This window comes from Phalacrocorax aristotelis, chromosome 2 (genome assembly GCF_949628215.1).
Source record: "Phalacrocorax aristotelis chromosome 2, bGulAri2.1, whole genome shotgun sequence".
NCBI classification, from domain to species: Eukaryota; Metazoa; Chordata; class Aves; order Suliformes; family Phalacrocoracidae; genus Phalacrocorax; species Phalacrocorax aristotelis.
This window is the reverse complement of record NC_134277.1, coordinates 34597365-34885722: the sequence shown is the minus strand read 5'-3', so window position 1 is coordinate 34885722 and position 288358 is coordinate 34597365. Positions and strand designations below refer to the sequence as shown.

The 288358-nt window shown below is 40.7% G+C and overlaps 4 protein-coding genes and 1 long non-coding RNA gene across 26 annotated transcripts; 3 read left to right on the top strand and 2 right to left on the bottom strand.

Moving 5' to 3' along the window:
• Nucleotides 1-10479: 10479 nt before the first annotated feature.
• SP8 (Sp8 transcription factor) lies at nt 10480-13117 on the top strand. Of its 2 annotated transcripts, none has more exons than XM_075086118.1 (2): nt 10480-10578; nt 11633-13117. In XM_075086118.1, exons 1-2 carry the CDS (start codon nt 10558-10560, stop codon nt 13115-13117), a joined length of 1506 nt encoding a protein of 501 aa, XP_074942219.1. In that variant the 5' UTR covers nt 10480-10557. The 2 variants fall into 2 exon arrangements, with proteins under 2 accessions (XP_074942219.1, XP_074942220.1); XM_075086119.1 differs by lacking the exon at nt 10480-10578 and adding an exon at nt 11245-11307.
• Nucleotides 13118-55918: 42801 nt separating this feature from the next.
• Nucleotides 55919-108137, bottom strand: ABCB5 (ATP binding cassette subfamily B member 5). Of its 14 annotated transcripts, none has more exons than XM_075082999.1 (29): nt 107975-108132; nt 107194-107291; nt 106113-106200; nt 105938-105986; nt 104705-104858; nt 104185-104251; nt 103759-103950; nt 102441-102612; nt 101307-101431; nt 98912-99086; nt 97814-97927; nt 96811-96921; nt 94338-94463; nt 92797-93000; nt 91381-91551; nt 88653-88814; nt 87924-88163; nt 85806-85952; nt 85289-85393; nt 84438-84515; nt 83233-83316; nt 81077-81280; nt 80177-80277; nt 78610-78750; nt 77978-78134; nt 76092-76295; nt 74977-75183; nt 73842-73988; nt 55919-55996 (listed from the first exon to the last, which is right to left on the bottom strand). In XM_075082999.1, the coding sequence occupies exons 2-29, from the start codon at nt 107240-107242 to the stop codon at nt 55934-55936; spliced, it is 3837 nt and encodes a 1278-aa protein (XP_074939100.1). In that variant the 5' UTR covers nt 107243-107291; nt 107975-108132; the 3' UTR covers nt 55919-55933. The 14 variants fall into 14 exon arrangements, with proteins under 14 accessions (XP_074939100.1, XP_074939098.1, XP_074939099.1 ...); XM_075082997.1 differs by lacking the exon at nt 55919-55996 and adding an exon at nt 64359-64463; XM_075082998.1 differs by lacking the exon at nt 55919-55996 and adding an exon at nt 65566-65843.
• A 22-nt stretch (nt 108138-108159) lies between these two features.
• On the top strand, nt 108160-178925 carry LOC142052632 (uncharacterized). Of its 6 annotated transcripts, none has more exons than XR_012658915.1 (9): nt 108160-108385; nt 109041-109154; nt 150689-150773; nt 153548-153589; nt 159481-159575; nt 160317-160378; nt 161689-163201; nt 171948-172165; nt 177697-178925. It is a non-coding gene; the product is annotated as an uncharacterized LOC142052632 (long non-coding RNA). The 6 variants fall into 6 exon arrangements; XR_012658914.1 differs by lacking the exon at nt 177697-178925 and having other exon boundaries at nt 161689-162340; nt 163141-163201; nt 171948-176290; XR_012658918.1 differs by lacking the exon at nt 177697-178925 and adding an exon at nt 129753-129825 and having other exon boundaries at nt 171948-176290.
• ITGB8 (integrin subunit beta 8) lies at nt 151650-201598 on the bottom strand. 2 transcript variants are annotated; one of them, XM_075083006.1, is made up of 15 exons: nt 201225-201598; nt 186909-186994; nt 184088-184262; nt 181162-181408; nt 179126-179291; nt 176285-176443; nt 171250-171345; nt 171066-171155; nt 168310-168444; nt 164928-165333; nt 162468-162693; nt 160766-160869; nt 159467-159630; nt 151958-152083; nt 151650-151703 (listed from the first exon to the last, which is right to left on the bottom strand). In XM_075083006.1, the coding sequence occupies exons 1-15, from the start codon at nt 201352-201354 to the stop codon at nt 151650-151652; spliced, it is 2364 nt and encodes a 787-aa protein (XP_074939107.1). In that variant the 5' UTR covers nt 201355-201598. The 2 variants fall into 2 exon arrangements, with proteins under 2 accessions (XP_074939107.1, XP_074939108.1); XM_075083007.1 differs by lacking the exons at nt 151650-151703; nt 151958-152083 and adding an exon at nt 153654-159373 and having other exon boundaries at nt 201225-201596.
• Nucleotides 201599-251161: 49563 nt separating this feature from the next.
• On the top strand, nt 251162-286202 carry MACC1 (MET transcriptional regulator MACC1). 2 transcript variants are annotated; one of them, XM_075082987.1, is made up of 5 exons: nt 251162-251320; nt 270581-270695; nt 272978-275016; nt 277408-277596; nt 283224-286202. In XM_075082987.1, exons 1-5 carry the CDS (start codon nt 251318-251320, stop codon nt 283437-283439), a joined length of 2562 nt encoding a protein of 853 aa, XP_074939088.1. In that variant the 5' UTR covers nt 251162-251317; the 3' UTR covers nt 283440-286202. The 2 variants fall into 2 exon arrangements, with proteins under 2 accessions (XP_074939088.1, XP_074939091.1); XM_075082990.1 differs by lacking the exon at nt 283224-286202 and adding an exon at nt 277946-278272.
• The last annotated feature ends 2156 nt before the right edge of the window (nt 286203-288358 follow it).

The window sequence follows — 288358 nt, the reverse complement described above, 5'->3', positions numbered from 1 at the left end:
TGGGGGCGCCGCTCCCGCCGAGGGGGCGGAGTGGGGCGGGAGCGGGCGGAGGGGTGGGGCGGGGGGCGGTGGGGGGCTGGGCAGGGTGGGCCGCGCCGCGCCCGCCCGCGCCTTTTGTGCTGCGCCCTCCCTGCCTGTCAGCGCGGGGGGCGAGGGCGATTGCGGGGGAGGGTCGCTGCTGGTGCGAGTGTGTGTGTGTCTGTGTGCACGGCGCGGTGTGCTGGGCTCTGGGTGCCAGGGTGCCCCCTGCCCCTCCCCGGGGAGCCAAGGCGTGAGGGGCTCCCGCAGCGGGTTGTTGTGGAGTGGCTGGCTGTCCGGGTGTGTTGGGTCAGCCTGTGCGGGTAGGTGTGTTAGAGCTTGATGTACAGGTGTATTTGGCCTGTGCATGGTCGGTGTGAGTTGGAAGAGGGGGGCAGAAGGTCACTGCTGCAGCCTGCCAGGGAAACCCAAGCTCTCCGCCTGGACGCGTGAGTCCGTCAGGCAGGTGTAAGGGTGTTCCTTCTTGATGTCCAGCCATCTTGAGCTTGGCCCAAGCATTTATCTCAGTGTTGTTTCCAGCCCTGGGACAACCCTCTCTCCCACTGTGGCAAAAGTCTGTACTTAATTCATTATTTTTTTTTCCCCCCACTGTGAAACAGCCAACTACAGTAAACTTAGTCTTTGCTCTGTATTTGAAGAACAGTTTTCCATCAGCACAACAGCGAGCAGCCTTCCAGAGGAGTGATGAGTTTTGCTACCAGACGCGTCTGCCTTGCCAAGGGCCACTCTGGCCTTTTATCTTGTAGGTCTTGTTCAGAACAGTTGTTAGACAATTAGCTAAACATACCAGGAGCAATGGCATTGGCCTCTCCTTGTGCCGGCCTAAGTGCTCTGCGTCTGCCAGATCTAACATGTCAGCCTGTGTATTTGCTTTGGAGCTGGGCTCCTGGACTCTGCACTGCTGTCACCCGTCCTGCCATTTCCAGAGGCCACGCTGCACCCCTTGTCTAGCAGAGCTCTTCCCCTTCACTTCCAGACCGATGTTAGTCTCTGGTTAGTGATGGCAGAAATGCTGGATCCAAAGGCCAGCTGAAGTTATTCAGAGCTTCCTGCTGGTTTAAACCAAACCTGCCTGTCCACAGTTGCCAGGTGTATAGGGCACCTTCTTGACGATGCTGGAAGAAATAGGGCAGTGATCCCTACCCAAAGAGAAATGCCCCATGTTTTGGGTTCTGGTAGAGACTGACCCTTCTGAGAAATATTCTGGGCACCTCAGCCCAAGGTGATTTAAAAAGAAATGTTAAAATGGACCCAGTCACCCAGAGAGGCGCAACATGTTAGACTGCTTCAACACAAAACCCCCAGATCTCCTGCTCATTGCATGGCTCCTGAAAGTCCTTTCTAGGTCCCAGTAGGGTTATTCTCTGCCATGAGTTCATGCGTGTTGGGGGTGAAGAGATGCCTGTGTTCAGCAAGGGTAAAATCAGTGAAAAATATATCCACTGTGAGTGTGGGCAGACTGAGGTTAAGGAGAACATCATACAGGGCAAATGTCCTGGAGAGTTGCGTGCAGGGTAACATACCAGCTGGGAGAAAATCACTTTGCCAACACTAGCTACGTTCCCCCAAGCACAATCCCAGTGGTCACTTACCTGTTCCTCAAGTAACAGGAAAGAAGTGAACCTGTTGATGAAAATATTCAATGTCGTACTTCTATTCCACGGGTACTAGGTGTGGTCCTAATGAACCCACACCACATCAAGCTGGTGTGAAAAATTGGAGACCCTTGGTTTTCTAGGAATTGGCAGGCACATGGTTTATTCTTGAAGATGTGAGCAGATGTCTCCTACGATGGGAAGAAAAACGTGGCACGGATGAGGAGGTGTTGCCAGCCTCTTTCTTCAGGAGTAACTGGATTTAGGATGTGGAGGTGTGGAGGCAAGTGGGGAGGGTTAGCCAAGGTGGTCCGGACCCCCGGGGGAGGGGGACAAGATCCCTCCCGCCCTGTACAAAAGTAACACAGACCACAGGGACAAAGAAACGCCGCTCGGCAGGATCGGCCCCACCGTGGGCTCTGCCAGCCCTGGCCGGCGGCACCCGAGGAGCATTCCAGGGAAAAAGTACCTTTCCCTCGCCGGTCTGCGGGTACGGGGAGGCTGGGGGAGCCCTCGCTTCTCGCACCTCACATCTGTGTCCGCCTCGGCCATTGCCTCCTTTTAAAATACATATATTTACCTCTCGGCTCCGCTGAATCGCCTTTGAAGATGTTTACCCAGAGAGACGGCGCTGCGGCAGCACTTTATTGCAATATAATGCACTGGGGGAAAAAATAGAAGGGGCTCATTATTGTGGTTGATAAACATAGGAAAAGCACATGCCTGACCTTTCATTTGTACAATTAATTGTTCCAGCAGAAAGAAAATGAGTCTTAATTGTGCACAGCTTCCTAGAGGATCAGCTGTGTGTGCCCCTCCGCGCTCAGGGAAAATCGCTGCGAAGTTTTCCTGAAGGATTTTACTTTCCACTCGGGCAGGAAAAAGAAGAAAGGAAGATGGCTCTATGCCCGCCCCCCCCCGCCCCAGGTCTCCCCCAGAGAGAAAGTACATTGAAGTATAGCCCTATTTAAGCAACCTGCAGCATTTCCTTCGGTTCCCTAAAACGCACTTTTCCTCCTGCTTTTTCAGGGCTATTTCGCGCCTATAATAAGGAAATATTTTATAAAAAGCGATCAACCGCCGTTTCAGAGTTCAAGAGTTAGCCCCGACAAGCACCTTAAACCCGCGCTCTGAATTTGGCTGTCGAATCACGTTGATGGCGGTGGGTGGTCACGGTTCGGAACGGGACCCCCCAAGCCCTGCGCCGTTACCCGAACGCCGCGCTGCCCGTGGGCTCCCAAGGGGCTTAGTCACTGTGTCCTCACGCAGGAGTCTGGGCACCCAAAGCTCCGAAACGAGCCTCTTTGGCCAGTGGCGGGGAACACGACCCGCGGGGAGCGGAGGGACGGGGCGCTGGGAGGTTTGGGGCGGGTTCGGGGGAGGGAGCGACGGGACGGACCGAATTCCTCTCACAGCACCGACGGACCCGCCGGCCCCTGGGTGGGGGGAGCTGAAGCCCGCGGGAGACTGAAGTTTTGCTTCTTTCAAAACCGCCGGAAAAAGTCCTTTTGTGCGGCCTCAGTTGATGATTAATAACCCCCCGGCACCCATCCTGCCCTCGGCATCGCCCCCGCGCAGCCGCGGGGCTCAGCCCGCGCAGTGGGAGCGGGATCGGGCCCTTCCCGTGTCGCGGATGAGATGCCGCCCGGAGAGTGTGACCGTCTTAAACGCACGTTTTACCGATACCGATTGTTAATCTCTAAATCACAAAGGGACACATTCTGTGCTCCTTAATAGAGCACAACGCCCGTTGACTTCTATCCCATTGACTTCAGTGGGAGTTTCGCTCCATTAAGGACCGCAGAATTTGGCCTAAACTGACCGCAATAATTTTGCTGCCGGTAATGGAGCTTCAAAGCCGTCTCTAATTAGCCGACGAGCAAGAATCGTTAAACACGCCGTACGATTCGGGGGCTGCGGAACAGCCGAGCAGTCCCGCTCGGACCCGGGGAAGCCTAGGAACAGCGCTCGGGTATCATTGCAACTTCTGCGGGGACAGCTTGGGGACAAGGGTGCCTGACGAGCCACTTCGTTAGCGTGGGAGCAGGAGAAAAGAAAGCACTGAAAAGTTGTGGAAGATTTGATCAGACGCTCAGCTTTTCAAAGCTGCGTTTAAAAGAATCACAGTATACGCCGCTGCTTCTATTTATCAAAGCTAAACCTAATTAGTTGTGTTTATCCATAACCCGCAGCACTCCTAACGAGTTACGCTAAATCCCAGGGTGCCTCCGAGCAGCGAGGAGCTGCGCTTGGGGCTGGGATGAGTTTCACTACGATCTGGCACCTTCACGTCTAGCTTTCTGACTAGCAGTTTTCCCAGTACGGGGGGGAGGAAGGGGGGCGGAGGGGGAAACACGACGGAAACAAACTCAATCCGCTTCGGCTGAATTCAGCTGTAAGGGCGCTTTCACCACACGACGCTCCTGCCGTTTGTGGGCACAATCTCCTTCCTCAATTCCGCGGCTGTAAATCCAGCAGCGTGAAGAAATATCTCGCAAAGATTGTTATTTCATAGCCTGATTCCTAGGGGCTTATACACCTACATTTAAATCCCTGCAGACGGTCTATTACCTGTAAATTTTAATTTGGAAAACACCATTTTCCTCTTGGGATAAAATATTCAACCGGCAAAGGCTTTCGACCCTTCAAGGTGGGATGCGGCAAGAAAAAAATAAATACAGTTGTTAAATAGCATAAACTTCTACTGGGATTCCGTAAAATCTTCTCGAAGAACTAACCCATATGAGAAGAAAAAGCGCCCGAAGTCTCTAGGCATGCCCAGTGCATTTAGTCACCTCCTTTTTAAAAAATGAGCTCGGAAGTTTTGGTCAGTATTCTAGGCAAAATATGCTCAACAGATGATAGCGGAGATGCAGCCAGAAAACAACTCCAGCTATTTAAACTGCCAAATGAGACATAAAGCCGCATTGTAAAAATCATCTGGAAAACAGGTTTTCCTATTGAAGTCGCTATGTGTTAATTACTGTGATCTGGAAGAGCTCTGTATCTAAACGCCTGGAAGCCGACTTTCACCCCGCATATGTAAATGAAGAAAGTGCTGAATCTAAGCCAGAGGGTTCATGTTCGGATTCATTTCTGTGCATGCCTAGACATTAATATGTGTTCATGTAGGGTTCGTACAGTACGAGGTGTTATTTCCTTATAAAGAAACACCAGGTCTCGCTTTCCATTCTCCTTACAAAATTATTCGCATTATTTATGCTACATTGAGCGATCTAATTTCTTCGTGATAGTCAGCTAATTGCTCTGGCAGGTAATTAGAAGCGGTTTACAACGCAAAGGGCTTTTGCGGTGCCCCTCGGATTATTAAGTTGCTCTGTAAATTATACCATATTTGCCGAAGAGAGGGAGGGGGAAGGGGCTGACGGTCTTTTGAGAAGTTCTTCTCCCGCGATCAGAGCTTAAACACGTCCCCGTCCCCCCGTCGTCCCCCCCCCAACATTTAAAAAAATGGGGGGAGGGGGCTCTTCCAGGGCTCGGAGTCGAATTATTCTCAAGCACGCGATCTGAAGCCCATTTTGTTCGTGCTCACTGGTCCAGAATAACTTGGCCATAATGGCCGGGAATGGGCCAGGTCTGCAGCAAGCTTCCTGCGCCCTGGCAGTATCCAGCAGGCATGTGGGAAAAGAATGGCTTAAATGGGGACATCTGTTCAGTGTTGCTCATCTCGCTCCTGCGGCCAGGTCGGGTTAAGAGAATAACCTGTTCGCCACCTTGCCTCCTTCCCGCTGCTCGCCTGCCTCCCCTCCCTCTCCCGTCAAGTTAATAAGGCTGCTGGGGGGGGGGAGGCGGGGGGGGCGGGAGGGGGGTGACCTAATTGCTCTGCCATATAGGCAAATAACGACAGGGAAAGGTGGCAGCTACATTGTAAGAGGAACAGTAAATACATCAATATTAGGGTCTCTCAAGTCAGATCGCAGGAGTTCTGCATTCAAGAGAAGGCTGCGGTGCGCACTGAGTGCGCGAACCAACGTGGGCAAAACCTTCCTGGCTTAGTGCTCCGAAGGTACGTCTTTCCCGGAGGACCAGGGGTCCTTCCGCTTCGCAGACGGCAGCAAGCAAAGATATTTTTTTAAATTATTATTTTTTTTTCCCTCCCAGATCGACACTTCCGTGCAGTTGGCAGCACATATAAATAAATAAATACATACATAGATGCGTGGAAAGCTTTTCCTTTTCCTCTATGTTCTCTGCAAGCTATGAATTTGGGTGCTGTAGAATTCGTATATGCAAGTGCCTATCACACCCACACATGTTATGTACGCGCGCATGCATATGTACACATTTCTATGTTTATATATAAATAGCATGTACTTCGGGGCATGACCCAGCTTCAGGCAGTCTGTCTGATGGGAACGTCCTGTCTTGCACACCGATTTTTCAACCGTTTACTGTATCTTGTCACCCGTTTGTAAAGCTTGTACAATGACTTGAACACATGTGTGGTTAAACCATCGGACCCAGAGCAGCTCCTAGATTATTTGTAATTAAACACAATTCCCAAAGTAACATTTATCTTCCCGGAACTGCGATTGCAATTGTCAGCCGTCTGGAGGAGACGCGGGGTAATCTGGAAGCATTACCTCCTCTCCTAACGGAGCAGAATGAAAAGAAATCAATACCGCCGAGAAGAAGAATTTAGTAGCTTTTAACTGTAAGTGGTGCCTGGGAGAAACCGATATATAATAGGAAAAACAGAAAGCAGCTTAAACAAATCTATTCTAGGAAGGACCGAAGCGACCGGCTCTGCCCCGCCCGGGTGCTCGCTCTCCCCTCCGGCGCCTCCCGGTACTTACATGACCGCCCAGGAACCGCCGATGCGTGCACAGCGATAACGTACCGGGGGGGCTGGGGGGGGCGGCGGGCAGGGGCAGGGAATAAAGGGGAGAAGAAGGAGGAGATGCGGATCGGACCTGGGCGCACACCGGCAATGTAAACAGGGCGGGTGTGAAGGTGCCTCTTCCTCTCCCTCCCCAGGCACGCACACACCAGCATGTGCACGGCGTCTTCCCGGGCTAATCTAATTACAGGGACCTTGCAGAAGCGCAGCCAGCTTGCTGCTGCTTGTTTTTTTTTCTTTTTTTTTCTTTTCCTTTTTTTTTTTTTTTTGACACAGGCCCAGGCAAATAAATAAAAGAATAAATGCCGAAAGACATCGATGCGAACCCCACCCCCCCGCCTCCGCCGGCTGCCAGCGGGCAGGTCGGCGTGTGCCCTCGCCAAAGAGGAGCCCGGGCTGCGCAGGGCATCTTCCCGCTGCCTGCGCGGGGTGGGGTTTGGGGGGGCAGCCAGGCCGCGCATCCCTGCGCCGCAGCCCGGCTGCGAAAGGCAGGGCGGGCAGCGGGAAGGGGAGCACGGCAGGGTTAGCAGGTACCTGGAACAGACATCTTTGCGCTGCTGGAAGGAATAACGCCGGTAACCTACATAGCAATAGATGTGGGCACCCGCGCACAGGCACAGCCTGCTGTCGCTGGGTTGCACCGGGTGCCCGACTGCGAGCCCCGGTCGACGAAAGTACCCAGTAAGGCAGTGACAGAAACGTCCCAGGTAAACCACAGCAATGCAGAGGTGCGAATGGATGTTAAATAACGACATTAATCACCCTCGCTTTGCTCAGTGACCGCCAGGCATCGCACGGTCCTTTCTGGCCGGTGGCTGTTTTGTTTCGTTTACGTGCTGTTCCCCTTTTCCTCTCCCCGTCCAAGTCGAGCCCTCCTGCGCCTGGAGAGCTGGTTGTCACCCCTCGGTAAAATCTTCCAGGTGACAGCTTCCAGGTGAAGGTGGCGGGTGGTGGGGACGCCTCCTGCCCCCCCACCTCCCCGGGGGCGGCGGGCGCGGCAAACCCGGGGGGGAACAGCGCGGTTCCCAGCACACGGAGCCCGGGGAGGGCGAGGGCAGGCCCCCCGCCCAGCGGCTTTTCCCCGTGGAGATGAGGGGAGCGGAGCTGGGAGGCACTGGGCGTCAAGGAGCCAAGGTTTCCCCCTCGCTGGACTCTTGCAGCGGAGCGGAGCCGTGCAGCCGGGGAGGCGTGAGGTGGGTCAGGCTCTAACGTGGGCGCCCGTGAATTGGCGCAAGGGTGGCCTGAAAGGCGCTCCCTCGCTAATACTGACGTTCAACGTACGCCGTGGTCAGCAGTCAGGTTAATCTTTCCAGCTATGCCTTTTCAAATAGCATAGACCTCTCTTTCCCCAAAGGACCCCCCCCGCCCCTCCTCCCCGACACCCCGGCAGGGCTGTCTGCAGACAGACAAGGACCCCTGGAAAGGCGGGCTGTCCATCCCTCTGTCTGCTCGCCGTCCGCAGCGCGGAGGGTCGGGGCTTTCTCCGAGGAAAATCCCCCCTACACCCCCACACCCACCCCGGAAAGGTTAACGACAGCTATCCTTGAGGCTAAAGTTCCGAGATTGCTAATGTATATTGTAGACACAAGATGTTAGGTAGACTTGAGCAAGTTGTTCCCAGGATGTAAATTAGGTCCCAAAAGCTGTTGTCCAAATCGAAGAAACAGAGAAATTAATCTGGGAGACTATCCATCATAGCCTGTAATAAAGGGAGCGACATGGATGAGACAGATGATATGATTAAGGAGCTGTGGTCGTTTTAATTAACTTTTTGCTGTCCTGTAATGATCAAACTGGTCAACAGACCCGGTCAATAAGCATGTTAATATCAAACAAATAAAACCAGGGATGATTAAAAACCTCCTGGTTTATTAAATTTGAAATTCAAATGAAATTTATGCTGCAGATGCATACAGAATGCTAATAGATTTTAGCTTTATTGAGAGTGGATCCCACAGGTTTTCAAGAAACAGCACGAACATTTATCTATTCCCGTACATTAAACTTCAAATGGGGGGAAAAAAAAAAGTTTTAATTAATTTCGGGAAAACCTCTCCTTGCTGGCTCCCCCCCCCCCCCAGTATTATGTTGATGTACTGCACCCTTAAGTGCAGTGGTCAATAACGCAAATGCAAACAAAATTGTAAGCTTCCTTAAATCCTTTGCCCAGCAGGCAATGTATACAAAGGGGGAAGGTTACAGATGTTTCCGTGGCGAATTCAGGAAAGATCAGCTCACCGCTCTCAAAGTTCAGAAGCTGCTGCTTTTCCAGTTTCAGGGAAATTATCAGAGTAGCAGGAGGATGCCACTGGCAGGAGTTTTGTGATTTCTATTCAGTTCTGAGGTATCTGCCTTTTTCCTCCCTCTTTGTTGAGTTCCCTTTTAAAGACTCCCACGACTATTTTTACAACGACTTTTTCGTAATTTCCACCACGGTGCTTCTAAAGGAAAAAGTGCACTGAAAATTAAGGACTTTCGGCCCCAAATCAAAAGAGCCGGGGCAAGCATCGGAACAAGCGACCACGAAAAAAGATGAAGAAAGAACACGTTTCCTCTGGGCAGACAAGTGCAGACAAAATACGGATGCGAATGGGAGAGCCAGCCGGCGAGACTCTCCTAAAAAGAGATATATCACTAACGCCTTCTCCTTCCCCGGTGGATGGCAAAGTCTCTCAGACTTCCCGGGGCTGAAAGGAATGCGTGTCGATCTCTTTACCTAACCTGGCACACCACAAAATGCGATTTTCTGTTCCTCTAAAATATAATGCTCACGGTGCTTGTTTTGCTCTTACGCCTTTCTGATCTATGTCTTAATAGTTCCTCTCCACCTCCAGCAGATAAAGGAAGTAGAGATAAAAAAGTTAATAAGCATTCATACAAGGGAGTATCTCCGGGAAATGTTCTTCCCCTCTTCGCGGGTGATAGTATTGATTAAATTAAACCCGAAATTTAAACAAGTGTGCATTAGGTCTGTAAAATGAATATCATTATAGAAGGAGACCAAAGCAATGAAGTTAATTCTTTTTTATTTGTTAAACGGAGTTCCCTCCTTCCCCCACCCCTTCCTCCTTCTGGGCTGGCCTGTCACGCCTTCTCAACAGGCTAAAATCATTCAGAGCAGCTCGCGGAGAGAAACGCGACATTTATGGTAACCGTCAGCCTTCAGAGAAAGAAAGCAGTTCATTAATTTACTTCACTCTTACTTCAAAGTATGATAATGTACGTTACCCCCTTGATCAATAGATATGATGGACAGTCAATATCCCCACGACACGGAAACGGGTCAAAACCGAGGCCGAGAGAAGGAGAAAAACAGTTTTTGCTTCCCCACGGAGCAAAGGGCCGTGAGGCTGTTGCTGGGGAAAACCCGCGGGGGTGAGAGCACCTGGCTCCGCCAGGGTCTGGGGGCGGAGGGAGGGGGACAGCAGCCAGAAGTCGCCTGAAGTGGGGGTGCCCCCCCCCCCCCCCCCAGCCGCCGCTGCGACAAGGACCGAAAGAAACGGGAGAGAGAGGACTGAGCAGAGGGGAGCGGGGTGGGGGGACCCCGCGGAGGACTGGGGTGCTCCCGCAGTCTCCTCATCGTTGCGGTAATAATAGTAACGCTGAGCGGATGAGGACGATGATATAAAAATCCAACCAAATGTAAAACGCTCAAAAAATAACCTGTGTCAGATTACGCGCACAGGGTGGGGGACGGTGGGTGGTGGAAAGGGGCGGCCGGGACGAAGCCGCCGGACCCGGGGCGAGGGGCTTCTGCGGACCGGGACAGGGACCGTGGCCCGCGCCTCTCGACGACGTGACTGCGTGAGGTCATCAGCGCCGTCGAGCCCCCCGCGGGGGGCTCGACGGCGCTGATGACCTCACGCAGTCACGTCGTCGAGCGAGGCGGCGGGGCCGGGGATTGGCTGGCGGCGGCTCAGCGGCACTTCAAAGCCGGCGAGGGAGCTACAATTGTGGTGGAATGGGCGGAACTGATCATTGTATTGCACACCTCTAAAAAAAACACTGCCTCTGATTTATCAATATAAAAAAGATCCTCTGAGAGGAGGGCACTTTTGTGTGATGGCAACTTCACTTCTAGGGGTGAGTCTAAGGATTTTTTCTCTTGCTGGTTTAATTAGTTTCTTTTTATTGTCGATTGGAGGGGGTTAAAATAACCCCTGTCTTGACCGGGGCTATCAGTCTCCTCTATTCAGCCTTTTTTTTTTTTTTTTTTTTTTTACCTTAAGTACAAGTGAGTTTAGGAGAAAAGAAAGAGCGAGAGGGGGAAAAGGGGGCAGAGTCACTTTTCAGCGAGCAGGAAAAGGTTTTAAGGGCATTTGTAGAAACAACCTACAGCGCCTGGGCTGTGCTGTTCCTGTGCCCCCGGAGAAGTGGCCTTTCTTCTTTACATGTGACTGCTGGAAGGAAAAAAAAAGACACCCCCCCCCCCAAAAAAGCGCCCCAAAACCAAACCCCAGCACTATCGTTTTTCGTGCGCAATTTCTAATTTGCAAGAGATTGTGGCTTTTTATTTCCCTTTAAAATAACACAGCCCGCCGTGTCCAGCAGGTACGTTGAACTTGTGTATACATACATATGTACATATGTTAAATTTTATATATATATATTTAATTATCGGTGGTACGTAAATAAGGCTTTTTTTTTTAAGGAAGCATTTTTTTAAAAAAAGAGTAATTCGATAGTCCTGCTATTCTATATTTAAGAAAACTGTTTTACTGGCCTTGAGGGAAGGGGACCGGCCAGATCCCGGGGAAAGAGAACAGGCTGAACCGTAGCTGCCGCCGTGCCGGGGGCATCTTCAAAGCTACCGTAACAGGGGCAACTTTTTCCCCCTCTCTTTTTTTCCCCCCTTTTTTAACCCTTCCTGAGCTCCTCCGTGGGATGAGGGTTGGATGGTGGAAAAACAAAAAGCCCGGGAAGGCGCTTGGAGGCAGAGCCGCCGTGCCGGCTGCGGCGAAGGGACCCTCCTCCCGCGGGAGTCGCGGAACTTCGCGCCCGGGGCCGGGCGGCGGAGCGGAGCCAGGAGCGGGGCCGGGAGCGGGGCCGGGAGCGGGCGGCGGCGGCGGCGGGCGGCGGCGGGGCCGCTCCGTCCCTGACGCCGGCGGGGCGGCCCCTCTCCCCTCTGTGCCCGCAGGAGGAACCGCGGGTAGGCTCCACGCCGCTGGCCATGCTCGCCGCGACCTGCAACAAGATCGGCAGCCCCAGCCCCTCGCCGTCCGCCCTCTCGGACAGCGCGTCCTCCTTCGGCAAAGGCTTCCACCCCTGGAAACGCTCCTCCTCCTCCTCCTCGTCCTCGGCGGGCAGCTGCGGCGCCGTGGGCTCCGGCCTCCCGGGCTTCGGCGTGGCGGGCGCGGCGCGCAACGGCTCCTCGGCGGCGGCGGCGGCGGCGGCGGCAGCGGCGGCGGCGGCCGCCCTCGTCTCGGACTCGTTCAGCTGCGGCGGCTCGCCGGGCTCCAGCGCCTTCTCCCTCACCTCCAGCAGCGCGGCGGCCGCCAGCTCGCCCTTCGCCAACGACTACTCCGTCTTCCAGGCGCCGGGCAGCGCCGGCGGCGGCGGCGGAGGCGGCGGCGGCGGGGCGGCGGGGCAGGAGGCGGCGACGCACCAGCCCGTCTTCATCTCCAAGGTGCACACGTCGGTGGAGGGGCTGCAGGGCATCTACCCGCGGGTGGGCATGGCGCACCCCTACGAGTCCTGGTTCAAGCCCTCGCACCCCGGGCTGGGCGCCGGCGAGGTGGGCTCGGCGGGCGCCTCCAGCTGGTGGGACGTGGGGGCCGGCTGGATCGACGTGCAGAGCCCCAACGGGGCCGCCGCGCTGCCCGGCTCGCTGCACCCGGCGGCCGGCGGGCTCCAGACCTCGCTCCACTCGCCGCTGGGCGGCTACAACTCGGATTACTCGGGCCTGGGCCACTCGGCCTTCAGCAGCGGCGCCTCCTCGCACCTCCTCAGCCCCGCCGGGCAGCACCTCATGGACGGATTTAAGCCGGTGCTGCCCGGCTCCTACCCGGACTCGGCCCCCTCGCCGCTGGCCGGCGCCGGGGGCTCCATGCTGGGGGGCGGCCCCGCCGCCCCGCTGGCCGCCTCGCCGCGCTCCTCTGCCCGCCGCTACTCGGGCCGCGCCACCTGCGACTGCCCCAACTGCCAGGAGGCCGAGCGGCTGGGGCCGGCGGGGGCCAGCCTGCGGCGCAAGGGGCTGCACAGCTGCCACATCCCCGGCTGCGGCAAGGTCTACGGCAAGACCTCGCACCTGAAGGCGCACCTGCGCTGGCACACGGGCGAGCGGCCCTTCGTCTGCAACTGGCTCTTCTGCGGCAAGCGCTTCACCCGCTCCGACGAGCTGCAGCGGCACCTGCGGACCCACACGGGCGAGAAGCGCTTCGCCTGCCCCGTCTGCAACAAGCGCTTCATGCGCAGCGACCACCTCAGCAAGCACGTCAAGACCCACAGCGGCCCCGGTGGCGCCGGCGGCCCCGGCGGCGGCGGCCCCGGCGGCGGCCCCGGCCCCGGCGGCAAGAAGGGCAGCGACACCGACAGCGAGCACAGCGCGGCCGGCAGCCCGCCCTGCCACTCCCCGGAGCTGCTGCCGCCCCCCGAGCCCGGCCACCGCAACGGCCTGGAGTGAGGGGCGGAGGAGGCGCGGGGCCGCCGCGCCCCCGCCGCCCCCGGCCACCGCCGCCCCCCCGGGCGCGCAGCCCCGCGGCGGGGGGACGCGGACACGTAAGTAGCCGGCGCGGTTCGGCAGGGACCGCGCTGAGCCCCCGCGGCCCGCCCGGAGCCCCCCACGGGGCGGGCGGTGCGGCCGGGCCGCGCAAGCCCCGCGACGGGGGCGGGGGAGCTGCTGGGTGAGGGGCGAGAGCTGCGGCCGCCCCCCCTCCCCTGCGCCTAGAGACCCCCCCCCCCCCCACCCTGTCGGGTTGCCTTTAGAGCGGAAAAGAAACCCCATTCCCTCTCGCTCTCCTGCTGGGAACCGGCCCGCGCCCCCTCCCGCCGCCGGCGCCGGTGCAGGAGCGGTGCCGCGGCCGGGGCTGCCCGCACGGGGGGCTCCGACGGCAGCGCCCGCCGGCCGCGCTCCTTGGCCCCGCACAGCGCCCGGCTGAGACTCGGAACTGCCCTCCTCTCGTTAACTGCTCAAAGCCCCTCCGCTCCCCGCGACCGGAGCGGCAGGGTGCTCCCCCGTCCCCCCACACCCGCTCCCCCTACCTTTTTTTTAATTTTAGCAAATCGTTTACCTCCCCGAGTCCAAATTTCCTTACGTTTGCCAGCGCATTTGTATAATTCCTACAATTTGAGTAGGAATCGCGAAATACGCTGAAAAGAATTAGGATGAAAGTCGTATATTTTTTAACTCCAAACAAATGAAGAAGCACCGTGGGTTTCAAGCGAAGCTGTAGTTCCAATGCCAAAAAGGGAGGCGGGGGGGGGATAGGAAAAGAAAATATTTGTAAAATACGTCTGAACCTATAGGTTTGTACAACTGGGGAATCGTTCTAGATTAGCTAACAATTAAATATAACTCCACCAATGTATCGGTGTGAGGTGCAGTTGTCCAGGAGACGATTTTGTATAGTATTTTTCTTGTAAATTACTTCCAGTAAATATTTGAAAATATATTGAAGTACACTTGAGCTTTTTTTTTTTTTTTAATTTTTATTTCTTTTCCTGTCACGAGAAAGCGTTACTGTTGCAGTCCTGGTTCACTGCATTCTTTTTCTGGACTCATTCCTTGAAGTGTGCGTCAAATCTCACTTCAGGATATAGGTTTTGCTTGAATATTAATTTAGGTAGGCATACAACTGTAATTAAGCAAACAATATTTGATAAATGTTGAATGACATTTAATTTAATGGAGCATGTACTTATTTGCATTTGCTGGCAGTTCAGGTATAGTTACAGTGAGAGTTCTCCTATATTTCATAAAGTGGGTTTGCCACGACCCATGTATTAAATAAACTGTCCAAGTGAAACTGAACTAACGTTGGCCTATGTGTATTTCCTGAAAATAATATTGATAAATGTTAATAAACACTCCTGACACTACGTTAGAGGTTTGCAAAGCTGCAAACTAATTGTCTCATTGTAATGTTGAAATAATTTGGATATTTCACATTGAAATGGAAAGCCCTTCGCTGGAACATTTTAGATTTGCATTTTAAATGCATGAAATGTAATTGATTTTTATCTGTAATATTTTAAATGGTATTAATAAAACTCCAGATAAAACATTCTACCTTAGGTCAGCCAATTGTTTTTCTTCTTTTCAATTCCGTCGTTACAGGCAATGATTGACTTTGAACCAATATGGCATGAGTCTGTTCTCTAGAGTTTCTGAGAGAAGTGAAAATACAACGAATTCAGTCCCGTTGTAAATTGCAGCCCCTAACGAGAGCAGCTTGGAGGCGTTAAAATGAATAAGTGGGCATCCTGCTTCGTGAAGGCACTAGGAGAGGAAACTAAAGGAAAGGCATTAGCAACTTTTTTTAAAAATTTTTTAAAATATTATTTCTATCAAACTGGCGATGCGGTGCCTCTTGCAAACGGCGTGGGTACGCGGGACGGCTTTGCGTACACCTCCCTCTCGGACTGTACGCTTCGCACCGCCCCGCATCCATTGCGAGGGCGATTTAATACTGAAATGCTGAGGGTCATTATTGCTTTAAAAGTCAAAATAAAAAGTACACCGCCGCTTTTATTTTCAGGCGAGGTGGTTGTGGCTGGGAGCGAGGCTAATTGCCCTAGAGAGCGCTGGCTGCTGCGGGACTCGGGGTGGGGGGTGGGGGGTGGGAAACTTCGCGGTTGTGCGTGAAAACTCCCCTCTTGCCCAGGGGCGTTTTCTTGCAGGACCCGGAACGGGGGCGATTTCAAGGGCTGCGGGGTGCTGCCAACCAGCCGCTCCCGTGCTGCCGCCCTTGCCGTGTCGTTTAAATCCTGTCCACAGAAAAGACCACACTGGTGTTTTCTTGAACAGGAAAACACTATTGCGAGAGTTTCCTAAAAACTAGTGTCTTTTGCCTGAGATGGAAAAGGAGTTACGGCATTTGCTTGGGGTTTTGGCAAAAAAACCCCAACCTGCTAACGCTTTCCCTTAACACTTTTTTTTGTCTGGGGGGGGACACACGTGGGGGAAGTGTTGTTCTTGTTTGGAAATCTGGCCTCTTGGATTACATCGGGAGGCGATGCTCACTCTCCGGGTGCTGAAAAATCAGGGCTAGAGCATGGAATCTGCATAGCAGAAAGATCTTTTGTGCGCGCTTGTAAAGCACATTATTAGCGATAACCTAAACAGCAGGTGTTACAATGTGGAGCAAAAGAGTGCAGAAGTGTCAACCCCAGATGCATGGAAGATTTTCGTTCTCTGCATGGTGTAGGGATTAGAAGGGGCTCTTAATGTCCACTGGAAACAGGAGTTGTTCTGGTTGAGTTTCTCTGAGCTGCTGCATTTGCTTCATTACAGATGCAACCATCAGAGGCCTGCAAAGTTTCCTACGAAACAAAGCAACAGTTTGCACTGCTTTTTTTTTCTTTCTTTTTTTTTTTCTTGATGCCCTGTCAATGGAGTGGTGCAGCAGCACCAGCTTTCCCCAGTGGGAGCGAGAGGCAGTGTTTATGTTACCTGGAGGTTTCCGTCCTGATGGAACAGGTTGAGCACCAAGTGAAAATGGAAGGGAAACAGAGCAGTGGGTAACTCCTAGTACTGCTTCTCTGATAACCCCCTGAAAAGAAAGCGCTACCAAAATGCCACTAGCCAGGAGCTTGCTGGCTTGTTTAGGGCACTGGTTGCTCCATCTCAGGGCAGCCTGGCAGTGGGATAGAGCTGGTGACGAAACTCATCCTTTCCCCGGGAAGGAGTACGTGTTTCTGCTGCTTGAGAGCTGTCGGTTTGGATCTGGGCTGTGTGAGAACACACGTATTTTTTTCTTTCTCTTTTTTTTTTTTTTCCCAGCAAAACCCTGCACTTGAAGGCTGAATAGCTCCTTTTTGTAGTTGATTTACTTTTACTAAACCCTTCCAGATAAGGGCATTGAGTTGTTTGATAGGAGCCGGGAACTTGTCCCTGCGTTGTGCAGATCAAGGTAGAGTTAAACTAGTTTGCTGACCCCCAGGTCAAACCGGTGTCCATCAACTTACCTTCCAACTGCCTTCAGATGATTGTGGCCATTCCCGTTTGCTCTCTGACCTTTTAAGTCTCTCCCCTTCAAGCTTATAGCAATGTCTATCGAATTTCGTGTCCTGCTTTTCCCATTATTCCAGCTTTTCATTGTCATTTTCCAGTTTAAATTTTCAACAGAGCAGTGGTGGGAGATGTGCACAGCTGAAGCGATTTAAAACACCGCTTCATTTTTCCCTGCCATGGTGCCTTTCCTGCTACCCTCGGCCTGTGCCTGCAGAGACTAAACAGCGATGAAAGGGTGTTGGCTTCTCCTTTGCTTCCAGTCTAGGAATGTGAAAGTAGAAAGCATGAAGTGAAATCTCAAATGCTTTAATTGTGGATGTGATGGCTAATCCAGCCATCAACACGTTCACAGCTGTAAAGGTGGTGGAGTAAGGATACATGATGCAGTCCAACAAATCTTTCAGTACGAATGGTTGTAAGTATGCACTTGCCAAAACCTGCCACACTTCGTTACATTCCGTGAAGCGACCTCTTGTTTAGCTTTGGGAGGAAAGAACTGGGAGAAGGTGTGAACAAATTAGCTGTACGGTTGCTCGCCGTTTCACCAGTTTTATGACAAAAGGACAAAATGCTTTTCCTGTATCAGAATAACTTTGTGTTTCTTAGTGTAAAACAGGGTCTGCTTTCTCAGCTCACTGCCTTACACTTTGCTTTATTACCCTGAAGATATTAAAAAAAAATCCTCAACGTTTCCATGGAGGAAAGCACATTCTGCAATATCTGCTTTAAAATGTAGAACACCAATTTTTTGACTACTCTGTGTGTGGCATCTTTTCAAGCTAGCTGGCCGTCTTGTGCTAAAGCATATGGGAAAATCTTTACACCTCAGGAGAGTGTGGATTGAGAAAAACTGCACCATTTAGGACAATTACTGCGTTTCTAGTTCTATGGTTTTCTAACTGCCGCTTGGAGTTACTCACTTTTTTAAAAAAGGGATTGGGGGAATAGGGGATAAAGGCAAGCGATATTGCACAGAAGCTTTAGTGGGACACTGTAAATATAGAGTAACTTCATTTTACACTTCTGGATTTTGAAACAAACCGGGACCCCACATTACAACTTGAGCGGTGAAGAATTTTGCAAGAAGGGTATTTATATTGCCCGTAAGGCTGGGTGAGAGGCTGGATGATGGACCCATCTCCTGGGGAGCAACTTCGGTCTTGGCAGTTGGAGATTTCTGTTTTCCAGGCTGAGTGATATTGTTCTGCAAAGTGCAAAAAGCAGTCACAGAGCACCACAACTTTTGTCGGTGGCCCCAGGGCTGCGGTGCTGCGGGGCAGCCCCTGGTCCCGGCCGGGGCCGCAGGGCTTCCCTTTGGGTCAGGGATGGAGAAGGGAGGTTTGTGTGCTTGTAAGACGGCAGCTCGTCAAATAGCGACACAGAAACTTTGTCTTTGGTTAGGGAAAGAGTGATGGATGGGCAGGAGGCTCCTTTTGAACAGCTTTTGCTCTAGGGGAGATGTAACGCCGTGCAAGTTTCCTTTGGGGGCAAGGGGGAAATAATTATAATCTTTTGCCGGCAACGCACTGTACTTCATGCCTGGCCATATCTCTTGGGACAGGAGTATGTGTGTGTGTGTGGTTATATACGCGGTGCAACCTCCAGCTGCCCCCCGCGTTACAAGCGCGCCTTCCACTGGCAATAAAGTCGGCCACTCGCCCATCCCGGTTGCTGCCGGGCGGCAGGCTTTGCACCTCGCCTGGAATTTCTCCCCATCGCTGCAGGGCTGCTTCTTTCGGGAGAGGGGAGCTGCCTCCCCATCCCTCCCCTTCCCTTCTTCTGTCTCGGCTCCTCACCTGGGATTTCTCCCCATCGCTGCAGGGCTGCTTCTTTCGGGAGGAGGGAGCTGCCTTACCATCCCCCCCCCCCTTCTTTTTTTTCCTGCCCCGGCACGGACACGGACACGGACACGGACACACAGACACAGACGCACTCAGGGGTGCGGGGGCGGCGTGGCCGGTCCTGCCGCGGACTCGCAGCGCCACCCGGCGTGAGCGCCCCGTCGGCGGCCGGTCCCATCTCCTGCCCAGGGGCTGCCCCGCGATTCGGGGTGGGGGGGGGTGGGGGGACACCGAGCTGCTCCCACCCAGGAGCAGAGGAGGGGAACCCTCGCTGGCTGCGCGCAGCTCCGCGGATGACCCGTGTGATGCCGGCGGGGACGGGCGGGAGGAATCCGCGCCTCCCACCCGTCCCCGCCGGCATCACACGGATCCTCGCACCGGCCGCCGATGCGCGGGTGTGTGGATTTTGCAGGAATATTTCCTGGGATGCTGGAGTGGGGACTACCGCTGAGCTGTCGACCCCATCCCCCAAAACCAGCACCCCGCCATCTGCGAGGCTAAGTGAGGCTTCGCAGACACCAGCGGCAAGTGTCCTTCAAACTCTTTTTTTTTTTAAACTCCAAATCGCAGCCAGTTCCCCCCCCCTCCCCCCCCCCCCCGGAAAAAGAGCTGTCCTCTCCTCCCCTCCTTGCCCTGCTCCCCCGCCCCTCAATACAACACTCCGCGATGCTTTTTGGGTAGGTGGGATTATTTATTTACGGAGCTAATAGTCTGCGGGCAGAGGCGCAGCTCCCCGCCTTTACGCGAGAGCAAATCTCCGTGGATTCGCCTGGAAATAAATGAGAGGGGGAAGGTACCTGCCGCCCCCCGCCCCGACTCTGCCGAGCACCCAGCAAAACGGGGCAGGACGGTGTCCTCGTCGCAGACGAAGAGACGCTGGAAAAGCAAAAACAGCCATTAGGGCAGGATTTGGGTTCTGGTTTAGGTGTGACATCCCCGAGTTCTTTGAAAGCTACGGGGGGAGAGGTGGCAGGGTGACGAGGGCTTTTGACTCTCTTGCTAAACTCATTCGTGTCATTTAATGCTAGGTCGGGGGCGGCTTTTGTGCGAGTTATGTTGGGGAGAACTCAGCCCAGGAGGGACGCTTCAAAGTACTTTCCTACATTTTGTAAACTTGGCTTCTTAGTGTAGTTCGGGTGTTCGCCACCCCGACCTGTGCGTGCGAAAGGCAGAAGTGTATTCCTGCCGATTAAAGTTGCTCCACACTTAATTAACGCTCCTCCCGAGCTAGCAGTCTTCTTAGAAAGTTTTTTTAAAAATTTTTTTTTTTTTTAATCAAAGACTACAGCAACCGGTTTGGCAGGGCTAAGCGGGGAGCCGGGCAGGGACGGGGAGCCGGTGGCGGCGGCTCCCGGGGCTCGGCGCTGTTGGCGGGGGCGGGGGGAGACTGCGGCGGGATGGGCACACCGAGCAAAGGTGTCCTCTCACAGGCAAAGTGGCCAGCAAAGGAAGTACCTTTAGCCTGCAAATGAGGTGTCGAAGTACTAACGCCGCCTGCTTTCCTGCCTCCGACTGCAAGGAACAGACGATCAGATTTGGAACTACTCGGAGGAAGAAGTTTTAATGCTCGGGACTGCAGGGGCTTTCCCCTCTTCACTGCTGCCCCTTCTTACACAGCCCTCTCATGTTTTTAACCCCTCTGTCGCCTCCTGTCCTCCACTCTTCAGAGATTTTTTTTTAAAATGTTCGTACCTGAAGATCAGACATGAATGCCTGGCAATAGGTATGAGGATTTTCTTCTCCATTAAAGTAATCGATCTGTTGTGAAGATGTTGCCTATCCCTGCAAACCTTGCCTATTGAAAAACAAACAAACAAAATCCCAAAAAAACCCTCCAACCCAAACACCAATCCCAAAAGCCCCCAAACCCCAAACCCTCCCCAAACCCCTCCAGCAAACAATTGCATTCTCAGTCGCCAGATGAGCCCTGTGCTCCTCGCCTCCAGCAGGGGAAAGCAGGCAAGCCACAACTATTTGCCTGTAGCCATTGCTGTTCTTTTCCAGATAAATATAAATTACTTATACGGTGAAGTTGCTGAACAGCAAAGGGTGCTAGGCTGAGTGAGAAATTTAGCTGGGCAATGGAAACAGGCTGTCTCAAGGACAAAATCCCTAACTGGTAAGAAATTGGTACCTGGAATGTCAGTAAGAGGCTGTATCGCTGTCTGCTGTGTGTGTTTGCTTTGCTTTGGATAGTCGAACCATTGCCACGCTAAGAATGGGGTTTAATTTGCTTATCCATATACATATGAAAGGACAAAGCCGAATAGGGAAAACACTTGCCAACTACAGTTTTCAATTGCTTACTGTGCTGAATGCAGCAGCACGCTGCTAACTCTGTACAGCCATCTTCTGTGTTAGGACAAACACATATCTCATCTTTTTGAGTGATTCAGAGAAGGACTTCTTCCCTCCAGAGCACTGGTATCACTCACACATACAGTAATGCATCCCTTGCTTAGCAGCCAGGGAGTTTACCGGTCTCATGCACCAAGCCTGAGATTTCCAGCAGCCTTCTGTTTTAATGCCCACTTTGACACGGGGTCACATCTACTTTCAGTTAAACTCAATAGGCTGTGGGAACAGCTGCAGACTAAATTTACCTCCCATTTTGCCAAGCACAGAATTTTTAGAAGAATGAATGATTGAAAACACATGCAAACAGCGTATCTTTATTAGAAAAAAGTTTTGAAAGCTCTGTGAATTCTGAAAGACTTGGATCCTGAAAAATTTACTCTTAACGAGGACATCCTTAAAAAAGTAGGTGCAATATATTTGCTTGTAGTTCTGCCTGATCCTTTGCCTCTTCTCCCTTCATGACACAGAAAATCAAAAATTCAGTCTGACCTGTTTTCATTCATAAATGAAAAAATGCACTTGGTGTCAAAACCATGATGCGGATCTTGCTTCTGTCCTGGATAGCTACTGTGTACCCAAACATGAATTCGGTTACGAAACATATGGTATGTAAGGGTTTATAATGTTTTATAGAAATTAAATCATACCCTGGCTAGCATTTATATTCATGTCAGGCCCTGCTAATTTTCACTTGCTGTGGCAGACATTAGTTTTTTTCTGTATTAGTCAGACAAGAAAGATGATGGACTTCTAATTGTTAGCCAAGGTGCTAAGTTTCTGCATTTCTTCCCTCTAGCCTCTTGGCAGGTAAATATTCCAAGGTACATTTTATTCAACATCATGGCATATCAGAGAGTGGGTGTAAAAAATATATTACATATGTGTCCAAACTGAAATATAGATTAGCAGAACAAAAGATCTTCCTCCTTTTGCTTCAGTGTTTTTTGTTCTTAAATTACAGTAGGCAGTGATATTCCCTGTTGCCAGTAATACTACATAACATTATTGCAGTCAATAGGAGAAACTGTGTTGCCTCCTAGAGATAATACATGTTACGCAGGATAGACTGCCTACTTTCAAATAAACTTTAATAAAAGATGAAAGCCAAGAAAAAAACATGGTTAGCAAGGCTTTTTTTTTTTTCTTATGGTCCTATTTTTCTCCTTTGTTGTGATTTTGCAGTTTGGTAGCAGAAAGACAAGTTTGTTTCATAATGTAATTGTCATTTTGCTACTAAATTGCTCATGAGAGAATTAACAGGAGTTTAAAAAAAGCCCCGAAACTCAAGAAAATATTCACGTTGGCACTTCTCTTCACGTAAATAGTGGGAAAGGAGTGAGAAAGAGACCCAAGAGCTAAATATGAAAGAAAATAATTTTCAGCCTTTTGTAAAATGCTTGGTGAATTACACTTACTGATTTGGGGCTAAACACACATTTTACCTGCTGCAATATGTTTAAAATGTGTGGATTTCACCATTTGGTAGCAGGGAAAAAGGCACTGGTGAAGTCAGACTTAATTCAAGAAAGTTATGTTAAAAATGGTTTCATATAATTTATTGTGTTTCTACAGGTACAGAAGGGATCAGAAGGAAATAGATGCATTTACTAGATACATTTTTGGCACATAATTTAGCCACACCTCCCCTATTAGTAGCAGTCATCATGATCTTGCTAAACCTGGTATCATTCCCTTACATTTTTGTCAGCTGCCAGCTGTAGCCCAACTATAGTAACTTCTCTGATAAAACCTGTGTTCAGCCTTTGTTGGACAAACTTTCATTCACATTGAAACACTGATTTTACTGGGACTTTGCCTGGGTGAAGACTGAGCTGAAAAATCAGTAAGACCTCAGGCTGTGTGTTCATGGTAAGGTGTTCATGGTAAGGAGGGCAGGTGGGAGAAGCAAGGATCTTGATTATGGGCAGATCTCAAGGCTGATTTTGCTATGGTGCTTCCCCTCCTCTCATGGGTTTCTCTAGTTTGACATTTCACTCTTCTGAGGCATAACCTGCAGTTTCCAGAGGGTATAATACCAGCAGAGAAAGTGGGCAAGGTTTTTCCCTTCCCACTACTGCCAAAAAAATGCAAGATAAGACCCATTAAAGAGAACAGGAATAGGAAATAGAACACAGGCACTTGCCTGCTGCCAAACTGGCAAGCACTTATATGTACCTTGCTTTACAGGTCCCTGCCTGCCTAGGTATGCATCGCCATACATGCCTCAGGCTCTGTATGGCTGACCACTTTTGTTTCTTATCCTGCCAGGTTCCTTAGGAGCTTGATCCTGTTGATGTGTTTTGAGGATCCCCACATACACCATCAGGGTTTAACTCCCTACATAATGTACAGGAAATTGCTTTTAATGAATTATGAGAGGAAGGACACAACAGTGTATCTCCATTTCCTGCGAGACTGCTGCTTGCCTGGGACCCTGTAGGGTCCTATTTCCAAATAGTCAGAGCAGAGGTGCTGAATCAGAGCAGAGAGCAGAATTTCAGTCACATTGCCCCCAGGTGCTATCTAACTGCTAAATGCACACAGGCAAAACTAAGCATTTGCTCCAGAGATCAAATGATCCTTGGTTTCTCCTGGATTCACACCAATCAACAAAGAGATCTGTATCTTTACAGAGATGTGAACTCTGATGAAAGCTCCTTCTGCAATGGGAACATTTACAAAACCTGCTGTGCTGTATAGGTACCCTAATGTGTAACATGATGTGAGTTTGGCCTTCTCTTTAATTAAGGTAAAGTAATAATCTCCACTACCTAGCTGCCTATCTCCTATAATTTTTGGAAAGTTAATTGCCCTTCATACCAGCCAACAGATACAAGAGTTCCTGTGAGGAGAGGTACAGAGGCAGACTGGTGGTTTGATCACATAAGTTTTGTTTCCATAAGAAATCACTTCAAAATAAAGACAAATTTAACTGCACATGTGCAACACTTGCAACCAGAATCTCATGAACTCAGAACAATCTTTACCTTTTTTGTTTAGTACAACCATGTGATCCTCGTATGACTACAGACTGCCTGGTTTCTTGGGGTTGCATTTACATTTGACCAAATATCATCGACCACAACTCACCTTCCTGTTACGTAAAGCTGTTCTGTGTAACTGAGGTAATAGGACGGATTATTCTAATAAGTGAAATTGTAGCATGCTTACCCCAGACCCATAAACTCCTTTGTTAACGAAAGATTGTTCAACACAGAGCCTAGTACAAAAATGCTTGCAAACTGAAGTGACTGAACTGCACATTACTTATTTTAAAAGGTATTGCTTTACACCTAGTTTCTACACGTGGAATCACTCTGGAATACTTTTTGTTTGATAAAGTTAAGGCAGAGATTTTCCTTGAGCAGACAGAACCTTAGATTTCGCTTTTAACTGATGGGAAGGCATCTCATGTACTGCAAATCCTGCCACCAGGACCAGCTGCATTCCTCCCTATGGGAAGCTGGGAGAGTAAGACCACTATAATGATGATATTCTGTATCACAGGACTATAGCAATGTGGAAAGCAGCATATTTAGGATGGATTTAGGGAAGATATTCCTTCCCACTGAGCAGTAGTTCCGATCCTCCTTTCAAGAGTTATGGAGCCAAAATGCATCAGCTGTAATGTCTAAGTACACATTTAAGTGACACACCACCCTTCACCCCCCGCCCCCCCCCCCCCCCCCATCTTTTTAGCAACAATATACACACTGATTAGGTCTATTACTAGCACAGGAAGAGTGTGTGAAGACTTCAGTCAACATTGAAGGTCTTGTGCTGAGTGCCCCGGTCAATACCTGTCCTGTCTACTGAAAGATAAAGAGTATATTTTTATAGGATGATAGGCTAGACTACCCCTCTCCGGCAAAGATCAGGTGGAAGTAACACAGCAAGTGTCTACCTGACAATTTGCAAAAAACCAAACACTTTTCATATAGGCATATTCACAGTTAGTTCCTTAAAGCATCTGAAACATGTCAAAACAAGTGATCAGAACAAGAAGGTGGGGAGCCTGGGCGAGCAGCAGTATCTACTTGCAGGGTAAGTGACTGTCCCAGCTGAAGGTTCCCAAATGTTACATGGTTTGGGCTCTTTTCCAGATTTCAAAATATAAATCAGACATCTCCGGCTAGACCACCAATTCACTAAACTGTCTTATACAAGAAAAAGTATTCAGCATTATGCAAACAGGGATCCATACACTTCTAACAGTCTCAGTTTGCACCCTGGAGAGAAAGAATGACTCCCCGAGCAACGTGACAGATGAACAGAAGACCTGACATGTAAGGCAATCAAGGTAACTGAAATTCAGAAAAAGATAAATCTTGTTGTTAAAGAAAATGCAGCAAGATTAAATATTATAAGTTGAGCTGTAAGAAATGCAAAGGTGAAACATTATAAGCTTATCTTTAAGAAATACGATCTTTCTATTCAGAGATGGCACTCTAGGCTGTCTCTCAATAGTCTTCCTTTTCCTCTCTTCATCCTCCCTCCATTTCCCTCTTAAAAGAACAGTCTTGTTTGCATTTGTGTGTAGTGTCACCTAAAGCTTTTATGGGACAGCCTCCTGCCCAGTGTTACTGCTGGGCTGCCCTACTCTCAGCAGTGACTGCCCTTTTGCTTATCCTTTGGCGTGAATGAGTTCACACAAAAAAGAAAGCAACTGGTCTTCGTTGTTAAACTCAGAGAGCAGCACACACATAAGGGGCACTGCAGAGAGTTAGGTGCAGAATTAGATTTTGGAATGCTGCAAGAAAGAAGAGGGGCAGCTGACTGGGAAGAATCTGTAAAGATGGTCCAAGCAGCAGAAAATAAATCATAATAAGAAATTCTGGTCATGGCTACCTCCAGTGTGTAAGGGCAGGGAACTTCTATTTGAATGTTGTGGACATCTAGTGGTATTGAAATGATCATATTTTAAAAAAACCCCGTCATGTCAAGATACACGGATTGTGTGTCTTAGCTTGCTATTTAGTGGTAGCATGTACTTACGCTAAAAGAGTACTCAAATTAGGTTGAAGAAAGATGCAGAGAAAGTAAGAAGAATTTAGTGAAGATCCACAGGAATGACTGAACAACTGATTGCTGGATAAAAAAGACTGTAAGAACACTTATTTCTAGCTTGTGTGGTTATACCTGAAGTGTTCGTATGGATAACAGAAATGTAAAAGGGAAAGGTTCTTGCAATCCTTGAGTTTCATTCTTTTGCAAGCTTGGCTGATATGAGCCAAGTTTAGACTCCAGGTTGCAAAATTTTAACGTTGATGACAACCAGTCATTGGAATTAAAATAACCAGTTACTGGAGTCATCACCAAAGGCTACAGTAAAACTCTTGCTAATGGTAATACTTTAACTGCTTTTATTTTCTAAAGGAAATAAAATGAAGTCTAGCCAGGAATTAGTTTAAGGAACTCCCTGATAAGCATTATGGAGGTAATCACAGCAGTCCTCTACAATGAGTTTGCTATCTCTGAATCTATGGAGATAAGCCATCAAGTGATTAGCTACAAAATTGCAAAATTATTTGACTGCTGGAGGCTGTAGGACACTCTAATCCGTATTTAGCATTTCAAACTCTGTGAGAGCTGGAATAGGCCAACCCTGAACTCACAGTTCTGTTCTGGCTAGGCCCACCATTAGCCCATGCTGAGATATTATTTGGGTAATTAGGTTTGAGTGGGTTATTCATTTACCCTCAGATGTTTGCATAATAAAATTGAAATTCGTTGATTTTATTCCTTGATCAAAATTCCTTGATGAAAATCCAGATTTAGGAAAAATCAATTTTTGGCCAGTTTTGCAGATTCATTAATTTAATTAATAAAAATATTTTAAAAAAATCAAATGCTGACTTCTGCAGAACTTTATTTTAGTGTTGGTGAAGGATCACGTTTAGCCTTCTTTTTGACCCTGATTCATGGCCCACTGAAATTTATAGGGGCTATTCATTAACTATAATGAGCTTTGAAATGGGTCCCTTGTGAAATGGACGGCTCAGATGAGAACAGATGCAATCATCTTTGGATTTTTAAACCGTACAGCTTGAACTTGAATTGTTTGCATTCACGTCAAAGTGTGCTGACTTAGAAGAGGTAATTGTAACAGTGAAATGCATCTGCCTACCAACTTTTACTGATTGCTTCTCTGTGAAACCCTTCTGCTGCCAGATGCATAAATGGAATTCTGCAAGAGTTTGCCTTGATTGTGTTATATTCAATATTTTCATTAATAACCTAGAGAGGAAAAAGGGTATGTTTATTACATTTCCAGAGAATGTCAAGTTGAGAAAGACTGGAAGCTGGAGGACAGGATTAGAATTCAAAATGATCTTGACTAACTGGATAAATTGTTTGAGAAAATAAGATGATATTCAACAGGGACATGCTCTAGGAACTAAACTCAGTAGGGAATGACCAGTTGCATAAGCACAGGCTGCAGGCTAACCATGATAACTGACGAGGTGGTATTTTTATGGAAAGACAGATAGGAGTTTATGGTTGAATGAAATCTTGACACAAGTCAACAATGTCATGCTGTTGCAAAACACCCTCCTGAGATACATTAGGCAGGAACAGAGATTACAAGACATGGCAAATAATCCTTCTGCTCTGCTCAGCACTGGGAATGCCTCAGCTAGAGTGTGTTACTTGGCTTTGGGCAAAAGACTTTATGAAGGATGTGCACCAGTTGGAAAATTCCCAGCAGAAAAAAATGATGATGATCAACAAAGGTGTTTCAGGCTAGATATCAGGGAAAAACAGTTATTTCAACTTTAAGGAGAGTGAAGCAGAGATGGCTGATGGTTAGGCATTGTCAGCATTGGAAGTCTTAAAGAATTATTTGAACATTCATCTTTTATGAATGACACTGGTGTAGCTGATCCTGCCTTGAGCATATACAGGGATACCTCCTTGGGTCTCTTTCAGCCCTCTGATTCAGGAAGGCTTATGCTGGGTGACTGGCTCTGGCAGAAATCAGAAGGGTCACCTTGCTCACACCTGTGAGTTAGTGAATGGTTTTAGATCTGTCCAAGCTCATGTAAAAAAGAGAGGATTTTAAAACTTGAGTTCATGGGCACGTTTTTATGCAGAAAGTCTGCCTGGTCTGTTCTTTCCTTGATGTAAAGTGTGACCTGTTCTGTCAGCCCTACTGTGACTATCAGCCTAGGAGGCCCGCTGTCGCCCAGCCATTGGGAGTTGCTTTTATTGCCACACTTTCCAGAAGGCTTCACACTTCTCAGTGACTGTTGCAGATTTTTTGCAAAGAGCACTGCAGCTCTACTGGACAAAGAGGACCAACCTTTTGGCTTATTTGCAGGTTTGACTCAGTCTTTGTCCTGAGCAGATGCCCTATTCTGAGCTTAAGAGTTGATTTCTTTTGATCTAGTTACAGCGTATGAGGGGGGAATGTAAGTTAAAATTGCATTGAGTATCCTTTTTTGCACAAATGGGCATTAGCTTATTTGCCCACATTCCTGTTACCTTGAGTAACAGTGTTTCATGACCATAATGGAAAAAACAAGCTCATTATATTCAGCAATTCTTTTTCAGCTTATTCTCAACGATTGAGCTGAATACTAGTCTTGAGGTACACTGTTAGAGACTGTCTTATATTCTTATGTATTTCAGGCTAAATGCAGGGAAATGTGATTCAGTAGCTTTTCTTTCTATCTGAGATAAAACATAGAAGATTCAGATTTAATGTGTTTGAATCAGGCTGCCTGAAAAACTGTTGGCTTATTGTTGTTAGGAAAATCATCTTGATAAAGTTTCTGTATTCTTTATTAATTTCAAATGCAAATATAACGTGAATATCTTCACTCTTCTATTTTAAAGCAACATGAATCAAGGGCACCTCATTCTATTTTATGCCTTATACTTTGATATACTGTATATCTACCCTTATCTGAAAAAAGTTGAAGGTCTGCTTTAGGCAGTCCACCTGCAAGTCTAAAAGATCCTTTCAGTGAGATTGGCCTGTGTTTATTCTAGGCTTTGCACACCATAGTGTGAATTAGTTATGGTTCAGTAAATGCTTTTAGATATATATCTGCCTTAAACTCAGAAGCAGGCCATATCTGGCATATGCTGTTTAGAAACACCTCAGGTATCATTACTTAGGTATTTCAGCCAAGCTTAATCTTCATTAGAAAAGATGCACAGATTATTTAGCAATGAAAGTTTTAAAGATCTTTAGTGCTTTGACATACTTGAAAAAGCGTTTCTAGTTTCCTAAACCCATGATTGAGTCATAGTTAGACTGAAGCCCTTACCCACCCCACCCTCTACTCTGTAACTTAATAATACCGTGGGTCAAAAAATAAATGAAAAACAAAAACCCTACCATTTTCCAAACCATTGGTAAAGTCATGATCTTTATTGTACTGGTGGTGAATCCCTTAATGCATTGAAGGATTCATCATCATAAGAGACTGAAACTTGAGCACTTATGCAGCCTGTTTTTCAGACAATTTATCCAGTTTTTCAAGAATACATGTTTTATTAACACTTCTTGAACTCTCAGTATATGCTTGGCAGCTATGGGATTATGTGCATCTCTGAGGGAATCAGTAGTCTTCTATTACGGATTAAGATTTCCTGATCTGGGCATCTAACTCTGCAGGATACTTCACCACAACCAGTGAACTGATATTTCTTCCAGAAAATAAGCAGAAAGAAACTCTTAAGAAAACCATGAAACATTTGTGGTGTTGTATGCTGAAAATTGACTGATAAAAACAGTAAAAAACCCCTTTTCCTTTCCAGCTGTCCTTTAAAGAAGCCCAGTTTAGCCTTGAGGTTGTGCATCTACACTTACTCCATGCAACCACAATGCATACCAACCACATTGCCAGTTAAATTATAATTTATGTACAAATATGAAAAAGAAATTACGGACATTTTATTAGTCACAAACTTCAAGCTCCTCTGCAAAATGTGACCCTCGTGACAAATATTTTCCATCATATTTGCTCCTTGTTAGCATTCTTCTATCAGTTGGTCTTAAGGTACTTTACAGGTAGAGGTAGGTAGCAGTGATACAGATTTAGACAAAGAGAAATTGAAGGAAATAGGAAGAAAACTTTTAGGGTATCCAAGGATAGACGATTCAGGAGCAGAACACAAATCTCTGAAAGGGATGTGTAGCAATTTAAGTTGGGCCTGGAAGTGGTTAAAGGACTAAATACTAACTTAACTTAAATTCGAGCTGAGCTGAGCTAAGAGGTCTGAAGCCAGAACAAACTATTTTACAAATCTTAATTTGTTTAATTTTAGCTTCCAGATCAGGTCCATCGCTATAGTCCATAGCATCGAGAGTTCAGTTTAATGATTTAAATTACCTCTTACAAAAATTAACATAAAAACTAGAACAACAAATTCAGATTATACAGCTAATTAATTATATCTGTCACTGTTAGCTCCAAGGGAGTTTGCTCAATTGCATATTTTATGGAGTGGGAAAAGAGGGGGTAAGCACTTGAGTGAAAAGCTGAAAAATTATCTGCAGCCCATATTAATATTCAGCTCAATATAAAAAATGTGTATTTATTCTCTGAAGGCAAGAATACTGATCAGGTTAAAAGACTCCTAGTCCTAAATAGGACTTCTGCAACAGGAAAAAAAAAAAGGCTGTAAAACCACCAGGTCAGGCAACACCCTTTAATACTGAATGCTCTTTTTTTTCTTCCTCCTGACAGCTCATTTCTAAAGAAGACCTCAAGCTACTGATGTTTTATGGCAGTGTTTGTGCATTTACTAAATTAAAATATGCTTCATGTCTTGCCATTGCTGCTGGTGAATTCTTATTATTTTTCCATTGGTAACAACAAAAAGAATAACTGTGCTCTGTGCTGGTGATTGTTGGTAAGTGATCGTAATGCAGATCCTTCCATTCTGGGCAGAGACCAGAGCTTGTCCCACCACCTGAAGAAAAAGAAGAAAAGTTATAATATGTCCACATGGTCAGGCAAGAAGTGAAATGGGTTTGGAAGCCTCTTAAAGGCAGCTCTGGATATGCAAATTTAGGCAAATTAAGACTGATAGGATCTATTTCTGCAAGTCTGCAAAGCACCTCTGGGTAACACCTCTGTGATTGACTAGATAAGCAAAATAATCTGGTTTTGTAGGCCTTCTTCCCTAGGATAGGTTGCATCCATTTGGGATTTAGTATAATGCCTCTCACAAGTGATAGCTCTTTGCTGACAAAATCTGGCACTTTGTTGACAATACCCTTCCACTAGGGGGATGGAGAGAGCACAGGTGCCTTCATGAAGTTGACTCTAAAGAGCTAAATCAGCTATGAGTTTAGTTCACATCATCAGTGTCTAAGTCAAATAAAATTGAGGTGTACAGAGCACTGAGCAGGCACAAAATGACACCAAACTAGGTGATTATAGTCCTTAATGTGTTAGCATATATTGTAAAGTAACAAACAGGTCCCCTTGCTCTTTTCTTTAAGGTTAAGCAGCTGTGTCATCTCTGTGGTGCAATTTCATCAATTGTGTCTTGTGAATATCAGGTCTGAATTTTCCTGTTGCAGGCAAAACCTGAAGGGTTTGTCTATCTGGAGAAATTTACTGCTAGAACTGTAACTGCCTTCATGGACACACTTATTCCTTCCATCCCCATGGGGAATTACAGCGGTATAGTTAAGCTGGTAAATTTTCTTATTGAGACAGGTTCAGACAACTCAAGAAACACTGCTAAATTAAATATTTCTCCTGCGGGAGTAGTATATATACATACTTTCATCAGCTTTTGGTCATACCTACACACACAACAAACAAGTTTAAGACAGAGCTACTAGCAGTTTTGTTACAAGGAGGGCTTTTTTTCTTTCCTGCCATATTCTGTCAGGACTCATTCATCCTGTAAACCACAGTGAAGCTTTCTGTAGTGCAGCTGTCTGTGACCCTGGGCCCAATTTTGTGAAGCAAATACCCCTTAGAGGAATACCTGCAAATCTTTTTGCTTCCAGAAACCCCAAGTCTATACTGGGAATAGTACAGTAAAGTTATTAGAAGCACAGCATAAAATATGGGTAGTTATCTACTGAGAGATATATTTACCTCTTCTGCAGGAGTAGGACTACAGTCTGGTGGTAATCCCATACCACTGTTTTTGTATCTTAGGTGGGCTTTGGAGAAATAGTTGTGTATTTTTTTACACCACAAAAGTACTGAGAGAGTAACACTACACCAGCAGCACGAGATGCATTAAGATTACTCTTTATACCCCACTTACTTCTAAATATATTCTCAGGGGTGACAACTGTTCTCACTGAAAGCCACGGGAGTTTTTTTGTTTAGACTCTCTTGTAAAATATAAGAAGGTATATGAAGTACACATAGACCCATGTGTCATCAGAAAGTATGAATAAAGTGCTTCTCAATGTCAATTTAGGGCATAAGTATCTTGACTAGAATGGGGCCGTCCACCCAGGAACAGTCTTTCAAATATTACGGTAATGCACAACTTGCTCTGAGTCACCTGCTCATATGAAGATCAGAAATCCTTGGGCCAGATACCTGCAGCTGGAAGATTCATCTGGCTCTCAAGGTGTTAACTATTGAAATCACCTGCTAGATCTTGTTGATACTGAGGAAACTCATGACTGCCTAACCCTCCTTGCTGTTTTTACTAGCTTTTGCTGGATTTTAAAGGCTTTTGGCGTGCACAAGTTTAACCATGTTTTTAAGATGTTAATACCTATCTTAGGGCAAACAAACCCCAAATACTCAGAACCCCCACCTCCAAATCCCAACAGTCTCCCCTCTATGTATTCTGAAAAAAATGAGTTTGTACAACATGATTTGTACCCAAGGCTTATTCAGACAACTGCAATGCCAGTGGATAGTGATATGTCCAGATAAATTCTAAAACATTAAAAAAATGTTTCTGTGAAAGAAGGCACTGAAATAGCTGCTTGTATTAAAATGGCAGTTAACAGGCTTCAACAAGGTCTATGGTGGTTTAAAAAAATTCCTGAGCACTTAGTTTCATCAGTTCATAGCAACATCTTGGGCTTCGGTTTGCTTTTATGAGGATGTCTGTAATTTCTCTCCATTCAAGGAAATTGGTAGAGGGGTGAAAATACAGTAAATAGTTACCAAATTGGGAAATATCTTCTGGTTGTATCAGACAAATTAGACATCTGGCAAAGTTAAACACACAAAATTATAATAAAGTAGAAATTAAGGATTAAAAGAAAGTTCAGAGTTTTGAAACCTAAACATTTAAAAGCCAAAAGGGAAGCACAAACAAACTCAAGAAACTATTTTCAAACTGAAGTAAGCATAAAACTTGCCCTAAGTCCCTGCATTTGCCCTGCAGATGATTAGCTGAACAAGTTTCTGAGCAAGCAGACAAGGTAATAACCCAGCCTAGCTGTGTACAGTGGAGTAACATAAGAAAATCGAGGACCAGGTGTTATCCATTCTGTACTTCCACTGTGGCAAGGGCACAAGTTTAGGTTTCCATCTGGAGTATCCACAATGGATCAAATAATACTATTTGGTCTTAACCTCTCACCTTTTCTTGTACGTTGCTGAGGATCTCTGTAGATTTTTGTATGTGACCACAAGATTTATATTTTCTGAGGGATTTGCAGCGAAAAATCACAGGTTTTTGCATTTCCTTGGAGAAGGCAGGGAAAGGTGGGTATTGACCAGCAGCTGTCTCCAGTGGCTGCCATAGAGGCTGTCTCTGTGGCTGCCAAGTGGACCTGGTGTGGCAACTGATTTTCCCTGTTGGGTAGCAGCACTAGGCAATGCCAGCACAGTCCTGCTACATCCCCCAGTGAAGTGGAACAGTGACAAGGACAGGAGGGTACACTGGCTGAGGGGATATGACCAATCCCAGCAGCTGAAGGAGGTTTCTAAAACCCAAAGCTCTGGCAGTTGCTGAAGTTGAACCACCTTCTCCCAAGTCTTCATTATCTTCCCTGATACAGAGGCTGAAAGTAGCATTCCATTTCCATGTATATCAACTGGAATTATTCCTCAATAAAATTAGACTGGCTGTGACGCAATGACAGTTTATCTATGTTATCTGATGCACACTGGTAGAGCTTAATTCGCCTCAATGGAGTCATGCTGAAGCAGAGCAAAATAGCAGCTTTCCTGCTCTTAGTCTGCAACTTGCTGATACTAATTTTTAAGCTGGATAAGGAAAACTACATCCTGTTTTCTTACAGATTAGCAATATCAAACTACACTAGGTTAGTAATCATCCTCCCTGTAAACCCCTCAAGACTGGACATTAGTTCTTTTTCTACAGCTGTGGTGCTAGTTAGGTAAATCATAATGAAATCATCAGTACAGCAAATTGTAATCTTAGCACTTGCTTTTCCATAAGGCAACAGAAGAGAAGTGCTTTTCTCTCATTCACAGGTGTCAACAAATTGCAGATGACACCAAACTGAGCGGGGAAGTAGACGCCCCAGAAGGGAGAGCTGCTCTGCAGAAAGATCTGGATAGGCTGGAAGAGTGGACTAACAAGAACCTTATGAAGTACAACAAGAACAAGTGTAAGGTCATGCACCTGGGAAAACATTATCCGGGAGTGCAGCACAGACTGGGATCTACCTGGCTGGAGAGCAGCTCTGTGGAAAGGGACCTGGGGGTCCTGGTGGACAGGAAGCTCAACATGAGCGAACAGTGTGCTGCTGCGGCCAAGAAGGCCAACAGGATGCTGGGTTGCATCAAAAAGGACATCACCAGCAGAAATAAAGAAGTCATTATCCCACTCTACTCAGCGCTTGTCAGGCCACACCTGGAGTACTGTGTACAGTTCTGGTCCCCGCTGTACAAAAAGGATGTGGACAGGCTGGAAGGGGTGCAGAGAAGGGCCACCAGGATGATCAAAGGAGGACTGGGAAGCCTGCCACATGAGGATAGGCTGGGAGAACTGGGTTTGTTCAGCCTTGAGAAAAGGAGGCTCAGAGGGGATCTCATCACCATGTGCCAGTACTTAAGGGGTAGCCACAAAGAAGATGGAGACTCCCTTTTTACATGGAGTCACATGGAGAGGACAAGGTGGGATGGACACAAGTTGCTTTTGGGGAGATTCCAATTGGACACGAAAGGGAAATTTTTCACATTGAGAACAGTCAACCACTGGAATAATCTCCCCAGGGAAGTGGTTGACTTGGCCACATTGGACACTTTTAAGATTCAGCTGGACGAGGAGCTGGGTCATCTTGTCTAGACTGTGCTCTTGCTAGAAAGGTTGGACTAGATGATCCCTGAGGTCTCTTCCAACCTGGGATTATGTGATTCTGTGAAATTTCAATTTTAAGGGACAAGCCTTCTAGGATGGGGACATCTGAGTGAGATGGATTCACAAAAGAAATGTCACAGATCTCTAAACTTCCATCAAATGTGTCCTTTGAGATGTGATTGACAATGCTTACATGCTACTTGTGTTCTGAGAACTAATATATCCGTTTAGACACTTGCCTTAAAATGCTCATGTCAGATTAAGAATCTCTTGCAGACATATGTTTTTAGATAGCTCCACCACACTCAGATGCCCTGAAGTATTACCAAAAGATTCTGCAATGTTCTTGAAATGCTGGTGTGGGTGTAATGGTGACTAACTCTTCTGAATAACCCTTATTAGCTGTTCTTCAGTTTTATTCTACTATAATCAGTCTTTAATTTTAGGTATGAAGCTGTATTCTTAATACTTCCAGGAAAAGAATTTCTTCAGTGTTTGCATGGAAAATAATGGCAACAGCTGACCATATATGTCTCCATGTAGGAGAATGTGTGATATCCTTCCAGAGCTGAACAATTTTAAAACACAGATACAACAAAATTATATAACTATGCCAGCCTCTGGGGTCTGAAACTCTTATGATTTAAATACCACACTACTCATTTGTGGTCTGAGTGCCCATCCTCTATGATCCCTTGAAAGTCATACCAAGACACAGTGATTCTGCTGTCATCTTATATAATGCAGTATTACCAGGTCTCCTAGGTGCCAATAAAACTGCAGTATGAGGGAGGGTGGTATACACTAAGTATAATTAAAACACCCACCTCAGTTAAATCATGTTTCTTCTGAACTTTATTTTTATAGGTTATGAACTTACTGTGAAAAAGATCACATTTTCTGGTTATCAAAGGCCGAAATGATATATGATTTTTTTTTTCTAGGTTGTTCTAGCTCTATGTTGCTGATTTCTTCAACTTAGAGAACTTTTTACATTACAAAAAAAAAAAGAATCATATTGGAAACCACCATTTTTCATCACCAGACTCTTAATAGGAAAGTTCATAGCATCTTTAACAAGCTGGATTTTTTGTCCTGCCTGACAGTAGGCCTTGGAATAGTCCTTATTTAATCTGATTTTCTATAGTTAAAGAATCAATGTGAAAACCACAAACTTTCAGCAATGGGAGGCAAACACAGTATTGCTTTAAAAGCATTATCAGGTGTAGTGCAGTTACTTTTGTGAATTAAATAAAAAGAGGAGATAGAGAAATAAGCAGGGCAACTCACAATAATGCAAGACAAATAAATACAAGGAGTTCTCCTGCATAGTTCCTGAGTGTGTATCAGGTATTTTTTTCTTTCAGACAAGTTGTCTGCAGATTCTGCCTCTTGTCAGTGACTGACACAACAGCGATGCCCTGTTCATGCACTAACCTGATACAAAGCAAGAAGGCATGAAGTCCGGTCTCTGAGACACAGTATTCAAGGCAGCCCTTTTGTTGAGCATGTTGATCCTTGTCATGGTTTTATGCCTTCTGTAAACTTGCTAACTTGTTATGAGGACGTTTTAAAGCTGGATATCTAAGTGAAAATATCATGCCAAAAGACATTGGCAAAACTCAGATTCAAGCGATATATGAAAAAACACTTTCCAGAATTTGGTTTACAGAGAACAGCCCAGACTAAAATATTTTTGTCACTGGAGAAAGGACAGCAGTTGCCAGTCTGATGTGCTGTAACAGCTATCCCTGGTATTTGATAGACTGCTGTTTCTTGGCACACTTGTATCTCTTCAAGAGGGAAAAAAAAGTGCAAATCTATCTTTACAGTTATCTGTCTTTTACAAGACAAACATGGAAAGGTACAGGGAGATGCAGCCAACTCCAGTTTGCACTCTGAACAGTAATTGCTTTTGGCAAAGAAGAGACTCTTTGGGTCTGCTGGGTTGAAGAGCTGGGAAGCTGGAGAGCGAGGCACCCGTGAGGCTGGCCAGGGATATTAGGGACAGTTATTGCCTCCCAGACTGGAGACTACATGGTGCTGCTCCCAGATGCTGCTCCAACCTGCAGCCACACCAGTCAGAGAGCTGCTGAAACTTCCCCTAAACTAGTTTACAGCATAGATTTTGCCTTGGTGATGCTCTGGTTGTCCCTGTACCAGGACTGCTGGGAGGCAGGCTGGCAGGGGAAGGGGTCAGGGTGGTGAGACCCGGAAAGCCAGGTGAATATGTGGGGACCGTGGGCAGGAAGCCATGGGGCTAATTTGGTCAGTGGTGGTGGTAAGTGTCCCATGGCAATGGACCAGTTTGGCAGGTGGCTGGGCTGCCCAAGGATCAGGGTTATGCTGGCGTCAGTATGGGTCTTGGCAAGGCTGCCTCATACTTTGATAGAAAAAAAAAGGAACAAAGTTATATCTTAATCTATTTTGAAACAGTATTGCCAATACCAGTGGACTGACTCCCTGTGCAAATGAGGACAAAAAGTGAATTTCATAAGCTTTCATTTTAATAGCCACTAAAAATGCAGCCCTGTTCACCAGTGGCCTTTTGCCTTGTGCCGATCTGCTGTGCTCTGTCCACTGATGTAATTATCTTCCCTTGCTCTGGGTGGTCATATTACTCCAATATATACCTCTGTTTGGAACAACTACATTTAGGACTTAAGCATTTTTAACATGGCAAACTTCTTTGCCAGACACTCCCCGCCTTGGGGAGCTATTTAAATCTTGGATCATCTGCCCTTCAGATCTGTCTCACCTACGTTGCCAATATCTTCCCAGATATTACTAGCATATATGATTATGCACAACAAGAGTAAACACAGTTTATCGCCAGCAGTATGACACCAGAATCAGCTAGGATCCAAAAATGTGTCGTCTACAGAAAAGCTTTGGATTAAAATGCAGACTGTGCCTACATGTTTCATTTTTCAGTATTAAAAAAAATCTTTCTACATATTTTGCTAATTACCACAAAATGCAAAGTGGCAAGGGGACAGAAGGGATACCTGAAGAGGGGATAAATAAACACTGACAAGCTGAGAAACTATTTTAAGGTGGCTTCAATTTAACTGTAAAATTCTTAACGAGACACATTTCATATTTGCATCCTTTCCTCCAGGCTCCAATGTACTCGTGCTCGACACACTATGTGCTCTCAGAGTGTTCCTGGGTGTATCTTGCATTTTGAGTGTGCAAATATACCAGGCATGGTTGCGGTGAGTGTAAGAGCTCCAGCCAGTCTCCACACCACGAAGATCAGTTAGGTCTTGATGCGCTACTTCTAGATCTGCCACGCAATTGGGAAGTGCATGCCCTTGGAGGCAGCAATCAGATACCAGTGACTTGGTCATTTTCCAGGCTGTCAGTCCTGTAATAAAATTCCTTGGTAGGTACTGGGCAAAGCCTCAAAGATCTGGCACAGGCAGGCCCCTGGGTCCAACTAAAAATGAGAAGAAACTTCCTATGAACAGCTCTCCATGTCACAAGTTCTCCATGGCAAGTCTCGGTATTTGTCACAAAAGGCTGTTGCTGAAATTGGGACTGAAATGTTTTGAGAGACTAACTGGTGCTTTAAAGAATACAGATATAAACCAGAATTTATTTCCTTCTACTCAAAAGGCATTGTGGCATTGAAATATTCTCCAGGATATGAAGGGAGGTGTAACTCTGCACACTCTTAATAAACACTTTTGTGTTTATTAATTTATGAGACTTGCATGAAAACACCCTTCGCAGGCAGTCTTACATGAACAATTAGATACACCCTCAACTGGAATCCCTCAGTACAGGGGTAATACAGAAAATCCAGACTGAATCCTTAACTGGACCCATCTGCCTCAGCTCTGTTCTAAGTATTTCTGCAATACCCACTATTCATAAACACAAATCAATTGCAAAAACTCAACATCATCTCCATTTGGAAAGGCAGGGAGTCTCTAAATGAGACAGCTTCACTTGTAGGTGTGGTCCATATATGCGGAAAGATCCTGGGCACAGTAAGGTGCACAATACACGGACTGCACGTGTAAGTGGAAATACATATAATATTGCCTAGTGTTACATCTTTCCCACTGCTGTCACCAGGGGACCTGTATACGAGGTGATGAATTATCATCCAGGAGTGGTTACAGGCAAATAAGTGGTTGGTGAAAACTTGTAAATATATTTTTTTAATACAGAGCATTCACCACTACAGATCCGCTCTGGTGAGGCCCCACCTGGAGTACTGCATCCAGCTCTAGAGTCCTCAGTTCAGGAAAACCATGGGCCTGCAAAAATAATGGCAATTTTTAGTCTGGCTGCTGAACAAAAAAATAAGCAAATTACATATAGCACAAAGTTTGTCCCAATCAGACATTATTGTATTTTATGAAATTTTATGAAATTTTATGAAATTACTGGTTTTTTTCAGTGATTAAAAAAATTAATGGTTATAAAAAATGTTTAATACTACTCAAAGTTCCTTTGTTTCCTTTTTTTGAGTTACTCAGCCTTTCTTGAGTGCTATTTGTAGAGTCAAAGTTAATATTGAACTGAAAATACCTGTGTTGATACTGAAAGTTTCAGCTTGAAAAAGTCAAAACAAAATGTTCTGGCCTTTCCAAATTCCTTTCTTCCCTTTTCTAACCCTTGCTATTTGTTGAATTTAAGAAGTTGTTTTTATTCTTGAGAAATGAGATTGTACGGGCAGATTCACTATTTGCAAATTTTTTGTTTAATCTCTGCTATCTGTCTAGGGTCTCTGTAACAGTTCGGTGGAAATACGTTCATTCATGCATTCTGTCTCCTTCCTTCTCACAGATTCCTCGCTCTTTTTGGAACTGGGCTAGTCTGAAATCTTATCCCCAAGTACACTTACATTTTGGGGAACCTTGAAGTTTGGCATCCCTCTCTGTAGTTGGCTGACCTCTTAATCCAAGATCTGAGAAGACTCAACCTTTTGGAAAGTTGCGGTGCAAACTTCAAACTTCACAGCTCAATGCCTATTGCCTCTTCATCCTTTGAGCTTAATTAGAACTTGTTTTGGATCAAATACATGCACTCTGCATTGGGTTCTTGCAAATATAGTTTGAGTTTACTTGATTGCTTTCCCTCCTGTCTAAAACCTGCCTTTTTTTCTCCCAAGTGTGACTCATTGCTTGCTTTGCAGTGCTTTGCTGTAGAAATATGCACTCCATAGTAAGTCTGATGTGATTAATATCCTTCAAGGCTGACCCATATTTAATGTCAACGTTAAACAGACACAGAAATGCCAGAAACAGACGCAGCATTAGATTTTTCTCTCTTTCTCTGGCTAACCTTGTCACCAAAGCTCCAGTATTATTTTTGATTTATCAAAGTGGGGGTTCTCCTATAAGAACAGACTGGGGCAGAGGGTGGGGGGAGGGGTAGAAGAAAAGGGGTTATTCAGTGTGTAAGAGGCCTCTTCTTCCCACATTATTATTAACAAAATCTTCAGTGTCTGCAAGTGCATCTGTTTGCACATGAAAAAACCACCACATGCATTAGTTCAATAGTGCTCTTGCTAATTAATGTGAACACTTACACATGCAAATCACATTAACTATCAGTTTGTGCATGCAATTACTTGATTTATGCATGCAAATGTCCATCTGAGGCCAGATCTTAACCTATTGTAAACTGGCATAGCTCCACTGACTTCAGTTAAACTATGCTGATTTATATTTGCTACAGAATTATTCCATGGTATTTTTGTAGCCAATTTTCATTCTTGGAGGTATTAGGTATGCAGTTACAGACTTGCTTTAAAAAGTTGACCTTTTGCATTCTTAGTAAAGGCAGTATCTGACCCTAAAGATGGCCTGGATTTTACATTTTCTTCAAGTTCTATACGCTGAACCTCCTCTTTCTCCCTATGATCTCTGCCCCCTCTATAAATCTTGTTATGCCCTACAACCTGCTGTCTGAAAGGAAAGGAGGTCAGCAATTAGCCTTTTCAAAATGATGGCGTGTTAGTGTAAGGGCTTTGGGTGGTCCTATATATCAGATTGACTTTTAGTTACTGATCAGCTGAGGATCAATTATGGGATACAATAAGAAACTAGAGAGTCTGCTGGTCCATTAGTATCTGATTCCGAGGCTGGAGTAGAGTGAAGGTAAATGCAAAATGAAGATCTGGGAAAGGCTTCATTATCCAAATATTTCTCCAACTTCACCTTCACTATAACAGTGAGCAGGCTGCTTTGATGCAGGTGTTGTTTCCAACTGATAGTACATTCATTGTGTCACTACAGTTCATACTATACTTGTTAAGGGAATGCTGTGGTCCAAATGACTTCAACATCATCTGAAAAAAAAAATATTTTAGATAAAACTAAAATGCCTTCTAGAGGTTTAAAGAAAGAATTTAAAAACCATTACTAAAACTTTTCAGTTGATGTATTTCAGAGCTCATGAACTACAAAATCTCTAGTTTATTAACATTAGAAAAGATTGGTCTGACCCTAAAGAACACAGAGATGCTCCATTGCCTCCACTGGGTGGAGGAACAGGCCTTTTAAACAGGAGCTGTTTGTAAAGTAACCAGAAGGTGATTAAAGCTCTACTTCCAGAACCAGCTGCAGCAGGTAATGTGGTTATGGTGAATACTGCTGGGCAGCAGATACATGGGAATACTTCTTCTTCAACTTCAATCATTTGTCATTCTGAGTCTGCAGCCTACATTGCTGTCCTGGCCACATTTGTAAGCACGGTCATTCCCACCCAGGGAAATGCATGACACTGGTGTACCATGAACACCTTGTAAATGGCTTTCAGTAAAGTGTCCCTGAAATAACTTGCTGAACCTGGCACTGAGAATGGCCAGAAATGAGCTCTCAGAATAATCATGAGGGCTGGGTTACAAGGTGAGGAGACAGATAGGTGATTCTGGAAAAAAATGATTGCTTTCAGCCAGACTTGTTTGATCAGTCTTAGCTGACAGACCTGGCAGCAGTAAGGACGCAAGGACCAGCATGAAAAGCAGGCAGTGACAGGAACCTCAGGAGATGTGGAGGACAAAGTCCAGGACACAGAGCCAGCAAGGTGTGGAAACACCTCCCATTTTCTCAGGCAACGTCCAGGTTCAAAGAGACTTGTGGCTGTGACACTTGGAATACTGAGATGCTTGGATACTGAGATGCTTGGATACTGAGATGCTTGGATACGGAGATACTGATACTTGGATACTGAGAATAAATGGGAATCTATGCATGTCGCAGAGAGATTTTTCAGGAGCAACATGCAGACAAGGCCTGTGGAATAATCATCTTGACCTTCTAAAAGATCTGATGGGGAGGCAATTTTAGCATCCACAGGTAACTAAATATATCTTTCTGCTCCCTGGCAAATGAAACAGCTATTTTGTCCATGAGCTCTGCTTCTTAAAATTACTGCTTGATTTACAGCTGTTAAGTCATTTTAAGGACCTGATTAATCATTTGCTCTTGGCAGGCAGAGTTATGACTGGTAAAAGTAAGAAACAATGTCTTGTGTCTTAATCAGTGAAATGGGAACTGTGGCCAAGCAGGGGAGATTCTTGCAAACTTTCTGTGCACGTATGTGTATGATATGAGTTGGAGATAAGCGTACAACCACCTACTGCAACATGCTTGCTTAGCTGAACCAATTATTAAAAGGAAACTGAGCTCCATTCCCACTGCCTTTTAGTGCCATTATTGGTCAGAGAAACTGGGTGAGAAGATAATATTTAGTTGTGGATGTACTTAGCAAAGCTTTCCTCTGGGACAGATACCTGCACCAAAAGATGGGTAAATAGCAAGTACTTCAAGTAGTAATTATTTTTTCTTTTTTTTTTTTCTGTAGAAATTGTTACAACAAAATTGAACTGGACAAGATTAAAATGTGAATCAAACTATTTCCTACTAATTTTTGTAATAAAATAAAACTTTGTGTTCATTAGTGTGCCTAGCAACAACCCATCTAAGTAAGGCTTTAAATTCTATATGACTGAACATTGTTCTTAGAATTTTCCCCGCTTTTCTATAATGAAATCCTTGCAAGAAAACAACTATGTACATAGTATATACTATATACTTTATATTATAATACAGTAAAATTTCACTGTTACACTTGTAGGCACTCTGCTATTTTTGCATGCTGTATTAGGTTATTGCAGTAACCTGTAAGAATAGAATATTACAGGTAAATACTAAAGTGACTGGATCAAGGCAGCTGCACAGCCAAACGTTTCCTTACCTCTCATGCCATGATCCCTTGGCTGTAAACACAAATCCATCACAATTTAAACAGGCAGAATAGAAACTCCCTCTTTAAATTATTCTATTAAACCTAAGAATTACCTGCAAGATTTAAGTGATTAGCAAAATATCATCGATGTAATGGAAAAGACGCTGGGTTCATTCTGAGTCCCCTAATTATTAATCTTTTTTTAAACAAAGAGTAAAAAGGCAAGAAAAAATAGTACTGATTTAGGAACTCATGAGGTAGTGCTGTAGTTGGTGAATTTTACACAGTTCTTAGTCACAGTCTTGACAGAGGAATAGAGAAGGGAGGCAAATACTACCTGAATAATTATTTCCAGACTGAGAAAGAAAACTCAGTATAAAATTTTCCAAAGCAGTTCTGTTGCAAACTCTGTAAAAGTCATTAAGATTTAACATGTATTTTGAAAGAACACCATCAGTGTGACAATATGGACTCTGTTAGCTCCAGCTGCAACTGTGGAAATAAACTTGTGTTGAAGACACAGTCTAACCTCACTATAACAAATCACCTCTGGGCTAGGATAAATATTTATGATATCAGACTATTTACTGTAATAGGTTTTGGCTGTTTGCTGCATTAGAAAAAATGGAGAAACTTGCAATTTGAATTAAACATTTATATATAGTACTTTTATTGATATTGTTTCTCACAGATCGATATTTAGGTGAAATCTTAAAAAGGAAGCGCAAGTTAGATTAGAGTGGAAATGAAAAGGATTTTTCCAGACCATGTACAACACGTATTGGGGAAATTTTTTTATAGGTTTATGTTAAGATTAACTTTAATTTTTTTCTAACAGACTGATCAATAAAACAAATTCACTCTTGCTCAAAGGAGTATTAAGATAGGATGTTCTTGTGAAGTTAGGATACTGATTTTGGAAACAGATTATGTTTACATAGAGTATTTCCATAGAAAAAAAAAAAGTAATAGAAACAATGAACGTATGTAACTTTGTTTGAAATACAGAGTCATTATAGTTTTGCTTAGATTCCATGGCAAGATTTCTACTGTTCATATCTGACAGTCTAACTTGTGCTTATCTAAACTGAATACATGTATTTAAAATACACCTAGATACAAACTTATAGGTCCATATTTCAACCACACACAGAAAAACTGTTTATATACCTATATTTTTAATGTACTTTTGTGGTTTCTTGACCACGGCTTTGACTGTCTATGTGAGACTACCTTATTGTCAGCGTTCAGCTTCTGGCTACTGACTCATCAGTCTTCCTTATTCTGTAAGTGCTATTCTGTAAGTACCTCAGAATCCTGGTGGACCACATGGTGGACATGATGAGCAGTGTGCCCTTGCAGCAAAGAAGGGTAGGAGCACAGGGGGCTGTTGGTGAAGGAGTACAGCCAGTGGATGGAGGGAAGAGGTTATCCTCCTCTATTCAGAGACTGAGAGCGTGTTAGAATCATTGTGTCAAATTCTGAGCTTCCTGCTACAAAAAACACATTGACATACCAAAGTGAGTCCAGCAGAAGGCTATGAAGATAAAGAGGACTGTGGAGCACACTGTGTACAAGAAACTACTGAGATACTGAGAGAAATGGGTTTGTTCAGTTTGGAGAAAAGTAGTGTAACAGTTGCTGTCTACAAGCAGGTAATGAGAAGATACAGAGAAGACAGAGCCCACAGAGAAAGGATTAGGGCTAAAAGACATTAGCTACAGAAAGAAAATTATGGCTTAGTATTAGGAGTATATTCTTCACAGTGGGGGGGCCAAACACTAGCACAGGCTGCCCAGACTGGCTGTGGGTTTGCCAGCCTTGAGGCTACTCAGAATTTATCTGGATAAGACCCTGAACAACCTGACCTAGCTTCACAGTTAGCTCTGCTTTGAGCAGGGGTTGGATCAGAGTCACACAACAGCTTAGGTTGGGGCTGTGGGTCTATTTCTGTTCAGAAATACTTCAATTTGCACTAGGAGATGCTAGAAAAAGACATAATTTAGCAATGAAAACACAACAACTGAGAGTCAGAGACTTCACAGATTCACCTGTAGGAGTAAATAAAATAAGCAAAAGCCTCATAGGTTCCTGAGACATAATGAAGTGTACTTCTGGGAAAATTTCTTCACAAATAAATGTGCTGTTGTCCTGGTTTCAGCTGGGATAGAGTTAATTTTCTTCACAGTAGCTAGTATGGGGCTGTGTTTTGGATTTGTGCTAAAACCAGTGTTAATAATGTGGAGATGTTTCAGTTGTTGCTAAGCAGTGCTTACACTAGTCAAGGATATTTTCAGCTTCCCATGCTCTGCCAGGTGCTCGAGGAGTTGGGAGGGGACACAGCCAGGACAGCTGACCCAAACTGACAAAGGGATATCCTACACCATATGACATCATGCTCAGCATATAAAGTTGGGGGAAGAAGAAGGGGGGGGACGGGACACATGTTTGGAGTGATAGTGTTTGTCTTCCACCATTACCCGTGATGGACCCCTGCTTTCCTGGAGATGGCTGCACACCTGCCTGCCCATGGGGAGGAGTGAATGAATTCCTTGTTTTGCTTTGCTTCTATGCACAGCTTTTGCTTTACCTATTAAACTGTCTTTATCTTAACCCATGAGTTTTCTCACTTTTCTGATTTTCTTCCCCATCCCATTGTTGGGGGATTGAGCAAGTGGCTGTGTGGGGCTTAGTTGCTGACTGGGCTAAACCACAACAGCTGTGAATGCTCTGTCATTAATTCTACATGCTTTGTAAATCCCTAGCTTTGCAAAGTGCTATGGATCACTATACCATGGAACAACTCTGTCAAGAACAACTATTTTGTACAGTAGGACTCAGTCATTCTTTTCCTGAACCAAGCATGACCACATTCAGGGCCATTTTAGAAACCAAAGTAATAATCTTTTTAAATTGGGGGATTAAAGATCAGAGAAGTGGTGGCAATAATGTTTAACAAAGGCTCAGTTTAAGAAACAGTTCTAGCTGATGTTTCCCCACGGTGTGAATAACCGAAGACTGGCAAAGGTACCAACTATGTTACTTCAATGAATTTATAAATGAATTTATAAATTATGGGGAGAAAAACCACTTTGCATGCCTTTCAGCAAACATGATGGAAAATAAGGGACCAAAACATGCTTCAAACTGTGGCCAGTGCTCACAGCCCAATAAACGACCATTCATACAAGTTTAATTTCAATATTGTCAGGCAATACATTTAGACAGGGATTCCTATCAAACAGTAATACGAAATTAAACCAAGTATTTTGAAATTACAATTGTTTCAATTTTTTTAAAGAAAACTGATTTGAATTTTGTCTTCAGGGCATACAGGAAGAATCAAACAGAAGAATCCTGAAGCAACAGAGAACAAGGTAGATGGCAAGAGTGAGGAAATGGGTATGAGCCATTCCATAGTGCTTCCCCAGGACCACAGGTAACAACAAAAGCCATGTTAATAACTGTGCTGAGTCAATGACATTCATTTTAGAAAAAAGAAAACAGCCCTCCTGACTGCTACAAAAATAGTCTTTGATGCATTTTTCTGAAGAATTGATGTCAGCGTGTGAAAGGGAAAGTGATGTGCAGGAGCTATCCTTAGCTTTCATAGATTCACAGAACGTCATCGGTTGAAGGGATCTCTGGAGGTCATCCAGTCCAACCTGTGCTCAGGGCTGGCTGCTCAGGGCCTCACTGCTTGAGTCTTCACTGGCTCCAAGGGTGGAGATTCCACAGCTCCACTGTTTGACAAGCATTTATCCTCTTCATGCTAGGTATTTTAGGGTTCAGTGAGACCCCTGGACCTATTTAGCTAGTCACTACTTTTTGAGGGGTTGATTCTTCCTCTTCAGCTTCTTATTATGGAGCATGATTTCCCATTTGCTCTATTGAGTTTCAAGATGTTGGTGCTGAATGCACCCTTAGGATATTCTGTGGTCATGATTTCCTCTAGTGTCACCCATTCAAACTAATTCAAAGAACACAAGACAAGAAAAAAATTCAATCACAAATATATTGTGTTGGTCACCATGGCTGTGAAAAGCAGAATAGTTTCTGTTTGTAGTTTCACATAAGTATTCTGGTATTCTGTTTTACATTTATTCATCTGACCAAATTAGCTGCATTTCTCAAAGCTATTGCTCTGTAAAGTTATAAACATTTCCCTTAGTCATTAGGAAATCTACATATAACTCTACAGTATTAAAAAAGGCAAATGTTGTTTTAAACCCTAGGGAAGCTACTTATTTTCCCTCAAAGAGGTTAATTCTGTGCAATTTTGAAAGGTTCCTGCAAGCATCCATTGACTGCAATGACAGATGTAATTACTTGGCATCTCTTCAAATGACAAAGTTTGCAAGCAAACAATAGATTGCTACATGCATTGACAACTTTCAATTCCATTTTTTTGAATGCTTTGGCAAACTCTTAAGGAAATGTGTTTGGTGGCTGCTGCAATTTGTAGGTGCATCTTTGTCAGTGTCTACAGTTTAACAAAGCTAATGTTAAGCTCAAGTAGAGCAAGATTTCACCCTTAAAATTTTACAGTAATTTCCTTTGTGAGTCCTTCCTGTTCCAGCCACCTCCTTCTCACACAAGTAGTGAAGTTAGCTAATTCTAGATAGTACGTCTGAAAGACTCCCTGGCCACAGCACACTTCCAGCCATTCCCGTACCACACCTACCAAATTGTTTACATGGCATTCCCAGGCAGGGCCAGATAAGTATATGTTTTAAAGACATTTTTCAGAGCATAGCTTTTAAACTGCTTTAGTAACCCTTGGAAATCCAGTCCCACTACTTTTATGGTCCACTTGAACTTGGTTGTGTTAAACAAGAGTGTCTCAAGTTATGCTACTACAACTGGCATGTGAACTAGCAGTACGCTAGGTCAAGACTTCGTCTCTTCTATCATGCTGCCAGCACTTTTCTGCCTGTCAGTGTTGACAATAGCTCAAAACTTGGTTAGGTAGCATGGTGGAGAACCTGCCCATACCTGGCCTCCCTTTGCCTTTCCTATGCTTTTATTTGCACGTTTCATTTTGCTGATGAAGGTAGACTAGCATGGGAAAAATGGTCAAAGCTGTTAATATGTCTGCACAAAAAAAGTGCTGTCTGGCATGTTGGGGGTTTTTTGTGCCCTCCTATCACTTTGGTTTTAGCTTGCCTCCAACAGCACAGTTAAGGCCCGGAGTTACAGCCTAAGTTACTGCTTTTGTCTTTATAGCCCACTCTGAACTGTGGAAACCTTCACCCACACTTCAATCTGAGATTACAGGCATAGTCGCTGCCAGGAGACTGCAGAAGAACAACATAGAAAGGTGTGGCCTTATTTGGAGATGAGTTGATTTTGGAGATATCTCAGTGCCTGGCAGCACTGACAGCACAGCACTGAAGGGTTTTCCCACTGGAGGCCATGGTCTGGCTTTCAGGTCACTCAGTGCTTCTGCATCTGTTCTTAAGTGTCACTTTAAAGCATGATTATTCATGAGTCCTCAGCTAAGCTGTCTTTTGAAGCTCATCAAAGACATTCACGAATAAACAAACTCACTATGGTGCATAAAAGAAACCAACATTTGTAAAATTGCTTAGTAACAAATGCATCTATGCATGGCCATATTTCCAGCTCTCACATCTAAAACCATGATCAGTAGGGATTTGATCTGTGATATATCATCCTGCATACTATAATTATACAAATAATAATAGTAATAATAATAACTGTACCTGTGAGGTTGGAAGTGAATAATATGGCTCCTTTTTCTCTATCAGCTCTGTGTGTGTTCCCATTTCAACCACTGCGCCATCCACAATGCCCACTATTACATCTGCAGTCTGAGCGGTGGAAAGCTGATGAGCAATAATAATAGTAGTTTGACCTCGCCTGGCCTGTAAACAAAATACCAAACTGTAATTCATGTCCCCTGTTGCTTGGTGGTTTAGAGTAATTCCTCTAATTTGTCATATTGATACTGTTGTTACATCCCATTGATCTCATTTGCTGAACATCCATATAAGCCATGATTCTCTCACAACTGTCTTAAACTACAACCTGTTCCTTTCCCTGGCAGTCTGGAATCTTACCCACTTTCTGATTTGGCTTATTTTGCTGCTTCTGCTTTTCTTGGAGCATATCTTGGGTTTTTTTGTTTGTGGTTTGGTTTTTTTTTTGGTGTGGTGTTTTTTTTTTTTTTATGCTATTGAAAAGCCCAGCCATGAAATACAATGTTGGGAGCATTTCCACAGAGTCTGGCTCACTGGCAGAGGACACAGGTCTCTGTTTTGCTCCCTGGGTCCCACCAATTCTAACAGCATGACACCAGTTATTTGCCATTGGTAAACATTGCTCAGCTTTATCCAGCTGAAGGCAAAATGCTTGCCTTAAATAGGTAACTTTGAGCTTCCATTGCTTCACAAAACACATAGGGTTTATAACTTGGTAATTTATGGAGGAAAGCTATGCATATCACCTAAGTGCAGATGCCAAATTTCTAGGAATGAACAAAAGTACAGGTTAGTAGCTGCAGCCTGCCTATATAACCAAAGAAGAGAGACAGCAACTTCTTCCAAAAAGCCTCTGACTCATCTTCCTTCTGCATTAACTGTTGTGAGTTAAACACTCAGAACAGTTAAGCTGTCTGTACAGTGATGGCTCATCCACTTGGATGGCTATTGCATGATGCCAGCCCCCAGCTAGATAAGCCAAGTGGAAATCATTGTTTCAGTGGTGATGAGGCAGAAGATACAAGAATATTGCCACAGAATGAGAAATAATCCTTGTTACAAATCTATCGTGGAAAATGATAACAGTCACTTGTGGCTTCTCCCCGAATTTAAATTAAATGCATGATTTGAGAAAAGAGAAAGGGTTATATCAATGACAAAACACTTTTCCAAGTCCAATGTGAACTAGCATCTTGCTTTCTGTGCCTAGAACACATGCAGTGTCATCTAATAACAGCGTTTTAGGACTGCACACTAAAGCTCAGTCAATAGCCATTCCTGGTTCCTGACCCCCTGATTTCTGCAGATTTCCTCTTTCAACCACAATGGAAGTTTGAAAAGGAAAGTATGAGGTATATAATTTTTTGCACTGTGAACAAATAATTTTTATTAAGACCTGACTGAAAGTAGAGGTAAATGGAAAAATCCCCTTTGATTTCTGTAGAGTTCAAGTTGCAAAGAAACGGGATCTAAAAGTAATGTTTTCTTGCTACATGACATTTCCTCCTAGAAACTGAGTATCAGTGCAAAAAAATCCACCTTAATTTACTGTTTGCCCACTGGCATAACTCGACACACGTGAGCAGGTCCTCTGACAACGGCAGCGACATTTATGAGCCTCAAGTTATACTTTTGTCAAGCATCTTGCTGAAGCAGAGGGCTGTGTGTATAAAACCACGTTTTGAAAGCGGCAATTTCCATTTTCGACGCAAGGTGGCTGCAGAATATCAGTGTTTGGTTTAAATTCACCCCCCCCCCCCCCCCCCCCCCCCCCCGCCCCGCATCCCGGTGTGTCTCTTGTGGCTGGGCAGATGTGACCCACTTGGGACTGGCATATAAAACCCCACCCCCGCCCCGAGATGTCAGTCTAGCTTTTCAACTGCATTTACGTTCACTCAGCTACACTGTAGCCTTGGAATTTTTCTTTGTACTTATTACCCTTTTGATCTCATTTTCTCTATTCTTGGTGTGCTTCTGCATCCCTTGGTTTTCATTTCAGTGAGTTTAGAAATAAGTTAGGTTTTAGAGATAAGATGTGCTTTATAGGCAAGCACACAGAACTCCACCACACAGATAGGAAAAGTAGCTTCTATTCAATAATGAACTTTCTGTCAATTTATTTCCAAGGAAGAAAGATATTTCAATACCATAACAGGAAAGTCCTGTAGTCTAACGTACGTATTTTATTCTTTTGTTGCTGTTACAGCTTCTTCATCAGTTACATTTTCTCTGCCACGTCTTACACCTGTTCTAACTCTCATCCTAGAAGGATGGCTGCCTGGATGACCATGTCCATGAATTCTCAGAAACCTCTTAAGTTAAATGATTTTTACATGATGTTTCTCCAGGGTGATCTAAAGAAAACATCATACCCTCTATCAGAGTGCAAGATTGCACTTTATGGCCTTTCATCTCTGAGTCAGACTGACGTAGAGGGCAGTCTGTTACCATATTAATGAGTCATCAGGTAACAGTTTGTCTGCTTTAGGTGGATGTGCAAACATGGTTGCAGGTTCTTTGGGATACAACTAGAAAGTGATCACATACATACACATAGATATATGTGTATATGTCAAGTGGTCACAGAGCTGAACAACTGCCTCATGCATTTTCATGGAAGAGTGCCGGGCACTGGAGTTCAGGCTTGAGTGTGTTTTGCCACGTTACAGATTGATCTGGAGAGAATATGCATGCCTTAATGGCTTCAATTCTGTTAACCTTTCTCATACTTAATCCCACCTACATAAGCATTACCCCAAATGACAGCATTCTTCCATTCTTTCATTTAGCCTTTCTGGAGGCATCTTTATCTTCCCTCCATTGATTACAAGGGGAACCTAGATGATTACCTTAAGCTAGACATCAAAATGGGTAAAATAATGCCCACATGAAATGTAAAGATGACTAGGTTTAAACTTAGAATGCTGTATAGGCTGAAAAATTAAAAACAGGTGAGTAGGCTGCTTTCGGTGTTACTTATCTCCTGTTGAGAAAAAGTGATTATCACAAAGAGCCAAGAAGGTAATTCTCAAATAGTCATTGGCTTAATATAAGTATTTGTTATTATTATAGCAAGTTTTACAGGAAACTTGCAGCCTCTCACAGTCTGCACGGGGAAAACGTTTGATCTGGCCAAATTGTAAATATGACTATTTCATCTATAACCTTGTGTAGAGTAACAAATCAAGCTTCAGTTACCTCTATGTATTCCAAATGCTTGGCTCTAACCAGCAGAATGCTGTTCAGAGGAAAGGCAGCCTGAGCTTTGGTTAAGCTTTAGTAACCATGTGGTGTTTAGATGAGACAGTATTTTGTGACGAATACTCCAATAATACTCTCCTCTTCTGCTATGGGGATGTCCGTTATGGGATATAGCATATAGTGTTCTCCATTTAGGTGTTTGAAACTAGAAATTAAGTTTTTCACTAAGTCACATAAAGTTGCCTATGTTCCCCAGTTAAATAAATGTCTAAATAAAAGTAAGTAATATTTTTTGCTTTAATGGGTCTAGAAAGTGAATTTTAGTGTCACCTTTCACACACATTTCAAGCCATTTCAGTTCTTCTAGTGCCATATTTACACCAGGCAGGAAAAAATATATTTTAATATGGCTAAGATTGCTTTTCTTTCCCATCATACCGGTTCTGTTCAGTAGCTGACTGAGGTAAGGACAATTAAAGGTGCAGTGCCAGCGGTGCTGGTGAGGCCTTTCCCTCACCTAATTTAAACTGGGGAGTGAGTAATTGCAGTAGAATAGATGTGGCTACAGTAGCAGTAAAGCTTTTGTGAGAATACTAATAATGTCAGCTGATCTCAGTACCAGCTCTGAAGATTTCCTCTGAAAATGTTAGGGAGTGCTTTTCAGACAGCTGAGCTACTGAAGAAAAAAAGTCCATCAGAACAAGATAATAATAAACCTACTTACCACAGCAACTGTATCATCCCTGAATACTTTTGTGTTAGTGTTTTTTTTCCCCTCATCATCATGTTTATAGACTATGTATTCTGCAAAAATATAGTAATGTTGAGATTATTATTTACTCCACAATCTTTTAGTTGGTAAAGAACATCATATCTGTTGGTGTGGTGGCTATAAGAAATCATTAAAAACTACAATTATACATGTACTATCCTATGACCTTTTGTATTATACCAGGTCTGGCATCTCCATTGCTTGTAGCGTCCCCACTCTCAGCTACACTTGGAGTGAAGGGAACAATTGTTGAAAACCAGGGGATGGGGAAATAAACAGATGAAAAAAAGGTTTGGGAATATTTCACCTGGGAGAGAAAGGAAAGGGTATTATTTGTACACAGGGTACACAGAAAAGAGGTTGGGAATGTCTTTGTATCTCCCTGTGCAAGAAGAATAACATAGTTTCAATATCCAGGAACAAAATAACTGTCCATCTGGAATGCAACCAGAACATTATTTCTAAAAATTGTTACAGGCCTTATGTTCAATACAGTAACCTAGACTGTACTGGGCTGTAGTGCCCTTTTGTGTCATTTTGCCTCTGTTCATCTATTTAAAACATCCAAGGCAGAAGAATTTACAAGCCTGGATGCAAGTTCCTTGTTTTGGGATGCACTTCCTTTATTCTATACTCAGAAAGGGGAAATACTATAAATGAGTCATCTGATACAACATGCGCTTTCTACAGCCCTCCTATAAAGACAAACATTTCTTCTGTACTAAAGAGCTACAAGCATGAGAAATCACACCGCCTCTCCTTATATAGGCAGCGCAGCTCGCAGCTTCAGAGGGTTCTCCAAAGGCGTCCGGAATTGCCCAGGGGTGTGCAGAAGCTGCGTAGCAAATAGCAGCTACGGATCACTTCAAGAGAAATATTAGTTCAACTGCAACCAATTTCCTGCCCTTTTCCATGGGAGATTATTTTGCATGAGCCCATTTTTAACTTGGGTTATTATTTCTTTACTATGCTGTGATAGCTACGGGAGTACTTTTTTTCAGTTTATCAAAGCAAATGTTAACTTGAAGAAATAGACTTATTCAGATAGTATGTAAAGGCAGAAATAATACTCCTGCCCTTTATTTTAGAAGCAAAAATCATAGCAACAGGTATATTGAAAGCACTGGTGCAAAACGTTATAAAATTAAGGTCTCAGGGACTGATAAGAAAAGCATAGAGAAAGATCATCTGCCTGCCAGCTCCTATGGAAGATGTAGCCTGCTGTGTTAACCACTCCAGGAACTCCCAGGTTTAATCAAAGTCCAGCTAAGCTGCTGAATTTGTATGTGGTGGACAAGGGGGCACTTGCACTGATTGTTCCTTTGGCCCTGAGCCTTTGCTGCTGACAGTTGTCAAGGGTCCCACAAGCACCGCTGAAGTTGTCCAGTGATATTGTATGTTTGGGAGTTGAAGGATCCTCTGAAATCAACCTCTTGAGGCCTCTCACACCTACAGATCTGAAGTTTCTTACCTCTATACTTTACCTCTAGACGCAAATCAAACCACAGCACAGCTGTACAGCATTGTTTTAAAGAGTACATCTATCCAAACCATGCTAGGAGGCCGGGTGATGCCCCAGCTGATACGCTTGTATGAATGCAAGTAGCAACCATAGCTTTCACAAAGAGCTTCCCAGATTGCTGACAAGATGAGTCAGATGTATGGGAGACGGAAGGGGTAGCAGTATTAAAAAAAAAAAGCAAACAACACAGAGTATGAAAAACTGGTATACCTATTTTCTTTCAATTATAATGCAGGGAAATGAGGATGGAGTGAAATCTCCAAGGCAGCATTTGAAAAGTGGTTGAGGATGCTTTTAAAAATGTATGAGTGTAACTAACCCATGGGTTTCACTGTCTAAATACTGCAGAACCATAACAACAGAACGAAGATTTTAGTCTTGAAAAACTCAATTAAACCAATTTTAAGATGATTGACAAGTCATAGTGATAGACGGGATGTTTTTAAAATTGAAAGACAAACAAAACCCTTTACCAGCCATCACAGTCCATTTTTCCACTGAGTTTACTACTCATCATGTTAACTGAAAAAGTTTACTATGAATTTTATTCAGCTGGACTGAATATCCAGTGAAGTCAAGGGGGCTGTAGAGCTCAGGGACTGAATATGGAGGATACCTGAAATGTTCTATTTAGGAGCAAAAGTTCCTAGGAATTGAACAGCTTTAGGGCGAATACTCATCTCAAAAAAGATACTATGAGTGAGCAAAGAACCTACAAGAAGGGAAAAACATATTTATTACCAAATAGATCTGTATTTTAGATGTCAGGAAGCATAAGGATGAAGGGAGAATAACCTCAAATCAAGCAGATTTAGATGCTGCAAAAAATTAAGACTAATATCTCGTAGTTCTCAAGACACATGGATAGAAAATGAAAGAAGCAGCAAGGCCATTGTGTATAATTGCCTCCACCATGACTGCATAATGTAGACATGACCTAAATTACTATGTCAATAGCATGTCTTAGCTTACCAGGAAGCTGATGATGTCACGTATGTGGGAAAGGCAGAATCACAAAAGGGGCAGACAGCATGGAAACAGAAACGACCATGGTCACAGAGGTCAGGGCCTCAGCTTGGATAATCTCTGTTCTGCAAAGGAAATGACACGTGAGGTTCTGCCCAGAGGCAGCCAGTCTGAGATGTTCTGAGTGCATCAGAGGTATGTTATATGCTTTAGTTGGCAGAAAATAGATATGAATTTTTTTGGATGTGAAGAAACTGATTAGAAATTACTCTATCATCTATACTTGTGTGAACAGTTTAGGCAATTTTCAATTTATTTTACTGAATTGATGGTATGTGTAAGAGGAATCAGGGAAAAGTGGAATTTGTATTCAGTAATTTAATTTAATGATCTCTTCCCAGATCAGCAAAAATTGAATTTTAAATCACCAGGTTAAATAAAGAGAACCTTTCAATACTTAACTGAGGAGTTTCTGGTGCAAATTTTTCCTTTTACCCCAGGGATTAATATGACCTGCAAATCCAGAAGAAAAACCCATTAACCTGTGTAATACAAAGCAACAGGGTCACCTCCACTAGAATATTCAATTTAAAAGATATTTCAGAATTAAATCTGCAAATCCTTTAAACTCAGATAGCATATTGCAGTGTATGGAGTTTGTGTTTAAGACTGGTGATTTATGCAACTACTGTTGCATATAAAGCAGAAGTTCAGACCAGAAATTATTTCATTGGTGCCTTTACGTGGTATTAGAGCACTTCTAGGACTGTTAATTTATAAATTGCACATATATAAATACATCATTGTAAGTGACACAACATACATGAGGTGTAGACCACACAACTGGACTTGCAAAGATTGAGCTACGGTTAGAAATATGCTCTTCTGAAAAATGATTCTCTTTGACAGATATCTCTCCCTTCACTTTTCTCTCTAGTTACACTCAGCAGACTTGGTATAACACATAGACTTTATAGATACTTCTTTATGGTTAATATCTTTTGTGTCACTTTCTTCAGGTTCTTCCATCTAAGACGGGTGCTGTCTCCTCTTTAACTAGCAATGATGCGAGCTGACTTTGTGCAAAATGCTGCTCTCCATATTCACGGAGGAAGAATATAGATGCCCCAGCAACAAATAAAAGCGGCGATGGCTTTGCAGCCTGCAACCTCCAATCCATTCAAAGCAGCAAAAACCAGCAGTCATCTGAAGCAAGAAAGTTTCTCATTAATTTCTTCTGCAACTGAGTCTTTACCCTCTGCTGAGGGAGAAGCTGACAGTTAAAAGGATAAATGAGAAACAAGAAAACCAAGAGAGAAAAAAACCAACCTCCTTTTTCCACAAAATATACTAAATGTATGCAACTCAAGACAGATGTCTGCCAATGTTATGGTGATTAATGATGCCTTACACAGAGCAAACTCTGCCATGTGGAGCAAAATTCTGTAAATTACATTAAAAAGGGTTTTTTTATTAAAGTGATGGACATACTTACACACTTTTACATATTTGTAATAAAATAAATAATACTACATATTTATATTATATTTATATATTATATACTTATATGACATGTAATATATTAAATGTGTTAAATGTGTCATTGCCTGTGATATATCCTTATACATTGTGTATGTGTTACAAAATTCATATTTTCTTCCAGCTGGATATCTATGTGTTTCTGCAGAACGAGTACAGAAATTTGGGTCAGTATATGGTATTTTCTTAATGAATTAGTTATATCCTTGCTTTTAGGGTATAAATTGTTTAAAATAAGGTCCGTGTTCAGTTTTTCCATGTTGTGTAATTGCATACTTACAGACTTGCTTTAGGCTATGGACATTATTGTGTTTTTGTGTTTTTCCTTTAAAATACCAAAAAATTATATTTCTTTTCTGAACAGGTTCCACCCAGACCTTTCCTTTTCCCAAGAGCAGCACTCTTGACTCACACAGTATTTGAAAATTCTGGCCACTCTCCAACTGGTATGTTGAAAGGATTTTCTTATTACCGTCTGATCTGTGTTTCTTGACAAGATGTTTGGCACTGAGCACATAGTCAATAGTTTTCCAACACATAAGCTCTGTGGGATAGCTTCTCAATTTTATACAGAAGCTTTTCTGGATTCACACTTTTTCTTTTTTTCTATGGCTTAATGAATTTACAAGAGAATTCTGATGGAAATAAACAGTCCCCTACTGCCAAAAGTGCATATAAAACTTATGGCCATGCACCATAAAAATCAGCTTCCTACTTTAACAAAAAGTTTTAGATGATGGGGAAAATGGGCCTGAAGACAGCATGGAGCTTGGAGCAGGAAGATATTTTTCTGAAACAATATAATAATTTATTTTTAAATGACAAGATTTTTCTCTCTAGAATTATGAAAGTTGTACTTGGAAAGACATGATGCATTTTGGAATAGGCTTTTTATTTAGGATGTTTCTTCTGTGATTTGCTTTGATCTCAGCAAAACATGTGTGTGAGCATTGCTAGAGGGGGACCTTGTGTTTCAGTCCTATCAAAGCACATTCTTTGCAGAACATATTGGAAAAATCTAAGGAAGTAAAAAAGAGCCCTGTGCATGTCTGTCTCTCCTTCCAATAATGTTGTCCATCTTCAAGCCATGGGTGTCCATGCCACCTCTCTGAATCCATCACAAGTGTCAGTATCTGTCAGGACTTTGCTTTAGGGACAAAACCACAGGTATGGACTGCTTCCCAAGTCTAAGCTCAGCCTAGTTTAGATACCCCAGGAAATGACACCAAGCTAAGTTTGGAGCAAAGTAGAAGAGTTGTTGGACTACCCTTCTGTCATGGTTTTCTTTATTTTTTTTTCCTCACACGTGTCTCCATGTTAATATTACTTTATCAGTTCTTTCACTCTCAGGTCCCCTGATCCTCATACGGGTGACTGGATGCGTTGGTTGATGGCTTTCCATGCAGTGCTGTGCTGGCCAGCTTTATCAAGAAAGGACACATAGATGAAAAAGGAGATAGGGAGGAGAAGTGGAGTGTTTTTCTGAACCCCAGCAAATTGTCTCTCCAGCCAGACAGTTGCAGAGACTTTAAAAAACCAAGTTTATCTACAGAATTGATAAAGTATTGCAATTAGACTGAAAATTTACAGAGAAATATAGGTAATTTGCAATGTACCTATCTGACTCTGGCTTCTTCCCTTTGCTTTATGATGACTGAGTATCTAACAATCAGTTAGACACATTAAATCAGTTAGATACATCAAATGATCTATGTATCATTTTAGCTCCTAAAACAGTGACTCAGTTTATAATCAGGATCAAGTGCCTTCGGTTTGGAGATATCTTTCAAACCCCCATGTTTGGATTTGCAAAGACAACCAATATATGAGAGCTGTAGCAAACACTCAGGTAAAATTGATATTTTAGTTTTAAAAATTAAAAAAAAAAAAAAAAAGAAAGCAATGAAGCTTTGTGAAAACATCTGTGAACTTGCTTTCCCTCGTCTTCAGCTCTGGCTCCAGGGACTCCTTAGTGAGAATGACACCTAGCAGGGTGATTACTCATAGAAAGAGGGGCAACCTTGTAACTCTAGGGACATTATCATGTACTGCATGCATAAAACTGTTCACCCAGGTTAGCTCTGATGCCACTGGTTTACTGACCTGACTGCTCCCTGGGGATTTTCTTGCACTGCTATGTAGGAAAGCTATTTTCTTCTTCTAGAGGGAGCATTTGTCTCTGCTTGCACTCTATTTTCTTTGTCATTGGCAGTGAATGCATCAGCTACCACTTCTCCCTGGGCAACAGCAATGACTGCGACAACAACGGAAATCCAGTCCCCTCACAGTCCCTTCCTTTGCATTTGTTACACAAGATTTCATAATTCTCATCATGTGTGATCTTACTCAGCTTAGGTTTCTTTACAGATAGATGATTTAGCAGCGAGAAAGTTCAGAAGTCATGTATAGAATAAAACTTGACTAGACACCACTTTATTACAAGAAACAGGCAAAATAGAAATTAAAATCCACTTTAAAATAAATTTTATAGGATCTCTTCTCTTTTTTCCTGGGATTCTCTGGTGGGACAAGGGAAGCAGAACAATGTCTCCTGGTTAAGATACCTCATCCTTCAAGGTTTTCCCTACATCTCTTCAGATCCACGTGGTGCTAGGTAAATTGCTTGCAACTGAAATAGCCAGAAATAGTTTCACTGAAAGAAAGCTTAAAAGAGCTAACAAACCTAACAAAATTGGAGATTTAACTTGACTTAAGAATGCCCCTGAAGCACTTGAGCACACCGTATTCCAGGACCTCAGTTTATCCTCTTGCATTAAACTACACAGTTTCAGGTATAATTATGGAAATGGGAAAAGATCCCCGGGAGTTAATAATAGTTACTGAACCAAAGGCTCAGCTAGATTTGTTATTTTGGCCATGAGGTAAGCAGGCAGCTTTATTTAGAAGCAAACCTCAAAACACTTAAACTGTGCCACCCTAAATCAGAAAAGATGAGAGCATAATGTAATGGTGAATAAAAAAGGGAGTAAAACCACCTGTTTATTGTTCACAGCCAGGCAAGGAGAAGGTGCTAAAGTCTCTAACGCCTCCATGTTAATTATTTTCTTGAAAGCATCTCACTTACCCTCCCAATGCACAAGCGTATTGAAAAATAGATGCAGCAGAGGAACTGACTGCAAAACTCTTTGGGTCTCTGAGAAGAATTAGCTATCTTCCTCAGGAGAGTTATTCCTGTGGTGTAAATTTTGTCTAATTGAAAGAGATGGGTCTGGCAATCAAGTGATCTAAAAAACACTAATCTAGGACTTCCAAAACTTGTAACTCTACAATTGCCTCATGGGCTGGGAAATCCGGAGCTTGAAGATCCCTATAGTTCCCTGGGGGTGGACTTAACACTCAGCCTTAAGGACTTTACAGTTAAAAAGAAGAAATAGTTTTACTAGCAGTCTTGCTTCTACCTGTTTTTGCCTTGGAGAAGCTCTGGGTTCCCAAGGGAGTAGAAATTCTTGCTGTGAAGCCTCTTTCCCTGCTCCCTCCAAGCTAACATGTCACAAGATGATGTTTTTACTACAAATGAAGGTTTGCATAAGTGAAAATGTCTTAAAAAAAAAAAAAAAGAGGGAGTCCACCGTCAGTGGGGATTGTAGAAGCATGGGCTGTGTGCAGTTTTTACTGTGCAAAGAGAAGACTGTTCACAGTTGAGACTAAATTTCTTTGCATCATAAAGGCAAGTTATCCAAGAAGCTCTTTACCCTGCCAGCTTGCAGGGCCTGTGCCTGAGAGTGGCAGTGTGATATTGTAACACCATGCGATGCACACTTTTGGCGTTGCTAATGCAGCTAAAAATATTGCAGGAGAATAAACAAGCAGGGATCTGTACAAAGTTTGTGTGCCAATAGATGTCACTGTTGCATATTTTACATAGTTTTATAATTCTGGCAAATGTTATCCGACCTAACTGTGCTGGGAAAGGACTGTATATGTGTTCTATTTTGCTTCATAGACCCTTGTCTATGGTTTTTATATATAAGCCTGTCCATATGACAAAGAGCAAGTAAACTGGAGCATCTGCTGTCTAGTGCTTCATCACCTAGATTGTTAAAAATAAGTTTTATCTGTCACATACTGATTAAAGCAGACCTTTACCATTGATCTGTTTGAATTTGTAGGCCTGGCATTTGGCAATACCATCTGCAACAGAACTGATAATCAGACTTCACAGAGATAACAAAGGTGAAACAGAGGAGCCGCAGAGCTGCACATAGCGGCCTACAACCAGTTCAATATCTCCTCTGGCACCGAGATAGTATCTGCTCACGTGCTGTGTTGTTGTGGGCACATGTAACCAAGAGCAGGACTTGGCATGGCTTTTTGGCAACCCCTGCATCTGACTCATGCTCAGAGAGAAATACCAGAACACTTCTCTGTTAAAGCACCGGGAAAAGGCTCCTCTTCTGTGCTGGGCGCATCAGCTGGAGTCTTTGCTCTGCAGGGATGAGAATTTTTCAGTGGGTTTTATTCCCTCACCAGGGATTTGCTTTCCATTACTTGCCAGATCGTTCATCCTGACTATCTCCCTTCACACTGCAGCTCCCCCTCATGCTCCTGCACCTCTGGTTACGTAGCAGGGGAGTCACAGAAAATGTTACTATAATTAATGTGCCACTGCAGGATCCTGTCCTGCCTGTGCTCTCATTCTTGGCTAATGACTCATCCTCTCTTTTATTCCCCCTTACGGCAATCAACATGAATCAGTGCCTTACCCAAAATGGCAATGTTTTTATTAAGGACATTGAGCATATCCCTTGCTTGGAGATGCCAGGTAGAACACAAATGGTTTTGATCCTACCAGTGTAACCAGAATATCCAAAGAGGTTTTTTGGCCTCCTGAATTTCCTGCATCTTATTAGACTGTCCGGCACACATCTGTAACAGCTCACAACCAGGCCCGTCAGCACATGGCTTATTAAAAAGCCATGGCTGCCAGCTTCTTTTGGCCTAAATCCTTCCCTTCATGGCATAACACAAATACCGGTCTGTGCACTGAGTACCTTCGTGGGAGCTTGAGGGAAACAAAAGCAGCCTCTTATCAGACAGTTCAGTTCTCTGTGGGTGTCAGCGTGTGCTGATGTGCAACAGCCTTTGCGTTCCTCAAGAGTGGGGAAGTGGAAAATCCCCACAGATGAGACTCTGACCTGAGTAATTTGCCTTGTAAATGACACAGAAGGGTCCGACCCGTAAGAAGGTTTTGTTTTGTCCTCCTGCATTCTTTTTTTTATTTTCTGTCCTCCCCCAGTCATATCAAATGCAACTTGCAAAGTATATACTTAAAAAAAGAAGGGGGTGGGGGGGATAGATGAGTATTCAAATCAGGGCTATTATTTCCAATCCCCTTTTACTCTGTCCTAATTAAAAACCATTTGTGGCAAATTATTAGATTTTAATTCTTGGAGCATGTGAGCGACCAAACTTACATCAACAGCCAGAATACTTCAAACTTAAGCTGCCTTGAAACGGTTGTCATCCCAGTAACAAAAGCTGGAGGTATTGACTGAGTATCATCACCTTGCCCTGCTAGTACCGCTCTTCCTTAGGAATCTCAGACATTTCCTGCATTGGGGATCCAGAGAATTTCTCATGAAAACATTGCTCAAGACCTATTTTGGCTAAAAACCTCTCGATTTATGGCAACTTAATAATATTTTTAACTGTTTGTTGATGCATTAAAAAGCACTGAGAGTTTTGTAGGCATGTATTAAGGAAGCAGGAAGAGTGGTTTCTTATTTAATGCTAGCAAGTTGGATGTTGTTTTTTTTTAATGGTAAAAATGTTAAAATCAGGTAATCAGACCAAATGGGGCAGTGCAGGAGATGGTCATGCTGGACAGGTGCAGAGCGGCATGGCCATCCTCGTCACGCTGAAATGAGTGTTTGTGGGGTGAGTGCTACAAGAGACATAGCGAGGATGGGCAGCGGCCGTCAGCTGCCGTAGCCAGAGGTCAGGGTAGCACTGGACAAAGCACAGGGGAGCAGAAGCTGTGGCTTCCTGTCATTGTCCTCCCTTTCCTCTTCCACACATCTGGCTTCATCCATTTTCCATAACTCTTTCTCTCTGGTTCTGCCTCAGCAACCCATTGAGTGCTGGTGGGGCAACTATCAGGGTGCCAGGCACTCTGCTGCTCAGCTCGACGAGAAAGGCCCTGCAAAGCGCACAAGCCCTTCCTGCTGACAACTTCGGATGCTGTGGCCCAGCCTGGTCTCCCCAGTGCAAGGGAAGCTTTTTCAACCACTTTCCGCCCGGAGTCAGGTTATTAAGCCAAACCTATTTCCCCAGATGAGGCAGGCACAGCTAGGGACAGAGCAGTCTCACTCAGGGTGTGAGACTGTGCTATGTGATGCACTACAGAACATAAACAGAACATAAATAACTTTTTTTTTTGTTTAATTACCTTGTTTTTCAGCTCCTCAACCTCCCTTCCCCAGCAGGATCTCCTTGTCACAGGAGTCACCTGCTGGAGATGTATCTCCAGCCTGTTAGAAACAGGACTGGCTAATTGGCTTTGAATGTACAGTTTATTCAATAAAAAGGCCAGCAGAGGTTAGCTAAAACTGTTCACAGCTAAATCTGGAAAATGGTTTTAGCCACGAAAAATTGCTGAGAAGGTTGAAGCTCTTCATCTCAACATTTCTAGAACAACAAAATAATATTTGTACCTGCAGAAATTGTTTCTAAATCACAAATATTAAAAACAGAAACAATACTTTCAGTTTCTCCTGAACAAAATGTTCAAAACATTTGGCTTAGCCAAAACAATTTTTTAGTGAATGCATTTTCATTCTGACTTCCTCCAGAACAGTTTTGGGGAGAACATCTTTGCAACAGCTTTACAATTGCAATTTGCTATGGACAAACTTGCCATGGCAGAATTAATGGTGTCAGGCAAGACCCTGAGCTGGTTTTGGAAACCTTCTGATACAGATCCCGGCACGGATCCTGGTGTATCTAACAAAGTAAACCATCCTGTAGATACGGCTCTCTTCCCTGCTGTCTCCTCAAGGCTCTCTTGATGCAGCCTCAGGAGGCTGTGACAGACCCCTCATGTTTCGAAACCTGGGACTGGGTGGACAGATTGCTTCTCCTGGCTGTCACTGGATGGAGAAAATCCCCTGTCTTGTGATTTGACCATAACAAGGCTTCTAAAAAAAGGCGACCTTTTGAAATCTCTACTACTAACCACTCGGAGAACAAACATACCCGACAAATCCTCTGTCTTTTGTTAGTTTCCTGTAGCATCATTAGTCACCACTTCTGGAGTTTGCTTACCCTTTTCATGTGTAGGATTTCTTTGTTTGAGACACATTATTACTGTGTTTCATGTGCTTGAAATTATTCAGGCAGGACCGAAGCTGAATGGTGCTAGACATTTAATAAACAGCTCGGGGAAATACCTCTCCCTCTCTTGACAGGTTTGCTGTTTAATCTGAAGCGAGATAGGACAAGTGAATATGATGAGCTGAAAGAAGGAAGGCCACATGAAAGATGTATGTCTAATGTCCTTGTAGGACATCATTTACCCCTCAAGCCTCATTAAATATTTCCAGAAAACACACACATTTGACTACCACTCAATTCAACCTTTAATGGTTGCCAGGTTTTTTTGAAGGTTAAAATAGTGCAGAGTCCTGAGGAAAGATTTGGAGATGTTTCTGCTTGTGTGTACTTCAGTGTTTTAAGGGTTCGGGTTTTTTTCCTGTTTTATATTTTCCTAGACCGATCTCATTTGGGGACAGGATTCTCCCTGCCTCATCAGAAAGAAGCTGGCAGATTTTAGAGGCAATTGTCTGAATTATAAATATGGTAACAATTATAGCAAAGCCCCTTCTGACTTTGAGTTATCATCAGACTGGGGTTACATGCAGTAACTGCATCTCTCTACTTGAAGTTCCCAGACATTTCCAGTTCTAACAGTCAGCATGGCCATCTTTATCTCCCCCCCAGTAAATGAAACACAGCAAGCCACTTTTTGTGTACTTCTGTTTCCAGGGAAACATTCTCTCAGGTAAAAGGGTCTCACCAAGTGGGGTCTTGCTAGTCTTAGGGAAGGATGGAGCTACCGGAGTAGCTTAGTTTTTCTCTCCCTGGCAGTGATCGCAGCTGAGACATTGACTAATACATGGGGCAATCTTAGAAGAAATGAGGGGGGTGAAGGAAATTCCATGAGATTTTGGGGAAAACAAATAGAACTACTGATGTAAAAAAGTATATGTATTATGCAGTAGGCAGTTTTTAACAATATTCTGTTATTCACAAATCACACATAATCAAATAACACAACCTGTTATATGCAACATTGAAAAACATTTATCAATGCCTGTTTTCTTTTGCTTATGCTTTTGGGTTTTTTATTAAAAAACCTGAGACTCAGCTTAAATATGGCTTGTGTTAGCACAAGTTTATTATAAACACATGTGAATGTTTATGTGAATGTGCCAGTTCTGGTGGCATTACGATTGAGGAAAGGGGATAAAATAAATTTTTAGATGCACTATACTCCACATAAAGATGAAAACAAGCTGAAGAAGTCATGGCAAAAGCTGAACTTTAATGAAATGCTTTTTAAATGTCACGCACATAATACAGTACTTTACTGATGCTTGGCAGCAACTATGTAACGATGACTAGGGTGGGATAAGCTGTGCTCCTGTTGGCTTGAGAGAGTTTTTAAGGACGCTCAATGTGGGGGTGTTGGCCTGTTGCGGGTGGCACTTTAGGCTCCTTCTGTGCTGGCTGGGGTTCAGAGCAGCAACGGAGCACTGCTGCCCCTGTGTTCTTCTGAGAACGATATGCAACTGTGGGATGGCTAGGGGGAGAATGGAAATAGGAAGCCTTCACAGGAAAGCTATACTTTCTGGAAGAAAGCAAGCCTCTGGCAAAGCAGTGAGATAAGGAGAGGTTTAATTTTGCTGTAAGAAATGTTTTCAGAGAAGCTGGTTTGGGCTGCGTAGCTTTTCGTAATACCATCTCTCATGGAAGCTGGGGAGCTGCTTCTGGGGTCTGGGCAGACCTGCTGCTGCTTTCATAGCGTGAGCTGTCTGGGCTTTTCAAGTGCAAGGAATTTAATTGCTTTCCCAGGAGGTATGGCTAAAAGGCCTAGACATAAAAGCTAACAAAGGTTTATCTACTGAAAAATTGAATAAATATGCATGAGTAACTAAAATCATGGGGGCAAGTGCAGCATGTGAGTCCAGAGTGATGGCTTAAGCGTCTGACTAAGCTGAAAAGAGAAATTGCATCATCAAAACTTGATGACTGTCCGGAAAAAAAGCTACTTTTGAATCCACAAGTTTGAACTAAAATGCTGAAAGCAAATGGAATTTTCCCATGATTCATTTGAATTTTAGCTTGGATTCTTTCCAAACTTCTAATCATGAAGCAATCTCTAATTAATTAAAATACATACAAGCATATCTTTTATAAATATAAAACTATCCATTTAAATATACTTATGTATATTGAAGAGTGTATGCTTTCCCTTCTTCCATGAATGGGGCACATTAGACATTTTCTCTCAGAAAAAGCATACCCCTAACTGTTTATATGTGAGAAACAATTAAGAAGTGATAGACGCAAAGATTATTTAATGGTGGTCAATGCAGACAAATTTATCAGAATCAATATACATTATCACACTGTGCAACTAAATGTATAAGTGTAAAATAATTATACCAAGGTACTAAAGTATATATTTAAAAAAAAGAGAGAGAGAGAAGGAAAACATTAAAACATAACACTGGAAGATTCCCAAAAGGATTGGCATAAATTCATGGAAAAAGTTGCTCCAGGTCTCAAAGTACATGTGAAATAAGAAATTGAAGAAAATAGTCATGTGAGCCTTTATTGGGAACCATATTTATTCCAACTAAAACTACATTACTGAATATTAAAAAGTAAATGACATTACAGATGTCTTTTCACATTGCTCTAGCCTCATAAAAGTAGCCCATTAAAATCTCATTTTCATATTCAGTGTTGCTGATATACACTTCATTTACTGTAAATAAAACACGTACTGGGTTTATAACTGAGACCATCAGTGCTGTGTAAAGTGACAGTTGTTTGGTTGAGTTTGCTCTGAAGCAACACACATGCTACATTGCCAGGTGTATGTTCATATGACTAGCAGATGTGAAAATGGGAACTCCACTTACCATTTTTAGTGTGGTTTCAGAAAAAAAAGAGATTGTCAGAAACACCGTTTATTTTGATCCATGAAAATGTTAACTCCTTGTTTAAAATTCCCCATGTGCCATCCAAGAGGGGAAAAAAAAATCCAGATTCTTCTAATTCACTCATAAGCCATTTTGGGTGCTTCCGTAATCTGTAATTTCTTTTCCATCTTACACATTCAGGAGAGATAATTCATGTTTCCTGAATGCTAGTCCTTCCCTCCAACCTTCTTGCACTACTAACACACAGATGAAGAAAATTCGCCCTCCTGCCTGCAGAGGCCCTTCCTCTTCCCTCAAGCACTCCTTGTCTGCAAGGGTGTGCTCTCCAGTGCCTTTCTGGTCAGGACCTCAAAAAATTATTTGCAGGACTAATAAGGTAACCAAGCGATGTCTTCAAGAAAGATCAAACATTCAGAGAACTCCACCTAATGTAAATGTATAATCTGAATGAAAACTGAGACTCTCCATTTATATTTATGGTAAGAAATAGGCAGGTCCCTGTTGTAGTTCATTGTACACTCAGACAGACATCTGGAAAGAGATGAGTCATATTCTAGAGTGCTTTAAAGGCAATCTGATCGATTGCTTTAGCCCTAAATGTCTGAAGCTGAGTGGTAAGTGTCCCACAGAAGTGCCTGTTTCCCCCTTATTTCCCTCTTTGTAGAATACTATGTGTGCTCTCTGGGAATGCTGTCATGGTGGGTCAAATACTGAGGACAGATTTTTGCAACCAGGGGTGAACTTGAACAATTATTTCCACAAAAATAGCCACATTCAGGTCATTCTTTCAAATCTCAAGGACCGTAATAAAAGGAACTATTCTAGTGGTGATTAACTGCAAGATGGTTTTGCTTTGGACTACATAGGAGAAGGCAGTAGTCACAGACTACATTCAGAATGATTAAAAAGAAACAAGCATGTTACACCTATGGCAAGAGCAGAGCAAGGAAATACATAATGGTCAATTCAAACAAGTCCACAAAATCTATTTGTTGAGCTAACACAACTTTAAAATATCTTTCTGTGAAAGCATTCAGTAAAATAAAGATTGGCATCTTCAGGAGAGTTACAGGAAGAGTTAGCAAGTTTGCTTTGGACCATGTGATACTGATGTCCTTGGACAGGCTGGGGATAACTCGAGTGGATGTGTGAGCTTCCCTAAGGGCACAGAAAATTGTTATTTCCAGAGGGAAAGCTTTGCTTCAGAAAATAGGTGCTGGACATAACTGCCGATGAGCCAGGTAGGCAACAAATGCTCAAAGGAGAAGATGACTGCTAGGGTCTCGGGTATGTAAGAGCTGCCTGCAGTCTAGATGACAAAGAAGAGTACAGAGGCAGATGGAAGCAATCCAAGGTAAATGATTCACTTACTGAAAGCAATGATCAGTCTTCTGCTGAGAAATTTTCGTTAATTTTAGAAAGCAATCCTTTTGCATCACTATTGCTTTTGGCACTTCCCCTATCATCTTTGATGTGCTGTGTGTCCTAGGGAAGGTGCTTGAAGAGGAAAAGCAGCCCAGGCAACTGGCAGAGAATAGTCAGGGAGACCTATAACCCTGTAAAATGTCAGGGTGATGAGCAATCTGTGGTAAGACGTATATAGGGCAGCTGGAGGCTGGTAAACAATCGCGAGGCAACTGGATTCTTCTCTCTTTGCATAGAAAACTACCAGCCCTTTACAAGTACCTAAGAGTTAGGACTTAACAAAACAAGCCCCTCAGGTATATTTTACAAGAAGAAAATATATATACGCTGTTTGTGGCCTCCCTGCCTAGCTATTTCTCTTCTTGTCTAACTATGCTGAAGATCTTAGAAACACCTTAACATCTCAGACATGGAGAAGATGTATTTTACAGAAATCAGGTTTGTCCTACATACAGCCATATGGATACATGGGAAGAGGTCAAGTAACGTGCTGACTTCCACTCACTGTCTTGACCAGGTCATGTACAGTTTGGCTACAGATGTAATGACGTTCAAGACACATTTCTTCAGTATAATCCAGGTCCATTTACAAAAAGAAGAGCTTGGGAAAACCTTGAAACAACTATCTCTTTTTTTCTTTCTTCAGCAAGACACAACCGTGGCTCCAGATAAACTGTATGAACTCTTCTGTTTTTGGTTGCTTCTCCTTAGAAAAAATCAGTTCGCTAGGCAGAGGACCTGCGGTCGCAGGCAGCACATGGGCCCTAAATGCAGGCAGGGCTGGAGCATTGCTGTGACAATACGCTGCTTCATGAAAGGGGAGAAACAAGTCTCATCCAGAGAAGAAAAGTAACCCTTAAAATCCAAACTCTATTGGCATTAGGTTATAAGCTGTCCTACTGATATGTATATGGTAGGATCTAGCAGGTCAAGATCTGACTTTATTTATTTATTTATTTTATTTTACTTTACCACTGTTACAAGGGTAGCTATTTTCCTAGAGCGGACACAGTCCAGCAAAAGAGTTTCACTTCAAACCCTACAGCAATGTCAGGCGAGCAGACCTTAACGATCCTGCATAGTTTCTTAACATTTGCCTTACTAATCAGGTGAAATCAGCGACCATTAACATTTAAATAGGCCCTCTCCCAAGTGTGACAGGAATTTCCTAATGCTATGACTACAGGCCTGCGAGCTCCCCCTCAGCCAGACACGTTCCCACTTGCAAACACAGAAGTGAAAAGTCAGGGGTACAACTTGAGTTGATTGTAGCCAAGAAAAGAGAGGTTAGGGATTGCCTGCCACAGATTGCTTAGCGGAATTTTGCAAACTCTCCGAATTTTAAACTCATAAATCTAATCCAGGCAAAAAGTAAATAAAAAGAGACACTGATGTAGTGTTTCAGCTGACCCCCTCAAAAATCCAATTGTTCTTTTCACTCCACTTTTCAAATGAAGATCGTTTCTAAAAGTACAAGGTTTGTGAATTACAGTTTTAATGAAAGCTTTCCGTCTTGCCATACAAACAGCATTGTTTAATAACTTCTACTTCACAGGTTTTAGATGAATATCAGTTGAAATTTTACAGGCTGCAGAGGAAAGTAGACATCTGGGAAAAAACACATGATGATAAAAAACAGCTATATATGATACTACAATGGAGTCAAGCAATTAAGAAACACTCAACTCTTTCTCCAGAATCCCTTATGAATGCCTTCTCTGAAGTCTTTGCTCTCTTTTTTGGGACATCATACCTTAGTAATTCCCTGGGAGGCTTAGATCAGCACTGGCATAAAGCAAGTGTATGGGCTGACTGGTTCTCGTCTAGTCACGAACAAGGCCTTTGGTGTTCCTTGAGAAGTATGAGCTGATGTGTTTCCTTCATCACTATCCTCATGGCAGTCATCTTAGGGGTGAGGTCCCAAGTGACACCAGCAGTGTCTCACCATATTATGGGCATGTTTGGAGAACACTAGCCCCTGCTTGGGCCAGGATAAGGGAAGTCTTTTTTTTAATGCTGGCACCTGGGGTAGATGGTAACAGAGGTGGGACGGAGAGCAATGGGCCAACTCTGCTTTTAAGTTGCGTCCTTAAGTTTCTGTCAGGGCTAATTCTTTTGACCTCTGTCTCAGTCTAGGGTTTGGTGCTAAAAAAGTGCTTTTGACGTACATTTGACTCTCAGTTTAGGTCTACTTTTAATTGGAGCACAGCCAATCTGCACGCTCGATGGGTGTATCCAGGTGGGAAGGTGACTTGGTCTGAAATAAACCGTCACAGCACAGAGTTTGTTATTAGTGTCTACAAGCTGAGCATATTAATCTATTTATATCTCATGGAGTCAGTAAAGTCATCCAGCTCAGTCTGTCTTTTAACAGGCATGCAGTTGTGTACTTTTTTGTCATTCTTATAGATGTTTGGGATTTTGCTCTGTTTCCTTTTGCTCACCCTCTCCTTTGTGTTGGGTAGGACTTTTGTCTGTTTTTTTTCTCAGGTCTGCAGCTAATCGTTTAAACAGAGCTGTGATATGAGTGGCTTTTAGTATGTTTATATTGAAATAAATCAGTGAAGTGTGTTCTTATGTTGCATAACATCTCACTTGTAAACTTAAGTAAATCAATGCTATTTACTTCAATTGTGTTTTCTATTTCCCCTTTTTAATCACATAAGAGCAGAGCATGTTCCTGAGGCATATTTGTCTGGCACTGCTCTTTCCCCACTTGGCTGCTACACACTCCCTCCATCACATCAGCACCTGCTCCGTCTGGCCCTGACCAAAACCCACGCCTACCTTTCTATAAGGAACAATGTGACACAGTGCTGCCAAGCATCTTACTTCAAGACCTTCATCTGTTTATTCTTAACATACATAACTGGTGCTGAGTCTGTCCATCTATTGCAGCATGAGAATGATCTGTGTAAACAAGGGTGAGGAACACGCCAAAAGGGATGCAAGTGTAGCCAGTTTTCTTTCCATAGTAGGCAATGTTGACCTCTGAAAGAGCAACTAAGGGGAAACACAAATCACAGCACTTATTTTTCCTAGATGACCATGCTGCAGCTCTTTCAGCACCTTCCAGGTTACATCATGCATATGTCCTCGCTCCTCTTGCTCCTGTGCTACTAAATAGTTCCAAGCTGGTAGGAAGGAAGCATGTTTGGGTTCTTCTCCATTATCTGCATGGATGTGAATGCAGTATTTTCCACAAAGATGCTGCATTAACTAACCCCAGATGTTAGACAATTCATTATGTTACAGAGCCTTAGCTTAATTGTTGTCTCCTCTATTTATCTATTTAAATTATTTTCCCATTTTTACTTCGTCTTACTCAATTGTTACTGCAATAGAGTGTAATGAATTGTAATAGTACAAAAATTTATTATTCATTACTGTTGTGATTAAAAACACATATACATCTAACCCAAAAGTACAAAAATTATTCTTTCCTTCCCCAAAAGATTTATGGATTAAGGAGGAAGTTATTTTATTTTCAAAACTGAGAATCAGTCTCTATTGCTTGCAATTTAACTACAGTGCAGAAACAAAACAGGGAAAGGGAATTAATCAGACCCCACACTAGATAATTGGGAATGTAACGAGACTAGCAGCTCCTGTAGTATCTGCCTGTCATGAGGAAGAGAAGAGGTCACACAAGAGGGGTGCCTGAATGAGTAATAACTCCTCTTGTAACAGTCCCTTAGAAAAACTGTGCGAAGGAGAGTGCCTGTATTTATTTTGGCAAAGCTGAGACCAGAATTTGTTTTATTTTGTGTGTTTTATTCCCCTCATGGATCTGATGCCAGAAAACAATCGAAATGAGCAAAGGGGATAGTCATTATTATAAGTTTTGTCTACTGCAGTGGAGCAGAGTCCTCTGGAAATTATAACATATTGCAGGTTGCTCCAGGCCATAAATCCTAACCCAAAGCCACCTGCAAAGCCTTGGAAAATTAAAATGCTGCAACTGGGTTTAACCAGCCAAAAAAAATGGCTGCTGAGTCACTCTGACTACACAGTACATATTCTTCAACTGTTGAAGGATGTATTGCAGCACCCTGATGAATATATAAGAGGCATAACCAATTATTAAAGCACATGTGTAAACGAGTTTTGCCAACACTTAAAACAATCTTTAAAATTATTCATAGATTCATTTGGGTTGGAAAAGACCCTTAGGATCAAGCCCAACTGTTAACCTAACATTCCCAAGTCCACCACTAAACCATGTCCCCAAGGATCACATCCATTAAAAATAAAGGATACCGATATACTGAAAACCGCTTTTTAATTTCTTTTCTTTAAAAAAAAAAAAAAAAGAAAAAAGAAAAAAAAAAGCCCTAAAAAAAAAAAAAGCAATGCTATTCACATGGCCGAGTCCACTCCCCTGGAAGACTTGAAATGACCCTGACAAATGCAAAGAGTGATTAAACTGTTAGGTCAACAATTGAAAAGTACTAAACAAAACAAAACAGTACTAATTAGAGACTTGTGCATTTACAAGGGCATAGTAGTGTCCTTCCTTTGCCAGTAACTGGCTGTGGGTGCCCTGCTCAACCACCCTCCCGTTCTGGATCACTGCAATGATGTCTGCAGTCTGTATGGTCGTCAAGCGGTGAGCAATGATGATGCAGGTTCGACCTTGCCGGGCGTTATCGAGAGCTTTCTGGACGATCTGCACACAGATGTCATGAAAATCCTGCTAGCACCTGGAAAGCCTTCACTTGTCATAGGAACCACATTTGATTTCTTACTCTTTGTAAGCACCTGAATATAGCTCCCATAGGTATACAAGTCAGTGCATACATGAGACACCCTTACTCAACATGATTTCTCACTGAGGTCAGTGAGACTGATCGAATGAGCATGAGACATTGAGAAGTGGGTTCTTGGGCATCCAGTTTGGGTCAGAACACAAATTCAGTATTTACCATCAAATACAGCAATAGGAAGACAGCTAAAGAGTATCAGCTCCCCATGGTGTTTTCTCCTTGACGTTTTGGGTTTTTTCTACTTGTTTACTTAGTAGATATGCACAGCTTCCTAGTGTCATTCAATTCACAGCTTGCAACTGGAAAAGCTACAGTGATACACCTGCCCTGCTGTTTCACAGCTGAGCATTTGCAGTATATTTGCATTGATTTTATTCTACAGAAAGCAACTAGCCATGTACATAGACATATGTATTTCACGTAATAACCCTTACTCACCTTTTCACTTTCTGTGTCAAGAGCAGAGGTAGCTTCATCCAGAAGCAGAATGGCAGGATTACGAACCAGAGCACGGGCAATTGCTATTCTTTGTTTTTGACCTCCAGAAAGTTGTGTTCCTTTCTCACCCACCCGGGTATTATATTTCTGGGTATCAAAAATTTAAAAATGAGACCTGAGAATACTTTTAGAGAGGGAAGATTAGAAAAGTAAAATTTTATGCATGATATAAAATGATTAGGTGTTTCTACCTTGAAAGAGAATAATAGTGCAAGTGTTTCTAAGAAAGCTAAGGTTTTATAAGCTCCTCTAGTATAAACAGTTATATATACAGCCGCACATATTTATATCTGGTCTGAAAATTTACTTCCCCAAAGGCTGGAACAGGCCTTGTATGGTACCACCAGTGATACAGTGGTAACGTGTCCACAGACATCTGGCCATGAGTGTATGAACGTAAGAGTAACTAGAGATTTAATGTTTACTGACATGTACATGAAGAACTTTATCCTGTGTTACCTGGGAATAAAGAATGTCAAATGTCATTAGCAGCAATGAAGATGAAATATTTTTTCAGCATCATTATATCATTTTCAAGTTACACAGAACTACAGTGAAAACAAACTATCAAAGCATTTTTTTTCTTGTTAGAACCAAATTTTTGGCAGGCACGAAGGTCAAATGCCATGTAATTCACTTCTGATTTTTTGCCTGTTTATTAAGAAACACTCCCTATGTATGGCTCATCCAATTAGAAATAAAACATTTAGTTTTACTGAACTATTTTAGGGAAAAAGTATAGTTTTTCTCAGAGTAACTTGAGAAGTTTCAGCTGTTGAAGGAGAAAATATATAAAAAAATAGGAGGACCTGTTTGTACATAGTGTCCTCTTATTTTGTTTCCTCATATTCTGCTTTGTCTACCACAATATTATTTGGAACACTAACTTTTTTGAACAAACTAACAGGATTTTAAGCTTGAAACACAGTGACATTTTAAAACATATTTTTATCATATTAAGCGAAACAAAAATATTTATTTTTAATTTGATCAACATAAGTGAGCATTGCCTAGATTTCTCCACGTCACTCCAAAAATCTAATCTCATTGTGAAGAGAAGATCACTATCTCTTACCTCTGGCAGCTTTTCAATGAAGGTATGAATATTTGCTGCTTTAGCTGCTTCTTCAATTTCCTCCTGACTGACCACCCTACTGTTGTCTCCATATTGAATATTTTCAGCAATGCTGCAGTCAAACAAAATGGGCTCCTGTGACACGAGGCCCAGTTTGGACCTCAGCCATTGTAAATGCAAAGATTTGGTATCCAATCCATCTGCTACCTAGAAAAAGTAATAGAAAAATATTGCCAAGTTGACTACAGAGCTCATCCACAGATATACACTGTAAACAGGAAACATGAACTGTAAGAGGAAGCCTGTTATGTGTTAGATTCCCAGCTGAAATCAAGTAAATTTTGTATGCAAAATGGAAAAGAACCAGCAGTGTAGCTGAAATATTTCCTTTCATTAGTTTTTAATTCTGTACATGTTTTTGCTTCCATTTCCCTGCAAACAGAAACACAGAGTGCATATCACAGGCTGTTCCTGCAATCCTTCCAGCCCTACCGGCCACAAGAAGCATGGGGAACCTCACAGTAAAGCCTATCCCTAAGAAGCTGAACACAACAAGAAATATTCTCAGCTGCAGCCCTTTAACTAAATCTTAAAACCTCCAAGGAATTTTCCATGTACTTTTTATACCCATTAATGGGGACCATGTCAAAAAGCCCGCTGCATCCGATGGTGATGCATCCCTATGAGATTATGTTTGTATTATCTGAAGCATGTATCTATGTCTCTGATGTGTGAATTCATATTAATGAGATGACTTATACACTGACAAGCAAGCGACATGAACATTATGCCCCTGTGTGACCAGCTGTGAGCAGCTTTGGGGAGGCAACGTGGTCTGACACCATCATTCTCTTCCCCAGTGAAATCAGTGCGCTGAGCTACCACACTGTGTCAACATGGGTGCCAGTGCTGGCATGTGCGTCTAATGCACGGGGCAGGCAATGACAGGGGTCTTGAGGTTGTCTACAGCTCCGCTGAAGCCACAGCCTCAGTAACCCACACCTCTTAAAAAGGCCGCTCTCCAGAGATACTGCTAGGATCATCGAAAACCTCTGAAACTTGGAAGATAGAGAGTTCTGTAGACTTAATTGTTAGTAATAGCCACACAACTCTACTTTTACCACTTGTCCTTCCACAGGGTCATAAAATCTCTCCAAGAGCTGAATAGATGTGCTTTTGCCACAGCCACTGCTTCCTACTAACGCCAGAGTTTGTCCTTTGTTGACCTTCACGTTGAGTCCTTGCAAAACTTGAAATCCTGGCCTTGTTGGATATACAAAATGGATGTTTCTGAATTCAATGTTGCCTTCAAAGTTGCTCTGAAAAAGTAATAGAAAGTTCACATGTTCATATTAGCATTTATTAGCTTTAATTAAAATAACAATTTTAAGACTTGGTTATTTAAGTGAGAGAACTGAAAAGGAAGTTTGGGAGGATATTTTCAAAACTGCTGCTGAAGTTCTTTTCATTTCCATATTGGATCAGTGTAGTGTCATTGTTTATGGGCTGATCTGTGGATATGTCACTAGATCCTTCTGGAGAGTTTTCTATACCTCTTTCTTCTATTTCTAACTTCAGCTTTGAAAATAATATCTTTAGACAAATAAACATTAATATATTTCTTTTCCAATACATGTAATTGAGGCACTTCTACTCTTGATATAATCTATAACATTTGCTTTCCTAATCAACACAAGGTCAAGATCAGCTATTAAGATAGCAGAACTAAATTCTTCACTAGGTAATTCACAGGCATGTAGGACAAGCTGTGTTTTAAAAAGCAATGGTAGCTGTTAATTGGCCATTCTAGCCAGGCCAATTTCTAAGCACAAGTAAAAGAAAGGGGGCACACATTAAGGCTAGTGCGTCTCCTATTTGAGGTAGGAGCCAGCCTTGTGTACATACTGGCAGCACCACTAGTACAATGCTCTCACAGCAGCTGATGATCTAATTTAATGGGCTTGAAGCTTTGCTTTGCTGAAGTCACAGGCATCACTGGCATACGAGTCCAGTCTATACCAGAAATATTTTCATTTAAGTTTTATTTTACCATGGACCTTCCACCAAATCTTTCAACATCTGCGCTGGAGGACCCTGGTTCAAGAAAATATGTAAAAGTGCTCAAACTTTAAAGGCTGTGTATAAGATTAAAGTTATAGAAACTGGATTATGGCTTCCTGAGTAGGGGCTACCACCTAAAACCTACACAGGAAGTTTATTTTAAACTTAGATGGATTACAAACATAATCCTTCCAGATCACATAAACTGAAAGCATCTCACGCAGAAGATTGACGAGTGCTGAGGTCAGTTTCCTTAATGACAATTTTGGTTTAGAGGTAAGTGTTTTGGATTTTTTTGAGTGTGTTTTGATTATTGTTTTTTTCTTTTTCTTGTTGTTCCCCCCCAAACTTAAGAGCAAAACAGGTTATTCATTAAGTTAGTTTGACTTCACAAGAGCACATTTTCACTTGTAAGAGCTTCCACAGTTGTAAGAGGATGGCTTTTGGCAAAACTGTTCTGTCTCTGAAGGAACTAGTCTCTCTTATCTACAAAAAGAGTAGAAAAATGTATTTGTATTTTACTTCTCTGGTAAACTGTTACGAAGACAATGCAACTGTTAGTGGAACTGACTTTGTCAGTATTTTCCTGAAACCATTTCAGATGTAGGTCAGTAGAATGAAAAATATTTTTAGCTCACTTTGAGCAAAACTACATTTAAGCCTATACAATTCTGACTGAAAACCAGAAATAATATGGTCCAGAAAAAAAAAAATTAATGAGTCAGTACTACTATTTTATGTAATGTCTGTCTTTTGTGACACCCTAAAAAATATGAAGCTATGAATATAGTTGCAGACAATAAAACATTACTTATTTAGTTTGTTTCAATTATTTTCTGAAAAAAAGAGAAAAAACCCAAACCAACACCCCCAACCAAAACAAACCCCAAACGAAAGACCCCAAATCTAAACCCCACCCAAACCAAAGAAGAAAACTTACCAATTTTTCACCTTCTTCACTGTAACTGTCAATTAGAGGTTTTCTGTCTAAAAGTTGAAAGATTCTTTGGGCTGACATTCTCGCTTTGCCATAATCTGGTGCCAGGGAAGCAGACTGAGCAACTTTCATAGCTGTGAATATGATGGAAGAGAAGACTCTAAAAACAAAAGACAAATCATCATTCATTTCAGGTAGAACAACGCATTGTTTTCCTCATGTGTAAAAATAAACCTTCAAAATAAACTTTAGATTGTGACATTTCTGGAGCTCCTCACCACCTCAAATTTCATCCAGTATTAGGAAGCCCTATTTGTTCCTAGAACTACTTTATAGGTGAGCAGTGGTGTCACACCATTCCCTGTCTAATACCCTCTGCCTGGAAGGAACGTCAAACAGCAAAGACTTCTCTAGAGCAGGTATGCTGAGCATGGCCACACGCTCACTGCTTCACTGCCCGCATACGCACCTTTCCCCAAAACAGCCCTCCTGCCCGAACCGCACTCCCAACCAGACTGAATTCCTGAATCTCTGTGCCCCATTACCTCTGTATTTTGATGAAACAATTTTCATGCATTGAAATCACTATCACGTGCGTTGATTTTTTTTTTTTTACATTTTAAAAATATACTCACATAAATACATTTTCGAAGTTGGTCAAATTATGGGCGATGAGCCATGCCCCAAATCTGAAGACTGCTGCATTAATAAAGTAGTTTGCACACTGAGCTACTCCATAGGTAAATCCATAGAAAGGGGCTTTTGTCAGAGAATCTCTGATAAAGGAAGAGACTTTCTGTAAATAACTTGTAAAACAGAAACAGCAGACACTGGCTGGGGGATGTTCACTGCAGGGGGGGTTGAACTAGACGACCTCTAAAGGTCCCTTCCAACCTAAACCATTCTATGATTCTATGATGGCCAGATTTCTCGGATAAAGGGTTCAAGCAATACAGCTCACCCCCTGAAAATACCACAAATCAGCCCAGACATATGCACACTCACAAACAAGCCCTGCCAGACCCTAAGAGCACCCCGCATCGTGGCATGAAACTGCCCTTAGGGCAGAAAACTAGAGCAATGAGATCCTTCCCCCTCACTTATGTTATCTTGAAACTCTTCCTTTGCTTTTCCATAGCAGGGTGGGTAACTAGAGCAGTTAAAAAAAAAAAAAATTAATAACTACCACATATGACCCATTTTATTAAGAAAACAAGCAGGCTCCAGCCCAGGCTACGAGCTGCCTGCGGGCTTCCGCCAGGTCTTTCCATCTGAGCAGAGACCTCTCATCCTGATTCAGAGCAGAGACAAATTGCTGGGTATCCCCGCAGGGATTCAGGCTAAGCCTCTATTTCTCAATCTGTCCTTCTGGAGAAGTTTCATTTTGTGTAGCTAATTGAATGCACACTGAACCAGAGTCTGGAGAACTCTCTGCCCTCATGGTTTAGGATGCTCTCTGAGGAAATGAAAATCTCCTTTCTAGTATGAGCTGTAAGTCAGAGACCTTTGACAGTCCAGGCAAGCATCCTGCCTGTATCTGTGGTATTACCAGTTCACGAGATCTTGAATTTAACACTATTTTGGCTGGAGACAGATTAAACAATGCATCATTTTCAATTCCTTCTTTCACATTATTTGCCTTGAAGGAGGAAAGAAACAAAGTAGATTTTGGGCTACTTTGTTTAAATAAAACAGAGCTAGAAAGATCTGGCATCCTTAATGATTTGAACGTGTTTCAGTTGTGACAAGGATGTAGCAGGTCAAACAAGGGAAACATATGAAGTTCATTTCAAGGTTTCAAAGTCACTTGAAGGGAATAAAACTGGTTTATGTTACAAAGGGTGTGGTATGGGGATTAACTGTCAGTTCCTGAGTTAACGAGTATCAATCCAATACACTGAAATGGAGTGAACATATACCTGATATTCTAGGCATACACAAGAAACCAAAATATTCTGTAACATGTAAGCAGAGAATGCAGTTTATAAAGTGTTTGCACAAATCCTGCAAATATTTTTTTCACTCTGCATTTAAGAATGTGTATTTAAATATACCAAGTGAACAAATTTCAAAACTATGTAAACTGCTATTGATATCCTTCCTGGTCTTTTCAATATTGGATAGTTTGCAAGAAATGTATTTACAATAAGTCTGAAGGACTAAAATGTACAAAAAAATAATTATTAAAGAAAAAAATCCCACCTATATGGACCATGCAAACTGGTAACGTATCTTTCGTAAAATGCTTCTTCCCTGGTCAGTGAAGCTACAGTTCTTATGTTTTCAACTGATTCTGTTGAAATCTAAATTGGGAGATAAAACAAATAAGAGGTAATCCCTTACAACAGCAGTCTGCGACGTATCTCCTAAACACTTGATCTCTTCTCTAGCATTTGTTATTTTAGATCAGAAAGTGTTTGCTTAAGAGAAGAGATCAACGTCTATTACCAGGTGAAGGAAAGCTCAGAGCAACAAGATTATTTACCCCATGGTCACAAGACAAGGTGGGGCTGAAGCCAACATGTGTTTGAATTCAGAACCTCAGGCCAGCCACTGCCCTAACCCATGGGTTGTGATCCCAGTGATTTAAACCCTGTTTCATAAAATAGGAACAAACCCCAGTCATGTTTGCGCTTTTACATGAACTACTGTCTTCTGGAAGAGCGTGATCGCGTGAACAAAGGCAGTACCCTGAAACCCTTGAGCACATTAATGGTTTGCATTTTATGGTGGAATAAAAAAGTAGCAATGTCAGGGCTCAGTGGCTCAGCCCTGCAACGCTTCTGGCCACAGCACTACACTGTTTGCCCCAGGCACAAGGCGGACCAGGGCCGGGGCTGCTGCCCTTACAGCTGTTCCTGCCCAGAAATCCACTATGGAGGCTTTCAAATGCATTCTTATAGCCTAATTTACAGATGTTTTGTGTTATCTATGTTTTGCTTTTCTTGGGGATATACAAACATTCCCTTCATACCCCACCCTGTCCTGTCCTCTCCCCCCTCCGTTTATCTTGGATAATTGACTCAGCTGTAACGTAGCTACAGTGTTGCCCTTGAAAGTGATCTCACAACATAACCCTGTACTTAAAACTGGGGAACTTACTCTTCCAGCCTCTTCCAAGGCTTTTTGATCTTTTGCAGCATGACCAGTCACAGAGCTAATTCTCGCAGCATTTGTAGCAATAACGAAAGGAATGCTGGCCAGGATAAGCAAAGTTAACTGCCAGCCGTATACAAAAGCAATAATGATGGCAGTTAGAAGGGTGAAGACAGTCATAGTCATCAGTCCAAGGCGGCTTCCAGTTGCCTAAGAAAACCCCAGAAACCCCCAAATATCCATCATTAGATTTTCTTTTTGTTACTTATATCACCACTTGAAATCGCTACGCAGTCAAGGCCGGCAGTTAAGCTAGAAAATGAAACCATGCATGGTCACATGCTTGGACATCATGCACCTACTTATGTAACTGTTCCTAGACATTCCTCTTACCTGCCAGCATTTGGGCCATCAAGCGAGGTTAAAGGAGTCTAAAGAGTTGGTCATGGCAGTTCTTTAATGAAATATATATCTGGGTGTTCTTGCACTTCCTGAGGCACAGAAGACTCTGGTCACTGTCACAGTAGGGCAGGTTGTCTGTTGAGTGCCCAGTGTTAGGCAAGAGGGGCTTCTTTCTAACACCAGTTATCCATTGATCCATTCCACTAATGGTGGTAGAAGCTACTCATCCTCAGGTTCTCACACTGCTGCACCTGGGGTTGGGTTCTCAGAAAAAAATCTGAATTTGGCCACCCTGCAGAAATGCTTTATCTCAGAAGGGATAATGGGTGGGAAAGATTAACTCATACTGAAGAACTCCTGTCTCCTCCCAGACTTTTCATATAACCTTTTCGTATATATATATAACCTTTCGTATAACCTTTTCATCAAGAACTTTTAAAATGAGATACGATTAACATCCAGCATCCGGGTGGGCTCTAATCTGCAGAAAAATGGTCTGAAAGCAGCCCTGTGGAAACAGTTCATCCTCGAAAATTTGGCTTGATGGAAAAAAGAAAAATCCTTGGGTGGGAAGCAAAATTCTTCTCTCTTTTGCCAAAGACTTTCCTGCCCTGAAAAGACTTTTCTTGTTCAATAAAATTTAAAATAGTAATAATTAAACCAATGCCGAGGTGAATTGTTGCCATATGTTCTAGGGGCTGCACATAAAGATGGATTTGGAAACTTCAGCCAGCGCAGCATGAGGCATGGTTCGTTCTTACTCTGTAGCACTCCAGAGAACACAATAGCTTTGGAGAGCAATTCATGCCCTTAGTTGGCTTTTGTATTTAGAGGACCCTATGCATGCCTCCTTTCTACTGCCCTGACAAGGTGATATAATTCAATGTCACTGAAACAAACTGGAACTTTAGAAAATAGAAGTGACTAAATTTTGTCAGACTATTTTCTCACTACTAGCCCATAAGGAAGGAGGACAGGAAAGAGAAAGAGAAGTCTACTGAGACTGAAAAATGTAGGGATTACATTTTCCCCTACAAGTCCTGCAATTGGGGCACATCACAAAAAAGTGTGATTTCCCGCCCAGGGAGAAGGGAGGAAATGGAGCAGCATTTGGCAGATCATCAGGGACTGCTGATGAAGTGAGTGGTAGGAGAAATTGTGTGGAACTTGCCATATTCTCCTGCCAGAGTCCAGTGTCCACCTCTCCCATACCAGCACCTTGAGTCATTCCCTCCCTTGGCTGTTGGCCTCCATGGTCTTCCTTACTAATGCCAGGCCATTTCTTACCATTTGGCCTGCTTGTGTGTGAAGCACATTTAGTAGGGATGGGCAGAAGAATTTTCTTTGCTAAGGTTATTAAAGGTTTGTATCATCTGCAGATGTAACTTCTTCATGGTACTCAGATGACACCCATCAAAGGGTGTAAAAACCTGAGGTCCACTGATTCTGGTCCCCAGCTCATACAGATTTCACTTTGGATGGTGAAATGGTCTACAGTTATTCTATGCTTTACTTAAAGTCTTGCAGGGAGGGAAATGAATGGTACATGAATGTCTGCTGGATATTTCAGTTCTCATAAATTATCAGCTAGGAAGCCATTTCCCAAGTGTCAAGAGTATGCTATGTAAATGCGTCTGCCAATCTGTGGGGTAGATTTGCTACCTTGTGTTCTGGAACAACCTCAGTGCCCCTTGCCAATTACAATTAATATTTGTAATGAAAAAAATATTTCAAAAACACATGAAAGAGAATCAGCCTACCCCTTTGACTCGGGAAGCATCTGTGGCAAGCCGAGTTAGCAGAACGCCAACAGCATTTTTCTGATCATCGTACCATCCAACCTCCTGCAAGAAAAGGCACCGTTTTTCTTTCAAAAAATTGCATGTTCTTTTCTTGTTTCAGATTTATCAGGATTACTAATAAAATGAAAAAACATTTCCAGCTCAGGCAGCATACGAGGAAATGGAAGTACAAGTCACGATGGCTAACTGCAATATTCTTCCTCAGTAGTTAGCATCTTCCAAATAAAGTAAAAGTTTAAAGAGTATTATTCTGTTGTGAACATCTAATTGTTCACAAAGCATTATGAACTGTAATGTTCTTCTGAATGTGCCTATTTAGAAATGTGTATTAAAAACCCTTTTCACTCAGCCCTTCCTGTGGCCTGAAGAGGTTAACTATTCTCTTCTTACAAGTTACCCACTCCCTTAATATAGAAAAGCAATTACTCATCTATATTTTTACATACAGAAAGGAAAAGAAGCCCTTTTATTTCCAAAGGCTATAGCAGGCTTTTTTTTAATCACTGATTTTCCCCCTCCTAGTCACTTTCAGATGTTTCTATGAACACACAGGTTCTTGCCCTAACGGGTGTGTCGGCTGCCAAGTTATGTGTTCTCAAAACTCCTATGCAAGTAACATGAAATTGCACAAATCAACAGGAAAGGTTTAACATAACATAAAGATAAGTAACATTATTCTTCTCATGGGTAATTCTTGATGAATAGGGCAATTTGAATCTTTTGGAGTAAAAAAGTATCAGATTGTCTACTTGTTATGGATTGCAGCATGTAGATTTAAATCTAAATAACTAAACAGATTAGATTTAAAACTATGTATTTCATACTTGCATCATGACCACACAAGCAAGGGGAGATGAAACTTTTTTGGTCATACTTGCACACACAGACAGCTGCAAACTGTGTGCATATTAGCATGTCAGAAACGTGCACATCTGCAATGATATTCCTTCAAAATTAGACTATTTGCAGTGGCAGCACTGAGCTAAACTGCACATGGGACAGGAGACTTTTTCTGAAAGTTGTACTTTTTCCTAAGCTAGTGGTAGAAGAGATATTTTTTTGTTTTCTTTCTCCAGAGCACACACCTGAAACCCAATGTGTACCTTACAACAGTCTGCAAAAGCCATCTGGCTCTCATGGTACTCTAGCTGCCTAATTCATACCTGCTGAAGTAATGCTCTGAAGGACAAAGAGCGCAGTCTCATTGTTAGTATCTCCCCGGACTTCCCAAACATGAATCCCTGGAGGAGGAAAGAGACACATTTTATCATCTGATGCGTTAACTCTGTTTATAAAGCCACGCAACAAAAGCAATGACACCAAAAAGCCTCCTACAACCCCCTGTGAGTGTATAAGTCTTGGGAAAAGTGCCATTCACATTCCTGGAACCTAAAATTCTTTTTTCCCCACAGAAAGGAAGCAACATGGCAAAGAAGGCGAGAGCTTTGTTGTAATGCCTTATTCGTATGCCTCAGCAGCATTAGAAGATAAATGAGCCTATCTAGTCATTGGCCTCCCTACTCTGACTGCTACCAGAGACATTCAGTCACAGCAGTCATACCAGTGGATTTTATGTTATGGACATCAATGTGCAGTAACTGTTTCCTGCAAGCTGTGAAGCAGACGTAAGAGGACAGCAAATGATGGAGTTTGCTTGATGGTATGAAAGAAACCATCTGCTATGGAAAGAGTATTTTATACTTACCTTGGCAAGTGCCTGTAGATTATCAATGAGAAATGTCAGTCTTAACTCTGACTTTTAAAGCCAGACCTTCAACTTCAATTTCAGTCATGTTGAATCCATATTGCCTTCAGTGACTGATTTAAAGCAACAGCAAATATGGACATGTCTTTAAGTAAACACACCAATAAACCCCACGTATCTCAGGAAGAACCCCAGCACTTCTATAATCTCTGATTGGTGTTTTACTTCTCACACTGCATTGATACGAGTTATACCTGCAGCCTGCCAGGGAGTTAAGGACTTCTAACATTTCAGTGTAGCGACACTTACTTGGATTATGTATGCTGCTAAGGTAATCACTCCAAGTAAAAGAAACATTAAAGAAAGCACCAATGTGTTTTTATTCCTCTTTTCTGGATCTGTTTCTTGAAAAGCCTGTGTAAGAACAAACACAAAAATGAATACATAGACAATGAGTGCCAGTTACATAAACCAGCCTTCATCTCAAGAGACTTGTTTACTTCAGTTTCTCTTAGCAAGTACGCTGGACCCTGACATCAGTCTGCAGTCAACTTTCTGTCGAGGGCCAGAAGACAGTCCAGCTTTCCACTTAACCTACATCTCGCTAATTTTTTTCCCCAGCTCCAACTATTGTTCCACCTTTCTTCTGCTGGTCAGATGCAGTTCCACCAGGCTCTGCCTCTAGAGGCTCACTTCACCAAAATTTATCCAGTTTTCATTGGATCCATTTATACAAATGAATGCCACTCAGAGTCTTACATAGGGAGAAGTGGCTGAGCATGAGGGAGGCCCAGGACTGCAATGTCCATTTGCAAAAAAAACTTACCCCAATGATTTTTCCAAATATAACAGAGAATGCAGGATGGACCCCACCTGAGACGGCAGCAGCAATCACTCCCAGCAGTACATACAGCCACTCAGGTTTGTTCAGAGCCAGGATTCTTGAGTAAGGCACAGCAGGGAGATTTTCTTCCTACAGGAAAGGGAAGGCTGCAAATTTTCCTTGGAAACATGAAATCCCCCAGACAGTGGGTGTTCATTAGGCTTTGACTAGTGAGCTGTCTTGGTAAACCACTGAAAGCCTTCTCTGTGCACTCGGAGTGAGCAAACATGCTGGAGCCGTGCAGCTTTGCTGTTTCATATCCTAGAACTTCAACTGCACTGTAAAAGTTTGGAGGCAAAAATTTAACAAAAGGCTAAGTCATGAGGGGAGAAGGGCCAGGACAGTTCATTGAAAGTCAGATGGGGACTGGTCACCATGAATGGCAACTTTAACACTTGAATCTTTATAAAGAACAGAAAGTCTCACTGTTCAGAGCACAGAAAAGATCCCTCTGGTTTGGCTAAATGCTAGTGGGCTGGCAGTGATACAATTGGGTAGAGAGATCATCTTTCTTTTGCAAACTATAGCCTATGCATCATTACCAAAAGCATGAGAGAGGCATATGTAACAGTCGGTTAGCCTGCATCTCCTTTGAAAGTATAAGAAATGCTCTGTTCTGCTTTCCTAATTTATTCAAGTGTCTATGCCTCCACAGCAGGAATTCTGGAAAAGCAAAAAATGAAAACATTGGAAATGAGACAAAATATTAGGCAGAATTATGACTAAGTTGCTCTTGCTTCCTGGTTATTTTATCCCATATTTCGGATGCTGAATGAGGGTGGCTAAGCCTCAACCATAAAAGTGGACTGAGCTTTCTGAAATAATTACAACTGCTGGATGCTTGATTTCTTAATTTTTTGTGAATGTGATGAACACCGAAGCCTTGAGCATGAACACCCACTACTTCCTCTGAGGTCTTCAGCAGTATTAATACACAGACAAAAAGTATCTTCTGAAGTTGTGAAATTTTTTGTGATTATAGGAATGGATCCAGATCTTTTCCACTGTTTTAAATGTGTATTAGCTGGAAACTATATTTTAGTGAGAAGGAATATCAATAGATACAAATTACAGTAAAGCTTCCAGAAGTATTTTAAATAGTCAGATGCTGTATAACAGATGAGATCCTAACTTCCATAGATTTAAAAGGATCCACGGTTTTACTTCAGAACTTACTTCAAGGGTCCTGAAGGCAAGTAAAAAAACCAACCAACCAAAAACCACCAAACAACTCTTCCAATATATTTCATGCAAAAAAAATGCTGCAGCTCAAGCAGTACAAAATAGGAAAAAACAAAATCAAGTTTTGTTTATTGTTGAGCTGCCTACCCAAGGTCTGATCCAAAGTCCACTAGAAATCTGCTCCTATTGATTGCCATGAGCAAGTTTTACTCAACTTTGACAAAAAAAGTTCTGTTCCTAAAACTTGAACTTACTATATGACTTTTATTTCTGTATCACATTTGTCAACTAAAGTGTTTTATCTTAATAAAAACCTCCAGAACCGGATGTTTTAAAGCGTATACTAAGACTGGGGGGGAAAGAGAATAATTGTTCTTTTATTTAGAATACACTTTAAAATGTTAGGGTTTTGATATTTTTTTTTCTGTTTGACATAAAGGTAAAATGATATTCCAAAGTGCCTTAAAACTTGGTGCACACACCCCAGAGATCACATTTTCCACCAGCATTTGTGACAGTGAGCACCAGGAAGTAAAGAATCCTGGAAATGAATTCTCACAACTCATTTTAAGTAGATAAATTAAAACATCAGTAACAATGAAATAATGCACTTAATTTTATGAAGGATAACAAATAAACAGCACAAGCTTTTTCCAGCTCCACACTAAGTCAACAGTGTTAAAACAAACTTTTTGGGAAGACCTACGCAGTTATCCCCATATTCCTAGGACAGATAGTCAGCCTGGTGAGTACTGACTGCAATAGCACTGGAGTAAATGTTGCATGACAGTCAGCTGTCTAAAAGTAATTAAAATTATGCACCATGTGTTTATGCTTACACGTTATCACTAAAATTCTAAACTAAAGTTTTATACCAACCTCCAGCTCTTTCTTTTTCTTTTTTCCAGAGGACCTTTCCTTAGAAGAGTACCTCTTGCTTTTATATCTGCTGGATCTTCTTCTAATGCTGCCTCTTCCAGAGACCACCGATTCTTCAAAATGATCTTGAAGAGTCAGCTCTTCCACAAGATCATTTCTATCATTTTCCTCATATTCCTCAGTGCCCATGTCTTCATTTTCTTCTGATGTCCCATCATCTTGAACATTATTGCTACAGCCCTAGTGAGAATTTGGGATATACAATCACAAGATATTTTGAGCTGGGACAAGAAAAAGTAAAACTCTTTTTCTCATGAGTACTGCTGTTTCAATCATGTGATCACTGTTGCCTATAGGCCACACATATTTCAGTCTGTAATGGCCGAGCAATAGACTATTTGGTCCTGATTTTTTTCCCTCTTTTCTGTTTTTCTTTAAGCAGTCTGTTGAATCCACCTAGAATCTAACAATTCTGAGGTTATGCCATTATTATGTAGTCTGTGCCTTCAACTCACTTATGTTTTTTGACATGTTGGACTGTGTAAATGTAAAACACTTTTATGGGTAAAACCCCCAAGAATTCCAAGCCTGTGTCCGTGCCCAGATTAGAGCGACTGAGCAGCTGCCAGCTGGACAACATGCAGGAACTACAGAGAGAAAATGGCTCCACATACCAGCATTTCACAACTTGGCAAAATGGAGAAAGAAAATAAATAAATTTGCCTTCACCTGCTGCATTACAAGAGAATAGTAGACTCCTTTCTGCAACATGAGTTCACTGTGTGTTCCTTGTTCAACCACAACACCTTTCTCAAATGCAGCAATAGTGTCAGCAGTCTTGATGGTAGACAGTCTGTGAGCAATCACAATGGTGGTACGTCCAGTCCGAGCCTTACAGAAAAACAACAAAAACTATTTACATTAAAATGTGCAAGAAAACACCACAGAAATAAAAGGTTATTTAGGCATTTATAATATAACATAAATCCAAAATTCAAAATTAGTTCTTTCTTCTAAAAGCAAAGAATTCTTTTTCCTAGTTTCATGTCTCTTGTTTAACAGTCTAAGGACATTTTCACTTGCCTAATTGAGGCAGAAAAAACCACATTAATCTTATTAGACAGGCAATGTAGGTATTAAAGGCTATAATTAAGGTTATTTGACTTTTTACCAAACTTAAACTGTTTGAGCTAAAGTTGCCCATAAAGTGTTTCCATGTGTATGTATGCATGGGAGGGAAATGCAGTGAGAATAGTTAGATCTTTCTTAAAATAAAGCTAGGATAGATAGTATATAAAGAAAAGACGTTTTCTTTATATACTGTCCATGCATATTTTTGGAAATATGACACTAGCATGACTTCTGACAAGACTTCGCAGGAAAGTGTAAAGGAGTGGAGCACATCTGGGGTCAGAAATGGCTTTTAGGCACTCCCTAAAGCTCTCTCCCAGTCTTTTGAAATAAGCTACATCTCAAATCAGGGGCCTGCTGGAATTTGGCATGGATACCTGCTGAAGACTCAGCCTGCAGGTTACATGCTCCATCCCTTGCCAGCTCCCACATGCAGACCAGTGCTGCGTACAGCCTTCACACAGCAAATAGGCACATGCCAGTCTGTGGCTGCTGGAGAAAGAGAGGCTTCCCTCCTTGCTGACGCCTGGAGCAGGTGGTGGCTTGGTGGCAGGAGGAGAAATCCAAGGGGACCTCACGCAACAAATATGTTCTGCCATCAAGGAGCCTGCTGGAAGTTACTTGCTACAGAAATTATACATCGTATGGGCACATTCATTCACACACATACGGGGCACATTCAGTAGGTGAATGTTTCCATGGAGATTTGGATTCTTCCCCTACACCTGCCACCAAGTTTTCATGGATCTGACACAAGTCACTCAAAGCCTGTCACAGGTCTGTCTTGGTGCAGTTTTCATGTCTGTGTCCTAATGTGCAGAGGTGCGGAGCCTTCACCACTGAAGCTAGGAGCTATGATCAGAACAAGCAAAATCCCCTAAAAGATGCAAAGTTATCTGAAAAACAGAAGACTACAAGCATCTGCATATGACTGCTTGGAAACAGTGTGCATTTGTGAGGTTAATATCTCTGGTCCTCAGCTGTAAAAATAAGGAATGATATTAGCACCACTTTTTCCACACAGGGATGTTGAAAAGAAATTTGCAAATCCCATTTGGGGAATACACTGATGGACATAAAAAACCTGTGAAAAGATGAATAAGTTATGATTCAGGGCTTATTTTGGTGTGTTCTGGGAAGATACTGAAGGATGAGGAAGAGTATATGTAACAGTCCCCTTAACTGAGTGATCTCCCTCTGTGTTATGCACTACATGAAGCAATAAGCTTCTGGAAGGGGTTAGTATTTGACTATGGAATTAAAGAATGTGCAGAAGAAAGCTAAATTATGGCTGAAGCAGCAACCTTTTTGTGCTTAACTCTGCAGCAATAATAGAATGTATATACAAATTAGATTAGATTAATATTATGTTTGCATCTACATGTTACCTCAATACTACTAATATCAGTAGAGTCATGTGAATATAACCAACAGCTACATCTTACTTCAGATTTAAACTGACTGGCAATGAAAGTGGCAAGTTCTGTATTTCCCTTCAGCCATACTTGTAACTCATATCTCTCTTCATAACTACTGAAATGAAAGGCAAGATACTTCACTTAGCTTTTAAAAATACATTAAAATAAATATTAGATAAATGAAACAACATTCCAGCCCAACCATTAATTTCTTTTCAATCAAAGCCCCATGCTTCACTACTTGTTGGTGGAAACCGCTGACGAAGGAGGACTGCCAGGAAGGGACTGTGAGCTGGTGGGACAGAGGCACAGGTATGAGCCCTGGGAGCTCTGCTCTGCAGTAGCACCCACCCTAACACAAGGGGCAGAGACTCAGTATTTGTAAGTGGCTCTGCTTTTTGTTCTGTGTAGGGTCTGATTTGCACTCAGTCTCCGTAAAGAAAGAAAATTACTAAATCCCAAGAGCTTTCTGAAAACCATGAAGTAACTGTTAAGTGAAGAATGAGTACTAGGAATATTATACTATACATTTCTATTAAATCTACCTGAAAAAGGCCATTCACTCCTCATGCCTTACCTTGGTAAGATGCCATCCATATTTCACCAGCAAATAAACAACTGTGATTTGTTGAAGGGAGTGCAAGAGACCTGTTACACATGACTGTAAGTGTCCTGGTAATTAGTAACAATATTAAAAAAAACCCCAACCAACCCTAAATAGACATGATTCCTAAGTGAAATTTTGATCATTTAAACTCTCTGTTAAAACCATGAAATTAAAACATCCATCCAAATTTTATTTTCCAGTGTTCTTTATTCCAATGGAAACCTGCAGTGAAAATTGTATGTTAGTTTTTCTTAAGTGCTGTTGCACCTTTTCACAGTAGCCTAAATAACATGACTCCTACCTTATCAAGAGCTGCTTGCACTATGGATTCACTCTGAGTATCTAGTGCAGATGTAGCTTCATCCAGAAGAAGAATCTTGGGATTTCTTGCCAGGGCACGGGCAATAGCTATTCGCTGCTTCTGTCCTCCACTCAGCTGAGCCCCTCTTTCCCCGACAATTGTGTTAAATTTCTGAGAAAGTAGAAGTCAAAACAGAAGTTGTGGAATGTCTCAAATGAGCTTCTTGCTTCTCTGTGCAATCAAAAGTACTCATCTTCTAGACAAGAGGTAGCTTTATCAGGCTGACTTGGGCATGGGCAGAGAAAACGTGCAATGACACTCATCCATCCAGCCCTTAGCCAAGGCCTTCTACCCCCATTACATACTTCACACCCCTAACTTTGAACTTATGGTCCTTTAAAGACTTGATCTTTACTACTTGCTCAGATAATGCTCCAAACCCTGGGCTTTCTCAAGGCAAGCCTGTAAAATACACCTCCACATTTGCTGAGGACTGCCTATCTTTCCAATAGGGCTGGGATCATAGGGGCTCACTAGGACCTCTAACATTGCCTCCTCTGAAACTGAGACACCTCCCCTGGAGCCATGGCTCTGTTCCTACTGACTGTGTCACTCACTCCAAAGTAGCAAGTCTCGAAGTCCACTGTAGCCTTTTATTATATAGCTGTTTAAGAGTAAATATGATCAAACAACTCTTCTTGAGAAGGAACCTTGGAACAGATGGACACGCTAGAAACGGCACATGTTTGAGAGATGGGGGTCGAGCTCTCTGAGGTAGTAGAAGAATTTGAAATAAAATCCCAGGTGGGCACTTTTTCCACATCTTTTTAACTGCAGGACCAAAAGGAAGGACACATCATCACCCATTCCTGAGGATGTGTTTTGAATGACTGCTCTCACTTCCCACTCCCACCCTGGAAAAAGTAAGGCACCTACTGCTAGGAGAGGGCTTAAACCTATGAATCGCAGGCAGAGGGAGAGCTCAAGCTCCCAGCTGCTAAAAATGGCCTTGGTTCAGGACATACTTATTTACTTCCACCCTCCATTTCCTACTGAACTTGCAGACAGCTCCTGACAAAGTATTTTGGATTTCTGTACCTCCTCTTTAAAAGCCCAACTCTTCCCATGCCTCATGAGATGAGTAGGGATGGTAACACATACAGCTGTGAAGCTTCCTTTCTCCTGAGTTAAGGCATTGACATTTTTTCAGACTTAGGCACAAATCCTTGGAGGGCAAACAAATAAAGGCACAATATCTAGTCCAGAAAATCACTGAACTGAAAACTGCTGGAGGCTATAAGAGTATTTTGGGAAGTTGTAGTATAACTTGAATTCCCATGCTCTCCCTCTCAGAAACAGGACGATGGCCTAAACGGACCTTTCATTCTTGCACTCAAAAGAAGTTCATGAACTCACGTCAGGCAATCTAGATATGAAGTCAAAAGCATTGGCTTGCTTGGCTGCTTGCTCAATTTCAGCATCAGAAATGTCTTCTCGACCGTAGCGAATGTTCTCTGCTATTGTTGTCGCAAACAAAACAGGCTCCTGGCTCACAATACCAATATTTTCTCTTAGCCACTTTACATTAAGCGTCCGAATATCCTGACCATCTAAGGTAATCTGAGAGGAAAAGTGTATGTCAAATGCATTCTGTTAATAATAAATTAATTAATTACTGTTACTTGACTTAAGTATCAGCTACAAGTACAAAAAAAAAAAAAAAAAGAAAAAGAATGTTGTCTTTAGTAGAAAACCATGTTGGGGGAGAAGTTAAAACTGTAGTTTTTCTGTCCACTGCACAAGCTAGAAAATGGTGAGGAGCAGCATATACAGAGAAGACACCAGGTACGTTTTTTTGTTCATAGGTTTTTGGGGTTGGGCTTTTTTGGTGGTTTTTTTTGGGGGGTGGAGTGGAAGGGGGTTGGTGTGTTTTTGTCTTTTTCTTCCCCCCCTCTCTTCAGTAACCATGCATACTTTTTACCCTGTTCTCATGCCTGTGTGCCAGTTTGCTGCCCTCACAGTTGTGGCTACACCATTGCCTCTGTGGCTGTGTTTTACACCAGATCAAAGCAATAGTCCAAATCGACTAAAAAGGAAGGGGAAGTTATTTTTAACCTAGATAATTTGCAATGTGGTCGTATGAACACTGATGTTAGCATGGGAGAGGAACAGCAAACTGAGGCATGGGGGCAGGGATGAACAACCAAAGAAACAATAACTTTAAGAAACAACTGTGTTGATAATGGATAGCCACCTTGATACATTATGTAGTGATAGTTCAGTGTTTAATATTTCAAATGCTTATCTAGTTCCAACCAGCAGTAACAAATACTGAGTAACATTCTTCAAATATTAAGCAAAAAAGGAATATTTTCCTTAAAAATATATTGTTTATTTTCCTCCTTTTTTCCTTTGGAAATTTCTTATGAGAAGTATTTACCACATACTGACTGGATCTAGTGTTCAGTAGTAGAGTAGATGTACAATGTGTAATGACGGAAACTCTTGCTGTGGGCTAGGAGATAGATAAAAATGAGCCAAAAAAATGACCATTTAAAATAAGAAAACTCTTCCCAGGTTTTAGTTTACATTCAATGAAAAGGAAGTAAAATACAGCAGAGCACTGTTTGGTTGAAAAAGTTTTAAAAAGCCCTTAAAAGTCAATTGTTGATGAAAATAATTTTAAATTCAGATCTTGCACCTATTTGTGCAAATACCTTCTATTTTTGGTGTTTACTACTTCTGGCATAGTACTGCAAGGAGGAGGAGAATAATGAAGTCCAGCCAACAGGAGAAGATAGTTCATTTGAAATTTAAAATGCAGAAATACTGAACTATGCAGAGACATGCTTAAATTCAATAAAAAATAAAAATAAAAACCCAGATTCAGTCAATATGGGAAACTCATGCTTATCCTAACAGCTCTCAGTTTTTACAGTTCATTTGCAGACACTCACTTCTCCCTGGACAGGATCATAGAATCTCTGCAGCAACTGAACCGTAGTGCTTTTTCCACAGCCACTAGCACCAACTAAAGCAATGGTCTTCCCAGTTTCAACTTTAAAGTTTAGACCTTTGAGGATCTGGGGGAAAAAAAGAAATATTTTAGTTTGACAGGTTTTATTAGAGGACAGTCTGTCAAGGTAACTGTAGCAATAATCAAGGCAGTAGTAAAGGGTGCAGTCTGAAGGTATGGCAATATTAGTAAGTTAATTATACCTGGGAATATTCTGGGGCACTGATATGAAAAGGCCTGCATCTGTGCTTGTGAAGTGTATTAGCCTTTGAACCAGGATGGCTACATGCAACCTGCCTTTTGGGAATGGTCCCTGAATCCTTCTGGCTACCGAACCAAGCCTGGGAATTATTTGAGAAGATTGATAACTGGAACAGGCCAAGTTCATGCCAAGAAACATTTTAAGAGTTCCCTTGCATAGACCATTGCATTCCTGTGCCTGGGAAAATTCCCCAGCACACTCAAATCAACTAATATAGACACAGCCACAGTATTCTCAATTTGATAGCTTATTTTCTCCAATTTGTGTGATCTGGTAGGAGGCTCGGGGTCTGTCCTCCATTTTCCAATGTTTAGACAATGGCATATCACTTAGTTATGAAATCTCACAGAAAAATACTTCTAAGGTGCTAAACTTTATTGCTGAGAAACAAGCCTGCTTTCTTCTACTTTTAGAATATAAATGCCTGTTTTGACAAGGCAACTGCTGGAAAGCCCTTAATAAATCCCAATCCTTATTGTTAACAGCCTCAGCAACCTGGGGAGTAGTTGTAGTTTAATATCTTTGTTGCCATTTTCACGTTTAGGAACATTTTACCTCAAGAGATGTCCATGTCATATATAAGTAATGCTTTGCAGTTGCCAAAATATTTGGCTGCTATGGGAACTCTTCTTGTTTATACCAGGCTGATTTATAATTTTGCCTACACATGTTTTTGCAATGAGAGATTAAAATAGTTGCAATATTCCTCTCCTCTCCCTGTGTTACATTCAGCAGGATTTCTATCTCCAAGAAGCTGATATCCTGGTGCATGCATTATCAAGAATATAGATTCTGGATACCATAATTTCTCCAGATGCAGATAGTCACAACTGCCTAACAGGTTATTTCTAATTGTCTTTTATTGAGCAAGGTGTTGTCAAGATTAAAAGTGACAATAACTAGACTCCTTAGATCTCTGATTTGGCTTAGCCTAGACAGGGGAGATTACAGTGTTGCATCAATTGCTTGAGAGATTGTGGATAACTTCTACACATCTTTGCTGATTCCTTTTGGCTCTATTAAATAACACTGATACTCTTAGTAGGGAGAGTTGCTGACTCAGTGGATTTGGAAAGGACAAAGTATTTCTTATTTCTCTCCCATTTGGCATGAAGACCCATAACATAGCTCATTGGCCTTAATAGGGTTTTTAGGAAGAAGGGTGAAGAGTCTGCTTTGTCACTTCTGATTTCTAAGACAAGAGTAAAAGAAGATGCATTGCACTGACATCAGCTAGGGAGAAAGACCAGCTCTGGGTCTGTCCTTCAGCAGCCCCAGTGTCCTGGGAACAGATTTGGTGCTCCATGAGACAGACCTCAGATGGCTGAGGTGGGAAGATCTATCTGAGGAAATAGCCACAGTGCTATGAACTTCCCCATTCTCACTCCTTAACTGGCATTTCCAGCTTTTAATTGTTGACATTTGAAATCTATATTTCTACATTTTTCTTTATCAAGTAACAACAGCAGCAAATCCCTTTTCCTTCACCTTTGTCAATGTCTTCAAAGAGTATAAACTACTGAATATGGTAGAGAAGTCAAACCAACTGTATCACCACAAAAGCAGAGCACCATGGCATGACATACATAGCACTGCACAATACAGTTACTAAGGAAAGTTCAACTGGCAAAGAATAGGGACATCTGTTTACTGAACAGCAGTTTTAACATCTGCCCAAAATAACATTTGACTTCCAAATGTATGTTTAGGGTGATATGTTTCAATCCACTTGGTGATATAATAGTTGTAAAGCGTTCACAGGTCACTTTTCACATGGGATACCACGGCAACTCAGAACAAGCTGAGGGACTGGAAAGAGCAACTTCCTGGTTAACTCTGTAAGGTCTGGAAGTTTTAATGACAGATCTTGAAAAAAAATCTTATTTGGTTTATCAGCGCTCTTGTTCACAGAAATTCAGAGTAGAAGCAACACATTCTTCTTAGATTTGTCCAGCACGTGAGAGTGGTAGGCAGGTAGCCAGTGGCAACAGATCTAGAACTTTGTGTTTCTACATTATTTTTTTCCCCAGTAATGCACAATCTCCCAAGGCAGGAATGAATTTTACATTCAACAATAACAAGATTAGAGAAATAATATGGTCACGGGCTGCAGAATTTCAGTACAGTAGATTAATCTAAAATGAACACTTACTTTAACATCAGGTCTGGATGGGTAATTGAAATGGATGTTTCTGAACTCAATTTCTCCTATGAGCTTGTCTGGTTTGTAGCCTTCCTTAGAACTGCTATCTATTAGCCGTTTCTAGAAAGATGTTTTTAAAATAAATTGCTGATTATTATACTTTCGGAACTGCTATTTCAGCTGGATACATTGTTCTCTCCTTTACTTTCTTAGCTGCTGGTTTACACTGCAGCACACCTTTGCAGAGCTGCTGCACTTTACTCGCAGGATGATAAATACAGGGGAACACCTAACTATGAATTCTGCTTTGACAGATAGAGCACATTTTCAAATGCAACAAAATCCACAGCAGAAAATCTGTAATTGTAGAACTTAACTATACTATCTTGCAGCCAAAACATGGCCCTCAGTTATCCATATGTGAGCGTTTTGTACTCACATCAGGAAGAACCATGTAGCCATTTCTGTATGAACTTTCTAGTCCTAGTTGTTTAAAATACTTTATACACACAGATATCCGATTATTGCATAACAGCAAGACCAAGATAATAACAATGTGGAAACTCTTTTTGATAGCAACATCAGCACTGTAGCTTTATATTATTATAGTTTTCAATAGCACTATTAACCCCCTCCCCACCAATTCCCCCTCAGAAAAAAAAAACAACAGCTCAGCTGAAAATGGGCATACATGCATTTTTAAAAAAATGGTATAATTAGTGCCTTACTACTTTCCCTCTGCAGCTGAAAGTCTAATATTAGAGAAAGACCTCATCCATAAATCTCAGATATGCATGCCAACATTCCCAAAATTCACCGTAACAAATAAAGGGGTAGTTTTCTTGATGTGAATGGAAATATTATGGGTTTCAGTGGTAGGCATCTATTGAGTTTATGGATTAGGGACTTCTGAGTGCTTTTGTTACGTCTCTCAAGAAAAAAAAACCACAAACAGAAACAAGGGAAAATGTTAAGCCTCGTTGAAAGGCTTCTTTTCTACTTAGATACTTACCTTATTGATAATCCGATATACTTCATAAGCAGCCCCACGTGCATTAGCCATACTCTCCAGGTTGGGAGCTGCCTGGCCCAGGGAGAAGGCTCCGACAAGCACAGAGAAGAAGACCTGCGGGAAACAGAAGGAAGCATCACAGTTAATAGTGATTACGGAGCCACAGTGCTCAGCTGTTAAATGCCCAGGTCTTTCTAGTGCACCCTTTCCAGGAAAATTAAATACAAAAGTGAAAGGTGCATTTCACAGTTACTCCTGTCCACTTCCCGTTTTCCTGGGATGAATAGTAACTACCGACACATCCTTTTGTGGCATAAATAGAAAATGCAAAAGCATCAAAAAGAAAAGCTATCATCTACAAATAGAACAAGTATCTTTCTCTGTTGCTTTCCAAATGTTCCCAAAGCTAAGAGGCTTGCAAAACTTAGTCCAGAATTTCTTAACTGAAATCCCACCAGCGGGACCAACACACAATCAACTTGCCATGCTGTGAGGAACCACACTGAGGAGTCAGGACATCAGAAGTGACTTGAGTGTGAAAGTTAAGCATGTAGCCAAACTTTTGATGGCAAGAAGGTAGTGAAATATCATCAAACTAATACTAACTTAGACATATTGGTAGTGTGTGGTAAATGTTTGCAAGTAAACAACAATGAAATGAAGACATTGTGGCTAAATGAGATCTTGAGGACTTCCCAGTACCTATTCAGCACGCCAGTGGGACTCAATAATCCTAGTGGCTAGCTAGAATTTTGCTGGCAGTACAGGTTACTTGTCTTTGCTCTCAAACCTCCAGCTCTAAATTGTTCATCCTGCCCTACAATAGGGTCCAAGACGAGTGAGGAAAGCAACCTTCTGTATGCAGATACTTTTGCCTCTGTGTTGATTAGAGTAGGAATTCAAGGTGCCCTGTTCAAACTTCTTATAGCAGAAGCTAGATAATACGTATGCCTTCATTTTAGTTCTTTTATACAAAGCAAGCCTCCAACAGCCCATTTAGCAAGCACAGGACAGAAAACAGAGATGGTATATACCACTTAAATAACCTTTTCCCTGGAATTACAGAGATTTTTTTCAAAGCTGCATTGATGTACTTACAATTAATACAATGCCAATATCATAATTTTGCTCCTCAGCAGTCAGCTTCGTTCCATACCAAAACGCAAGTGCATAGGATCCAAAGATAAGAAACTCTGAAACACCTAGAGATGTGTTGGTGGTAATGGATTTTTTCACTCCAACACTTCTAGCCATCTCTAAGTTAGCATCATATCTGAAAGTGGATAAGAAAACCATTTGACAAGTATCACATGCCATTCTGGTTGATATTTCCCAGTGCCCTTTTTTAATGAAAAAGCTTTTCGTCATAAACCAATTAAACAATTTTTTTTGCATTAGTCCTGAAAGGAAACCTTTAAAAAGTTTTATCAACATTACCTGTTAAAGGTAAGGTTTGTGACTTTCACATTTAAAAAAGGCAAACTAAAAAAAACGCCAAACCCCAGGCACTATGCATGAAGGCAGGTAGAAGAATAGAAGCCAGAGCTCCCTCTGATGCCAGAGTTGTTATCTTACTGGCCATTCTGGGAAGTCAGGAATCTTTCCCTTAGGTTAGTTTACTGATTAATACGGCAACGTAACAAACAAGTGGGCACGGGAGACCACTATAAAGACTGACATGTTCAATGAGAGAATTATTTCTTCTAAGGATAGTTCATATTCATTCATTTACAGTTTCCAGCTAATAGCTTTCACTTACTGTAGCTCATTATGAGAAGTATACACTAGGAATAGTGTACCTTTTTACTTGTCAATGACATGCTCATCAGCTTGCACTTCTTTCCTAATACATATTTTCTAAACAAAACCTCCCCATAGTAGGAAGAGATGAAATTCAGTTCGGCCAGGAAGGAATCTTAAAATAACATGCATTAATTTTGTTCATGTAACTTGCTCACATGCTACCAATGTTGTATTTGTTACTCAAATATATTTGAATGTTTTGGCTTGGCTGTGTTCTTAAAACCAATCCCTCCCTTCGAGTCAGCAGCACCATAGGTCCTCCAAGGAAACGAGAGCTGGATTTAAGCATTTTTACAAGTGCATGTGATCATTTAACTACAGAGGAAGAGCCAAGCCACTGCCAGAAGCAGATGATGACTGAAGGTCCCTTGCAAGTATGAACATTTGTGGTCAGTGGGGGCACCGTGCAGTGAAAGGTTGCTTCTCCTAACTCTGAAGCCATCGTTCAAGAGCTGTGTAGGAGTCACAATACACGGTTTGCAAAATGCCCTAGTCAGTCCCCCGTTGGAGTTTTCCTGTCCCTAGTAGACGTTCCTAGGAGAGCCACCAGTTCCATGGCTTTTTTACATTAAATGGAGGTGGAGCTGTGGAAGACGTTGACTGGCCAACCATGGAGGAAAGGAAAGGTTTTATTGCCACAGAGTTACCTGGGTATCAGTTGTTTTATCTCTAGACCTCAAAAACAAACAAACAAAAAAGAGGAGGGAAAAGAAAAGTAATTTGAAGCAGCTCCTCCCATTGGATTTTCAGACACTGGTATTTGCAGGGACCAAAAAGAAGAAGGGGAGGGGAGGGATAACTGATCTAGGTCATCTTAGGGCTTTTTCACCTTTACTGTGTACGCAGAAGGGGTCTTAATATTGTTGCAACTTAAGGACAAATCCCAGTAAGCAGAATACAGCACTGTAAGAGAGTCTGAGCGCAGCCCTTGGACGCAGACAAGTGCAGCAGCAGGCTGTAGGACCCTGAGCTAGGGCTAACATCAACTTAGAAATTTTGCACAAGACCAGGGCAAACATGAGAGTTAAAAAAGATAGAAAGATTCATGGATCATATGGATCAGGTCTTCTGGTTTACCTTTCCCAACTGCATGGTATTGGTAATGCCCTGTATCTGTATAGTGAATATTGTTTACAATATGTGAATAAATTTGTGGTCAGCCATATCTACACCTCATTTTTTACATGTGACCAGGGCCAAGACTGGATTAGGTCAACTACTAGTGTTATGTGCAAATCATTAAAGTAGCAAAAGCCAGTGATGTGATTTTACTTAAGGCTGTTATCCAGTGAAGCTTAAATATCAGCTCATTAATCAGAGAGCAGAACAGCAGTGCACATGTTCTAGAAGTTAAGTGATTAATCACATGCTTTGTTGCATTTGACTACTAGGTAAAGATAACCTTCTCACCACTTTCATTTCAAATTCAACTCCAGATCTCAATCAGAGGAGAAATTTGAGTCTATGCTGCAGTGATAACACAAAATACCCAGTATCACTGACCAGGTCTATTTACAAATATTTATTTTCAGGTGAGCTGTCCACTTAGAGAAGGATAAAACGACACTAAGGAGAATCCTGTTCCCCTTGCCCTCTGAAAAAAGAAAACAACCAAACCCAAACCCCACAAACCCAACCCACAGCCAAACTGCTTTTCCATATTTTAAATATAATTATTGTAAGTACTTACTTTGCTAATGCTTTCTGCTGTCCATTGAAAGCCACAACAGTCCTGATTGCTGTCAAAATTTCTTCTGCCACAGCTCCTGCTTTGGCATAAGCAGAGAGCTCTTTAGCAGTAAGAGATGCCAGGAGCTGGAAAGTTGAAAACCAGATGTTATTGCAGCCTACTGAGAGGGTATGCATGCTGTATTGGTGAATAAGAATGATCAATGTTCAAAGCACAAGATGAGGTTTAGGAAAGAAGGGGTCAGCTCCTCTCTGTGCCCTGAATTTCCCCCAAATCCAGCTCATTCTCTCATTACGTCCTTATTAAAGTGAAAGTCTACACGAGCATCAGATAAGCCTCATGACTGATCCATTTTCCTCACAAGCTGAGGACAGCCTATGAACCTCACCATGATGTGTGGGAGGTCAGGGACATGTGCTGTAGCTGCTCTGGGGAGTGTCTGAGGTGTTCAGAGACCAGAGCACCAGTAGACATTCAAGTAAGCAAGGTAGTCACTTTACAGCTTCTTATGTTCTCTTCCTATCTGATTTGAAATGTTTCAAGTAGAAAAAACCTCTAGTATTGTATACAAGCAACCACTCAGGAATACAAACCATACCCATTAACGCGGCTACAACGGATCACAAGGGGCATATGTTTTCCTATCTGAAAGGGAATCCTCCTCAGGTATGTCACTAATGTATATCACGCCAGTCTGTAGCAGCTCTATGTATGTCCTAGGGTCTACTACTGTACACAGCATGAAACTTGGTAAATTATTTGTAAGATATGTGGTATTGTATATGTGCACATGGAAAGAGCTTGAATTTGTGTTAAAGAGGGAAGAGTGAGGGACGCAAGCTTGTGCCTGGGCTTCTCCAGTGCTCTGCATGAAGAAGATGCTCTGATGCAGATTACCCTCCTGCCACATGGCACAAGGGGACAGTATGTGAACAGAAGGAATATGACTTTCAAGTGTGTGCTTGGGAACCCAGAGAAAAGCTACAGGAGGAGCAGAAATCACAGAGTGAGCATGGGGCCGACCTCCCAACCTAGAAACCACACTAGGTTCCTCCCATTCTCTCCCCCTTTCCTGTGTGTAAGAGTTGCAATGTTTTTCTGTTTTGCTTTGTTTATTAATCCCCACATACTTACAGTTGACCAAACTGCTGCTGATGCAGCAAGCAGAGGGCTGACTGACAAAATCACCAGTGTCAGCTTCCACCCGTGGATGAATCCTATAATAATCCCTGCCATAAATGTGGCAAAAAACTGTACAAATATACAGATCTTGTCTCCGATGCCTTCGTGGATGGTGTTGATGTCACTTTAAATAATAATAATAATAACAACAAAAAAAGTTTTGTTAACTTTGAATGCCTTTCATTCTAGCTCCCTCCCACTCTGTTTCATGCTGTGTGGCCTAATGTCAGAAGCTTTGCCATTTCCTAACTGGCACAGTGAAATTTCTAACCACAGCTACTGAAGAGTACCATTAGTCTCTTGTGTGGCCAAAACACAGCTGAAACCTCCTATTTTTTAGGACTCATTTTCTGTATTTTCCATCATTCTTTGCTGTTTCTGTGCCCTGTCACTAGGTCACAAATGGCCTAGTTTCCATATCCAGCATCCAAATGGAGCAATATAAGTAAACAGCCAAACAACCTCCTCACCTCCTGTGACCATCTCCAAATAATTCCTCCTGCTCAGCACTCTGATGCATTTTATGTTCTTAATTTTGGCTACAGACTCGCATCAAGGGTTATCTCCATCCTATCAGAACCACCCTTATTTGGAGGAACCTCTGTTTTTCATACAAATTTCCTTCCTCATTTCCTCTTCCCAGTGCATACAAATATTAGAGCTAAGAGAGGTTTCATTTAAACCTCTCTTACACCTTTCAGGACACAGCTCTGTTCAAAGCTACCTTAAAATCTGGAGGAAAAAAAATAATTCTGTATTCATGCATATAGTCCCATTGCATCTCAGGGCATACAGTCCTCATCCCTAAGACTATTTAAGTCTATGGAAAAGATCCAAAGACTTTGACTGGATGGAGTCCAGCCTGAGATCTGGCTGGATGTAAATGCAAGCTTATTTCCATTCAATAAAGTGTCAGAGCTTTCAGTGTTTGTAAACTAGCTGGAGACAGCAGAGTTGTTTATCTAGTACTGTCTGCCACGTACTTCATGGACATTAGAAACCCAATATCAGGCATTTTACAGCAAAAACCCTTCCAATGCATATATCACAGAAACTGCACAAATGAAGCTGAAAAGGATAATAAATTTCTCCCTCAGAGCTGTAATATTTCACACTTTAAATATTTGGGTTTTTTTGATTTTTTTGTGTGGGTGTTTTTTTGTTTTGATTTGTTTTTTTAAACTCTCTATAGGTTATTCCATAGAAGATAAGTGGCAGTTTTCTTTTAAATGTCATACTTAGGAGGGTAAAAAAAGAACAGAGCCCTCACTCTGTCAGTCTGGTGTTCAGCGTTCCTATCTGGGTAGTATCAAACCAAGCCATCTCCTGATGGAGCACTGCAAAAAAGAACTTCTGCCGGATCCTTGCTGTCTGCCTTGTAGCAGCAATCAAAAATGTCCATACTTGGACGGTGCTCAGGATCAACACAGCACAGCCAATTCCCACATAGTAGTAAGCAAACCTGTGATAAGGGAACAAAAGGCCATATGACCCCACTGTACCTTGTGAGAGGATTTAGACACACAAAGCAACAATTAGTCTTTATTTACCCCATCAAAGTAAATTCTGAAGCCTGTGATACATCATTGGGAAGCCTTTTTGAGAAGGCAAACGTTTGGCTTCTGCTCAAAGGTATAACACAGTAAAAGAAAACCACTCAACAGTCTGTCAACAGAATAACTATGAGGAGTCTTACTTTGTCATTTCACCTTCTATATCTATGCCTGGAATTGATGGATGGCTGGAACTATTTACTGAAGTACCTGTGAGGGGGAAAAAAAGAAAAGTAATATCTGTGAAAGTATTATACATAGAAGATAAATCATGGCAATCTAGGGTCATCGGTTTGGGAAAGTTTTGTATCTGGCAAGTGGGTTTTTGCAAAATACAAAATCATTTGGCAAATACACATTTATTTTTAAAGATCTTCTAGTAATTAGTGCCTGATAACTGATGATACAGAAGGTGGTCATGCTCCTTACTGTCTCATCAAAGTTGAAGTTCATTCATAAAAAGCACACCCAATGCAGTGCTTTGGTCCTGGTCTAGCCATTAAAGATTGATTACAATGATTGGGTAATTTGCAGCAGGATGAATTTTGCTCTTTACATATTTGTTTAGATGTGTACCAGTGCATAGTCTGGGCAGAAGAAAAATCTTAGCCCGTGTAGAAAAACATAACTGGTATGTAGAGAAGTCTAACTTTAACTCTTTACCTTCTGATTCATTCAATTTCACGCCGCTTAGCACAAAGCTGTTCGTCATCTCTCCAAACACAATGATCATAAGTGGCAATGCAGTACCATTTGCAACAGCTGCGATCAAACCAACTACCATCAAAAGGACATCCACCCAATCAGCATAGCGAAACTATGTGAACATTAAAAAGAAAAAAAAAATAAAAACAAAACATAAAGAGGAAAAAAAGTGAAGTTATGCCTGACAGTTCATGTATTTGTTACAGTACAGCAGACTTACAGAACATGTTTTGTTTCTACCTACATATTCTAAGCAGCAACAACACTCCAACTGAAGATAAACTCAGAACGTAAGAATTTTGTAGTAGGTCCCATACGTCTTTAAATCAGTACTCAGTAAGGCTGCTAAGGGAATACAGGCAGGACACATGGTTCTTCCAACTCAGCAGGAAAAATCCCAAAAAGTACATCCTACATGTTTCTAAGTGATGATCTTCTCTGTACAATATATTGCATTTTGTGTTCCAGTAAGTTACATATTTACTAAAGTAATGCCTTTGAAAAGTAAACAAGAGCGCGTTATTGACCGGCACCTGTGTTACATCTACCAGTAGAAAATGTTTGCATTTTCTGCAGAGATTGCAAAGATTATATCTTAAGGTTTGTCTTCACTTGAAAGTTTGTTTGGTTTAAAGAAGGATGTGAATTTAAACTGCCATAGCTATTCCTGGATGTGGTTAATCTGAAATCAGAACATTTTATTCCTGACTATCCTAACCCTCTTCCAAAGTGTAAATGGACATGGAATAAACCAGAGAAAAATAAAACTTTTCTTGTTCCAGAATAAGCAAGTCCATGCTTAAGAGTTATTTGGGAACAGCTATTGTATGGAAAACTGACACAAAACCGTACCGCTGGTTGTCTCAGAGATCAGATCCCTCAGATGTCAAACAGGATAAATCCTTTATAAATAGAGCCAAGGCAAGGGCCTGTGCAGTAAATATGCCCTAGATCAGCCCCAGCAGGAGTGAGCTTCATCCTCCAAGAGTACTAAGGCTGAACTGTTGTCAGAGCTACCAATACTCTGAGGGGGGAATCTGACCTAACAGGCCAGATTTTAAAGAGGTCTAGCATCAATACATCTCAGGCTTCTTTGGTTTTTGATTGCCTATTAATAGCAATTCATAAACAACTTACAATGAAAAATGAAGAAAAGAAAATATAAAGCAGACCATCAGACTGGACACTAACCAATTCAAAAATGCCAACCACCTGTTTCTCTGGCTTCTCATTTTCCTTCCTAGAGGAAGATACAAAAGCCTAATTAAGGTTTTTTCTAGCAAGCCCATATTAAACTCGCCCCCTTGCCCGCCCCCATACATCTAGTACACCAGCTGCCAATACTCCAAGTTTGAAAAATACCTACTTTTTTCTCTTGGGCTTTAACTGGTCACTTTCTTCAAGATTTTCATCATGTTGGAAAGAAGGGTTTTCATATCCCTTGCTTGCAGATTCTGTGAAATAAAAAGCAGACTTTTTTTTTTTAACATCATAACACATCTTTTGTACCAATTTCTTGCAACTTTCCTTGCTGAGTCTTTTACATTTAAAGCTTAAAAACTAATTTTTCTCTTGTTCTTGGAATCTCTTGCTGAATTTTTCTTGAAACTTCCTTTCTCTTCAGTTCATCTCCTCTAATCCAGAAAAAAAAAGCTTCCAGCTCCATTTCTGAGATGAAAACTAACTTTATTTTTGCAATGAAAAATATATTTATACAGAAAGGCTATCAAAGACTAAAAGCAAGAATTAATAAATTCTGCAAACTACTCGACTGAATGCAAACAAGGAGAAGCCCTACTGAAATGAGTGGAATTGCTTATAGTGAAGGTCATAACTGCTGTAGGTAACACAGAATAGACGCGAGTTGCCACGTGTTCCCCTTCCTTTGTGCTAGAGGCTTTAGAAATCTACACAAAAGAAGAATCTTACCTCAGAAAGCTTATGATTCTAAATGCATAAAATGAGATGTCATAAAAGGATAAAGAAACTGATGAGCAACCAAAGCAGGGAGCCAGCTGTGAATCGCGCGGGCAGAAAGGGCCACACCAGCCACCCCAATGTACATTTACCTTAACTTGAACTGCTGACCCACGATGAACAGAATTTTCCACATGCTGTTTTTAATGTCAGCCAGTCTATAAAGACTGGTTTAGACAACCATTTGACAGCAATAATGTGCTTCCACTTTACTGAGCTTATCTCAGGACCATTTTCACGCCTAGGCTAGGACCCACCTAAATAGTTTTACCCACGTAAGTGAATTTTGTTGAACTTCACAGAATGATTCATGTGTAAACATTTTCTAGGTGGTGGCTTTAATTCACTGGAAACTCTTTGTGTTAATGCCTATAAAACCACTATGGCAATCAAGAAAGACTTTTAATGCACCTTTAGATTTGGAGCTGTGGAATATATTCCTCAAACATGCTTTCATGCATGCGGCTTACCAGCATGGGAGAGGTCCTTTTCTGTGGAATTTACAAAACAATCCTTCATTATTCTTCTTTGTTGTTTGCTTATGAGATAAATTCACATTAATAAAAACCTACATTAAAGAAAAGCAACAAAACATTTAGAAATAGTAGATATCTAAAGGGTTCGCATTTAAATATTTGTGGGGTTTTCCATTACTCATTACATTTTGGTCTCAACATTGTCCTACTTCCATATTTATTTTAGTTATTAACATTATGATAAAGAACTTTTAATGAGATATTAAGAAAGGTGCAAACTAAAACAATGGAACCTAACTCCACAGCTTGTTTTCATAGTCTTTTATGCCAAATCCCTAGATCATTCATGAAATAGATCATAGGTCATCATATACAAATTATTGTGGATGATCTATTACAGAACAGAGGTTTTCCCTCATTATCCTACGTTTGATTAAAACTTATTGAACAGTCGTAACACGATCACAATAAGGATTAAAGATACACATAGGCATTACACCACACTCCAACTAAGCGAGATTTTGAGGCAGTAAATGACTGATGCTTCAAGTTTCCTTAATCTTTCCTTCTTGATTTATCTCATATGCAGGTTTAAAAAGAAAAAAAAAAGCCCAAGCAAAAAAGCACACATGAATTTGATGAAGGCTACAATAATAAAGATAACAAAATTCATAATCGATCTGACATTAAAAAATTAATTTTTCTTTTTTTAAACATGCTGTTTGATAGATTTCTGGCTGTGGGTTTTTCCCCCCCTCATGTTATTTCATCTTACCTTTAGAACCTGCGCTGTGCCCATACGTGTGGGTGAGTACAGCCCCCCTGGGCCGCGCCGGCGGGGCGGGGCGGTGCCCCCAGACCCGCGGCGGCTGCGGCCGCCAGCCCGGCCCCTGCCGTGGGCTTTATAGCGGCGGGCACCACCCGCCCTCCGTCCCTCCTTCCCTCCCAGCACCCCCCCTCGGGTTTCAGGTGAGTGTCGGTGCCGCAGCCGGCAGCAGGGGCCGGCGGAGGGAGGCCCGTCGGGGCTCCGGGCCGGGGGGCTCCTGTCGCCCCCTCGGAAAGAGCCCGCGGGTCTCCGGCCCTGCAAACCGCTCGGCCCCGGTACCGACGTGCCGCTTTCCACCTTGAGCCTCGCCGTTACTAAAACTAGAAGAATTTTAGTTTGAAAAACTGCTGATGAGTAGAGGTGAGGGGGTGTTTGAAGAAGAGCCGCTTGTCCAGTGAAAAGTTCAGGCTTGCGAAAGCTATCTGCAAGGTCGTGTCAGATCTGGGGAGCCGCTTCACTGCATTTGGTGAATTTCAACTAAGAGTAAAGATATACTGGTGAATTTGAACTAAGAAATGTTATTCTTTAGTACAGGTTTTTATTTCCCACTTCTAAATGACATAAACGTCTAAGTTAGCTAAACTCATTATCATTTTTAGAGAAACTAAGCATCACATTTTGCTCATTTAATTACCACCTCCTTCCCGCAATTTGTGTGCGGTCTTGTTTTTGGCAAAAGACTGTTTTTTGTTTTGGGCTAGCTCAGAGGGTGTGTGAGGTTTCCCCCCCTCCCTGAAGAAATTAGGTAAGCAAATTAGATTTTCTACACAACCCTAGAAATAACAGTTCTTCAGCCTCCCCACCCGCACGTATTGGAACCTGTATCATTTGCTTCCAGTAATGCCGTTAATGTTTATGAAGAATAAACTCCTAGTTATTTTCCCATCCACTCAAATGACCTTATGTCAAAGCCAAGTCCCAGATAATTAAACTAGTCATTTGGCTGAAGTTATTCTTGAGTAACAAGCTCAGGACTCAGCCTAATTTAAGCTTTGCTTTTGTGCTTTCCCCACAGGATTCATGTAAAACATGTTGGTTATGATGCCCTGAAAGAGTCTTGGAAAAGGCATTGTTAGGCATCATTGCTTCCTGCCCCCTGGGACCCTACATGTTCAGTTAGGTCTGACAGGTAGGAGTTTGGATCTATTACTTTTTTGGTACTTCCTTATCTCATTAGCATTATCCAGGGTTTGTATTACAGACTCAGTGTTAAGCCTGCATAATGCACATTCACCCGTGTTCTCTGTTCCAGAAAAATAATGAAAAGCTTTGGCTTCTGCCACTATGGAGAATCTGAAATTACAGAGTTTTTAAGAGAAGAGGCAGAACAGCACACTCAAGCAGTTCACTGTCCCAGCCCAAGGTCCACAGCTGTATGCAGTATTTCTTTCGCTGAAGGCAACAGGGTTTTTTCTTATTCATCTCAGCAGGAGCAAGAACAACTCACCACGTCTCAGTTTCTGTTAAAGCAGGTGATTAACTTATTTGCAGAAGAAACTATGATCATATTTAATATTTTAAACATAGGGACATCTCACTTAGAAAGTAAACACCTGGATTTTAGGATAGGTGTGGGGCTGACAGAGCACAGACAGCAAAGTAGATAAACAAAGGTAGTATAAACCCCAAAAAACTCTCTTGGACCAGTTTTCAGAGCTGCTAAGTACCCCCACACGCTTGGGATCACCTGCAGCTAGGGAGCACTTGATACCTCTGAAATACAGACACTTTCACTTTTCAGAGTTCATTATCACTTTTTCACACAAAGTAGCCATGAAGTGTCAATTACGATTCAGATCCATTGCTTGATGTGCTGCATGCCTTGTAAGAAAAAGCCTCAGAGTTGCCCTGCATAGAAAAGACAGTCCATAAAGAATGTGCGGATTAGTAGGGCAAACAACTGAGAGCACAGAAAAGAGAAGCATGGGGTGTTGAGAAGAAAGTTGTTTCCTTCTCTCCCTGTTTCTTCCTTTGGGAGCGATGTTATGCTCTATGCAGGTTAATGAGTGTCTCCAAAGTGGGGGAACCAAAACCATAAACAGATTAAAAAAGAAAATGAATAAAAGGAGTAAGAAATAGTCTCCCAGAAACAGATTCCTGATCGAGCCTACTGAGAAACATGGACTCAGTCTAATCACAGCTAACTACTCTGCGCTTAAATAAAAAATAAATTGGCGCAACCTGACATCTGCACAGAAGCAAAAGTTTGGGACTAAAACATGCACGTGTCAAGCAGAGAAGACTCCCATCAATAAAAGGTGGAAAGACAGCACAAGAAATAGTAGCTTACAGTAATACCCTTGTAATTTTGTGGGGAACATGTGATAAAATGTCATAATGTGACTTGGAGGGCAAATGATGTTTCTTTTATCCAAAAATATTTGTGTAACTTTGGAAAATACTCGCTGCATCTGAACAGTATTCTATTCCAGACAATATTCACCCATGCCTCTGTGTGTTTGGTTCATCTCTTCAAAAGCAGTCAGTGACAGGAAAAGCAAAATCAAACAGTTAAGCATCGTTAATTAACACCAGCCATAACTGACTGAACTAGAAAAGATATCTACTTTAAAAAAATATTGACCATAAGCACATTATTAAAAAGAAACAAAAAACCCCACCAAAAAAAAACCCCAAGACACAAGCTGGAAATGAGAACACATTTTCCCAGCAAAGCATTAACACTGAACAGAATACAATGCAAGGTATGAAAAAGTACTAAGACACCCAACTTTACTGAAACATCTCAAAATAACTGTGAAATACAAAGAAGGTGTATTGTATTTCATGAGTGTTGTAGCTGCTTACTACTTTTTGACTTCTGCAATGGACCAGAAGAGCACCGGCAAGACACACAGCCTGCACCCACAAGCCACATGCAGGGAGTCAAGGCTAGTATTTGACCTGTTACCTTAATCACAGCTGATCACCTGCCTTTCTCAGGCAGCTGGTTTGTAACTAGCAGGATGGAACTATAAAAGACCTTTATCTTATTGTTCTTTGGTGTTGGTTGCTTTTTGTTTTTTGCATGTTATACCTGTGATTCAGCCAGAAAAGACTTGCCAGGATCACTTAAAAAATAGAATTATGAAGTCCTGTTTTATTTATTTGTCAGAAATCAGACCAAAATGGAACAATCGATACTGTAGGTCTTGTGGGCTTTGTGGGCTGGTCACCATTAGTTGCAATCAACTCCCTCATTTCTACAGTGGCACAGGGACATATGTATTGTACTCAGTGTCAGGGAGGGGGAGGTAGGGTTTCCTCCCTCCCTGAGTAACTGATCCAAGTTGGGCTGTACAAACTGGCGGTACTGAGTACCCACAGGGAACGAAAAGGTCTCTGTCGTGGAGCAGCTGTGGGCTTCTGTGTCTTTCAGCTGAGATAGAATAACTAACTTGCTTACATAAGGAACTAAGGTCTTCCCCATATCAGGAGAAAGGCAAACCAATGGTTTTTGGTCCATCAAACCAGGAGTATTAGGAAGACAATGTTTCATTTGCCTAGCTAAAGGAAAGGACTAAAGAAACTGTTACCTGCCTGGACATCTGTTGGGCAACACAGGCAGGAGAGGGGAAGAAAAAAAGAAAAAGGCCAGGAACAAAATTTTCTTTCAAGAGGTCAGAGAATTAACAGGACACAGGGTTTTCTACATTTCATCCTGAGAAGTAGAATGCAATCAAGGAAGAAAATTTGGATGAAAGTGCTGGTGCAATTATAAAGTTCATGATTCTTTAGGGAAAAGAAAAAAAGGAGGTACAACAGCAGAATATAGAAAATAAGTTTGAGTATAGGAAGATTATTGTTATTCATGGAAAGGCAGTTTAAGAGCAAAGGGGATAAAAAGTTGGCAATTAATACAAACTTGTTATGGACTTGAAGCACAGGATACTATATTTGTGTAGGAATAATCTATCAATAAGTAGAGGTTGGGAATGACTTTGTAGGCAGGCTTTTCTACAGAATAGCGTCTAGGAAATACAGCGGGTGGAAAACTGAACAGAAGCCAACAATGTCAAACTGCTGTGGAAAAAAGCAAAATTCACAAAAGCACAGAAGAGTCATATGCAAAACACATTGAGTAGTGTTTTCTCTGCTTAGTCCTGTTAGGTCCTCAGCTGGGGGTCTGTGTCTGATTTTGGTTATTTCAAGAAAGATGTGGGTGATAGAAATGATGGAAGAAAGTGAAATTAAATGGGTATGAAAGACATGACCTCTGAAGAAAGACAGATGGAATTGGGTTTGGTGTAGTGGAAAACATGCAATTTGGTTTAGAAAAATACGAGGAACTGTTGCAGAAATAATGTAATCTGGTGCCTTCCTGTCGTGGTTTAGCCCCAGTTAGCAATTGAGCACCACACAGCTGCTTGCTCACTCCCCCCACCCCTGTGGGATGGGGGAAGAGAATCAGAAGAGCAGAAGTAAGAAAACTCATGGGTTGAGATAAGAACAGTTTAATAATTAAAACAGTAATAGTCATAATAATAATAATATAGTGTAAAAGAAAAATGAGAGGGGGGAAATCCAGGGGGTGTATAAAAACCCAAACCAACAACAAGTGATGCAACTACTTACTGCCAGCTGACTGATGCCTGCCAGTCCCAGAGCCACAATCACTCCTTCCCCCTGCCACCTTCTCCCAGTTAATATAGCGGGCATGGCATCATATGCTATGGAATATCTCTTTGGCCAGTTTGGATCGGCTGTCTTGGCTGTGCCTCCTCCCCTCCTGGCTTCTTGTGAACCTGGCAGAGCATGGGAAGCTAAAAAAGTCCTTGACTAGTATAAGCATTGCTCAGCAACACTTAGCACCTACTTAGCAGCAACAGTTGTTGCAATCAAACGTTGCTGTCAAACATCAGTGTGCCATCAACTTGATTCTCATACTAAATCCAAAACACACTATACCAGCTACAGTGAAGAAAATTAACTCTATCCCAGCCAAAACCATGACACTTCCATATCTATTGTGGCACTGATTTATGGTAAGAAAGCCAAAAAGTACGTATTATGAAAGTGGTGTTAACTCTATGGCTAGTTAAGCACTGGGCCAGATTACCGATGGAGGTGTTGGCATCTAGATTTTTTATTTTATCTTTTTTTCTTTTCTTTCGTTTTTTTTTTTTTTTCAGGTCAAGCAACTGTCTAAAAGGAAAATTTTGGTATAGATGATTTTGCCTTGAGGCTTGAGGAAAGATAATATTGTCTTCTTAGATCCTCATCAGCTCTGTTTTCTCCATTGTGCTGATAAACATAATGAAAGACAAAATGGAATAAAGCTGGTACATCTTGTATTTTGGTTAAAGAGTTGAGGTCTGGTATAAACTGAGTCTGTAGAACAGCTGGTGACAGTTCTGGCAAAGGTTTCTGATGATGAGAGATGGGAAATTGGACAAATAGCAGAGCACTTAGAAAAGGTGATGTAGAATTGAACTCCTCTCTTCAGAGGATGTGGTGGTTTTCAAGGATGGATTCATAACGTCCTTTTCTGCAGCTTCTTCTAGCCTACATCTGCCAGGTGCCATCTCAAACACTGAAATGAGTTCACTACCTAGTCCATATCCTGGGGTGGGTCGTCAGCATAGCATACCTATTGATGAATTTCCAGGCTTCTTTTTGGAGTGAACCAATTAGTCACTTTCAGATGAAAGCAGGATTTGGTTTTGAGACTAGTTTATTCCTGAGTTTGCAATCCATATCCTTCACTTTGGACTATAAAGATATCTCTCTGTAGTTTTGCTTTCTGTATAACATCACCATGACACAGCTCAGCACTCACACACAGCACTATGGACTGTTAAAAGACAAGAAGTAATCACTATCTTTTAGCATTTTGGGTACCTCAAGTGAGGTGCAAGGGAAACTCAGATTAAGTGGTAGACCATAGAAATGTGGCCATTTCCCTCCAGAGGGAGTATTTCTGAGTAAAGTGGATAAAAGCTGTTGAAACCATGAAGGGCATAGAACTCCTCAGGAGTTAGATATTTTTAGCAGTGTAGGTGTAGCTACTGATACTGTTTGTTTGCTGTTAGCATTATCCCAAAATGCGGGTTCATTCGCCTGGTGTGCAAAACACCAAGCTACACACAGAGTGGTGGAGGTACTTTATTTGTCATTTTTGTGCAAAGATTGGTGGTAATTGGTAATCCACAAAGCTAGCACACCGCACTGAGAAACTACAAGGCATTTATACAGTTAAATGTGTCAGTCACAGCTAATATTCACACGCCTCAGCTAATAATTGATTAATTTCTTTCTCGCTTGGATGTAACAGTACAGCTCACTTTAATTTACCATGCAAGCGCTTAGATTAAGTGATTTACTAGAGGGGGGGTTGTTCCTGGCCTATGGGCCTGATTTTTAGTATTATAACAAGGATATTTCCCCTACTGGGCACTTTGTTTTAGTTCCTATCTACATCCCAGTTAGTTGTTCTCCTTGACTATACACTTTATCACCCTGTCCTCAGTGGCTTCTGAGGTGGGATGTTTGCTTTGATCAGCCTCTCAGCTCTGCTCAAGGATATAGTTGTAAAACAAGTGCTTCTCTGTCTCTCAGTTTCCATCTCTGGCCCTCAACTTCTGTTTTTCCAGGCTCACATAGTTCATTTTCTTAGGGATATAAGTAGATTTTCATAGTGCTTTACTAACATAACCCTGGGATGCATGAAATTGTGTGGGTAGAAGCCACATATTCTGTTTCTGAAAGGTCTTATTCAAGGACTGTCCCATCTCACATCAGGAAGTTAGGTGATGGTGAATTACCAACAGTTCACGTATGAAAATGTGAAGAAAATATCAGATGTCTTTACTACAAGGGTAGCACCATCCAAGCCCCATTCTTTGACCTGGGAAATATTTTGAATGTGCTGCGCAACACCAGACAGGGTGTGGGCAACACAGAGAATTTCAGTTCATTTATTATTGAGTCCCATACTGTCAGAGGAAATTAAAAATTCACAATTACTTTCCTTTAAATAGTTTTATTTCTCAACACAATGTCAAATCTAGAGGGCAAAGAACTGTCTTTTGCCCTAGCCTCTCCCCCTCCAATAATCTAGCATTCTGTAGATTTTGTTTAGATTTAGATATATAAATAAATATATATAGTATATAAATAAATAGATATATAGTATATAAACAACATGACTGAATCAACCAGGTGTTATTCATACAGGTAAGCTGTTTACTACTGAATGCCATTCTGATTAAATGTTTATATGCTCCCAAGGGTCAGGGAATGCAGTCCTTTTCATCTAAAGGAATCAGTATAAACATCCCTGCTCAGCGAGCATGGACTTCGTGACTCTTATGAGCACATCACTGAGTGTTTCCCTTGCAAGGACTGACCACAGTTAAAACGGAATTTTTTTTGTCAAAGATATGTGTGGACGGTGACCTTCCACTGATACTATTTAATCTAGGAAAACAAAAGTTTAAAAGCAGAGGCAGAATATAAGTGTTTGAGGATACATATAAAACATTTAACCCTAACTAAAATAAAACCCTTTAGAAGACAAATAAAAACATATGTTTAAATAACATATATGTTTTTAAATAACATATATGTTGTTTCCTCTGGACTGTGGAGAGGGTGGCTGTATCAGGGCTGGGCTGGAGGTGATGCCTGCTACAACACCCTCTCTACTACAGCAGTGCTCCACACCGTGGTTGTCCTCTCTTCTGAGAGCTGCAGCACCTGCCTGTGCAGCTGGTATCACCACTTCCCTCTCTCTAAAACTACATTTTTTCCTTTGGTTAGAAATGCCCAATCCTTTTTCCAGGCCTTGAGTGTCAAAACTCTTAGCTATCCCCTAACATTACACCTCATGGTCACCTCCAAGTTATATGGTCCATGAGGGCATGAAAGGGAAAAGACATCCTAGGATTAATGAGGAATTATCTTAGAACAGGGGAGATGGGGCAAATTTCTGAAGGTAGCTGCCTTGTATGCAAACTACAGTTGGTCACCAGAATAAATTATCCTAATGGTAAACCTGGCTTAAATCTCTCAGGTCAGGTAAGATGTTACTTCTGTCCATAAAGTTGCATTATGTGGTCACAATATTGTTTTCCCTTGGGGCAGCTGGTTTTTTTCCATGACAGCCCATTCACACTTACTTTCCATGTTCTCTTCTGAGGAAAAATGTTTTGGCACTTCAGACGACAGCAGTAGGATTTCTGCCAACCAGTGGTTTCTGCATCTGAGACTGCTGTGTCCATGGTGGCTAGTCCTGATGCTGGCTTCTAAGGCACCGAGTTCTGGCTCAGAGGGAGCAAGACTGACTGACAGGGTGAGGGGAGGAACAAAGTATTACACCTCGCTGATGTGTAGATAGCTTGTGATGAGAGGCAGAACAGGAACTCCATGTCCCAAAGCTGACTTAGCCAAATCCCAGTGCTTAAAAAGAAGATGCTGGCATCTTCTAAATATCCTCCCCTTTTGAGTACCATGTAGTAGACTCTCAGTTATCTCTACAATCTCCTTTTTTACTTCCCCCTTCCACTTGAGAAGTAACAATATTCACTGACCTTAGTTATCTGCATACTCTGCAGGACGGTTTCTAAAACTTCTTCCTTTTCCCATAAGTTCCTGACCCAGTCCTTCAGCTGACAGGTGAGCGGAGTTTAGGAGAATGTTTTGTCCAGTGTAATCTTTAGCAATTTATGCTCACAGGAGTGAAGGAAACACTTCACGTGGACTGGGGAGTGCTCAGGCAACTAAGGGAGCTAGTGAGATACAGATCCTGGTTTTTGTACTGTTGATGTAAACCCTAGATCAGGACTTTCTGTACTGTTTTCACACAGCAGTGAACTTTTGGCTCTAACTGTATTTGCAATATTAAACTAGTTATGTAAGTTTATATTTCTGTATGCATCACTGCAGAATCATGCTTAGGCTTTCACCAAACTTCCCTTCCGTTGTACTACTTTCTAAACAGATTACAAGAACTCTGATGAGCTACTGGTTGGACCTAAATTAACATGGGCATCAAAAAGGTCTGATGAAAGATATTTCCTTTTAAGGAGGAGTTGGTGGTTCCAAGGTATGCACAAGAACATACCTGAATAGCTCTTAAAGATTTAGGAGATGGTTCGGCTTTTCTAGTTAGCAACAGACTGCCAAAAAAGATTAGACTGTCAGATACTACCTTTTGAAATGTTCCTTTATGTGCCTGTGATTATGAGAGAAAGGGTAGAAACACTGAAAAATAACTGTAGCCGCTGCTATGTATTTTTTAATTCTCCTTTATTCTTTTCAAAAGGATGTTAAATTGTCTGTGCAATACTACCAAAATCTGTCTGAAGACCTGAATGGTCTCATAATTGTCTAATGAATGACATAGTACAGGTATGAATTCAGGTAGCATATCAATTAATTAACTGGCCCATAAAATATGTTATGTTCAGAGAAGCAATACTTTGTAACTATTTTGGACCAGTTTTAGCAAAACTAAACTCAAAGAAAAAGAAGAAATTCAGTTTTCAAATGGTTGTTACTCAAATATTACTTTGATTTCTTAATGGATACAAATTTATTTAGGTCAATGAAAAAGGAAAAAAGGATTTTTTCCCTCCTGTTCCTCCTTATAACAGTCTATGTCATTCCCTAGGACCCAGTTGTACTATTCTGATGAACTGATACTTACGGAAATAATTAGAAGATCCCAGCTGCACTGCTCATTACTACATATCCTTGAAGTCAATATGCACTGTGTTTTTTCCCTTTCTGATGTAATTCAAAAAAGCTTTTAATGAATTACAAGTAAATTCATACCATATGTCCAAGGCAGCCGTCAGGAGGAGCTTTCAGGCAGTATCACTGTGAATGCATTGGATTTTTTTTTACTCTGTTTGTCTTGGATGCTATCCTGTAACCAATAAGAAGATACAATCTGAAGTTTTATCACTCACTTTTATACCTCCAAGCCATTTGTATTGTAATGCTGTGGAATAGAAACATTCTGCAACATTTCCCTACCTGTAAACCTGCTAAAAATTAATCTAGGCTCAGAATCCAGTTATTTCTCCTGAGAGCTTGGAGATTTATTTATTTTTTAATCAAGAAAGCTATTATTGTCTCTTTTCCAGCCCCAGACCCCAGCATGAGCTTATGATAGCTTTAACCAGAGTCCAACAGAGAGCAACCCATCCCTTGCCAAAAGCACATAAAAGTCCAGTCATGGAACAGGACAAAGCCAAGATTTACTGAAGTGCTAAAAACAGTCAAAAGGGAGGGAGACAAGCCCTCCTCCACCAGCAGCTCAGAACACTGTGGGACACACAACGTTTAAATTCCTGCTTCACTGGATATGGGTCACGGGTCTGGCTCTGAATGTCCCAGATGGAAACGGTGCCCCAGTGCCAGGACACAGGTCCCACTGCAGCAGTAGAGAGGGTCATGCTGGTGGGATGTCCAGTAGCTGGCAGGGCACTTCAAGACCTTCTTTTGGTTCAATTAATGCCGAGTTATGTACACAGCATGAAACAGTTTTACAGGCAAGATTAGACACCTGGTGATTAGCAAATTCTCCTTGCTAGGGGAGGAGGATTAAAATTCTCTTTGGAAAGTTACAGGACTGCTCTTGGCTCTTCTACAGCCTACACTGGGAACGGGATTTAGCTAACAGACTCAGATACCTACATTTATGTGACTACATGCCAATGCCTGCATATGAGCTATGTGCTCAAATTCCTGTTATGGCCAATGGGAGCCTAGTCAGTAATGTAGATCTCTACTTCAAGGTGAGCTGACCGGATTTCTGCACCCTGGATATCTCACTTGCTCTTTAGACTAGATCTTCATTGGCAGTAATGGGAACGGGACACCTTTACAAGCAGACATCTAAAATGATGTGTCTGAATGTGGGAACTGTATCCCAACTTGAATGTAAAAGGTACATCGTGACATTTTTGCAAATGTCAACCCATTTTTTCCCCAAGTGAAAGCCTGTAAAGAAGATGGTTAAGGATGACTGAAACTTTCAGTAAGCATGTTATTTGTCTAAATAAATAAAATACAGACTCTATTCAGCTGTAGTATCCTCTTGAATTTTTACTAGACTGAAGTTATTTCACCAGAAGCTAGAGAGTTCATAGGAGAGGCAAATCAGACACTGAAGTGGTTGATTCAACCTTGATTTAAGGAAGTAAATGTGGAGAATTAAACTGATACTCTACTTCCTTATGTTATATCCCTTATTCCTGTTATTGTATCACTCACTCCCCTGGGCTTAAAATAGCAACTTTGCTGTGAATCTTTTAGAAAACAGGTGTTAGAGATGACATGATCTAGAAAGTTAGGATTTATTTGCTTTTTCAGCTCTTTTACCACTAACTCCCATGATCTTGGGCAGATAATTTTCTATCTGCATTTACTGGAAAACAAAGAAAAGGTTTTTCCTTGAGGTATTTAAATATTTATCTATTTATGAAATTGAATTTATGAAATACACTTTTCCTGATCCACAGAGGTACTGTAAGAATGCAAAGAAAGCATGAAGTGCCCAGGTTGTGCAGGCAGAAAATTCAGATGTGTACCTGATACTGAACAGGTTTTCAGGGTTTGAAGCACTGTCACTTTAAGGGCTACAAAACCATAGGCAGTAAATGTAAAAAAGAAAGAAAAAAAAGTGGAAGAACACTATTCCATTTCATGAAAAAGTCACCTTTCTTCCTTCATTTGCTCTCCCGTATGTTGAATTAATTATTTAAGAGAGAGAAAAGAGATATCAGTAGCTGAAGCCAGCATTGTTTCCTACCTCAGTAACAACTCTGCCATGACAGTAAAACAGTAAAGAAACACCAGTGGAAACACTGTAAGAAAAAGCTGAACAAGTTGGTCCATTATCAGTATGCAGGGACACGCACATATACGAATATGCTCAGCCTGACTTTGCAGCAGCCAGCATTTGCAGTCTGGGCTCTAGCTGAAACATGTGATAAAAATGTGAAGGGCAATCTAATTAAAAAACCTGAAACACTGAGCTGAGGTCATTCCTGTTTACCTCCCACTGTAAACGACGTGTCCTCTGTTGCATGCTATATAAACAACGCCATAGAAAGGCACTGTGGCAACCAGGATAGCTCCCGCTCTAATTCCTGGGGCTATTCTTTCCCCTCTCTGCCCTCAACCACAAATAACTCCTTTCTGCCACCACTAGCCTCACCAGCCTTTGTGGGCAGCTACTGGTAAGGCTCAGCTGTGCTTGTCCCTGCCTCGTGCTTCTCAAAGGTCACCAAGGACAGGTGCCCTTGCTGCTGCTCTGTGTGCCACCAGCGAGAAAAGGCAGTTGGAGGCCCAATCTTTGCTCTGTAAGAACTTGCAGAACAAACCAAAAAATCCAGGACTTCAAAGGAAAATCCAGATGTTTCCCTCCCTTCTTTGAGCACGCTCGGTATTCACCCATTACCCCCTCTCAGCGGGAACAATTTTATTCTTGGGGCTGTTATTACTTAACACTGCTAAATTAGTAATATCTTGAGTTTTGGTAATGACTGTCATCTGAGACTAAAGATGTTCTGCAAGCATTACATTATTGGCTGGGCTTCAGCTTCCTAGTGAAGCAGCAAACCCTTTTATCTCCCTTATTTTATATCAAGAAACTGGGGAACAGTGTCTGAGTAGACAATCAGCGAAGTCGATCATAGTGAAGTAAAACTAACCAAGACATACTGAGCCCTAGTATTGAGCTCCAGCTACAAAATCAAGCATTAAAATCTGAAAAGTGATGGCAAAAATATAATTTGAAATAGACAGGTGACATTTTGGTATACAAAGTGTCCTTCTTACCACAAGGCGACTGAGGGTTATGGGCTGGTGTGGGATGGGAAGATGGGATATATTTTGTGACTGGTTTGACCAATGTTTAGTCTGAACTTTGCTGGTAAATCTCATCTCTGTTTAATGTGACAGTTATCAGAATCAAATTACACTTAAAACTTTTGATAACAGGTTACTAGCAAACAGACTGGAAGTTTATACAGTGGGAGGCAGATAACAGGATATAACCACTAACACAGAGAGAGAGATAAAATGCCTTCCTCCACTCAAGGGGCCATAAATATACAGGGGGTGTGCTACATTTGTTGGAGGAGTCATGAAATGCTAAAATAAACCCACAGTTCGTTCTTCTTATCATTTAGGATTTGCAATTATTATGCATGAGGGGTAGTACCCTCACACCTTCATTCGGTTACTGTTATTCTCTCCCCTGTAGTCTGATTTTGTACGCACGGAGCAGGAGCTTCCTTTAAGCCAGAGAGAAAACTTTAGGTCAAGTTTCTTAACTGCCTTATCTGTTTTACAACTCCCTTACAAAATGCACCACCAGTGCTTATCAGAGGGTGGTTTATATTTAATATTTTCAAGAGATAAAAAGGTTATGAACCAGGAACCTGCTCCTGACATTCATACAAGGTGACAGAAACAGGGAGTGGGGTTAATTTCAGCTTACCTTTCCGTATAGAAAAGCTGTCATTTGCCATGCATATCATACCGTAATGAACAGTCATAGCAAGACATTGTGATGAGTAGGACACATCTCTTTCTAATGACACCTAATTAATCCAAACATGGCTGGCAGAGGGGCTAGTCAAGCTGTGCAGCTATGCAGAAGATAAAAGGTTCCTTGGTGCACAAGACCAATATTTAGAAGACAATCATTACTGGCTATGGCTCAGCAAATCTTATATTTTACCAGGCTGATGTGTACCAACAGGTAGAGGACTCAGAGGACAATCTTCACCTTGTGTTGGATTTTGCTGTATTGTAAGTCAGCCCAGTGGAAGTACACTTACAGCCTTGTAAGCAGAACAGAGTCTATGGCATCACAACAAGGAGATGTAAGGACGTAAAAGGTGACAAAAAGGATGTAAAAAGTTTAGAGGTATAAGTTTCCCCATAATTTCAGTTATTTTCTTTCTAAAAAGAAATTTTAGATACTTTTCTAAATTTCTGTCTGTCATAGACCACAGTTTCAGCTGAGGTAGACATGCTCTTGTCCATGAACAAGCACAGGGATGTGGGGAGATCAACATTTCAGGTTTAAATTTTGGAAAGTGGTCTAATTTCTCAAAAATAAAACAAAAACTTCAGAACTACCAGTGGAAAATATTGGTTTTCTTCTTACAAAAATCATACTGGTTTTAGGGAGGTCATCCATAATATTGGTAAGCTGCCACCCATGGCAGACAAAAAAATTAATTTTCCATACAATAAGGAGAATTTCCAGCCTTAGTGCTAGTGTATGAATGTTAGCTTGGTAGAAAAGAAATTAAAACTATAAATTACTTCCTGATAAAGTGACCTGCCATGGAAGTTAAGTCTTTATAATTTAATTTAATATTTATAAGGATTATTCATTACTTCTTCATGATCAAACCTTCTGTGTATTCCTACGTGTCTGTGCTTAAGAAATGGGAGTCTGAAATACATAATAAAGATGATTTTTCTATAATTTCCTCCAACACCTGGGAAAACCATGCTCAGGAAAGCTGGAATTGTTTCATGTTTCTCTAGAAGGCATCTACAAAGCCATGTTCTCCACTTCTTAAAAAGTATCAGTTCCCAGTTGTCCTTCTGAACTATCTTCACTGAACCAGATTCAAACCAAATTTGACATCTGCTGTATACAACTTGAAACATTTTTCCTATCAGTGTGGCATTTCAGCTGGAGTTTTCCAAAAGACATTAACATTTATTTCATTCTTTTCTCAAATTATCCCAGTGGCTAATTTTCTTTTTATTTCCAATACCTGGGTTGGCAGGATCTTGCCTGTAGGACAGTAAGTTTGGCCTTAGTGTCCAAGCAACTTTAAAATGACAGTATTTCTAGACAATTAATTTCTGAAATGCATACCACTTCCTGAAAGATCAAATATCCACAGAGGTAAATTTATTATTTTTACCTGATAGACTTTGGATGTTTTCAAAAATAATCTAAGAGCTACTGAGATCTCCTTTATTCCATCTTATATATATTTAATTTGTTCCATTATATACATTTCAGTTCTCTCTTCAGAGGCATGCAAGAGCCAGTCCTTTAATAACTGATTTTTAAAGAATGTGTAATGATGAACGGCCTAAAGAAGAGGACAACAACTGAAGGCTGTAACAGGGTTTGCACAGGTCTTGCAGTCCAGCATTTGTTAGAACCACTTTTTACTTCGGGGTTACGTGAACTATGAATACAGCAAATTCTTTGGCAAAGGGAAAGCAGGATAAACTAGAATGAGATCTTTCTAAAGCTGATGACTTTTCTTTATTGGATCACTGATTTCTTATGTGAGGAAGATGTGTTTGTTCCAGAGTACCTGCCATTCCTCAATGCATTTGCACACTACATGGAGAAGCGCACGTCAAACTGGAGCAGGTGCACATTTGCACAAGTATTGTGAAGCCATAACTGGGCAAGCAAAGGGGATCAGTATGAGACCTTGTTAAAAGGAGAAAAAATGAATGTGAAGGGAACATTTTCTCTGGGATCTGTTTTGCTTTGTGGAGGCAGCTGTTCCCCAAACCTATTATCCTGCCTTTAACGTGGCTGGGTTGCAAGTTGACTTTCCATCATGCAAAGTTTGGGTGAATGTTTCCCTGATGGTCAGAAACTTTTTCTTGCTTCAAAATCCTTTTCTGCGTACATCTTTAGGCTTCAAAGCAAAATCCTTATGGATGACTGTGGCTTTAGCTGTAACTTGTAACTGTTGTTGTTGGAGGAACAGTGAGAGATCTGAACACAAGTCCTACTTAGAAATAAGTACTACTCAGAAATTCAGTCACCTCCTGATCCAGCTTACCGGACTAATTGAGGTGGCCTTGACAGGTAAATCAAACAGAATGGTCAGGCTTTTTAGCTAAGCTTGAAACTCATGTATTTGACTTTAAGAAGAGCAGGGCTGTATGCTTTTTTGTCTTACACACATGTAGTTTGCTTAATTGTTGCCCATAAGCCATTATCAGTAATTGGCATTAGTGTATCAGTTTCAGTATATCAACCAAAAATAATAAAATATTCGTTTACCCTTGGGAAAACAAAGCAGAACCATTAATATAAAACATGGTTTGCTTCATTTACTGTGTGCAGTTCCTGTCTCATGGAACATTTGTTTCTTAGCATTTCATGCCCTACTCAGCAGGTTAATCACATGAGACCTCACTGGCACTGCAGAAATCATAGGGCTTTCTAACTTTGTATTTATTATATGTTCAATACCTGAAAGATGGTAAAAAACATGGAAAATGGACTCCACTGAGTAAGGCACATGAAGGGGAGATGGCCAATTCAGAGAAAACTTGCAGACACATCACACACTTTCAGGAAACTAATAAAAAACCTTCATAGCCAAGGGAAGGGAAAAAAAAACAACCCACCCCAAACAAATCAAAAGCAATGGCCCAGAAATGTTAAAGCAGACAGTGCTTTTCCTGGAAGTTAACTATTTAGTGCTGTTACCTTCACTGAAATGCTGTTTTCTTTCTGGTGTACCACTCAGATGTCAGATAATTGAACGGGATGACATAAAAGAATGTATTTGGGTTTATCCCAGACTCAGTATCCAGCATTTCTGGAGGTTTCCTGAAGTTGGCTCTCTTCTTAGGAAAGTTTATTTTTCAGATGTCCTTATCTCAAAAGATAAGGACCCAGCTGGGACTAAAAGTAGAAAAGCAAAATGCTGTCAGAAAAAATTACTCTGATAGTATTTTAAAATCACAGAGCGCAGTTAAATCTTTAAAGGAAGATTGCTTTGGAAAAGTATAGCCTCCATTTGCAACCTGAAGATGTCCAATTAAAAGTGCTTTCCAGCTAGCACCGCAGTTCATGGTACAGTTCCGTAATTATATTAATTAGGAAAGATTTTTCTTTATGCTGACATGAGGTGAAGTGGAACAGAAAAATATAGAATATTCTTTCACAAAAAAACCAAAAACCAAACCAAAATTAAATGATCCAAGCCTATATAGTCACAGCTGGCCTTCTACTTGTGTTTCTGAGAAGAAGGGAAAGCCAACCCTGCAAAGGCTGGTCCAGGAAGCACCTCACTAAAAACACCTGCATAGCTCAGTCTAACAATCCTGCCACTGAAGTTGCATCTGAAAAGACAGCTGCATCCAAATCACCACCCAAACAATTTTTGAATTGCATCAGAGTAACAATTTCCATGGCATTGTACATTTCAGCCAAGTACCAATGCCTCCTACATTACTGGACAAAAAATTGTTGAACCTACTTGCACCTGCAGAGTGGTCCAGCTGATAGCTGGGGTGTTAAAGGATACTGTGCTTTATGTGATTAATGAAAGAGGCTGAGGTTATTAATACTGTGGAAAATATTCTGTTACATAATGAACATATACGAAAATTTCTTTTTTTTTTTTTCAAAGGGAGTCCATGTAATCCAACAAGCACGTAGGGAGCTAATACCAGGAAGAGGTGGGCATTACCTCTGAAGGGAAGAGGAGAGGTGCACTGCTGGTGTGCAGAGAGGAGAGCTTGTAGCTTCAAGGGTGGTGGTAGCTGGTCGATGTGGCAGCTGTGTTGGGGCTACCTTTTGATATGAGTAGTCTTGTCGGGTTATGCATGTCCTATTGCAGGCAGAGGATGCTTGGCATGCTTTACCTTGGTTTGTGTGCTTGAACCATTCCAAATATGCACTTCATAGATTTTTCATTACATTTTTGAAAGCTCATTAAATTGACCAAAAGATATTAGAAAATACTATGATCTGATTGTTTTCATACCTTGCTCAGCTTGAGATATTTACTCCATATTTGATCTGATACAGCACTTAATGAGGAAACAAAAGTACAGGCTGCTTTGAATTAGTCACTAAAGTATGGACAAATTTAAAGAAAGAAGCTATCATTTGGTCAAATCAGCTTGTCCAGTACCAATTGGAAGGCCTCTGAGGGATCCCCAGAAGCAAAGGGAGAAAAAGGTTTGACATAATAGAAGGCTTATCTTTTCATGTTGAGTTAAGAACTCCAGCTGTGCAGATTAAGTATTATGTAAAAACCAGAATGAACTAGTTTTTCACATTGACTGGATTTTGGGCTGTAAAAATTGATCAAGTAATTCACTGAAAAAGCATGCAGAGTGTATGCAGAAATAGCCTTACTTCTGTTGGGTGAGTAAAACAGAAAAAAAGTGGAAGCTCTAAGAAGGGAAAATTGTCCAGCCCACATACTGGGGAAAGTTTAGAAAACAAACACATCTTCAGTCAGAATTTCTAGTGCTGTATGAATAAGCCCACTGCAATAACTAGAAAGTGTGACTTGAAACTATGAATGGGACTACATTTGGAAAGGAACAACACAAAATCAAACTAAACTTTTCACCCATTCTGGTGATTTGTAGTTTTGTAATGGCATTTGAATCCTGGAGTTTTCCTAAAGCCTTCCAGTGCCTCCAAACCACGACAGGACTTGTTCTTTTTGATGAATCTGGTTAAAATGCAAATTGTGCAGCTGAGCAGTGAGAGGACCAAGCCTTGCTCTGTCTCACTGAGGTTTGGACCCTTGCTGGATGGCACTGAGGTCCTCAAGCCCTGTCACTGCTCCAGACTCTTCATCTGCTGATTGAACTTAAAATACAAATGCAGAAACTGGGAGCAAAGGATAGCCTCTAGGACTCTGCCTTCCTGTACTGATGGCTTGGCAGTACAGCTGGTGGTACCAGTACTGGCGAGGAGTAGCAAGGCGTAGTTCACACTTTCCTCTTACTGGCAGGGCTGGCTGCAGCAGCTCCCACAGCTGACAGTGGATCTAAATTGAAAACAACCCTTCTTTTCCATGGAAAAATGCAGCTTCCTGCTGGCCAAAACAGTTTGTAAGTTTTTACCAAATCCTACATGTACTTCTGGCCAAAAAACAAAACCAAAACCAACCCAAACATTTTAAACTGGGATTTCAAAAGTAGAATGTTTTTATTTTCTTCAGTTCTGAATTACAAATTCTTACACTTTTTTCCTCTGAATTTTTAGAAGCAGACACCTCCATTCCTTTTTCTCCTCAAATATAGCACTCTAGCACTTTGTTCTGGGGAAAAAATAAAAACTTTTCTTCTCCCCCCAATATTTTTTCATCTTCTGGGTTCTTTTGATGAAAGAACATCAATTTTTTTTTTGGTGGCAACCACCAATTATTTCCCCAAACCTGTTATTGTACTTTACTCAAATGGAAAAAAGAAAAAAAATCCATCATTGGGTTTTCTTCCAAAATAACTTCTTAACAACTTATTCACTAATTGTGGAGAGCAAGGCTGGGAGTCAATTCATTGTTGAAAAAGGCACTCAGTGAGGGAGAAGAGCTCTTGATGAAAACAGGTTTTTTTTTTCAAGTTCCTATTGACTAACAGCTTCTGATGGTGAATATTTGAAAACCTGACTTCATGCTTCGGAGCAGACATATTTGTCAACATTGTCACTGGTACCTGCAAGTGTGTTTTGTACAGGCTCAACAGACTGTATTACTTGGCATGAATGGCTGTATTTTTCTTTAGAGCTCACTTTAGAGACGCTGAATTTACAGTGTCAGTGAGGGAGGAGAGGAGGGCTTCTTGCACAGCAGGTCTTCCAGTCCTATGAAACAAACTACCTTCAGCTCTGGAAATATCTACAATAAGAAGCAGCAATGATGTGGGAATAAGGTCCACATCTGCTTGCACTCAGCATTTAACCCACCCTGAGGCAGGCAGGAACATATCTACTCACTGCCCGCAAAGCCACATCCCTGCATCTGACCTTAGACAAGTGCTTGTTCTTGGACATCCCCATCACGACTTCATTGCTGTCTTGCCCTAATTTCCTTATTTTCTCTCCCTAAAATTAAGTGCTTCCTTTTTCTACCTTGTGTTAACAGATTTGTTTAAGTCATACAGCTTCATGTGTTGCATCTGACATGAAAGGGCTGGATGTTGGTTAGGGCGTCTTTGTGCCAGTTTAACAGAAATAAAGAACATACAGTAACACAATTCTATTGTCCTCAGCAAAAGACAACTGGATTGCTAAGCAGCAGCATTTGATCTGGTGCCACCAGTTCGCAGATCCTGCCAGCAAACACTCAGCAAAAGCCTTTGTTCTAGTTTTTAGAAAGAAATTAAGGCAGCCTGCTAAAAAATCATAAAAAAGTAAATGAATAACCAACTAAGTCACCACAAGTTCCTAAGTCTGTGATTTTATCTCAGAAAAAGCTGGCAATGGTTCTGTGCCTATTTTATTTTACAAAAGGAGTTTGGAATAAAAAACTACCTTGGAACTTGCACAGTCAGTTTTTGCAGGAAGCAAACTTTCAGTGAAATTTTGTTCAACCTGTTTCTGCACATGCATTTTGTGCTAGTGACATGACAGCAACTGCAAATCATAGGCAAACTGAGCCCATAATGCTACTCTGCCCTTACGCTTTGCTCTCCCATCCCAATGCTGGCCTGATGGTCAGGGCTAGCAAATTGACTGTGACTAATTTTAATCTGCAGGATCAGGGTGAAATGTCTACCTGGGCAGAGGAACTCCCGATGATTCGGAAGGGAATTGCAAGAGAGAGGACTGCATATCTGTGTAAATTGAAGGAGATTTCTGCATCTCATTCAATATTTAATTACTTTTATCTTAATTCACTTTTCACAGTTTCATGGTAAAAATGGTTTCACCTAGGAATTCCTACAGTAAGGTGAGCTAAAATTTGTATTAAATGTGCTCCTTTGTGGCCTGTTTCTCTTTTTATTCTAACGACCTCATGTCAGAAAAAATTCATCTTTTTGCTCTTCATCTTCATATTGTATCATTCATGGTGATGAATTTTCTCCATGCTGGTACTCAGTGTTTTGGGCTAAACCCAATTAAAGCACTTCAGTTACTTAAAGTTTACCTACAGAAATAGGCCTGGTTTCCACATCGCTCTGCCCCTGCCCTGACACAACCTTAGCCCTGTGACATTTCTGTACAGTGTAACATTCTCTGTGGAGTGTGGGGCCTCTCTTCCCCACTGATGATCCAGCTCACACAGCTGCCACCTGGCTCCAGATGTGGTGGTGCGTGCCAGCACACATCTGCTCCGCAGCTGGGCTCTTCCTGGATGACCACAGAAGCCCTGCTTGCACTTTGCTTATCTGAGCAGTGGGACCTTGTTGTGATTTGTTCCCGAATGGGACAAAGGTATTTCAATAAAGCTCTCCCACAAAAGCTGTATGGAATGGTAGCAAACTCCCTAAGAACAAAAGAAAAGTCAAACCCATCAAAACCAATAGTTATTCATCAAATCAACCAAAATCAGGCAGAAATGAATCCTGGGAGCTTTCAACAGGAGAATTTTTTTTTAGAAGCCATGAAAGCTACAGCAGTGCTGCAGCTACTTTGATCTGTAAGTTACACCATGTGTGGTTGTTATCAACATTGACTGAGGAATAACTCTTCCAATTAGAGTTCGCACCTCTTGCAACCGTTTATAATCAGTTTCCTCACTAGTAACTCCACCTGTAACCAGATAATGTGCGTTTATGATCCGTCGTGGTTAGGTATGTACAAAAACCAGACCCTGAGCCAACATGTACACACGTGTCGGGTGTCAGTGGTTGGGGCAGAGGAATAGGTTTGAGGAAACCACTTTAAAATCTTCCCGTGTCATAGGAAGGCCAACGCCAGATGTGGTGGGCAAAAGCCCGTACCTTTCAACACCATCAATGTTTTAATAGTCCACAGCTTGTCTGCTTAATCGTTCTGCTTCCTCCCCAAAAGGTTAGTGATGCTGCAGATGTGGAAGAAGAAGAGTGAATGTGAAGTTCTGGAAGCAGCTTCATGAAAAATTAAGGTCAGGTAGCCTCTTACAAATTAGGACTCTCCTGCATGTAGTCTGCTTCTCTTCACAGTTATATTATATAAATCAGCAGTCACAGCAACAGAAATACTCCTAGGAGAACAGGAATGTTAGAAAGAATTTGGAGAACTATCACGTCTATGAGACTCCATACCAGTACTGAAAGTGGTCAGTAGGTACTGACTGGGTTCTGAGCTTTCCATGTAACATATTACTGAAGACTTTTAAAGTAAAATGGTAATTTCTCTAAAAGTGAACATGAATTCCTAAGAGAAGAGAGTCTTACACATGAAAAGTTCCCTGGAAAATACAGCAGGAAAATGATACGTGGGATGACAGTACTAAAAAGGAGGAAAAAGTCTGTTTACCGTAACTTTAGGTGGTGAGAACAAATAAGTGAACACAGATTACCAAGTATCTGTAATCTGGATGTGAACACGAAAGAGCGCAGCCAGAAGCAAACTTGTTGCTGAGTTCTGGTAGTTTATTCCTGCCGCTGTCTCCCTGCCTGAAGTTTTAGGAATGAGACTTGCAATTTGTACTTGTGCTCATTACTTGTGACTAATGAGAGCACAAAAAGAGGTTTGGCATCCTTCCCTGGGTGGTGACCACTCAGGCTGTGAGAGAAATTAATTATCAAGGGCAATTTGTGTCAGCTCATAAATACTACTGCTGCAGAAGAATTCATAGCTGGAAGAAGACAGACTGTCATCTCTGATGACTGTTTTTGACAAAGTTTTCCTTACAAACTTGATATCATGGCAATTGCTTTTTATGATAAATGAAAGTGACCATTTAGCACTGTGCTAATAAATGTGTCCTAAGACACATGTGTCAGGCTTGGCTGTTATCTTCTGTTACAGATAATGGAAGATGGGGCAAACATACAGCCCTAAGAAGCATGAGCCTGACTCATCATTGTGCTTCTGCTTTTACAGAGCAGACTCTGGAAGATGGCCAGGGCATATCAAAACTATCAGAGATTAGCTTTAGCTTCAACAGGAGTTCGTGCCTGTACAGCCAAGAGCTCCCTGAGGAGAAGGGCCATGGGCAACCAGGCTTAGGAAGGCAAAAATGAAAGGGAAAGGAGTGGAGGGACTTAATTAGGGAACCATGAAAACCCAGCACATGGGAATCTGAACACAGAGGGGTAGCTGAAGCCACGCATTACCCAGTGGGCCGAAAGCTCAGCCCAGTGACCGCCGTCTTGTTTGCAGGTCCAGTCTTTGCACCAACAGGGCAGGTTTACTTGGTGGAGGGTGTTTAGCGTGCTTCCTTCCCCTTCCACCTCCTTGTCACCTGGCATGAGATTCACCTGCAAATAATGCATGCCATGAGTGACCCTGCCAGCTCAGGGCCTCAGTCCTAGCTCAGAGCCCACGTTCTCAATGCTGGTGACCCTTGAATGCTCACACTGGTGCCAGCCCGCAGTGGAGAGCTCTCTCAGTGTGGGAAGCTGAAGTGCTAACAGGAGCAGAGGGGGTGCATGTTTTTCATCTGACCTGACAGCTACTGTGAATGCAGTCGGCTCAAACCTTCTCAAATGCTGCAGTGCGGCAGGGTGTATCGGGTCTTGTCCTATGTGGTGGCATGTTCCTGTTAAAAGTAGCAAAAGTCTCACCACAGCTGCTTTGAAATCACTGGGGCTTCACCAAGGTTAAGGAACTTGGATGAATGAGCTGCTCCAGGATGGAGGAGTAAGGTTTTGAAAACCACCAAGTGTCACTGAGGGACCAGCTTTGAATTTCTTCTGGTTAATATATACCATGGGGAAATTTTGAAAACTCCAAAACCCTTTATATGCCTTTGAAAAAATGTCCCCTACCAAGGCTAATGCTCAGGAGTGCATGCAAGTTGGAAAGCTGCTGTAACAGCCTCTGTGAGGAAGACTTGCTTTAGCTGATGATCATGGCCTTATTTCCTTCCTGCTCAGATTTGGCTCAAAAAACTGTGCTAACACTCCTAGCAACATGGTGAGAATGGAAAAATATCCCTACCAGCGCTTCTCTTCAATTGGCTCATTATTAACTACATGGCAAGAATATTAGCCATGTTAAAGCACTAATAGTACTTTCTTCTCTTTGTGCTAACTATGAGGTTTGCAGTTTACTATAAACCCATAAAATATTCATTTAGGCTGTAAGAAACTGTAAAGCTTTCCCAGACCATATTAGGTCATCTATTCAGTAAAAATTCTTCAGTAAAAATTCAATAATGTTTCAAGAGGGCTCAAACTGAACATTTTTTTTCCTTTGATCTGAACCATGGTCATCACAGCAATGATGATCTCAGCCACAAATCTGTATGCACATCTGGCCCCAACTTCAGTTGGATTTGAATAATGGGATCCATGCAGGAGGGGTGGTAGAGGTCTGCCCAGCCAACACACGCTCAGTGGGCGTGAAGTGACAAAAACTGTCAGCACTTTCCTTCTTCAAAGGGCCCCAGAACAGTGAATTCTTGACCTGCCTTGGGAGGCTGGGCATTGCTTTGGGCAGGGCTTCCCCCACCCCCACCCCAATATTCAAAATTGTCATTTGGTCTCAGAGTTTCGCCATTGAGGAGGTGAGAAAAATTTGACTTGGGAAGCTCTTGCTTCTCCATCCCTCCTAACCTCTTGATGCTAGGACTTGTCATTTTGGGGCTTTTATTTTGAAATGCATTAGTTTTTAATAAAAATTTAGAAAAGAAAGAAATAAACTAGCAGAGAACTTCTGCATTTAGCTGTTATTCACCACTATTCTCAAAATAGATTTGTCTATATTATAAATAATATAATAAACATTGCATAACATATCATAATGCAATATAATATATGATACAACTTAACATTACATAGCATAACATAATATAAACAATCTATACTGATCATATACATATACATAATATACATAATACAGAATATTATATATATTATATGTCATAGAATATAGATTCATTGAAAAAGAAAACATATACATAATATAGAATATATTTTATGTAAAATTTCTTCCCCCTCCCAATTTTTGAAGAACTGGTGATAACTAAAGTAAAAATAATAGCATGAATGTACTTTCCAGGTGTGGAGGTATGGTGTGAACACTGTTTTGTAAATGTGAGCTGTGTGCATCAGGAACAAAGTATCTCAAACAACTCACTTTAAAAAGTGACCAGTGATTTTGCTGCCTCATTTTTAAGAAGCCTTGAAAATGTTGCACTTTTGCCATGAAAAAAGTTGTTTTAAGTTCCTCTTAGATTGACCCACTAGGAATCAAGACACTCCGTAAGCCTCTAATCACTTTCTAAACTTCAGGCCAAGATCAATTTTGTTCTGATTGAAGAGTTTTTTTTGTAGAACTGCCTTCTTGTGTCTCTGTAGCAAAAGGATTATCCGTGTTAATTAGTCTCTCATATCACAGTGTGGTGGAGTACATAAGGCACTGATGTGCAGTGATTCATGTCCCTGCAAGGCAGGACACAATTACACAGAGATTTCCCTGGAAGTCCTTCTTGGCATAGGGGAAGTTGCTGCTTGTGTTCAAGAAAATATGTTGGGAAACACTTAATCCTCGAGGAATCCCATTGAGATATAGTGAGTCACAATTATGTTGGGAATGTAGTGGAGAAGGGAGACCAGGAGGATATGCCAGAATGGGGGCGGGATTGGCTGCTGTACCTGGAGTAGGGTGCTTTGCGTGAGGTCGCAATGCGTGTTTATGCCGCTCCTGGAAGGACTCCACAGCTGGACTGCGTGCAGAGCCCAAGAAGCTGAAAAGCTGTAATTAAACCCAAGTGAAAATAAATGGACAGTCTATCTGTTAAGAGAGAGGCAGCTGGGCATTCCCCTCCCCTTTGCTGCCAGGGTCACAAGAGATCAGGGCTCTTGTATGAGAACCAAGTTGTAACTGTATGCTGGGACTGTGAGATTTCCCTTTGTGAGCCGCACCCACAGCATGATGCCCCCACTCTATTTTAACAATGCACTTCTTCCCCAGGTGACAGTCCCTGGGATGTGCAACTTTGTCTGCACAAGGCAATGGAGGATCTCAAAGCACAGGAGTAAGACAGGAGCCAGAACAGTTGATCAGCATCCATTTCCCTTCTTCAACACTGTAGCAACTGTGTAACACGATACATGTCTGAGCCTCTTCCCTTGCATTTCCCCTACACTGAGCACCTTCTGCTTTTTTTTTTTCTTTCTCATGTTGCTTTTGTCCAAATGGGAAGCTTCACGTGGATGCCAGAAAGTTAACTTGCACAGTGTAGCTTTCCCCCAAAAGCGTCTTGTAGTTCACCAACAAAACATTGCAATCAGGAAGGTCCTTCTTCCTCAGAAGTGATCACAATAGACTTTGGTTTGGAAATGAGGAGGCATTTTCAAGTCGTGACTCATGGCCACATTTCCCTTTCTACTCAGTACAGGCTCAGGCAGCAAAGACCGTATCTCACCTTGTGCTCCAGAGAATTGCTTTGGAAATCATGGTGGTGAAGTGAGTGAGACTGATCATATAAGAATGCAATCATACTGTAGGATTATTTTGTCATCTTATCTGCCCCCTCTGACTCCTCTTTTGAACGGTCACATAGGGTTTTCACAAACCAATTTATAAACTCAGTTACGGTTGTTATTACAAAAAGTTATATTGGGAACATTTCATCAAAGGTTCTGCCATGGTCCATGGGCACAGTAGCCAAGCTGAATCAAGAGCTATGTTCTTCTTGGCTCACTGTTGTCAATGGTCAATGACATTTGATGACAGGATGTGTAGTAACCTGTAACTTACATCTAATTGATCCGGAAGGATATATGGCACATCTTTCTTCTCTTTTGGGCCTTCAGTTTGAGTAGGATATTAGGAAAAAAAAAAGTGTGAATAGAATTAACATTTTTATTACATATATTAATGGGATGCAGCAATGGAATGAGCATTGTACCTTACAATAATTACATATTTTTTTTTAATAAGAAACAATAAATTTCAAATGATCATGTGGAAGAATAAAGGAGTTAACCTGTCGACTGGACCCATCCCATAGAGAAGTCTGCTGCCTCCCTGGGGCAAGGATAAGAGACATTACCAGGAAGCTCCCTAGGCTCGTAAAAGGATCCAATTATTATCCACTAGTGGTTGTTCAGGTTGGCAGTGATGAGGTAGCTGAGAGAGGTGCAAAGACAATCAAAAGGGACTTTAGAGAACTGGGGCAATTACTTGAAGGATCAGGAGCGCAGGTAGTGTTCTCCTCCATCCCATCAGTAGCCGGGAGACATACAGAAAGGAAGTCCCATCTCATTAACACGTGGCTCAGAGGCTGATGCCAGTGGTGGAATTTTGGTTTTTTTTGATCATGGGGCAGTTTACATGGCACCGGGCCTGCTGGAGACAGATGGGGTTCACCTGTCGCAAAGGTGGAAAAGGATTCTGGCTCAGGAGTTAGCAGGCCTCATTGAGAGAGCTTTAAACTAGATACAAAGGGGGAAGAGGATAAAACCAGGCTTGCTAGGGATGAGCCTGGGGGTGGCATGCCTGTGTTGGAGATGAGACCCATAGATCAACTGAAGTGCATTTACACCAATGCACGCAGCATGCGCAATAAACAGGAGGAGCTGGAAGCCATTGCGTGCCAGGGAAACTATGATGTGGTCGCCATCATGGAAACATGGTGGGTTGACTCACAAAACTGGAGCGCTGTAATGGATGGCTACAAGCTCTTTAATAAGGACAGGCAAGGAAGGAGAGGTGGAGGGGTAGCCTTGTATGTTAGAGAGTGTTTTGACTGTCTAGAACTCAACGACGGTAATGATAAGGTTGGGTGCTTATGGGTAAGGATCAGGGGGAAGGCCAATAAGGCAGACATCCAGGTGGGAGTCTGTTATAGACCACCCAGCCAGGATGAGGAGACAGATGAAGTACTCTACAAGCAGTTGGCTGAAGTCTCACAATCTCTAGCCCTTGTTCTCATGGGAGACTTCAACTTACCAGATATCTGCTGGAAATACAACACAGCAGAGAGAAAGCAGTCTCAGAGGTTCCTGGAGTGTGTGGGAGAGAACTTCCTGACACAGCTGGTAAGCGAACCAACCAGGGGAGGTGCGCCGCTGGACCTGCTGTTTATGAACAGAGAAGGCCTGGTGGGTGATGTGGTGGTTGGAGGCTGTCTTGGGCTCAGCGACCATGACATGATAGAGTCCTCGATTCTTGGAGAAGTAAGTAAGAGGGTCAGCAAAACCGCTACCCTGAACTTCAGAAGGGCAGACTTTGGATTGTTAAGGCGTCTGGTTAACAGAGTCCCTTGGGAGGCAGTCCTGAAGGGCCAAAGGAGTCCAGAAAGGCTGGATGTTATTAAAGAAGGAAGTCTCAAAGGCACAGGAGCAGGCCATCCCCATGTGCCATAAGTCAAGCAGGTGGGGGAGAAGACCGGCTTGGCTGAATAGTGAGATTTGGCTGGAACTCAAGAAAAAAAGGAGAGCTTACCACCTTTGGAAGAAGGGGCAGGTGACTCAGGAGGACTACAAGGATGTTGTGAGGTCATGCAGGGAAAAGATTAGGAAGGTGAAGGCCCAGCTGGAACTTAAACTGGCCACTACCATTAAAGATAACGAAAAATGTTTTTATAAATACATCAGTGACAAAAGGAGGGCCAGGGAGAATCTCCCTCCTTTGTTGGATGTGGAAGGTAACCTTGCCATGGAAGATGAGGAGAAGGCGGAGGTACTTAATGCTTTCTTTGCCTCAGTCTTTAATAGTCAGTCTGGTCATCCTCGGGGTTGTCAGGCCCCTGTGCTGGGAGACGGAGAGAGTATGCAGAATTAAGTCCCAGTTGCTGAAGAGGTGGCAGTCACCGACCTGCTCCTTCACCTGGATGTTCACAAGTCTGTCGGGCCGGATGGGATCCACCTGAGGATACTGAGGGAGCTGGCAGAGGAGCTCGCCAAGCCACCCTCCATCATTTATGAACAGTCTTGGTCAACTGGGGAGGTCCCAGATGACTGGAAATGAGCGAATGTGATGCCCCTCTACAAGAAGGGTCGGAAGGAGGATCCAGGGAACTACAGGCCTGTCAGCCTGACCTTGGTGCTGGGAAAGGTCATGGAGCAGATCATCCTGAATGCCAATAAGCAGCATGTGCAGGACAATCAGGGGACTGGGCTCACCCAGCATGGGTTTATGAAAGGGAGGGCCTGCCTCACTAACCTGGTCTCCTTCTATGATAAGGTGACATGCTTAGGGGATGAGGGGAAGGCTGTAGACATTGTCTACTTGGACTTTAGTAAGGCCTTTGACACTATCTCCCACATAATTCTCCTGGAGAAGTTGGCTGCTCACGGCTTGGACAAATGCACTCTGCGCTGTGTTAAAAACTGGCTGGATGGCCAAGCCCAGAGAGTGGTGGTGAATGGAGTCAAATCCAGTTGGCGGCCAGTCATGAGTGGTGTTCCCCAGGGCTCAGTGTTGGGGCCGGTCCTGTTCAATATCTTCATTGATGATCTGGATGAGGGGATTTAGTGCACCCTCACTAAGTTTGCAGATGACACCAAGCTGGGTGGAAATGTCGATCTGCTGGAGGGCAGGAAGGCCCTACAGAGGGACCTAGACAGGCTGGATCATTGGGCTGGGCCAATGGTATGAGATTCAACAAGGCCAAGTGCCGGGTCCTGCACTTGGGTCACAACAACCCCATGCAAAGCTACAGGCTTGGGGAGGAGTGGCTGGAGAGCTGCCTGGAGGAAAAGGACCTGGGGGTGTTGGTTGACAGTCAGCTGAACCTGACCCAGCAGTGTGCTCAGGCGGCCAAGAAGGCCAACAGCATCCTGGCTTGTATCAGGGATAGTGTGGCCAGCAGGAGCAGGGAGGTGATAGTGCCCCTGTACTCGGCACTGGTGAGGCCGCACCTCGAGTACTGTGTTCAGTTTTGGGCCCCTCACTACAAGAAGGACACCAAGGTGCTGGAGCGTGTCCAAAGAAGGGCAACAAAGTTGGTGAAGGGTCTAGAGAACAAGTCTGATGAGGAGCGGCTGAGGGAGCTGGGTTTGTTTAGCCTGGAGAAGAAGAGGCTGAGGGGAGACCTTATCGCTCTCTACAACTACCTGAAAGGAGGTTGTAGCGAAGCAGGGGTTGGTCTCTTCTCCCTAGTAACAAGCGAGAGGATGAGAGGAAATGGCCTCAAGCTGTGCCACAGGAGGTTTTTGTTGGATATTGGGAAAAACTTCTTCACAGAAAGATTTGTCAAACAGTGGAACAGGCTGCACAGGGAGGTGGTTGAATCTCCATCCCTGGAGGTATTTAAAAGAAGGGTAGACGTGGTGCTTGAGGATCTGGTTTAGTGGTGGACTTGGCAGTGATAGGTTAGCAGTTGGACTTGATGATCTTAAGGGTCTTTTCCAACCATAACGATTCTATGATTCTATGATTCTGTCTAGCCACTGGATGGCACAATTGCTCTATTTAACTATTGCAAAACTGGGTTGTTTTTTCTTCAGCTGCAACTGAATAAACAAATTAACCCAGATGCAAGGTAGTTATTTAGAGTGTAATAAACCAAATTAGAAAACCAAAGTCATACACCGAGTAGGAAGTGCAGTTTGTCATTGTTCAATTTATGATGTTCTGCAAATACTACTACTTTAATAGATCAACAAAAAACAACTATTTGAGCAATTGTCACAACACTGAGCTTTGCTTTCCCTCCTGCTTATGCAGCTCCACTGTCTTCAAATACATGAAAAAAAGGAAAAAAGATAAAAGGGCTAAAAATGTAGAAGTATAAATGTCTAACAGACTGAAATTAGGCTTCCTGATCAATTAGTTATTGTTTTAAAAATAAATTACAAATAATAGGTCTAAACATTGATATTATGGAAGTGTCCCTAATTTCCTGGTTGAGTTTTTTGGAACCACATTGTCTGTTTTAAGGCCTCTGTTTCATGTTGTCAAGTGTACTGTAACTACTCGATTTTTTTTTCCTGCTGACATCTTTGGATCCACACCTTTATTCCTCCCTTGAGGAAAAGTTGGGAAGATTTCTGTAAGTCATAGTGCTGAAGGCTATGACGTATGATGTTTGCCTCCAGTGAGATATGTTACTAGTTATCTAAGTAGTAGTTCAAGGAAAAAACAGTCATATAAGGCTGACATTCAACCTTGGTAGTACAGTAATAATACACAGCAACAGCGGCAGCGTCGTTTTGATAGGACTTACTGACAGCATATTGCTCATATGGGACCTCTTCTCCCCAGCTCCGTTTTCAGCTGTGATTTTGACAGTTTTTTTCTTGGGGACATATGAACCCAGTGACAGCTGCAAAGTGGGTGGGCACTATTGTTTGCCCAAAACAACCACAGAAAAAACCTTAAGAACTGCTGATTTAACTTCTATTGTGGTTTTCTAAAAAACAAGAATAAAAAAAAAAGCAGGACAATGAGAAATTTGCACGATCACATAATTTTTCAGTTGGCCGCTTGCCTTTAATAACTTCTGAAAGATGACAGTGGCCTATAGTTCTTAAATGCAGAAATTTATCCCAGGTTGGGGATACAAGACATGGAAACAGCAGTGTCCCCTTATCCTTCTGAAAGCTGGCTGTTTGTGGCCTGCACACCAGCCTGCCAATTGGTGCACGCATTGCTTCAACCAAATGAACAGGGACATGAGAGAGGGTGCCGGGGTTATCAGGGAAAGATGGGGAGGCTTCTGGTGGATGGAGAAGAACCAGACTTCATCGGATCCATGACTCATGCTTTTTAAACTTGTTTTAAAGTCTGAAAGGCACAATCAGATGCCTAGTTTCAGACGCACATCAAAAAAAGAGGAAATAAATAAGTAATGATACCTGTGAAGGCTGTAGAAGCACAAAGCCACGATGGAAAGGCTGAGAGTAGCTCCAAGGTTTGCATGTGGAAACAGTGGCATGTGGCCAGTTCCAAATCCCAGGGACACCACTCTTGCAGCAAAGCAAATTCTTTAATAGGCATAATTCAAAAACAGAAGAATAAACAGTATTTGTATGAATAGCTGACCAATTCATGTGTGGAGGAGGGATCCCCTTGATAGGCAAAAGGATTAGTACCCCTGAGACCTAAAACCACTGGATGAAACAAACAAACAAAAAGCCTGTACTTAATATTACCAAAGACTCCTACACAAACCCGAGGCATAAGCATAAGGGAAGAGCTCGCTTTTCTGTAAGGAGTCCTGGCACACCACCAGTCTCTAGCGCATGTGTTGGCTCTCCTATAGAAAGCATATGAAGTAGGGATCCTAATTCTTTCTCCTCAGACCGTTCAAAATGCAGAAAAAGAGGCAAGAGGAGTATGACAGACTAACAGAGAGGGCAGCGGCTGACTTGTGTGGGCGCTGCTGCTGCTGAGCAGGGGGACCGTGGCAATGGGGTGCTGGTCACGGTGCCCAGATCCTGAGCTGGGGCTGGGATTCCCCTGTGGGCTCCTCCTGAGCTGGCCCTTGCTGGCCCCAGGTCCCTGGCACTGCTATGCTGCTTTCATCCCCCTCCTGGTTTATAAACCAACTGCTACAGAAAGTGGGGAGGAAAGCATGATGGTCAGAGAGGTCCAACTGGTGGGGTTTTGTCTGGGTGGGTCCTATACCCAGCCCTCTACCCTCTTGCCCCTCCCCGCTGCTCGGCACACACCTGTGCCCATCTGTGAGGTCCCACCCAAATGATGGAGAGTGAGTTCCCACCCTGTTGCTCTGGGGTGCCCATCAAATGTTCCCAAACCAATGCTCCTCCTGACCACAGCATCCTAAATGGATCATCCTGACTTGGATGGAAGTCTGGGGCAGGGACTGTCTTTTTGTCTGGGGCTAGTGTTGCCCATAGCACAACAGGTGAGTAACCAGGATCTTGGCTGCTCCTGCAGTTTGACTAATAGCACCACTTTCATAGGAGTTAAGGGTACATGTGGAGTTACTTGGACCTACTGAATCCACAGGCAAAATCAGCAGTTTTTCTGATGTCTCTGAAACTAAATCTTTGTGGATAAAAGCCTTCCATTCTGCACATGCAGTGCTTATTTCTCATAAAGGATTTAAAGCAACTGTCAGGAGAATGGAGCCCATGGAATAAATATACCATAGGCCCTAATTTATTCTCAGAGCTTTACTGATGCCGCAGCCCACAAACAGCAACAGATCCCTTCGTGTGAATTAAAGTTTATATTAGATTACAACCATCTGTTTACAGTGCATAGCTTTGAGGCCTGATTCATCATGGCATAACTCCAGTTTTATAAACTGCGTTTAGAGTAACATTAGAATGATGCTTGGATGAATCCGGCTTTTTAATGTTTTAATAGTTTGTTTTTTTGTTAACTACCAGAGTTATTACCTGTTGAAAAAGTAACAGCTGAATGTAACCCTCATGGCCATGAGTCCACTAGAAGAAATGCACTGCAGGTCTCCTACTGCTGCCTAAGAAAAGGGCTGTGACTACGGACTAAGAATTGGAATATGTTACAAAATGGAAGTGTTGGGCAATAAATTTGGGATAGTTAATATTTTTTGTGGTGTGTTAATCTGTCATGCAATGACTTAAATATGTGGTAGTTTTGTGGGATGTAAATACGGCATCCATAATAGTTTATGAGTCCATCTGTACTGGCAAGCTGGTGTCTTTCATGTTTTGCTCTGAAGCCATGTTCTTCTGGTCACCCAAACAGCACATGTCCACCTGAAACAAGCCAAACGGCTTCCCAGGAGGGGCGACAGCCTTACTCAAGGCACACAGCTGTCGCCTTTCCTGCAATGTCAAAATTACAGATCTGTGCTACACAGTTTACATGTGCACAACCCATACGTCCTGGGTGGAGGCACAAAGGGTTCTTCTGACACTGATGACAAAACAGTGCAAAGGAAACCAGTATGAGCTGCCCTTAAGGTGGTTACCTTCCTGGGTTGCAACACTGAGTTTCTTGTAAACCTGATGAAAGCACAGTGTTACTGACATAAGAGGTCTTGCCCTTGCAGACCGCGCCCAAGGAAGTATACATTGATCCATTAGCCAGGAATACTTGCAAAGAGACCAAGTTTTGTCAGAAGTAGCTGTTGCACTCATGCTCGAAAATGTGAGAAAATATAAGACAGTAAGGTGATGTCATGTGTTCCTATAAATATATAGCCCATAAAGTAACTGAAAGCAGGTCTGGTTTATCTTAAACATTGCAAAGTTAATTGCAACTCTATTTTTTGTTAGTTTCAATCCCTACAGGTATATACCATATTATATCTTACATTTTAAGGGAGATTAAATGAATATGCATTGGTTTAGAATTTATGTTAAAGAATGTTCTACCGGAGCTATAGAATTACATCCTTTACAAATCAAGCTAATAATGCATGTTTTTGGAAAATATTCGGTTTTGTCTTTATCTAGGACTTCTACCATTATCCTTGTTTGTTAAACAAGCTAAAAAGCAGTCTCAAAACATCAGAGAAGGCACAGAGGCAAAAGTTAAGTTAAACTCAAAGCTACTTTTCTTTAGTCTCATTCTTGACATTTTTATTGCATCAAATGGGAAATTAACACCAGATTGAGGAATCTTTTTTTTTTTTTTTTAAATATCAACATTAATGCAGTTTCACTTTGGACTGTCAGTCAGTCAATTGTCTGAGAGGAAAAGAAAACCATTAATAAAAATATACATCTATCTAGTGTCTTCCTCTTTTTTCCCCTATGAAATCAATCTACCTTTTTGCTGTAGTATCCGAGTGCCTTCCTAAGGTTATTATGAGTGGCATTACAGTTTGACTTGTTTATAGAATCTGTTATATTCCTCTGTTTAATATTTAAAATAACTTGGAGCCTGCAATTTGATCCTGAAATGCAATAAAATATTTGACAGTGGATTAAGCTTTCTCATAATCATGCTTTTCCCTGCCAATCTCTATTTTTTTCATGAACTGTCAGTCAGCAGTTAAGGGCTTAAGTCTCTCCCTCAGTAATAACCATCCCTGCAGTTGTTTTCACCTCAAAAATTTATGTGAGGAGTTTTCCCCTTAGGATCCCAATTTAATAAGAAAAATGTTACTGCTGCATCCCAATAGTTTAGGCAATATTATGCCCAGAGGGGAAAAAAACAAACAAAAAAACCCCCAAAACATTTCTGTATGACTTTGAGCAACATAAATACCCATTTAATGGTTTGTACTGCATCAGTTCAAGGTTTTTGCATAGAAAAATTCAACTGCTTTTTCCTAGTCTGTTCAGTGCTTGTCAATAATGACTTGTGGCCATACAACCCTGGGATACAATCTCCTAATATCTTAATAGGGTCCTGTCTGCTTTGTGCCTCAATGAGAAATCTCCAGGGAAAGTGAAGGTTTGGGAGGAGGTGGCCCTCGGTTCCCTGTCCCTGGCAGAGTAGTGGGGAGGATGCTGAGGAGACATGAACCAAGCACTTGTTGCCAGCACTGAGGTGCCTTGCTCTCTGCTCAGATGCCGACTGTTAAAGCTGGCATGTCACTGATATTTCATCTGCTGGTGTTGCAATCTCTCTAGTTAAATTCTTGCAGCAATTCAGCCAGGAGAGCCTTTCTTTATAGCACTCTCTCCTCAAGTGCAGCAGTGTTAGGCTGTGTTAGGCAGCTGTGGTGTTTCAAGATGAACATGGCTGAGCTCAGCCCACGGAGACAGTCACATCTTAGGACAAGCCTGACACAAGCTTCGTTGTTGTTATTCCACTGAAGACAGAACACGGCTTAACAGTAAGCTAACAAGAGTAAATTTTAACTTAGAGTTTGTAATTACACTTCAGGATCTTCTGGGCTGAAAATGTTGCAGTTGTAAATAAGATGTTGTTGTAGTGTAAAAGCAGTCTGTACTGCATTCCCTTCTGCACTGCAGAGCAGAGACACTTGCTTGTTAGGCCTGAGGGAAGTGACGAGATGCTCAAAGATGGGATACAGCATCTGTCCCCACTCACCAGGACTTCCCGGTGCACCTTGTGAAGGGCCACCTGAGTAAAGAATGGCCATGTGAGTGTGTAATCTCATCCCCTCCTCTCCCTGCCCTCTGCCTCCAAAGGCAAATCAGACCTGATTTCTCACCCACTGCAAACACTGAGGCAGCAGACAAGGCCAGGACTAGTTCAGAACTGTCATGAGGTTCAATTTTCAAGTTTTTATAGTCATATGTGAATAATTTTGCATAATCACTTATGCATATCTAGGAAAAGGGCATAGATATCAGCGGTGTATATTTTATAATATTTTATCTTGTTAGCTCTACGGATGCAGTCTGTACCTGGCCTTGGATGCTCTAGTGAGAATAGATCTCATGCACATTCAAGGCTTTCCTTGGGAAAGTCATAGGAACTATCCTGTCTGTAGAGCCAGCCATGACAAGATAAGGCCTCAGCACATTTTTTCCTGTGTTGTTATTTTCTTATGCCGTGTGGGAGACTCCACTTCTGCCCAATGTTGACACTTTACAGAAAATGTTCTACTCTGGTATTCCGTGCTTTGCTGACGTACGGTGGATGTCAGTCTGTTGTGAAGTTTCTTGTACATGTGCGATATATCTCTTCTAAATTACCCATAAATTAACAGTGCCCTTCACAATATTTCTAAATTGCAGTGAACCAGGTTATGGTTTGTCACTTCGTGGACATGGATGATATTACCCTGGTGTGATGGACAAACTTCAGCTTCATGTGGGAAAGGGGAAGATTGTGAGAAGGGACACTTTCCACAGGAAATGTGAGAATGGATCACATGAGGAACATTTGGCACTTCTCTGACATCATATATATTGGACAAACTTTTCAAACCCTACTCATGAGTGGGAAGAGAGCATGAATTACGGAACAATTGCGTAATATTTGGTCTAATATTGCTCTGTGACACTTTTGGCCTGAAGCCATCTTGTGAATTTGTATTTCTGATTACCTGTGGTCTTTCTCAAGAAATCTAACCAGATTTCAAAGATGTTCCCACTAAACTGAACTCTATAACTGTAGCAATAGGAATGACAACAGAACCTTTGGAAAGGAAAAAGATTAATACTGCAAGAAAAAAAAATGTAGGAAAAAAGCTTTTTAGGAGGCTACTGACCGTGGGCCAAACCGTGCCCTTAGCTATGTATATGCTATTCCCACTGAAGCTAAGGGGATTTCTATATGCCTCAGAGCAGAATATGGTCCCTTGCTTTAGATGGCAAAACTCTTCCATGGCCAGATGAGAAATACACATTCAAAAATCAACATATGCTATAAATTTCACTGTATTAAGTTTCTTTATATAGCTATGTCTTCCTGTCTGCTTTGTAAAGCAGTCTGAAAATCACAGCTTTTCCCTCCAAGCAGATTCTTAGTAAACCGCTTACCACTTTCATACAGCAAGCCTCTTGAAGTAAATGCAGGTAATACAGAAGGGAACAATGTCTTCTTCGGAGTTAACCAGGTTCCACATTTATCACAGTCTCACAGACCTATTTGAGTTGGAAGGGATCTTGCTGGGTCTCTAGTCCAACCTCCTGCTCAAATGAGAGTCAACACTGCATCAGACTGGTTTGCTCAGGACTTTGTCCAGCTGGGTTTTGAAAACACTGAACGACAGAGACCCCACAGCTTCTCCAGACGACCTCTTCCAATGCTTAATTGCCCTCAGAATGAACATTTTTCCTTATATTCAGTCTCAATCTCCTTTTTCAACTTATGTCCATTATCTTGCCATAGACCTTGGTGAAAAGGCTGGCTCCATCTTCTTGATAACCTCCCCATAGGTCCTGGCAGGCTGCTCTTTGGTGCCCCGAAGCCATCTCTCCTCCAGGCTGAACAAACCTAGCTCTCTTGGCCTCTTCTCTCTGGGCATGTGCTGCAACTTGCTGCAACCATCTTGGTGGCCCTCCACTGAGCTTGCTCAAGGTTCTCAATGTCTTTCTTGTACTGAGACCCCAAAAGTTGATGCAATATCTAGACGTGGTCTAATAAGTGCTAAGTAAAGGGGAACAATCGCTTCCATCATTCCACTTGCTACGCTTCTGTTAATACAGCTGAGGTTGCTGTTGTCTTGCTTTGGTGCCAGGGCTCCCCGCTGTCTCACATTCAGCTTGTGTTCACCAGGACTCCCAGATCCTTTCCAGCAGATGCTCCCCAACCAGGCAGACCCTGGCCTGGATTGGTGCAAGAGGTTAGTCTGTTCCAGGTGCAGGACTTGGCACAGGCTTTTGCTGAATTTCATGAGGCTCCTGTCAGCCCATTCCTCCAGCGTGTCAAGATGTCTACCTTAATCCAAATACTCACACCATGTGGAAAAGCCTTAGAGATTCATACTATGGAAACTATCTTAATAGATTTCCGCCGTGCTGAGTCTTACTTTTCAGAGTTATCCCAGTAGTCTTGTTTTATAATTTTCCACTGCTTGGGATTCAACAAATGTAGGAATGTCTTTGGGCCTGTGCTGTGCCAGAAGTTGGAGGAATCTCTGCCAAGATTTTTAAGTTCAGAACTTTGGACTTTGAACAAAGCCTAGGAGTGAAACAATGATTTCCCACCCCCAAAAGACCGTTTTTAAGGTGATAGTCACTATAGTAGAGGACATAATAATCCTTGTTTTAACTGTTTTCAGATGCACCCTTGTTTCTGTCTCATTTTAATTTTTGTCTTAGAAACAATTCTTCCCATTGCCATAGCTGTGTCTAATTAAAAATTCAGCTTATTATTCAGAGAGCCTCACTTACAAAATGGTGTGGTTATCAGAGATATCACGTACAGCAGGACAGTTTAGGGCCCATATATAAAAACTTCATCTTCTTTGTGACTCAGGCATAACCCCTTAACTAGGCCCCAAACCTTAAAACCCCTCAGATTTCTAGACCCTTTCTCTAAGATCTACCAAGTTTGAATCTAAGTGACCCACCCACAGATTAAGGTTAGTTTTTTTTTTTGTTTCCCCCCCTCCCCAAAAATACTTTTGCAGAAGTTCTGAAGATAGGAAAGGATAGATCCCAAAGGATGCAGAATCAATGCACAGGAAACCAGGCCTAGACACTGAAGGACCTGTGCTATGAAGCGTGGGGAATGGACAGAGAAATTTAGCCAGGACGTAGCAGATTTGCTGAGCAATTGTTGTGATGTTATAGATACCTTCCCCATTGTGGGAAGTTGTGGACTGGCTAGTAGGCAGAAAAGCTAAAAAGAAGTAATAGGCTCAGCTAGGAGCTAAAGAACTTAGTTCCATTACAGGAAAATTAACAGTATTGCAATCCTTTCAGTTGTAAATCTTGTAATCTCCTTAAATAAAATTTGTTTCCACATCCCTATTACAACTCTGCAGGTTATAGGACTAATTTAATATCACATTTAAGAAATTTTACCTTTTCAAGAATCCTCTGTATAGAGCCAAGGTGCTAATTAACCAATCAGGTAGCCAACCAAGCACATTCAAGGTCAGCAACCCAGTCTGGGAAGAGTTTGGAGCAGGGTGAGTGGGAGGAGGCCAGCCAACCACAGGTATAAAGCCAGAGGCAAGGCAAGGATGCCTTCCTCTGTTAAGGCCACCTCTAGCATGGAGTGAGTAGAAGTCTAGAAGTGGCTGGACAAGATTTTTTGTTCTTGTAGAGAGATAGGAGCAGAAGAGGTTGGTGGCTTTCTGGGTTTTGTGCTATGGGAGGCAAAAGAGACTGCTTTAGGAATTGTTCTTGTACCTATTTGAAAAGGTGAAAGTAAGGAAGAACACTAGAAGTACTTTTCTTGCAGGGAGAGAGGAAGATTTACATGAGTGCTTCCCCTGTGGGGAAACCAGCCTATGTGTGTATGGAAACCAGGGTAGGATAGCTGACCCAGAGGAAAGTGGGCTAATGGAGATGTTCACTAAGGACACACTGAGGTTGCTAAACGGTTTAGTCTTCAAAAAACCAATTTACTTCTGCTGAAACGTAGGCTGACAGAGGAGATATCCAGGAATGTCACACTGGCAAGTGAAAGGAAACATGACTACAGTAACAGGTTTCTCTCAGCTGGGTTATATATATGTGCCCTCTCTTAATGTGAGTGCCCCTCTGGAATTAGGAAATCCAGCAGAAAGGGAAGGGGGGGAGATGCTCTCATCCCGCAACCAAATGTACAGGGGTTTAGACATACAGAAAAACATACAATTTGCCTACTTAGTGAAAAGCTGGTAAACCTCAGAGGCAGTGGGTTGCAGCTGAGGGTATTTGGGTGAGCATCAACCACATAAAGAAGAGAGAAGGTAGGACATTCTGGAGGCAAAGCTTTTCTGCTCTGAAAAAAAGCTGGAGACCAGGACTTTGGTGGGAACTTCCTCTAAAACATTCACTGTACCTTGAGCAGTACTGGAGAGAGAAGTAGAAAGGCAGACCTGTAATGCTAGGAGGGTGGTATCTGGAGGAGATTTCTGCTTCACTAGGAATGGTGTTACTTGCAGACTAAGCAGAAGCTATGAAGAAGAGCGAGAGATTCTGCTTGAACCAAAGGGGAACCAAACTGCTAGAATTTGTGTTCAAGATAGCTGTGAGTGATCAGCTTTCCTTCATACAGTGATTTCAGAGCTAAACATGGTAGGACAGTAATTCAGTATAAAACCTCTGTTAAGGAAAAAGACATGAAAATTCTGTATCAAATGAAGTAATACAAATGTTAGGAAGTGTTATAAAAGGAATAAGAAAAGACTCACATCAGTATATCCCTATGTAAGTAGGTGGTTCATCTACATTTTGAATCTTGAAAATAGCTCTACTCCCTCATCCCTAAGGAAAGAAAAGAGGATGCCAGTGATAGGAGAGGATCAGAAAAGGACAACAAAGATGATTAAAGATAAGGAAAGGCTTTGGTATAAAGAATGACCATGTACGCTTGGACTCTGCAGTCTGGGAAAGGTGACTTGGGGAGATGTGACAAGTTCTACAGAAGAAAGTGGCTGGGGCTCAATACCCAGTCTGTTTGAATGCAGGAGCTATAGGCCACCAAGAAAAGTGCTGGATTCAAAACAAAAGGAAGCAGTTCTTCATGCAGCAGTTCTAACCTTGGTGGATTATGACTTTTTTTTTAGTAAGTTCAATGGCATGTACCTGAAAGTGAGGGTTACTGATTAAACAAACTAATCAGATGCAGGAAATTCCCTAAGCTGAAAAATGATTGGAGGCTGGAGGAAACTCAGGGAAATAATATACTCTTGGTGTGTGCTTATGCATCCCATGGCAGCACAACTCCACTGCTGGAGACAAGCTACACCGGGCTAGATGGACTCTAGGTCTGAAAAAGTCTGGCTATTTCAGTGGAGCACTGGTATAAAAAGTAAGGACTCTTGTCAGAACATGGTTCTGGTGCTGTGAGAGCACTTGTCACTTCCGTATCTCTAAGGTAAGGAAGGCACAGTGCTGCTCACCTTCTTTGTGAATACCGTAAATTAAATTCTGTTTTAACGTCTTGTAGGGAGACACCCTGGGGAAGGTAAGTATCTGAAAAATACCATTCTAAGGGACATCTCAAAAAGATTCTAATTAAAAAAAAAAATCTTCAAGCAAGTCCCTCATACAATAATCATTCGAATTAGCAAGATTTTGGATATGTTATACTGGTGATTTCAGGAGTAGCTGTGTATAAATTGACTATAAATTTTATATCCAATAAAACTGCAATAGCCCAGGTGTTGTAATCATAGCAAAATTATAACACTGTCTTCTTTGCCAAAGCTTGCTCAAGAATAACAATTCCCTTATCTCTCTGGTTCAAAGGACATTGCAGACTTCACTTTGTTGGCAAGCTCCTGCACTGGCCTAGAGAAGCAGTAGTAACTGGGCACTGAGCAAGAAGGGAGTAAAACTTGGCAAGGTAAAAGCACTTGAATTCCATATGAACTAGGTCACCAAATGTATCAAATAGCTTAAATGATAGCAATTAGACTCAATTACACAATTTCCTTCGAGAGATTTCAAGTGATGTTGACAGCCATTTGTTTTCCTGGGTAGTTCAGGAATTTACAGTGAGTTGCATTATTTTCAGGTAGTTCAAATCCAAACTATTTTTCTTGTTGAGTGAAAAGGGGATAAATAGAAAATGTAAGAGTAGTCCGCAATAGTTGCTTTCGTAAATTCTTTGTGATCACGAGGGTGCAAGGCAGCAGCCAAAAAAGATAAAAGGCAAAGACTGAAGGACATGAACATTGGGGAACACTTCAAGTTGTGGTTTCAACACGACAGCAGCCTAGTCATTACTGGAATATGTATAGGAACGTTTCAGGGAAGATCCTGCTATTCATGAGGAATTAGGGGAAGAATCCCATTCTAAATACGTACAAAAAGGTATGTGAGACTATATCCGTATATATAGTACATGTATTTATATAGTTTGTTCTGACAGGCTATTTTAGCAACCACAAATGGACTTCTTGGTAAAGAAAAGTTAAGTTGGATGGAATATGTAGATACTCACACATAAAGATATACATGAAGAAATATTTACAAATAATAAAAATTGTCATCAGAATGGTGGTACTGGAAGGGAAATGTGGCTTTGGGTTCAGAAGCTGTGAGGGTATCATATTTAAAGGTTATAGCAGGAGAATCCCTGCAGGTATCTGAGGACTGGCTAGTTCACCAAGAAATAGCCCTGACTTCTTAACATTGGAAAGGAGCAGAGGAACGTGACTGCACCTGGGCAGGTTCAGAGATGCTCTGTTTAGCTTCACACTACAGACTTCAACTTGTTCCTGTCTGCCCAAAAAATAAGAAAGCTCTCCTCATCAGCTGTTTGCTGATGAAGCCCTCTGATTCAGTGTCTGCAATTTTCAAAGGCAGCACAGTGAGGAAAATTTTCTCTGATAGCCCAGTTTAGATATGGAGAGATGCACCAGAAGCTGAGGAAGTTGGAACTATTTATTTTAGCTGTCTTTTTTTTTTTTTCCACAGGATCTTGGCTGCAGAACGATTCAAGGACAGAAGTCAAACCACAAGCTGTACACCTTAAACACTGCTCAAGACAACGATAATCTAGGTAGAGACCACCCTGAACTCTTTAAAATTCCTGCTTCATCTAAAGCAGAGTAAAGCGAAGGTGTATCTGAAAACTCTGTGGAAAACCCATTGACTGACATGTCCCCTGTCTCCTCAGCAGTTCAGCCATATATCTTACAGTCTCAGTAATGCTTTCAGAATGGATGTTTTAAGGCTATGGTCAAAGGCTAATGAGTCAGAAGGGGTCTTGTGGGAGAGGCTGCTCCTGTGAGCAGTTTTGAGAGCAGAGCAATCCTACTCAGGAACAGGTCCTGGGCTCTCCAGATTGCTGAGGCATAAACAAGAGGCTTGGATGAGGCTTAGGGCCCCAAAAGGGGGACTCGGCAAGCTGCAAAGCTGAAATAAATACATCACATGCACTGATTTCAATAAGCATATGTGACATAACTTGGCAATATTAGGCTTTTGTGGTTAATCATTCAGTTTTATCAGCTGGCATACACATAATCTTTATTAAACAGTAACTGTCCTTCATGAATCATGCTGTTCAAGGCCAAGAAAATAATCAGAGGACATATTATGCTATGGGCTGAGTAGATGATAGAATAGTTTGCAAAAAGGAAGACACTGCTTTCTGCCACCCACCACTGTTTCCCTGGGATGAGGGGCAGGAGATTATGTTGGGGCCTCTTACTGCTAATAAATCAGACTGGCAGCCTATGTCTAGGTAACATGAATTCTGTACAGTCCAACCCACCTTGGACCATCCCAAGACTCCCAAGCAGAAGTTGAGTAGCCAGAAGCCCCTGCACCACCTTGACAGTACCTGTGCTCTAAACACAGCTTCAGACCATTTGGGTTTCTGTAAAACTAGACTTTTTATTTAATTCATACAATACGTTTAAACTGTTTGGTTTTAAACCCAGGGCAGCAGGAATGTATTTCCAAGGTTCTTGTCTTTGTTGTAGTCCTGAAAGCAGAAGAAACCACCTACTTTTCAGATTAATTCCTTGCTAGTTGAAAACAATCTGTTAACAAAGTTTTCATTCTTAATTCTAATTATTGCCTTTTGGTTGTCATCATGCATATTCAGATCTTCACTCAAACCAACTGTCCCTAAACCAACTGTTCTCCTCCCATCCTCTCTGTATATTGGATCAGACTCTGAACCTACCACAAAGGCAATCATGCAGGGAGAGAAATTCTGTAGTAGCGTGCACCCACATGACTGGTGTCAAAAAAGTGGCTGAAATCAGGATCTCTTTCCTCCTCCGGCTTTAGAGGCTGTAACTTAGGTTTCTTTCCTCTTTGGAGAGACTGAGCAGCAAGCCTTTTTCTTGTCAAGGGTATCTGCAACAAAACAGCAGTTGTGTTACTTTAGAGCCAAATTAGGATGCTGTTGTGACCTCACTGACAACTTTGTGGATGTGGATAAAGATTGGCTAAATGCAATGCCGCTAGTGTAAAAAACCCTATTAGTTGTTATCTGGACATTTTAAGGTATATAGGTGTGATATAATTGCTGGATTTCAGGACATAGGAAGAAAGAAAGACTTCATACAGATCACTTACCATCATTCCACAACATATAGGGTATGCAATACAGCTTGGTGCCAGGATCCCTCTCTATAGGGGACTTAAGTGTTAACACTAACCTTAGTTTCAAGATTACTATCAAATGGCAAAATGAAGCTCTATGTCTGTAGCTCAAGTTATATGCTTAAACTATATGTCTGAAATTCAGATCTAGGTTTATGTTTACTCTGAGTTAGTGACAACATTAGTGTTCCCTCAATAAAGAGCTTTCAAAGAAAATGTGTATTTCTCAGTTTGTAGGACTGGTTGCGTGTGCTTGCTGTGTGTGTCAGTGAGGTCTGATGACTCCTGTTTCTGTGAAAGGAACTTTCTCAGCCTCAATCTCATCAGGCATATATCGGGGTTAAGTTCCTTGCTTTGATGGAAGCAGCAACAATGATGAACAGATGGACCTTGTAATATTTACTTTTTTTTTTCTAGTTTTGCTGTACACCTTCTCCCAGGTTTTCTATTGTATTGTTAAGTCCTGGACACTAAGTGATGTGATGACTGAGCATGTATCAGTTGTCACTTGATTCTAGCTCTCTCTCTCATCCCCAGAGTAAAAACTACATCATGTTAGAAGCATGAACAGCTAGTTTTACCAGTGATGTCTGTCAGGTGTCTTAGTGCCACAGCTGTCTCTTATTGAGGCATCGTGGTCTTACAGCACAAATTTTGAATGTCCTTGTACACAGCATGTCTGAAGTCCTTTTGATGAGAAATTTCGTGGCATTTTGCAAAGCAGACGCTATTACTGATTCTGCTCGAGAACAGAACATGTGTCACCTTCCCAGTCTAGTGATGTGTTTTCACCAGTACTCCTAAAGCAACCTAAGCCTGCAGCGAGTGGCATAGATGAGGCATTTGCAGAGAGATTTACCCATTCCTAGAAAACCAGCTCCTCTACCACCCAACAGAGCAAAGCAGAAGAAAGGCTATTGTAACCACCTGTCAATCTATAGGTTATATTCCTACAAGAAGTATCTTCTTGTTCCTTGCAAAGCGCTAACACCTCCTGGTGCATTCATGTCTCATTTGGGTTGGGCAAGGTAAACCACTCGCACCTCCAAACTGCTAACTGCTGTCGTGTTCCTTCCCACGGTCTCGAAGTTCAACCTGAACGTGCATTCATCTGTTTGCCCACATCTGATAAACACGATATTTTTGTATTTCATCTCTTCTGACACAGTATTATTCCACTTAAAAACAGCTGTAATCATATGCTTCCCTTTGCAGACATTTGTGCACCTTAATGAAAGTGCCTTATATTTTTAAAAGGTGAGTACCTCTTCCATTAACTTACCACAGACATATTATATATTAAAAATATGAAAAATCTGTATGGATTAAATATTGATTTTATTTTTTAGAGAGCAAGTACAATGATGTTGCATTAAAATAATGCTATGTCATAGTCGTTACAGCTCTGATAGAAAAATAAACATCTCAATATACTACAGTGTCAACTCATTAATAAATACCAAAATAGACGTTAGTAGTCAACTGAAATTAAACAGCTATAAAAGTATACTATTTTAAATAATAAAATATTCAGTATATTTCCAGACAAACAAAAGTAGTGATTTAAAAGTATCATTTAAAATGTAAAATGAACAGTAAGAAGTTATAAATTTATTTTAAATTTCTTCCCTTACTAACATTCTCTATGCATAAAATCTAGACAAACATTATTTATCTGTATATACTTTTTTACAGAAGGTATTATATGTTAAATAGAAAGTTTAAAACTGTAGTATTATTAATAGCTGTCACACCATCGCTAAATAAGACACTTTAAAGTAGCTTTATTTTTTGAAGCAGTAGTAGGTAAGAGTGAAGAAGATGTTAGCACAGTGAAGTCATCCAACATTAATGCCTTTCCAAAAGAATCTTTCATCTTCCAAAACCTCCCTGCAAAATAAAACTGAAACAGCCCAAACACAATATAGGTATCAGGATGAAATGTTAGGATTTGGGTAGAAGCCATTATTTTAACAAATGCCAGACATTTTTATTTTTTTAAATATGTAGGTACCTTTTTTTTAAGATTGTGTGCAGAAAAGGAGACAAAGAGAACATGCAATCCAGAGCAGCATCTCTAAGGCTGAAGAATCTACTAATTTTAGTTCTTTTCTTTTTCTTCCTCCCCGCCCCTGCCAAGAAAGGCCAACCATTCTGAGCTGGCTTACACTCACTGAAACCCCACTGATTTGGCTGGCTATAGAAATGCATCCACGCTGGCTAATTTTAACCTTTATTGCCTCTCCATGAATTTCAATTCTCTGTAAGATCCATGCGATGTCTGTGCATCAAAGCAGTGTCAAGATCATAATTAAAAAGTAGTGTTCTTCTTAACTACTGCTCCATTTCTGCTTAGCAAATAAATCTTTCCCCTCTCCTGAAAATAGCCAGCCAGAACACTGGCACTACACTCACGGTCAGAGCAAAGTGTCACCCAGCACTGACTCAGCACGATGTGTCTATGAGAAGTGCCCTTTCCCAGCTACAGATTAGATTCCTTAAGGCTTTCTGGCGAAGATCCTGGGGCTGGTGGGAAGTCAATGAGCAGATGCCCCAAGGCTTCCCAGAAGCTTTAATGGAGGTCTGCACCATCGAGGTTTACAGTTCATACTGGCACAGGCGGTCCCTTTCTCTATTACATGCAAGCATTTTTTGATGAGTAAAGATGTGAAAAGCCTGCAGTGCTGAGGGTAGTGTGTGGCCAAGCGCCTAGGACACAAACTGCACCACCTCTGCCAAGCCAGTCTACTTTGGAGGAGTGGAGAAATGTGGTCTCAGAGCACCATCTCTGTAGGGATGCTATAGGATCATTCCCAACCTGGGAATTGTAGGATGCGTTGCGCCTGCTGAGGATGCCACCCCTCTACAAGTCCCTGCACAGGCAGCAGTACCCTTGCATCTCTCTGCCTTGGGCATCACTAGGCTTTATGGCTACTTTAGGACTAACAGTTGCTTGAAGCTGCTTCACACATTCGCTCCCACAGTTTGCAACACATGTACATTTAGGTATGCACACTAAGCAGGAAACAAATATTATATATGATCAGACTGGGAAAAGGATTTTTTTTCCACTGCAGTCTGAAAAATACTTTATATAGCAGGTTTCCATGACACCATAGAGAGGAAAAAATAAATCCAGTTGAAAATAATGGATAAAATGTAAACTATGCCTATACAAGCGTCCTTCCTTTTTAAGGTTCACTTTTAACATTCCTCGTGAACGTAAGGGAATTTCAGCTGGGCACAATGAAAATTCCTTGCATACCATGCGCACGTTTTGTGGATGCAACAGCTATTTTCCCACACGCTTCTGCAGCAATGTTATTAACATAGTTATGGTGCTTGGAAGTAATCAATTCATAGTATTTCTTAATTTTAGAGTCTTCAGAAGAATCTGAAGTAAAATACATGCTTTTTAATTGCATAAACATGTATTTTCTGAAATGTTAGGCAAATAACCAGTTAAAGGTAAAAAAAGTGGGATTAGAATTTGAAAATTATACATATGGATTTTAACAGTAACAGTTCTGCTGTGAAAAGTCATGCTCTGTTTGTGGGAGCAAATCTAAAAACAACTACCAAAACCAATGATTAGATGCAACAGTATCTGCCAATACATTTTTGGGTATAGGCATGCAGTAGAATTATTTAACTTTTTTTTCATTTTTTGAAGAAGCCTAGTATAAGAAGCTTTATTTAGGAAGTTTGGAACATTCTATTCTGAGGCTAGATTCTTTTCCCCCTATTTTTATGAGCATCTTTGACGCACAATACATTGAAAACTAATATGAACTAATTAATCTTTAATATCTCCCATATTAAGCGCTATAGGAAGCAGAGTTCTTCTGCAATTGCTGAGGAAATTCCTTGTGAATTACAGGCTGCTTTCTCATTTAAGGTCATGTGCTGAGGGAACACAGCTCCCTAAATAGTGAGGCTTTTGTTGGGCTATTCATCTCCTGCAGCAGCTCTTCTGAAAAACATGGTCAAAGGCACAGGGAAACAAGTACCAAGCAAAGCCAGAGTTTCTCATGGATAGATTCCATCCCTAGAAACAAAGCCTCCTCCCAAGGATCCTGCTCTGTATAAGCTCCCCATGGGCCTTCCAAAAGCTTTGACCTGTCACATTAGCAGCAGCTTATTCTTTTTCACTAGCCTCCTCCACAATGCAGCAAAACCATGAGGGAGATGCAAAAAAGCTTTTTTTTTTTTTTTTGCCTTTTTTTTTCTTCCTTAAAAAACTTCTTTTTTAAATATTTTTTTTTTAACCTCAGGACAGCAAGCAGCTTACAGTGCAATTTGTCCTGTGAGCCCGCTCTATTTGACCAAAGCATTTTAAACATTCAGGCAGGTGTCTGATAAAGGAAATACTGGCTGTGCCCCTTCGCATGCAGCACTGCAGAAGAAAAGTAGTAGCCATGTGATGTGTGTGGAAGATAGGTATTACAGCTCAAATTTTCTCCCACAAAAAACCCAGCTCCATTGTCCTCTACCCACATAATTTAACTCCCTCTAACAGTGAAAAATAATTTATAAAAAAAAACCCATTAGCTATCACTTCAGTAAATGCTTGCAGGGATGTAATGGGAAATACATCTGAGGAATCTTTTTTGCTAAAAAAAATATAAAAAAATAAATTATCACTCTGTTTAAAGAACATAATCACATCATTTGTTATACACTCAGATATTCTCTGCTGAGCTTTTAAATTTGTTTTGTTTTGTTAAGCGAAACAGATACCCAGAGACTGTGTTTCCTACTAGCTTAAAAATGCTAATGAACTGTGACAAGGCCAACAGCAGATATATCTTTATTGATCTTTTATCTTAATCCCACTGAAACCAATGCTTTGGAATCTGTTAATTTGCATAGAAGGAAAATGGTTGTATGTGTTTTAAAAGAAAATGAAAGTTTAAGGTATACTTGATAGATTACAGAATTAATCTATAAGATAACAGAGCTATCACTAAAATCAGGGTCAGTGTAAGGAAACACCCCTTTGTTTAAATGAGACACTTTTGCCTGTATGGTAGGAAGCTCAGGGACTACTTTGAAGACTGCTTTAGAAACCTTTAATAGTCCAGTTTACATTTTCTTTTTTAACCAAGCCCTAAAATCTAAAGCTTTTATGATAATTTAATGGAAAGCCCACAGTCTCTGTATTATTTTTCTCGATCCCTCACTTGATCCATGACCCTATAAATTAATTGTCAACACTCACAGAACACTTGTCATTTGTTCTGCATCCTGCCTTCCTTTCACATGTATACTCCTCAGACTTCAGTGGGAATTTGCAGAAGAAATACAGAATAGGAAATACAAATATATACTAATTTCTAAAAACTGCATGTAAAGAGTTCCTGCTTTGTTTCTGTAACTCTTATCCATAACCAGTACAGAACAATATTTAATTATCAGTAACTAATGCTGCTAAAATGATACACTGCATACTCTCTTCTGAGATGATTTTTTTTTTTACCAGCAAGATTTTAGTGCATTAGAGGTTGACGAGATTTTTGTAGGGTTTTGGCAGCATAACATTAGTAAATCAGACTGTTGGCTGACTCTTCCAACTAGCATATAACAACAACACGTCTTCTACCACTACAGGTGGGGTCAGGGGTAAGAAAATACTTCTGCTTGACCTTGTAGCTCAAATTCTGCTTTCGGATAAGCTCATATTGGTCCCGCTGTGTTTAGAAGAGTTTTGCCCATTTCTGAAGGCAGAATTTGATCCCACATTTATGAAGTCAATGAATGTATTCTCTTGAGAAAAAGACTCCTGTTTTCCTCACCTTCTTCCAAATTGTAGGTGCTTTTCCGCATCACACTGGACACATTTCTCAATGCACAGTCACAAAACCTGAAGTGGTTATGTAAGGATTCCTGAAATCTAATCCTGTCAACTAGTTTACAGTGGAAAAAAGAACATGGGTGTAAAATCAGACTTATGTCTGACATCATACAAAAAGAACAAAGCCCTTATTTGGCAAAACACTGACATGTAGCTAGCAAACCAAACACAGCTCTGCTGTAATTCATCTGATTGCAAAGGAGTTGATGCTGCTGACTCCAAAGGTGAAGTCAGCCGGCAGTGATCATCACGTAGACTATGCTGTTGGACAGAGGAACTCTCTTATTTTCTGTAGCCACTCAGTTTCCAAATACCTTAAAATTCATATATGAACTTTTATGTTGAAACAAGTAGAAAAGGTAAAAATTACTCTTCATCAGATATAAATTATCTTTAAGTGACATCATAATGTATAAAAAACTATATTTATAAAATTTATCTCTGTGCTTGTGCACGCATGTGTGTGCATACACACACAACTATACATCCACACCAGTAACTAAGCACTCATTTAATCCAGTCATTTTTATTAAGTAAAAAGGAGAAGGTTAGAGGCTAAAGCAGACAAATCAGTGGAATTTAGTCAACTGAGAGAACTATAAAAGTACCGTTTACTCTATTTAAGAGCATTTGAATAGTTTTATCTATTGCTATAATATACAGCAATGTTAATAGTTCAGTCACAGCTTTTGTCCATTCCCACAGAGCACATCAGTACTAGCTACATGTAGAGTGAGATCAGTGCTTTGTCAGACCGGTTCATATCTACATTCTAGGCCATAACTAAATAAATTAGAATACGCTAAAGTGCTACATCAACACTAATGTTCCTGAACAGTAGTAACGCACATTTCTCTTTCAAAAATAAAAAAAAATACAGCAGCTATAGTTTCAAACATAGTCACATTACGTGAATATGCTTACATGTCATTTTGTTACAGTATTCAACAAAACACACGACACAAAACCATACAGCAACAGTCAAGATTCCGACACAGTACAAAAGGTAACTTTTTAAAAGTCGAGCATGATGAAAATAGACATTTGCAGAAAACACACTGTCTTCAGAATTCACACTTGAAAGTTTCATTTAATCGCAACTTGCTGGTGTCGATATTTATTTCCTCTGGTTTGTCACGTCTGTATGTTACTGTTCTTGTACAAACAGTAGGCAAAAACATCTTATCCTTGAAGGAGAAGATACAATTTTTATCAACAATTAGCTAACTTTCATGTGCAAGAAAAAGATTACTGAATATGATGGCTCTGAAATCAATTACCTTCTTTGTTGCAGATACTCTGTAATCAGCTGAAGATTTAACTTTATTGCTACTCCCCTGCAGAATTATCTGCCTGATGATAAGGACAACAAGCAACCCGATCAGAAAGGTAACTATAAAGATTATGGAAAAGACTCTAAAGTAGCTTCGTCCAGAGAAACATTCTGCAATGAAAGGAAAACACAAGTGTAAAGTCTAATGTACGGAATAGGCACATCCCTCAAACACAGTTGTATCTACCACTGCATAGTAATGTTGCATAAATAAAAACATAAAACACAAGCCTGATAAAAGTTAAGGGAAAATAACTTTCAGGAAGTTAAGGGGAAAAGCCACCATATGCAAGCTTTTATAGTGGGGCATATCACGAAAGGCAATTCTGATTAAGATCTCCTGTAGGAAAAATGGTGAAACTATTATTCCTTTAATCTACAGAACTAAGATTCAGCTTCACTGTGTTGGCCACCACAAATTCTCTGTAAGCTGGTGAGTTGATAGCTGAAATAGGGAGGGTGAATAGTTAGAGATGTATGGGGCCAAGACAGTTTAATCTTCACAAGGTTACAGTGCAGATCATTGGCAAAATATGAAAGGAAATGTGGTTTCTTGAATCTTTGTCCAGTGCTCTCCTCACTGGTAAACCTCTCTCACACAGCAAGCTTTCCTTTAATGAATACTAAAGTTATGAGAAAAGTATTCACAGTTAGTTTTTCTCATTGATGAACAACTGTAAGATAAGCAGACATACAATAACGTGAAGTGACAAAAGGTAACCATTTACCTGCATTTTTGTTGCAGCATGGACTAAGCTTTATGAGACTTTATTAAAGAAACTTTTGTTTTTCCACAGCCCTCATAACTGTGCAGTTTTTTTACACTTGAAAAGAATATTTAAACATTACTGAACGTGAGGTAAGCATTCTACTTCATTCTTCCTTGTTTCTGGTAATGTCAAATAATGTAACCATATCCAAACTACTAAAACATACAGAGGTCATACGTAACAGATTTCTATAAATATTTCTTTAAGCATTGCTCAGGCAGGATTCATTATTATTAGATGTGACTTCTCACAGAGCTGGGAAATCTGATTTAGCAACCCTTGCCATTCACATTTCCTGTTATTATTTATCTTTTACTTTCCCCGAAGCTGTGAGTGATTTTCCTCTTTTTCCTGCTTTCTTTGTTATTGTAACAATATGACATACTTTTGGAAGACATTGTAACAGTGATGGATTCAATCATTAATCCCAAGAGATTTTAATCTCATATTAAAATTACCTAGAAAATGTCACATACCTGAAGTTTGGTCAATATAATGCAGCAGGTAAGCGCAAGAGGTTGTGCACTGCTCAAGTTTAGCTTGAGATGCATTGTTAGAATGACGGCATTGAACACAATTCCTGTAAAATAAAACTGTGTCATTGCTCTCCCCTTAAAGAGATTGTATCAACAGGCTGACATATTGCTTGCACATAATGCTTTCCTGTTGTTAGTAAAAACATTGCGCCATTTATTTTTTTTTTTTTGAAATGTGATGCCTCTCCCAGCATTTTACCCCTGTGATGCTTCTCAGAACCGACTAGTTAGAAGTCATAAATTAAAACATGTCTGCGGCTTCGAGTCATCTTCATCCAGCCCCTGCTCTCTGCATTTTGTGATGTGTGCTTTTAAGGGGGTGTAGCTAAGGGTCCAGCACCCTTTGTTCAGCTGTCAGCCTCTAGTTCAGTCCTAGCCTTTCCTATCTATCAATCTCATTGGGATACTTGCTTGCTCTGAAGGGAAGAGATAGGTGTAGGAAACACAGCTTTGTTAATAATTTTTTGGATGCTATGTTAAGACAAAGACACATAAGGTCCTGCTGCTGGGAAGTGCAGGTGGGAGGCAGCGCAGTCTTGCCATCTTCACTTTATAGCCTTACAGAAGATGGACATCACAAATGATCCTGAGAAAGCCCTGACCGAATTTTTAACGAAGGTATGCCATCTTCTGAATTTATTAAAGGCATGCATTTCACAATGACTTTGAACAAGAGTAAGCCAGCAAGGCTAACTGCATTTTATCCAGTGAAGTCTTGGCAGTCACCTTTTCAAACATGGCCCAGATTGTCTCTCCAGTATACTCAACAGATGAGCTATAATTCAAATGAGTGCGAATAAACAACAATTCTGTTTTGATGACAATACCCTTTTCAACTAAAGAGTGATCTCTCACCCTCTCAGCCACAGTGGGATGCAGAAGATTACACGTGCTGATGGGAAGGTGTAGAAGAGACACGCCTAAAGACAGGCCTTCACTGAGTCTTTACGCCAGCACCAGCCAGTGTGGCACTGACAGCTTGGTCTAGACTCTTTCCTCCTTGGGCTGCTCATTTCAACCTCCACACTGTCCCTTCCTTTACATGAGTAAGGAAAAATGGCATGCTTTAAAACTAGCACAGCAAAGACTAAGTGGTTTAAAACTGAGTAACGGAGAATGCTGTTCTCTGGGTAAGACCAGCTCTGCTCTGCTGACCGATGGCAGCGGTAATGCGCAGGCACTGCTCTTGTTCCACACCTCCTTTTTTCAGCTGAGAAGCACAAGGAATGTGCAAAAACAAAACTGGAGAATATTTTTGGACTCGGTGACATTCAAGAGTAGGATCTACTGTCTGTTTTTAAAACTCCAAATTTATGGGCTTTATTTCCCATCCAGAATATTTCATATGAAGAACCATCTTTTAATAAATATACGAAGAAAAGGATACTCATAGGACACAGCTCCTTTGACTTCAGAAAGCTGATGGTTGGACACAGACTGGTGAACACAGTTAAGGACATGCAATTCTCTTAATTGGCAGTGTGAACCTCTCAGCTACATAGAGAAAAGTATCAAGTATGATTTTTTTTCAATTTCCTGCTATATAACTAAGAAATATATCACACATATAGCCAAGCAGAAATATTTCTCCTTGTTTCAACACTACGGAGTTAAAAAGTCAAGTCTAGCACAAGAAACGTACCAGTTTTCTTCACAGGCTTTGTTACAAGTTGGGCAATATTCACACAAACGGCCAAAGCTTCTTGGATCTGTGCACTCACACTTTCCACATACACATTCTCCTCTTCCACTGCAAATCTGGCCCTTTGAATTCAGGCAGTGCTTTGCTGATTGTAACGAGCACTGGCAACGGTCACCTTCCCAGCCAGCAAAGCATTTGCATTTACCAGCTTCACATTCACCATTACCTACAACATCAGATAGCCTTGAGTCATGTGCTTTTATGAAAACATAGAAAGACAATTTTTGTATGCATGCATTTGTATTGCCGGTGCTTTACATTAAACAGAGCTAATTTAGGCCTTGGCTTGCTAATTGGTTTTTAAGTTAACGATTTGGGCTGCAATTACCAGCATGATAGATATTTATGGCTGCTTTTTGTTATTAAGTTGAGCAAAAGCTGCTACCTTGATGTCATCCTAAATCGTTTACTAGAATTTTCCCTGTTGCCTTGGACCAAAGCAGCAGGGATGAAAAATTACACAATGACCAAGAAAACAGTCTTCAGGCAAACTAAACAAACTTCTCTTCAGCCAGAAAGCATTCAATTCAAATAAACAACAAGATTCAGTGGAGGAAGGACTATCAAGTTCATGTGCACATGCCAGGTTGCTTTTTTTTTCTTTTCTTTTCAGAAGCACACATGACAGCACTGCTTTTCTGCCCTTCTAAAGGACAGATGACTGAGCTGGACAGGTGGGTATGCTATGCTTATGAACTGCAGGTTGTTTAATAAGAGCTTAAAACACAGAGCCTCAAGGATTCAAAGGCTACGAAGAACTTCTGGTGGCCTTTACAATTTTCCAGGCAAAGCAGTGGGAGTTTTAGGGCAAAGTCCATATTTTCCATGTTGTAGCACATTTAGGGAGGTGTACAACTGACGTGTTGATAAAGTTTGGCCACATTTTTACAGTGTGTAAGAGCACCTTTAGGAAATACAGAAATAGAGAGCACATAAAGCACAGGCAGGTCTAGCAAATCTCATCAGGTCTCCTCAGCTATGCCTTGGCAGTACCTAAGTTTCACACACGTTGTGATGGCCCTTCTTGTGCTCCAGGGACCCACAGAGCAGCTGCAGGGAGACAGTCACATCTAACAGATGGGGTCCCCTAAATGGGAGTGAGGCCGAGGTACGGGCTGCCTCTTTTTTTGCCGTGTCTGGGGAAAACGGGTGGGGGAAGGGGATCATAGGACGTCTCAGAGCAAGGCACACGAAGAGGCACACTGCTCAGCCATAGCCCCTGGCAGCAGGTTCCCTTTGTGGACTCCATCACAGGTGAGTCTCCAACACCTCTTAGATGAAGAATTCCCTGTGTCCTCTGCCAACGAGGGCATGACTTCTCAGGCTTTAGGAGCTTGTAAGTTTGAAAGGCCTGCTTATGGTTAAGAAATAGTAAATTTGCGAAGTTGGTTGGTGGGAAAGAAGACGAGTGAGAAGATGAACCTTATTCTTTGTGTTGCAATGAAGTATTTAAAGGATTAGGTAACATTATAAATCTTCATTTTATGTAAAGTTCACAGTCATCAGCAGAGCAAAACCCAAATAAATCTACTAAAGTCCACAGTATTACTCTAAATTTATCCAACGGTGGTTGAAAAAATTGGTCCCTCAATTCACTCATTGGTGAGTATACAGTGAAATGAAATGACGCAGGACAGAAGTATAGATTTTAAAATATTTAATTACTTCTGAGGGGAACAAAATATTCTGGTAGAGAAAGAGTAATGATACTGACTCAAACCCCTTTTTCCTTCATAAGTCTATCTTAAAAATACATGTTTTGTATTTTGTTTACATGCAATTTTCATTTGCATGCTTTCTTTAAAAATCATAAAGTTGTTCACAAAAAGAATAAGAATTTCTAACAACTCTCCCTGTTTATGTTTCACTTATACTCTCCTTTCTGGAGCAGGTGTTCTGAACAGCTTTAGCATATATAGCAGCATTTGGAATCAACTGTCACTGTATCTCTCACAAGACTGATTTACGGTGTCAGAAAATCAGAACCTCATCTGAAAGTTATGATTACTTCTAATCTCTTAGTATCTTATATTCCCATTGGATTGAAATGTACCAACTTACTTCCTGGAATAATTTTATTGTTTTATCCAAGATATCAGTATCATTACTTCTGAAGAAGTTTGAGATTTAAATCTTAAAATAGCTAAACTTAGAAAAAACTCAATAAATCCCCTAAAAAGCGGCGCTGAAGTTTAGAAGACAGTGCACACCTTTGTGGTGAAGAAAGCCCTGGAGCACAAATTCCTACCAGGCTGTTAAGACGTTTCACACACTAACTCTGCACACACAATTCTTTTACTTGACAGCCTGATATCATTCAGATGCACCACGTATATAAGCTTCAGAAAACAAAACAAAACCAAACCAGACCAAAATACTGACATAAACTCTGCAGCTTACCAGAACATAAGTTTCCCTGGTGATATGGGCAGGAAAAATCATCCATTTCACAGTACTTGCCATACACCTTGCCTAGCTTGTTTTTGTAGCAGAAACATTTTCCATCTATGCAATTTCCTTGACCACTGCAGATGGGCTGGTCCTGGTGTCGTCTGCACCTCTCAGAAGGAAGCGTATCTCTATTAGAGCTACAGTTATTGTCACTGCAATGGGACTGTTTGCCATCAGAAAAAGTTTCATCAGCCCATACTCTGTTGTGCCTTGCACTGTCTCCATACTGAGAGGCACAGCTTTTCTGCACATTAACGATGGTGGTTTCATTGAAACCAATAGGCTTAAGTATTGCATATCTTCTTCCTCCAGTTGTATCACATCCTTTCATTGTAACTGATACATTGAAAAGTACCTAAGAAGGAATAAAGACAGATCTTACATCATCACTATTTCCTATAAATTGCTTAAAAATTTTAACATATAAATAAAACAGCATCTTACATAGGTACGAATGTGCAATAGCTAGTAATAACAAAATACACAGTGGCCCTCTGTCAAAAATGATATATTAGTAATTGTAGGTGTCACAAATACAGTTAAAACCCTAACATTAGAAGATTGACAGCAGTCTACTTTTCATGTGAAGAAAGCATAGTTCCAGATGACAAGTTTAATACAAGTTAAATAGATATAGAATTACCATCATCATCTTCCTGATCTTATTTAATGTGTACATTTTTGTGGATACTATAGAAATACTCAGACAAGAATTGGGACTGGATTGCAATACACAACAGAAAGAGATACTCTTCATAAAAAGAAACTATAACGAATGTTCATGCTGTAGAAATGGCCTGTGTGAACAGAAACCACGCAGGTTTTCTGGATGGCCCTTTCTATTCCTACTAAAGCACAGAAGTGGCTCACAACTTAGCAGCAGCTTATTTTTGCCATTCCTACAGTACGAATGGAGCAAGAGTCTTGCTGTGGCCCTGGGCAAACTAAATGTTGCTTTGGGGTGGACCCAATGCCTATCTCTTGACCACATATGGCCATCACCACGATGCCCCAGGACCTTACCCTGGTAGCACCTGCTACAGCAGCAGCCCCTGCGGCTTTTCAGAGTCCTTGCACAGGACCCCACATCCTCTTGGTGCTAGGTGACTGCCATAGAGTTTTAATCAATCACTACCAAAACTCTTTGACAGCTCTGACATCTGTGCTACTTCCACTGGATAGCAATCTTCTATTTCACAATTGGTTGGTGGTTTTTTTTTTTTGTCTAGTAGGCTTCTGACAGGGTATTCTCACTAAGGCTATTGAGCCTGCTGACAGAAAACAACTCTTCCTTGCCTCCTCACAGACAAAACATAGTCAAGAGGAAAAGGCAAGAAAGGAGCCCAACAGAAGCAGATGCTTTCAGTTTACCACCAAAGAACAAAGATTTCCAAATTAAAAAAAAAAGAGAAAACCTAAGAAACTGATTACATATGAGGTTGAAACTACCCACAAAGACTAATACCATTCATTTCTCATTGCTGTCTCCCCCTCCCGCTGCACCCCCACATGAGAACAGCCAAGCCCTTGGGGACAATAGTGGCTTTGTGGCAAGCAGGGCTGCGGCTGCCTACACGGCTGCCTACACGGACAACAGAAGAATGCTGTGCAGATGCATGCGCTTCTTAATGTCGTATTGAGGGGCCACACAGGCTTTGTCTCGCCCTTTGCTTTTCTTCTTCTTCTTTCTTAAATGCACCACTACACACATAACCCCTCAGTTGCCTACACTCTCCATGCATGAGACGACTTCTCTTCAGTTCCAGGGCAAAAGTGTGGCTAGGCACTAATTAATTCATACGGCAGGTGCGTATCACATGGGGAGGACAGGCTGCAGCTAGAGAATGTGCTTTTTATTCATCACAGAGCCCTGCTATAAAACATCATCTTCATGTACAACACATTACTGGAGGAATGGCAAGGAGATGGGAGGGAAGGGCAAATCATGTCTTGCGTACGAGTTGTGAAATCTGATGGTTCTGAACAAAGCTGCAGAAAGTTTAAACGTATTGTGAATAAAAAATTACAACACTGTGAACACTGACACTCGCTAATAGCCAAAGTTAGTTTTGTACCTTGAAGAGGCCATAGGATTCCTTCAGAATATAATACACTTTGTGTTTTGGTAAGAAAAGGAAGGAAGAAGGATTAGACAATGAAAGGAATGTGAGAATTAAGGAAAAGCATTTTGTCTGTAAACAAATACTGAAAGGAGGATTTACAGTTAAAATGATCTCTTGAGGGTGGCTCATTTTCAACAGCAGTAGATGTTTAGGACCACATGCAATCTTTTACAATCAAGTGGCTTGGCTTTTTATTAAAAAGAAACAGATATAAATATTTTTCTTTTCATTAAACAGAACGAATTCCAGCCCTATTTCTTATGACATGCACAGGGAGCAACACTGGAAAAGAGATGAGTTAAGAAGAAAAACATAGCAAATCTTCCTTAAACTGTAGAAGCTAATCAGCAGCAAGTCATGCAGACAAAATTCGGAAGAGGATAAAATACATCCATATGAATGTATTTAAAATCCACGCATTTAATCCACTGATTTGTTTTGCTATTTCTACACACAGACACAAGTAAAATCACACCAGCTGAGATGTATGTACACGTCAAGAAGGAAAGAACTCCTTGACCTTGCTCTCCAGAAACACAGACCTCTTCCTGGCAAACTAAATGAATTACTCTGCTAGTCCAAGCAATTAAATAAATATATCAAGGCACAGAGAAGTTGTTCTGGGAAGAAAACCATGTTCTTTATATTAGCCAGACATCTTCGCCCACATTTTCATGGTGCATGATGCTCCAATTTTACAATCTGTTTCATTCAGTAGGTGGCAAAGATCCAAATGGGAATAAATAATTTTATTAATTCGATGTATAAAATAAGCTAATCATCCACAACCCTGAGAGTGCATTAAGACTACTAGAGCAAGGAGAGGGAAAGGTGGTGTCTCGTACAGACCCAGGGAACACAAATTCTAGTGATTCTTTTTCACTGGGTGGTTATTTTTCAACCTCTTTATACACAGATTTCAGCACAATGAACATAGCCATTGTGCCCAGTAGAGGACAAAGGAGGAGAGTTCTAATGGACATTAGCTTTCAGGAAAAGCTTTGAGCCTTAGTTCCATGAGATTAGTGAGAATTAAAATAAGATTCAGGAAAAATAAAACCAGAGAATAATAGAGAGTCTGTGATCATTAATCACATAAATCCATTTTAAGTTTAAGTAAATCCCTAGAGGATTTCACACCATTGAAACCCAACCAAACAGAAAAATAAGTATTCCAGTTCCTTGAAGAACAAGAACTGTCAACATACTTCTTCATTGTACCCCACATTTTTACATCCTTCCATGCCAGTTTTTTTACTTCCATCAGGACAGATTGCAGTGATATTGAAATGAAGACCTTGGATCTGATTATCCACTTGAATTTTCACTTCCGAGATTAGTTTCTGAAACCAGAAAAGAAGTTTTAGTTGCATTGCATCTCAACATATGATGTGCATTAGTGACTAACACCAAGTACGGCTACTATGTCTGACTAAAAATGAAGAAAGCTTGTCTGTGTGAATAAAGGAATGAATTAAAGCATTGTTTCCCACATAAAGACCCGATTACATTCCAAATATATGCAACCAGTGAACTGGTAATTCTGATAAAGAGGATTACGTTTTCCAGATAAAAATGTTTTCAGCTTTTCAAAAATGGTTTTGAGACTGTATTTTTGGCAATTTGAAAATCTATTCTAACAACCACGCGCAACAAAAACTGATTACTCTTTGAGAAACTTCACTGCCTTTTAGCCACACATTTAAAATAAAACAGTAAATATACATACAGCTATTGTTATCCAGCAGAAAAGGTTCCTAATTGACTTGACACTTTATATACTTCTGATATTTTGCATCTGTGTCAGAAAAATTTTCTCTGAACAAACCTTAGGGTGATCTAAAGGCCACTGGGATTATTCTTACTGATTTGTTTGGGTCAGCTAGGACCATATAAGTGAACAACTGGTTGACTCCCAATAGAGCGTTTTACAATATGAAATAATGAAAAAGCCAGCTACTAGTATTTGCTGCAGGCTCTAAAATCCTATTTCCTCCAAGAAGGAATATTGCTTCTTGACCTTTTAAAAATTTACTGAAGCTCTGTACAAACCTATGAGATGAAAACTGCACGAAGAGATCATTAAAATTCCTGGCATATTAGTATTTAAAAAATTAGTTTAGTGTGATATTTTTACTGCTACAAATGGAAATCTAATTACATGAATCCGAACACATGTTTATCTTAGTAACTTTTTGAAATTCAGTGACTCATATCTGGCTTTTTAGCCAGGGATTTTCAGCCAGGGTTTTCCACAACTAAGCCTAAGGTTTCCCTGCCTAGAACAAGAGTGCAAGAGGCCCACTGTCATCAACGATCAACACTAAATTTATTTTCTTATCTAAGTACTTTTGCTTTCAAGAAAGCAAAACATTCAAGCTCTGTTCACCGTGTGTTTGTATATTACAAGCCCCTAAAACTATGATAAAAATCTCAAAGTATCAACTCCAATGTAGTTTAGGATGGTAAGGAAGATACTGTCTGAAAAATGAAAATAAGGCAAGAGCAAACTGGGGGTGGCTGGAGCAGGAAAGTCCCACAGAATCTTCCATTGAACTAAATTATTATTTTGTAAATTTTTGTTTCCTCTCCTTGAATGTTTGCCATTCACTGTGCTCTAAAAACCGGGATACAATTTAGGATAGACAGTGTAAAAGTGGCATAAAAAAGGACTATGATTTTCAAAACTTTTTGCCAGCAATTTCCTGCAAACCTCCATATTCAAAATGAGATTTCTTCATTTTATAAGAGAAAGTACAATATGAATGAGAACTTCTCTGCACTTAGATTACACCTAACCTCCTCTGCTTTTGAATGTCTGCCTTCTGCACAATGTTTCCAAAATGAAAGTGAGAAAAAATGTGCACAAACCCACTCTACTGACTACGAACAGACATGGGAATTGGCTCTTTGTTAGAGCCAATCTGCTGAAAGCAAATAGCCTGATTTAGATGGTTAACCTAGTACAATGGATATTTTCAGTCTCCCATGTCCAACTAATTAAAAATAATGATATATGTGATATATGTTGATACCTTGCATATAGCTTTGTAATAGATTTTTCAACTTTTGGAACTTGCATGTTTGTGTAACTTGCACACCTCAACAGCATTCAACCATCTTGTTCATTCTGATGCTGCTCTGTGGGCTCCTTGTGCTCTAGTACATCAATTCTATACTACTTGGCTTCATTTTCAAAGCTGTTTATGCCCCCTCTCACCAGAATACCTTTCGTTCATTATCAAGATGCCATTTTCCACTTTCAAGCTGCCATTCCCTGTTCATCATTTGTGGAAAATGACTTTATGCTCTTTCCCATGCTAGTACTTTCTCTTTCCCATACTATTACTTTCAGTCAAGAACTCCAGGCAAGAGTTCACAAAGCCATTTCCATTGTTCTCTCTGAAATCCCTATCAAAACTCTTCTTCACTGCCAGGCCTGAAACCCCATAGTCATTACACTCCTTTGCACAGTGTAAATCCTGCCTTCCACAATATCTACTGCTGTCAAACTACCTCCTTGTAAATTCCCACCTCTTGTCTATTTTCTCAGAATTATGCTGTAAAACCCTCTAGATACTGCAGTATCTTTTTGCTCTGAATTTACATGGTGCCTAGACAGTGGTATCTGGTCTGGAACTAAAGACCTGAGATGCCAATATTCAAATAAGCCAGACATTTCGTTCGAAGTTACCTGGTAACAGGTGCAGAGAATCAAACAGCATATTTAGAAGCATCCTTAGAAAATAATAATTGCTAGCTCTTGCCTTTGAGATCCCAATAGCCTGGGAATTTGACAGCTGTCATGGGATAGTGTCACCAACCTGGATATTCGGAAAACCAGGGAATTTATCCTAGTGGACTTTAGATAGAAGTCAAGATCCTGGAGATTCCAACTTTAGGCTATGAAAGGTGAAAAATCCCGGTACATATATAGCATACAACATTGTCACTCTTACCGTACCTGATAGGCTTCTACCACCAAATCATTGAGATTTGCTGCTTGTGATTCTATCTGTCTTGCAACAGTACCAGGCAATAGAGGTAACAGATCCTATGAAAAATACAATCATTTATGCACATTTTAAATTTTTAATACAAATATTGTGCTTTCAAAATTGGAAAAAGAAATCAGGTTTCTAACCTACTTTATACCAATGGAACTGGCTTCCTTGAACAGCAAAAATAACATTGATGTTATTGTCAATCAGTTTTTCAGAGAGCTGCCCAAGAGATGGATGCTCCTGCAAAATACAACAGAAAAGAGAAGACTGCAGATTAGAAGGGATAAACATTATATTTCACGGATGACACAATACAGGATTCCAAAACCACCCAATCCTTATTTCTAAATGTACAAAGAAACGCTAGGCCTACATCCAAAACAAGGTGGGACCAAACAAATAAACAGATCATGACAAAAGATATCACCAGGACATCAGCCAGACTGTGACACACTTATATGTTACCAACTACGCAGGGGTGCTGCAATGTGGGAGGACTAACTCATACAGTACTCTTTTGTTGGTTTAAGTCTGATGCTTAAGAAATATGGATGTGATGTTGTCCATGGTCTGTCTAGAAAAATAACAAGATTCCTGAGTATGATAGGTGGATTCTTGTGCAAAAGTCAGGGAGAAAGTACAACATGAGGGCACTGAGATGAGGTGTGCTTTTGGGAACAACAAGGAGAGTAATTGAAAGTTTGCTTCTCAGAAATGTATTTTGGCACCAGGGGTCAGACACATCAGCTAAATGCAGTCACTGGGTCGGGTTGTAGCAATGCCAGTATTCTGTGTGTATCTTTCTTACAGCTGACAGCTTTCTCCTTCTCTGTATGTCTAAGACCTGCCTTAGGAGTGATGCCTCCAGTCCTCACTGCGATGACCTGCTATATTTTCTTAACCATGCTTGTGCTTGAAGAAGGTGGCATGAGTTTCATGTCTCTCCCCAGTAATGACATCGCTCTGTTTGGTGAAGTACTTATTGTGGCATGTCCTGTGACAGTGACATGTCCTTCTACACTTCTCATTGAGAGACCTGACATGGATTCAAGAACACGAGGTGCATTGCTATGCCTTCATCCAAGATCTGGGGAAGCACAAGGGTGTCTGTGTGGTCCCAGTGGGCTTTGCATACCTGGGCTATGTGAGACCCCTCCAGCTCCAGTACTCTGAAACAAACTGTATCTGAAAGTCACTGCTTATTTACCATACATTTGTGACTATTTCTCAAGAAGTAAATTCATGACTAACACTTAAAATCCATGACTAACCACAGGGAAGTGACTGGGGCCTTGGCCCGTTTCCCCTTAGAAAGATTTAATCTGGACACCTCCACTAACGTCAGGTCCTTCAACCTCTTTCTCCCATACACTTCTGCTGTCTTTCTCTTTCTGAAATTTTCACCATCTGCCCCACATTGTTTCTTGCACAAACACACTCTGTTCCCCTGTCCAATTCATTTCTCCTCAGAGTGCCACTTGTTACACAAGGCACCCTGCAAGACAACTGCTCTCGTAACAGTAATCTGAATTGCCAAGACAGCTGAGAAGAAGTTATGCAAGGGGGCAAAATCCGTTTTCCATCATACTGCACCATTATAAAGAGCCTCGTATAGAAAGAACAAAGGAGTTTCTTGCCTCAGTTTGACCTTAGCCAGGATCCACGCCTCTCTCAACTTTTCTACCCTTTGGTAAGAGATTATATTCCTTAAGATAAGTGATGAAAGGCAGCAACAACCAGGCCTTCTTACAGCTACAGCTGGGGAGTTTGGCATACGCGAGGGTCCAGGGAGCATGCATTCCCACCACGCAGAAGTTGTGGGTGACCTGCAGCAGCAGTAGCTTTGTTGCCATTCCCAATAGCCTGCAACACAGTACTTCAGCATGCTGCCTTCTCCATGACCACAGACTGCAGTGGTGGGGCCTTCATTGTGCTGCACAACCCTACAGGCCACATGCAACTCTCTGGCAGAACACAGACACTCTGAGTGGTCCCAGGACACAGGCGAGTGAAGCCAGATGTTCTGCAAATACCTCCTGCACTATAAATGCGTGAAGGACGGGGCAGTGTTGAGGGATCAAATACGTCAGTCTTCCTGCTTAACACATGACCCTAGACATGTCTGAATTCCAACAAAATGGCCCTTCAACATCTCTGCAACTAATGGCAAAACTCTGGGATCAGTGGTATCAGGAATGTGTTTCCAAGCCCTCATGAAACAAAAACTTATGCAGATGGAGCTTACTGAAGTAAAGAGAAGACATGCATAGACGTGCAAGTCTTGCAGGGACCAGATCTCCAAAGTATACTTGTCAGCTCTAACTCACTAGAGTGTCCAGCTCGGTTAGTAGTGCATTAAAGTCTCACTTCAGATTAGAAAGAAAAATTTTCTTTTTATTAGAAGAGACCTAAAAAAAAAAGCATCAACAGAGCCACACTATCTTTTTCATTTTAAGCATGTAAAGAGATGACATAAGGAACTGTTGCTAACTCATGAAGCCTCATTTTACTTGCTGTATTTTATGTATTTCTGTGTTATCTCTTTCCACTACTGCTGGATGTACTTTCATTTTAGAACATCTTTCTTATTCCAATTACATAACTAATTTTATTATTTTAACCTACTGTGTTAAGCTGAGAAGATGATAACTAATACAGATGTTAAGTATTTCAGAGAGTTAACCAAGCACGTATCTAATTAAAATAGACTAGATTTCTTTCCTGTCTTACACTTTTTTCCTGACTGCTGCGTGACTCCTTAGCAAAAGTTAGGAAGAAACAGGCAGAAGAGTGACTAACTGGAAACACTTCTGATATAAAGGTTAAGCTTATGCAAATAAATAAAGCAAAGTCCTCTTAATTGGCACAAGGAGGAAATAATATGCCAAAATGCAATCTTCTCAAGACTACCTGAAGCTAAGAATCAAAGTAGGAAAACAATGTGATTACAGATGGCTCTTTAATTTAGCATAGCACAACAAAATTGCACTGATAAAGAAAAAAGCAAAAAATGTTTCATATGCCTTTTTTTTTAAAGCTGATAGCCTTTCATGACATTTCATGTAAATATAAATTAGTCCCGTCCCCCCACCCCACCCCCACCCCCCGATTTTACTTGTTTATTTGAAGTTTCTTCATGGATCTCTGTGACTAAAATAATCACAGGCTATACACCACTGAGAATAAAAAAAAAAGCTGAAAACCAGTACACCTACCCTTACAACACTACTGTGTTATCATGTCAAATCTACTCCAGAAATTATCTAATACTGAGAAAGTTTTCTATTCTATCCCTTCTCTATTCCTAAGTGGGTGCCCACTATTACATGTGGGCATGCAAGAATTAGCTCGTGGTTGAAAAAACATATGGGCTAGCAGCCAGAAAACACATGGGCCAAAACATGACACCCCAGATCTAAGCATCTTTCAAGGTCATTTTATTTGAGTGGCTAAAAAGACTACCTCATTTCACAAAAGGCATCAATAGCAATAATCATAGGAGACTTCTCATTCTATATGGGACAGTAAAATCATTATTTTTCAGCCCAGAACCCAGAAAACGCTTTCTTCAGTCAGCCCTCAATCTGTCATAGTTCCTTACAAAGAGATTAATTAATTTTGTCTGTATTTTATATTGGTGAGGTTTTCCAGCTGAAACAGAAGTTAATATCTCAAGTTGGACAGAAAAGAAAAAGCTGGTTTTTTTTTTCTGAAACAGACAATATCTTTATTACCAAAGGAATCCTGAACACCAGAGTAAGATTTGTACCTTCAGCAGTTGTTAATAAGCAAAGCAAAATTCCTCTCATTTATAGCACTGAAATTAGGGAGAAAAAAAGAAGAAAGAAAAATAGAGATAGGGACATCATAACATGTAAGTATGCTCTGCTTTGGGAAAGGAAAGTTTTGGGATTATTTGCTTTAAGTAGAATAAAGGAAGGGGTTGATTTTTTCCCAGGGACACTGTACAAATACTGAAACTGAACAGACTGGCTAGAGGGAAATAAATAACCCTGACATCTGTGAGGGAATATCCAAGAGGTAACAGAGGGAGTATATGAATGCAAGAACATCAGATAATCGGAAATCCAAACAACCTTCCTGTTAACACACACTCATCTCCCTCCTCCACTCAGCAAGGTCCTGAACACCCACCGATTCCCAGAAACCTCTCGTACTTCATGATCACACACCATACAGCCGCTGCTTCCTGCTGCCCCGCCATCCTTGTAAACACCAGTTGCTGAATTAAATTCAGGTCTAGCCTAATTTACACACAGCCCTCATTGACTTCACTAGCACGTTGCTGGCTTGGGCTGAACAGAGGCTATGTAATTTAACTAAGTGCAGCAAGCACTGAGAATAAAACTGTAATGTGCTCTAATGATATCACAGTTCATATTTCTGTTTTCCAGTGATTACATGGCAATTAAATAGTGATACATGTTTCTTAAATAAATGATTCATGTTTATGTTTATTTAAGAAAATAGCCAAAGCAATTAAAACATACAAATCTTAGGAAAAGAAAAGTGGTTGTCTCCAATCACCCATGACTACTTTATACATTCTTAAAGAAATATTTGGAAAGCTAAAAATATCTGCTGAAGGCATATTACTTCACTACGGCAGATTTAATGCAACTTTTTGCACAGGTATTAACACACATTGGTTTTATACTGTGAGATTCAAATGTATTTAATGCTATATTACCACAACAAAGCTCTGTGGCACAAGAATATTTTCTAGTCCATCACGATTGAATTAGCTAATTGCTGTTGTATGTCTTGTTTCACTCTTACCAAGCCTTTTCAATCAATCCAACTATGCATCTTCTGACCATAAAGCATGAACGCTACCTTTGTCTCATTAGCAGGATCTTGCAATTCTTACATATGCATGTAATAATTGCTCATCATTATGAAATGGTAATAAAAACCCACGCCAAACCCAGTAACATATTCTCCTCCGCTGTGTCTCAGACTCCAAAATACTTTATCCCACACAAAACCAATGTCAGTATTTCCTGGTGATTGATTCTTCATTTCACGTCTTGCCTACCTGGGAAAATACTGTTCTAATAGGTGAATTAAAAGCAATGCTTTGGCAGCAATCTAAAAACCTCATTTATGCAGTTTTACACTGCTTCTCTGAAGGCAGAATGTATGACATATACCTTACCATACTCGTAGCTTTGATGTACACATTATCTTTCAAATGACAGTTGCCATCGTGGGGAATTACGATCCCTGCTAATTTACTATCAAGGGCCAGATGGGAAGTTTGATCTGTCATGACAAGAAGCAGTCGCTTTGCTTCTTTGCGCCATCCAATATGGCTCTAAAAAGAAAACAAAATTAAGCACAAGAAAACAGTAACTACCTATTTTCTAAAATAATAAATAACTAAATGAAAAATGAATGTGAAAGTGCACTTTCAGATATTACACTGCTTAGCAGCACTGAGTTTAAACTGGGTGATTTAAAGCATCTTCTGTGGAAAGATACATCATGTCCTACATCTGAAAACTACTACTGCAAGTCAGAGATCCACTTACCGTCTTTGCTTTTTGAAGAAAGATCTAAAATATATACAAATTATACATTATATAGTGGGCTTGGGTAACAGCTGCCACACCATGTGTGTCACTATTACATACAAATGCATTTGTGTAATTCTCTGGGATGGAAAAAGCATTACAACCAACAAATATGCATTCATTCGTATTGGTACTTGGTACTCTCTTCTATTTTTATTTTATATTTATTTACTCTATATTCTCATCACTCTAGAATTTCCATTTCCTACACAGCTTTCCATAAAGGACATTGGCATACGATCAACCAATAAAGTAAAGTTTGTGTATCTTCTTACACCTGCAAATCGAGAAATTCTTTATTATGCAGGAAAATACTACATCTATCCACCATCTTAAGGGATTAATAGCAAAGCGGCATCCTCAAGTGTGAATTTCATGTGTTTTAGGAATTCAGTGATGTGAAGAAGGTAGCAGGGCAAACTTATATCCAAACCAGGTTAGGTGCCAGTTTGTATTTCCGTAACATTTTTTCCCCTGCAAGGAATAAAACGCTGCTTCAAATCAAACTTTAGAGGCACAGACGAATCACCTCATATTCTTTTTCATTATTCCCTCTCCTGATTATTCCATCTTCTTCACAAATTCAATTTTTCCACCTTTTTCCTCCTTCCTTGCTCCTCTTCCCTACAGTGCTGTCTCATCTCTACCACTTCCCTTAACACTGCCAGATATCTTTCATCTTATGTGAAACATGTATCTGCAGTATAGCCCATGTATTCAGCCAGGCTTCATGACTTATTCTCTACCTTTCCTTTCTTTGCTTTACAAAGAGGGATTTAGCTCCCCTCTCAGGCTAATTTCCTGCTAGCTCTGAATGGGGAAGAAGTATCTCATAACAGTAGGGATAATAAGTACAGAGGGGTGTGGTATCTTTTCCAGCTTACATGTTAGGCATCAGCCTCCCTCAGACAATCTAGACAGCATTCCCCTAAAGGGGTATTAAGTTTTATTTATAAACAGGCTATATCTTAATTAATATCAAATTCTCCTCCAGCACCACAGAAACGTCTTGTTCCTAAGGCTCTACCCATTGGCATATCAAGACTCCTACCTATGTAAGTTATAGCAACCAAAATTTTAAAGAAGCTTCATGTCCTAACCTGCTAGCGCTTGCAACAGGAATGTAATGGTTAAAGCAAGATGGAGCAAGTTGTAGAGTTCTATTGTAGGCAAAATGAGTGCACATTAATATAAATTACAGTTCACGATGGTAGTTATGAATTGCACATTGTTCTCATCCATTTTGGTTCACAGTTCAGTTTGCAGGAAAGCCTCCCCATTCTCATGAATGTTTCCATTCTATTGTTTTTGGAAGCATATATTATTCTAGAGCTCACATGACATAAGTGTGGAATGTGTCCAATGAGAAACACTGATTTTAAGGAATTTTTCCAAAACTTCAGAATATTTTTTTATAACAGCTGTGATCATGGTGTTTGTGAAGAGTGGCTGTTATTTACCTGTTTTACAGCTCATCAAAATGTGAAAAAAAATTGGGGCCAAAGTATTAATTTTTAACCGAGTTTGGATTAGTTTTTGGCCTTGATTCATTCTAGTGCTCCAGAACAGAATGTGAAGATGGACAAGATAAAAGAATTGTCCTGACAATATCCCAAGAGATGAGAAACACACCAAGCCTGAGATTTGGACATGAGTTGAACTGCCTTCAAGAGCACTAGAAGGAGTATCTTTTAGAGCATTAGCAAACCCATGAATCAGCCAACTTTCAAAATTTCTATTGCACTACTATGCATAGAAGTAAAACAACATGCAAAAAAGCCCTTTAGAGCAAACAAGTTCATATTAATATGCTTATAGCTTGGTGACTACTGATGCAGATCTTTTCCATCCTTTTCGGCATGGGAGAGATGGTGATGAAATTTTACCAATATACAAAAGTTAAGTTTTATTCCGTTTGTATTGTTTTTAAATTCTTTAAAAGATGAGAGAACACTGAAGTGCATTTACTTTCCCTACTTACATGAGCAAATATGAAACTGATCCTTCAGTTTTCAAACACATTCTTAAGTGGAAGAAATGTCAAATGGTATGTCTTCACTTAGGAACAAAAGGAGGGCTTTAATAATTTTCGAAACAAATTTTGTAATTGGCTAAAGTTAGTACATGTGCCTGTTCAATCAAGAAGCAGTTGCTCTCATTTTCCATCCCATGTTGGTTAGGCTGGTTAAAGAACATCAATAAACAATACTGAAAAATATTTCCTTATGCTCTCCTTTATCAGTTCCAATGGAAAACAGAAATGTAGAGCTAAAGGGTAAATGTAAAGCTAATGGAAAAGGAGGAGGAAATCCTACTATTATCAGTCCTAGACTGACATTTTGAATTCAGGAACACTGAGCACTCTTGTACATATATATATATGTTTGAACAATCGTGTAGCCTGTTGTTAATAAGCTCCTTACCTGGCACACAGCTGCTTGGAGCATCGCATCAAAGCCCCCTTCAGGTGTATCAATATTCCCAGAAATCTTTTGTTTATTCACTGCATTTCTGAATTCTGCTATATTGTCAGTCAGGGATAGCACGTGAATATAACCGTGAGGAGGCATACAATCTAAATTATAATCACTGTACAAAAACAAAACAAAAGTCTAACACTTATTTTCCATTTGAAGGAGATTTAAATATTCCCTATTAACCCATAAAATCCTGTTAGTAATGAAGAAGTACATATGCACAGTAAAAGGAATACTTAAAGAAAAACAAATAACTTCAAGTGAGGTTAAATTCAGTGGGGATTAGTATTAATTTACTATGAACAACTGATTATTTTGGTATGTTATGGAAATGTATACAATATAATTCAGTTCATATAGTAACAGTATATATGTAGTGTTTCTGTACAGAATGAAAACAAACCTGATGTGAGCAATGGTATGATCTCAGAGAGTATATCATCCCTTTTGGAACATCTACAGAGTTGTATAGCTTTGCTTTTTGTTATCCTGAGAAAGGGCTATTAAGATCCTTTAATAGCTCAATACACGGCCTACTGGATCAAAACTAAAATAAAATTTAAGTTCCTACATCCACTATTAGTAAGTAAATGTACATAAAACTAGTGCTGAGATTACTGATGGTTGCCTCATTAAATGGATGGGAAACTCCATTTGCTGATCATCTTAGTTGTAAATGATACTTTTTGAAATTATATATAAGGGGAGAAAGGATGAAGTCTGACATAAGGAAGCGAATGTCGTAGCACTTGTACAGGTTGCTGCTCTGTGACCCATTTAGGGCAGTGGAATTTACAGCACAAGCCAAGGTGCTCACCTGATTCAGAAAAGCTGAGCAGGTTTCACCTCACTTACCTTCTGTTGCATACAGTGTAGGCATCTGGACTATAACCTGCCTGCCCTTGACTCAATTTACAGTCAATGAAGATAAACTGCACTATAAGGATTAATACCTCTGCAGATACCTACTTTTAGGCAAAATGAATCATGCCCTGGCAGTGCTAACTGATCTCCACTGACTACACAGACAGTCTAGAGGACTACTTTAGACACAGACATTTATATCTATGGACACCTTCAAGAGTCGTCTGGACAGGGTGCTGGGCCATCTTGTCTAGACTGCGCTCTTCCTAGAAAGGTTGGACTAGATGATCCCTGAGGTCCCTTCCAACCTGGGATTCTGTGATTATGTGATATCTATCTAGTGAATTCCACTACTAGTGCTCAATTCAAAAATCACTGAAAAGAACTTTGGATCACATCTTCCGAGGAAGATAATAATGAGCAAGAAGGTATGCATAGTTAATATTAGCTTTTCCAAGTATTACAGTTTATACAGACTTGAACTGATTATGAATAAACTTGTTCTTCAGAAGGTATTGGAAGTGATCCCTCACTTTATGTAAGTGTTGAACACAAGGTATAAAAGACATGGCATGAAAAAAGAAATGCAAGCCAGAACACCTGTCTTATTTAAAATGGGAGTTTGTTCATATTACAAAAAAAGATGACTTTTGTTCATTAAACGAGCTGCAAGAACTTGCATCACATCGACAAAAGTAGAGTTTTATGGTAAGAATTAATGACTATACGACCATACACCAGAAGAGAAGTCCTAGGTCAAAAGTACAAAAATCGGCGATGAATCTATGCAAAATATATCCAGAAAAGCTAAGAACACAACAGTTGACTATATAATTGAAGAAAAAACATATTCAAATATACCAAAGTAGCACATTGTTTGGCTTGTTTTGCTAAAGAAAATACTGCACATTTTTTCTGATACAGAAATAGTTTTTCTGAAATCACTCACTGAATATTTCAGAACTAATCATTGTATAATAATTTTCTTAGGAACTTTGCTGGAGAACCAAGGTATAGTGAAACAAAGACAGATTCTAAAGAGCTTTAAAAATAAATATGCATATCTGTGTAATTAAATAATTTATCGGTGTTACAGTAAATACACAAAAACTACATACCTGCACTGGTTATGGATTCTACCTGGATGAATGCTAATATAGGGTGACACAGTTTTATCCACGTAGGATCCAAATCCAAGTCGAAAATCAAGAGAAATATTTGCCATCTTTTTAGATAAAGCAAATCCAACGGAATTTAGTTTTTCTATATTGTTGTGCATGGAGGCTGAGACATCAACTAAATAATAAAGATCCACAGGGTATTTCTCTAGAGGACGAACTTTTAACATAAAGTTTGCTTCACTTCCTGATTCAAAGGAAACAAATAAGTTTATTTACTATTTTTGCATGGACACTCTTGAAAATACATTTATTTTTGCAGCAACCTCAGCACAAAGTTCTATGTCAGCAAATAGAAAAACAAACAAACAAGAAAACCTCAAGAGTAAATGAAACTTTGAAGCATCATTCCAAAATAAGACATAAAGAGGCTCTTTGTAGAACATCTTGCCTTTTTTTTTTCTTGAAGGAGCACTGTGCAATTTATTGTAAAACTCTGACTTCCCATTTTCTTTTAAATTCCTTGTTATACAATCCATTTGGCATTATACCAAAAAGCAGTTATGACTCCCAAAGGACACAGGTCTGCTTACAAATTGTGGTCAGTCACTTCAAGGGTGACACTTCTAAGTAGTAAGTGTATCCTTCATAGCTTGTCATGTGAGTCTAAAACTACATGTGTACCATAACGACAGCACAGCCTGAAAAACTCATGTAAATTATGCTCTAAGTTTATAACGATCTACTTCCAAAGATTCCATGAGAAAACTCTGTAGGATCAAAATATATTTTTTAAAAAAGAGGTTTTAATATTAAAAACCCAGAATTCTTATTTCAGGATGATAAATGTCTGTCTCTCCTGCAGAGCCACATCATGCTGTCACATGTAATAAAAATGCTAATGCTTTGGAAGCCTCTAAAAATAGTCCCCACATTTTTGCTTGCCCAATATTCTGTAATGCCAGCAAAAAGAGTGAAGTGACTGGAGTATGGGCAACATAGGTACAGTAATGGATGACTTCAAATTGTTCACCCAGAGTGTGAGCTCACAGAAGATAGGAGGGAGTAGGATCTTTGCCTGATAAGTGCAGAATGTAATTCAGTATTATGCAATGAAGATAAAGAAAGGACAGGAGGAAGGGAGACATTATGGAAGAATTATGCAGGCTTTCAATAAAAGAACAAAAGCCATCTAAACACGTTCAGAAACAGATTCACTAAAAAAACCCATCTGAAATGTGACTTATCTCTTCATGACATTTACTGGGGCATAAGACAGGCTAGATAGCATAATTAAAGTACATCTATCACAGATCTGACCCAGAGAAGGTACACATGCAGAGTACTTTCTTCCCATGGTCTTTGAACATAATCCACCTGAACGTTTCAGGATTTCTCTGTTTCAGGTCTTGCATGAAGAAAACAGAATTTCAGTGTGCTGTTACTTATGTGTTTCCTCCTTGCCAATGTAAACCTTTTGTAAATGACCCTTGCAGGTCTCCAGTTTGCATATAGTGAGATGCTGAATGCAGCTTTTATTTCTTCCCACATAAATCCTGACAGTTGGGTATATGTAAACAGTGAAAAAAACCCTCCAGTATCAAAACAAAAACATCTTTGTCTGCATGATTATACTGTATCAAATTCCTGTTTTGAGGCACAACTATAGCTGAATATATCTGTGCATTTCCCTGGGAACAAAATATGGGCAGCATGTCTGCATGTCAGAAGTTATTCTCCTGGAGTCCTCAGAACTTCAGCTTTCTGTCTCCCTGATGCAAGTGCTTCAGCAAAGCATATGAAACCCCAAACTTAATTTCACTATTTACTGGCAAAAAGGTTCATTAATCCAAATTTTAAAAAGCTAAGTCTTCTCTGTGAATCCAGTATACCTTAGGAATTAAACGTGATTACAGACACTTCTAGAGCTAGCTCAGCTCCTGACACCATTTCTCAGTACAAAGCAGAGTATCAGTCATCTCTTTGGAAGGAGAGTGGGGAAAGGAGAGGAAGTGCTGATGTTACTGTCTTAGTTTTATTATTAGGAACATGGAAAACCAGAGTTTCTTTGTGCTTTACACTCATGCAGATCCTTTCTTTTTCCCTTGTAATTGACAGGAAATTATCTTTTATACAGTGAAGATCAGCAAGATGCTACGATAACTCAGACTTTCCCTATTCACTTAATGTTTTTCTACAAAAGATTGATCCCTCTTAAAAGGCATATTTCTTTCTTCAACTATAGTTTGCAAAATAAAGAAATAAATTAAATTCTGTTATATGAAATGTACCCTGCATCCCTTTATACCACCTTCCACTTCTGCTGTTGGCTATAGCTCTCTTAAAGTAAATACATTGATTTAACCTGAGGGCAAATAGAGATATACTAGAAAATCTCAGATCCGTAGAGGGACTTGTAGATTCTGTCGGGGCCAGATGTCTCACATTTTATAAATGAAATGTTAGACAGTGAATACCTAAGCCTCCTTTAGGAATCCAGCCTTTTCTTATATATTGGCATTGGTGTCCTCATAGCTGTCTAGTCAATGGACTTAAAAGTAACCAAATAATCAAGAAGCTTATCAAATGATGAATTTAGGAATTCTAACCCGGTTTACTTTCAGTAAGGAATGCAGTTTATACGCATGTAAGAGAAAACTATTTGTGTAAGTGGCTAAAGAAAAAGAATCAAAGAAGGACTACCTAAAAACCCTTTTCCACTTATTACTGGCATTATTCTGACCTTCAGCTGTGTTTGACAGAAACACTTGTTGCTGAAGAACATACCTGAATATGCGAGCAACACCATCATAGTCCTACAATATAATGTTATAGCATCATTCTTCAAAATAATTATTCCAGCTGCTTCTTCACAAAATATTTGTACTTAATTTTAGTTTAAATAATGTGTTAGAGACTACTCAACCTGGACGCAGTTGGACTGAAACTTTTCCTGGTGTCACTTGGGTATTTGTTTCACGGTCACTGGGTATTGTGACACGAACTGTGGGATTTTCTACAAAATCTGATTGGCAGCCTCTTTTCATTAGGTTGAAAACCGTGTCACAGCGTCCCTTCTGTGTTGCGTCAGCCATGAAATCCTGTTTTATAAGATACAAAAAGCACAAAACAATCTGAGCTGAAAAAACCAAGTATAATATCTTCAAAGGAAAGAGAAAAACAAAATAATAGTCCTTGAAACAATAAAATAGCTACTATAATTACACAAATTGTAGAACGAGTCCATGGAAGCCATATGCTTTTAATAAGGGCAATGACAAAATTTTTAAATTAGAAGTTAAACCTAATCGCCACGATGACTTCTTTCTACAAAGGACAAAACTTTTTTATGAGAAAGAGGATCTTGCACAATCAGAACAAGCTGACTTTGGAGAAAAAGGAAACTATGAACTGTCACTGTGGCAATAAAAAAGGTTCTATGCTATGCTATGAGTTAGCTATACCATGGAAGTGTCATTCACACAACATCAAAACAGGTTAATTTTTGGAGAAATCTATTGATAATGTTAATCAGGCTAACATTTAAAAGTAAAAGCAGAAGCCAGCTTTAGATTTATCTAACTTGAATTTGTCTATCACATATGTTTAACTTTTACCCCATACCCTACACCAAATCCAAAGACCAGCTAGACTATATCAATTCCCAGAATGAGGAAGCTTAGTCAAGACAGGACAGTTTAAGGTGCCACCAACATAAAAAAGCCCCTGTAACAACAGAAAAGTGATTAGTAGTAGGATGATCTCAGAAGCAGCATAGCCTTTGTTGCAGTGAAAGGGCGAAGTTGCCAAAACTGTGCCAGCATGATCCAATGCAAAATTTCTTCCTGACCACAAATCTGATGATTAACATGATCCTGATCATGCAAATTAAAAAAAGTTACAAAGTTCCTTTGTACTCTTTCAAAGCATTGGTCCATCCCAGCCACATCTGGAGACAAAGGACAATCTCTGATATTTCAGAGGCAGATGAGGAAAATAAACAATCAAAAAGTGCATACAGAAAACTGTGTATTAGAGAATAGTCATCCAGACCCTGAAAAGACCACAGAAAGCCCCTGAAGAATGAGACTCAACAGTCATCTTGTTTTCTAAGTTCCAACTAATTTTTATAGCCCACCTGATATATTTTTTCCACAACCTTCTTTAAAGTAGACAACAGACTACTTTTTTAGATTACTGCTATTTATATACCCTTTTTAACATATATACATTTCAAAAAGGTAGATTTTTAAATGTATAAAGAACTTAGCTACTCTCACTGTTATCACTAACGACTGATAGATATGTGCCATTTTCTGAAGTTGGCTGTGTGTGGGTATAAAGTCAAAGCATCTCAAGTGTTCCTCAGGGCTGATTTTCTCATTAAAAATATTGTGTAGATGAAGCAAGATGCTAAGCTGAAAACTGCTCCTGTGACTTTGCTCTGGGAAATTTCTGTCTGTATTAATATGGGTTTTGCCATTCCACAACCATGGACAGTGCATAGGTGAACCAGCTATCAAAGCATGGTCTAAGAGTGTTTAACAAACCCCTGGCTTCCATGAACAGCTCTCAGGATGGACATGAGAAGTGAAGCAAGAGAAGCAGGACAGAACTGAAACCTTGTCAAGTCTGAGCACCTACTTAGGAAGAGACCTGCTGCAGCTTCATAGCACTGAAAAGCTAAGAAGTGCTGTTCCATGATAAATGCAGATGTAGCAGGATAATGTAGTGCCCTTTGTAAGACAGGACATCAGGCCACAATAATGGACCACTCCACATTGTAATCCATTGTGCCATCTACATACGCCCTAAGGCTCCTCTTGGAAAACAAACCCACCATGCCTCTATTGTATTACTTTTCCTTATACTTGTTTCAGACGAAGTTAATAATTCCAAAACACAATATCTCGGATAAAGTTACACCAGTGCCTTACACTCCTTATCTCTTCAGGCACGCCCTAGGAATTTATCTACCTTCTCTGCTAATGAAAGCTACTACAGACAATTTGCATGTGACCTTCAAGAGCATATGAGTTTGTAATTGCCAGTGATATTCTTAAAAACCTTGCTTCTCTGAAGTGCTTAAAATGGTCCAGCCTTACTTGAAATTATGTAATCAACTGTTTTTTTTCTGTCAAACAAAACTAGAAATTCTCATATTCTTACAGTTCACAAAGCAATAACAATTTCAGAATAACTCCTGCTACCTAAGATCTATCTTCTGTGGTAAGTCTCAGAACTGATAGTTTCAAGTGTCAAAATAAGAAAAGTATCATTTTTTCCATTTGTGACAGGGTCATAATATATAGTGAAGTCAAAGGTAACTACACTGTTAGTAAAACCTTTTGCTAAATGCAATAGGCATATATGCTTAGACTTGCTCTGATATATAATGAGGATTTAATATAAATTACTGATAAGTAATTTTGCTTTTGAAGCCAAAAACTGTTGAACTCTCAAAGTTACTATAAGTTGGCCAAAGTTGTCTACAAAGCAGATGGAATGCATTAAAAACTTCTCACTTTATTTAAAATTACTGCAATTTTCCAAATAAAAGATTGTATTTTCTCCTTTGGAAACAAAGGAGAATATTTCACGTGATTTCTCAGATTCTGTCTCCAGAGGTCATTTAAAGATGTTCTTGTTATTTCTCACTATAGTTTTCACAGTTTAAAATTCTATCTTTATAAAGATCAGAAGCAGCTAAAATATAAAGTCAAAAGCAAATAAAAAAATTTCCATACCTCTTGAGCACACCATCCACACTCTGGACCCAAAGCAAGACACTTTGTGCATGTAACTGCATTTGAAGTGGCACATCTGTTTTCCGCTGCAATGAAATACAAAACCAAACATTCATGATTTATGATAATATGTGGGAATTGTAAAATACCTAATTTTAACCCAAGACTTCAAAAATTACTTCACCAGATTACGAGTGATGACAATGTATCCAACAGAAGTAAAACAGAACAAAGGCAGCCCAGTGAGGGAATACTTGCGCCATTTTTTTAACCTACCATCTAGAACTATATGTACAGATTGAATAAACTCCATTCTCAAGGCCAAATTTTTAAGATCCTGATTTAGAATAATTTTGAAGTGAGAGTTTATCTTTGGCAAGTACTTTGCTGATTTACTGCCTAACAGAAAAAATTTACCAGTTAGCTTATCTCTTCATAGACATTTTCCTTTTAAGTCATTTACACTTGACTGAGGTATTCATTATTCACTCTCCATGGAACCCAAAATATTTTCTCACCTTCTATAAATATTCCCCCTCTGCATTTTCTGGAATGAATAGTTTCCCAGAAGAGGCAGAATTTTTTTTTTCAGAAGCAAATACAAATTTATCCAACATTACATGTGTCACAGATTGAAGACACATCACTCTGTACTAACAACGGCAAAACTTGTGCCTACTAACAGGTCTATCAGTAAAGCCCTTTATACCCTTTTCACAGCTTTGTTTTATAGGTCATTGCTTAGATTACTACACTTTGCTATGAAACAACGGAAGTCGGAATTGAGAAGAAAAATAGCCTTTTCAAGGGACTTGGTCAGCTCAGCTTGAATGTCAGCACTGGCATATCCTTTCAGCACGTTCAGCACAAGGCTTTTGCAGACCAGTATGCCTCTACACAAGACAGAATTCACCTGCTATGAGGAAGACACATAATATGACTCTTCAGTGCACAGCACGATACTAGTGCTGTTTAACAACATTGCTTAGTGGCATATTCAGCGTGGCATATTATATGATTATAAAATCTACTGGAAACAAAATAAAATTAATTACTGCATACTGGAAAGGCTACATCTCTTAATTGGTCCATCATGATAATGTGCATATCATTATACCAAAACAGTTTGAAGAAAGGTCGGTTTTTCATATGAAGTTTTAGCTACATGTACTGTCTCTCAGATTATTTCTTTCCAACCTGCAGTAATAATGCATCTCTCTTTGTAGAGTAATGAGAGCAACTCCCCACAGTGAAAAGCTGTGTTAGGAAAACACACACTAAAGTATCTTTTTTATTTTTATTTAACTGATCTCAGCTATGGATTCAAAGATGAGATCCCATATCACATGAACAGCTAGTCCTCAATAGGTCACTCTGAATAACTGAAGATCCAAGGAACTAATCACAGCTTTCAAGTTATTAGTATCAACAACTTATATACAACTGTCAGTATTAACAAGATAGAAAAGCCTAGTACAGCACAATTGCAGCATTATACCGATAACATGTAGGTTAGTGGCAATTTCATTAATTTCAAAGGTCAAACCTAGATTTCTATTTCATTAAACTGCTGTTGACATTTTTTGCCATGCAGGCAATGTAGAAAAGAAATGTATATGAAAGAGAGAGAAACTCTTACAGATATGATAGAAACAGTAAGCTGAAAAGGAGCCCAGGAAGGTGTTGGAGCAAAGGGAAAACTGATTAATGGGGGGGGGAGAGATGTGGGCAGGGATAAATAAAGGAGGAGTCACTAAGGACAGAGAAAAGAACAAGACAAAATCCAAAAGGCTTTTGTTTATTTGTTATGAAAACAAACACAGCAAGTTTGACTCGGATGTGGAATGAGAGCAAGCTCATTCAGCACTGACACAATAAAACTTCTTTGCATTTATAAGAAGATGGCAACAGCACTTCATGTTCTGCAGTCTGAAAGAGCACACCTGGGGGCCATAGAATAAGTTCCCGCAAACCACAAGAGAGGAGCAAGAAGGGTGAGGATTCCAGGTAGGTACCGATACGCACAGGGTTGTAGAGCTTGCCACAGATCCCTTTCTAGACAATACTGGTAAAGCACAAAGACACAGGATGAAAACTTGTTGAAGGGGTAAAAATAAAAGGAATGTAATTGTTCTTGGCACAGAAACATCACACCCATCTTCAAGTAGATACCAAAGACAGCAGAAATGAAAGACACTACAAGAAAAAGAGTAAAGCAATGGATTCAGTAAAAGTGTTGAAGGACAAGGAAAGATAAGAATTGCTGATGTGCAGCGTGACAGTGGGTAAAGACCACCATGGGACAAAACAGGGAGGAGATTACGTGAGCTTTGAAGTTACCGATCAAGTAACATCCACCATAAGAGACAGAGCTGTTCTGATAAGAATAAATAGTTGACCAGAAGTAATGACAGACCTGTGTATCTAGCTATAGAGATAAGCAATAAGCCAAATTAATTCCTGGTCATCGTAATCAGTAAACCAATGTAAACCAAATAATGAGTTTGGCCTAATTAATTTTCTGCAGTAATTTCTGAGACTCCCTTATTAAAAGGTGTAATCCTATCTGCATAACACACATTTCCCAAAATTAAATGCTGTGGACCATGTAACAAAACATTCATTCCTTATTGTAATGTGCACTTGCTAAAAACTAAATAGTATGTGTCTATGACTAGGATAACTGTACCATATTTCCAGATGCATCGGAAAACTGACTGAAAAATAATTGTCCCAAATTCTTTTTCTGTATGGTTAGTTTAGCTGCTGACACTAATGAAGCTTGATTTAGTTTATTAATACAACTTATGTGGTAAAATACGGGGCGGGAGAGAAGCGTGTCTTTCTAAATTGCTAAGGGCAGAAAAAAAGATCTTAAAATCCAGTTTGGGTTTTCAGTGTGATCATGGCAGATGAAATGCTTTAACAAATGAGATATACAGTATTGCTGGATGCAAACCTCCTTGTTGATAACTCTTAAGTCTCAAGAGCCCCATTTTCACAACATGAAGTCACGGATTGGCAGTTGACAACCTTGGTACCACTGGCTCAAAAAGCTGATTTTTTTGGACTAAAGAGAAACTTGAAGAAGGTTTATTAATGCCCGGGACACATTCTGGCTACATCACTACTGTAGTTCCCAAGCACATAGTCCCTTACAGCAGTAACATTTATGGACATGCTTTCATTCAGCAAATATTTGTTATTTAGTTATAAGCCTACTCTAAAACCATAATTGATTTCGTATAAACTTCTCAGTTTCTTTTAAAAATCATATGCTAAAGCAAGAAAGATTTTTTTATGAGTTGGCTGAAAAAAGAACTGAGCTTTTTCCTGCCACTTCACCAAAAACAGAGTCCAGACAAGACTGAGTTACTGTTCAGCCAAAGCTAAGGGCAAGTTTCTGCTGGCTTAGTTATAACTGATGTATGCCAAAAGGTATTTTCAACAAGGGCCAAATTCCCTGTGCTGGGAACTGCACAGGCATATGCATATAATAAAAAGTGAGTGCAGCAGGTTAAACTGCACTTTTCCAGCCTCCTCCACAAAATACAACCATGCTCCAAGGACTGCAGTTATTTACAGTGATCACAGGTGGGGCAAGCCTAAACTCTCAGCAAGAAGAGGGATCAAGGCATGACAAATATCATATATGTTATAATAATATCCTGCCTCCCTATTGTAAAAATAACTTTACCATGATCAGGGTATTTATCTTAAAAATGGAATAACAATAACGCACACTGGCATTTGAGAGGGGATGTTAAACAGGTTTTCAAACAGACAGCCAAGTACAGCCAAGAATTCAGATTTATATCAACTTCGCTGTTGGTACACGTTTGTGCTGTTTCTGGAGGGTGTACCACTTGCTTTCTTAAAAAAGAAAGCCAAAATATAACTGGCAGTTTATACTCCCTGATCACGGTCCTCAGACTGCTGAACACTGGCTAAGGCAAGAAGATACGAAATTATCTAGCCTCTACAGTGCTTTTTTCCTTCAATTCTGTTTCAAATCTTGTTCTAGGGCAGCAATCAGCCAGGCTGTCCCTCTCCACAGATAATGTGGCCTTCAATAACTTGCATGTAGCATCACTTCTGAGGAAAGTTGCAGCTTCTATACAGTACACTGCAGTTAGCTTCACCTTTCTGTCTTTCTTCAGGAGCAAACTATGACTCCTGCAGAGGGGACAGGCAGTAACTGTCCCAGTTAACACACAGCTTCTCAATTCACTTTGGCTGAATGTGCAGATACAATGAAAAGCATTGTAAAAATGTTACAGAGGGGGATTTTTTTCCATGATTATTGTGTCTGACACTAACTTTCTCAGATTACAAGGAAAAAATGACTGCCTGTGCTTTAACTGCCAATCCTAAAATCTAATCCTGGAATTAGGGGTTTTTTTTCCCCCTTTTTCCAAACAAGCAATAATTCTCTCTACCCTTTGTGCAAAATGCCATGCTTTAAAAACATGCTTTGTCACCACCAGTTTTTCTAAGAAGGTTACAAGGTATGCCTCAGAATGAGCTTGAAGAGGTCCTCACCCTTGCCCAGAAAAGGAGATTTCAACTTGAAAACTGTACATCTATTATGCTTTATAATAAATTCCTAAGATTACTTGAGCAAAAATACCAGACAACTTTCCTTCCCTCTCCCTTTTTTTCTATTACATACTGGATTTGTTAATGGGTCTCATTTCTCTGTTAATGGTTGTCCACTTTAGTTTCACTATTCAGACAGGAGCTAAACTGCACACTGATTTGAAAATATTCTTTACCAGCAAGAGAAGCAACTGTAACTAAAACTTGGCACGTAAGAGACATGTGTTTGCTAAGAAAAAGATGTGTAGAAGAAAGGTACAAAACATGACTGGTACTGTTAAATCCTGAGTCCTGGAAAAAATACTTCTGTAAACCTGGCAAATGAGTAAAAGGAAAAATACTTCTGTAAACATGGCAAGTGAGTAAAACAACTTTCCATCAAAACAAACAAGCAAGCAAACAAACAAAAAACCCCAAACCAAAAAACCACCCTAGACCTTCTTTTACTTCTAGGCATTAAAAAAAATAATAAAGTGTCACAGTGTTCCTAAAAAATAAAAATGGAATATACTGGAAGAGGTAAACTATGATGTGGTTATAGAGAAGATAATAGATATAAATGAGACATAAAAAAGAAGTATACATGCACATCTGGGTGAATGCAGTGGAAAGCATCGCTAGCAAACAAGTTCTGATGATTGATACAGGTTCCCATTCCTAACTGCCAATACTGCCCTGATACTCTTGGAGTTCCCCAATTAATCTGCATTACCATACGAACACAGTGCCCTACGAACATGAGGGGCATTACTGAGAGCAACACAAATGAAATAAAAAGCCATCAAAATGCAAAGCAAAGCAGCAGTCTTCCTCATTGTATGGGAGTGCATGCCTTTGCAAACTATACAGCAAAATAACCAAGATCTTCCTTTTTTGCACATTGTGTAAGCTCTGATTGACACCATGAGAGAGAGAGAACTGACACTGGATATCAGATGAACATGGCAAATGCAATGAGGGAGAAGGAAAAGGGGGAGAGCTCTGTCAACACAGCATTAGGAAAGCTCTGGCAGAAAAGGACAGTCATAGCTGATGCTGGAGGACAGCACGTGTATCAGAAGTCTGCTGTGTAGTGGCATGTGGAGATGGAGTTCCCTCCACATGTATGAACAGTGTATGGACGCTTCCATAACTAGGAAATTATACAGACACTAGGCTTCAGGGAGATACTCCTGACACCTCTCTGAGCCTTCATGTGTCTTTCTTAGCCTCATCTCTCTGAGAAGTTCCATCATTTATATGAATGTTGCACGTCATTCAAGAGGAAAACTTACAGAAGACTCAGGGAAATGCATATAAACTCAAGTTTTTAATGTATAGATATCATTTTAGATGAATTCTGTATTTTGTCAGAAAGATGCATATAGCAGCATTTCAGAAAAGGTACTACGCAAAATAGCTACTGGTATAGCAGTTAGGACTCACAAATGCAGCACTCAAACCACAGCCTCAAACATGACCTTGACTGTGGGAGACCGAGCTATTGACTACTCCAGACTGACTTTGTTCCCAAGCTGCAACACAGAATAAAAACAAGCAATGTAACCTTGAAATTTTTCACAACACAATTTTTGTTTCTTGGCTAACTTTACTTGTAGCCTCTCCTTTCTTTGAAACTTCCTGCTTTTACGGGAGATGGTTAAATTTTGTTGATGCAATCCATGCCTGCGAACACTGAGTCAAAGACTATTTGCTTTCTGAAACCAACCTTTTCTGTCTCTTGCAAAAAAAACCATACAGGACAATTTACTCTGCTTATATCATTAGAAGAGACTCATTTCCCACAGCCATTAGCTTTTATGGCACAGGTTTGATGGTCCTGTTTGCACAGCTTTTCACCATTAAAAATGCAAAGCATATGGAACCAGAAGGCTGAAATCTTTTTTCATTAACTCCCTTAATTTAAAGGGAACTTCAGGATGTGCGGACCTGTGTTAATTCCCTTGTCTCCTAGGAGAGAACACGGGCATAGGAATCATTGTACTCTAGTCATTCCAGCTGCTAGAATCTCCCTTGGAGTTGGCCACCTTGGATACAGTCATGCTGCTCAAGCAACACCTGGAACAGCTACTGCCATATTTCATTGCTAATTTAATTTCTTGTAAGCACTGCTAGCAAGTAGTACATCAACAACCTAGAATGGTCAGTATATTCCCGTTTATGCTATTAAGTCTTTATCTAAACATGAGTTCATAATGAATATAAAGGTAGACACAAATGGCTATTTTTTGCCGGCCGAAGAAGTTCAACCTTGAATAAAAGACAAGCCCAAGCTGCACTTCCCACCATCTCCTATAGCTCCACCACCTTGAGCCAGGCCCTTAAACCCCAATCACCCCCCCAGTCTACCTTTCTATTGCATATCTAGTCTTCTCCAAATTCTTGCTTTCTGCCCCATAAGAGCACTGCCTCTTCCTGCCACTGTGCTTTCATTCACAAACCCAGAAGCTGGGCAACAGCTCAGAGCTATTTCTTCCCAAGGAGCATCACCCTAGAGCAACCGAAACATGGGTTTGTAGTCCATAGCATTACAAACAGCTCAATTCACTTTTACCTGCATATGTTGTGAACTGGAACAAACCTACTCTGCATTTCAGACTGTAATTCTCAAAGCTGGAAACCTAATGGAACCAGTCCTTCAGTTCTGAACACAAAATTATGAGTGAATTGTGCTTCTATAGAAGTTTTTCCTGAAACAAACCAAAAGCCCCAAACCAAAAAATGTGCGTGTGTATATTAGGAAGACATGTCAGGGTTAAAACAAAACATTGAACACATAACACATAGTTTACACTCACAATGAGAAAACCTAAAGAATATTAAATAAAAGCCAAGACTGGTATCAGAGAGGATGATCACCACTGCTTAAGGACTTGTAGCATGTAGCGCACAAGTTATGGTTACTGGCCCATGAGACAAAAGTAATGTGGTAAAAGCTTTCTGGGATTTTCTTCTGAATTATTTTTGTTACTTTTATGCTCTTTGAATGCAGAGACAGCTAGACGTCATATTTTAATCAACGGTGCGATAACAGTACAAAAGACTCTTAAGATCCCATTTGATGTTTAACAGCTGAATTAAAAGTCCTTCAAAGGTGAGTTAAACTACAGTGCATTTCTGAACATGTAGATCAAAAATGGATGAACACAAAGATCTTCTAAAAGAACACTGAGAAATTAGTTTCTCAAATAGGAGATCCATGCATTGCTCACAAACAAAAAACCCCACATCCAATCATACCTGTCTAGAAAAGACAACTGGCCAACCTCCATTTTAGGTTTATATAAGCCTGCTAGGTTTTTATAATTTGGGGGCGAACATTACACAAAACATGACTGCAGGCTATAACATATGTAGACCCACATACTAACAGACTACTGGTGCACATATACTGTTTGAATACCAGCTTCTGCTTGTGCTTCTGCAAGTAAGCATTCGCGTATGTGTATGGTCTGCAGGTGCAGTTTAAATGCTCTGCAAGGGACAGCCTTCAAACACACGAGCTGAAGATTTTTAAACAGGTAGTGGATTATTTAACATTCTGAAGTAATGCCACAATGTTTTTGACAGTAAAACGCAATCCAACACTTTTGCTTAGATTGGAAGAGCATGCTTACTGATGTCATCAGTTTTATTTAGGTAATTTTGCAATATTTGTGCTAGAACGTAAGTTGTCTCAAGTATTCTTATTTCCCGGGAATCCTGTTTGCACAAGAAGATGGGATCTCGTTTCAGCTTTCCAGCAAGAAGCTCCCATCCAAGAGAAGCAAGTTGTCCTCAGCATAATACTAACCCCTGTCACCCTCCAGAGATGACACAGAAATAAATCATACTCTTACGTACAGTACAACAAGTGGAATTCACTTAGCCTAATTCCCTTGAACATGGAGAAGGAACAGAATTTATATTGGAAAGCACAGTTATTGGTTTAATCAGACTTGGACTACTTTTGTGATGCCACCATACATCATGCAGCTGTATTCATAACACAGCTACAACAACAGCAAAAGACTAAAAATACATAAGTTTTCAAGATCTGAACCCAGTGAAATACTGCTGCTAACAACTTAATTCCCAAGTCAGTGGGCAGAGAAAGGGCCTGAAGAAAAATAATTGAGCATCCAGGAACATCATTCCATCTGCCTGAAGCTACAGAATTTTCCTCCTCCAATAACTGTAGTTAAAATATCTGTCTTAATATGTTTTGATAATTATAAATACTTCAGAGTCATTACCGTCACCATGCGTAATAGCAGTAAGAAGTCACCGCAGGCATATGACAATGAAGTCATGGGAAGCATAGAAACATATGAAGAAAAAAGTCAATTATGAGCTTTGCAAACTTTTCAATTTAGGCAAATACAGCCTCAATTAGAAGCTGCTTTTTTGGCAGCTTTCTAATGCTATAAATTCCAATCATCCTGAAACACTTATATTTTGCTCGAGGGGTTGTTCTTGTTCTGCCACCAGAACAAGGGGGAATCCTGAATGGCTGGCAAGAACCTTACCTTTCTTCTTGAAGAAAGGTTCCATTACAGTGGACAGTGAATTAATTCATTAGAGCTCTACTTCCTTCCCAAAAGCTAAACTAAATAGCCCAAGTTCATTTATGTAAAATGCCAGAAGAAAAAAAAATTATCTTTTAATAAAGTTCAAGTGTTTAGAAAAGAATAACAGACCATATCCTACTTTGTTCATCATAAATTATGCCTGTTCAAGCAGATCAGAAAGAAGTATTACATCTTTCCACTGGTTAGACAGAAGTCAGCAATTAGTAATGGACATATACAGGAGTTTTGAAGACAGATTTTGCTGGAAAGGAGGACGTAAATAGAGAAACACTGAGGCATTAAGGATTTAATAAAAAAACCCACAAAATTCTTAGCCAGAATTTTGTCTTCAGTACATTCAACTGAAGAAGCCAGAATTATACCAAGACGCCTGCCCTACCAGTTACAGTAAAAGCACAGGATAGTTCACATATATGATTCTTGACAATATAACATATGATTTTAGTGTCATTAACGTATTTTAAGAACACTGAGCAAACTTTAAACCTCAGGACATAAAACCATTCTGTTTGTCCTTCTTATCCTCCCAATCACTGCCTAAGATATACCTATCCCGATACTAAAAAAGTATGATTTTGCCATAGGCAGGTTTTAAAATGAACATTGGTGATAAATAAAATGATTCATGTATGTAGTATAGATTCTATTTGTTCAATAAGGCTAATATTTCTTACATCAGGCCTATTCTAAAGAAGTGAGATCCCTAGCTTCTAAAGACTTACTCCTTATATGATGATGACAAATCTGACTTCCTGACTTCCTGAAAAAGTGTTGATAAATATCAGCAGTCCATGTCAACTTACACAATTTGCAAATATAATATCCTATGTTTCTCTTCTCATACCTCCTACTATAGATTAGCAACTAATCCAAATTGTCCCAAATTTGTATTAACATGGACACGTCATCATGAGCTCTTTCTAGGGACTTAAAAAAAATTACCAGCATTTATGCACTTTGTGAAGCAAAAAGGAGATTACAATCTGATGTTTTAATGTCCTTTTATTGAACATCAAGCAGATGAGGGCTTATTTCATGAAGATTTTCTTAAGCTTCTATAAAGCTCACATTCTGACATCTTTCTGATGCTCTGGGGATGTAAATTAAACTTAGATTGCACTGTAATGGAAAATCAAATTTATTCCGTCAGACCCCTTGACTAATAGGGTGTAATTCCTGCTTACTCAGTTGTTGCAGTTCCAGCCTTGAAAGTTCAAGGACCAGAAAAGAAGCTACTGCCGCTTCAAACCGCTGTACGGAGTATTCCTGCCGTATGTGATCTTCAGGCTGCCTTCACAACTTCCTTCAGTGACAGCATTTCCTAAGTGACATAGAGGTCACCTTCCCAGAGCACCAAGAGTATGGTTATTGCTCTTCTAGTTGGTAGACTGCTCATCTCCTCTCTTTTCCCAGTTTCACCCCATCTCAAACATCCGCAGCATGGAAACGTCGTAAATACTCTACATGCAACCACCAGTACCATTCAACTTGCAAAAACCATAAAAAACCTACCAGAAAAAAACCCTGAAGAAACATGAATTTGCAACAGATTATGAGAAGTGTACAATCTGCAAAGCAAATTTATGCATACCATTGGCATAATATGCTCCTTGGGCAATGTGCACCTAAGCAAACCTCCCCCTCACTATTCCTCAGAACTGCAACTCACAGCCCTCTCACACACCCAGGTTGGCTTTCCCAAAGGTGCTTCAGTACCCCGAGGGAGCAGATCACCCACGTGGACTCCGGAAATTAAAAATGGGTCTTCTCTTCTTCTTGGATTATTTTAAGCCTTCGGAAAGTCAGAACTGTCTCAGTGCTGAGTATCCCACACAGGACAGCTTCTTCCACTGAGCCCCTAAAGGAAATGGCCCAGCACAGAAGAGAAATCAATGGACAAACACTGGTTAAAGCTATCATGATGTACCATTTATTTCAGACTCTTTTTGTGCGCGTGCAGTGACATTTCCTGACCACCTCTCTTCAAAAGCAGTTCTTCCATGGGTGGCTTGAATGACTTTTCCTATTCCTTTGAGAAGTAACACAGTAATGAGTTCTGGAGCTTTCTAACTAGAGGGAACACACATGAGAATCAGACGTGACAAGACTGGCAAAACACCAAAGACCCAGATGAAGGAACATTAATGGATCTGTTTGGCATCAGAAGTCATACGATTGGGATAAATCAACTACCAGTTGTCCCTGCCATGGTCACAGATCCTCTGCTTTCCCTAAACCCCTAACTGGTCTTTCCAAATGACACTCTAAAGAAGACTGAAAGTACCAATTTCTAAAGGGTCAAGAGATTTGTCAGCCATGACTATGTAATAGAATTGTTCTGCAACTGTTCTCCAACTCTTAGTTTAGGGATACAGATTTTCACGCTATCCCATCCCTAAGTGCACATCACAAGTAAACTCTGTTTCCTTGATCGTCATACAGAAATTACTACCTAGGTACTTCTGAAAGCACCAAATACCTCAGTTTGCAAATTTTAATATACATCAAAACTGTTTCTGAGGCACTGCTGAGATTTGAACCAATGCTGTTAACCTTGACCAACCAGCCACTCCCCAGTATTTACGCCCTACATATCCCATGTGCTTATACAGCAGACAAACTAGTTTCAACAGTTTCGTTTCTGAGCAAGGCAAGACTGTCTCCACCAAAGTGAGCACTTAGACAACTGGTTACCACAATGCATACACATGCTCTTGCTGTGGAATCCAGCTTTTATTCAGTTCACTGGTTTAGATCTTTAGGAGTCTGTCAGGTTTTAGTGTTCGAATATAAATCTGGGATCTGTAGAAATCACTATGGAACTAGCTCCATTCTTATGTCAGGTATTTGTTTTAGTTGGCTTAGTGAACCGCAGAGTTCCTTTGGTGAAACTTACTGAACAAGGGATCCTTTGTAGAAGGCGGCAACACTAACCTTTTTATCTGAGCTTACAGAACCTTTAATTTGGGACTTGCAACTTTACAGCATTGTGAGATTTGCTTTTGCGCTCCTTGTAACTCCAAACCCAGGGCCAAATTCTACCTTTACTTATCCCCAAGCAGTAACTCACATCTCAAACTGCAGTTTGCAGAACAAACATCTCAGATAGCATCAAACCATTCATTTTTCAATTAGAAGAGCCACAAATGCTCCAACGAGAATGAATAAACTTGAGTTCCATCTAGGTTTCATATTAATCGCGGTCTCTTTTAGAACTGGAGATTCAGCGCAACAGATATGCAGGTTCTGCCAACTCTGCACATAAATAATCTGAACTTGCTGATGGCACGGGAACAGCACGATGCTCTTCTCCATGCCCAGCCCTGTCAACGCAGAAGCAACAAGGAGTGGCTGCTTCAACAAAGCTGTGCTGCCAAATAGCTGTACATGGAGCTGCTGCCCAGAGCCTCTCTTGGAGCAGCCTGCAGAAGTTCAAAGAATCCAGGTGGTGCCGCACTGGCTGATAGAGCTATCACAACCAAAAGTAAAAAGCATGCACCAACACCGATGCCACCAAAAACAATGAAAAATTTAATGTGTTCATTCACAGAAAAACAGAACACTTCTTGCTTCAGCTGTGGCTCTAGCCTGTAAAGTGATTATGTATGAAGGAAAGAATTCAGCATGACTTTCAGCTTTCATGAATTAGCAGAGGTTTCAAATGAAGAGGAAAAAAACAAGCTATATCTGAGCTACGTCTGCCCAATCTGGGAGCTGTTGTCACAATAAGCATGTAACCCATGACGTACCACCCATGTATAGTTTCACTACCAAGCACAACAAAGAGCCAGCATCCTTTGGCGCAAAAGCCCCATGCGCAATCTTCCCCTATGGCATATTGTTCCGATGCATTATTTGCACTGGTGTGTACCCAGGAGCTACGCTTGGGAGCAAGCACAGCACTGCACTCAGGCACAGAACTACGGTCTCCACAAAGTTTCAATTAGCCTTTCAACTCAATTACACTTCATAAAAAAGAAACTGGGATACTAAATACGAGATGTCATGTTTTGTAAGAAATTTAATAATATTACATTTTAATTTTTCCTATTGACATTTAGTTCGGTTTTGAATTCAAAATATGAAGCCAAAAAAGCAAAATAAATTATCCTGTGAAAGTTAACAAATTATTCCATTGTTTTTAACAGCACTGGGCAAATCCCACTGAATTAGGCATGAATTTGTCACATATGCAATAAAGAACTTAAGAGAAATACACTGTTCCCATTGTAAATCTTATTTTTAGAGGTTACATGTTAACGTTTTAAATTAACTCCAGGCTGAAACTTGGAATATGCAATTATTCCACAAGGGGAAAAAAAAAAAATGAGGAAAAGTGATTGACAACTTGGTCTGCTTTTCTGACCGCTACTAGTTAAATAAGATCCTTCATTAAATACTTGACCCACCTGATAGCTCCGTCTGATCAACCGCTGAACGATCTAAGGTACATTGGCACAAACTCCTCTCGCCCTGCATGCATCAAAGCTGATGCCCGGGGGTTTGGGAAGCTCTTCCACAATTTGAGGGGTTACCCACATTTGCCAGGCAGAGCCTTTGCCACCACCAGCACCACAGCTCCCGGGCAGCTGTCAGCATACACATTACCCCAAGGTAAAGAGACGACGATCACCTCCCCGTAACCCTACCCATTTCAAACCCTGCCACTAAATGCCATATCAACCGTGTAAAAACGAGTGTTTTCATTCCCCAAAACCGTCCGTCCGCAGCCTGTGACACCCCCGGGGGGATCTGGGTGCCCCTTCTCGCAGGTTTGCAGAGGGTGCCGGGGCAAGGCGGGCACCCGCAGCACCCTGCTGCGCGACACTCCCCCGCGGGCTCCCCACGCTACCGGGGAGCTGCCACGGCTCCGCGAAGGCTGGACGACCCCGGGACGGACAATTAAATCACGGGCTCGCACTAGCGCTCCTCCGGCGGTGCGAAGTTTGGGCAGGGGCCAGCCGCTCCCGCCCGGCGCGCCCCGCAGGTACCCTCCGCCTGGCCGGCCGGTGTGCCCCGCTCTGCCCCGGGGGAAGACGCCGAGCCCCGGGCGCGCCCCGCGCCCACGCACGGCCCCCGCGCGAAAGCCAAACCCAACCACGACCCCGACCAGCCAAAGGGGGACACGGGGGGCTCGGCAACTTACGGCGCTGGCAGAGTCCCGGCACGGCCGCCAGCAGCCGGGCCGCCCCCAGGAGGGCTCCGGGGCCGCGCTGGCACTTGGGCACGGAGACGATCCCCGCGGTGAGGCACGCCAGCAGCGGCACCCACATCATGCGCCGCGGGCGGCACCGCTCCCGCTCCCGCTCCCGCTCCCTCGCCCTCTCCTCGGGGCCGCGTCTCGGCGCCGCGGCGCGCTCAGTCCCGGCCCCCGCGGGGGCGGCGGCGGCGGCGGCGGCGGGGCCGGGGGAGGGGCGGCGGCGGCGGGCCCGGCACAGGTAGGGCGCTCGGAGGCGGCGGGGCGGGCGGGGGCCGCCGCATCTCAGGGGCAGCGCCCGCCGCGCCCCCGCGCCCCGCGAGGGGCGGCCCCCCGGCGGCGCCGGCAGCAGCGGCGGCGGGGCCCCGGCCGAGCGCGGAGAGCGGCTCCCTCCATCCGCCTCCAGCCCGGCGCGCAAGGGGCGCCCGGCCGCCCGCCCTGCCCGGCCGCGGGGAGGCACTTGGCACCGCGCGGGGAGCGGCAGCGGCCCCGCACCTCCCTCAGGGAAACAACCGCCCGGCGGCTGTCCCCGCCCCGCGGCTGCCGCCCCCCGCCTGCCGACCCCCGCCGGGGCGCCGCGCCGCCAGGTGGGCGCTGCCCGCCGCCGCCGGGGCCGGGGTTGGAGCGGGGGGGGAGGCACGGGAGCGCGAGCCCAGGCCGCCCGCGGAGCCGTCGGGCCCCGCCGCGGTCGGTGCGCCTCGGGCCGGCGGGTCCCCCCCGGTTGCTAGGAGACGGCAGCGGGGCCGGTTCGGCGGGCGGGGGCGGGCGGGGGCGGGGCCTGGCGGTGAGGTCACTGCGCCCGCCCCGTCCGCGCCTCTTTGTTCGGCGCCCATTGTTCGCACCGCGGCTCCCCCTTCCCCCGCCCGCCCCGCCCCGCTCCGGGGGGCCAAGGCCGCGGGTGAGCGCTGCGCCGCCCGCCCCCGCCGCTCGTCGCCCGCCGCCGCGGCCCGGGTGGCGGATGGCGGCCCTGTCGGCAGCCCCCCGGCCCTTGGGGCCCTCTTCCCTGTGAAGCCGGCCGGTGCAAACGGGCGCTCGTGCGACCCTCGCTCCCGCCTCCTCATCCTCACCCCCCTGACCCCGACCTCAAAAACTTCCCCCGTCCGTCCCCCGTCTGTCCCCGGCGCCGGCCGGCAAACCGCCCTCCCACCGCGCACCCCCCTGCCGCCCCCGATTACCTCACGTTACCTAAAAATACCTCCCCTCCTTTTATCGCTCCTATCGCCCTCCCCGAGTAATTTCTGCTCGGAGTTTCCACCCCTTCGGGCGAAGTGGGAGTAACGCAAAGGTTAACCGTGCCCTGGGCCGGGCGGAAAGTACCGCGCCGTGCGGGCCAGGAAAGCCCCGCCGGGCCTAGGTGCGCTCTCCGGCCCGCACAGCCCGGCCCCGCTGCGCTCCCCGGCTCTCCCGGCCTCAGGTTTATTCTTCCCCCCTCAAGGGCTCCGATCCCGGAGGAGGCGGTGGGTGCCCTTTTCCCGGCAGGTGAAACGCACCTGGTCACCTCGCCCTGTCACACCAGGTTACGGGCCCCACCGCGGGGGTCGGTGCGCCGGCCTCGGGCCCCGCGGCCCCTGGGCTGAGCTCAGGCAGCGATAGCCATCGCTGTGTCATCGCTTCGGTTCTGTTCCAGCTGAACAGATGTCAGCGCATGCAGGGTGCCAAACCAGCACCTCAACGCAGCACCCGACTCTGCCTGTGCAGGGTACAATGTTAATAAATCATGCAAATGCAGCCGGAGTAAATACCGTGCTGTTTCACAGTCTTTACGGATGAAAGGCTGTTGAAGAATTTTCAGACCGTGTGCTAAGCCTCACGGTGCTGATGGGGAGGGTTTATCATCTGCACGTCAAAGGTCAGAAACTGAACACATGCTGGGTTGGTTCAAGGACTCTGGGGAAGACACAGCAATGGAGCAGTCCTACGCTCCCATCCGTGTGAGTTTTTAAACACTGTGTCATCTCGGATAACTTGGAAATCTTGGAAAAATCCCCCATTTCTGACATTCGAGTGTCATTCCTCAAGCAGCCACAGCCCAAATGGGGATATGGTATGTGAGAAAGCCATATGCTGACATGAAAGGGTAGCATCTATGTGCCTTCAAACATTGTTGCATTCTTGACCTAAAAGCCCTATGATTTCAGAGGTCACAATCTGAAACTGTGTTAAGTGGCGAGCTACATGTCCCGTGAGCTCAGTTGGGTGCTATTCTTTGAAATGAGATGTGCTTGTGACAGGTGAACTAAACTCAGTTCACTCCTATTTGACACTAGAATGTCTAACTCCTGCGTCATGATGTTGCAAACTCACAGTGATTCAAATGCACCTGAGAAAAGGGTCCAGGATGAGACATGAATTCAAGAAAATATCTTTAAAGAAAATCGCTGCAGAAGCAGAAGTTCCTGAAACGGACATCTCTCTACTTCGGGATTTTTGCCTGCACAGTCTAAGTAGTGTTGATGGGAGGAAGAACACAGCCAATACTCAGTATGGATATTTTCTGTATGAATGCCTTTATCAGATCAGAATTTAAATTCTCATAAGCATCATAAAGAAAACGTCTTTGTTCTCAACAGCATGAATTATCTTGAGAATTTCTAAGCACAGGCGGTTCACCAAACAAATAGGAAATGGAGTATCCCTTGCATGTACTACTCCTTATGAGAACCATGTCCAAAGTTGTGGCATTCTGGGCAGAAAGGCAATACTTACAGTCTAATGTGGAAGAAAAAAAAAGGATAATTTTGAATATGAAATCTGAGAATAAGGTAACCAAAATGAGCACACTCTATTCATTAATTTAAACACTGAGGTAAAGGATGCCACTATTGGGTGAGAACTATGCACCCTGAATAAGCAAAGTCACCAGTATCAGAAGTAACAAAGAAGCCAAGAGCTGAAGGTGCCAATAGTTGAGGCCTCTATCTGTTGAGGCCGCTGTAACTGTTCAAAGTGTTCTGCTGGTTTCTGAAAAATGCAGCTTCTCCCTATTTCTTTAGCTTCATTCCTCCCATGGTGGAAACTAAAGACTTAAAAATATTTAACTTGCAGTGATAGCGTCTTCGAATATATTGTTGTTTAGATGGTGTTTATAATGCAATAATATAAGCCGCATCTCAAAGAACATTATGCAGGAGATCTGAAGGATGATTCTAGTTCTACAAATGGAGAAACTGAATTATCTAAGGTCACATAGAGACTTTTAACAAGGACCTGAAGACCCCTGGAACTGAATATAAGTGTCAATCCATTGTCCCATCCACAGGGCCATGAACGCTTGAAGTAATAGTGGTTGTGGGATCTACGCCCTTAGAGATATTTGAAACTCAGCTGAACAAGTCCCCAGGCAGCCTGATCTAACTGGACCTGTTTTGAGCAGAGGGCTGGTTAGGCCTCTGGGGGCTTTTTCCCACCTAACTTATTCTGTCCATTTTTATGGTGGAAAGCGTGTAGTTCTCTGTTCTTACATTACATGTATACCCGATTTCTTGAAGTGTTATAACTGTGCTTTCTTTCCAGCATTTAAACTTGCTTTATTGAAAACAAAATGTAATTGTCTATCACAGTTCTGGGGAATAGCCTCTCTTTTCAGGAAACGGTTTTGAAAATGTTGCATCTGCATGAATGTTCACTAGAGTGGGTTGAAAAACCCAAAGCATTTCTTACAAAAACCACGTTCCTTTTTTGGTTGAATATTTCCAACCATCTATGATGTGCCATTTCATGGGGGAGAGTCCAAACCAAGACTGCAAAGGGAAGAGTGATGGTGTTTTACAACTTCTAATATCAAAACTTTTTTTAAAATGAAAAATACATTATGTGTTCATTAGCCTGTCACGTGATTTCTTACATTATCTTGGCATCTTAGGCATGATTAAAATCCCCATAGAAAGCATTTTGGTATACTTAAATTAACTGCAGTTTCCTCCAACTTCCCTGTTTTAATAATTTTAAATTTTGCTAGAATACAGTAATTGTTTTGCATTTGGTGGCTTCACTTGCTCCCACTGACATGCAAATTGTATTTCTTTGCTATCTAAAAGGATCACATGCTTGTCTGTCAGATACAACTGCATTTGCTACAGCTCGGATTCTTTTTTTTATACAACATTTGAATCTGCATCTGTTTCATATAAAGAAGTCAGTGTATTTTACAAATCTTTCATAACCCATGAATTTAAAATGACAGAACAATTCAAATTCAATAGATGTTCCCAAGAAACAGATTGCCAAGGAATCATAGGCCTCCCCCCAGCAGTGTGGACTATGAACAATCCACCTATGCTGTTTTTTATATCCAGTGAAATTCTGTATGAAATTCCAACTGCCCTGTGCAATACACAAAATTTGTAACAAAATGTAGTTTAGTCATTTGACAAAACTGTGATGCATTTCCACACATGATATTAAAACTATGCACATTGTTTTTTATTTCTAGGTGCAGTTCTCACTGCGAAAACTGATAATGTCGACTTTAAAACCAGAATATTTACTCCCCAAAATAGTATTTTTCATTATTTTGTCATTAATGCTTACCTTAGTTACCAGCCCACACTACTGAACTTCCTGATGCACATGGCAGAAAGAGAAAATTGTGCATTTTAAGGACAAGCGTTATTCCAAAATGACAGATACTCTCTTTAGAGTTTTTCCTGAAGGTTTCACATGGGCATTTCATGTGGGCTTGCAAATCTTGCCTGGGTTTGCAACTTCAGTGGCTTCAGTAGGCCTGCATGAAACAATCTGGCAACACCTGAAGCACTGTATTTTTGCATTTGCCCTCTCGATGCTAACCGTTTGGTCAATGTTAAGCAGAGACAAGTGGAATAACACCTTCAATCTTCCATACGTTCAGCCTGGTGACTCGTGTATACTGTGTCTAACTGTTGTTTTTATTCATCATTTATTTGTATGGGTTTAACTGTAAGACGATTTTCTTTTCTGGTCTAAGTGCCAGCAATATTCCCTCCCTTCTGCTTTTCTGTAGAGAATTACTTGCAAAACCCCAGCAGTACACTTCCCTTCCTTTCTTATATAACCAAACAAATTCTAAAATTTATGTATTAAAAATAGCATATGTAGTCCTCTAGAAATCCCAGATCTTGATCTTGTGTGCTTCAGTGCTTGCCGAAAGCCCTCTGAGGAAGTGTGTGTTATAAGACAATAAACCTGAGATATTTCATATTATTGCAAGAAAAAAAATTGCAGTGCAGGTGGATTCTCAACCAAAATGGTCAGCGTGCAGTTGAGACAGACAGCAGCGGCTTCTCAGGTGAGAAAGTGTCAGTCTGTTTAGAGTTTACTAGGTCAAAACCAATGCTTTAAGCTCTATCCAGACACTTATTTCCTAGGACGCCTGTAGTACGGACAGCTGATCTGTAAATTAGCATTGAGGGGGGCCTCAGCGAAGGTACCCTTGTCCTCTGTTTAAGAAAGAAGAGGATGATTTTTCTAGAGACAAGCAAGCATAAGACGTTATCTATATAATCCAAATAAGATGCTCAAAAGCATAAAAACATGTATTGTAACAAGTGGCCAAAGCTCAGGGTTTTTTATTGAAATGCTCTAATAATCTCTTTCTGGAAGTATTTACTGAAAAAACCCCAGCAGTACATTCAGTTGAACAGATGTACTCTGAAAGAAGAACATTTTAATTGTTGTCACATGCAGAGTTTTAAAGAACACTATTACACTAAGATTTTTTGGTACTTCCACCGTGCTTTTTTATGTGGTGGAACTGGTATTTCAGATAGAAGTATTTTCTTCCTTTTGACAAATAAACTTGTGGTGTGCTTCGAGAGACGTTCTGACTTCAGATGGAAGAGCTCCCCTGTGGCCTGTCTTTAAAGTATAAAATTTACCTGGGGTTCTTCTAAAAGCTGTTATTAATATTTTCCAGATATTACATCACAGATTTACAGGCACTGTGGCTTGATTTCTGGAATAAATAGGATAGAAGAGCAGTAAGCCAGATAAGTTATTTCATTAACCTTATTTCAGTGGGACTTTTGCCTGAAGGACTGAAGACCAGACCCTGCGTTACTAATCTTTGTGCCATTTTCCTGTTTTCCTTCAATGACTAATAGAGAACGAAGAGCATATCATTTTACTTAGTTTTATATTCACAAAGGACTGCAGCCCACCCCAAAACAGTCATTACAATTTTGTATGCTAACTATGGTTTTCCAGCTCCGTGGAGGTTGGGCGAAGGCCGGGTTTTTCTCTTGGTAGGTGTAGCTGTAGGTCCACAGATGCTAAGGCTGCTGAGCTCCTCTGGAAACATGCATTTCAAAGGACAGTTTGTGACATAAACAAACAGCATTTTCATTTCTACAGAGGAGCAACACCCACTGTGAAGTTCAGCACAGCCATGCACTTTTATCAGATTTTTTTGTATTGTTGCAAGCTGAAACTATCCACACTACACTGGCGCTCCATGTGGTTTTTTTTCTTTTACCTCCACCCATTTCCTTCTGTTCTTGTTGCCTGTCTCCTGCCTTTCTGGTACTTGAAAAAGGCATGCAATCTCCACTTACTGCTGAGAGCCACCTCAGGTGCCAATCAAGTGACTGTGTTGCACCTTGGTATTTTCATTTCCTTCTTCCTCAAAATTTAGTTTCTCTTCTTTCTTGCATTGAAGACTATTACTCCCATTCTTCCTCCCTCCTCACCTGCATTAGAATTTTTTATTTACTCTTTCTCTCACATTGTTTTTTCCCTCAGTCACTTTGGATGGATCCTCAGATATTTTACAGGCCTCTTGCTTTTCCCATCTTCCCTCTCTCTGCTTCTCTCACTTCCCTAATGGAGTCCCAAGGTCACGATTGCTGCTGCTGCAGCTATCTCAAGCAACGCAGTTTTTCCTTCATCCTCTTTCCATTATGATTTCAGCCCTTCTGTATCCCCAGGATTTAAGACTATGCATTACCAAAGGGGGAGATGAAATATTCCATAATAATACAGCAGGCCTGACAACATTTTGGAAAGTTTTCAGAGAAAATTCCCAGGTAAGCCCCTGTCACAATTAGCTCACTCATATTTCTCAGAGGTTTACTATGTAATGTTGTACAAGGAAGGAACTGGTAGAAAGAAAAAGGTAGAATATAGTGGAAAAACAGTAGGAAATATTTCTTGGGACTTCTGAAAGATTAAAGTTCCTCCTGAGAAACTATTGAGGAAATTGTGTTAGAGGTTGAAAGGGAAAGTTAAGTTGTGGTTTAGAAACAGCACTAGTACTGTTTAACAGAAATTAAAGCTCATATTTAGCACAGTATAGCCTCTATAGATCAGACTCAAAAGCATCCTACAGTTACAATGCAGAAGTTTGTAACTGGGTGTCTGATGGCTACAAATAATTTCTCCTGTCCATAGCCAAGCCAAGCTGCTCATTCTGGTGGATTGAGTGGTGGCCGATGAGTGGAAAAATCCCACAGGCAAACTCTGTGTGTGCATGGCAGAGCGGGGAGGTGGGAGGGGTGGGGAACAGGGTCAGGGAGGGTGTGTTTTTCCAGAATTATCAAAAGCTTTGAGCCTCTCTGATAGGATTTTGTCTGGTCTTGTCTTCAGACTTGGAATGTGGTGTGCACATTACAGCCAGGATGCTCTCTGTGGGGTATTTATCTGCATATTCCCTCCTCTCTCACCAGATCCCTGCTCAAGACTCACTGCTAACGTGACAACTAAAAGTAATCAAGAAATGTTTAATGGTGAAATTGAGAAAGCATGGAGGCAGATGGGGGTGTTTAGAAATTATAAAAAACTCAGCAAAAACAATTACTTGCTGATTTTTGTAATGGTTTCAAATATGTGTCTGTATATATGTCTCCTTGCCTCTCAAATCCTGCTTATCCTTAGATTGTTATTACTTTGGCATAGAAGCATCTGTGTTTGAGCAGCACCTCATAGAAGTTCATCCCTACCTCTGATTTTTTTTTTATTCATATCAATAAATCTTCCCTTGTCTAATTCCAGGATCCAGTAGAGCTGTAGTTATTGATGTTACTGTTTTTCTTTCATGCTATAATAAAGCTAAGATCCTTTTCAAAATTATGTATAATTAACTTGTGGAATTCATTGGCTCCAGATAAGAACTTTGTAGAATTTAAAAATAGATACTTATATAGATTTTATGCACCTTTACACTAGGCAGGATGAAAGTTCGTAACAGAGGTAAGCTTTCATATTTCAGAGCAAGAACCAACCACTGTCTGGGGCTGCGGAGAAATCTCCCCTGCAGCTGTATAGCGATGCAGTCCTTTAAAGATTATTTCTAGTTTTGCTGAAGCATTAGGTACTGGCCATTACTGAAGTCAGGACAAGGCATAAGAGGGACTATGGGATACATATATTGCTAAGGGACAGACACCTCTAGCCCGAGTTGAGGGTCTCTAGGAGTAATTGCATTCTTCAACAATATTTAAAAAGTCAGTATAAACTGAGGACCAAAATTAAGGTCACACTGTTAGCATATACTTGAAAAGAGTACACAGCTACCTTAGGATTTGCCAGGCCTTATGTTTTTATCTCAAATGGAAAATATTTTACATAATTAATTTACAGCCAAACTAGTAATTTGTTCCTTTAGAATTTAGTTAATGTGATACTTTACCAGCAAATAATCCTCATGTGACATGACACACTAATGAACAGTGGAAGGTGAGGGGAAATAGAGGTGGCAAACTAATTTAGTAAGCCTAGCAGTGTTTGAAGAAAAATGTTTCTGATTAGACTTCTTTGGCACCGTTTTCCATCATGCGTGGTCTTTAATTCAAGATGCAGTGGTTGTATAAGAGACAGATTATATATCAAACAGAAGTGTTAAGCTTAATGGAGAAATTACTAGGTGAAGTTGCATAGCCTATATGACATGGAGGGGTCGGAGAAAATGTTCATTATAATTCTTTCTTGATTTAAACTCTGTCAATCTTGTAAGTGTCCAGATTTCTACAGATAATTAGCAAAACTGTATGACTTGTCCTTGGAAGAAAATGGAACACAAACTATTAATTTGCAGGATATGTGTCCTGGCTGACTCTGAAACAACTAAGGATTACATTACATCAAATTAAGCTAAAATTTCGCCACACTCAACAGAAAAATACAGGTGCAAAACTGAAGTAAAGGAGAGAATGGCCGGCACCATAAGCGGTACAAATACCAGTGACATGCACTTTACCTCAAATATAACTGTGTGCGCCACGGAAGACATAGACACATGGACTGCTCAAAGGGACAGAAGAGAATGTCTAGATCTTTTGCTCTTAGCCGTTAACTGTCTCCCAGGGAATACTGCAAATACACTATGATCACAGCTTGAAAATGCACAGTTATGAATTTACTTATTACTTGTGGGTTTTCATTTTTACAATGGGGGCCAAAATGATGCCGTCACTAAGCTTCTTCCCATGTGTGGGTGGTGGAAACCACTAGTTCTCTGTAGACTCTTGGTTTATTTTTTAGTGCATCATTGTGAGTTGGTCAGTCCACTTCCCTATAAGAACATGAGAGGTGTCATTCCTGTAGGTGGAGAGGGTAAACTGAAAATAATACAGATCAGATCCTGTGGGGAGTCAAAATGGAGTTGAATGTGTAAATCAGGATTAAACATCAAAACCAAAACCAGCAGAAATACAGTTCTTTGTTGTCCAGAAATTCTTTCACCCTATCATAGTATAGCTTTTTTCCTTGAAATATCTCCTACGTAACTTGTTCTTTTGTTTGCTATTTGTGCTTTGGGGTGTAAGACGTATAGGATGAACATACTACAAAAATGATAAGAAGGATGTGCTCTAACACTAAAAGGTTGAGTACAACTTTATTTCAAACTATTAGGTTGTTTCTCTGGTAGTTTTACATTTATACTCTGTGGCCACATCACTTCAGAGCCTTCTTTCTCCTTAGTTCAGGTCCTTACTCTGTATTCTACAGCCTACCAAAAAGTTTTTATGAGATCCACGTATACAAGGAGCAAAACATAACATTCACTGTACAATGTTATGAATTCTAGGTACATAGACACATTACAAAAAGTTTTTCCAACATATGATTTCATTATGTAAAATTGGTAGTTCATTGAAATTAAAATTTTTATAATTGTGCAAGAAGTCAGTATTGGCCACCCAGTACAGACACCATGAGTAAGAAACAATAATTTTAAGTTATTTGATGGAAATTATAAATAGTTGTAGCTAAATAGAGAGCTGAGGCAGAATTCTGCCTCTTGGTGCAAAAAGGAGTCAGTGGCCAGAGTTTTCTTCTCCATCTGAGCTCTTGCTATTTTCAAGTAGCTTGAATTTCTAATGAGTGCTTAGAGACAGCAACCTCCTCTCTGTAGAGAGCGTAAGACCTACGCAGCCTGCCTGCTGCCCCGGTTGTGTTACCCAAACAGTGGCTGGGCACACCACCCACTTTTGGTCTTGAGCCATCTGTTGCTTAGTAGTTTATGCTTCCTTTTATGTTGTTTCTTTAGTTTTGCCTTCTGCTTTTACCAAAACCAAGTACTGCATACGATTTTTCCCCCTAATTTTTATATTGGCTTTCAAATCCAAAATAGATGCAGAGAGAAGAGATAATTCCTTCTGGAGCGCTGGACGAATGTTTGGGGTTTTTTTTCCCTTGCTTTGTATTGTGTTTTTTTCTTCCAGAGCAAAGTTTTGTTTCCCTTTAATCTCTTTCAGCCAAAGCGACTGTAGACGCTGCCTGTAACAATAGTAGGCAAGCATTTTTCCATTCCAAACACAGGAATGTAGGCTGAAGGAGTATATAAAACCTTTAGGTGGCAGCCAAGGGCTACAGTTTGAATCCCTAGATTTATTAGTTGTGTGGTTTATGGTGTCTGCTTCAGGTGGCAAAGAGGATATGATGAAGAATTAATTTCTAATCCATCCAAAACTAAAGCAGAAGGAATTCAACACAGGTGAAACAATTATTAAAAAGCTGGATGTGTCTGGATATACAGGAATGCACCTGGGAGCTCTCTCTGTGGTCTTGTTGCACTTCCACCACCCTCTGTCTCCTCCAAAGTGCTCTTAAAAGCACACCCTAAAGCCTAACATCTTAGTCCTATTGATAAATTTGTTATAAAAATGGCATCTAATATAGGGCTTTTGTGCTGTATTCGGAACGTGAATGATAACGCGTATGGACCTGGGAGAAGGTTAGAAACACTTGGCTGTCCCTGGCATGGGTCCTCTCTGCCCCATGGCCCATCACAGCAGGGCTGTAGGGACTGCCTGTCCCCTTGCCTCCCTGGCTCTGTAATGCCTCTGCAAGTCTCCTGCGCAATTTGGGGCATGCCATGGGAGACTGCTTCTCCAAAGGTGGTCATTCAAACGATATCTTCAGGATTATTATCCCCATGCCATTCTAAAACAGAGCTTTGTGAAAATGGTTTGGATTTTTTGTTTTGTTTTGTTTTGTTTCATAAAATGGACTTGTCAAAATCCTGAGATTAGTTTGCTGCAGTTATGCAGTAGATGTGTTGAAATTCTGCTGAAATGTATTATTACAATGTTATTAAATCATCTAGAGATGTCAGAATGTTTGTTAATGAAGATAAAACTATTTGAAAGAAGCTGTAGACTCCAGAGACTTCCTCTCAGTGAAGAAAATGCATCTTTGTTTTCACAAATAACCACACAGAGATATATTTTGATACAGAATTTACTTTTTTTTTAAACTTACTGTCATTTCCATGCAAGAAAACGTGGCCACATATTTATTATGTTTTTTGGGAGTTAAAACCAGAAAAATGAGAGATTTACAGATAACCTCATCTGTTTATTGTACTGTTCCCAAAGTTTTTCTTGTCATAGTTAACAACCACATGCAGCTTCAAATCACGTTGTTTACCTCTGCAGTCTAATGCAGCATACGTCGTCTCACCATCCCATGGGTAGGCTGAAGTATCCAACATTGTGGTGCCAGAAACCTACATACGTGCAGAACAAACATCCAAGTTCAGCAGTGAGACAAGTAATTGGGTACTCTGATTACAAACCAGATGTTAAAAATCAAGTAGTTTAATTTAAGTGGCTAGTGATTCAATGATTAACAAGATTGGTTTACATCAAGATTTGCGTTAGAAAATATAACTTTCTTTTAAACGGCTTGTAAATGTAGGAGGTCTGTCTGAGTATGTGGTTTGGTATTTCTCCACTTTTCCTTCTTTCTTCCACAGTCTCTATTTTTGTGAGTACCCATGTGAATGACTGGGGACATATGTAATCTCCATTTCCAGTATTTCTGGCTCTTCAGGTACAAGCAAAGGTCTCTCCAGAAGACTTACAGCTGTTTTAGCACACACCTGGACTGAGGCTATTACATCTGCCTCCCTGCAGAGCCTCTTCACTGGTTTGTGTCTAGTTAGCTCTGAGTGGAAGCAACGAGGTAAGTGAGCCTGGATTTTCCCACCTATGGAGAGGTGCCATGCTGTTCTTACTAATGCTGTTATCCTCTTACTACCCTGTGCTGCTGCATGCTAGTTCACCTACTGTTGCATAAAAAGGGCAGGCATCCAGCTTTACAAATTCTTTGCATTTTAATTGTCCACTTCCATTATCTGCCCCAAACTTCCTCTCATTCAAGTCCCTGCTTGATTGCATTCACCTCCAGGAAGCAAAGAATAAGGCATCTAATTCACATGGTTGAAATTACTTAGTAAACTCAATGGTCTGAGTTGATGTGGAATACAGCCAAGATGCTATAAAAGATGTCCTTGTTGTTCATGAGGCATCAATAGATGTTTACATGACAAAAAAAGATAAAGACAAAAGTCTTCCACCTAAAAGACACCCACTCCTCTCCAGTGTATATTCCTTATTACTGGCATTTTGTTTGTTCATATAAAAAAACACTGGAGGCTGACTTACTAGAAGCAGAGTTACTAAATGGTCCACTTACTTAGTTAAATAATTTATTACTGCAAAAACATTTTCTTCAATTGAGAAATGCCCATCCACCTCCTATTCCGCGCTATCTTGGGGTAGACTTTCTTTGGAGGCTCTGCCTCATAATAATGTTTTTTTTAAGTGAGAGTGATCAGCCAGGCATTTATGCTCTGTCTGTGCTGAGCTGTGCTATGTTGTTTTGTGACACATTTCCCTGCCGGGGGAATATCTGGGATATGGGGGTGGTTTTGAAATGTTTGTTTAGATAAGATGAGAAATGATCTCACAAGTTGCCGGAAAGAAGTGGCTTAGTGTAATGGGAGGTAAGAGAGGACGTGTCCAGTATGGTGAAGAAGGAATTACACATTAGCTCATATAAATAATAATAGCAGGTGTGGGTAATTGCACTTTAGTAAAACTGTATTTGAAAGCCGTGAAGTTGTAGTTTCTTAGCAACTGCTGCTGACAGCCATGTTTTAAGTGGCCAAGGCTTTCAAATTAAGCAACACCCATAGACTGCTAGACAACAGCATTAAATGGAGAGAAACATTAAATCAGAAGTGTTTCTACTCTACTCTCTAAACAGAAATACAACAGAGAGCCAGAGCCGCAGAAGAGGTGACGAAATAGAAAAAGCAGAAATTACATCTACATTTCTAGGGAAGCCTTTTCAGGAAGAACTGCTTAGTAAGAACTCTTATGGAGAAAGGCATGATCCATAGCCTACTCAATGCAATGGGTAGACTTTAGAGAATGTTGGCAGGGGCATAATTTGTATTTAGGTAACTATGTTACTTTGTTAATGCATTTTACTATGTCTTTTTATGTATTCCTCATGTAAGATCTGTGTGTGTGCATGCAAAAGATTTCATTTTATGCGAATGAGTGTATCTATGTTTAGTGTGAAGTGTAAATGTAAGTAATGTTAATCACTTAAGACCGCACTTCCAACAAGATGATTTTGGATATTGGGTAAGATATTTTGTGGAAGAAGATGGTGCTAAAGTCAACCAAGAAGAGATGAAGGATACTTAAAGAGAAGGAGTCTGAAGGGTTCAATTTTTGGCTAGTTGATGCAAGTTTACATTTGACTAATTCATCCTGTACTGTCTGAGTTGTCTTCAATTCCTTACAGATGCTCCACAGAAAGGACTATTTCTGATTGTTAATATTATCCCGAGTCAGCTAGGGTCCTATCCTAGCAGTTGAGAACATGCTCTTAATTCATTATCTATAGAGCCAGCAAAAAGCTCTTGACTATAATTTTGTTCCTCTTTTGAAACCAGAATATTTTCTGTCAATACATAGGCTTGGATATGTTATCCTGGGGAAAGGTTCTCCAACCCAAGATGGAAAAGCTAATGTATTAGTTAAGGCACGCCCTGGATTAACAAGCTTCAAATTCTGGGCAAGTGTCCTAATTTCTGTCTTGCTGTTCTGGTGAGTGGGAATGTCAATCTGTCTCTTACATGACTGGTGTGTTATATTGTACCCTTATTCCAGCTCCGTAAAACTCTTCTTACTTTTTTAAAGTAAAACTTACGTATGCAAAAGAACAGTGGAATTGCCTTCTACAGGTTTTAAAACACCTTAGATATTTCCATATTTTCTTCCAAGTGCAAAGCATATTTCTCTGGCCTGACTTTCTTTGACATAGATATATAGAGGAGACATTTGTGAAAAAAACCTGTTCTAACATGACATGCCACTGTGTTCTTCAAGAGGAAAGTGCTGTGTTTGTTTAGAATGAGATGAGGCTATACAAAATATACACAGTACCAAAGGCTGATAAATAGTAATACGGTTCATTTCATTCAGTTCATGAGCTGTTTAATTTTTATCCTATGTATCCTCATACAACCTCTAGTATGACATAGATTCCGATATAACCACAGTTAAAAGTAATTTAGTTGTTACGTGATCCAAAACACATACAGTATTCCCCGGGGCTTCCCATGATGTCTTGACACATTCAGAGACAGTCCTTGGATTTGAAGAGAACTTATTTATCCATGACTGTTTGCTATTAGGTGGAGAGTCTCTAAGTATTCCTTTGTCAGGAAAAGGCTTTTAGCCTTTTAATAACATCTCATTGAAGTACCTAGCCACCAGCTTTTAAAAAACTGCATGTAAGACTTGCTGATCACTTTAATTTATTGAAATGAGTCTGATGATGTTTTTTTCCTCTCACATTTAAGTGTTTTATTCCTGACTTTCTTGTTAATTCTCCTATTCTTCATGTGACATAAAAAACAACTTTCAGTATTTCACTGTCTTGTTTTTTTAATTCATATTCCACAGAGTCGATGAATGCCCATGATTTTCACCGTGGGATGGTACACAGATGTTACACTGCAGGATATATCTATCAGCTTCAATTTTAGGACAGAAAACACTAAAACTGCATGAACCTGAGTAATAATGTAAGTTGCTCTCAGAACCTTTAATTCTGATGAACATGCACCTCTTTCTTTTTGCAGGTTATCATAGATTTTTCAAGCAGAAGTACTGGATTACAAATACAAGTGGAATCTGCAAGTGAATATAGTCTGCTATACACTGAAACCCAAATTTTCAAAAATGGCCTGGGATTCAAAGTACCTCAGTACCAAGCAACACAATTTTAGATATCTGATTTAGACAAGAGCTGATTTTCTCTCTAGTTCCCCCTGAAATCAAGTGGATTGCAATCTGAAACCTGAAGATGGTTGACTAGTTCAGTGCACACATTGCAATAATAAAAGCCACACATGCCACATGGGATTTTTTCTTGCAGAAATCCAATCTTGGTTCCAAACAAAGCTGCCACCCTTTTCTATGTTCCTTTTTTTCCCTAGCTGAACTAGGAAAGGTTGGCCCAAATGATTCATAAATTATCACAGATACTGCCTAATTTATTATATTTATTTTACTTTGTGGAATAGAAATGTATTTCTTTTGACACTTTTATTAAAGTGAATTATATAATCTTTCTTTACTCAGTAGCTATTTCTCAGTTATTTTTGTATCATTCAAGTATATTGTTCTGAGTGATATTCAGAAACCACTTCCATAACTGTATGTCTTGTTTACTTATGCCATGTAGGTTTTTAAAGCTGTCTTCATTGGCTGATGGCAGGGCACCAATCCCATAAATGAACATGTTTTTGTAGTTTAAAAGAGATAATGCAGTCTCTGTACAGCTTTTGTCTATTACTGCCAATTAAATAATTGACACCTCATTTCTCTTTTTATTGTCTGTAGTCTATGATTGAAATGCAGCAGTGACTCACTGTTATATAAAACAGGTCCATATTTTGCTTCTTAACTTTATGATTCTTTTCAAAGTATGGGTGTGCCAGCTCTAATGTGTGTGTGGCATCATTGGGAAGGAATTTGGAGGCAGAATAGAAGTTTTCATTCCTTTCACCAGAATATTCCATCTATTTAAAGATCACAAAGCAGGCAGATGGGAAATGCCTAAAAAAACACAAACCCAGGGGAAGCAGAAAAAGAACAGGTTGGAATGGACCATCTGTGAAAACTTTTTGAGTATCAGATATAAGACTTGAATAGCTGGCATAGCAAATGAAAGCCTCATTACCTCCAGATGATGCAGATGCTGGGTCTGCCTTAAAATATTGCAGAATTGTTCAAACTTCACAGCAGTAGTTCTGGTAAGTTGGATGAATGGCATTGTCTGAGCTGGATTCAATAGGCTGACACCACCTGAGCAATTAAATAAAACAAGAGTCTTTCCTTTTATGTCAGTTTATACACAGGATTTTCAGTCTTGCTATATTGTGCAACGGAGGAACTGACTTTTTATTGTCTGACTTTGTTCAGACAAATTTGGCAATTCCATGAGAATTCCTGAAATTATTTGAGTGAAAAACTAGCTGGATCATTTTACTACTAGAATTCAAATACCTACCGGTCTATGAAAACTCATGATAAAAAAAAATGTACTACATAATTAGGGATATTTTTTTCCTTAGGGTTTTTTTCCTCTGATTTTTTAAAAATTTATTTTATTTCCAATAGGCTCTGATGGAAATATCTTATCTTTTTTTTTTTTTTTTTAAGGTTTCCCTGGGTGCATACTGTTGAAAAAATGAAGAAACAATTGTTTCATTAGCACTAATGCTAAAGAGCAGTAATATTTTTTTTAGAACTATTTTTAACATTGTTATCTTGTAGTAATAAATAGTTCTCAGCCATAGAATCTTTCCCTGAGATGAAAGAGAGAAGAGCTACAAATATGAGCAGGAAGTGATACTGGCTGTAATTTAAAGACCACCTCTAAAATGACTTCTATTATCCTGAAAGTAATTTTAAAGTCATCTTGCCCTGTTCTCTTCCCCCCTCTTCTTATGAGTTTTGTTTGTTGGGGTTTTTTTAAGTGGATGTCCCAGTTTCTGAGCAAAAACTTGGAATGTGTGTATATAACAACATAATTAGTGAATACAGTAAGTGAACCATTCAAACTGGAATGAAAAATTCCCCACCAGATTTTATAACAGCTGCTGAAGTCATGTGGATAAGCCTGTTCCCGGTCTGGATATCACAGGAAAGAAAGATCAAAGCATTGTTCAGAGCTAACCATGTCTAGGGTAAAAGAAACAAGGGCGAAATTATGGATTGTTTGTTGTTTTTTTTTTTAATGTTTTTTAAAATTGCTTTTGTCCATAATTATTTTATAGAGAACAGAAACCCTGTTTTAAAAATTTCAGGCTCAATTTGAAATTATTCACCCAGATTCTCCGTAGGAGCAAACATGTTGCTATGGAGATGGACCAGAGCAAAGACAAAATATAGATACAGATAGATTCCCCAGAGGAATGTAATTTGAAGCATAAGTACACTGCTTAAACTGTATAAACACTGTTCTGGTATGCCTTGCTTTCTCCATCAAAAGTACAATAAAATATCCCTAATCCTAAATGATGTGTTGCTGTTTTAGGAATAGCTTTTAAAAGATTAGTCATTCTTCTAATATTTCTTTTACTTCTTTTTTCATAAAGGACAATACAGAAACTTTTTTGTTATTGCCTAAGTGCTATTAAAAGAAAAGGGGAAATCAGCAATAAAATGAACAAAATTTTGCAGAAAAAGCAGTGGTGAGGACTTTGCTGTGTAAAGAGATATTGTTGTGAGTTCAGTATTCATACCAAACATAAAAATGTATACCTTTTTCTTCATTGCTATACAATACGCTGAGCCCATGTGGAACTTCCTAGAGAGAAAGGACTAGTGCTTCTGCTTTGAAACCCAAGCATCTGCCACCTGGCATACACAGAAAACCTTCATTAGGCTCTTGGATAAGAGGACCTCTGAACATACAGTTGTGGAGATGTGATTCTGTCCCTGAGAAGCCAGCACAGTACACATGAGCTATCTACCTGGATCATTGTACTCCAGAAGTAATATTCATGAAAGTGACACAGTCTCAAATAATCAAGGGAAAATATTATAATGATGTTTCTCTCCAGTAACCAGTAATTCAGCAAAGGGGAAACTCATGCCAAGATCAGCACTATATTTATTGAAGTGCACTATTTTACCTGCATATGCTGTCTAAAATCATAGCTTCTATTTCAGATTAAATATCTCATTATATTAACACTTTCCTCTAGCTCTCTGTGAAAATAGCACATCATATCAAAAAGGATAGGTTAAAACTGTTCCTGTATTTTTTTCTCATAAGCATTATTTTCATAGGTCTCAGTTTCCATAAGTAGCTTGTGGAATTCAATATACATGGCTTTTTATAGAATTGCATCACTGTGTAGTACCACAACATGAAAAAGAAAATATTCAACCTATAAAATAGATAGACCCCCTTCATAGATAACCCAGTCTTAACATTACATCTGGAAGCTATTAAAGCATGTGGACTTCTTTTCAGGGATGTTTTAGAGATGATAAGGCACAGATTTTAAAATATTTCTCTACAGTTGTGACCACCAGCCAGGTTTTTGAGTGAACTTGACTGTGTTTTATTATAATACCTCTATATCATATGTATTGCTTAATATAGATGTATAGGTATGCTCAGAATTAATCTGATTGGATCAAGTGGGAAGTAGGCACTTCTCTAGAGGCAGAAATACCTCTGTTTAAATGAGTTCTAGTTCCCTGAGAACTTAATGGTTGCATGTGAAACTCACATTCAACTCACATTCTGGATCTCTTATATTTTCATTTCTAAAAGCACATTTTTGGAACACACTGACACCGTTTTCAAAAATGGTCACTAATGTTTGCTTAAGATGGATGGTCACCTCCTCATTCAGTTCTGGAGACAGGTTGTTAAAATAGTGCCCTTTGAAGTTCAGAAATATTATTTGAGCCTGTTGTTTACCTAGACACTACCTGTGCTACTAGGGGCTCACTCTTGGTAACTCTCTCACTGGTAAGGTCAGGTTTAAAAGGAATATATGTATGCTTGCGAAGGTCAGTAACAGGGAAAACTTAATTTCCAAGAACTACAAATGCTCCCAGTGCTGTCTGAAACAGGCTAATTTATGCGTGTAGCATAAATGGTTTGGTCCTTGGAAACAGAGGAGGAATTGACTGAAGTCCCGGTGAAGTTTAAAGGGTAACCAAGTTTCTGTAACCAGGATATAACTAAGAACTTAAACAGGAAAGGAAATGTTAAAGCTATATAAAAGATAATTAGTTTGAAAGTTTTGCTTGTATGAAAAAGGTATATATATGCCCCAAACAGACAGGAAAAACAAGAACCAAAAAGAAACATGGCAAATCATCTAACTTCTGGGAACTAGAAAGAGTCACAGGTATATTAAAATCCCATCAAACAAAAAATGTATGCTCCATGCTACATAGATAACAAATCAGTGGATGGTGGCAAGGTTCTTCAGGCAGAAGCACTGCTTGAAATGATTACACTGTCAGGCAAGCCAAGCTACTATATTCAGAAAAATGCACTTTCAGTGTTAGCAAGAGACACATTAAAATCAGATGCTTATTTCTAAATAAGCTGTGGTACTGCCATGTAAACTTTTTGGTGGTTGTAAAGCATGTCATGAAAGTGAGAGATTTGTGTATTGACAACGTAGAATAAGATACCTGGAAGCCCAGGAGCCAGGAATGGGGGAGTAAGAGGTGATGCTGGAACGTCTCTTGCATTGCACAGAGCAAGCTCCCCTTTCGGTTACTCTGCTGTCACCAGTGGCACTGGTCTCCCAGCCAGAGGTGAGGTCTCCAGGGCTGATCTGTCTGCTGCCTGGGTGCATGAAGAGCTTGCCAGATACTTGCACAGTTGCACAACTGGAATTCCTGGGCTGTTTTGGTAGGGCCAGGATGGTTCCTTACCTACCCTGACTAGTCTCAAGCTAGAAGCTTTTGGAATATATAGCCCTCTGCCCCCCTTAGGCAGATGTGTACAGAAGACTGTAAGACAGTGTACCCCCTTCAAAGCAGACATCAGGGGCCAAGCTGTCTTTTGTTGAAAACTAGAATGTGAGAAGTATAGGGATAGCTGCCTTTCTGCTCTTGCATATTCATTTTCTGCTGCCTCGAAAAAGTTTCAACAAAATACGTAGTTTGGTACATATGAAACTTAAAGCAAGTTTCCCGGAAAGCCAGGTATGAATAGTCTCTTTACATATTCTCAACGGGGAGAGAGTTTTTAGTGTTTTAGTTTAAAAAAGCACATTAAACTACCACAAATGGAGATTCTTATGTTACTTGGAGTATGTAAAACCAGAATACTTTATAAACAGAAACCCACACGAAGAGTTGACATGCCCCCACACAGTTATACACAATGACCAAAAAAGCTCCCCCACACTGAAACGTACAGCACAATGCTTTGCACGCAGTGTTGGTGATACGCAAAGCAATCTTAGAAGTCAAGTCATATCTGGAGATGAAATCTAAACTAATGAAGTACAAATGTCTTACCAAATGGAAAACAATTAAGTAGAATCTTTGAAAAGGAAACGATGGTTTAGTGACATATAGTGATATAAATGCTTGTCTAGATTTTTCCATCAAAATATGACATCAAATATCGGTTTGGGGGAATCCATATTACATTCTAAAGGAAAGTTCTGTTTGTGCAGGTGTTCAGAGTTCTACTGCTAAAATCCAAATGATGTATCTAATTTGGGGGTTTGGCAGTTTAATATTTACTTAAAATTAAAAGTGAACTGGAAGCAAATTTTGGTTCAGCTTGGAGTAATAGAAGTGAATAAAATTGAGCAAAGCAAGGTGTAGGCAAATGTAAGAGACTAAAAATGTACCTGGAGCATGATTTTACCGTGAAATAAATCCCAGGGGGAATCTTCCACTCAAGCTTGTTGAAATTTGATTATTTTAGAAGTTCAAATATTTTATAAAGGCAAGTACACATGCTCTCTATTTTCTAGATGTAAATACTGAGGCCCAGAACTGACTATGGCACATTTTTATGTTAGTGACAGAGTTACAAAATGAATGTAAGTATTTTTATTCTCTGTCTCCAAAGCCCCATGGACTAGAGGCTATAAAGAAGACTCTGAAGAAATTACGTGGTATAACTTTTCTTTAAGCTTTTGTTAGAGTGATGAAAACAATACAGGATCATTTAATTGAATTTAAAAAAAATCAGAACTTAAAACACTGCTAAATAATTAGAATAACTAGAAGGCATTTTTTTCCTACAACTGCACTTTCTCTTGCATGGGAGCATTAGTCAAAAAACCTGTAAAATACCTGAAGCCATGTAACGAAGTATTATTTCAAGGCAGGGGTCCAGTGTCAGAACAGATTTGACTCAAATCAAGCAGTATAACTTCCGATGTCATACAAGGGGTGTGAGACTGAAGCCACTCAGAATATTGTTTCGCCATATTACTGATGATCAAACAGAAGACAGTAAATGGGTCAACAGGTATTTCGTAATTAGATGCCCTACATGCAAATGTCAGACTGGACTGTAAAAATATGAGAATCAGGAGCAATAAAGTAGACTCTTTTCTCATTATGCATCTTTCTAACAGGAGGTGACCACTCATAGATAATGAGCCAGTCTCCCCAGAACTTTCACATCTCCCGTTTTTGTATTCAGCTTTTCAGTTCCCGATCTACCTCAGCTATAACCTTTCCTTCTTGTCTCTTCTAGGTTTTAATGGTTTGATATGTTATGGTTTCTTTATTAACCCATTTCAGTACCATTTGAAACTCTGACAACAGTAAAAATCTTTTGATTTTTTGCTAAACCAAGGGGAAAAACACAGTTCTTTAATATGTGGCCATAACTTCTCTATTCCAAGACGACACTCATTACTTTACTGCTAAGGAACAAACATAGGGTAACCAGACAAGGAAACTGAACAGCTCTTTAATTGCATTTTTTTGGGGGACTGGTTGGGATTTTTTAGTTCTTTCATTTTATCTAATGCAAAGCTGTCACCAAGCACCACTTGACACCTGTTGCCATGATATATAACATGAGCCAAAGATGTCCTGTCCAAAGAATTTCTTGGGAAGAACAAGCTGTCGGTGTAATTACTGAAAGCTTTTGCAAAAGTCAGAAGGGTTCATGCATGCTACAATAAAATAGGCTTCCAAACCATCTAGAAAGGTAGATGCAGATTTGGCATTGAGAAGATGTCAATGTATGATCAGTGAGGCTGGAAGCTGGAGCCGTGATTAAGCACTGTATTTTGTATATATAGGCCCGTTGTGCAGAAATGCAAATAAGGTGAGAATGACAGCTGGGCATTTTCCAATGCAAAGTTTTTCTGTTGGAGAAAACTAATCTGCTGAAAATGGAAATATTCTGGGCATGTTGATTCTGTAGACACTTGTTTGGCTTTTCTACAAAGTGGGTTTTATACCTTGGCAGCTGACCTAGGCACCAGGGTTTTCATCAACTGGTTCTTCAGAAACTTGTTTGTTCCTGTGTCCCAAGCATTCAGTCCTTCCAGGCAATGCAGCATGTGAAAGGGCTGGAAAGCTCAGAGCTCCTGGGAACTCATTGCCCAAACACCCACCCACTAAGGAGCCCAGGCAACATTGTTGGCTTCAGAAGCATGGACTCAGCCCTTGGAATGTTTTGTTTTTTAAAAAAATATAACTTCTGTACTCACATTAAAAAAAAAAAAGATCAACTTTCAGGATTTCATCTTTATTCATGATTCTTAAAAAGTAATAATGTTTTTTATGGAAGAAGCATGCTTCCCAAGCAGCTTCAAAGAGAAATGTTGCCTTCAAAATGACTAGAGATGAATGATGGGAAGGCAAAATGAAAAACAAAAAAACCAGAACCCAAATATATGAAACAATATCTAAAACAAAAGATGGGAAAGCTAAGCGGAGATGGACAAACTTGAAATTATTGTTATTACAATTCATCAGCTGGGTATTAAATGCAAGAAAATGTATTAGTACTAGCATGGCAATGCAATGCTTTTATAATATTTATAATAGCAGGTAAAACAGAGCAATTTCATATCTATGTTTTCTTTTTGTCTTTTCCCTTTGCATCGTCATCTCTTGTATTCAGCCTAGAGCTGCATGTTCACGTAACATTTATTAGTATAACACCAAGGGCAAGACTACTCACAAAAAGATACTCCTCCTAAGGTGCACCTCAGGATTATCAGCTTTTTCGAACAAAACCCAGGGGTGGAATCCTGGCTTGATTTATATCAGCAGCAATTATTTTTAATGAGATTATTATTGTGTTCTATTTTCTTTTTTTTCAAGTGTTATGCAGAGCTATGAAATTAATTAGTCGTCTTATCTTACTTTTGGAGTCAGCAGACCTCATTCTTTACCTTCAAGCTGACCACAGTTTCTTTCAGTTCTTGCTGTTCTTTCCTGTGATTTCTTTAAACTTTTATAAATTTATTTTCTTTTTGACAATGATGCAATTTTTCATTCCACACAGCTTTTCTGTGAGAAGGGTTCCCTAGACTGTGATTGTAATTTCTTTGCATATTTGTCCTTTTATGCAGAACTCGCCTGAGAAGTCCCATTTTCATTCTATGCAGTAGCCATTCTTCTGCCCTCCTTGCTGGCCACCAATTTGGCATGTACTTTGTGACTTCCTTAATCATAGTCTAGTTCGCTCAACATTTTACTGGACTACTTTTGTTTTTCTTGTCATAACATATAATTTTTCTTCTGCCAACCAATTTTAAACCATTTTCTTCTCATGTAGATTTCTATCAGTCTAAATAATTTTTCAGTTTACTTTCGCAGTGTAATGTAATCATAGACTTGCAGAAAATTCTGCTGGAAAGAAACCTCAGGAGGCATCTAGTCCAACTTCCTGCTTACAGCAGCTATGAGGGCAGACCAGGTTGCTCTGGGCTTTATCGTGGTATTGAAAACAGTGGAGGGAGACAACACACCCTCCTCATAATCAAGCAACCTGTTTCAACTCTCTCTGTCCTCATGGTGCAAGTTTTTCCTTATATCTAGTCTGAACTTTTCTTGTTTCAGTTTACACCCATTGTTCCTCATCTTAACCCCTTACATTGCTATGAACAGCCTGCTCCACCTTCTCAGTTCCACTCCATCTTCTTGTAGGTAGTCCCTTTGAAATGTCCTCAGTAGGATATTCTCCCTCTTTTATTTGGCCACAGATGGCTACTGAACTGAAACCCTTGTGCTGTTTGGTCATTGATCATCATCTTAAAAACCTTAACTATGTGTTTGTGTGTATGTGTGATTTTGCTACTGCTTTACCCTTTGCTGCAGTCACATTGTGTCCTTTGCTAGCCTTTTCACACAGAAGTCGATTATTTTACTCCAGTCAGCTCTCACAGGATCTCTTTACCATGTTTTAGATCATTTTCTCTTATCAGGAGGTAGTCAGCTTGGGAAATGATGGCACTGTCGTATTTAATTAAGTACTCAGCCCCATCTTTCCAATGTGTTTTTTGGCAATAGTCAGGCACTGGACCCTGAATTTTCTCTGGGCAGCCTCCTTTCTTGTTCTGAAGCCAAGACACTTACTACAGACCTTGCTGTGTTTTCCTGGGCAGCCCACTGAGATCTACCATCAGGCACTGAACCTCTGGAATTATCACTCCTTTAGTTCAGCTCCATCTTCAATTCTTCCTTTTTCTTTTTGGTGTGTTTTTTTTTTCCCCCCAGATAGCTGCAGATAAAAATTGAGATATCGTGTAATTTGAATTTCTTTTATCAACTAACCAAGCATAATATTCTTGTTTGGAAATCATAGTTCTCTTAGGCAGACAATGCGCTGTACCTGATGTGTCACACCTGCCCAAATCTGGTTATAAAGAGCCACATTTTCATACCTTCACTGTAGTTTAGAACACCTTTCCATAACAGGGAAAGTAATAGAAATGCAGTTTCTATATGCAGTTTGCAGCATTTTCTGTGCATTAAATTATTCCTTAAACTTCCTTAGGCCAGCTTTCTGAGACATATCTAAGAGACTAAATAGCTAAGAAAACCTAAAGCCATTTATAAAATTAACCTTGTCTGATGTCCTCAGCCAAGACAAAATTCTACCTTTCTTGGCATGTGCTGTGAGTCTCCCCAGTTTAGGAATCCTGGAGTCAGGATTATCAGAATGATACGTGTGCACATTTAAAATACGCTGCTTGGAAAATTTTGATCCATCTCATGCATTGGCTGTTCACAGTTATACTGGATGAACCATAGAAAATTCCTTCAGGATCATCAGGAGGACTCAAAATATTTTGTTATTGACTTTGATGTGTGTAGGTGTAAGGTCTTGTCAAGAGCTGATGGACAGTTCGTTCTTCTCCTGTGTATGTAAATGCAAAGTATTGCACCTTAGAATCAAATCATAAGGTCTGTGAGAGGTTTAGCAGGAAAGTAGGTTCTGCATGCTCGCTGTTCAAAAGCTTCATTACACATAAAAAGGGCCAAGTTATAATCAGCTCTACTTTTGACCAGCATGCCAGAAAGGGATTACTAAAAGTGGCAGCAAGCTGGTCATGAAACTGTAGGGGAGCTACTTTAAGTGCAATTTTTCCTTCTCATTGAGTCTGATTAGCTGATTCTTTAATTTTAGGCCCTTGCTGTGGTTTTGCTCTGTTTAAATTCCTGTTACAATTATCTTATGATTTAAGATAATGACTTACTTTCAGGAGGTCACCCAGTAGGTGGCACTCCCCATCTGACTTAAAAATGAACCAGAAGCCAAGAAGGGACAACTCATGGCAGACACTGGACAGGACAGACCTGTCAAGCCTCACATCCTGGGTGGTAGACCCATGCCTTCATCTCTGTCTACTTTCCCACACAGCACAACATGGGGATGTCTTCCATGCCTTTTCTGTTGCCCCACTTGCAGAGGAATCTCCAGATTTCACATCCCTCTCTAGCAGCTTTATGCTATAGTTTCTTCCCTGTTGCATGGCCTACTGTATATTCTAGAAAAAAGGCTGAAAGTCAGACTGGTGCAAAGGAAACTGGAAGTAGCAATGACCAGAAAAGAGCTGGAGAACTTAGCTGAAGGGTGATGTGGAAGTCTGTAAAGAGCACGCCTGAAGAAGGCTAAAATAAGTGTGTCATTTGGGTGAACACAGATAGACTGACATGCATACACATCTGTCCCAAGATGTATAATTTACATCTCACTCACTCGTCTGTAGGTTTTTGTGACCTTTTCAATATTACACGTTTTGCATAATTAACATATTTCTTCTGGTTAGAGAGGTTGAAAGGTTAGAAAGGTTGAAATCAGAGATAAACAGATCTCTCCATTGAGTCAACTGATTAAAAAGGCATAGTGAGATAAAAATTAAATTTATAATTAATGGAAAAAGAGAGACAGAAGAAAGCATCAAACATGAAACAAAATGTCAAGTACATAGAAAAATTGACTGTGAGGCTGCTTCTGCTTAGCCCTAGAGTTTCTCTCTGTTTTGGTGACTTTCATTCTTCTACCTCTCATTTTTCCCATTGGAAAACACCTCAAAAGTCTTTTGCATTCTTCATCTCACTACAAGTTCTGTTCTCTCTGCATCTGCATTAACTTTACTATTTCCAGGTTCCCAAAGAAATTGTTGTGATGGAAGAACATGATATGTGACCAAGGTGACCAAAAGTTGTCTGTCATGCAAGAAAATGAAATTCTAGGTTTTGGGAGACAGACTGGATGACAGTAGCATGCAGTATACAATTACTATAGTAATAAGTAATATAATTTCTTTGTCAAGGCATGTTTGAAGAAACAAAAAGTGATGCTTCAGTACAAGCTCTCATTTCTTCACAGCAAAACCCATCACAATAACCTTGTCCTCAGCTTCCATGCACATGTTGTCAGAGGCATCCTCTGCTCTTTCCTTGCTTAATCTTATCACCTTACTTATGCTATGTACCCTTCCATAGTCATTTGCAAATGAAAACACCCCTGGACAAATCATACAGGAGTTTTAAAATTAAGCTAGACTTTTAGATATTTATCTCCTACCTCAGAATGCATTAGAGGAAATTCTCTTTGATATACTGGGGTGAATATTCCTTACAGCATAAATATAACTACTATTTTGTTTTCCTAATTGAAGATACACTTCAGAATAAAGGAATATGATTCTTCATTCCTGAGTACATATTTTAAACTCTAATGACTAGTCATGCAGCTGAATGTTCATAACATGATAGGTCATCCTACTAATGATTTTATTCTGTTGATTGTTCTAGATTGTTCTTCCTCACCCACGTCAGTTCAATAAATTGGTGCCTGCCATTATGTTTTCCAGTTTATTTCATGCATGGAAAACCAGGCTTGTGAAATACAGAAAACCTATATTTGATAAAGATGCATCAGATTGCCATATTAGAGACTTAAAGGCACTATCTAGGGTTAAAGGACTGACAATTTGAGAGGTGCAACAGGATTTTATTTTCTCATATGATACTGGTGAAGTGCTGAAGTGTGTGTGTATATGTAAAAGTATGCATTTTGTGTTACTAGAATCAGAAATCCTTATTTCTGATGGGCAGTAATTACTCCTTTACCATTCAGAGATGGGCTTTTAGGGCAAGAATGTATATGTCCTTTATCACAGTCACCAAGAAAAATGAATAAACAATCTGTGATATGTCTCATAGCTATGAAGTGAGAGATCAATTGCAGCACACTTTCCACTTGCTGAATTAAGTACTAGATACATACATGTATCATATAGTTGTGTTTGTGTATATGTCCCTGTTCTTTCAGTATGTAAACTCTAAATGAATTCTAAATTTATGCCAAATAAAAATGAGAAAATGCTGCCACAAACTACAGATTCTGGAATTACTTTGTCCTAGGTAATATGCCAAGAAACAGAGAACTACTGATGTTGTTTGTGTTACAGAATCATTACTGTCAAACTCAAGCCCTCAAAGTAGTCAGCCATAGCTCATTTACTGGAATTGTGAAATCATATCTTCTTAATTTGCTTGCCATTTTTTAGTCTTTTATAGTTGTTTTTTGTTGGTTTTTTTTAAGCTTTTCTTAATATATATAAACTAGATACACATACCTATGTGTACTTCTGTATATTAATGTCTAAGCATGTGAGAGTCTGTGCATAGTTCTTACTTTTCCATACATACATTAATTCCAGAGGAAAATCACTCCCAGTTGCACACACCTGAAATGTCTGTTTTCCATAGCCTGTCTGGCAGAAAAGACTTTGCTCTGTTGGGACAATGATAACAGGGAGCTATATGAACTATTTCATGTCTGCATGTATATTCTCAATTTTCCATTTAAAATGACCTACATTGTATATTAGACCTTCCAAAATTATCTGATTAAACTGGTTTGTCATGACAATTAAAAATAGTCTATTTTTAAGTTTTTATCATATATTAAATTCCAAGTTAGTGTCTTAACTCAATTTCTGGGCAGTGTCTTGCTTTCAAAGACAGATGGACAAGTCTCTAATTATACTTTGTATAATTTCATTTTTTTTTCCAGCAAGAATAAGTATGCAGACTACATGTATAATGGTTCATTAACAGTCTTATAAAAAACACTTCAGTATATGACTGCATTAAATTTTTTAGTTTCTTTTGTCTTATAATCTGTAAGATAGAAAAGTCTTGTTATCTCTACTTTACATGCCAAAAAGTGGTAGAGAAGATAGAGAAGAGAGATTAAGGTCTGACCTTCAAAAGATCATAGCTTTTTAAAAAAAAAGTTAAAACTCTGACTTTTTCAAGGTCATATGGGAAATCAGGAGCAAAGTAAGGTCTCAGATTCCAGGCTAGTGCCCTCCACATGTTGTATAATATTCTCGGTAATATACTGCTAGAAGAGATTACTGAAACGCCCTTAGGGATAAGGAAAAAAAAGAAAAAGAAATCATATCCTTTATAGAAAAGGTGTCAGTTGTATAAATGTTCGATAATAATGAACGCTTTTTATTCTGCCAAATAAATGCATGTTACAAGGTGCACTCTTCCAAGCATATTTGATTGTAGGTTGTCACTCATGTGTTTGAATTGCACCTTTCTCTCAGAATAAACTGAGTTCTCTACCCAGATTTGTCCTAATCCCTTTCTGAGAACTTGACAAGTCACTTGATTAAAGATCAATTTTTCAAAGCATCCCCACCCCAAAGCTTCCTCAGGTCTTAGACCCACTGGTTTTCATGTGTCTGCATTTAAGTCTGTTCCCAACAAAGAAAAACAGACTTTGCATTTTTTCTTTCTTAAATTCAAATCAAACACAAATGCTGAAATCAAGGTCTTGCAAATGCAAAAGCTTAGACATAAAACTACACTAGAATAATTTTACAATAATCTTATGAACTACACAGAAAGTTGTGTTATTCCAGGGAATACAGATCATAAAAACAAAAATTAAGCGTGTAAATCTTGTGCATTCTTACTAGGAGACTGGCTAAATGAGAAATATGCAGAGCTACCACCAGCCTTTTATTTGACAAAGTTTCCTTCTCAGGACCAGAATGATACCAATATTAACTACCTTTGTTTTCCTCTAACTGTTAGAGAAAACAAAGATTTCCATAATCCAAAATGGAAAAAAGTAAAATGGATTCTATCAATCCATTTCTTGCATGAGATGCTGATATACTGATGATGGGCCAAAGTACAAAACTTAATGTGCAGAGAACATGTGGTCTCTTTCTGTTCTGCTCTAACCTAATAAAATTCCCAATATACAAGATTATGTTTCTAAGTGTATAACTGTGATTTTGTTACAAAACATGGTCCTTTAAATCCTGTGAGAGATCATTATCGCTTTCAAACCGGCTGAGCTAAAGGAGTAGTAGTGGTTGTACAATGTGCCTTGAAGTGTACAAATGGTTGTGGCATCTTTCACTTTCGTTTTATACCTAGGCTGTGCTTTGGAGGGGCAACCTGTGAATTACACACTGCATTGACAGACACACATTAGGTCGGCAAGACTGTAAACTATTACTCATATATATTTTCATGATTATAATGCGCTTTTCTCCTTGCCTCGTGTTGCAGGCTGAGTATCCATCCAGGCGGCTGGGAACGGCTGCTCCTCCTCTGCATGCCAGGGAGCTTGAGCAGCAAAAGCTTCTCTCCAAGGTAAAGCAGCTCTGCATTATTTTGCACCTCAATGACAAAAGTAAGCTGGAATTTATTTTATTTTTGGAAAACTTTTTTGTATATTACCTCCTTTGATGGTGTCTTGTAAAGGAAAGTAAGAATCTTATTCAAAGTGGTTTTATAGCAAGTTTAATTTATCCATGGTCTGATCCTTAAACAGTAAGGAGTATAACACAGAGTTCCCCTCATAGAAAATAGTATTACTATACTACAGTGAGAGATCATGCCTTCAAAACCTTTAACAACTCTGACTGGCAACGGTGACTTTCTTTGGCACTGAGACCTTTGATGAAAGATTGCGAAAGGCTAGGAGTGGAATAGCTTTCCTGTAAACAGGGGAGTTTCTGGGTACTAATCATGCTGAAAAAGGGACAATTTAATGGAACGCCTGACTTGTTACAATCACCTCCCAAGACCAATACTTTCTATTTCAAAGTGAAAAACTGTCCCTACAAACAGACAGTAAGCCTTTTTTTTATAAAAAACACACCTTTTTTTTTAATTCTGCTGATAATGATGAGACACCTACCAAAGCTTTCCAATTCTATTTAATGTAGTCAGTATTTTAAAGCACAGACTCCAGAACTGTAGTCTGCAGACCACTGGTGGCCAATACCCAGTCATACTGAACACTGAAATATATACACAAGTCAAATTTTGGTGCTAAGAGGTTTTCCATGAGCAACTTGGAAGACTAATAGCAGTCACTTGTTCTGAACAGTGCTAAGAAGCTTTAGTCACCCAGAGTAATTGGATAACATATTCATCAATGACCTGGATGATAGGATAGAGTGTAACCTCAGCAAGTTCTCTGATGATACCAAGCAGGGAGGAGTGGCTGATACACCAGAAGGCTGTGCTGCCATCCAGCGAGACCTGGACAGGCTGGAGAGCTGGGCCGAGGGGAGCCTGATGAAATTCAACAAGAGCAAGTGCAAGGTCCTGCCCCTGGGGAGGAACCACCCCACGCACCAGTACAGGCTGGGGGCTGAACTACTGGAAAGCAGCTCTGTTGAGAAGGACCTGGGAGTGCTGGTGGACAAGCTGACCATGAGCCAGCACTGTGCCCTTGTGGCAAAGAAGCCAGTGGTATCCTGGGATGCATTAAAAGGAATGTGGCCAGCAGATCCAGAGAGGTTATCCTCCCCCTCTACTCTGCCCTAGTGAGACCACATTTGGAGTAGCGTGTCCAGTTTTGGGCCCCCCAGTTTAAGAAGGATGTGGAACTCCTCAACCAAGTCCAGCCGAGAGCTACCAAGATGATCAGGGGACTGGAGCATCTTCCTTATGAGGAAAGGCTGAGAGACCTGGGTTTGTTTAGCCTGGAGAAGACTGATGGGGGATTTCATAAATACCTGTAAATATCTAAAGGGTGGATGTCAGGATGATGGGACTAGATACTTTTCAGTAGAGCCCAACGACAGGACAAGGGGCAATGGGCTCAAGTTGGAACACAGGAAGTTCCACCTCAATATGAGAACAAACATCTTTCCTGTGAGGGTGCCAGAGCAGTGGCACAGGCTGCCCAGGGAGGTTGTGGAGTCTCCTTCCCTGGAGACATTCAAAACCCACCTGGATGTGTTCCTGTGCCCCCTGCTGTAGGTGTTCCCGCTCAAGCAGGGGGTTGGACAAGATGATCTCCAGAGGTCCCTTCCAACCCCTACCATTCTGTGATTCTGTGATAACCAGGAACCAGACATGAATTAAGGCCACCTTAACTATTTTCTTGAGCATTTACTTGTAGCCTGAAAGTGATAATTTCCTCTCAACAGTCATTAGCACAAGGAACAGGTGCTACAATTAACATCCCACAGAGACCTGGCAAATATCCCATCAAACATGAGAAAATTGTGTTCTCTCACCTAATTAAGACCGCAGAGAGGTGGTCTGCATGCCCACTCCTCTCTACTATTCCCTGTTCCATTGAAAATGTATATTGCAAAATCAAGGGCTCAGAAGTTAGGAAATTAGTTAGAAGTTAGTTGCAGCTAAGATTCTTTTTCTGCACAAGTTACGTGATTTCAAAGTATTTTTACCTCTGTTCCAGGAAGGAATTTCTTTCCACATCCTGATGACCCATGGTATTAACAGGTCCCAAACTCCTTTAAGATTCTGTTACAACTCCTCCAGTGAGGGGCACTTCAGGCACCCCTAGAAGTGTCCTCATTCACCCCCTCTTTTCTGTGGGTTTCTTCTGGAGTATAATTATTATTAGACAGCAAAGCAGAAGCAGATCTGAAACAGGTATCCCCCAAATATTTGTAGGCTTTCTGGAATAACACCAGCATCTTTTTGTAGTGTATCTGGCAACGATCAAATATGAACCCTTGAGTTTTATCTTCAGTCAGTATTACAAAAAGAAAACACAGAAAAGCTGTTCTGGAAGAAGAAGAAAGTTCCTCTTTCTCCCATAAGACAACACATACAGTCTGAACATCAAAGACGACTGAAGAAGGAGCAAAAGGATGCATAAACTCTGCTAAGTTAAAGATGTTTAGCAATGCTTCAATTGGGTAGTTGGGCGATGCCATTTACAAAACCCAGGAATCATTTATATTTGGTGGGAAGGGGTACCATGGCAACAGAGACTGCTCTTGTCATCCTTGGTTCCTGAAGCTGGTAAGGTTACTTCAGCCAGCCAGCGCTGCTGCAAGCCACCGAAGCATGCTGCTTTGCTCATGGCAGTGTCACGACTTGTGTGGAAAGCTTCTGCGTTCACCCTGTTTGGTAAAGAATGATATTATAGGGAAGCTTGTGATAAATTATGGTTTACATGATACTGATGCAAAAAAATAATCTTTCAAGTATTTGTAAGATCTATGTTCCCGTAAGCCTGATGGATTTAAAGTGGGTCCTCAGGTCTTTTCAAAAAGGAAAAAATAATTTTAAAAACTGCCTTGCTGTTAATCTTTGCATGAAAAGTGTGTTGCCAAGAGAAGCCTCCATAACAAGCATTTTCGTGATGCATCTCACTCAGTTAAAGTTATCACATGGCCCTACCAAGCCTTTCTATATCTTTCATCCCATTAAAAATTCCAGAGTTTATTTATTTCAGCCCTTTCTCCCAAACTCTTCAGCTGTGTTAGCACAGTGTTCTCTGTGCAAACCATCCCTGGCCTGCTCTTCGTGTTGTAGTACATTAGGCCAGTCTTGGCTCTACAAATTCTCTTCTTCACAGGCTTGGCCATATCTTTGTCTCAAATACTCTTCTGGCATTTATGGGACCCTTCATTTTTCATAGATCGTAAAGGCAGAAGGGACTGTTGTGATCGTCTGGTCTTCCCTCCCAGATAAAACACTCCACATAATTTCTATGAAAAAGATTGCACTTGAACCATAAAGCTTGTGCTGGAGCATCTGCCCCAGGCCTCTCTGATAGCTCTCGGTAGGCTTCCCGTCCAAGAATACCAGGCAAATATTTTGATATAATACTTTCCTCACTTTCTGGACTCTTGTCTTTTGGCACCATTTCTGATAGTACCTCAGTAGTAAAGATCTGCAAAGCAAATTATATGGTTTATCAAAGGTGGCTGGGTGCCAGGAAGCCTGTTGAGTAGTCTGAAGGTCATCACCTGCAAGCAATTGTAGTGTGCAGCATCTCTCTGCCACTGTCTTAAAAAGCTCTGTTCCTGGAACAAATGCTGCAAGGCACAAACATGCCTGATTTACACCTCCTTGCTTAATTTCTTGTCTAGTTGGAATATGTAAGCCAGTGATAGATCGACTGAATTTTTTTAGTATATTAATTAGTGATCCAGAATGTAAGTTTTAAAAGATTTTTATGTAAACTAAACCAAAACTTCATTAGGTTCTGAAAAATCTAAGTTTTTAGAAAATGCTTGATAAGCTTCTTTTTCACTTCTGTTTTCCTCATCAATAATATTTAATTCTACATCTAATGATAAACCTAAATCCTTAATTTGAAATATGAGTTCATTATTTTATTTCTAATTGTATAATCCTTTTACAAGGAGACCCTAGGAAAATGCATGTGCTTTTCTGACAATTAAGTACACTGTGTTTCCAGCCTTGTATTTCATGGGGAAAGATCTGCTGTTTCCATAGGAAAAAAAAAAAAAAGCTGGCAAAATAAGATGTTCTGGAATAGAATTATTCCACTATCAAACTAATGTGAGTTTCCAACCATTTTTTCTTTGTGTGTGTGTGGAATAGAGCCCTGTTTTATTGTAAAGCTTTGAAATATGAGTCATGGGTGTTTTGTCAATAGAAACATTTGTAAAAGATGTTAGAGTATTTTTTTGTTTTCAAGATGTCTGCTAACCCTGATTTCAAATGTTTATATACAGATGACATTTAATAATCTCTTGATTCAAGTCATCTGAAATTAAGATGGTGTGGATAAAGATCACTTCATCACTTTTTTTGTTCAACTTTCCATATGACATGTGTTATAGAATAGAGACCATTTTTTTAAAGATTATGCATGTTACTGCAGAAATTGAATTTTAAACACCTTTTTTTTTTTAAATATCTGACATCAGAAAAGCATGTCAGTGCACACTTCAATTAAATACAATCATTTCAAGTTAAACATATAGCTAAAATCTTTAATGCCCCAGAGGTATAATACGATTTAAAAAAATATGACAAAAATTATCAGTACCACTGTGAATTCAATGACCAATGACTAATTGGGATAAGTTCTTTATAGAAAAAGTAACAACAACAAAAATGATCATAATATTAGGAGAGTTGTTAAGGTATACATAAAGTCATTATGCATGTTGAAATGGCCATTTATTTTATTAAGAATCTTGGCAGTAACGTCCAAACACTCAAAATTGAAAACTAAACCTCTGTTAACTCCTGAACTTATAGAACAATGTAGAGTTTTCTGATCTTTTATAAGTGGGCTACTGCTGGTCTTCATGGTGAACATTCAACTGACTAAAGGATAGTTTAAAAAGAAATCAGAAGGGGAAGGAAAGGGATAGGGAGAAAAATATGCCTTTCATACTTCATGGATGTAACCATATTTTCTATTTAGACCAAAAAACCCTGAGATGTGTCTCCTGGCTTTTTACTGTTTTAGAACCACTGTGTGCCTGGTGATGGAATGAAGGAAGGACAGTTCATTTCTTAGTCTTCTGATTTGGTAAAACAGTGTTTTACCTCTAACAAAGCATTCAGTTAAAGAAACAAAAAAAATATGCTGTTGAGATTATGATTTGGCAGCATATTTCTCTCTCTCTGATTCATCAGTATTTTGCTGATTAGAGCCACAAAGACATACTTCACTTCTGGTAATGTTGCTCTTTCTCATGAAAATGAACCTGAAGCATTTGGCAGGACATCTCCAAAAATAAATAAATAGTAAGGTTGTTTCTTTTACCAGACATCGATCTTTTCCTGGTTTTCCAGGTTTTCCAAGAACAATAAAAAACGAGGGCAAGTGGTAATTACAGCAAGGCTGACACTTAGTAAGTTTGACCTATGTAATTTGGGAACTTTATATGAGGCGCTGAGGTAAAGGTGGATCTGGTGGTGAGGTTAGACTATGATTAAAAAATCTCCATCACTCTTTTGCAAAATCCATATGCGACTTTGAGGTGATTTCTGAATTAAATAAAAGATCAAAAGATTTTAGTCAAAACCTCTGGTTAATTACATTTTGCCATTTGAAATACATTTTTAAATATAAATATTTTTTATGAAACCCCCAGAGTTTCTGAGGAAAAAACATATTTACAGGAAATATTTTAAACCTTTCTTTTTTCTTTCTTTTTTTTTTTTCTTTCTTTAAAATTATATATTAACAAAGTGGTTATAAGTAGTTATCTCAGAAGCAGGAAAAGATACTACTTCTCTGGGCAAATAGGAGCCTAACTTTCTAACTTTCCCTTTGTTATTCTGCTGTATTTTAGAACAGTTAACAAGTAAACCCAAATTCAGCTAAACAGTTTCATTTGTCAGGAGTCCTATATGTGAAAAAAACCAAATGTAATAAGTAGTGATTGAACAAAATAAATGAGAAAGTAGTATTTTGCTTAAAATAAGATGAAATATATTTTTAAATCTTTAGTTATAAAATGGAATTTCTTCTCTAACAAAAAATGAACCTTTTTTCTTGGTGTAATAATGGCCTATATTTATCACCATCTGAAACAAGAACAAACAGTACTTTATCCCAGGAAAACCTTTGAAACATTTCATCAGAGGCCACTGATGATGCAGCTCTGGGAAATGAAACCCTTCCACTGCTCACTGTAATCTGAAGATTTTCAGGGTTTCTATTTTGAAGTCTGCAACAATTCACCCCACTTCTGTGATGATGCAGCTTTTAATTGTGAATAACTTTTGATTAACTACTCAGAAGAAGCATTTACTTAGCCTGGGTCCCCTAATCAGAAAAGAAGTTTGAGGCATCAGGGCTCTTACTCTTCAAGCAACCACAAAGAATGCCAAGTGACTTGGTAAGTTTTCAGTATTCATAGGAGAAAGAAGGAAAAAGGCAAATGGTAACAAAATTCTTGCATTCATCATCTTGCACGACAGAGATTTGCACCGCAGGATCACTGTACTGAATAAGCTGAAGACATGCCTGCCTCTCAGAAGCCGAGAGCGACTTGATTCAGCTGCTTTTTGCAAGCAGATGTGATCCTGGTACTTTACAACAACTGGAAAAGGGTCAAAACAAATGCACAATTCCAGTTACTCAAAATGAGATGACAGAAATCATGGATCGTAAGTCTGCGAGGGCTATTTTCGCAATGGTTTCTCGTAAACAGTATCCAATTATGGTTGATGAAACAGCAAACTTCCCCAAGAAAAAACAACTGACTTTATTCAAGCATACATGGATAATGACAGAAGGTTCATATAGAGTATACAGGGTTACTCAATGTGGAGTAGTAGTTATAATGGTAAAGTTACAATGTGTTATTCAGTCCTGATGCTCAATAACTGTCACAGAAACTTCTGCAAGGACGCCAATACTATGGAAAGCTTAGTACCATATGTAGCAAAATGGAGTTGGCAAGGGCTCTGTTTGCTCATCACAATGCCCGTGCTTGGAATTTAGTGTGGCTTCAGCCCGTAAAAATACTGCTATTGTATGTGATATCCCTGTAGTTGTTTACTAAACCATTAAATTGAATTTAAATGACAGAACTGAGATGTTATTTTTCAGGCCAAATAAAGAGGAGTAATGATGGCATCATAAGAAATTTGATGAAAAAGATAACACACGTGTGGAGCAGCACTGGTTTTAAATTTCTGAACTGACTAGAACATATTGCAACAGGAAAACTGGGAGACATGCAAAGAAAGAATTTAAAATGATTGTTTGAAGAGATTGCAAAGTATTGTGAGTTTTAAAAATCACCCTCTTTCATACTAGTTATAGGGAAAATATTCCAAAGAGGGTAGACCTTCTTTCCAATGCAAGTTGCAGCAAAAGGCGGCAAATCTTCTTTCTGTCCACTCACGTTGCTGAAATCTAGAAATAAGACATCAAGCAAAGATTAGCACCTTGTAATTCAAATGGCAGAATGGGGCTGCAGTAGGAGGTTTTTCATGGTATACTTTCAGATTATGTGTGCAATGAGGAGCACTCACCTGATACGTTGTGCTAGAAGAGCTTTAGCTACAGAATCCTTGGCAGAGAAGCAAGGATAAAAATCTGTGAAGAGTGTAATTTCTGAACTGCCACAGACATTTTTGCAGGAATGATTTGCCAAGGGCTATGTTCTAGGGCAAATCCACCAGAAAGATATGAAGTTAGAAATTCTTGGAGGTGCCTGAGATTCCAAGGAAGAGGAAAGTTCCAAAGAAAGCATGGCTGACAAATAGAACGAGACACTCAAATTCATCAAAGTATTTTATGACTTTTTCTTTGGCTCATAAATACATTTCCCAATGTCCAGCACTCAAACTTTGAACAGAGGAGGCACCAATTATATAAGATCTGGAAATTCATAATGATGTCAACCTTAACAGAAACTTGCATGCAGTCATGCTTTGTATGAATTATTCTAATTGCAACTATGATTGACTGATTTTACAACTTTATTAGTACATTTTCTTTCAAGATTCATCTGCTTCAATGCATAAGGAAGATCCTGGATGGTGGAAAGTGGGATGTGAAGTTGAGACCTGAATTGAAGGGACTGGCATGGAAGTAGCACTGTTTTAACCAGACAAATGAGTCCGGGAAGAAGTCCTTCCACATGGGGCAACCCAGCACAATACCCTAATCTGTAAACAAATGCTCCAGGTGCAGCTGGTCAGCAAAACAACACCAGTAAAGGAACCAGAGCGAAGGCACTGCATGGCCAGTGCATGAGATGCAGTCCAAGCTACAGAGGAGCAGGAGACTGGAGTCACGAGCATGAGCCTTGAACTCCCAGTGTGTGAGGCTTGACAGGTCATATCTGTTGCTAGACAGTATCAGCTCACAGAAGATTGTTAAAGTCAGATCAGAAATATGTATGTTTGTTCAACCAAACACCAATATAATCTGTTTTCAAAAGCAGCGAAGAGCGTAACAACGGGCCTGGGTGGCACTGATAATGAATACTGTTTGTGGGCGTATTTAGGTACTTTCTTCAGTATAATGAACTGTGGCTTTGATCCACAATTTAACAGTCATGACTGAACTTGTATATGATTTTACATGCTTATGAGGGCAAAAAGATGATGACTTACAGCTTGCAGATATTGCCAAAGAATCCATCTCAAGCCACTTGTCAGGAAGATCATTCTCTGGACTTTTTTTCAGATGTGTCAGTTGTTTTTTTCTCCTTGTAGTTAAAAGATTAATGTTTTAACGAATTGTATTTTACTATGACTAATTTTGTCCACTATTAACAAAGTGAGAAAATGAGCCCCTATTCCAAAAACTATTTCTTTATACAGAAATGAAGTCCAAATGCCAGTATACTAAGCCAGAGAAAAGAGTAGCTAATAATATGAGAGCAGAAATGTAGGTTATTATATGGGCAAGTATTCATGAGCACTTCTTATGTGTTTTTGCATTTGCATTACTATAGTCTAAAAGTTTTACTGAAGCATGCCAGCATCACTGTCCAATTTATGTATATTTTTGAACTTGGCCTTCAGCAAGAAGTGCATTCAAAGGGAATCCTCATGGATCCTCTGCAAAACAAACTGTTATTCAAAACCGTCTTACTTCATAGGCTGATTAACTTTTCTGTGTGTTTACTGAAATGCAACTGGGGGTTTTTTGTTACATTTTGAGATGGTTTTACAGACCTTTTAATTTGCTGTTCCTACTTGAACTTCTGCCCACTGGGCAGTGTCACTGCTGGTCTAAACTCAAAGTTGTCTGAAGTCAGCGAAGTTAACAGCTGTTAACACCACAATCAGCTTTGGTGCAGAACTGCAATTTCATCACCCGTGAATAATCAGCTTCCTCACTGCATTTGTTTTAAAAGCCGAAGAGAATTGTTATGACACTGGAAGATGCCAGGTTAAATGCCAGTTTTATTATTGTGCTGGAAAATGTTTCTTGAAACCACCCATATCATTTAAAGAAGTTTAAAGCAGTTAGTTATTTGATCTTATCCTGCTCCTGTAGGTGTCAACAAAGTTAAATGATTATATTCAAAATGAAGGCAACAGGAGTGAACCTTCCAAGATTTCTGAGCGAGCACTCCCTTGAGCCAGTCAGCACTGCAAATATTCAGTGCATTGCAGGAACTTGCCTTCCAGAACAGGTCCCATAAAGGCCTCAAAACCAAATATGCTCCTATCTCCACAGCTTTCAGTTAACAGGGACCTGGTGGGCTGAAGCAATGTTCCATGTTTAACAGCTTTGCTGCTGAACGTAGGAATCAGATCCTCAGAATATGTAAACTAGAATTACTCCCTTCGCTTCAGCAAAGTTGTTCTGATTAATAGCAGCTGAAGATCTGCATTATTTCTTTTTTATAACTGCATTCTCAACATATGCTATACTTAAATCATACTATTTATTACACCTTGCAGGTTTTCTCTAAGCCAACAAATCATTTTTAGTTGGAACCTCTGAACGCCTTAAAAGTGAAAACTTAAAGAGAGACATGATATTTACAGAAAATGAGGTCAGAGTATTGTCTTCTTGCACTACTATTTTTCCCTTGTTAGGAGCCTCAATGCGAAAAATGTCAATACATGCAGGGAGTGCACAGCTGCCACTGCCTCGCACACTGCAGAGAATGGCCGGGGGTGCTGGCAGTGGGTGGAGGGCTGCTGTACAAGCACACACAACTTTGGTAGCATAGGCATTAATTACAGTCATTATGGTAATCAGAGGCAATTGGCGGTATTACTGAATAGGAAGATCTCTTTTAAGTACCATGGGCCCAGAGCTGACAGCAGCTATTCCTGGAGCTGGCCAGGTCTGGGAGTGGCTTTTCAGCTGAAATGCTTGTGGATTCCAGCCCTCTTGCTCCTTAGGCAGCCAGAAATTATCTTGCCTTTTGGTAGGCAATGTTAAAGACCATCTAGGAAGGTCTCAGGGCCATTATGTGTGCTTCAGATTGGCCATGTGAAGTCACTTGGGAATTAAAGCCAGCTCCTGCGTTTCCCTTCTAAGGGTGAAAATGCCAGGCCTTTTCTGAAGGGACTAGGGTCAGTCTGCATTAGGAGGATGTGTGATGTGCTCATACTGCACCAGAAATTTCTTATTATAGAAAAAAGATTTCAGTTCCAGAAATAGTGCTTTGCAGATCAGGTGGGTTTTTGTAGAGCTTTTGGAAAATTACATTTCAGATATTAAAAGCTGAGACAATATTATCAGGATGGTGACAGTGTCTGGTTAGTATCACAGAGACATGTACTCCAGAGCTTAGATTCCAGCTCAGAAAAAAACATATACATATGTAATGTAAGTATGATAATGCTTTTCCTAAAGAGCAAAACATCAAAATACACACTTTAATATGCATCTGAATTGCATCAACAACAAGATTATCTGATGCTTTTCTGACTCAGAAACTTAATTGAGCACCTGAGTGATTACATAGCTGAATATTTTCTTTATCAGTGATGGTTTTTGTTCTTTGCATTGTTATTTTTCTCCTGCCTGCTCTGACAGTGAGAAACAGAGTGCCTTTTTCCAGGTTACGAGTACACAGAAAGTGAAATCACAGTTCTCTATCTCAAGTCTGTGACAAAGGCATAGTTGAACTTAACTGATTAGAGTCGCTGTAAAAATAAATATGGTAAAATTACCTGAGGAAAATAGATGAAAAATGCAACAAAACCCTGTACATTTTTAATCTGCAAAAAAGATATATAAGTAATTGATGAATAAAACCTGATCATTCTGAGTCTCTTATAAAATTCTATGATAGTTTTGTACATACTTTTTTTCATGCTACAGCCACTATCCAAACCCTGACTCCTATTTCTAGTTTTACACAATATTTGAAAGGAAATCTTTACATTTCTTTATCTTGTATACCCCAGAGTAAATATGACTAATGAATCCTTAAGGTATTAGACACAAGTTATTGGGTAGGATAGCTCAAAAATATAGTAGACCTAGGCTATTGCTTCAGTTATTGCAGAAATATGCAGTCATCTGCATTATTGTAATCATAGAATCAATAATAGAATGGTTTGGGTTGGAAGGGACCTTCACTATCACGTAGTTCCAACCCCAGTGCCATGGGCAGGGACACCTTCCACTAGACCAGGTTGCTCAAAGCCCCATCCAACCTGGCCTTGAACACTTCCAAGGATGGGACATCCACAGCTTCTCTGGGCAACCTGTTCCAGTGCCTCACCACTCTCATTGTAAAGATTGTCTTCCTTATGTCCAATCTAAATTGACCCTCTTTCAGTTTAAAGCTGTTACACCTTGCCCTGTCACCACATGCCCTTATAAAAAGTCTCTCTCCAGCTTTCTTGTAGGCAACCTTCAGGTACTGGACCACTCTAATAGATATCATTTCAAGAAAATGTCAGAGTGAGAAACAACATGCTGTGATTAAGGATGCCAGGTGATTGCGAGAAGGGACTAGAAGTCAGCCTTTAGCTCCATTCACAGCTTCACTGCTGACTTGCTGTTTAGCTACTTCTTAGATTATAGTTCAACACATCAGTTACATTTGTGTTTATCATTAGATACGGGCTAAAGAATTATTAAACTTAAAATATGAGAAATGTTTCCTACTAACATGAGAAATGTTCTCAACTGGGAAAAAAAACCAAACCCACCTCACTTCGGAATGAAAAAAGCACTGAATTTTTGGCCCTAAGTTTTCAGGGTTTATTAGCTCCAATACTAGTGGAGATCTAACCAGCGATAAAGGGTTAAATATTTGGTTTCTAGGTAGGAAGTTATAATTATACTGTAATTGATAGATATTTAGCAAATAATTCTTCAATTTGGTAAGAAGGTATAACACAAAAATTTTATTTTGTTTGAGCCTTTCCAAAATTGCATTTTTATCACTCTGAAATAAAAGGAAGAAACCACAGCTAGTAAGTACTTTCAGTTTTAAATGTCATGAAGAATATGAAACTGCTATTATTTCTGCCAGTGTTCAACCCCTATCTAACATGGAGACAATCAGTTTTATGTTGGTAATGGTGCTAGATACATTTTTTAGGTCTTAGCCTGCTAGTTCAAATCTGATTTTCAGTAGAGCCTGCTTTCCACATAGGCACCTAAACAAAGGCTTGACTTTCAAAAGCATCTCCTGACTCCCAGTGAGGCATCCATGGCCAGATTTTCAAGTTCCTAACATACTCGTTGCTGAAAAACTGGTCCATGTTGACAACCTATATGGTCAAAGCTAGCCACCTATTACTTAATTCAGCAGAGCTGCTTGGGCTCTACAATGAGATCCGATTCTTATTCTTTGTGTCATATATAGATGCATACAAATATGTTCTTTTTTCCTACATGGACATCGACTAACCAAAAGAAAAATAAAAATGTATTCCTATGAGAAAGAGGAGCTTCTGGAGCTGAATTTCTCATTAATTTTTGTTTTGAACTGGATTTTTAACTGTTAAAAAAGGACAAGCCCTGAAACCCTCTCTGGATTTTGTCTTTTCATAACAGTCCCTCTTTCATTTGTTGTTTTCTGTGTAATTCTCTGAGGTCTAATAATATAGAAACCTTTCCTCCACAGAGATCCTCTGCTTTTCTTGTACCTGGATGAGCCTTTTCAAGAAACTTGTAGCATTCTACCAAATCTGAGATGTCAGTCCCTGCAATGATCTGAACAGAGCTGAACTGGCTAATGGATTCACAAACTAGTGGTGAGGAGGATCAGTTGGAGACTTAGACAGACACAGTGTGATTATATAGACCTTGTTTCCTGAGGAAATTAGGCTAAAAAAAAAACAAAACAAAGAAATCTCTAGTAATCAGTTATTTTCTACCCAAGTGCAGCTGAGTATAGTGTGCTAATCGTTTCTAGAAACACAATATTAGAATATCTTCTGAGATGAAACAGTATTTTCTTTGCTCCACTGCTCATTACTCCTTAAGACATGAACTCTTCAACCTGGACACTGTTCTTTTGCCTTGTCACTCCCACCTGCAGGGTTTTTTTTTACTGTCACATGGAACATTTTCCTTGGTTTAGTGCAACATGAGTAAAGCAATCCATCTTAATGAGTCTGCGGGATTTAATGAGGACCTAGGGCAAACATAGGGTTTTCCTAACCTGAGAGATGTTATTCTTCTGCCCAGTCTAATGCTACAGAAGTAAGTGCTATGTGGCCTTGTGTTCTACTACTGCTCCTGGCTACATCTGGAGGCACCCCTGCAAGCACTTCTCCAGGATGGGTCTCTGCAAAACACCACTTGGTCCATGGCAGTCTTTGCCGGTGCCTTACTGACTGAGGTGGTAGGCTTGCATGCTCAAGCCACAATTTGTTTTCCTTCTTTTGAGGTCACCTGGTGCCTTTTCTCTGTGGGAATGGAGTAAGTGAACCTTCCCTGCAGAGCGCAGCAGATTCGGCTGTGGGAGAGAGAGGTTTGCTAGCAACAGAGTGTAAACAGTGTAAACACAAAAGAAATTGTTTGTTCATGAACACACTTTGTATAAAGTAATCTAGCAACTAACCAAGCTAAACAGCTTTAGTTACAGAGAGGAAACACAAATGTTTTCATGGTACAAAAGACATGTTGTGAGTCCTTCCCTAGGGCACAAGCTCCAACCCACTTGCTTTTTCAAGGGAGAAAGAGAACTTTCTCTACTAGTTTCAAAGTCCCTCTTGGCAACCACATACTTACCATTCAGTAAAGTTCCTGCTCTGATATTCTTCAGTTCAATTTGCCAGCTACCTATTCATATTAGTATTTCGGTTGGATATTCCTCTTTAAAGTTTTCTCTTTGTTAGAAACAAAAACCTCTCTTTTGAAAATAATTTAATGTTCAATCAGCATAAGGGCATGGTATAGTTATTCCTTCACTAAGATAATACTAGAGGAAGCCAATTATTTTCCTTGAGTTGTTGATATATGAAAATCAGAACAACTGTGTTTTCACTAGGACTTTCTAGGTGGTATTCTCCCCCTCTCCCCTTTTTTTTAAACAAATTTCAGTTCTTGATCCAACTCACCATGCAGAACTGATTCCATATTTTTTTTCCCAGAGCACAGGCAGATATAGTAACTACAGATATAGCTTCTGCTGCTCAATATAACATCTTCCTTACTAACTTCCATGCTGTACAGTGTTGTTTCAGTTTGGTCTATTGCCTGCAACAGTTTCAGTACATATTTTTTGCTGCCGGCTTTGGCTGCAGTTTCCCATACTGTGGTATTGTTGCCACTAGTTCTATGTGTTCATTAAAAGGCGATGCCACAGAGCTTTTTTAAACCAAGTCTTCACCTTGACTAAAGTTTAAGAGGTAGCCCACTGAGCATACAACATGCTTTGAGAGTTGTTTTTCTAATGTTTAACATTGCACAGAACTGTATCCTGCCCTTCAGAAACCAGGTAAAAGCTTTCTGATTGCTTTGGTTCGCTATTTATCAGGAGAGGTGTTTTTGTCTGCCTGGGTGGAGTACTCATCAGCATTTGTAAAGCCTGCTTTGTATTAGAAATTTTTGTTAATATAAGTAATATCCCTTAGGAATGTGATTTTTGGCAACATTTGATACTGGTAACAGCCCTAATGTGGACACAGAACTGGCAGAAGAAGTGCTTTTGCTGGTGTAGGTTATACTCAGGGTTCTGGAATCAGTAAAAACAGCCAAAACCACTTTTGCCAGCATAACTATACTATTAAACATTTTCTAGCACAGACCTGGCACAATTTTCACCCCAACACCTCTCTTTGTTAGCAAATGTTTTTTCATTGGGAGTTATACTTAAGCTGGTACCTTATGTGTAAACACCTTTGGACAGAATATTATCTGCCTTGGAAGTTTTTCTTCCACTGGTGGGCAGGGGGGGAGAAAAAAATGTATATTTGACTATGTCTGAGTGGCTTCCTTATATCCAGAATGGCCTGACATTGTACCTTTGTTTCCTCTCACATGTGCATGCATATATTATGGTGTAGCACCCACAGCTAATTTTCATTGGAAATCATTGTACAGGCAACTGTCATGTAGCCTAGGGTTTATCAAAGAATGATAGAATCATTAAGGTTGGAAAAGTCCTCTAGGATCATCAAGTCCAACCATCAACCCAACACTACCAGGTCTCCTAAACCATGCCTTGAGGTGCCACATCTTCACATTTTTTGAACACCTCCAGGGATGATGTTCACCACCTCTCTGGGCAGCCTGTTCCAATTTCTGACCACTCTTTCAGTAAAGAAAGTTTTCCTAATATCCAGTGTAAACCTCCCGTGATGCAGCTTGAGGCCATTCCCTCTTGTCCTATCACTAGTGACTTGGGAGAAGAGACCAACCCCCACCTCGCTACCACCCCCTTTCAGGTAGCTGTAGAGAGTGATAAGGTCTCCCCTCAGCCTCCTCTTCTCCAGACTAAACAACCTCGGTTCCCTCAGCTGCTCCTCATAAGACTTGTTCTCCAGACCCTTCACCAGCTTCATTGCTCTTCTCAACGGTGCCCCTTTTGTAATGGTTTGATGGGCAGGGGGTTCATACTTGTTTTCTCAGGAGCTTTAGGAATGACTGGAACAAACGAGGTGAGAACAATATGTAATGTGTACTGAAGCCTTGGTGTTTATAATTTTTCTGATAAGAACTTCAGCAAAACTGAAATCAGGTCCAAAAAGATATGCTACTTTGTGCCCCAGCTACTCAATCTGTTGCAGACAAATATGTTTACAGACAGAACTGAAGTAAGCCCTTTGACCCTGCAATCATTGCTAGGTGTAGCTGTCAAAATATGGAGTTATTTAAACAAACAAAAAGGAAAAAATCAATGAAGTGGAAAGCCCATGATGTAATCAAAGGAAAAGTGAAGAAATCTGTGAATCTGTGATTCTGTGATTCTGTGAAATAGCTGCCACTTCATGTATGTTATGTAATGTGAAACCAGAATGTGATTGTTTATGCTCCCAAGCTTTCCAGGATCCTGCCAACACTACCAGCAAAGTTGCAAAAGCCAAAGGATGTGGCTTGGTGGTGTTCAGCCGCTGCCATAGTGAATTAAGTATCCCATGATGTTGCTTGTGCCCTGGACTTGTCAGCCGTAGTTGCTGCAGACCAGCTCTCCTGCTCTCACTACACCAGTCATTGCGTTCACACGGACTGACCCATCATGTCCAGCTTTCACCCAGGGCTTCCTACAGATATGTGTAACCAGCTTTCAAACTTTCCATTTCAAAATATCAAAACCAATCTCATAGGTCCCACTCCTGTCCCAAAATATTCCTCCCCAAATTCCATTGATTTAAATGACAGAAATATATCTGAGAAGTGGATTGAGTTTAGCAAACAAAAAATGTGAAAAATATATTGCCAAATGAGCTCGTGAGCATCTTCAATTGCTTTCGTCTGTGTGTACATCATGTGGGTTTCCCCTGTACACAAACAGCACAGTTAATTAAACACATGAAATTGTGTATTAACTGTCCATATAATACTTAGCATTCCTAAGTCCTAACAGTCTAAATCTGCTTTCTGGGAGACTTTGCCTTGAAAAAGAGTCAAGCTGCAGAAAACCTCAGTGTCTCATCAAATGATGTTCAAAGGAAAGTTGTTGCAAAGTATGAGTTTCAGCGGAGTCTGGAAATGGAAGCTGACTGGTCAGATCTGTTTGTGGAGAGGTAGCAGGATATGCAGTGCTGTCTTTTAAACACCTACTTGAGATGCCTTCAAGGTAAACTCCGTTATGCAGCAAGACCGAAGTGGCAGAGTTTAATAAAAATATGGGAACTAATAATTGGTCAGCCTTGTACAGAAAACCCAGATAGACTATGTTAATACCCAAACCCTTTTCTGAGGTCCAAAGGTGAACTGAAATCCTGTAGATGATTTATGTGGGTCAGCAGGGTCCCACAAAGCTATGGGTACAAATATCCCCTATAGTGATTTTCTAGCTGAGAAACAGTTGAGAAGCATATTATATTTAATTAATTTTCGATTCATCCCTATGAAAAGGTATGTTAAAAATCATCAGCCTAAACTTAAGTCTTCCTGTTTAAGGTAAAATACCACTACTATTTTTCAAACTATTATTTGAATCGGAAGAATGGATTGTCAAAAACATTTGGCTCTGAAAATCCTACTGGGAACCAACATTTCCGTTATGAGCTAATGGCCCATTCAGAGAAATAAAGTCTGGGGAAAAGTATCTTATCTAAATGGAAATTTTAAGGAGTAGCCTGAGATGACAGAAAAGGGGTTGCAATTTAGAGTTTAAGATACCAAGATCTTAATTTATTATTAAATTATATTAGCACAACAGTGAGTTTCAACTTGCTTGCGGTGTCATTGTCATTAGTATTAGAGACATGCCATAGGCAGTGCCTACCTCAAAAAAAAACCCCAAACCCCAGAAAATGAAATATGTAACAAAAATTAAATACTTGCTTTCTTAATAGCTCTGAGTAGGACACTAAGTGTCTCTGGAAATATTTCTCTTCTGGTGTCTGACAGAGCTTTATCTGCCCTACATAATCTATTTCCAGAACTTGAATTTCTAAACTACACTATTAGAGAGGCAGTGGGAGTAGAAATGACTTAATTTTTTTTTAACAGGTAGTTTTAGTACAAAGTGAATAACCCTGCTGTGTTACTCTAACCTCCTGCTTCTGACAGCAGGGCAAAGTGCTCTCAACAATATATCTAGTTTGTTAAAGCATTTGGAGATGGGGCATCTCTTTTTTCATCTTTGACACAGTCAATGCCTTACTTTATTATACAAAATAGAAGAGATTCCTAAACCAAAAAGCCATTTAGTCAGCTGAGAAAGACTGTTTTCTGGATTTTGGGAGGGGGAGGGAAAGTGTTCTGTTCTCTGAATAACTGAATGGTGCTGCAACGGATTGACCATTTAGTTGAAGTGGTGTTGGCACCATTTCAACTTCATTTTTTCCCAGATGAGACTATATGCTGAGTCTCTCTCCACTCTGCTACCAGCCCTGGTCAAACAGAACCACTTATTTTGGCAAGTAGCTTATCTGGTAGAAATTGCCCACCAATATTGACACTATCTCCTCCATAAACAACCCAGATTCTGCCTTTCTCAATTTTTTTAATCCTCTTTGATTTATACTTCAGCTTTTTGGAGGCAGGCTTAGAAAGCCTGTGAAGCCTCTTTTCATCAAAGGGGAGTTTCAGCTGTGAGTCCTAAGTGCCACAAAAACACAGGTAGCAAATAACAACAGGACAGGCAAATCATGTCTTTACCAACTCCCCACAACGTTCCTGGTTCAAAGACCGTTTATCTCTCTGTGGCTATAGTCTTTGTCCCTTTAATCTTTATCAACCTTATCCCACATAATGCTGAAATCACTGAGAAAAACACCTGCAATATAATGTCTGGGAAATCTTGGTGTTTTCTCAAGCTCATGGAACCAGAAAGGAACTCTTTCCCCACCACCCACCTGAATGTCTCTGCTTTCCCTGCTCTGCAGATGTCTTCTCAGGCCGTTTCCACCCCTCCTTCACTTGCTTCCTCATACCCACTTGTCTGATTCTCTCACATGCACAGAGATGCCCAAACCGGTCATACAGGTTCATGCAATTTTGGTCACTGTGTTCATTGCCTGTAAATCTAATTATTTCTAAACTTGAACTTTATCAGAAGGCCATCCTTTGTCCCCCTCCCAGAAAGTTCAATATGTCTGCAGCATGGTGTGTGAAAGTAGAAAACCCTCTCTTCCAGCGGCACACAAGGAACACATGCTTCCCCCTTCTTTCCTGTTCATGCCTATCTTTCCTCCCTAAGGCGAAACTCCCACGCTACCTCTCCTGGTTTCAGGTGTAATCATAAACCTGCTGAAGGCAATTATGGGTAATGTAGTTCCATCGCTCCTTCCTGTCTGTTTGAACAAATGGTGCCAGGTGCCTGCTAGACTGCACATTCCAGCAGGCATTGCTCAGCACCCCTAAGAGGGAGGCTTACTAGGTGTGCTCCCAGCACCTACCTGAACCTTAGGCACACTGGAGTTTTCGATGCTGGAGCAAGAAAAAGTGTTCCTTCAACAGTGCTGATGTCTTGAGCAACGACATAATTTGGATCTAGGACAAAGCTCTTAGTTTCCAGAATGGTGAGTTTGCTTTTTTCTTTCAGATATCTTCGGCTGTTTTTTGTTTAAAATACTTTGGAAGGACTGAAATACCTAAGTAAGTTTTTACCTCATACTCATGCTGCAGCCTGATCCTCTCTTTTTGGCTGTAGCTAGTGCCAGGTGCCTCTGGAGAAGGTACAGAATCCATGTACATTTTGAATTGCATGATATTGTACCCTAGGGTGGTTTGGGATGTATGGAGAAAGGCACGGTGCTTTCTAAGTGCTGGTGATTGCCTTTTCTGAGAGCATAAATAATGGTGAACCTCTTACAATTTTGTATCAACCAATATTAAGCTGGACTTCTCTGTCTTTTTTCTGTTGTGAAATAAGCCACTGTAGGCGTGTGCGTGTGTGTGTGTGTGCGTTTGTGGGGTTTGGGGTTGGTTGTTTGGCTTTACTGAAGCATTATATGAATTTAAATACTCCTCTTCCCATACTGGCTCCTGACTTTGTGTGTTGGGTATCGGGAGTGTTCAATAGGGTGCTGAACACTGCATAACGATCCTCCCTTCTAACAAGACAGCTACTAGAAATCAGAAAAATAGAGTTTAAAGAGCACATATACTTCTGAACTTTAAAATATTAGTTGTCTATTAAAAGAATACTTGAAAAGTAACATCCAGGCTAAATTGAGGCAAGACCTATCATGCTGACAGACCTTGAACCAACTCCCTTTATGGCTAAAAAATGACAGGCAGAGCTGGCTGGTCTGTTTAAAAATAGAACCATTTAAATGAAAGACAAGAAAGAAACAGTTCTTGTTCTCTTCCCACCTGTTATTACCACTCGGCTAGTAACACCTCTTCATTAATATAGATTTCTTTTTTTAAGGAGACGGGTTCAAAATCTGAACAGTTTGGAAATAATTTTTGACTGACTTTACTACGAAAGGCAATAGGCACCCTCCTGAGTAAGTGAGAGAGGGAGGGAAGGAGGGAGGGAATAATTTGTATTTGTAGAACTTGGGGAGGTGCAAATTGCCACACTGGCAACACTTTCCCTAGCCCAAAACCATGTATTTGACAGCGGTTACAGTGAAATGCTCCAACACAGAACTTACGCACTGAAACCAGTTGCACAGTGCCTGTGTTGGGTGGGAGATATACAATGGGTTTTACAAGTACAAGGTGGTTATTGCCATGCTAGAAGCCATAAAATAGTGTTTACCCTGGGTGCATTAAAAACGAGGAATACCTACGGTCGTATTCACTGAACTATATGGTACAACAATATCTTGTGGGAATGTGTTCAACAGGCTAATTATATGTTACAATAGAAGGCTTACTGATCATTTAAATGTTTGGTTTCAAATGTTGTGCTGTCTCTCTTCCCCCCTTTCTCCCCTTATTATGAGAATGGCTAATTGGGTCCAATTGCACTCTTCTTTGTTATTCAGCTTTCTTTTAACTCTTTGTCATAGTAATTTTTGGCCTGTGGCCCAAGAATATTTGTGTTTGGTGGACTGTCTCTGAGAGATTTCTATGAAGGGTATCCAAGGGAAGAAAAAGCTTTGAAATTCCCTGCCTGTGAAGTTGCATGCCTTTCCTCTCTATTTTCCACAACAGATAAACTCAAGCTCCTTGAGAAACTACACATGTTTAGGCTGCTGTAAACTTTGGTGTAAATCCCTGTAAGAAAGTCCACCCTTGAAATGTGAATACAAAATAGGTGGAAGAAACACCAAAAGCTCATACAATGCAGAAATATAAACCGTGCTGCTGTAAAAACCAAAAGATTGGCTTTTTGCATGGAACAGCTGTTTAGTCAACTGAACCTGGTGGTCTCTGAAGGATGTCCTGTCTGAAGAGCTGAGCTCTATGGTAGTGGCAGCTGAAGTATGGCAAATTTCTGCACCACAAACTGTGGTGCGTACTTGCAAAAAAATTTGTAAAAGAGCAAGCCATAGCTCTGGCTGGAACTGTAGGCTTTTACATCCCTTCTGCTACAAAATACTACATAGGATCCTAAGTTACCTCACAGGTCCCGCAATGGGAAATGGAACATGACTGAAGAGGACAAAAGGAGCTATTTCAACAGCATCCCTTTCCTGAAGTTCCCAGACTCTGCTGCTACCACAAAAAGATTAGTCTAATTTGACCTTCTATCTTTTTAACTACTTCTCCTCTCATCTCTTACTCTCTTTCTAGAGTGCATTTCAGTTTGTCTCCTTCAACTCTACATTTTTAGAGTAGATAGGTTTTTTTCAGAAGCTTAACTCCAAAGTAAAGGTGAGGTCATATATTCATGGAAAAAAAAAAAAGTATTGTCTCTGTAATATTTCACCATATTTTCATCTGCTTCTCAGTACAGACTGGTATCTTATTTGCATTTCTGAACATTGGGCAAACACCTTAGTTAAATTGCTGAGGACCATGCTTAAACTTTTTCTAAGAAACTACAACGAGTTTAGAAATCAACGTGTATGAGTACTTTTAAATTGCTCCTCTGAAAGTTCCTCTTCATGTTTTTAGCTACAGGAAACTTAATCTTATGCTGTTCAATTCATTAGGCTTTCCAGTAGTTCTTCATATCTGCCCTACTGTTAGAACTTCGGTTTGTGAGCAAACACTGCCATAACACTTTCTGTTGACCTTCCCTTTCTTGCCTCCAGTATTTGCTCAAAGGGTCTATTGTATACTTCAATAAGATGAGGCACTGGAGTACTTCCTTACTAAGGAGCAGTGGTGAAGCTGAATCAGGGCTTTGACCCACTGAAAACTTCAGAAAACTGAAACAAAGTTTTATAGCTTGCAGCAAGTGACATTTTGGGCTCTGGTTTCGTGTCCTCATGGTGGAGAGGAAAAGCTTTTAGGTTTGGATCTATCCAGACATTTTTTTCAAGGAATTTTGTAAAAGGCCTATACTGCTTAATTTCTGCAACAGTCGAAGTCCTTCCCTTCCATAGCTGAACTTCACCTTGCAAGCCAGCCTGCTCAGGAAGCTGGCTGATTGTTTAGTTGAAAACTGCATTATGTACCCCCAAACGCTGCCTCCCCCTTGCTGTATGGGTGCCTCTGCAGGAGGAAATGGTCTGGAAACCCATGAGTATTCTGGCAGGCCAGAAGAGATTCTCCTAGGTCTTCTGTCTGGGATCTGTATTTAATAAAGACTCTGGATGTCAATTATTTGAATTCAAAATGTAAATAGTTGAATCTCTTTGCCATTTTCTTCAGCATTCTCAATGGGGAAAGGATCTTTTTGAATTATTAGAGGAAGTCTGCCTTCACTGGAGACACTGGAGTACTTAATAATCTTTGTGTTCCTCTTTACAACATACCTGTGAGGTAGGCAGATGCCATTTTACTTTGGGTAAGTTCTGGCACTACATTTAAGCTCCTCTAATGGCTACCTGCTGCTGAATGGGGCAGTCCCATTTCTCATACCTTGCCATTACTTCCCACAGGCCAGCACAGGTGAACACTGACTCATCGGTGCCTGGGCCAGCTCCCAGTGAGACCAGATAAGTGCCAGTGTTGATGCAAAGGAGATGTAGGACTGCTGCTTTCTGGAGCAGCCAGGCAGCCAGCCACCCAGTCAGACAGCATCCCCAAGAGCAGGCTTAGCCTCAAGTGCAGTGCCAGATGATCTTGTCTCTTGTCTAATACCTTAAAAACTTGGGAGATTTGGCCTTAGTTCTATTCCAAGCTTGCTCTGAATTAATTCTTTAAACCCTGTGTCTCTCTCCATGGAGGTATATACTACTTTCCTGCATTAATTGGGAGTTCAAAAATATTTCAATTGATTATAAAATGTATTGGCTCGTACTTTAATCTGCACTGACCTCTAGTTAGATATAATGGTATTAATTCAGGCTGTGTCTTTACTTACTAATATGAACTGCCACCAGCATTGCTTGTCCAGCTACCTTGTAATCATGCTAAACCAAACAGCTTCTTTCCCACTGGCTGCAATATGCCGTATGGCAAAACATTTGTGCAATAACTTGACAAGGATTTTTCAAGTTCCCATATGAGCCTTTGTCTGTAAAAAACCAAAACTTTCACGAGTAGACTTGAAGTTTGTGACCTGTTAGTGGCAGATCCTACAGCCTAATTTTGGTCCTATGATCTAATTGGGACCAAACTTTAGATGTGTATTTACATGGAGAATAAGCTGTATTTCTACACATACTAAGCTGTGTAATTAAAAGGAAATTACTTTGTCTAAAATACCTGGGGGGAGAGGAAGGGCAGCTGGCAAGACTTTTAGGTGGTTTGTTTTTATTCGTATGTGATCTCATGCAATATCAAATCTGAGCCCTGAAGAAAAGCCTATGATTTGATGATAACCTTTCTATGAGTTCACTCCCTCTGATCCACTAGCCTTAATTTAACAGGATCTCTGTAAAGGTGGGAGGGGCATGATGCAGCAGGGAGACAAGAATTCTCAATTTATTCATAGTACTGCCCTAATTTCTGCAGCACAAATTGTCACTTGTTGCTCCATGTGAAATTATAGTGCTACGAACATGAGTAATGCCAGTTTTGTTCTTCTGCTCTGTGATTTTTTTTTTCTTTCTTCTTCCTATTTGAGATGTGATCTGTTCATTTGTGTGGACACCAGTTCTTCATCTCTGGACTGAGACTGTTATCTTGCTTCCAGTAAATTGCGTACAACCATCAAGTGAAAGGGTAACATCACAAATACATTTGTAAAAACTCATTAGCTCTCTAAGGAAACATCTAACAGTTCTCAGCAGAAGCAGCTTCTGACTGAAGAGTTCATAACATTTGTCTCAAGGGATGAGAAGAGGAAAGCTAAACTCAAACCTGTCCCCTCACTTTCCATGTACAGGATAAATAGACTACTACAAGGTGACAAGAAGCAAAGTTGTGTACCATCTACAGCTAGATGGTACATGGGACATGGGTAACACTAATCGAACCAAGCTTAAAAGCTTTCAGACTAAACTCCATACAGTTTTGAGGAGAGTGTGGGAAGCTAGCATAGCTTCCCCAGTGAGATAACTGCTTTTTCTGGACCACTAAGAAGCATTTGGACTCAGGTGTCTGTGTGAATCTAGTTTTAAGTGCTTAATACATGCATCATCCTAACATAAATAACTTAAAGATCTCACCAGTGGAGAGAAAGAGGTGAATTCAATGGCTCTCAGAGTTTCCTTTTTGTCTGCAGAGTGCAGGTACTTAGGCTCTGCCAGCTGGATCCCATCCACAGTAACTTGCCTGGTTTGCACTGTTGGGTGGCTGCTAATATGGCTGCCAAGCAGATGCTACTAATCTGGAAAATATCTAAGAGAGCCTGTCGCACCTTGGAATTCCTTCGTTTATTTTTAGCGGTAACGATTGTACTCCAGTCACAAAACACAAAGTAGGAGGTACTGTATGCACTAGTGATGTGCTCCCCAGAAAAGTAAGAATTTCCATAGTTTTCCTCATCTCCTGTAGTATATGGTAGCAGAAGCAGAAGGACAATTTGTTTGAGGGTTGACCTTAATGCAAGTTGCATTCATCATCACTGTGATTTTTTTATTTACTTATTTATTTATTAAAAAATAAAGGTAATAAATGATCCCAGACTTCTAAGCTTGGCTACTGGTCAGTTGTTTTACCAGGCAAATGAAAACATGAGACAGAAAACAGTATGGGGTTTATGTGTATCTGTGTATGTCAGTAATTTTCTGCTACCTATTACGCATAGCTACAGTTTCCTTGTATCTGATTTTGGTATTTGATTTCTGCTCATAGCTGGAAAGGGAGGCCAAACCTAGCAATGCCAAAGGCTGTCAGGAGGTGTTATGAATACCTGCCTTGCTCTCAAGTTAGTTGCCTTTTCAGGGTGTGAACACTTTGGGACAGAGAAGAGCTCTTGTGATATTTATGCAGTCACTTTCAAAGACCTGATCTTGGTGGCAGTTTTCTTCCCATGGCACTTGCACATCCTGTGCTCTGTCACCAATTTCCTGAGTGGTCTGGGACAAGTTGTTTGGACCAGGATTTTCAAGGGGTTAGCACATGTTTACGCAGTTCTTACAGTAGGGGTGGAAGACACTGGAATGTGGCTATAAGTTTCTTTGTGTTTTATTCTTTCCATCTGTAAACTCGTCTGTCTCCATTTTTCCCCCATCCCTGCCCTTCCTTGTCTTGTCCATTAAACAATCAGTTCCTTGTGACCAGGCTGTACTTGCTATATATTTGTACAAAGCTTAGCAGGATACTATTCCAGCTAGTTCTACCGGGATATAAATGAAAAAGTTAAAAAGAACCCTGGTATTGGTCCCAAAAGAATATAAACATAAGCCCTGGGGCTCAAAATTGGATTTTTTTTTAAAACAGTTTCAGTTCAATAAAAAGTATTCAACTTGGCACAATAACAGCTAGGTAAAAGCTGAGGCCTTGATTTTGCATAGGAAGAGTAAAGATTATTTCTTTGTTTCTTTTGGCTTTGAAATCTGTGAATAAATCAAATTTAGTGATTCTAAAACAGTCTGGCAACTATAGGAGCTGCCAGGTTTTGAGCTTCCATGCCTGTGGTGCCAAAATCTGTGTGTCTCGAGCCCCATTCCTCTTGGGACAAGTAGATCTGGGAGGCTGAAAAACCTACATGTTTCTTAGGTGGCAAATCACATCTCTCCTATTATGGAGAAAGTGGATTGAAAGCTCACTCTCTTTCCCTCCAGGCAAAAAGTTCACATACGGATTGTGGGTTAAGCCTTAGGGTTTTTTAATGCTAATCTCCAAAAAACTTTAAAACAAAATTACTTGTGTGGATGCTAGTGATTCAGGGTACTGAATGATGACGACAGACACTGACTTACCATTGTAAAATCTTGCTAAAATCAGCAATGCGAGAAGATTTTGCACTGTAAAATAAAATGATCTGAACTAACTTTCACAACAGAACAAACTGTTTAGCTACGTTCGTCAAGACTGTCTGAGCATATGGTCATTTCTGCTTGGTGTGAAGTCGAGTGGGATCTCCTGAAGTTCTGAAGATTAGAACTCTCACTAAGTTAGACAAATATCTTTGCATGTTTTTACTGATGATCTGCTGACTGATATGTCTCACTTCTGATGGATTTCACATAGCTATACAATAGGTAACAGAAAAACTACATTATAGACTTTTTTAGATCATGACAATGCAAGTTTTGAGCAAAGTTGTACACATTTCTTTTTATTACAGATGAAACAACCTATACAAATACAACCCTGGACTGTGATCTGTCAGGAGCTGACCTAAACTAACTTAATGCTGGACAACATTTGGACCATGCACCTCCAACAATACTTGCCAAATTAAAGTTTAGATAAAGCTTTGGAAGCAGACATATTTAGAGTTTTGATTTTCATAATTCATGCTTTTCTTTCCTTTTTTGAACTAGACAGCTCTTTGTTGGAGAATCCTATGTTCTGCAAATACCTGCTTGTCATGATCAATGGCCTGAAACATAGAAGAATAATTGCCATAAAAAGGAAACTGAAAATCTCAGCCAGTAAATTGCACAGACAGGATTACATGTGTCTGTAGCAAAGGAATGTAGCAGGAGACTCCTGTCTCACTACAACCAAGGAAAAATGTCTTAAGCGAAGTAACTTGCTATCACACATCAAAGTGTGTGTTTGATTTGATGTTTATAAGTTAAATATTAAAATGATATCTACACATTGTGACAGTTGCATACTTTAACCAAGGAATCTCTGACAGTGATGGCAAGGATACATGTGTAGTGGTAGGAGGGAGCTGCTTGATTTGAAGTCTTTCAACTACACTGTAAAAGTGGTGTGTATGTTGGTCTCTGTAGAAACCCCATAAAATAAAAAATTTGGTTAGAAAATACCCAAAACAGTAGAATTTTGCATATATGATTCTGCAGTATTTCATATAACACAACAGACATTTTGAACCCTTATTATCTTGAGAGGCAGGAGCTAGTTAAAGGTGCAAAATTTGAGACTTGCTGCCAAGGAGGTGTGATGGGTAGGGAATTGCTTTGATCATCAAAGTCAGTGACCTTTTGGAAAAGCAGTGAATACTTCCTCCCACATTTCAGTACAAATGGAGCAAGGACAGTAAACTTATGACGATGAAACCAGAAGTGTTTCTTTAGGGTTGGCATTTGGAAGGTGTTGCTGAATAGGCTGAATTCTCTGAATTGGCCAATGCCTTCAGGTTCCTAACTAGGAAAGTCAAAATACTAAAAAGCTGTTATAAGTGTGGTCTGGATTTCAGTTTATTTCACTTGTAAACTTGTACCTGGTTTCTTTCTGTCTGAAGCAAAGGTTACTCTGCTATTAGTGATCAGAGTGAAGCTGGCCAGCTAGAGGAACTCCAGCTTCATAGAGGCATTGATCCCGAATAAAACGGCCTGTGCTGGTACCTGTAAGGACTTTGCATCCTGGGCTGTTTAGTGCTATTTGAGTTGATTGTCTGTTCCTTTCAATCTGCTATAGCCAATGTATGGGACACTGTTGGTGGTTTCCTCCAGCAGGGAGAGATTAGCCTCCCCTCCTGCAAGACTGTCTGTCAGGAAAACCTCAGCTCTAGGCAGTGCATGAAACTTTCCTTTCAAAGTAATAGTTGCGAAATTAATGTGGGTTTTTTTTGCATGATGTTTAAATATCCTAGTGCTCTCAGATCCATTTCTGTAACTTACTTCAGTAGTCTGACAGTAGCCTATATAGCAGTTTCACTTCATGTACCAGGTGATTATTCTTTCTAGTGAATGGAGCATCATATGGCTGCAGAGGTGGTTTTGGATGATAAATGACGCCCAGGTTTTTTCTGTGTAGGAAACCAGTCAGGACAAAGAACTGCAGCCTTGTTGGAGACTCAATAGTATAAAATACTGAGCCTGCTCAGTCTACATGAAATTGGAAGGTGAGCATGCTCAGTGTTTGTGAAGGGTGAGGTAAACCAAAGGATTGACACCAGTTTCTTCAGAAGGCTAGACAGTGGTCAGGTCTTTCAGAGGCTGCTATATCAGTGAAAAAGTATTTACTACATGTAGGAATTCTTGAAGGAGTGCAGGACTGACTGGAGTGTGGGGGCTTTCCTTTTGGGTGGGGGGAGGGGACAGGGACAGACCAGGGGGAAGCTGGAGATAACATATTGAAATGCTGTGATTATACCTAAGAGTTACAGATCTGCAGCCCTCCACTTCTGCTAAAAGGCAATAACTTCAGCTGTGGTGAAAAATAATAAAGCTTGCTGAGACAGAATAAATTAAATAAAAAACTGGGCACACATTTTGAACTGATAGAGTATAATCCACAGCATTTCTGGATCATTTTCCTGAAGCTTTTCTGCAGCATTATCTGAGAGGGACAGTTTGGGAATTTGGTAAGTTTGGTTTTAGTCCAACTTTCTGAGCAATTTGTAACTGCATCAGTCCAGCCATTTTTTTTTTTTTTGAGGGTATCAGCCAGACTTGTTGGGACAGATGAAAATTTTCCTTCAACTAAACTATTTTTTGCATATAAAAGTATGAAATTTATGACAATTTAAGGATTGGTTTTGGTTTTTTCCCCTCAGATGTGTGACTTGAGTGGAGAGTCTTCCTCACAGGACTTGAGCCACTGACCTCCTATTTTCTGTCCTATGCTAATTCCCTCCACATCTCCAACACAGTGTCATAGCCAGTGCACCTGTGTGGTGTTAGGGAAGGAAATAAGAAAGAAGGAAGCAACAGCTTTATGCCTTCATTCTCTTCTTACCACTGCCGTGTTAAATGCAAAGAAGAAATAACATTAAGTGTTTTCTTCATGGCGAATGGCATGGAAAGATGTCATACAGCTGAGTGGGGAAGACTTCTTGAATGAGTAGGCACCCACCTGTGTATAGTGCCTACTCATGCTACTCCTGAGCAATTGCAGCTCTCTCAGCTGCTTCATCAAATTTTGCCTTCATAAATCAGTGATGTTGGCTCAGAAGGATAAGCTGGAAACAGTGGGGAGGTAGGGTGCCTGTAGCAATCTGAGGGGTAGGGCTGTTAGGAAGAGCAAGCTGGAGCTCTGCTGATGCTTTTGGGGGTGAATAGAGACAATGGGAGATTAAAGTCACCATAGGGATGCCTGCGCCAACATGGGGGATTTCTTTGATTTGTTGTGCAAGCAGTCTATTGATCAATTTTGGAGGCCAGGCAACTGGCTGGTGAGAACCTCAGGAATAGTTTCTGCCTCTGAGCCCTCCAGGGAGGCAGGACAAGGGAATACACATCCTTAAATTCTTTCAGTGGGTAATACTATCTATTGCAATATAACAGTGGTGTTTTCCTGGATGGGAAAACTAGCTTTCCACTAAGGTATTGTATCCAGGCTAATGGTATGCATCACCAGAGGAAGAACTACTACTGGAAAGACAGCTGGACACTGTGATGCAATGAAGAGCGTGAAGGTGGATAAAGTATAGAGGGACTGGAGGAAGAGGAGACTTGGAACAACAATCTTATGCAATCCTTACTTTTGCTTCTGCAAAAGAAAATAAGATAAATCTTTTTTTAATCACTTTTTAGAGTGAGTTTGTTGCTGCTACATAAAAGTGGATGAGATTGGACATGTTATTCTTATTGTACTGAATAGTAAAGAACAAAAATATAGAGGCCCTCTTCTCAACAGGTGGGAATAGGTGGTTCAATCAATAAGCCTGCAAGGCAGCTAGATTTAAGAGCTAAATTTAGACACATAAGGGCATGGAATTGATTGGGAACTTATTACCTCAAATCTTCTTGAACTTGCCCATTCCTTTAGAAGAAGATCCACAGTGATACTGTAGACTAATGAATTTTTTTTTAAAGATAAAATAATTCTTAATTTAGTTATAAAACTACCATCAATACTGGAACCAGCTCTTTCTTGTTTTCATATGTAGGACTTCTTCTTCCTCTGAAATATGTAGTCTTCTGTGATAAAAGAGAGATTATTAAACGGGAACTGATATTGCAAGGCAGTTTATCTTCCTCTGACTTCATTTTTGTTGCTGGATCATTACCATTTAAGAGTCAATCTGGCAGTCATTATTTCAGTAGAAGTATTCTGTTAACAATACTGTTAATAAGAAATAGTTAAGAGTATAACTCAGAGATTAAAATGTCCTTCATTAGTGGAGAAACTATCCATTTAAACAGGAAACCCATTTGATAGAAATAAGGGGATTTTTCTTGTCAAGAACATGTGTAATTAATTGCTAAGTAAAGGGAGAGTCTGCAATATAATGAGAGGTATTGGGTTTGGCTTTTAGAGAACAAAATATGGTTTTATGAATTCCCCTCCCTTCTTCCCTTCAAAATTACAGTGTTATAAATAACTTTATAATATTGGCAGGTGTAACTTAATGGACAACTCAGCTATTATTAACAACACAGGTGCAAATGTTTTAAATGTGATGATGTCTTGCTGCTGCACAAGAGTTCTGACCAAATTGTGGGGACTATAATTGCCATAAAAAGCAACAAAGAAGTGCACTTTCTGCAGTCTAGCTGGGAAAGTGTCCCTGTGATTAAGACTCCCTCTCTGATGCTCTCTTCACTATGTTCCTGAAGTGCCAAGGACTATTAAACAAATTCTTCAGTCAAAGCAGATCAATACACAAAAAACAGGTATCAGTCTTTCCTTGTAAATATTATCACAATCTATCAGAAATACTATTTGTGCTGTTATGTATTCCCTGGGTCTGTTATGTGGTCAGTCAAATAGAGCAAAATGTAATTTGTGGATGCACAAAAAGATTATGCTTACAGTTATTAACTCTCTAAATTAACCTCTAATGACAACCAGAGGAGTCCTTGCCAAATGTATTTACTTTCTTCTACCATATTTAATGGAATTATTTTCTCAACACAGGTGGCTACCTGTTTTATTAAATATTTTTTGTGTTTAGCTGGTCACATGTCACCCATCCTCCATAGTTTCTGCTCTCCCAGTATTGACCTGCCTTTATATTCCCCAGGAGATATGGAATAAGTGACTGGCTTCAGTCCTGTCCCCCTCTCCTACTCCCCATTCATGCCCTACACAACTGGGATTTCTTCTTGGCTAGTTTACAAATTTTGAAAGCTTGCCTGACATAGTTGAAAAATTGCAAAACACACTCTCTGTGTGTATTGCCATGTTAACTTAATTTTTGGTGTGTGTGTTTTGTGGGTTTTTTTTGTCTCCCCCAAGTTAACAAACCAAAGTGGTTCCATATAAAAAGGTCCACCTGGCAGTGCAGGTTTTCTGACATGTTTTTCCTTTCCCCTGAAGCAAAAGTCTGTCGTGGTTATGGAAAGAGATCTTCCTAGTCCCCTATCTCATCAAAAGCACAGTACACTGCGCGTCCCTCGGTATCTTTCTCCAGGCGCTCACCTCAGTTTGCTAAAACCAGAACACCAGAAGTGTAACGGCACCTTGTATGTATCTGGATATCAGGTTCAATTTACTTCAAGGTTCGCATTGCATGTTTTGGCCATAAATCTTCAGTCTACATCTGTCCAAAATAAAGTGTCAGTATCGAGGCAGACTATCTGACAGGCAATTCAGTTCTACAGTTGGATGTTCAAGACGAGGTCCTGGCATAGTGTCGGCCACGTTGCTTTGTTATACGATTTTCAGCCTGGAACAGCATTAAAAATCATCCTGCATATTTGCTGCATATCCAGCTGATACAGGTGCTTAAAATCTGTTGTTAATATTAATTACCATTATAATGTTAAGAACTTGAGCTGTGAGAGAGTAAAATGCTGGTGCTTCTCTGCAGGGGGGTTTCTTGGTGTATTCTGCTTTGCCCTGATGCTGTGCAGAGAGCACGGGTCTTCTAGGATTTCTGTTATCACATCACTGGACCAAATGATACATTTAAATTTTGAAAACCAAGGGGATATTGAGGGATTTTTCCCCTGCCTGTCCTTGGCCCTTAAATGTAAATGTAATTATTTCTATGAAATATGTAACTCTGAAGTGCCTGTTTGTGAGTTCTTAATGGAGAACTACTTCACTACTTGACTTCGATTTGATTGTCTGGAAACTGTTGTCTTTTACTTGCTTTCTGAGTGGATAGTAGATGTGCTACTTTTATATATAAATGTAAGAGTGTTAAACAGGAAGATGTTGCCAAAATCAAGTCTTTGGGACAGAAGAAGCCTCTCTTTTTTTTTTTTTTTTTGCTGTCGTGACCCTGAGGCATACAAAGGCTTTTCTGTTTTTTAAAAAAGCAATTTCCTTTATTATCCTTGAAGTTAGCTCTGAGATTGTAAATCATTCACTACTGTTAATGCTACAGCTACTTCTTTCTCCCACTGCTGCTTCCTGCCCTCAAAGACCACAACTTATATCTGTCCCTCTGCAAAGCTGACTTTTGGCACTATAGGCAGAGACTTGAGGCTTTCCTGGGGAAGAGCATGATAAATCCTATGCAGATTTGGGAGTGCTCTCTAAGACAAGCTAGTGTGCAGGTGTCTAAGGCTTTATCTCCACTCACCACTGACAGGTAAGCTGCTCAGTTAAAGACCCAATGGAGTTTCTGCATGCAGCTTGGATGTGAGAAAAAGTCTGATTTAGTAAAAAGAGAAGAAGAAATCAGGGTAAAAAAATAATATACATCTTTGGAGGTATCCTGTACTTACCAACCCATGATCACAGCTACAGTTTACGAGGATATAAATAAATAGCAGAAATTTTGAGATTCCCAGTAGCTCCCACTTGAGAGATGGTAAGGAAATGAGTTCATAGAGGAATTAAGCTAACAAACTTGCAAAGTTTTCTCTGTTCAGCAAAAAGAAGAAATATTACAATTTGATAGTACAAAGTTGGATCCTTTAATTCAGTCATTAATGATATCTTTACTTTCCATTTCCTCTTCTTTAAAAAGGTATTTAGTAATGTAAATAGAAGGCAACATATTTCTTTTTTTCCTGAGGCCAAAGAGAAACCATGGAGTATTTCAGAGTGGTAGCTGAAACCCAAAAGACAACATCAAAACTTAACTACACATTCTTGAGGCTTCTGGAAAGCAATATTCCCAAATGCAAAGTTTATAACTGAAAATAAATGCTCCAGGCCTTATGATTACAACAAGCTATTTTAGAAGCGTAGATGTGTGGAATGAAAAGAAGGATACTTGACTTGTAGAGGGAGTGTCTATGGTATGTTGTTTTTGCTTGCATAGTGTTCCCCAACCTGGCTGTAAAGCAGTCAGTTCTGGGTCGCGCAGTGCTGAGCAGAGGCTGTAAAAACCCACTTGTGAAGTTGTGGAAATCTACTGAAAGGATGACCCACTTCAAGTCCCATTTTTTAGTGCTGAGACTACTAGCTCTACCCTTTAACGCTGGCTCAGATCAAATATTATAAGCAGCAACTACATCTGTTACAAGCAGCAGCGTAGATACATGTTGGGTCTGCAGAAAGCTTAAACCCTGGGTCCAGGAAGGAGCGTGAATGGCTCCGTGGATCCCACAGGGTGCTAAATCATCAGAACTTTGAAAAAGTAGGCACCAAACTTGGTGACTATTTAACAACAGGGTAAACTAGTAGATATATAGATTGAAAAAGCTTTTCTATCATTATAGGCAAAGTGACAAGTCACAGGTTCACACTAAAACATTAATATTGCTGCCAAGTATTAGTAAAGTAGGCAATATAGGGACGAAATCTTTCGAGGTTGAACATGAAAAGCCATTTCTGTCTCTGTCCAGAATGAGATACAGGTGTGTTTCCTTGACTGCGTCACATGCACCAGGCTAAGAGAAGAAGTCAAAGATTTTATCACTTCAACTGAAGGATTTGTTTGCTATCTTTTACTATCACTAGCTACAGAACCACAGTTCAGCCCTGTAATCAAAGATTGGTAAACTCATGTCCAGCTGCCTGACACCAAACTCTGAGCGGCATAAAGCTGTTTGCTGTTCTAGGCCACGAGTACCAAGGGACTGTTAAAATATGACCTATTACTGTAACTAATGTTTAGCTAGAAACATGTTAATCTGAGACTTGATGATGATGTGTAGTGCCTTATAAATCCATCTGTCTCTGCTGTATTGCTTTCTCTTTAGAATTCCTTTCTTCTCTCTATGTAATAGAATTTAAATAATTCCATATACTCAGTATTTGATCAGATCAGGAACGTTGTATTTAGCATTCTGATGAATATACCTTATTCCCTTTTCAGAATAAACTTGTCAAGTAAGTCTAGCAACCCAACCTATAAAACTAGCAAGTCATCTTTCCCATGACAGCTAAAAGCGAGCCTGAGGGACGAGGCACATCTCCATCACCTGTTTGTGTTTCTTGTCCTGTCTCTGCAAATGCATAAGCTGCATCCTCTGGATATAAAGGCCATGAATCACTGTGAATAATGGTATGGCTGAGTAGTGCTATCTATGTAAGGCGCATGTAGGAGTCCGTGGGGAGACACTGCCACAGGACAGCTCTGCTCTTAATACAACCTGCTTTTGGAGAAGGCTGCACAGGGTTAAGGTTGAATGAAAGGCAAATTGCTAGTGTCTTGCTCTAGGATGTTAATACTTTAAAAATACTGAGGAATGTGTTCTCTCTCATTTTTGAAGGCAAAGGCAGTTGGGAAGTGTTCGCTTTTGAGCTTTTTAAAATTTTCTTCCTTACCACTCTTTTAAGCACAGCAGGACATGTTTTGTTTGGTAGAGAGACTGGGGTGAGGTGGGGGGGAAGTGCACTTGAATTTTAAAAGACCTGGAAGAGATTTTTAGAGGCATCACATGCAGCAAAAATTACATTTGCAGCAAATTTGTCTCCTGATTTCTGTGAAACTGGACTTTCTACCTGAGACTTTCTTCTTCCTCTAATGCGTTTTTCTTCCTCTAATGCATTTTTCTTCCTCTAATGCATTTTTCTTCCTGTGTAATGGTGCTGCAACATGCCTGCCAGCAGCACTTTGGACCCTGAGTCCCCCGCTCTTATGGGCCAAGCGATGCTCTCCAGGCTTGAACAGCAGAGTGCGCGTGGCAAACTGTTTCTTGCTCTCATACAGAAAAATGCCACATCTCTCAGCAGTCACTCAGGTTCAATCACTGGTCACCTCCACAGCTGATCTTTTTCCAACCTCTTCACTTCTTCATTCCCTGCTCACTTCACACTGTGAGCTGACATACCATCAGTCAAATAATTCTTTGCACCATTAAGCACTTGTCAGTTTACATCTTTCTTACTCAGTTGCTACAGAAAATGAAAAGCTTAGCTTCTGATTCTTCCTATACATAATTCCCTCCTTTTGCAGCAAAAGGCTTTCATACCTTTACCCTTTGCTACTGATCAGCATGGCTTTATATCCCACATGCACTGATCTCTCTTCTCTCGTGGATGATCATCCTTCTGGATTTGTCCAGTTAAGTTCCTAATTAATAGGGGTCTCCTAGCAAAAATTTCATTTGAGATGCAATTTTATCACAGGATGTACCCATGGAAAAGGGGAAGCATTGGGTTTTCTTATTTTCCTAGTCTCATACAAAGGCACTGGGGATTTATGCATTCCCGGCACTAAGGCTGGAACACGGGAGAGATGGGACCCAGCCCTGGTGTCAGATCATGTAATTCTGTTCAGGAGGCGCATTTCCTGGTACCCGATGGCATGTGTACAGCTTGTCCCCAGCATTTCCCACATCCCTTGACACGCTGACCAAACGTGGTCATCTTTTGCCCAGGAATGTTTACATCTTCCCCTTTCTCTTGTCCTTTTCTTGGCTGACCTGAAGACATGCCTAAATCACAAGGGCTCCCTCATCATGCTCTCATAGCAAGGAATGTTTTCGGAGGTGGGGGAGCACGACTTATTTTTGAAAGTGGTTTTCCTTTTCAGTATCTGCCTTTTCTGTCTTTGTGCCAGGGTAGCGGTGAAGGTTTTAAGGAGTTCCAAGGGGAAAGTTTTAGGAAATGGCTTATTCTATTTGCAGAAATTCTTAGCATTTATAAAACTTCTACATACAATCTTGTTGTCATGTCTCAGCCAATATAATCACACTGTGTAAAGAGATTGTTTTTCTTTCTCTTTCTCTCTTCCTCCCCCTTCCCCATGGGTTTCCTATTCTAGCCCCTGTGCATCTACTTGCACCCCTGTGCTCTTTCCTCATCCTTACTTACTGCCTCCCACTTCATACAGCTACTGAAATAATTGTGGGTGTTTTAACTATTTAAAGAACTGTTCTTAGATTCATATGTCAATTGATCAATACATCAACAGTCAGGTATATTAGTGCTGGCAACAAATACAGTGGATTTGTAAAAAAGTATACTTACTTTTTGTATATTTATTGGGATTTTAGGCTATGGATACCTTACACTGGTGTGATTAAACCTCCTCAGTCCCTGAAGTAGAAGCCCAAGATAAAAATCTTGCATGTTTATACAATGTATTCAGTTTTTCAACTGAGCAGTTGAAGAGCAATTTTCAGATGCAGCAGCAAAGCAAAATTTATTTCCTTTGAAGAAATCCATACACATTATCAAAGATACTGTCTTTTAACAGAGACAGAAGGAACAGTGGTATTTTTATACAGGTGTGGGATGTCAGATCTTGGAATTACGGTGTTGGGATTAAGGAGGCATTTTAGTTTCCAGTTCGGTTCTGGTGGGTATTAATAGCAGAAGCCACAAAGTATTAGTCTTGGAGGCTAGCTTTCACTGCTGCCTGAAATCAGGACTTCTAAGGCCAACATCTGAGATTTCTTGTAACAGAGGTACCTGAAAGTCCGTACAGCCCTGTGACAGCAGAGCGGCTGGGTGAGGACAGTTGGGCTTAGCCTGACCTCAGCCTGCATCCTGCCTGAGTGCAAATCAGCACCTGAACAGATTGCCATTAGCTGAAGGTAGCTCTTGTGGGAAGAACAAAAAGTACCAATTTACATTTGCCGTGGAAAAAAAAAAGATGTCTTAAACCATGGCATTGTGCAATGGAAACAGACAGCCTGCTTCCAGTTTCTATTCAGTAATGCTTTGATATGAGGTATGCTTCCTTTTTCCCGTAAATCACCTACTAGAACTGTAACCGAAAATTCCTTTTTCTTACAGCCACAGTAAAACCAGACCCAATGCATCTTTTTTCTTTTTTTTTCTTCATTTTGATCATGATAAGCTGACATCTGCTTAGGCTGCAATTGCTGCTGCAGAAGTAGCAGGCTGCAATATTTCAGACTCCTCAACAAAGCCGATTATTGTATCTTGTGGACAGACCCAAAAAAACTTTTGGGTTTTTTTTTCTTTTTATCTGTACTTCTTAATGTATCTATTGCCCATCAACATTTATAGCCCACTACATATAGGATCAGTGAAAGGATTCTGGGAAAGTCACTAAATGATTTCTTTGTTTATAGCACTAATTTACTGAGCTCTCTGGCACAAAAAGGTGTAGAAGATTGTATTTCCTACAGTTTCGCCTTCAGGGACACAGTAACTTCAGCACATAGGACACCCAGTGCTCCTTTGAAGACCTGCAAGTCCTCATTCTGGGCAGCTGAAAATAACATTAAGCAGTGGTACCTTGAGAGTTTCATTCCGCCGTTGCCTGCTTCAGAGCAATGCCCCTCCTGCTCTGCCCTTGCGATGACAGGATTGCTGTTGACTCTTTCAAGCACAGCGTCTGGTTTACAGCTCTTGTGTGGCTCAGTCCACGTGCAAACTGGGTCAAAACCAAACAGGACTTCTTGTATCCAAAACAAGGAAGAGGAGACACCTGAATGTCCTCTCCTGGGCTGCTGCTGTGCTGACACAGGCCCTGCAGAAGGGTACTTTAAGTCATTCTTGTACAGACTAAAAGGAAAATCTGACCTTGTGTTCACTCAAGGAAGAGCATAGGAAGACTGATAAAGCCAAAAGGGTTGGAAATATTTCATATTAACTGGCAAAGGAAGGAATAGATCTAGCTCTTCCCCTTTATTGATTCTAGTCAAACTTATCTGAAAACAGGAATTAGGATGTCTATTTTTTTTAAAAAAAGTTTTTATTCAAGACCTTCTGAATGGAAGTTGTTGTTCAATTGGCTTAGTTCCAATTGCAAGGCATTTAATTATGTGAGTTATTGTACTTCACTGGGGACCGGGGTATTGTATTGTATGTACTGCAGCTGTAGCATCTGGTGGTTTGCTGCAAATTAGATAGTAAGACTCACTCAGTATTGTGATGCTCTTGGGCAAACTCCATAAATTTACTCATAAACCATAACTTCACTTTTTTTTTCATTTTTGTCACATCACAGGAGCAAAGCTCAATTATTCTTCAACACTTTCCCCTTTTTCAAATTGCATATTTGCTGGTGTTTTATATGTTTAACTGTTTCCTAGGAGGCAATCACTTCCAGCAGTGCAACAGATTCCCTAACCAGTGGAGAGATTCCACGGAGCAGGTCAGAGGGGACTTTGATTGATGTGGATGACCGGACACCTTCAGCCAGCTACAGTATGTCTCTTCTGCTAGTTCCTGTACTAAGGCTCTCCACCTAAAGTCTGTATTTCTGCAAAACTCAAGAGTGTCAAGAGCTATACCTACTCTATAAACTCCTGTACACCATTTAAAAAAAATTATTATTATTATTATTTTTGCTTGTGTTTTGCACTCCTCAGGCCATTGTAGATGTCCCTGGAGTCAGAACACAAGAGGCTGTCACAAGATCCCCTAGAAGAAATTTGCTGGCATAAAAGAGAAGACCTCTGTCCCCTCCCATAGCAAATGTGGTTCAGGCAGTTTGGGAGGAAGAGCTGGAATCATTAACCTTATGTGAACAAATGCTTTTTAGGGTATATTTACTGGGAGGCAAGAGAGGGAAGAGAAGAGGGAATTCTTAGTCAAACTACATTAATTTAGGGTTTTAAGAACCAGGAAGGCAGATAATTTTGGAGTTAGCCCAATTTGAAAACTGGAGTCGCAGCAAAGTTGATTTAATCTTCTTGCTATTTTAACCCAAAAGTTAAGAAAACATTCCCCTCCACAAGGTAGGCATTCTCTTAGCCTTTTGTCCAGCAGCAGGTGTGACTAATGGTGAGCCTGGCACTTGCTGTGTCAGTTGGGGAGCAGGAATTATTTCCTTGCTAACCTCCTGCACCCCAGTAATCTGTGCCGTTACCTTGGCATGAGAAAGTGTCTAGTGACACTTGTCACTGATGACTCAGGCTCTGCCAGAATTTTCTGCTCAGACTTTTCCAGTAGAAACATGCCCTTTAGGATGGGGAAACAGACAAAAAAAAATACCCTAATGTTTCTTTTGGGATTAATAAATTTATTTTTTAATAGATAATAATGATCTGGCTGTAATAGCATCACAGCACAAGAAAGCTTTTGCCTGTAGGCAGAAAAAAGGACTTTTCAGCTGGTGCTTGAGCAACCCAGCCCCATCTGGTGGCCCTGGCCAAGGGTGGGTGCCCGAGGGGGAGGAGAATGTCCCTGGGCTCACTCCTTCCTGCTGGCAGCTCACCTGGAAGGCCCTTGTCAAGACAATGCTAGAACCTTGCAGATGGGCAGCTGGGAAGCAGGTAAATTCCACTTTGGTCTTTCCAAACTGAGATTTTTCTGGAACGGTGGAAAAACTTCATGGTTTTGGCTTTTTGTCACAATTAATGACAAATTAAACAAAAAGTACTAGTATTTCAATATTTTTTTTCTTTTTTTGTGGCTGAATGCACTGTCATTCTTGCAATTGAGCAATAATTAGTAAACTTGGGGATGGAAGGTACTATGGAAAGTGTAATAATGAAGAATATTGATATGCTGAAAGAATAGAAATGCTGAATTTTCCATCCCAAAATTAAAATTCTTTGCAAGGAGGTACAAAAAAGGTATGGTGTAACCTCTGTATATAGAAAAATAATGGCAGACTGAAGTAATAGAAACTCTCAGCACAAAAAGTTGCAGATACTTTATCTGTTGCAAGAAGTGTGAGTCTTAACCTATGAACCAGCTTCTGTGAACAGTTATTAATATAAAATATAAGGACATCTTGTCTTCAGAACAAATAGACATTAATGTTAATAATGACTATTTTTATTAGAAAGCATATTGAAATATCACTTATATAACCCTATTTGTCTATTTAAGTGCAATCTTAGAAAAATTAATAGCCACAAAAACCAATTGTCTCCAAATTTCAAATTTTGCAACACCTCATAATTTATACCAATGAATTTTTTAATGGAAAACTAGTATAACAAATTCTACACACACTGAGAGTGTCAGAGTGCCGTTGCCAATTAGATGCATGTGCACTAGCATGAGAAGGAATCCTGAACAATACATTTATTTTTACTGTTTATGGTGTTTGAAAAATGAAATGGTAGTTGTTTAATATTTGCAGAGAGCTAGACACAAAGGAAAGAAATCCATGACATTTTGTAGAAGGCCAAAGATTACTGGAACATAAGGGTTTAAACCTTATGGGACCTTGGCATAGTCAATGCCAATTAATAGTCATAGGAGTTGATAACGATTAGCACCTCGCAGAAGATTCTTGACATCCTTCAAGCACCAGTTTGTTAGCACTCTTTCTATTAACAAAGATTATTAATGCTACTTAGAAATCAATACTGATACTCTTTAAAAACCTGAAGGAGAAATATATAAATGATCTATATGTATTTTAGGAGGATAAATTTAGTCACCTGTTAGCTTAAGAGACTAACAGTTAGAAATGAACAGAATGTCTCAAGTCTCTGTGCTTTAGGAAATGCTTCTGTTTTTTCTTTGAACAGATGTCAATGAAAGCAAATTGGATTTGGATATTGACTGGTCTGATATATTCAAGCATGTCCATGCTGTTTCCAACACTAATCCTTTCTGGAATGAACTGTCAGCCTCCAACCCTTTCATACATGACATAGCTGCTTCAAATAGAAATGAAAATAATAAATACCTTTCAATCTTAAAAGAAAAACCCTATTTGTTCTCTAAAGTTTCTAGCAACAGCGATTCTTTGGCTTCCTCAGGTGATGAGCTAGATATAGATTGTCTTCTAAGAAAGACTTCAGCAAGAAGATCTGGACGTTCCAAGAGTGTCTCTGACTTCCTGGATATTGTTGATAACCGAAGATTTAATCCTCACAAGATAACACCTCCAAAGACTATAGCTTCAGATATGACATGGCTTCAAAATGACCGTGAAGCCTACAAGATGGCTTGGCTGAGTCACCGACAACTCACCCGATCTTGCCTAGATTTAGAAGCCATGAGCCATAGTCCTGGATGGGCACAAACACAAGCTACAGACATTCATGTTGTTTGTAAACTGAGTCATGAAGGGGGTTCAGTACAGCTACCTGACTCAGATATTAACATTCATGTCCCAGTGGGTCATGTATTACCTGGGGAATTCCAAGAAGTTGGTTTAAAGGCTATCCTTGACCCTCCATCATCATTTAACAATGAGCTGTCTAGCACCATAAGTCCTCTCATAGAACTTACGCTAAGCAACCTCAACACAAGGGAAGCCATTTTCCTAGAGGTGAAAGTTGCAGCTAAAGTGAAGAATGATCCACTCAGCCAAGTTATGAGTGATATTGTGTGTTTTTACAGCCCCAGTAAAGAAGGACCTTTTAAGAAGCTAGAGAATTGCTACACTTACCAAGATACTGTACAAGTGAAGCTAACGGACCTAAGTCACGTGATGTATGCAGTGATTGCTGTACAAGCAAACAAAATCCAGCCTCCAGCAACTACTGTCTGGGACTATGTTCATAGAATGGTCTCAGTTGGAATTTATGGTCCCAAATATATTCACCCAACTTTTACCACAGTTTTTATAGTTTTTGGTCATAACTACATTCCAGGAAAACTCACAATTTGTGATATAAAAAAAGGGGGGAAAAAAATGCCTCCTGTTGTGTTTCAGCTGTGGGGAAAACATACATTTCTGCTTGAAAAGCCACAAGATCTAAACATTTCTTTGGTATCCTGTGACCCAGATTTTGAAGTGAAAATGGAAGACCAAAGCAAAAATATTAAAGAGGAGGAGCTGAAAACTGGTGAAATGGTCCGCCAACAATTCCTGTTTTCCATGCTTGGATGTAGGGAGATGCATTTGTTTGTTTTCCTTGTTCAGATTAAAGTCTTAAAAACTAGCCAAGTAATGCAGTTCCATGTTACAACTCCTGATCCAGCTCCAAAATTAAGTGGAATTATCAGTAGGCCAAGGCACTTTCAAAACCGCAAAGAAATCAAGTCTGCACCTTTGCTTTTAATACCAACAGTTAAATATCCAAAGTTTCAAAATAAATCATTGAATGTTAATACTTATGGAGTGGCTTTGAAAACTGTGTTACGTCAAAATAAGATTGACTATTTGTTAGAATATTTTAAAGGGGACACAATAGCACTTCTTGGTGAAGATAAAGTAAAAGCCATTGGACAAACTAAAATAAAGGAGTGGTATGTAGGCATTCTCAGAAGAAAGATTGGTCTTGTACATTGCAAAAACGTAAAAGTGATTTCCAAAGAACAAGCTATGGACACTGCTGATAGTGAGCTAACAACCAGGGATCTTGTTGAACAAATTGCATTACCATTCAAAAAACTGACTTACATCTACTCAGTAGTTCTGTCTACAGTATCAGAGAGTGTTTATGACTGGAGAGCTTTGGCTGAGGTGCTAGGATATTCACACATGTCTTTGGATGACTTTAATGAGGCACATGCTGATAAAGAATCAGAGAGAGTTGCGCATGTTGTGAAGAGGATGAAGGAAGACTGCCATGCTAACAAAAAAAAAAGACTGTTTCTTTATGAGCTCATTGTTGTAAGTATTGCATGAACTAACTTGGTTATTGGGAATGCATTGCCAAGAAACTACTCAATAGTAATGCGTGAATGAGAAAACATAATCGTGCATCCTTGTGGGAACCTTTACATACCTGAACATATTACTAAAATATGTAGACACCTATAGATCAAAAATACATCCAGACTGTCATGAAAATCAATACTTTGATGAATTAATTCTAACACAGCATTCTCTAAATGTTCCAGGAGCCTTTGTAGGTTGACTGAGTTGACTTTTTTGTTTTTAAATGGCCGTGATTGAAGTAGTTTTGTGTTTTGTCATAGAAGCCATCATTGTAAATTACTTCCTTGAGCAATTCAAATTCCCATTGTGAAGGATGTAGTAACCTTATAGTGCGGAAACTCCATTATTTATGTATCTTGTGTACCCTAAGGTGCATGTCTAAGTTTGCTTCGTATTTTTAAAGCAAGGAAATCCTGACCCACATATTGAAGACAAGATTTTCTATCCACATCAACTTCATAGTCAATCTTGTAGTGACCTAAGGACAATATTGCAAGTATTTCAGCACATATTTTCATGGGCCTCATTTGTAAGCCACTGGACAACTTCTATGTGATTCAATACTGTTACATGTGAATCTAAAATGGTTTTATTCTAAATGCTTCCAGGTAATAGGTTGCATTGTTAACCATCTTAATTTACTTACGGATCTGTGTGGAAATTAATTTGGAATTAATTATTACTCAATATAGTCCTTGGCTCTGACTGAAAAGTCTACCAGCCTATTTAGGGTCAGAAAAGAATTAAATTTCTTATATGAAAATACTGTATTATAAGAACGGGTGTTTAAAGATTCACATAGTAGCCTTTCATCTAAAGCCTTTTGACTATCCTGAATTGCAAACCTTAACAGGGTTTACTTCTCATAACTACTCTATTGCCTTTGAAGTGCTGGAAGCAGTTTCAGCAGGAATCAGAAAATTTTGGTAGAAATGTCCACTTACAACTCTTAAGACTGAATTAAACTGTGTGGAATAACACCAAGAAAGTATGAAGTACAGTTTAGTTTGCCGTGTCTCTCTACAAAAAGTGAAGCAGGAGTTAAAGATGAAAATGATCCAAACTTTTCATTGAATACAGTGAAACAGAGTTCACTACGGAACAGGCAAAAGGTGGGGCATAATTAGATTCACAAGATGTCCCATTTTGTTGAGATGTATATGATTTTGAGCTCTGAAGTACCAATACATATCTCTAAAGCTAGATATCATCCATGTCACTTTTGGGTAGAATTTACTGGTTATTTGTTTTAATTAATCTCCCATTTTTACGTTTAATAAGGTTCTTGATTATCAGAGCAAAGACAAACTGAACCACTTTGTCTCCACTTTGCCAAAATGTAGGGGAATTTGGTACTGTACACTGTAGTCTGTTTCTCACTACTGTGACTTCAGTTACCTCCTTCTAGAGAGACACTGGTATGAGGGAGTTTGGGATCTGTGTTGAGTATTTTCTGGTTAGTTACATTAGACAATCATTTTGCCTACCAAAATTTCAACTGTTTGCAATGAGGACTTTAATGGAAAAGTGTTTTACAATTAAATCACATAAATGTCTGATTTCTGCAGAAATGCTTGATATTTTATTAAAAATCAGTATCTAAAAACCAAGGAAAACTTCTGGATTTTGTTCTTGATCTTTCACTGAAAATGTCAACATTTTCAATGGAACATTTTGCTGTTAATTTGAGGAGAAGAAAAAAACCCACCTATTTTTCTCATTAGCTCTTATCCAAACAAATACAGAAAGGAGAATGCAACATATCTGCATTTCAGGGTTTCACTCCAGGAACCATTTTAATTTGCTTTTATTAAAAGCTCATTTGGCATGGGGGAGGCAAGAGTTTTATGCTTGCATTTCTGCTTAATGGTCAACAAATTATCAGTTCTGTGGGGGGAGTAAATCAAAAGGTGCTGGCTAATGTGATCAGTGGTTTTCTGGAAAAGCAGTAGATGAAGGGCCACACCTTAGTATAATGGTGCTCTAACTTAATTTTTAAGTTTCATGTCATACTTTTAAGAAGCTAAATTTCATGTCCCAAATATTTTTGTTGGAGAAGCATATTTTTCCTTCGGTATCCATAAGTTTGGCAAGATCCATGTGACAGTGGAATGCTGAAGTAGGTGAATGCCAGCTTAATTTTTTCTTAGGCTTGTGGGCAGTTTTCCTATGAAACTGTTGGCAACACCTTTTTGTAGGAAAAATGTTACATATTTGTAAGAACACAAAATAGAAAAAAGCCTTCTTGCCTGCTTAAAATGCAGATTAGTGCTATAAAAACAAATGATAATGTTCTGTTTGTAATGGCTGGTGAAGGAACACTAATGAAAATGATTGTTGCAGGCACTTTTGAAAATAGATTGCCAGGGATTAGTGGCACGTCTTACCCAGGACACCATCATTTTGACTTCAGCTGTCAAGCTTGGCAAATACTGGCGGGAGCTTGCAGAGAAGCTAGCCCGACTCACAAAGCAGCAAATCGAGGCTTATGAAGTACCCCACCAAGGGAAAAATGGTACAGTAGCTCTGGAGGTAAGGCTCTGGTGTAAGAGTGTGTGCGCCCTTGCTCATCTGCACAAACTCAGCCAGGGACATTTCTTCTTCCTTGCTTTGTGCGCTTCTTTTTTTTTGCAGTTTGGCCGCCTCATTTAATTTGCAAGCCCTTCGATGCAAGGAATTCTCACCAACTTTTGCTTGCAATTACCTACATATTCCTTTGAGGCTGTTTGCTCAGTGTTATTTTGCAGATTAATTTGCTGTGGAGGTCCTGGTCTCTCTCTTGAGTTTCAGCTCTTTACTCCTACCCCACGGGTCACTTTCAGTTCCTCCTAGTTATCCTGCCCACTTGTTAATCTTACTCACTCCTCTGCTGTCATTTCAGACACAGTGAGGAAGACCATCCAGTCCTTGCAGGAGCCACTTCAAATCACCTTCAGCACAGCTTTTTCTCTTCCCACTGAAAGGAAGCTTAGCTCCACCATTGACACTTTTCTCATCTGTGCCTGTGTAATATTTGTCATCATTTAGCTTAAGTAGCTTGACAAGAGGTTGGAAGCTCTGATACCAATTCCACTTCTGTTGTATTATATGAACATGGCAAATATATGTTTTAATTTCATAGTTTGTCGGGCAGGTCATGCTATTTGTTCTCCTTTGTAAAGCACTCTGCTTATACAGAAGTATGAGTTCTAAATAAAAGTCAAGCCATATTCTCTGATGTGTTTCAGTGCATATACACCTAAGGAGCAATGTAGGTGTCTAATTATATATATAATTATATTAATTATTAACAAGTCACATAAAATTTTATGTAATATATTATTTATTAATTAAAATGATACAATAATATATATTAATTATATATAATTCCATAATAATTATTTATTATTGACCTCTCATGCTCTCATGCTATTTGAGGTGCCCAGAGGTACCCATGGCATCCATGCAATGTCAGCTATGTCACAAGACTGAGGGTAGGCCCTTGTCCATGCCTCTGAGCCAAGGGCCACCCTATGCTCCTGGCACCTTTGTCTAGGCAGCCAAGTTGCTTCCTGCAAACTGTTCCTCCTACTTTAACAGTGAACATGCAGTAGAGCCACTGTTTCCCACCGAGTTATGTTCCAATGACTTCTAGGTCCCAGAATGGATTTTACCATGAACATCCTCTTTTATAAACATTGCTGAATGATGCTCAAGCTGACCTTTCTGCCTTGAGTGCTTACATTCAGGCTCAACTCTCCCTCTGCTTGTGTTAGTCCCCTGATCATTGCACGTAATGCACATGATCCAGCCTGAATTCCTTCTCTCCCATCTCTTGGTACCAAAGGACTCGCTATTTCCCATTCACAGGTTCACAACTTCTCAAGATATATTTTTTCTTCCTTTTTCTTTCCCTGTAGCTGAGTCTTCCTGTTCCCTGACACACATATCCTTCTTTCCACAGTCTGAATCCAGTGAGTCTTTCACTTCAGTTCTATCTGCCTGGTGACAGCTGTAAAGAGATTTCTGCCCTAATCATGAACCACCACCTCTTATTCCTTTTGAATGCGCTACCCTCCCTCCCCAGTCAACATTTGACCAAAATTCCACACATTTCCTTACACGGTTCTGCACTTTTCTGCAAAATTATCTCTATCATTTCTGTTTGCAAGCACTGCCTCATTTTCTGATCTTGATTTTGTCTTTGAGCTATTTTGTGGGGTGGGGTTTTTTGTGTTTTTTTTTTTTTTTTTTTTTTAAGTTGATCTGGGTACATTACTTGTGCTCTGATGCACCTTCCTCCTTAATTTTTTTTCTCATAAAACTCTCAGCTCTACCCATCCCTAGTCTATTACTCTTTTTCAGGGAAAACATCACCCTGTTATTGGCTCTGCTTTTGTACTAGCTTATTCTAAAATACTAAAATCAAACAGAATGTGAATGCTTGTCATTTCCGTTGGATTTTTTTTTACTGTTATGCAGTGCTTTGTCTAACTTCCTAGGTTTTGTTTTACTTACTAATCTTTCTGTGTTTGCCTGACAAAACCCCAGCTTTCTACAGAAGGAATTATAGGCCTGAACAATGTGTGACTCTGCTGGTCTCCATGATATTTGGAAACAGTTTCTTTGCTAACAGACAGCAGAACTAAAACAGTCTTAAAACTCTTTTTCCAGCACCATGCCTGTTTATTTTTATATATTAAAATGTATAAAATATATATTTACTTTGTTTTAAATGGGTGTCTATTCCCATGAAGCCCATCTTCTGCCTCATACACCATATTCTTTTATTTTCAAGAGTTTTTTACATTATTTTTGCAATAAACCACCTACAAAATTCTGCCTTTCAGTGACAGTGTCTGCTGCCAGAAGGTAGTACAGTCGAATTAATCATAAAAAAGCCAATAATAAAGTATGTTCTATTTTAAAAGAGAACATTCACCAAGCAATCAAACATCAGAAATTTGCTTTATTTTTATGTTGTTTCTCAAGGCATAGGGTGGGCCCATGGGGTATTTATTGGTTTTGTGTGAGCTTTGCAACAGTGGTGGACAAACCACACCACGTTTCTAGCACTGGTGTCTCATGTGAACACTCGCCATCCTCACTGTCCTGTGAATCTAACCTTAAATTTCAGTACTTTCTACTGCATTTCAGTGCTTTCTTCTGACCTTCTCAGTGCTCTGGTGAATTGAACCTCTACATACAGAAAGCTATATTCTATTTATAAAGTTTTGTGAATGTTGTTCAGCAGGGCCACAAAACAAATGTAGCTAATGCAGTGTAAATTTATACCTGTGTGGAGATGTCCCCAGCATTGTTACAAAGTTAGCATTAGTCTGACTAATTTCAGAATGATTGCTGACCATCGCATTTACTTAGCAGGTATAAGAGAACACTGATTAAAATAATCTTATCCCAGCCTGGAGTTTTCTAATGGAAAAACTTCTTCATTGATAGTAGTTGTTGGGGTGAAAACAGGAAACCAAGCAAAGATGGGGGAGTAATAAGTTTTGACTAATTATTGAGGATTATCTAAAAATATTAACCAATTCATTACCCATCAAGGACTGTTCTACCATCAAGGGAATTGATTGGTTGAAAAATGTTTCTGCTTTTAAACTTAATATTTTTCTTAGTGGGAGAAATCTTCTTCCAGATGATCACAGAGGCAACTTGAGGTACATACAATTGGTGCCTAGATTTTGAAGTACTTTTCATCAGTAAATTCCAAATCACTTTACAGAGGATGTAGGTATCATTATTACCTACTCAGCAGAGGCAGAGGGAGTAGAGGGAAAACTCACACACGCAGCTGAGATGAGACTTGCCCAGCATGCTGCAGTGATTTACTATTTTGCCTGAAAATCTGCTTTGATATAATTCAGGAATGTCAAATGTAATTCAGTTCAGCCATTGCATTATATGTGGATGTCAAGAAGGACCTGCCTTAGAAGCCTGGTTTGCAATGTTAGTTCAGTGTGGTGAGAAGGCAGATTACTGCTGAATTAATCATGCGCTACTGACGGCCAGTTTATAAATCTTTTGATTTTCTCTCTTCCCCCACTCCCCTTTTTTTTTTTTCTTTCCTTCATCACAGGCAAAAAAAAAAAAAAAAGTTGTGGCAGAGTAGAGGAAAGCAGGGTTTGTATTTTAGGCATATTTCAGCCAATTCTCTGATTGCACAGTGTCAGACTGACCTTCAGTATAAGTCAAAGCATAGCACCTTTTCATACTCACTGTCATTTTAAATACTGGTGAAGACAGAAGGCTGTACTCCAATCCTTCAAATAGCCTGGTCCAGCAGGAATTTAAGGAAAGGAAGCAGGAGACAGAGAAAAGGCATAGCCATCAGTAGAACACCAGGAAATCCCAGCTTCTCTTGTTGGCTCCCTTGGTTATCAAGCTAGAAATAGGAATACAGAAACTTTCTGTTCTCAGCATAAATACAACAATGGTGAGCTGCTTTATTTCATTAAAATATGTTTTAATATCTAGTATTTACAGTACTACATTACACACTTTTTTTAAATATAGCCTGTCTAATAAAAGGAAAGAATTTATCACTGTCATTCTTCTCACCTACCACCAAATTACTTTTCCTTCCTTCTTACTTAACCTCATGCTTATGTCTTAAGATAGACTTGCTTAAGGCGAGAAGTAGGCACCATTAATTTTGGGTAAATGATGATACCCTTCCCTCCTGTAGACCTAAAATCAGAAACTTCACTGAAAGCATAGGCACTTTATCTTAAACTAAAAGCAGAAACCAGACTAATCAGGCTGAGACACGCTACTGGGGATATGAGTTTGATGGGTTTTTCCATTTGGGGATGGGGGAGAGAGGCAGCGTGAGTTGAAGCAGATGTTTACAGAAACTACGGTAGAGTCAGTCGGTGGGTAAGCTGGGAGTTCTTAGCCCAAATGTGGAGAAAAGCTCAGAACTCAGAGCAAAGGAATTCCCCTGCTACTCAGTTCCTCAAGGGATCAAGTAAATAAAGCTTAAATCAAGGAAGTAGAGCTTTACATTGTGTATCATTTGTAAATTTATAGGATTATATTGAGGAAGTAAGGAACTTTATCCTGAATTATCCTTCAAAACCAAGAAAACTTTTAGAATTAAGAGACTTCCTGATCACTTCTGTATATATATAAATGTGCACACATCAGTCCATATGCTTTTAATGTGTTTCTGTTAAAACGGCAAATGCTAGTACCTTTTATGGGTTTCTTTGTAGCTTTGGGTATCATCCCTGCAAGTGCTAACTCAGTTGATGTTTGCAAAACCTTCATTGCCATGAGGAGTGGAAAACTAGAAAGTGGATAGCCCAAGCTAAATTTGGAAAAGCAGCAGCTGGACAAAAAACCTTTTTGTTTTTAAACTAAGCAAGCCTACTCTGGACATCAGCAGTTTGAAAGGTGTAAGTCCAGCTTGGTATCTGAATCATGCTTAATTAATGTTGCCTGCTAATTAATCTTACCTGCTAAGGATCTGCTTCATATTTGTTTGCCATAAACATACTGTATTTTAAAATAAGGAACATTGGTAACCTGTCTTTTAATTTTCTTTGTTTCTTGCAGAACACTTCTAAAATTGCATGTCCTGATTTAGTAATTTAATTATAAAACCTTTTGACTCTCCTACTTTTGGCGTGTTTGAGGTTTTTTTTTTCTTCTTCCTTTTTTTAAACAGAGATTTTATATATAGATCGTCTTCCTGCTGCTGCTACCAGAAAACATTTTTGTAAAGATAAGAAGCATGTTTGAAAGTTCCAGGCTAAGTAGGGGGACAGTGGGATATTGATTAATGAGACAAAGGGAGGCACTAACCATCAGAAGCACAGTCAAACTCCGAACAGTTGGGCATATGCATTGCAAAAATGACCAAGGGGAAAAGTGTTTTCCTTCCACTCGTGTGCTTTGACATGGTGATAGTCATCAGAATGAAGAATTTGTCTTTCCATTATCTAGCCCTCTAAGAATTTGAGAGTTTCACAGATTACTGAACTTTTTATATGAACATGGCTTTTATGATAAAGCATTTCAGTGAGGCTAGGGATCAAAAACTTATTTTCTTTTTTCTTTTCTATGACTTTTCTACTATTGGAATGATTTAGATTTTTTTGCCCAGTAATTCAACTTCTGCAACTAAAATTTTTTTTTTCCTCCTTTATTTGCAGATGATGTGGAAACCTGCATATGACTTTCTCTACACGTGGGGTGCCCATTACGGAGACAGTTACAGGGATGTCTTACAAGACCTGCAATCAGCCTTGGATAAAATGAAAAACCCAGTAACAAAACACTGGCGAGAGTTAACTGGAACGTTGATTCTTGTGAACTGCATGGAGGTGTTACGGGCAAGTGCTTTCTCCACAATGGAGGAAGAAGAATAGCTATGAAGATAGTTGTTGGGAAATTCTCATGGGAAACCGAACTGCTGATGTTTGTGTTTCAGTGATGCTTGCAGAGCAAGACAGAATGCAATTTGTTTTACCTGAGTTGATGCTGGGTCTAGGCCCATGGTTCTCAGCTACAGATTGCCGGAGCTTGCTAATGGCTACTGTGTAAATAAGAAAAGAGTGGGAGATTAAACTAGTGAGGTCAACAAATATAACTTGAATTCTGTAATGTAGTTTCCAAAATGAACTGTTTCTGATTGACTGATCTAGGTGGAGATCAGTTTTAAAAACAGAACTATGCACAGATTAGTTCAGCCTGTGGGGCCTAGGTTTACACTGTTTTCAATGAGATATTAAAATCAAAATATTTAATACATAATTTTAATTAGTGCCAAAACCCTTGATGCCAAGCCAATGGGTGCAGGGTAGCCTAGAAAAAAAAAAGTCAGGATTCTTTTGTCCTCAGCTGGGATAAAATTCATCTCCCTTTCTCAGAAAACAGGAATTGAGCCGTTAATTGGCACCTGGAAAAAATAGGTGGGTGCTGTTCAGTCCTTCCAAAACAGCTTCTACTGTCTTTTTTGGACAGTGGAAGAGAGACACAATTTAATGGTCAAAGGCAATTGGGTTTGACTCGTTTGTTGGTGTGTTGATGTGACTCAACAGGGTTGGTTTGTTTTTGGTGTGTTTTTTTTTAAATTCCAGGAAATTTGTCTAGATTCTGCTGAGGAGAAGTTCAGAAAAATTCAGGAAGCCTTCTTGGTATACATTGCCCATCCCTCTGATCATTTGCTTATTTCTACTCTGTTGTTACTAAACAGGTAAACAAGGAAGTGGCTTTGTAGGTACAAGGGCTGTAGACAGTTCATACCCACTTCTGTTGGTCATTTTCTTCTACTTTACTGTATGAAGACTATGGGTGATAACTATTTTTTTCTCAAAAAAAGTTAACAGTGGGGTGCTTTTTCGATTCATTTATTTACAGAGCAATTTATTAGTCACATGTTCTAAAAAGAACTCTGCTTAGATACTGCCAATGAAAATCTTTCAGTAAATGAGTAACTATAAATACAGAACATACAGACTGAATAATAGCTGCAGGTTAAACAACTTTATTTTATTTATTTACTTTAAACAGAAGATTTTAAGTATATTTTTAGTTAAGTGGTAGATCTAAAAGCTTAAAGTCCTTCTGAGCACCTTTGAGCAACATTAATTCAGAAACATCAGCAAATACTCAGGACAACCAGTTAAAAACAAAACTGATGTTCTGCCATCACTTGCAGTTGACAAGACAAAGCCAAATTCTTTCAGGAGAACCCCAAAGTAGTAGCATTTCAGTCTAGAACCTGTGCTTCTGCTGTTGTCTCTACTAAGGAGGGATGTATTGTGATTTAACATTTATGCATTTTTCTTCCCCTCCCCTTTCCTCCAACCTGCTTTCCTTTCTACTTTCATTAAGCTTTCCCAAAACATGCATAGCTCAGGAAGGAGGCTGAGGGAAGAGCACTTGCTCCAGGAATAGGAAAGCTCACTCACCAAAACCCCTTTAGCATCAGGGAATAACTGAATTAGCATGCGTGCAAGTTATCTGGCTTTGGTGAACTTGCTCGTGATTTTGAATAGAATGAGGAATTCAGACCACAGAACAGTCATTGTCATTGCTGATCAAGGAAAGGTGGAGAAAAAGAAGTTAGATTATCAGAGCTCCCAGTTGTTTCAGGTGCTAACACCTACTTTATCTCTTGCCCCATGCAGTTTTAAAAAGAGCTGCAGAGAAAATACAAAATGACATTCTTTTGTTATCTGTACTTAAGTGCAGAGACCATCTGTTGCTTCAGATCACACACCATCTCCTTGCTTAAAACTGCAGGGAAATACTTTTTTGCTCCCTAAGTGCTGAGATACCAGAGCAGATTACTGAGCAAATCTTTCAGCTTCACCGTGCTCTCTCACCAGCTATTCTTCATGCATCCTGGCAGGCCATGCTTCCTTACTTAAGGCCCTGTTAAGTCACTTTCTTCTTCTTCTTGTTTTTTTTTTTTTAATTTTTAAAATTTTGTTAACCTGGCTGAAACAGCTAAGCAATTCAACTTACTCCTGCTTTTGAAAACAGGTCTCTGCTTCCATCCTTTTTTTTGTGCGTCTAAATTTCTTACCTTTAGTAAATGTGTTTACTGCATACCCTATTGAAAAAGAAAGTAATATCTTAATAATAACAACAGAAAAATACAGGACTGAACTACTAGTCAAAAAAGGGGAAAAAGCTACCAGAAGCACCCATTCCTAGGTGTGTGATTCTACCAAATATAAAGGACAAGGTGCCCAAAGCTGTCTGAAGGACAATCCGTCCAGAGAAGGTGGCCAGTGATCAGGAACTTGGGAAGAGAAGTGGTCAGGGAGCAGAGGCTGCTGCCCATTACTCTCATGGCCAGGCCCTTTCATTGCTGTGAAACAACAGCCAAGTTGTTTCTGTCCTGAATGAGAGTTGAATTTGGCCCAGTAGATTTAGCAAATATTGACTTAGTGAGTCAGTGCTCTCCTTAGCTTGCAGAACTATGCATCTGGTCCTCCAAGTATATTTCTTTAAAAGGGAATTTATATCTGTCTGCAGTTGTGCTGTACTCCAGGGTCTTTGACTGTGGGCTTTGGTTGCTAATTGAGCTCCCCATTTTTGCCTTAAGCTTCTGCTCACATGAATGAAATGTGCACTCGTGCAACATTCTGTTTACTTTAGCAGCCCACACTGGATATATTAAAAAAAAAAAAAGGTATTAAAGCCCCATATTTTATTTAGTGCTCTAGTATTCAAAACCACAAAATGCCAACTGAGAGTGGAAGCAGCTGCACTCAGCGGCAACACTCAGCTAGGAGCACATGGCTTTGGTAAACACACTGTTCTTGACCTTTTCTGCTTTCCTCCCACCCTGTCAAGAGAACAGCTTTCCCATGAGCCTGCACACATACCTTCTTTCTCTGAAGTGGGATGAGATTAACAACTCCTCGGGAGGAGACAAGGAAAAATACCAGGCCCTGGTCTTTGCCTTAAATGACCCTCTGTTTCTAGGTTTCCCAATTTCTTTGTGTAGCCTGGGGAAAAGAGCAGTGTCAGCCAGTTCCATTTCCCTTTGTACCCGGAGGCAGAAAAAAACGTTCTCACCACCCTTCTAACCCCTGAATAGGTATGTTTCTTAAGCAAACAAGCAAATGAAAAACTTGTGAGCACACTGATTGCTTGATGATTCCACTTACCCATGAAAGCGGGAAAAATGGTTCCCTTGGGTGTAGCTGCAGCTGAATGGGGCAGACACCTTCCACAGTGGACAGTGGTAAGGAAAATCGAGCTGTCACTCACAGCAAAAATGCTGTTTTTTTCAATGAAGTTGGAAGCCATTCCTCTTGTTTACAGTACAGAGGCATCTCAGCTCCATGCCATTTATTAGCACAGCACAGTGACATATTTCTAAATTAATAGCTGTCAAGGCAGGAGAAAAAAGGCAAATTATTCCCCCACATACGTTCCAGTCCTCCAGCTGAGTTTAGGCAATGGTTCAGTTGCTTAGGTTTCACTTGGCTTTTTTTTCCTAAAGCAGAGGTTTAGGGAAGGAAAAGGAAATTTGTTTTAAAGTAAAGGGCCAAGCCAGTCTCCAGGCAGCAGGTCAGATGCCAAGAGCAAGCTGCAGGTTGAGGGGTGGTCTTCATGGAATCGCCCAGGGAAGAAAAGGGAAGGAGGACTCAGCCATCCTTCCTCCTACTGTGGCCAGAAAAAATGGAAGAGGTGGGCAAGTGTCTCTTAAGTTTTTTGGTTTGGTTTTTTTTTTTTTTTTTGTGAAAATGACTGATTGTCACAAATTCTTCCTGTAAACCTAAGCTCTGTGAAAAGCAAATACTAAGCAGCTCCAAAGCACCAACTCTGTTTTGTTGAGCTTAATTTGAAGACTTATTCCTAAAGTACTTCTGTACTCACTAAGTGATCTAGCCAATAATGATCTACTAAATAATAAAGGCTATTGTTTAGAACTGCAGATGGCAATACTATGTTCCCAGCTCAACTCAGTGATCCTGCTTTTTCATCAGCTAATAGCTTGTTCAGCTATGGACAGCTGAACCAAATAGGAATACAAAGCTTTGCTGTTTTGTTCTTTTTGTGTTGTAGCTATGAAAATTGCCTGTGAAAGACAATACAATGGAGAGTAAAGGGGCTGGATTCCCGCCCCTCCTAGGAAGACCATGTAGAAAATGGTATTGTGCATATGAGTGTGAAACACTAACTGGTCTATTAAATTCTCTGGAGAAGTCCTAGAACAGCTGTAAATATGTAAAGAAAATGTTGGTCCAGCACGGGTGATAACCATTGTTCTTGATAGTTCTGCTGTTAATAAATGTCTAGAATCAGTATGGAAAATTGTTCTTTAAATAACCTGTGATTATTCTTAGTACGGAAAGTACAAATTTTATATTTGTTGCCAATGTGTATATATATATATAATCTATTTTTTTTAACTTACAGTATATATTTTTAAACAAAATAAAGAAAGGAAAATTATATTGTCCACTGGAATCTTGCATTGATTTTATTTTGCTTTTGCAAGGCAAAGAAAAGAAGAGGAAGATGGCCACAGGGTGAAAGATCATGTTTTTGTTAATACTAGGGAAACAAGCAATGCCTTTTCGCACATTTTTCTTCATTTAAAAGTTCTGTGTATTAGAAAGATGAATGTACACTCCTTTTAGTGTGTTCATAAGCGGAAGTAATTTGCTTATATTTCTTCCTGAAACAGAATGAACTCACTATTAAGAAGAGGGCTGTCTGTGGAGCTTGCTGGGGAAGCCAGGCCTCCTCACAAGAATGTGCTCTGAAATTTCCACTTTGTTTTGTTGCAGAATCCTGAAAGTAAGTTTGAACAGGTGAA

What these genes read in the sequence shown, in the direction of transcription:
- SP8 (XM_075086118.1), top strand. Translation starts at nt 10,558, where the DNA reads ATGGCAACTTCACTTCTAGGG. An exon ending in TGGCAACTTCACTTCTAGGG is followed by an intron (nt 10,579 to 11,632) that starts GTGAGTCTAAGG and finishes CTGTGCCCGCAG; the next exon opens with GAGGAACCGCGGGTAGGCTC.
- ABCB5 (XM_075082991.1), bottom strand. Translation starts at nt 107,242, where the DNA reads ATGAAGGATTGTTTTGTAAATTCCACAGAAAAGGACCTCTCCCATGCT. An exon ending in ATATTGGCATTGTATTAATT is followed by an intron (nt 97,928 to 98,911) that starts GTAAGTACATCA and finishes TGTTTCCCGCAG; the next exon opens with GTCTTCTTCTCTGTGCTTGT. An exon ending in TCAGAGCATTACTTCAGCAG is followed by an intron (nt 83,317 to 84,437) that starts GTATGAATTAGG and finishes CTTTTCTTGCAG; the next exon opens with GAGGTTGGATGGTACGATGA.
- ITGB8 (XM_075083006.1), bottom strand. Translation starts at nt 201,354, where the DNA reads ATGATGTGGGTGCCGCTGCTGGCGTGCCTCACCGCGGGGATCGTCTCC. An exon ending in GTGGATGGTGTGCTCAAGAG is followed by an intron (nt 184,263 to 186,908) that starts GTATGGAAATTT and finishes CTTATAAAACAG; the next exon opens with GATTTCATGGCTGACGCAAC. An exon ending in ACATCAAAGCTACGAGTATG is followed by an intron (nt 171,346 to 176,284) that starts GTAAGGTATATG and finishes TGTATTTTGCAG; the next exon opens with GAGCATCCATCTCTTGGGCA.
- MACC1 (XM_075082987.1), top strand. An exon ending in GACACCTTCAGCCAGCTACA is followed by an intron (nt 270,696 to 272,977) that starts GTATGTCTCTTC and finishes TTCTTTGAACAG; the next exon opens with ATGTCAATGAAAGCAAATTG. An exon ending in ATGGTACAGTAGCTCTGGAG is followed by an intron (nt 277,597 to 283,223) that starts GTAAGGCTCTGG and finishes CTTTATTTGCAG; the next exon opens with ATGATGTGGAAACCTGCATA.